The sequence below is a fragment of the Rattus norvegicus genome, chromosome 5 (assembly GCF_021556685.1).
Source record: "Rattus norvegicus strain SHRSP/BbbUtx chromosome 5, alternate assembly SHRSP_T2T, whole genome shotgun sequence".
Classification (NCBI taxonomy): Eukaryota; Metazoa; Chordata; class Mammalia; order Rodentia; family Muridae; genus Rattus; species Rattus norvegicus.
Window position 1 is genome coordinate 123,421,760 of NC_141538.1, and position 288,358 is coordinate 123,710,117.

Consider the following 288,358-nt stretch of genomic DNA (forward strand, 5'->3'; position numbering starts at 1 on the left):
TCTGTTAAAAGTCTGACTGTTAGTAAGTTTTAGACTCCAGCACTTCCTGGGGTGGGTTGATTCAGTTAGTGTTTCTTTGCAAGTGACAGATGAACAGTCTACATTGGTTTGAGCAACATGAGGAAACTCTGTCATCCTGTACAATTTCAGTGTATGGACCCGTCCCAAAATCTATGTGGAGATTTAACCTCTAGAGCAGTAGTATCAAGAAAGTTGTTTTTAAAGATTGGGCCATAAAGGTTCCTCCCTTGTAAATAAGATTAAGGGCTTCATAAAAGTCTTTAAACAGCATTTGAACCATTTACTCTTTATTTTCTTCCATCCTGTAATGGTCTCTTCTAGAGGAGGCAGAAGCGAGGAGTCATCTCAGAAACAGAACAACCCTCAGCAGATACTGAGCCCACAGTTGGTCCTGTACTTCCCGGAGTCCAGCTGTGAGAAATAGATCTCTGTTGTTAGAAACTATGCCTGTGGTATTTCACAGCACACAGAGACTACGTTCCTCCAACCAAGAGCAACAGGAAGAATAGGTACCAGTCAATAAAGCTGACTGCTTCTCTCCAGGACTGTTTCATTATCTCTTGCACGTGGGCTTTTCCATGCAGAGGATATTTAAGGAAGCATAAAGATTTCTTGTTTGATTTCCCCCAAAAGGCTGTGGGGGATCCCAGTAGGAATATAATTCCACAAAATCACCCCTCTCATTTAGTTTCAAAAGCCAGGCATAAGTCGGTGGGGCTGTGACTGGGAAAAACAAGAATAAAATCCACAGAGAATCATGACAAACATGATTTTTAAAAAGCATTTTGATTGGATTTATGTAACAAAATAAATATAGCCTATTGTTTATAAAATAATTATTGGGCATATAAATATATGTAATATTCAGCATTTTTGTTGTTTGGGTAGGAAACAACCAAGAAATGTGGGATCCTTTCTTATAGTTTTTTTTTTTCATTACATCCCTCCATGGAGAAATTGTTGCTGTCATGTAACAGGCCTCCAGACCTTAGTAGGTCCCAGACCTTAGCACAATGGCAGCCATGATGAAAGTACCATTCAGGCCTTGGAACCCAGCATGCAGGCACCAGTACCTGCTAAAATGAGAACAAAGACCTAAGGCATCAAAGTCCATACTTCTGGAGAAGTCTCTGAATTAGTAACCTTGTTTTTTGGCTTCTGAGGTTCTAATTCTAGCTACCTGTTCTTACTAACTTATGTATGTCAACACAGAATGTGGTTTTCATGCTTAAAAGCTCACCCTGAGAAAGGCTCGGGACTGCACTCAGATCTTGAATACCCAGTGAAGTCGACAACCTGCAAAAAAGGATTTGTAGTGGTGTTAACACATGTCTGTTTAGTCTTCTCTGGTGGATACCTCACAATAGTCATCCACCAGTGCTGGCTGTACCTGTTTAGCCCCAATGACTAGTCAAGAGACAGCCATCGGACATTGGTTGGTTCAATAATCCATTGTATCCGAAGCTATGACCCAACCTGGGTAAAACAGAATTCTTCCCTGACAATCAAGAAAATCAAATTGACTATAAGGATTCTTTTCCCACCAGGTACTCAAGTAAAGGATAATTAATGGGAATGGAATAATTAAACGATAAATAAGAGACCTGATCCTAAAAAGCATTGTAGGTGTGCCTATTGCGTTGCATGAGCATTAGTAGGTGGGAAAGAGGGGGAGATGCTCTGGCTGGTCCTGCTGGGGAGAATCTTTGGCTGGACAGTGGCGGCAGGCTTGGGTTTGGTGATAGGCACTGCTGGGAGCACAGGGAGGCCTTCTGTGGGAGATTAGACAGGCAACTCTGTAGGCAAAGGGCTTCTCTGTGGCTCCGCACAGCGGATCCCAATGAAGAGACAGTCCATGATTTTAAGGCATTTATTGACATGGTGGAAAGTGGATGAGTAAAACCTTACCCCACTTCTCAGAGTGGGCCTGAGATTAAATACCTTTTCTAGGGAGAAGTGACTGGGAAGGAAAGTTCATTGGCTAAGCCTTCAGGCCTTTAGGTACCTCATTATAATGGAGATCTGTCTGGAGACTATGTGACCTCTGGTCATGTTCTCTACTTGTGAAGAGGTGTGGGGAGTCGCCCTTATGTGACTGATGGTCACGAGTCTATGGAGGGCTACAGGATAGTGACTGGCCTGGTTTCCTGGGAGTCGGGCAAAGCACCTACTGTCCCTTTCAGGACATTGTGGGAGTTTCAGGTGAGCTGCCCTACCACTATCTCTCTGCAGTGGCCTGGATGAGAGATAGATGCCCTCCTTCCCCTTTGCCCCTCATCACCTGTAGCAGGTGGGAGACCTGGCTCTGGGGTCCCAAGAACAGGATCGCTGGCCCTGCTTTTCATCAGCTGCAGTACTCTGGGGACCAGAGCATAGGCTGCACAGTAGAGATGACACCCCCCTCTTGGAGGGGGTACGGTCAGGTGGGTGTCCCAAGGGTGTGAGCGTAGGAGAGCTGGCTCTGTAACTTGTCTGTCATGAGATGAGATGAGAGGGAAAGATGCCCCCCACCTCTCGCCTCTTGCCACCTACAACAGACAGGAGAGCTGGCCTCAAAGTCATCAGAGCAGGAGAGCTACCCCTGTCCCTCAACTACTACAGCACTCAGAAGGACAGGTCCTGTACCTCACCTTGGCAGCACAGTGGAGCTGGTCCTGGATGTGGGGGTTGTGGGTAAGCTGGCCTTGCCTCTTGGCTTCTGGATGGTGGCATGGACAAGGGAAAGCACCCTCCTTCTCTCCCTCATCCAGCATCATCTATGACAGGTGGGAGAGCTAGCCCCCTGGTCATGAGAGTGGGAGAACTGGCCGTGTCCCTCACTAGCTGCAGCACTAGGGAGAGCAAATATGCACCTTGCCTAGGCAGCAAGGTAGAACTGACCCTGGTTGTGGGGTAGCAGTGAGCCATCCCTAAGAGAGTAAGAGTGAGAAAGCCAAAGGAATGACCAACTCAGATGCCTCTTAGTATATATCCAGGGCTTTGAATAGCCTATCCCAACATACAGATTTGCTGCCAGAGTACATGAAGCACATGAAGTCTTACAGATCTAAAACTACAGGGTTTCCATGACACAGGGCAACAACAGGATATCTGAGAGGAGTCCAGCAAGGTTCCTATATTGATAGTATAGCAGAAGCCAGAGGCCTGGCACCAGACCTACAAGTCATTGTTATGACCATCTGCAAGCAAAGAAGTGTAGACAAAAGGGTATGCTGAGGGACACACTGTGACACACTACAGCTTCCCACAATGAGATTCTTTTTCTCTATTATGGGGAAGGATTCAAGGGTAGAAGATGGGTATTCGGGAAGGGGAAAATGAGTAGGATTGGAGTACATGATGTGAAATTCACAAAGAACCAATAAACAAGAAAGAAAGGAAGAAAGGAAGGAAGGAAGAAAAAAGAGAGAGAAAGAGAGAAGGAAAGAAAGAAAATGAACCCACACAAAAACAAACAAAACGGTAAATATCATCCACAAAACTCAGGTCCAAGTGGATCAAGGACTTCAGCATAAAAACAATAGACTAAATCTCATAGAATAAAAAGTAGGAAATGACCTTGAACACACTGGTACAGGAGACAATTTCCTAAACACCAATTCCTCTGGCTCTAAGATCAACAATTGATAAATTGGACCTCATGAAACTGAAAAGCTTCTGTAAGGCGAAGGACACTGGCCATAGGACAAAATGGCAGCCTACATATTGGGAAAGAATCTTCAACAACAAGACTGATATCTAAAATTTACAAAGAACTCAAGAAATTAGACACCAAAAAGCCAAATAACAGTTAAAAAATGGGGTACAGAGATAAACAGAATTCTCAACGGAGGAATCTCAAATATCCGAGAAGCACTTAAAAGAAATGTTCAAAGCCCTTGGTCATCAGGGAAATTCAAATCAAAACAACTCTGAAATCCCATCTTATACCCAGCAGAATGGCTAAGATCAAAAACTCAAGAGATAGCACATGTTGGCAGGATGTAGAGCAAGAGGAACACGTCTTCACTGCTGATAGAAGTGCAAACCTGTACAACCGCTTTGGAAATCAATGTGACAGTTTCTCAGAAAACTACATCAAGACCCAGCTATACCACTCCTGGGCATATACCCAAAAGATGCCCCAACATCCCATAAAGACACTTACTCAACTATGTTTATAGCAGCTTTATTCATAATAGCCAGAAACTGGAAAGAACCTAGATGTCCCTCAACTGAAGAATGCATAAAGAAAATGTGGAGCATTTACACAATGAAATACTATTCAGCTATTAAAAACAAAGACAGCATGAATTTTGCAGGCAAATGGATGGAACTTGAGAATATCATTCCGAATGAGGTAACCCACTACCCAAAGGACATACATGGCATGTACTCACTGACAAATAGTTATTAGCCATAAAATACAGGTACTGTGCCACACTTCACAGACAAAAATAAGCCGAACAAGAAGGAAGGCACAAGCAAGAATGTTTGACTCTCACTTAGAAGGGGGAACAAGTAGTCATAGGAGGTAGATGGAGGGGGGAAACTTGGAGGGAAAAGAATGAGGAAGGGAATGGGGGATTCAGGGTCAGGTGTGGGGAAGGATAGGAAAGATGAAAATGAATGGGAATCTGCAACTGATAGAGGTGAGGAGATGGGGTGCCTCTCCAGGATGAGACAGAGACCTGGAATAAAGGAGGCACCCAAGATAATCAATAGGTGTGATCTTAGCTGTGACTTACAATATTTGGGATACGGAACCTGAAGAGGTCACCTCCTGTAGCCAGGCAGGAATTCCAGTGGAGTGACTGACACTAACCCACCTACAAAACTTTGAACCCAAAATTTATCCTGTCTACAAGAAATGCAGGCCCAGGGGACGGAGCAGAGACTGAGGGAACAGCCGACCAATAACTGGCCCAACCTGAGATCCATCCCATGATAATCTCGGACACTATTAATCTGCTCTGTTATGCTTGCAGACAGGAGCAAGTTGTCCTCAGAGAGGCTCCACCCAACAGCTGACTCAGACAGCTGCAGACACCCACAGCCAAACAGTGGATGGAGCTTGGAGACTCTTATGGAAGAATAGGAAAGATTGTGGGTCCCAAAGGGGATAGGAACTCCACAGGAAGACCAACAAAGCCATCTAACCTGGACACTTGGGGCTTTCAGAGTCTGAGTTACCAAGCAAAGAGTATACACGGGCTGGACCTAGGCCTCCCCACACATATATGGCAGATGTGCAGTTTGGTTTTCATATGGATCCCAAACAACTGGAGCAGGGGCTTATCCCCAAAGCTGTTGTCTGTATGTGGGATATGTTCTTCTAGTTAGGATGCCTTGTCTGGCCTCAGTGGAAGAGGATGTGCCTAGCCTCACAGAGACTTGAAGTGCCAGGGTTGGGGCATACCCAGGAAGTCCCCACAAGCTCAGAGGAGAAGAGAAGGGGATAGGGCAGTGAGTGGGATATAAAGTGAATAGATAAAAAATAAATTAATTTATTAAAATGCAAAATAAAATCATATAAACAAACAAGAGATGACTTAGGCTGTGTAATGGCTCATTTTCTGTGTCAACTTACACAGGTTCTGATTATGTTGATGGTAGGACATTTCTAGAACATGCTGCTGTTTGAGTCAGAGTAGAAACAGACAGATCGTCATACTGTGGGCAGGTGGCATAAATCCCCTGAGGGCCTAAATACAATCAAAGGCAGAAGAAAGGTTCCATTTTTCTCTTACACTCAAGCATAGCATCAATCTTCTGTTGACATTGGACACTGGCCTCCTTTTCCTTGGCACATCAAAACTAAACCACTAGCTTTGGGGGCCTCCAGCTCCATGTTGTAGGTCACGTGGCTTCTCTACCTGCATAATCATGCCAGCCAATGACACATGTTCCATCTCTCTACATACATACATACATACATGTATCTCAGCTCGTTTGGTTGATTTTCTCTAGAGCACACTGACTTAAGAGAAAGAAATGCACATGTGTTTCTATCCAGGTTGGGCGAGCGTTGTGAGATAAAGTCTTCAGGGAAATGCTGCCCCCTCTGACCTTACTACACCTTTGTACAGATTCACCTTCCAAGACTTGGGGAAGTAACTGTAGGGAAAAACCTATGAAATAAAAGGAAAACCACTCAAGAATCCAAAATCGGTAGAAAAAGACTTCTAAAATGTTATCATGGTCTTTGGAATGGTCTGTGTGAACCAGAGAAGGGTTGGTAAACAGATTAGAATGTGTGGTGTGAGATATTAAATATCAACAAAGATGAAGTTCAAAAGGTGTTTATGCATTGGGTAACTAAGACAGGTAAGATCAGTGGCAACTGAAAAAGCCACAGAGCTGTGAGGAAGGTGCCTTGGTTACAGGAGCGATGCCTGAGTCACAGCTGAGAGGGGAGGTGGGCGATGGAGAGGACTGTGAGTTAGCTGCTGAGGTCACAGAGGAAAGCGTTATGGGAGGTGGGAGAGGCAGGTAGTAAAAACAAAGTCAGGCCAAGCGGAAGAGCCGCCCTCTGGAGATACTTTGGCAGCGAATGAATGGCACAGAAGGTAAGGCGGGAAGTGAAAATGCAACCTTTCCCTTTACTTGGCCAGCTGGGGTTGAAAAAAGGGGGCGGGGTGTTCAGAAAGAAGGAATGGCTACCGGTAGGGCAGCCTGGGAGGAAAGGAGAAAACCAAAGGAAAAGCTGCATTGTGATTGGGGGAGTATGTGACTAGGCGAGTGTGTGGTTAGGGAAGTGCGAGATTAGGTGAGTGTCTATTAAGCGAGTGTGAGATTAGGCAGTTAAGTGTGTAGTTAGGCAAGTGTGAGATTGGGTGAGTGTGAGATTAGGCAAGAGTGTGATGGTAAATGTTTCTACTTCCTGTCGAACACCTGGTACTGGAAGGGTTATGAGAGGAGAAGCTAAAATCATCGGAGAGGAAAATGAGAATATGGAAGGAGAAAGGGAGTGGGGCTAAATAAGGAAAGGCCTGAAAGAGCTGATGGGATGTTCCTGAAATCCCAGACTGGAGACTGAGTCAGTGGGAGAACTGGAAATGGCAGGTCAGTGGGTCAAGTTAGGCAACAGAGATGCTGTATCCAAAACAAACAAAAAAACAAAAACAAAAACAAAAAAATATCTGGGAGAATATTTAAAGAGTATTTGCATCCCTAAAGGGTCAGGAAGACTGGGTTCCTTCTTCATCAACTGAGATGCCTTAAGTAGGAACGTCTGCAGTCTGTCTGTCCTGCCAGTGTTATTTGTTCTTTTGCCTCCATAAGCTACAAGCTTTGTCAAAGAGCCACAGTTTTATTTCTTGCTCTGTTTGTTTTGCTTTTTGGATTTTTTGTTTGCTTTTCTGCTGTTGCTTTGTTTTGTGTGAGGGTTGTTTTGCTTGTTTGTTTTGTTTTGTTTTTCGAGTCAGGGTTTCTCTGTGTAGCACTTGGCTGTCCTGGAACTCACTCTGAAGACCAGCCTGGCCTTGAACTCACAGGGATCTGCCTGCTTCTGTCACCCAAGTGCTGGGATTAAAAGCATACATATTATAAACATAAAATAATAATGAGATACATTACATTCTTTTTGCTTTGTATTCTTCTTAAATCCAGAGTGTGTTCTGTATTTGCATCTCTTCTCAGATTAGGCACTTTGCATGCAGTGAAGAGACTTCCACACTGTACAGGGCACTCTCAGACACAGAGTGGGCTTCATTCGTGCCTGTCAGTGGCATCCTCATTTGAAGGCTCCAGTTTTCATTACCTTCCTCTAGCTCTGTTTAGCACATACATTGAATAAATTATTTACAAAAGTCTATGCTCATATCTTGCAATAAAGAACTCATAAATAGGATTGGGTTCCCTATTAAAAAGACTCCAGGGATAGCCAGCCCTTCCACAGTGTGATTGAATGGGAGATGGTACCATCTATGAGCCAAACAAAAAGTTCTCTCCAAACACACTCCTGGCATTGATTTTGAAATTCCAGCCTTTAAAGCTGCATGAAGTATGTGTAGAAAGTACTCAAAGAGAGCTATTTAGCAATTATAATAACATGGCTTGCACTTCAGGTGTGTACATGTGAACCTAATGGCTACAGACAGTCACAGTCAACACTTAGCTCACTCATGTCTACAGCCGAAGGAAAGCCAGACAGGTCTCTGTCTGAAGGCAAGATAAGAAGAGCTATGCGCTGACCTCCTTGTGATCAAGAGCAGGTCTTCTTTGGAAAGGGAAATATAAAGAATCTTCAGGATATTTGTAACATCCATGTCTGGGAAATTCTGTTGACTGACACTTAGTTACATTGCTCCATCCACAGGTAAATACAGCCTTCCTTTGCACCCAGAGAAAACAGTACAGTGAGCAAATGATGTCTTCATCCCTGATTTTTGCTTGGCATCCATAAAATCATACCAAATTTCAAATAATAATGAGAAAAAACCCTTAAGCCTTATTCTGGACTTCAGTTATTGATAATGAAAAATAAATTATTTTATCTCCATGTAACAAGATGTAAGATTTTTTTGGTAGAGGTTTATGTGTTTTGTTATTCCCAGAAAGCTTTTAAGTCGCTGTTGTTGTTGTGTTATTGTTGTTGTTGTTGTTGTTGTGACTTTATATAAAGCATCATAGTAAAAATTTAGGTAAGACTTTTGCAAAATTTGCAGAGGTGATGGCATTTAACTTTCTCTTTGGTCACATGATAATTAGTTTTATTTGTCAATGTGACACAGCCTAGAATCACATAGGAGGGAATCTTATATTAATTTGGCCTGTGGGCATGTTTGTGGGAATTATCTTGACTATTGATATAGGAAGTCCTAGCTTAATAATTCTTAAGCGCTCTCTCTCTCCCTCGCTCTCTCTCTCTCCATGTGTGTGTGTGTGGGGGCAATATAAGAGTGGAAAAGGCTTGCTGGAGCAAACAAGCAAGGGTTCATACATTCATTTATTCTTGTTCGGATCTTGACTATTGATGTGTGGCTTTAAGCTCCTGCCTTGATTTCCCCACAATAATGGATCAAACCTGAAATCAAAAGCCAAGTACCCCTTTCTTCCCTAAGTTGCTTTCATAGGGGTGTTTTATGTGTGTCAGCAACAGTAATGAAACCAGGTCAAGTAGCTTCATACTGGTAATTGTATTATTAGATAATGCTTAATTATTTTTATTACTCATAGAATAGACTACATTGTGATATATTGTGTTGTGTTTTATGGTTTTATTAGCTAATAATTAAATTGAATTTTGCATCAGTATACAGAAGCAAGAAAAGTTGTGGTCTAATTTTATTAATTTTGTCATGATCCATAATTTTACAAAGCGAATTTTGAGATTACTCTCTAATCTAGGTTCTTGGACTGTTAAAGTCACATATGAGTCCATCATTCAGAACAGTAGCAACCCTGAGTGTGTTAGCAACCATGCTCCTGTGTGTTAAGCTCAAAGGACACCAACCCTGTACCTTTTGGTGTTTGCTTTGGGCAGCATATGTCATCATTGATTATAGCTACAGTATTTAAAAGTGTTTTAAAAGTTGGGGATCCCGGGGTTGGGGATTTAGCTCAGTGGTAGAGCACTTGCCTAGAAAGCGCAAGGCCTTGGGTTCGGTCCCCAGCTCCGAAAAAAAAAAGTTGGGGATCCCAATTACATCATGTCTTTCTGGTTCTTGTTATATCCTTCCTCATAGCAGTAGTCCACTTTCACTGTTCTTTTCCTCACTTTGTTTTAATACATTTTTTCACACAATATATTCTGAAGACAGTTTCTGCTCCCTCACCTTTTCCCAGATCCTCCCCACCTCCCCACATCTCCACAGATCCAACTTCATGCCCCTCACCCTCTTGGACAGGCAAACAAAACTAAACAAATAAAAATTGTAAAAGAAAAAGGACAAGGAACACACACACACACACACACACACACACACACACACACAAAATCAAAAACAGTAATAGACAAAGACCAGTAAGATTAAAATATGGACAAACAAAACAATATTTGACCAAAATAATCTGCCATCTTTTGCTGGGCATGGGGATTACCCTTAAGCATGGTTTATTACTCAGTGAGGGTTCATTGAGAAAACCTTTTTTCCCTTTTCTTTTCCACGCATTTTTCAATTGCTTTTTGTTCAGGAACAAGAGCTCATGTCCACTTCCCCTCTCAGCACTGGGACCCCATCTGGCTTGGCCCTATGCAGGCCCTGTGCATGCTGCCACAGTCTCTGAGTTCTTACATGCAATAGTTCTGTTTTGTCTGTGTGGATCTTTGTTAGCATCAATCTCCTCTGGCTCTCTTGTCAGTCCCCTCTTCTACATAGTTTTCTGAGCACCCAGAGGAAGAGTTTGATGAAGAAATTCCATTTAGGACTAAGTGTCCCAAAGTCTCTTACACTCTGTACATTGCCTAGTGGTGGGTCTCTATACTACTTCACATCGACTGCAGAGGAAGCTAAAATGCTGATCTGTGGGTATAGCAGATTGCCATTAGGAATTATCTTACTGCTATGTTCCTTAGCAGAACATAATATTTGGCTTTCCCCCTAGTCCCATGGCCTATCTAGACTCAGGTTCTCAGCATCCTGGCAGTATCAAGCATGGGTTCCATCTCATGGGGTGGCCTTAGATCCAATTAGATAGTGATAATTTACTAATGCAGCATCATGTACAGTCAAGTCATCATTGTAAATTGCAGGGTTTATAGCTGGGTTGGTGGTTACCTTTCTCCTCTGGTCATGTGCCTTCCAATACCTTCCAGTACCATGAAGACTGGTCAGTAGAGGTAAAGACTCTAGTTAAACAGTAGCTTGACTTCTCTGTGTTTAATGAGTTACACAAGTGTTGACTTCATCAGTAGAGTCTGACCATCAGTTAGTGTAAAGTAGTCACAACTTTGACAATAGCCTGAGTTATTTGGGGACCCCTTTGGCCAATAGCTCCATTAGTTGGAACCCATTTCTGCCACTGGATGTTTCACTTAGTGAAAGATGTCTAGTTGGGCTTTGTCTCCCCCATTATTTGGTGACTCCATTTATACTTCTTTCAAATATGTATGTATTTTAAGAATCCTGTGTTGTAGTAGGTTTTCATATGGCTCTTCAAAGGGTCCTTTGGTTAGCTGTTTCTTGGTGTATTCCCTTCTTCATCCCTTCTTTATTCTCTCTTCCACCTCCCCCGACTTAACCCTACCATCCAGTCTCCCCTCTGCATTCCGTAACTATATATCCTATTTCCTCTACATTGATGATCCTTCTTCTCCCTAGTTCCTTACTCTACATCTAATCTCTGTAGTTATAAGGATTGTATTATGCCTATTGAAGGCTTAAAAACTAACGTCCATATATAAGAGAATATGTACCATATTAGTCTTTTGGGGTCTGGGTTATCTTACTCAGGATGTTTTGTTTTCTAGCCCCAACTATTTGCCTACAAATTTCATTTTCTAAACAATTGAATAATATTCCATTGTACTAATATTCCACATTTTTTATCCATTCATCTGTCAATGAACATCTAAGCTGATTCTAATTTCTGGCTATTATGAATATAGCAGCTGCTGTATCCTTGGAACTCCATCAACATTTAAAAATTTAGTTTTAAGAATTATCTTTTCAGTTTCCTTTGGTCTCAGGTAATTTCCTCTGCTGTGGTGTTTAAACTACAGTTTACTTTCCTCTGTTGTAACCTCTCATTCTCTGAGTGTACTCCAGTGCTAATACTTATCTTTTTAAATGTAGGTCTTGATTAAGCAGTATAAGCAGTTGGTATAAATTTATTCAGTACTCATATAGGTATGTATGCCTGGCTCTGTGGACAGGGATGCTCCACTGAACACACCATGTCTTTAGACTAAGTGGTCAGCAAGTAGGAAGTGTAGCCCCATGGGGAAATGTATCTTCCTCTCTGATACATTGTGTGAGAACACGCACACACAATTTCTCAAGTCTGCTGTCTAGGATCCATGCATCATTCTGAGTGACTCTATATCTAGGTTACTTTTGTACTTAATTCACTGAGCAATGTCTCTGTGGTAAGTTGCTTTGTTACATAGTTTTTCCTCACATGTCTTTTGAAAATAATGTCTACTCTTCCCTTTGACACCTTGTCTGCATTTCCTGTAATGTGAGGATTTCAAGTTGTTTAGGATTGTTTGTCATCTAAACTTGCCTTACTCCCCATCCCCAAGTTTGGTCCCGATATTGCATGTGAACAAGTTAAAGGTGGTGTTACATAAATTCCCCATGCGGGTTCATCCGTATGGCCCCATGGATTGGTCCAGAGAGTGAACAATGATCCAAGCCAAGGCAATCAGAGTCCTTCCCTTGATGGAGATATTGGACAGTCAATAGCTAATAGCTAATAGCTAGACCCCTGATCAAGTGGAGAAAAGTACTGAAGAGAGGAGATACTGGAAAGAAAGAGAACAGAGAGAGAGAGAGAGAGAGAGAACAACTGACAAAGATAGAGAGGAGGAGTGGTTCCCTTACTGCTTCTGTAGTCCTAAAACTATCAGAATTTAAAAATAGATACTTTTTAAAAATACATTTGCTACTTTAGTACTTGGTTCTGGTAGCAGTTTCACAATGTGTCCTGGATCTGCTTTCCCTCAGCTGTTCTGTTCTTCCTACAGTTTGTAAACTAGACAGGCAAATTCCTTTTGTCTACTTCATTAATAGTTCAAGTTCCAATCGCTTCATTTTAACCAATAGTATTACATATGCATATATGTGTATACGGAATATATATACACATAGAGGTGTTTTACACATCGACATATGGATATGGATATTTAAAAAAGAACAACAGGATCTCACCAGAAACTCATCTGCTTTCACTTCATTATGATTCTCTCGCTCGCAGTGACTCACAGAACTGGGTCTCCTTAGGGGCGACTGCCAATCTTAGTGCTTGGGCAACATTTTCCCTTTCACATCATCAGTTTCCTCCAAGGAGAGAGTGAAATGGAGAGTCAGATGCTGTGCTAAGATGAGCACCTTTAAAACTTCCTCCTTAGGTCAACTTTCTTTCCTCTTTCATGACCCAGTTCTCATCTTTTTCCCCGTTTTTAATTTTTGCTTGTTTTTGTTTTGTTTTTAAAAAGAAAGAGATAATCACCTAAAATGCTAAAATTTAAAATGCATAAAGAAGTCCAACTTTTGAGAATATGATAGGTATCTGACTTCTTTTCTTTCATTGTTTTCATATGTACGTAATACATATGTACGTATGTATGTATGTATGTGTGTATGTATTTTTTTTTATTTTGAGAAGGGTCTTACTATGTAGCCCTGGCTGCCCTCGAACTTACTACATACACCAGGCTGGGCTTGAAATCACAGCTCCACCTTCCTCTGGAGTACTAGAATCAAAATCTTGGTCACAACACCCAGTTGGAATCCTATTGTAATTCACTGATAACTAATGAAGTATTACCCCCAATACAAATTTAGCTTCAGAAACATAATCCAATGTCTAGTGACATCAGCACCTGGGTTGTTGGTCTTTGGCCGGCCAAAACCATTATCTGGGAGCCGAGTATGACTTAAGCCTGTTTCTGTCATCCTGAGCAGGGCTCCCATACAATGCTTGTGCTCTGACGCTAACCAGCAAATCAAGCCCATTTTTTTTCAATATCTTTTGGCTGCACTTTCAGCCAAATTTGTGGGGGAAAGTCCCATTATTTCAGCAGCAAGAAATTCTTTGGGGCTTGTCATCAAGGAAAGAGCTGTTCCAAAAAGTGTGAAAACTGGGGCACAATCTAAAGTGATGCTTATGTTCTTGAGCAAAACCATGTTCCCCTAAGAATACATGTGAGGAGACAAAACCAAGGTATTTGATACTTTCTGACAACAGATTTGAGTATGTTTTTCACATGAAATGGAATTCTGTTCCTTGAATATTCTTTTAACTTAGATAATAGCATCTTCTTTTAAAAGGGCACAAAGCAAACAGTTGATAGAGCTGTGGAGAAACGCATCTGGCCTCAGGACTGACCTGAGGACAGATTCTGATGAAGCTGAGAAGAGAATGCTTGCACACTATTAGTGGAAATGCAAGAGTAAAAACAATAGAAAGTTTGCTCAATCTGACAGAGGGATACTACATGGTCTGGCAGTTCTACCACTGCCTATATTCAAAAGGAAGGAAAGTAGTATGTTAAAGAGCCATCTGCATGTACCTGTATATTGTGTTACTACTGGTGATGGCCAAGATATGGAATCAGCCAAAGTGTCTATCAACAAATGGACAGCTAAAGAAAATGTCAATACATATATGACTATTTACATATATATTTATATGATCATTCATATATGACTACACATGTGTGATTATTCATATATACATATAGTGGATTATTCATTAATCAAGATGTACTGCAGCTAGTTACTGTAACACAAGGAAGGTTACAGGACATTAGATTAGGTGACATAAAGTCACTCAAGTACAGAAAGATAAATCCCATACATTCTCATTGTATGTGGAAGCAGTGAACCATTTGATTTGACTGATGGAGACAGTAGAACCTTGTTGTTGGCAGCAGATAACTGTAAAGGGATGAGTGAAGGGAAGACAGGGTGAGGGCGTGGGTGGCTGTGCAGCTGGATAAGTGTAACTTCTCACAGTCCACGGTGCAGTAGTCATGATTGATCATAGTTGTATACTTCTAAATAGCTAGTAGGAAAGATTTTAAATCCCCCCCCACGTCTTACACACACACACACACACACACACACACACACACACACACACACACACTTCTTGAGATGGCAGATGTGTGAACTACCTTGATCCAATCACTAACATCCTACATCTACACTTACATTCCACATTGTGCTTTCTAAGTATGTACAATGTTACTATGTGCATTCAAGTTTTCAAAATATATTAAGAACAAGAATCTTTGCTACTTGTTGATGGATACTTAGGCTGATTCCATATCCTGGCTATTGCCAACAATAATACAATGTACAGGTAAGTGCAGATGTCTCCTGACCATACTACTTAATTCTTTCTAAATGTATGTCCAGTAGTAGAACTGCGGGACCATGTAGAAGCCCGCTGTCAGGTTGAGCAAGCTTTCCATTGTTTTTACAGTCACACTTCTGCTAACAGTGTGCAGGAGTTCTTTTCTCTGCTCTCCTTCAGAATCTGTCATGTTAATAGACAATTTAAACCGGTTTTGTATTTACCAGGTAATTGGTGGCACTGAGCATTTTTTGCATACTTCCTGGCTGTTGATCGATCTTTCTGTCTAGCTATTAGGCTTGTTGCGATCCTAAAACCAAACCGGTGTGAGCAGGCAGTAAATCTGAGAGGCTCTGCTCTGTTCCAGTAGAGCCAGGGCTGGGAGCAGAGGCAGCAAACTCTCCCTGTTATCTGCAGCCATGGTCCATCTCCTGCATTTCCTGCTCCCATTTACCTGCGGACTTCACCTGACCAAGTTCCTTATCTATTTTATAACATCCACCCTAAGTTCATCCCATTTTTTCCCCTGAAGTAGCCTAAAATTTCATCAGCCTTGGATTTTCCCAATTAATCTTGCTTGGCTCCACTTTCTCTTCGGCAGCTTTTCCGGCATCTCCACAAGCTGGCCCTCTCCCTCACCTTAACTTTCACCGCTGTACTCAGTGGGCGTGGCTCTCTGCGCATTCAGGTCTCTGGCTGCAACCTGTGCTAGCCCTACTGTGTCAGGGATACTAATTCTGCAAAGCTAATATGGAGGACTTAACAACGCTGTAGACACAGCACGAAGTACTGCGGCTTTTCTGACAGAGAATCAGAACACTTCTGGGTATATAATAAGACATTACCACGGATTTGCTTTCTTACTATTTATACTTGTGGTTCTCAACCTTCCTAGTACTGTGACCCTTTAATATAGTTAGTTCCTCATGTTGTGGGAACCCCCCCAACCATAAAATTATTTTTGTTGGTGCCTCATAATTGTATTTTTGCAACTGTTACAAATCCCAATGCAAATGTCTGTGTTTTCCGATGGTCTTCGGCAACCCCTGTCATTTGACCTACAAAAGGGTCATTACCCTCAAGGTTGAGGACCACTGGCTTATTGCAGACATAGTATTGTTCTAATCTCTATTTTATATATAAGAAACGAAAGCCCAGAGTTGTGTGATGGGACTATGATCTCAGACCTCAATGATGAAGAGAGAGGATTCCATAGCTTTCTGTTTGACAACAGTATCCATCCATGTTGTTAATCTTCATTAAAATAATTTGCTAGTCACATACATATGTTCTTTACGTGATAACTCACTGCAGTTTTTAGAGCAGATCAACTTGTTCTTAAGACAAGTGTTACTTTGTAATCTCTTCCTTTTAAAACTCTACTGCCTGGTGGACATAGGGGAAAAGCCACAAGCAAGTATATCTCTCAAGAGACTTTAATTTTTAAATGCAGAAGCCATAGAAAGATGAATCCTTGAGGGAAAACAATGAGATTTTTTTTAATTAAAAAAAATCTTGTAAGTTGCTAAGGAACTGGGTGGCTTTTTGATTTTGACTAATTCATATCTTGGCTTGACCTCTTTAGCTGTGTTCTTTAGTTTTTCACAGCCACCAGTATCTCATATTCTCTCTACAGGAAAAAGCCAGACTATGTGGAGATCTGGGTAATATTAAGTGAAGGTGTAATAAATGATCATCACTATTGTTAGAGATTCTGACCTGATCTTCAATAAGAGGATTCTCATAGTCCTGACTCTGCCACTCTTCCTTAGTTTAAAGACACCATCTACTCCCTACACTCTCCTGGGCCTTCCTTACTTGTTTCAATGTATTTCTTTTTGCTTGGCTATTTGGCCTGGTTAAACTCAGGATCGCAGGACACCTGGTCTGGGAGTCCCTCCCATTGAAGGACTTTTAGGGCTCTTGAGAACACTCAGGTGACAGACCCTCTGCTTCACCAGACCTTGTGCCTGAACCTTTCTGGGCAGGCCATCCTAGCAAGTTACCCAGCCCCAGGCTCCTCCCATTCCTCCAGCGCAACCTGGAACAGTTGCCCTCATCTGGATTTCCCCTGGGTGAAGGACTGGGCTCCTAGGCGACTGAAGATAGCAGGAGGCACTCTTGCAAAACGTGCCATGTAGCAGGGGCTGCAGTTGGCAGCTGTAGCCGAGGCTGCAAGCAAGGCTCCCCACCTGGGGCGGGCATCGGCCTAGCTCGGCCCGAGGACGCGGTGACAGCGGGACCCCGGGGTCGCCGGTGCGGAGCGGAGAGCGTAGGAGGAGGCGACGCGCATACGCCTGCAGCGGCCAACGCTTAGGCTCCTGCCATCAGCCCCCTCTCCCGCCTCTCGCCCCAGAAATGAGCTGGAGCATCGCCGGTTTGATTCCAGAGCCCGAATCGGGTGGGTTCTTTTGTTTCTTTGTTTTAATGACAGTTGCCAGCCCTTGGGCATGTCATGCGCAATTAATTTCCTGCTTCCTTTCAAGGCAGCTGGGGTGAATTTTTTTTCCTGCATCATCCTTTGGGGGATGGTTGTTTATGATGTGACGTCAGCGAATTGATTTTTCTCTCGTGAATGAGAGGAAGAGACACACAAGGAGAGACACAGAGACCTAGACAGAGAGACAGGGAGGGGGGTGGAGGGGCAGAGAGACAGAAAGATAAAGAGAGCGCGAGCCAGCCACAGATGACAGATGTGCGCAGAGGCCAGGCGCTGACATTTGAAATTCCTTCAGGGGTTGAAATGGGAATGTAAAAGTGTGTTGCCAAGACCTGGAATTACTAAGAAGTGTTTTCTTAAAAAATAAATAAAAGAGAGGGAAACGAAAAGAATAATTCCCTGGGCAGCTCAGCCTCCTGGGCTTCTTTCTTGCTGGCATCCCCTGTCAGGGTTGCAGTTCAGATTATAGGACACCCGGGAGCTGCAATAGGCTTGCGAGGACCGCGAGGAGGGGCGGGGGAAGTGCGTCACCAGGTGGGGAAGGGGCTGTGTGTTTGGAGAGAAGCGGGAGGTGGTGGGGGTGGCGAGCAATGGGGACGGGAAATGGGTTCCGTGCGCTCTCCGGGGGTATTGTGTCAGGAGATGCAGGCTGGCTACCATGTGACGCGGTCCAGAGCTGAAGGGATTGGCCGAGGCAGCGCAGGCGGTGCAGCTCGCCGGCTTGCTGTTCCTCTGCCTTTCTCTCTCAGCATCTTCCTGGGAGCCTGTAGGTGAAGCAGCGCTAGCAGCATCCATGGCCTGTCTTTCGGGTTAACACTTGTCTCCTTTGGCTTGGCAGCAAGCAGAACAGACCTCAGCGGCAGCTTTGTGAGGACTTAGCCGGGACCTGGAAGCGTATCCTCCTGTGTTTTTTCTGACTTCTTGGAAATTAAGGAATGCAATTCTGCCACCATGATGGAAGGTAGGATTCCCTCTGCTGTGGTTGGCTGACTCCAGGCAAGATTTGGGTAGACCAGTATGCATGCAGCCGGTGGTGTCTGTGTCTAGAACCTGGCTGCCAGGATTTTTGCAAGCAGATACTGCAGCTTGCTTGCAACCCGGCCCGGGTTTAGACTAATGGAATCAAACCACAGGGTTTCTGTCTAGCTCAGAACCTCCACAGCTCCCAGCCCCTTTGAAAAGAGAAAAGCCTAAGTGTTTGCAGGAAGCCAAGACAGCTAAGAAGCTCTCAGACCAAACAAGTTGGGAGAGAAGATAAGGGGGTTTTGTGGTAGGTTTGTGAAAGCACGCCGGTTAAATCTTTGCAATGGAAAGTAATTTTCCGAAATTGATATTAGACAGAAGAGGTCATCGACAGAGTTATCCACGCTGGCGTTTTCAGTGAACTGCTTACATATCTTACAAGATATTCTGACCTCTGGGGTTTGCGTTATAATATTGGAGTGAGGGATGCAACAAATTTGATTCATAAACTGGAATTTTATGGGGGGCTGTCACTGCAGCAGAGTGAGCGATCTAAGAAAAATACCTGGGCCTCTTGACTCCTTCATCAAGATCAGACCAGTTCAGAGAGGAAATGGCTCTGAGTTAAGCATCAAATGATTGGTTACTGATTATCTTACTGCATTTAATACTAAGTGTGAGGAGGGACTTCCCCTGGGAGATGCTATTTAAACTACATATTATTCTACTAACTCGCCCTTTCCAGTCTAAGAGAGTGACAGCCAACATCACCTCAGAAAAAGCAACAAATTGGTCAGAGAAGAAGCAGGCAGCTCTACACTGGCTTTGATTTTCTGTTTTCACAGTACAGGATGGTATAAAACTCCTGGCCTTTCCTAAGATGACAGGCAGAAATTTTGTACCCAGGTTAGATTTTATAATGCAGAATCCAGTGCATAACAAGTCTCAGATTAGCCACAGAAATGGCAGAGGGACCACCTAACGCCAAGTTCTGTCCTATCAGTTACCAATGGTCTGTCCAATGGTCAGTTACTAGTGGACCTGAGAAATTTACCAAACTGAAATAAAGGAAGATGGCTTCAACAGCACCTACAGTGAAGCCTGTACTCAAGTGGCAGAAAGTCTCTCTCTCTTTCTGTCTCTCTCTCTCTCTCTCTCTCTCTCTCTCTCTCTCTCTCTCTCTCCATCTCCTCCCTTCCCCCTCCCTCTGTCATCATGTCAAATGTCATTAGTGTGACTCTAGGGAGAAAAGAATTCTGGGGTAGAAGCTCACACACAGATTTGGGGGAAATAGCTTTAAATGGAGGCAGTGTATCATTCTGTTTAAAGCCTGGTCTTGTATTCAGAGAGCTAAGTGAGATTGTTAAGATTCTATGACTAAATCAATTTTAGTTAATTCCAAATGAACTTAATCTTTCACTAGCAAGGCAAGACAAACAGAAAGAGTATAACTTGAGTACTTTTCAATTCAAAGCCCACATGATGTGTCCTCATCAGGAAAAAAAAAAACGTGTCTATAGAAAGTGTACCGTTTTTAAAGCTAAATTTTACAAAGGATGTGTTGAAATACATCTGCTTATATTCTGATTCAATTCTAACCTTCCATGGGAAATTTGAGGACCTTTCCTTTCACTTCTGGGCTTGAAACTATCCTGTGAGTTCTTTGGAGGTGGTAGCATTTCCTGATGCTCATTAGTGGTCCCCCTGGTAATCAGGTCTGTTGTGCCATCCGGAACATCAGCTCGAAGCCCTGAGATAAGCTTATCTGAGCTGCAGAAACTGAAACGGGAACTCTAACAAAGACCGGTGTTGAGCTGAAGTAGCCCTGTGGCTAGCTTGCCCAATTTATCTAATGGAGGATGTTATCTTCACACCAGTAGAATCAGAGATGACAGTAGGGTTACAGCTGCTTCTAATGAACCTCTGCAGGAGCAACTAGACAGGCGTGCCCAGTGCTTTCCAATTCTGTGTGAAACTCATGAATGTTTTCTATTCGCAAGTCCCATTTAAATGGTCTCCTATTAATTTGTTCAGTGACCTTGGAAAAACAGGTAGGACCCTTAACCAGAAACCTATTTCCCAGTCAGTGGCTCTCCAACTATATTGCCAGTCTTTTTACCAATGCCTGTGTCTATTACTGATAGTGCAGCCCAGAATTCTCTGTTCTAAATTTCTTTTACTCCGAAGATGTGTTATAGCAGTCGTGTCCACTGACTCTCTAGAATTCCTCTATAGAGTTCACCTCTAGAGAATTCCGGGCTATTGCCACAGTAACCTTGGGAAGATGAGAAAGCCCCAAAAGGTGCCCAAAATGCTGCCATGGACGCTCTCTGCTGACATGCCATGTGTGTACTGTGAGATTGCATCCCCAAGCATTTGCATAGTTAGTCTGTTCTTAGCCAGAGCCTGTGTGCCATATACACATGGTCACACACGCATGTGCAGTCATGGACATAAACACAGTTCTAGAGAGGCTGTAGTTGAGACTTCTGTGTTCGCGTGCGTGCACACTGCTATATCGCTGCGGTGTTTCTGTCTGCTGCTTGGAGAAAGCATGGTAGGGCAACTTTTCAGCCTCTCCTCTACTTTGTGGGAAACAAGAATAAATATATATTTAGCAGAGTGGCTTATGGTTCAGATTCATGTCTCAGTTTTATTGGAACAGGATATAGGCTTCATTTATCCAGTATCTTTTGGAAGGCCTGGTCTTGGATGAGGAATAGTACCACCTCCTTCTTGTTCCAATTCTGAGAGCCAACTTCATAGCTGCAGGGTCCGGTCCTTCAACAGATCACCACCACTATGTGGCCCCATGGCTTTATTTCAGGTATCCTCACAAAAGCAGCATCTTTCAAGAGTCTTTATTTGTTGCTTCCTGAATTATTTATAATTTTTGGCCATGTTTGGCTTTGGGTTGTTTCTTTGCTGAGAAAACCCACATGATGATGTTTGGATTTGGTATGGAAGTGAAGGTGGTGAGCAAAAGGAGCTTTGCTGTGTCGGTGTGCATTGCCCAGGCTAAGATGCAGTCCTGTGCTTAGGCAGGGAGTCAGGGTTATTCTTTGATACATTGTTATTAAAAATCTTAAGTGGCATTTCCTAAGATAACTGAAAGTAAGCTAAGGTTTCTTAGAACCTTTTCACTTGTGAGACTGGTGAGTAAGTGTGTTTCTCGTCCCATGCAGAAGTAACTGGTGCTCTGTGTTCTTGAATCCCATCTTAAGGCTCATAGGTACTGTGTTCAAAATATCACTTTCCCGGTGTCAATGGTTTAATTCTATATAACGGTTTTGAAACAGAAAAAAAGCACTTTTTAAAGGGTTTCATTGCAACCCAGGATAACTAAATACATTTTATTTATTTATTTATTTATTTATTTATTTATTATGCACAGGAATGTCTGTATAAGTGTATTTTGGATATAATATTTTATAACCTTTTCCAAATTTAAAAAGTTAAAAATAATACATGTGGCAGGAAAAAAAAAAAGGTAGAGAATTGTAATTCAAGTCCGTTTAACAAAACTCATGATTTTCAATCTCTAAGAACTTTTTTTTTCTCCTTTTTTGCTTTGTATTGGAGCAGGCATGCTAGTCACACTGAAAAACACATGTTTGTTTCTCCAGTTGTACATTCTATTTCTCTCTACATAAACTCTAACTGCCTTTGCTTCCCTTATTAGTGTTTTCCTACTCCGCAGAAGATTACTTAATAGTTTTGTCCAATTTGAGATTAACTGAACATCTGTTGCTGCGATAAACCTGCAAATTCTAGAAATGGAATTTTCTATTTGGAAAATTCTTTTATGTGATTTTTACAAAAAGAGGAAACAAAGCCTTTTGAACAAAAGTGCTCATTTTATCGTTAGCTCTGGAAGTTTTAGAGAGGGCGCCGTAGGGCTGAGCATGTAGCTCAGTGGTAAGGTGCTTGCCTAGAATGTGTGAGGTCCTCGGTTCAATCCTCAGTACTACAGCACCTGCAAGCAAGAGAGGGTGCTGTAAATGCTACTGATTCCCTTCCCTTAAACGGAGAAGTCACTTTAATAAATCTAAGTGTGCATCTGAGATTCTGACAGGCACTCTGTCGCTTATGTAATGTCTCTCCATCTTCAGGTGTGAGTTGGGAGGAGACTGTTTCGTTCTCATCCAGTTCCAGTAGGCAACTTCAAATCTCTGAGAAGAGTGTGTAGTCTTCTAACAGTCCGTCGGGGTGGTTAGCCCAGTTTTACACTGGAAGCTAAATACTTGCTGTGAACACAACAGCTATCACAGTGATGCAGCAGAAGAGAATGGTGGCATTTAAATGTGTTTGTTAATTTCAAGTATTGCTTTTGATTATTGCTGTTAGTCTTCCCACATGGCTTCTCTAAGTCAATTATTAACAAAAAAAAATTTAATTAGAAGAAAATGAGGAGCTAGAGACAAAATTTGAAGGCACCTCCAGAATTTGTTTTGCATAAGAAGCTTTAGAGACTTGTGATAATACTGTTCTGTTTCCATTCTGTTCACTTTTACCTTACTTTTTTTCCCATTCTTGGCCTTACCTTTTCTTAATTCCATTTTATCATAGGAATTATCGTCCAGCAATAAGGTCATTAATAAACTCATGAATGGAATCAAGAATGGGACAGATCTCACTGAAATGACTAGAAAGGAGTTGAAGGAAGGATTTAATGGATTGTAGTGCATTTTAGCCTGTTTGTCTTACAAGATTGAGAAGAAATTAGCTTTGCAAAGAGGTGGCCATAGATAGAAAGGAAGCACAGTGAGAGCAAAGTCTCCTAGGAAGAAAGCAGATATGCACCAGCCATACGTATCGCAGTAGGAATAGCATAGCTTTCTCACAATGGGGAAGCTACTGGAGAGGTACTGTGGCTGAAATGAAGCTCCATTCTTGGGATCTAAATATCAGCTCATTGCTTCTGTAGGATATCAAAGAGGGACAGAGCATCAATATTTAAATATCTTATGCCATGCCACTTTCTTCTGTGTTTGAAATGTCCATTCCTCCTATTTTCATTTCTCTAAATACAGTCTACATGAGGCTGTCTACTCTCTTCTTCGGTTCATCTGATGCTTTAGTAACATGGATAACCATACTGCATGCCTTCCCTTATTTAGAATAGTCTTTTCCCACCACCCAAGCTCTTGATTTTAAAAAAATGTTCTTCATAACTTGCAGAATCTCTTATGATTACTGCAAAACTGCCACTCCTCAGTAGGATTCCCCCTTTGTTCTTGTTATCCCTAAATTCTATGCATGTACCTTGGGCCACTGAGTCCTCAAAGCTGAAAGGCTCGGAGGTAACCTTTATAAAGATAGACATCTGGTCTACCATGTTCACCTCTGTAGTTTTTATACCTAGGGAAGGCCTCATACATTTATTCATTGAATAAGTAAACTATATATATATACATATAGTAAATATAGTAAACTATATGTATATTATAAATAAATAGCTCTGACAACTACACCTTGTACATGGTACGTGTAAAAAAATAAATATAAATGTTCACATTTATGTTCTCACTAGCAGCACAAAACTTATAAACATGACACAATTAGAAAATAAGACAATGTGTTATCAAGTGTTAAAAATAGTTCATCTGCGAATATGCACTTGAGCTTGAATTATTTTGGTGATTCTCTTCAAGCAAAAGAATTCATATTGTGAAGAGACATACTGTGATTGTGCTACACCTAGGTAAAGAAATTTGAATCTGTTTTTAATCAATATACTGGATGCCTCCCTGATATTTTGCCTTCTCTTGCTCATCAAGGGTAAGAAGCCCAGGCTTATCTCTCCTGTTTTTTTCTAGCCCAACCTTTCCATCCTGTGTTCTAGTTCCCTTTCTCTGCTTTAAAGCAAAGCCTGAATATGGTTCTAAAGCTAGAAAATTTGAAGCAGAAACTAATTTAAAATAAAAGGATGGATATCATGGGTGTATGGTTGAGCAATGTGCTTGTGTGTACAAAGATAGCATCATAGAATGTGAAGTTTTTCAGATGATGAGTTATTTCTGAGCTGAGAATTTGTCTATTGCAGTCCAGTGTGTTCACTGAACTCCTATATGGGCTTTTGTATATAAAGAATATGGATCGAAAAGTGAGACTTGAGTGTGAGTCTCAATGTTAGTACTGCTTGGCTGGATGCCTTGAGGAAGTTACTTGACATTCCAGGCTGTGTTTCCTCAGGACGGCATGAGATGATTGATCTGTCCTCTCTCTAGAACTCCCAACTCTGAGAAACCATGATCTCTGCTCAATGATTGGATTCTCCCTCTAAGGCTGAACTCTGAGGCTACGCTTCTTTCCTCAACCCCCAAAATGGCACACAATTAACTCAAATAGATTACTAGTCTCCTGTGTTGTTTAATGATCTTTGGTTGTTATGTCTGCCTGCCACAGATTTGTTTCACATCTTTGCAGCATTAGAAGACAAGCGTCTATGTACCTGCCACCCATAGAACCTAGTATAGAACTATCTATCCATTAAAAGTATGTACCGAACGATTAAATGCCTAGAATAAGTGTCTAGCATATGAAGTCATAAATGAGATATCTATATCATTCCTTTTCCCCCAAGGGTCAAGGAACGTCACAGAAGAGGGAGCACAAAGATTGTAAGAGTCAGCGATCAGGGAGTGTCAGCAGAAAACTTCTAGACATGACAAGGCCAGTACACTGATGGCCTCACAACAGCTGTGGTTGCCTGTTGTGGTGGTTTGAATAAGAATGATCCCTATAGGTTTGTATATTTTGATGCTTAGTTACAGGGAGTGGAACTGTTTGGAATGAATAGAAGGATTTGGAGGTGTGTCCTTGTTTGAGGAAGTATGGCCTTGGAGGAAGTGTGTCATTGGGCTGGACTGTAAGGTTTCAAAAGCCCTTAGCAGGCCTGGTGTTTCTCTCTCTACCTGTGGGTCAGGATGTAGCTCTCACTACTGCTCTAGCTCCATGCATATTGCATTGTTCCCTGAAATAATAATAATGGACTGACCCTCTGAAACCGCAAGCAAGCCTCCAATTAAATGTTTTCTTTTATAAGAATTGCAGTGGTCATGGTGTCTCTTCGTAGCAAGAACACTGACTGAGGCACCTGTATGAGACTTGCACAAGATCAAGCCAGTCAGCATTCCATATTTATAACAGTTGAATCTTTAGAAGGCTGGGATTATCAGGCCAGCATAATGAATGTCTGATGCTGGTGCCTCTTGGACTTATTCTCCCCATCGTTTTAAGTAAATGGAGGTATGTCATGTCCTTGTCTTAGTTCATCGTTCATCATCAGTTCATCCAAATTCACAGAGCTGAGCATACAGGTATGATGCTAATCTTTGAATACATCCAACAAATAGAGGTTATACCTGTAATAAAGCTCTTCCAGAACCGGGGTCACTTGTCAAGGGGTGACTTTTAGCCGTATCTCCAAGACCTTTAGAGAAGGGAGAAGGGGCAAAGGAGCCACTACCCCCATCTGAAGAGCTATTGATAGTCGATAACCGTTAGGGAAAGGGGAGTCAGTTTTCTTTAGTGGTGTGATCCCTGGTAGGTTGAGCATGTTCCAGTAGATGGCCCCATATTTATGCATATGTGGTCAGCACAGTTTGGACCCACTGAGAAATAAAAAACTTTCTTGTTTTTGTTTTAGAGGATATGATGTTGTAAGGGAGAAGAGGACTAGGGAATGGAAGTGAAAGCAGTTACAGGAGGAGCAGAGAGTAAATATCAAAATACATTGTATGCATGTATGAAATTCTCAAAGAATTAATAAAACATATTTTAAAGCAGTCAATAAAATGAGCATATGGTTAAACATTATGTATTGGATGCATACTAGTTGCTAGGCAACTTGTTCAAAATGCTGTGCATTCAGTGGTGAGTGATAGAACCCAAAATTCCTCCAGATCCACATGGAACTTTTTCTTTAGTCAAAGGTACTATATGCACACTAAAAATGACAGGGAAAAGGAGCCAGCTGTAGTCACTGTCTCAGAAACCTGGAGTCTGGCATGGTGCCTAGTGAAATACTACCTTCTCACACACATTGCAATCCCACAGCCTCTCTGTGTGGGAGAAAGAATACGTGTTAACATCCCAATTTCAAACAGGAAGTAACTGGGGCTCTGTGAGATGAAGTGAGTTGCTAGGCAGACCAACAAAGACCATCAGTAGCTAGGCTCTGACTCCCAGGCAAGAACTCTTCCTATCTAGTGGTATGACTGGAACATGTGGGTCTCTGCCATACAAGCAGCAGGCTGTCTAGACTCTCTGTGGTATTTCATCACAATTAGGACAGTTGGTGTCATCACCTCACTCTGGTCCTTGTGATCAGTCATCAGCTTCGAGAAGGCTCCTAACTTAGCAGAGGGCTCTGCTCCTTTCAGGGGCACACATTGTCTTCCCTGGAGTTTATGATGACAAGGGTCACACTGTGGTGTCACTCTTCCCAGGGACTCTAAACTTTCACAGCTTACATTCTACAAAACATTTCATAGAAAACCTGCTTCTCACTATGAACAAAAGCCCCTTTCTCCCTTAGAGAGACAGCTCACTTTCCCCTGGCATCTTGTGAAAGCTTGGGCCATTATCATGAACATACGATAGTGCACTCCATCATTTGAAGGTTAACTAAACTGGTCCAGCCTCATTTTATGGTTGAGGAAACCAACGCCAAAATGCAGCAACTTATCCAAGGGTCTTTATTCTCTCTGGAAGACAAAGGAACATTCACTTTAGTCACGATTCCAAAAATGTGGATAGACAAAGACCGGGAACCCATGGTGTCTTTCACGTTCAAAGGTACTGAGGGTGGCTGGGCGACTGCCAAAAGACACACAAATGAATGTGTCCCCAGGGTCATCGTTCTACTGAGCACACATACAATGTGACCATTTATAGCACTTTCCTCTGTGAGCTCATGCACCTGCTGTCAGTGAAGAGGACAGGCCTTGAACCCCCCCACCAGCTGTGTGACCTTGAGTGAGTGCGGGAACTGCCTGGCTTCAGCTTCCCCATGCTCAAAGTAGGAACAGAGCTGGTCTCCACCTCCCAGCCTCCAGTGGGATAATGAACATCAAAACATTCAAAAGAGCATGGTGCACATTCACTGTTTACTCAGGGCTCTACCCTCATTTCCAGAGGCTTAACCTTGCTTCTCAACACTGTTCCTAGAGGGTTGCTGCACTGCTTCTGCAGACAGGCCTTGCACCCACCTCTCTTCTACATACATTCTACATTTGTTAGCATCTCCTCTCAGGGAAAGTGCTTGCTTTCGTGCTGGTGACTTTAACCTTCAAGTATCTCTTAGATTCTCAGGACCCTAATGTGGAGGATGGAGGTAGATACCACAGAACTAATCTCAGTCATCTGATCAGACTTAGCCGTGTCACCTCTAGTGTGTCAGGAGCCAGACCCTTCACCTGCCAGTCTCCTTGCGTGTGAAATAAAATACACTGTGCAAGGCTGCCCCACGCAGCATCTTTCCCCATCACTGGGCCATCTAAGTAATGCAGAAGCCTTTCTTACTTTCTTTCCTTTACATAGACTGTTCTTCCCTTCCCTTTAGAGGTGCTGATCATTCAAGGTCACACACAAGTGCTCTCTTTGTGTGCCAGAGGGCCCTTCTCCTTGCTCTTGCAGAGACTCCTACATAGCTACATATGCTACATAGCACACTAGGCATGGCTGACTTTGGTCAGAATGACCTCCATGAAACCTCCAGCCTGTGACTTTGGGAAGAGAGCAGATCTGTCTCCTCATTAAAAAAATGAAAGTTGCGGTTGTGGTCATTTAACATGAAAAGTTGTAAGAATTCAATCACAACGTATACTTAGTGTAGTTGTTCTTAACCTGCCGGTCTTGACCCCTTGAGGGTCACACCTTAGATATCTGCATATTGAATATTTACATTACAATTCTTTTTTTTCCATGTGGAGAGGTTTAATGAGAGAAGAGTAGAAGAGAGGAAAGGCGGCCAGCCATAGGCACGTGGAGTGGGGGAATGAGGGCAAGAACAGAGAAGAACAAAGAGCAAGAAGCGTAAAAGAGAGTAAGAGCTACATTACAATTCTTAACAATAGCAAAATTACAGCTATGAAATAGCAATGAAGATAAATTTATGATTCAGGGTCACTGCAACATGAAGAACTGTATTAAAGGGCTGCAACATTAGGAAGGTTGAGGACCACTGATGAAGACGAGACCAAACCACTGGAAGGAAGGAGGGGTTGGTTTCAGGAATTAGCTCATATGGCTGGTGGGGACCAGCATGACAGTTCTGGGTCAGGCAGAGGTCAGTGCTACTGCAGCCTAGGTGCCCAGTGTTGAGAGTCCAGCAAGTTTTAGAGGCTGTACTCTGTGGGCACAAGACTCTCTTTTCTATCAGTCCTGTTCCTTGTATAAAAGCTAAAGACTATGCCTTGGCTAAAACCTGCCCACTCATTTTAATGAACCCAGTGTGAGGCTTGTGTCTGCACTCAGATGTCATCCAATAAATGAGTGACCACTGGGAAGGGACTACGGACCTTGGCAGGGGCAGCACCTAGCACACAGTTATCCTCAGAATCAAAGGACTTAACCTCTGCCGGGCGTTTAGAGGACAACGTGGTTCATAGTAGAAGCTCAATACACAGGACTCTGCCTGGCCTACAGAGGCTTCTGTGTGACTTTGAGATGCTAAGCAGTGCCCTGGATTGAGTCCTTTCTGCAGCTACAGAACACAGTATGCCATGGAGGACCCGTCAAGATGAGAGCCACATGCTGGTCCTGGCAGCATGAAGGACTGACTCACCCATGTCTCCCCGATGCTCTCTCCACCCCACTCATTGTAAGTTAAAAAGTTTCCCTGTTTGAATATTGAACAAAAAACAGCATGGAAACCACCCAAATGTCACTGCTATGAAGAAATAATAACCGTTGCTACGGCTTAGTGAATGTGGAGTATGGTCTCTGAAGAGGCACAAGCTGAAATTCCTTAACTGCCAGTGACAATATTAGCAAAATGGTAAAGTAATGCCTACTGCATAGAATTGTTAGAAAGATTAAATGAAATGCTAAACAATCTGGACTCAGAGCAGTACCTGACGTACCAAGTACATGCTCAATAAAATACAGCTCTTAATTGCTTTTCAGTCAAAATATTTTTATGTCAGATTCTAAATGACAGATTTAAATGAATGTACATACCTGTGCACACATACATATATGTGTGTGCATACACATATGACTTTTTCTCTATTAATTTGATTAGAACTACTATTCTAAGCAGTGTCTACTTTGTTTTAAAAAAAACATGAATTATAAGAATGACCTCTCAAGAGCAACAATATCAACCAACCAGACCCCCCCAGAGCTCCTGGAGACTAAACCACCAACCAAACAGTACACATGGAGGGACCCATGGCTCCAGCCACATATGTAGCAGAAGATGGCATTGCCTGGCATCAATAGGAGAAGCCCTTGGTCCTGTTGATGTGTTTATAAAAAGATAAAGAGAGGTGGGATTGTGGAGGTGTGGTGAACTATGGGGAAAGGGGGTTCCTCACCAGGCCCGTTCTGACACATTCCTTCCGCCTGAGGGACTAGCCACACGATGGATGGTACAGTATAGAATAGAGTTTATTCAGGACATGGAGAGGGGAGTTAAGGGGGTAGTAGGGCAGAGAGAGAGAAGTAGAGAAACAGAAAAGTAGAGGCTGGCCATGAGAGAAGGAGGAAGGGGAATGAAGAGAGAAGGAAAAAGGGGGAAGAGGGGAAGAGCAAGAGAGAACAGAGGATGAGGAGGGGTCAAACAGCCCCTTTTATAGGGTTAGGCATACCTGGTAGTTGCCAGGTAACTGTGGGGCAGAGCATACCTGGCTTTTGCCAGGTAACGGTGGGGGTGGAGCTAAGACAGACTGCTCATACCTGTGAAGGCTCATTTCCCCAGTGTAGGGGAATGCCTGGGTGTTGAGGTGGGTGGGAGTGGGTGAGTGGGTGAGTGGGAGTGGGAGTGGGACAATCTTCACAGAAGCCAAGGGAGGAGGAAGGGGGATAACATTTGAAATGTAAATGCATAAAATATCTAATAAAAATTCAAAAAAAGGAATGACCTCTCAAAATCAAATTCTCACATCTCCACATTTATGTGAACCTTTTTTTTTTGAAGAGCTTATGATTTCTTTTATTTTTAAAAGTTTGAGTTTTATTTTATACAGAAAATAAAACACAGGTACTGTTCAGCTGTACTGTAAATCTGAGTTAAATTTTAAGCAAGCCTAGATATCAAAACATTACATAAATATTTGTGTTGATAGGAATAATCATATTAATATCTCTACTTATCCGATCAGGTGTAGATTTTAAGTTACCAACTCTAACACCTACTGTTAGGTCAAATAAAATGCTTGCATACAAGTTTATACACCGATAAAGGGCTGTGTGTAGAACACATACATTCTCAATGAGGAACCATTTCACACCCGAGGGAATGAACATTGCCTTTTTATGTGTAAAATGAGACATAGATAAGGTACATAAAAGAGTCATAAAGTATGTCGGTGACCGGGAGGGGGAATCCTGTTCTCTCTGGTGTTAAAATTACACAGGGAGGCTGGAAATGTAGCTCCGTTTTAGAACATTTGTGTAGAACATACAATGCCTTGTGACTGACACCCAGTATGGCCCACAGAGGATCACACAGAGGGAGGCAGTCAGAGCAAAAGAAGGCAAGAGATCCTTAAGCGAGCCAGTATACCCTGAGACCAGAAAAATAGACTTCTTATGTGAACTTTTTAAAGTTGTTTAACAACTCTATTTCTTGGTTTCTTCTTCTACACAAGATAGTCTCTACTTGAAAAAGTTATTATAAGGATTAGATTCATTCAATACTCAACATGCATTATTATTAATTCTACACATGATCTTAGGTAGTTTTCAAAAGCATTATATAATATCCCACTGATTGATAAGTCATGTCATGAGATGTTTAGATGGTTAATTTTTGATTGAGCTAAAATTGCTCATGTCAATAACTCATGTATTAAATATGAGTTTTGGAGTCTTTTTCAGTGAGTTATTGTGGCGTTTTGCTTCTGGCTTTGCTCAGTGGGTTTAGAAAAGCCATTCATTATAGAAAAAGAAAACAAGCTGTAGACAGAGAATTTCGTTTAAATCAAAACTACTCTTTGCTAGCACTGCTGTTACTCCTAGCAGCCTTGTTATTCACAGAGCGGCTATGGCATGAGTCTAAGTCTACTTAGCGGGCAGAAAGAGGTTTAGCACTCCCTGTGCTAGCTGTGCATTTTGGGTATATTGTCATTTCTCTGTGTTCTCGCCTGTAGCATGATGAATACTTTAAGCATCCCTAACTTTACCTTGTCATACAGAGTAAAGTACTAAATGGAAAGTATTTGGGAAATTATGAAGTCTTGTAGAAATAAAATATAGCCTTCGGAATGTTATTTTCTGTTGTATCTTGGAGGCTTTGTTTTCCATTAAAGGATTGGGTTTGATAAAATGACTCTGAAGATGTTAACTAGTTTTAACATCTCTGATGAGCCCTCACCACTGCCAACCTTCCTCCACAACCCCCACCTCTCAGGTCTACATTTTGGGGTATGGGGGATGTATACCTTCCTGTTGTGTTGAATTATTTATTACATTGAGGGAAACTATATATAACTTTGTTTCACTGAATAAAAATATCGTTGCTAATAATGGCTGTTTAGTGAGACAGTTTCAAATACAGCTGAAAGTGTGCTCAAATAAAATGTACCTTGGTCTGGGTACAAAGCCATACATAGTTCTGAGTCCAACACCAGATTAAAGATAGAGAGGATTCTGGTCTAATCTACTCCCTTGAAATGCCAGATCCAATTATTCAAACTGGATTTCTCCTGGCTCTTTTCTTACCTTGTCCTTCATGGCAGCGTAGTTCAACTTGACTCACTGAAGAATGGAGCTAAATAGGGCTGGTAAGACAGTTTAGTCAGGAAAGTACTTGACATATAAACATGAGGACCAGGGTTCCATCCTGAGGACCCAGGTAAAAGACTAGGCCAGTACTCCCAATGCTGTTACTGTGCAAAGTACTAGGGCTTCAGCCGAATGGTGCTGAGCACCATGGCAGGGAGAGCACTCATAGATGAATGGCATGTGAGGAATTATACCCAAATTTGACCTCTGGCTTCCACATACATGCACACATTGTGTAGCCACACACATGTGCACTTGTACAGGCATGAAGTCATACATGAACAGAATGGATCTTTTTGCACTCTTGATCAGCTTTTGGCTTAGGGACATTGGAAGTGTCTTGGTGCCCAGGGAATGCTGTGCAGTAGCCAGAGGTCTAAATGTGAGGTATCCAGGACACACAGAAGGACACAAAACTAACAATAAGGAAACAGCTTAGCAAAACAAATAAATACTTAACTTCAGTGATACTAAAATCAATATAACCCAAACAGAATCCTGTGCTAGGCAGTAGGGTTGGAAGGACTCCTGAGCAGATGTCCCATAGCTGAGACGTCTCCATGCCATGCCCTATGGTGGTACAGGAAAAGACTTAAAGGATGAATTGCAGCAGACAGGAGGGACCTGCGACTTGGGGAAAATCAATGAGCAGAAAGGAAGCCAGACAAGACAGGGAGAGGCAGCCTGGAAGATTGAGGTCAGGCCAGGCTTGGTGAGCAGTGGAGATGGATCTGGAATTTATTCTGAAGCCATGGAAAGTGACTGGCTGAGCTTAGGGAGAAGGTCAGGATCTCATCTGCATCTCGAAACAATTACTTTTGATGTGGGTTGGACTTCTGGTGGCAACCTAGTGATTCTCTCTCTGTCTCTCTCTCTCTTCTTGCTTAGTGGCCTGTCATCGATTTACGTTTGATAATAGATTCCCCCATTTTATCTAATTAAATTTTATGATATTTGAGAAAAAGTTGGTAGAAATTGGAAAGGACCGCAGAATCCCTCCCCCATTCTCCCTTTGGCACCACCAATCACAAGGTCTGCAGGGGGAAGTGAAAATTTCGTTCAGCCACTAAATCAACTTGTTTTCTAGCCCAGATGTTTCTGGCATTAGGCATTTTCAGAGTCATGCTGGCAGGTGAGAAAGAGATCGAGAGAGCACAGATGTAATATGTCCTGTACTTTAAGTTATGCGTCTTTCGAAAGGCTTTAATGTATCTCAGTCCCTTGATGGTCCTTTTGATGGTGAACCGGTTAGGTCATGAGTTCGCTTTCCTCACTGAGCCTCTGTCCCTGGACCAGATCAGGTAGAGAGAATCCTTAAGATTCCTTGCATCAGCAAAGGCTGATCTTCCTATATCATACTTTTCTCCACAAATACTTCTATCAAAGCCTCTTGTGTCCTCTCTGGATGCCATTGGATGAGATCTCTGCTGTACCCTTAGCTGCACTGTGTGCTGACCCATGCTGTCAAATACATTTATATCCCACAGGAAATTGCACCAGACTCCCTGTAGGCAGGAGTTGCTCCTTTCGCAGCCTCCTTTGTACAAACTTCTCTAGTTCTCTTCGTCAGTTGCTTACATAGTATAGCAGCTGACGGCACAGGCTTGGAAATTAGACAGCTCTGGCTATGTGACTAGCTAGATGTAGACCTCCAAGCAAGTTGAAACCTGTTCATTCCCACCCTACCCCACCTGCCACCTTCCTTCTCCCACTCCCTCCAGAGCTTCTTAGCTTTTTTTCTCTTTTTTTTACTGTTGTTTTAATTCTTCTCTGATGTTTTACATCAGTTTCTCCTCCCTCCCCTCCCTCAGCCTCTCCCCCTACACCTCCCCTCTCCCCCAGATTCATTCCCCCTCCACCTCCCATCAGAAAAAAGAAAGTCTCCAGGGGTCATTAACCAAGCACAACCTAACAAGCTACACTAAGATCAGGCGTGTTCCATCTCACCAAGGCTGGATGAGGCAACCGAATGGGAGGAACAGAGTCCCACAAGCAGACAAAAGAGTCAGAGACAGCCCCAGCTCCCACTGTAGGAATCCCACAAGAACACCAAGCTACTCGGCCATAGCATATATGCAGAGGACCTTTTACTTGGCTTTTAAATCTGTCCCAAATTCACAAGATTGCCAGCAAGTGTCTACTAAGGTTCAAAATACAGTTAGGAAAGAGGTGTGTATGAGAAACAAGCACCTTGAGGCACACCTCAAAGAGTTTACAGTTTCATGATACCCACACTAGATTAGTACGGGTAACTCCATGATCTCAAGGAAGAACTGGGAAGGAAGCAGGGAATAGGGTTCTCAAAGGGCTTCTGAAATCCAGGACCCACCTGGGATGTTGGGAGTGAGACAAGTTATTAAATGTCACTGCATGGGCAGAACAGAGCATACCCCCTGCCCTGCGGCATCCAGTGGCTTACAGCTACTCCGATCATGGCAACTGTCACTCTTGTGTCCTCTACATGGCTCTGTCCCTGTTCTGACTCAGGAAGCCTTTAAGGAGCTTGCTACAAGGTGCTGCCAGAGCATCAGCATAGTAAACCCTTCCTTTCTGGCTTGGCCCCACTCCAAACCTGACTCCGGATTCCGGCCGCCAACATAGTTTCTGGTTTGGTGTCTGTGCAGGCCCTCCACACACAGAATACATTTTAGTTCCCATCCATGCTTTAATTCTCCACTAGAAATCTTTTGATTTGATTATCTCTTTCTCCAAACATGTCATCAAAATCTCAACAGGACAACTACTGGGGACCATTCAAGAATGTTTTTAGAAGAAAGGGAGTGTTTGCCCCTCAGTTGAAAGCATTTTGAGGGGACTCTCACAACAGCCATTTGGTACTACAGGTACCCCTTCTGGCTGAGTTGTAGAACTGGGATATATTTTTTCCCATTGAGAATATTGTTCTTGGTCACCACTGTCCTAAAGCTGCGGGCCATTAACCAGAAGACTTCACAAGTCCTCTGTGCTGATGCCTAAAAGATATGTGTTTTCTTGCAATGTGATACCTTGGGGCATTTATGTTGATGACAGCCATGCATGGTAGGCCTTAATCTTCCTGTGGCATCGGTGAGAAAAACAGGTCTTTGTAGCTATGAGCTTCTCCTGCCAGGGTTGTTCATAACCACTGTGGCTCTTCCTCTGTTTCTGCACATTTTCTCATTAGATCTTATTAAAAGACAAGTGCCCTTGTAGGGAACTAAAACTGCCTGCGCTCAAACAATACAAGCTGTCTGAGGGTCACGGTGTAATAAAGAAGACTAAGAATAACATTATTAATGTGTTCTGTCATTTCTCTTATATAAGTAACTATAGTCCCTCCCCAAGCAGCAGCTCTCCCCAAGAAGGGGAACTCTTCAGATTTTTTTTTCTTTTTTCTTTTTTTCGGAGCTGGGGACCGAACCCAGGGCCTTGCGCTTACTAGGCAAGCGCTCTACCACTGAGCTAAATCCCCAACCCCCAGATTTTTTAATGGGAAAATAGTCTGCTTTGCTCTCTTACTGTGTGCAAGAAACTATGCTTCTGTTAGAATTCCTCTAATTTAGCATTCACTACCCCAAGAGGCTGAGATTATAATAGGTACCTGCTTACCCTGTGATACCTTGAAGCATCTGTCACACCATACCTCAGCCTTGCTGGCTGTTAATAAGATGAGTGGAGGCCTGTAGAAGAAAGAGACCACCGCTCATGCCTTCTCTGTGTTTTTGGTCAGCTGGGTTCTTAATGTAAATGGTGACCGAGCATGAGAAGGCTTCAGAGAAATGTTGTCAGGTCTCTCTCAGTATTTGCTGCAATTCTTCAGTCGTAGACTTAACAGTTGTTGGGCTCGTCTTCTGGTTTTGGTTATAGTAGACATTCTATTTTATAGCATTTCATAAGAAAATCAGTCATCAGTTGGCTTTTGTTTAACATGAAAAATAAAATCATTTTTTAAACTTTTTATTGGCTCTTTGTGAATTTCACATCATGTACCCCAATATCTTACTCATATCTCATACCCCTTTATAGCCTCCCCCACCCTTTTGTAACAGAGGGGAAAAATTCTTATTGTGGAAGCTGTAGTGTGTCACAGTGTGTCAGACAGTGTACACTTTTATCCACATTTCTTTGCTTGCATATGTTCATTGCCATGACTTGTTGGTCTGGTACGAGGCCTCTGGCTTCTGCTACTCTATGAATACTGAAACCTCATGGCGACTCCTCTCAGATACCTGTTGCTGCCCTGTGTCATGGAGATCCTCTAATTTCGGATCCATAGGACCAGCTCCTTCAGGCACTCCAGCAGTCCATCAATGGGGTAGATGTTGGGTAGGCTAATTCAAAGTCCTTTCAGGCTTGGGCCTGAGAGGTATCTGAGATGACTGTGCCATTGTTTCTCCCACTTTCACACCCTTGGGGCCAGCTCACCGGCAACCTCACAGCCATGGCCAGTTTTACTCTTCTGCCCAGGAGAAGTGCAAGAACTACTCTCCCTAGTGCTACATGCAGTTGGTAAGGACAGGGATAGCTTTCCTGCTCTCTTGAACCCAGGTCCAGCTCTCCCACACCCATACCCTCGGGGCTAGCTTATCTACAACTCCGACAATGGAGAGAAGGCTTTCCCAAGTACTGCTTCTGATGAAGGGCAAAGTCAGCTCCCATTTCACACCTCCTATGGCAAGCTATCCTACAATCCTCAGATCAGGCATGGGGCCAGTTCTGCACAGCCCTCAAACATCTACATGTCCCCCAGCATCAGCCCAGACATTTGGTTCTAACAGATCCCTGCTGCTGCAGGCCTGTGGACCCAGATGTGCCCCTCACCATAGCAGCATAAAACCACCATAGGACCACCATGGTCCTAGTATGTATCAGGGCTACTCACATCAGGCTGTTCCTCACTACCCTTGAGTCTCCAGGTCTGTCTGTCTTCATTGTGCCCATGTCCTTCTGTTTCTCTTTCACTTCCATGTCTCCACCATTTACTTGCTTCTCTTAGTAGTTCCAGGGTCTCTGAGTGTCTGGAGTCTTCTCAGGAGTGGTCTTAAGAGTGCTATGTTTCACTTGACTAAGGCACTGGGCAGGGATCATCTCAGACATGGTCTGCTACCCCTAACTGGCCTGAGGCACCGAACTGTAGTCATTGACCCCTGGTCATCTCTGGCTTGCTCCTCACCTAGGCCTGCCCTTGTGGCCCTGTGCAAGGGTCATCTGTCTCAGGCTCCCTCTCTCTTTTCTTTTATGATTTATTTTTTATTTGATGAGTATGCATGATTTTTCTGCATGTATGAGCACCATGCATGTATTCCCTGGGAACTAGAGTCATGAGCCATCAACTGGATGCTGGGAACCAAACTCAGGTCCTCTGCAAGAACAGCAAGTACTCTGAACCACTGGGCTGTTCCTCTAGCTCCTTAACTCCACTCTTGATATTAATATTCCTAACAGCAGATGCTCCATTTCCCACAAGTATAATAAAATGCATATTTTGGAAACATGTAAAAATATGCAGCTCTCTCCAACTTTATTTATAATGGCATTTATGCTATTTGCTTAGCAGTAAATAAAGACACAACTCTTATCATTCTCTTTCTGGTCATATGTTTCTGTTTTCTGTTCTCGAAAGTTCATAAGCTGAGCAGGAAAAAGAAAGCCACACAACAGTAGCATTGAACTCTACCTATAAGGCCTATGACCTTGAAGTGAGCCGAAGTCAAAGTGAGAGTGAAATTGTCACATACAGAGGTGGGTCAGCCCCACTCATGGCTGGTAGTCTTAGCACGTGTCGATGTGCCAGGCTCTCTGTGAACATCTGCACCCATGCGGTTTGCCCAGCTCTCATTGTAACTCTAGGAGAGTTGTCTTGCATCTGCTTTGATAAATGTGGAAACCGAGGCTTAAAGTCACTTGCACAGCTAGGGAATAGTAAATGTGGGATGTGACAGAGTCCTAGCTCCTGTGATCTCTGACTTGTGAATACTGTGAGATTTACCCACAGGATGCCCTCGGGTGCCAGTCTGGCTGAGGTCATGGGCAAGGACTTCCCCCACAGAGCTCTTCCTCACCATTCATCTCCTGCCTGAGCTCTTCAGCTTGCTGGCTTTGCTGGCTGTATTCAGAGCACCTTTGAGATGACAGTTGGCAGCACCTTCTCCCAGGCTGTGTAACCCTTGCTGTCTCTACCCACACCCTCCTCCTTCACTGTGCTAAGTGCTCCCTCTTTCCTCCCTTCCAGCGTTTCTTCTGTTCTCTAACCTGAGAAGTGCATTGTGCAGCCACTTGCTATGCTGCTGCTGCTGCTGCTCAACGGTCAGTCTCTACCCTTTGCGGCTTCCTTTGGAGCCAAGATGCATGGCTCTAAGTCTGACCCCACTTCATGAGCTAGCGGACTAGCTTAACTCTCTCTGCTGGTTTTAAAATCAGCCTTGTACTACTCGTGCCAGCTCAGAGAGTGTTTGCCAGGAAACAATCACTTACTGTGTATGTAAAGAGCTTAGCTTAGTGCCTGGCCCACGGTGATGATGTCATCTGCATGGTGACCAGTGATTTATATCAGAAAATACATCGTTAGGCTGAGGGAGCATCCAGCCACAGTGAGGAAAATCATCCTCTCTGGAAAACAACACAAGTCCTCCTTCAAGGTACTTCCCATTTCTTACTTTGCTATCCTTCCTCAGCTATAGTGAAGGGAGTTGGCTGGCTACCAGGAGGACCTCTGAGATCAACACATCTGCTAAGTTTTATTTAGCTCCTTGCTCTTACAGTTTTTTACTTATGTTCACAACAGAAGGATGCCACCCACATGTTTGGCTCCGGTTGGCTCAAGTCTGTGGTCCTAGGCAGCTAGGTCAAGGCCAAGAAGTGGATGTTCTTCACACAGACTTCTTCAAACTCTTCCCACGAGCTTAGCTCTGCACTTGTAAGACAGCAGGCTTGAGTCTGATGATTTTGGAGTCTGGAGCCCTGGGCGCTGGTGCCTAAGCTTAGCAATGCTGCTGTTGGTAGTTAGCTCCGGAGCAGCCATCTTGTGCAAGGACGGGCCTCATTTGCTCACCGCTGCTTAGCTTATGCTGCAGCTGTCTGCAATGCTGGCACTGAGTCACATTGCAGCTTTAGATCATCATGCTTCTTCTAGCAAGCAAAGATATGTCACTCCATCACTACAGAGCAAGTCCTCCAAGAAATCCCATGGTGCTCTAAGAATCCTCTTTCAGAAGTTGCGTAATGTGTGTGGCCTCGTCCTGCAAGTTAACACACCTTCAGAAGAAAAGATGTCCACAGAGCCCAAATGAGGCGCAGTCCAGTACAAAAGAGATGAGAACCCAACAGCCATTGAGCTCTATGGAGTCAAACACCTCTTGCTTTGTGGGAGTGTCTGCTTTCTCCACAGCTCAGAGTCAAACCCCATGGCTTATGTAAAGAATTCATGACTGGGTCCATTTGTATGCCTTGTGCAGTGACAGGTCCAGCCTTGCTGCTACTCTTCTTCAAGATGGCATTCTGAATAGGACCTCCTCCACCTTTGCATATCTTTAAATTGATTAGCTTAGAGAATCTACCTAATGCCAAGGTGATGCTTTAATTATCTCAGCAAGCTAGGACACTAAAGCACATTTTCATCCTCTTCCTTGCGTTACCAAGTTACTTGTGTGACCCTTATTAGTTATTTTTTGAAGATGCATCTTTCCATTGCTGCAGTCCCCACAGTAGAACTGGCACTCCCGGGGTCCTAAAATCAATTCTAAGCTGCTCACATTCCTAGGCGCCTGTGTGGTGTGTGTGTGTGTGTGTGTGTGTGTGTGTGTGTGTGTGTGTGTGTATAGTATGTTCTTTATGTGTATGTATATGTGTGTATGTGTAATAGTGTTTATAGTATCCCTGTCTGTGGTGTGTGCTCTGTGTGTGTGTATATATATATGTGTATGATGTGTGTGTGTGTCTGTATAGTATGTTCTGTAGGCATGTATTTGTGTGTGTGTGGTATGTCCTGTGTGTGTATGTATGTGTGGGGTGTGTGTGTGTGTGTGTGTGTGTGTGTGTGTGTGTGTGTGGTGTGTCCTGTGTGTGTATGTATGTGGTGTGTGTGTGTGTGTGTGTGTGTGTGTGTGTGTGTGTGTTGTATATGTATATATCGAATTCTCTATGGCTGGCATTATCAAATTCTCTGGACTTCCATAAGCAAAAACCAACCAAAGCAACATCTCTCAATTTGTGGGCCCCAACCCCTTTTGGAGTTGAACAACCCTTTTACACGGGTTGCATATCAGATATTCTACCTATCAGATATATACATGATTCATAACAGTAGCAAGATTACAGTTATGAAGTAGCCATGAAGACAGTTTTATGGCTGGGAGTCAGCACAACATGATGAACTCTGTATTAAAGTGTCTCAGCATTAGGAAGGTTGAGTCAGCCTTCTGCCCTTCTATGGCTGCCGTCCTCATGTTATCTCTTTACTGAGATATTTGTTGGTACAATTGTCTTCAGCTAATTTTTTCACATCCTTCAAGGCCCGACCCAAGTACAGAAAAGAGCCCTGCTCCTTTTGTTTGTCGAATCCTCAGGCCCTAGCACAATGTCTAGCTCACGGTAGTGCTTCGAAATTATCCAGCTGTTATAATTTCTTTTCTCCCCAGCCTAATTTAGAACAGGATTCTAAATGCCAACACTGGCTATGTGGTCTGAATAGTTCCAGAAGGTGGCTTTACTTTCATCCCCTTAAGGAGCACTAACATCAACGCTACAGCAGTTTTCACTGGGGATAAATGTTAGCTGTGGCTGCTTTCCTTAAAAACCAGCATAAAAGTGCACTTTCGATGTGTCAGGTCTGAATGTCTCAGCAATACTTTACCCGTTGACCTACTAATTTTGAGGTGGGCAATAACATTATCCCATCTTACTGATGTGAAAACTGAGGCCCAGAGAGATTAAGTTATTTGTTCCGATTAGTAATGCTATCTGTACCATAGCTGAAAGCAGACTGTAAACCCAGAGATTCTGACTACAGAGTGTGCCGCCATCATTACTATGCCGTGCTGCCTTCTGGAGTGGTTTAAAGCATAGCAATTGTCAAACATCTCCCCCTACACATTCCGAGCCTGACAGCTAGCTGCCAAGTCAGCCCCTACAGCCACTGGGGAACAGTCTCACCTTGTTCCGAATTCATGGCCCTTTAGACTTGTCTCCTGTTTACTGAGTTTCTGGTGTTTGCCTGGCTGTTTATAGAAGAGTCTGCTCTTGTGTTTTGGCACTAAGCGATACCAGCTGTGCCATAGCTAGAGCTCCTGTTTTTCCTCAGAAGGGAATCATGCAGCAATGAGAGGCCACATGGCTGAGAGTAGGATGGAGCCTTCTTTAAGGAAGTTATGCTTCTCGGAGCTTCTCTGGCATGCCACCCTAGGAAGCTCTTCACTGCGAGCCTCTGGTCAGCTGAATAAAAATGAAGTGACCATTTGTGTTTCCCTACTGATTGAGTTGGCTCAACCTGACGTAGGCTCAGACTCACAAAAGCATAGACAGGCTTGCTTCCAGACTTGCAATGGAGCTAGAGGAGGCAGGCTGCGTGCCCAGCTTCTTGCAAAGCATGGCTTTGGATTTGTGTTGCTGGTACCCTTTAAAACTGAGGTGTCAGAGCCTCCCACCCCCATACCAGGTCATGGGGTGATTTGTGGAGATGCCCTGCTTCTGATGCCAACTGGATCCTGACCAGAGGAGTGCGCAGACCAGAACACCCTTTTCAGAGGCTGAGTGCATCCATCATGAGTAAAATGCTTTGTAAAATAAGATGTCTCAACTGTCCCTGTCTTGATTATTCAAGCTTAATATTTTTGCTCCATGAAAGCGCTTTCTCAGAAGAGCCTAGACCTTGGACATGTGGTTATCATTTATTTAAGGGAATGTCAGATTGATGTAGGTTCACGCTTCACTATTATGTGGCAAACACGAACTACACTTCTTTCTTGATACAGACCAGTCAATGTGTTGGTTCCCAATGCACCTCTGGTGCGTGCTAGGTTCACGGTGAGTGGCAATTTGCTGGTTTTCTAAGGTATAAGCATGTATCTCTCGGTGCTGTGGGGGTTCAAGTAGAGGTAGAGCATAGTATCATCATGTTCTGATGCCCTCTGGGGTAGTAATGGTAATTTACATTTCTCTTCTGACTGTCAAGAGTACAAACTACTTCCACTTCAGTTGCATGGGTTTTCCATATCTGTACACATGGTCATGACACAAGGATTTTGGAACTGTCACATTCCAGGACAGACCTCGTCAGCTGCATGATCTAATGTAGTCTCACCAGACCCTTCTCTGAAGGTAAATTGACTTGATGCCTGAAGATATGACAATGGCTCGCTGTTGCTGGGTTTTGCAAGCTCTGAAAACGAGCTGCCTCTTTTTAATTTGAGCCCATTGGTGAATACAGATTTACTCCTTCCCTCCTATAGAACTTGGATCTCTCCGACGGAACTTGCAAAGCACTTCCTCAAAGCATCAGGAAAATGGGTCACTGTATTTCATCTGCTCAATGGGCCTAAAGTAGATATTTTAAGCAATGGTGAAGAAAAGGAAGGGCAAGGGCCAAGTTCATACAAGAGAAAATAGTCACATGATAAACAGATGTCCACGTGAATAATGTGCCAACTAGAAACTTAGCTATTGTCGCCCTGAGTCAAACTGTATCTAGTCTTTATTTATGAATTAGTAGAATTAATATTAACTAGAAAAAATATTGATGACTTGTGGAAGGCACATTTGGATCTGTCTACCCCAACAATCTAAAGCGCCCTTACATGTCTCTGATGTGTGTTTGCCTACTGCAGCGTGCTGTTCTGAAGATCCCTTTGGTTTTTAATTTGCATCTATAAAACTGTCAGTCACCTACAGCTGTGGTAAAGTTTGAATGAAGAAATGAATAAATATTTAGTGTGGTAGCTTCCTCTCTGCCTCTGACCCTGGGTCAGCCGAAGGCTTGTATTAGTGATAACTTCTTTTAATCATAAGAAGTTTCCTAAAACAGGAGATAACCATCTTTCTCTCCTTTCTATTTCCTTCGACTTTGAGAGATGAGCTGACTCTAGGGTCACACAAGCCTGTCAAGTTCCACAAAAGCCCACAGGTAGGGGAGACCCATGCCTGGTTTAATGCTCTACATTATCTCCTTGAAAGTCTAAATCAGGGCTGAGACGGATCAGTAGATAAAGCACGAGCCACACAAGCATGGGCACTGAAGTTTAGACCTCCCAAGCCCAAGTACAAACATGATGTGGTGTGGCACATTTTGTAATCTAAGAAAATGGAGGATAGAGAGAAGCTAAGCCCCAGAGGTTTGCTGTCCAGACACTCTACTGAACAAGAGACCCTGTCTAAATGAAGTAGAAAACGAAGGCAACTGAGATTTTCCTTTGACCTCTACAAAAGCCACACAGCAAACAAGCACTAGTATTTATTCAGGAACATTCATGGACATAAACTTGTGCCATATACACATATGTGCTAGACACATAAATCCCACATGGCACATTATAGATTGCATTCTAAATCTTTTTTTTTTTAAATTTTGTGTTGTATGTATACCTATGCAGAGGTATGTGTATGTGTGAGGGGGAGGTGCACTCATATGTGTAAAGACTGCAGGGCAACCTCTAATGTTGTTCCTCGGGTGCCATCCACATTGTTTTTAGAAGCAGAATCTCATTTGGCTTGCCAAGTAGGTTAGTCTAGCTGGCCAATGAGTCTAAGTCCCAGGTCTCTATCCACACCCCAAGCCCCAGGATCCTAAGCACTTAAAAATACACTTGCATAAATCATTTTAACAAAGATCTCCATTTCATTTTTCACCAAACCCTACAAATTATATATCCAATCTTGAGAGCCCGATGGACATACACTGTGCTAGACCTGCAACCATGAGTCACCCCATCCCTTCAGTCTGGCTTCTCTTACCATATTTGAACTTTACAAATAATGGCTAGTTTTAAGACGTCGGGTTGTCTTAATTAAAGCTCTTTAACGCCTTCCATCTCATCAGCGAGAGGTATACCCTTGCCACTTGGGCTTCGGGTGACTATTTTCAAATTCCTACATAGTTTTACATTAAAGGGGGACCCGAAGGAAAGTAACCAGAGTATGAAAATGACTTCTAAGGTCCTTCTACAAGAACTGAGGATGAGGGCAAGAAGAAGAAATGTAAGCAAACTAGAATGATCCCCCAGGAGACACCTGGGAAGTTGTATTGCTTAACCCCTTGTCTCTGTTGTACTTCCAGGGTCTAAATGTCCTAGAAAAATGCTTCTCTGGTGTTCATGTGTGCAACAGATGCATGCCAAACCTGTAAAGATGCAGTGTCTCATACCCTCAGCTAGGAGAAGTTTGCAACTCTTCCTTTATGATAAGCTTACACACAAGGCTAATGCCGATGTGCCTCATGGTTCATATGTTGACTACTAAGGTGACAAGCTCGCAAGTTCTCAGATGTTGCAGCAGATCCTGAATTCTTGCTTCATTTGGCCTATGGTGGCACCACTACCTTTCCTAGAAACAGTTTAACCTTTCCCATCTCCCTAGCACTTACAGTGAGAGACAGCTACTCATGAGCATGTATCCATGTCTGTTCTAATTTTGAATGTTCAGACCTTCGGATAAAAGCTGGCTTCAGTCTGCTTTGAATAATGAGATCTATTATCGAGCACAACTGAAGAAGCAGAGGGAGTCTCAGACAGGCTTCAAGAGCTGTTGAATGTCTGGTTCTGCAGAATCATCCAAACACTGCTTTCTTTTTCTTCCTTCTCCACTGTCCTTGACACTGTAGAGTGTCCAAGGTCATCCTAATCAACACCTTCATGTCAAATCCTATCAGAAGTAGGAAGAGCTGTGTTTCCGGTTTCCGTTTAGGATCTAGATGCTCATCTTCATAATTCATCATTTCCCAGAGCTCCTTGCAAATGTCACAGGTCTGTTCTAGTCCAGTCACTTCATCAGGAGAATGGTATGGCTGCAATTGTCTCAGTTGGGAGATAATCAGGGGAGTTTGCTGGAGCCATTGGAGTGCATGGATTTACAAAGGAGTGGGTATCAGAAAGAAAAAATATATAGGTTCTGTTGGAAAGAAGACATATGACATCATGAGAGAAGGGAGAACGAACATGGGGTTGGAGTCAAGTGTCCCATTACCCAATGAAAATCCTGATTCCAGGAAAGGCAGCAAACCATCTTCCTGGTCTTCTCTTTGCTTTTCCTTAATTTACTGTCTTCTGAAGCTGACCTCAACAATGCTTTGTCTTGACTCCTTGCTACTGCTTCTCGTGTCAGCCAGTGATCTGTGCTCAATTACAATGTAGAGAAGCATTAAGGAGATGGGGAAGTATCTGGTTGATGATGCTTTTGACTTGACTTGGCTAGATTATTATACATTTCTTGGATCTACCCTCACACAGCATCAGTTTACCCTTACACTTCAAAGTTAAATGAATTGAGAAGACTCTAAAGTCTGACTCTTAACCCAAACCTCTTGTTCAAATCCTCAGAAAACCACCAGAAGGCTGGTGGAACTCCTTGGTGTAGACAGTGGGTGAAATTTGTATCAAGCAGTTAAAACAACCAGCCCAGGAACAGACTCACAACCAGTCAAAGTCCAAAGGATAAATGACTGGAGTACTTGGGCCTGAACAAGTCATCTTTTTGACCCACCAACATCACCCTCACCACCACCACCTCCACTACCACCACTACCACCACCACCACCACCACCACCACCCCACCACCACCACCACCCCACCACGACCACCACCCCACCACGACCACCACCCCACCACGACCACCACCGCATACCATCCCTCCCCAAGTCTCAAGGAACATTGCAGTGGGAGGGGATGGGAAGAATGTAAGAGCCACAGGGAAGGGAGGAATACAGTGAGTCTGTCCTCTGGATGTGGCATGACTGTCGCACTCACAAGCTCAGTGCAGCTGTCATTATCTACATAAAAAGCAGCATAAATTAAGCTCATGAGCATTTCATCATGGAGAAGAGAAAGGCTCAAAGGCTTCAGCCCTCCCCGAAGGACTATTGACAGTTAACGGTGGAAAGAAGGCATTTTCTTCAGTGGTGTAGCCACTGTTAAGTTGTCTACAGTCCAGAAAATAACTTCCTGTCCATGCTCATGTAAGCAACCTCAATGAGATCTCTCTCTCTCTCTCTCTCTCTCTCTCTCTCTCTCTCTCTCTCACACACACACACACACACACACACACACACACCACATGAGTGTGCACTCATGCCATACACACACACTCACATACACATACTTACACACACATACATACATATATGTACATGTACATATACCCACACATTCAAACATTCACGCACATGCATGCATACATACTCACACGCAGGGGGGGTTGTTATAAGAGCAGGAGGGGGATTGTTGAAAAGAAGAAAGAGGGTTTCAGTAGAAGAGGAAGGAGAGGATTAAATAGGATAATGGGGATGAAAAGGACTAAAGTTGTAAACCCTACCCCCCCATTTATTTATTTGTTTTCTTACTTGCTTACTTACTTTGCATCCCAATTGTAGCCCCCCTTCCCATCCTCCTTCACATTGTCCCTCCCCTCCTCCTCTCCTCTTCACCCCTGAGAAGAGGGAAATCCCCCCCTGGGTACCAACCTTCCCACTGCAGCACTCCAGATACATACTCTGCCTCTGAGACCAGAAAAGGCAGACCACTTAGGGGAATAGGATCCTCAGACAGACAACAGAGTCAGGGTAAGTCCCCGCAACAGTTGTTGCCACCTGAAGACCAAACTGCCTAAAATTCTTTATGTACATGTATGAAACCATCAAAGAATATAAAATACCTTTTAAAAGCAAACTTTCTTGACAACTTTCCCAGAAGACCCACCAAACCCCTAGTCTAAAAGCATATTAAGAGATTATTCAAACCTGGGTAGTGATGGTTGCCTTTAATCCCAACACTCAGAAGCAGAGGCAGGTGGATGTCTTGAGTTCAAGGCCAGCCTCTGGAAACTACCATTCCACTCTCACCTTCTGCCCAAGTCCCTTACTTAGATTCTTTGAATGAGGGCATCCAGCTCTTGTCTTTCTGTGTCCAGCTGGTAGCACTTAAAAGACAATCTACAGTTCCGTCTACATTGACTTGGGTGATGGGATTTCATTCTTTATTTTTTTGCTAAATACTATGTCATGGTCTATATGAAACATATTTTCTTTATCCAACGTTATCCACAGTTGATGGACACAAATTGTATCCCTTTCCTGGTCACTGTGAATGTGTAGATCTCACTTCTTTTGCATATATATCCAGAAATAGGATTTCTGGATCATATGGTAGTTTCCTTTTTTGTTTTTGTTTTTTGCTTTTGTTGATGTTTGTTTGTTTGTTTTTCTTTTGAGGAGCCTCCATATTGTTTCCTATGATCACCAGTGATGTTTTATTACCATTGTCCACATGCAGGGGCTACATTTTTTCCACATCCCTTCAGCCCTTGGTAACTTCTGTCATTTGATAATACCTATTCTAATACAAATTGCATGCTGTCCCACTGGGGCTTTGACTTACATTTCTCTGGTAATTACTTTCTTCATTCCTTAGTTTACTTATCTGTGAAATGAGGATACAGAGAGCAATACCACATTGCTGTGTGTGTGTGTGTGTGTGTGGTGTCTGTGTGTGTGTGGTATGGGTGTGTGTGTGGTATGGGTGTGTGTGATGTGTGTGTGTGTATGTATGGTGTGTGTGCATGTATGTGTGGTGTGGGTGTGTGTGTTGTGTGTGTATGGTGTGTGTGCATATGTGTGTGGTGTGTATGTGTATAGTGTGTATGTATGTATGGTGTGTGTGTGTGGTGTATTTATGTATGGTGTGTGTGTGTCTGTGTGTGTGTGTATGGTCTGTGTGTGTTTGCTGTTGTGATTGTTGAATGTGTAGGTGAACAGGAGGATGCTTTGATATAGTAAGAGCTCTCTGTGTTAATCCAGGTTTGCTACTCCTTTTTCTGGGGTGCCTACCTCCCATGCTGCCTACGCGTTCTAAAATTCTACCCAATACTTTTTTTCCATTTCAGGGAGAGGAATTCTATCTCCTGTTTTATGTTTTTCATATCAGAGGGACAACAGCTAGCATAAATTTCCTGCAATCCTCAAAATAATCCTGAAAGATTACACAGAATTGTAAGCCCAAGAGCTCATAATAACTAAGAGTAACGGAACACTATGTTCTAGCTTTGTTTTGGCTGCCCACAGGGACCATCTCATAGGAGCCATCCAGAAGATCACTTAGATATGATTCTTCCACTTCTACAGGTGAGGAAATGGAAGCACACAAAAGTCAATTAATATGTGATAACTGTTTTCAGTGAAATTCACACAGCAATGGTCAGCTCTCATTTCATTGTGTCATGGATTCAATCAATCTTATGCTGTCTTCAGTAGAAAAGTAGGTGGATTCCCCTCTTACTGACTGGTTTGGTCCTCTGTTCTCATCCTCCAGCCTGGCCAAAAAGCATCATATTAAAGCATTGCCAGATGGGCTGGAGAGACAGATCAGCAATTGAGAGCACTGGCTACTCTTTCAGAAGACCAAGGTTGGATTCCCAGCATTCATGTTTGTTTAGGCTCACATTTATAGCTCCAGTTCATGGGAATCCAATGCCCTCTTCTGGCCTGCATCAGCATCCGGAATATATGTGGTGCACAGACACACATGCTGAGAAAATACATATACATTAAATAGAAATTAACAAATCTCAAAGGAAATTCACATAAAAGCCATCTGTCAGAATAGCCTTGAGAATGTGAGAGTAAACGACCACTAAAACACAGCCGAAGCAAAGAAATGAGGAAATCTGTTTTAAAAGGTATTTACAATTGCAAGTAGGATTTAGAGTCTTTAAACATTTTTATATTTAACTGTAGGCATTAATTGTCCTACAAACTCATCCAGACACACACACACACACACACACACACACACACACACCTTTTTTAAATTATAAAATAACAAAGAGAACTGTGCCAGGCTCGAAATTTGCTTCCACTTTTGCCTTTGGTTGTCTGCTCTTGATAAAACCCCGAGTCACTCAGAGCAGTAGCCGCCATCCTGAAGAGCAATTCCAGATCAGTGTGAGAAGAGTCTCTTGTGACCTAAAAGACTCAGTCCTTCAATAGTTGACATGTGTTTCTGTCAACCTATCCATGGGAAGGACCGGCAGCCCACAAAGGCTTAAAGGACATGACAGAGAGCTCTGATCAGGACAACTTCCAGCCTAGGCTCTGCATAAGTAATAGTTTGAGATTGTTTGCTAACATTTTCCCAAATATAGGAAATTTTAAAACAAGTATGTTGGCTACGCAAGAGTTTCAAGGAGATAGAATTCCTCTCCCTAAAATAGAGAAAAACCTTGTGTATTGGGTAGAATTTTAAAGGAGGTTAAGACAGCATGGGAGGCAGATGCCCCAGCAAGAGGAGTTCCTGAATCACCATTGGTGACCTGAAGACAGTGACAAAGGGCTCCAAGCAGAGCAACACCTTGGCAATGAGGTGGCCTTGGTTCCAGTCCATTTGCCAACTTCCAGATTGACATTTGTTTTATAGTTCTCCTCTTATGTCACTTAAAGATATTAGAGATCTTTCTAGAAGTGGAAAGCCCCAAGGTATGATCAAGGATAATGGGGTGGGGGAGAGAGAGGGAGGAGTGAGAAGGAACAGGAAAGGGGTAGGGTGGGGTTGGTTAGTGAGTAAAAAGAATTGAATGGCTCTAGAAAAATGGAGTTGTGAACATTTCTATCCAGGACTTGCTAGAAAAAGGATTTGTAAGAAGGAGCCAAGATATGTAACAGAGGCTGAGGGATGAAGGTTGACCAGTGATGCCTCTATGCGGTGATATGTACTTTTCTAGAATACTGGAGTTCCAGATTCAATCTTAGATGTTCTGCAGCCATTCCTTCCTGTGCTCTATTGTTGTTAAATGTTGTTTCTCTGAAGAAATACTTTCATGTTTGGAGTTTGTGACTTGTGGGAAATTGAAGGGGGAGGGACATTCTCCCTGAGACATGAGCATAAAGTGGAGAAAAGACAGTCTAAACAAGAAAAAGAAAAAAAGGAAACATACGGGAACAGAGGGGAGTGAAGGGGGGAAGTGGAATGGGGAAGTGAGAGAGTGGTTGATAGGGGAGCTGGGGCAGTGTATAGGCCTCACACTGGGCTGCACAGTCCTGTTTCAGCACTCTGTGACATGTAAGGCCCAGGGCTGGACTGACTCTGAGGTCATTTAGGGGAATATACAGTTTTGTAGCAGGAGGGAACGTCATTGGGTCATTCCAATATTTCTTTAACATGTTTGGTAAACAGGCCAGAGTGTGAGCAGCTAAAAGAGTACAATCAGGTCTGGGAGAACAAGCCCTAACAGGTCCCTCCTCCTCCACTTGTTCAGCTGCCCCATCTGTCTTTGCCCAGGAGGAGTTGGCCTGGAGGGTGTTTGGGAAAATCCTAGTGATTTAGCAGTCTCCAGTGGGCCCACTGGCTGAGCAGCTGGGAAACTGTGAATCACATTGGCTGGAATGCTCTGTTTACTTCCTCTCCTCAGGCCCAAAGGGGAGCAAGGTTCTCCCCCTGCCCCTTCCAATCAGTGAACTGGAAATGGAAATCATGCCCAGGGGTTCAGAGAAGGGATAGCATTAGAAATACTGGATTCCAGAGGAATGGAGGAGAAGGAAGGCTATCTCTTCTCTAACTCCAGTATTAATTAATGCTTGCTCTCACTACGTGGCCACATGAGATCCTCTCTGGGGCAGCCAGAAAAGGGAGTGCATGCAGAAATTGTGAACACAGACTAGTAACTAGGAACAGTGGCAGGCAGCTAACTTCACTGGGGCAGAGACCCTGATTTAAATAAAATCAAAGTCAAGCCCAGTGAACAAAAACTGATAAACCTAGCACTGCTGAGATTATATTAATTATTATTAATTATATTAATGGTTGAAAATGTCATCACTATTTCTTGTCAGAACCTTGTAGTAGTCTTGAGATGGGTCTCTAAGGACATTGTTGGGAAACAAAAGCAAGGCTGCCAACTGGTTCTAACAATGCTCTCATTCAAATCTCCTCTCCAGATGCTAATGAGAAGCATGTCTGGGCTTGAACTCAGGTCCTTTGGCTCAGCTGGAGCTCACTGCTGTAGCTAAATGTTCCCCGGGACATAAGCCTCAACTGAAAGGAAGATCTGCTTAGGGGCAGAAAGTAGCAATATGAGCTGGAGCAAGCCATGGTCACGGTGTCCAGTAAGGAAGAAAGGTCACTGAGGCTGAATCAGGGAAGCTGTATCTAACTTGACTTTTATCTAAAGAAAAGCACACAGCATGCAAGGCAGGTGCCCAGGACAGACTTTTTTACTAAAGTGAATTCATCCTGAGCGACATAGGTGTGGTGATCCCACATCAGTTGTGCGTTGGTGTCCTGCATAAACCTGAATGGTACGTGTGGGCTGAATGGTGAGAATTCACCAGATGACCTGTTGGTGATACCATGAACAAACCGACACAAGCACAGCTAGAAGGTACAGTTGAGAGACTCAGGAAACACTAGTTATACGATGCTGTGGCAGATTAGACACTGTGTCCTGTCAGTAACAAAAGAAAAAACAAAAAAACAAAAAACAAAGCAGTAGTGGCAGATATGGTACGATATACAAAGGGTCAGGAATTTGAACAGTATGTAGCAATGGGGGATGGGGAACTAGAGTTAGCCACCAGCAAGTCCCAGATGCCAGAAAAGCAAGTGGTTCCAGGACCCAACAGGGTTGAGATTAGCTGAAATGCCCAACAAAAGGGGGCCGGGGGTCGGGGGAGAACCTGTAGAGACCATATCCAGAGATTAGGCAAGGATCCCGGTTGGGGGATGAGGCTACCCACCCTTCTCAAAATTTTAACCCAGAATTGTTCCTGTCCAAAAGAAATACAGGAACAAAGAGTGGAACAGAGACTGAAGGAAAGGCCATCCAGAGACTGCCCCGCCTAGGGATCCATCCCATATGCAGCCACCAAACCCAGACACTTCTGCTGATGCCAAGAAGTCCTTGCGACAGGAAACTGATGTGGATGTCTCCTGAGAGGCTGTGCCAGAGCCTTACCGATCCAGATGAGGATGCTTGCAGCCAACTACTAGACTGAGCACAGGGACTCCAGTGAAGGAGTTAGAGAAAGGACTGAAGGAACTGAAGGGGTTTGCAACCCTATAGGAAGAACAACAATATCAACCAACCAGACCCCCCCACACACATTCCCCTGAGCTCTCAGGGACTAAACCACCAACCAAAGAGGAGTACACATGGAAGGACCCGTGGCTTCAGCCACATATGTAGCAGAGGATGGCATAGTCTGGCATCAATAGGAGAAGCTCTTGGTCCTGTGAAAGCTAGATCCCCCAATGTAGGGGAATGCCTGGGCAGTGAGGTGGGAATAGATGGGTGGGAGAGGGAGAATCCTAGTAGAAGCAGGGAGAGGGAAGACAGGAGAGGGGGGAACCAGGAAAAGGAGTAACATTTGAAATGTAAATACATAAAATATCCAATTTTAAAAAGGAAAAAAGACAAGGTCTGGAGGAATGAAATAGTGTGATGGGGTCCCCCAAAGCACTGTGAGTAGATAGTGAACAGATAGCACTGGGGGACAGGTAGGAATGGGAGTACACAATACAGGGAAGGTTGGCAAGAACGTTGTCTCAGAAAACACCCTCTGCTGTAGATGGATTTGAGTCATGAATCTAAAATAGACAGTAATTAAGGAGTTGTTAGAATAGAGATGATAGTTTGCAATGTGTTTTTTTAAATTTACTCTGTTGTATAGAAATTAATTGGAAAGAGCAAGAATAGTTGTAGAGAAGATAGTAAAGAGGTTTGATAATCTCGTGTCTAGAAACAGTGAATGTGAATGAGGCCTAGTAGACTCCAGAACTTAGCCCTTAGTTACTGTTGAATCCCGGCAGCTACTGAGGCTTTCCCATCACAAAAGTATAAATGGAAACCAAGTTATAAACCATGTATCTGAATGTTTCAAAACTGTAATCCCTACTAAGCTGTTACTATAGAAAATATTTTTAAGGACAAAATGTTAGAAAAGGTAAAGCTATGACTTTTTTATCATTAAAACTGGCCAAATATCAAAGGCAATTGTGTGGTGTTATTACAACATGGGCTGTTGTTTGGATAATGGTATTTAGATGATTTTTTTTAAAAAAAAGAAAGATGGAGTTTTAAATTATAATATATTCATGTCAAATAAGTTAGTTTCTTATCTTCATCTCATTAGAATTGTTATAATTTAATGTCTTCCATGTTTTAGACATACTTGAGTCTGTTAACAGTTATGATCTAATATAGGAATCCAACATTAAAACCCTGGGTCTAAATATAGCCACTCCACTGACTGAAAAAAAATACATAAGTCAGCAATGCAGACATTTATCAAGTAGAGCATAGCTTATGCAATTGTGTATGCTATGTTAAAATACTACTTCCATCCCAATAGGTTTGTTTATTCTAGCATATCACAAACATATGTGTGATAAGTTGTGTTATGATCGTATAATGGTATGAAGTCATCGGGCAACAGGAATTTTCTGGGTCCCTTACCTACCTGATAGAATCATCATCATATACTAAGTGTATAACCAACCAAAACATTGTTATATGATTTAAGATGGTAGTTCTTCAAAGCCTTGATATTAATGTGTCATCTGCCATTTTTCCTTATGTTGGATACAGATAGAGCCCCAGTTTAAAAAACAAAGCCAAACAAACGTGGGAACTCAGGCTGCATCCATTAATGTTTTCTTACAAACACAGCATGGAAGGAACAGTCAAAAGGTCACACTTAGTAAGGGACTAATGATGAAATGCATGCTCAGAACTAACAGAGTCTTCTACCTGTGGAGCAGTAGCCCACTTGCTTCATCCTGCTTCAGACTCCCCTGTCAGGAGGAAGTGAGAAGAGAATAAGGGGTTACTCTACTCATAAAGCCCCCTTAGGCACTGCCTGAAGTAAGCCTTTCTTATCTTTCTATTATGTTTTCATTTGTCTATATAGGAGTGGGCGTGAGCATTCACCCATAGTGTGCATATGGAGGTCAGAGGACAACTTGTGGGAATAGGGTCACTCGGTCCTTCCCTGGGAGGGTCTGTGGGTTGAACACAGGCCACCAGGCTTGACATCAAGCTAAGCCATCTCATCAGACCACAAACTATTATTTTTATCTATGTTTACAATTACCCCAAGGGAGTTAGAGTTATCAAAGTTTTCATTGCCAAAATGAAGAAACCGGAGTATAGAGAACTTAAAGAATCAAAGCCTTAGATTCTTTAGAAGCAGAGAGTAGATATAAAACCGTGCCCATTGGACAGTCACAATTTGCTGTTTATCACAATGACCCTCGACATAGTCATGCTTTATTTTAACTCAGAGAAGGAACGTTTCCACCAATGCATCCTCATCTAGCATCTGACGTCTCTTTTTGGAACTAAATTTACTGCAAGTATAATTATCTAATTCTGTAAAGCAGTTTGTTTCTTTTCTTCTATTTACATGGGCTTTTGTTTCCTCTGGCCTGGTTTCCATTGATATCTTAAACATTTTACTGTATTATTCTTACGTGTGTCCTGAGAACTGTCAACATTATCAGAAACAAAAGAAAGAAAAATCCATGTTCAAATATTTGAGAGTTTTTTAAAGTTGCAGGAGATATAAAAAGAGATGAACTGAGGTTGTTTTTCTTTTTTTTTTTCAAGGTTTAAAACTTACCTTGTGTTTGGTTTCACTTTGTGTGCGTGTGTGTGCATGAGGCCTACCACCAGCATGCAGAGGTCAGAAGCCAACTTCCAAGAGTCACTCTCTCCTTCCACTATTTGATGCACCTGAGTTAGGACCATCAAGCTTGGTGGCATGTGCCTTTAATGCACCAAACCATCTCGCTGGCCAGAACCGAGGCTTCTCATATCACAGAATGTAGAGTTCCACTGAGGACACCGAGAACTTTGCAGGGAAACCATGAGGCAGTAAACACATTCCGAGCGAGCAGGAAGTAAGGGAGATTATTTTGGGGAAGAATGTGCTGAGATTTGGGCTTAGGATACTGGGAAATAAAGCGTGTCACAGTTCAACGCAGAAAGTTAAGAGGACTCCTGCTTTTCTAAGTTGAAGAAAGCATTTGCTCACTCGTAATTCAACACACTTCGGCCCCAACCCCACCCCACCCGTCACCCCCACCCCTCCTAGGCTCTGTGTAGGTACCAGGAAGCGAGCCTAGTAAATATCAGTTTTGTCTTTACAGAATTTAAAGTCTTATCTCCCCAAAAATGACACCATTCCTGTCATAGTGAGCGGACAGGAGAAAACCGAGAGCGAGAGGTGCTAAGCACAATCAGCCAGAATAAGCAGCTCTTTGGTCCCATTTGAGAGTCCATTTTAGTAAAGGCACAGCTTATTTCAAGTGACTTACTCTAGATTGTTAGGGCTTCAACCAAGTCTTTTCCCTAATATAGGCTGATTTAATGTCTCCATCGTGAAGAGAAATTGCTCAGTTTTTAAAAAATACTGAAAGGACAGTCAACATGGTGCCTCTAATCCCAAAGTTTGAGAGGCTGGGGCAGGCCAATCTGTGCTACATACCTGGACTGTAGACTGAGACGCCGTCTTAGCATCTGAACAAACAAAAGTACAGAAAGGTGAGGAAGGGGGAGGGTGGTGGATGTTGGAACAAGCAGAAGGAGCCTTATGTGGAGAACGGCCCTGAGTGGAGGTGAGCAAACCACCTTAGCACACGCTTGCCAGCTCACGTGCTTTGGGGATCTTGATCTTTTCAAAAATCAATGTGACTAATGAGAAATCATTGTCTCTCGGGGACCATCAGCTTTCTTAGAAGATGGTTCTCATTGCACTTCTCATTTCAATTCTAGAGACAACTGATGGAAATATTATATTCTTATGTTTGCCTCCAAAATCATCTCTTTTTTTTCCAGAAAAATAGATCCACTTGTTTCTGAGAGAAGCATTCTTTCAGTTTTTGGAGTGAGAAATACCTGTGCTAATGCCAAGCAACAATCGGGCTAAATGAAATAACACTATTTAAGGGAAGCAACACTATTCTCTCAGTTGTAGCTTTAACCACACTGACTGCATGCTTGGTTTTCCTCTGTGGAGCTGTGATAATAATGATGATATGATTGTGATGAAAACATCATCCAGATAGGGAGTGTTTTATTGTTTTTGCCCTCCTAGGGAGTATTTTTAGAAATGGTATCCAAATCCCCCCCCCACAATGAAAACAAAGCCGACTTTGTGTTTAGTACAGAACGTGTGTAACAAAACTAAGTAGAACAGTAAACGGTGTCCATAAAAAGAACGCAGCCACAGCAACAGGCCCAGAAAAGCATGTGTTACTCAAACTGACCTAATAAGAATGAATTTTGTTTGAGAGCTATAGGCATGAGGTACCAGTCATTTTTCATGAATGTGTATCTGAAAGGGTATGAGCCTGAGGCTATAATTTTCCGACAGGATGATTGAAAATGAAGTCACACAAAAACAGGTGATAGCATTCCTTCTGAAGTATGTGTACAAAAACAGGCGATAGCATTCCTTCTGAAGTATGTGTACCTTTTATTTTATTTTCTTGTCTTATTGCATTAGCAAGTATTTCTAGTATGAAGTCCAAAGGGAAGGTGAGAGTAACCATCCTTGTCTTGTATCTGATCTTAGTGGAGTATGTTACCATTAAGCATGATGGCTTATAGGCCGTAGGGTTTGTAGATGGTCTTTATTGAGTTGAGGAGCATTATCCCTAGTTTAATGAAGCTTGTTTTTCAGGAATAAGCATTGGGTTTTGTTGATGCTCTTTTTTCAAATCTGTGAATATAATCCTATTAGTGTTCTATAAGGTGTTAATATATTGTATGTATGGTTTTCTTGCATACTTAGTATAAACTCCACATGGAATTCTTTTTATACAAAGTCTGATTCCATGAACTGATGATATGCATATCATTGAGGAGTTTTTAAATCTATATTTTTGAGAAATATTGGCTTATAGAAATATATATTCTTGTTTGGAGTATTTGGTTAATTCTGGCCTTATGAATTAGTTAAGATCATTCATCTACTTCTATTTTGTGGAATAGATTGTAAAGTATTGATTTGATTTCTTCTATGTTCAGTAAATTTCACTAGTGAGTCTGTATGGGAACTAATGCATTCTTTTTTTTAAGTTAATAATTACTGGTACAATTTCATATATATGTGTGTGTATATATATATATATATACATATATATCTCCAGGTTAAGCTTCTGTTATTACATAAGTTTTGACAAGTCACACCTTTCAAGGGATTGCTCTATTTCATCGTGGATATCAGATTTGGAGCACAGCTATGCACAATGGTATTTTTTTATTACCCTTTAAATACCCACAGTGTTCTGACTTATGCTTGTTACTTTATCATCTATAGCATGGCTCTTTTTTTTTCTTATTTTAGCCATGGGATTTCTTTTGATCGTATTAAAATACTAGCTTTGGTTTTGTTGACAGACTATTATTAATGCTCCTGACTTCACCCTATGAAATGCTACCAGTGGTCACCCATAGCTTCTCTCTCCCATATCATCATTCTAGGAACCTTCTGGAACTTCCTCTTTGATACCAAGAAAACCCCAAGTATCTTTGCAAAATTGAGTCTTAAACTCATTCCTATAATCCAAGCATGCATCTCAAGGGATATATATATTTTTTCTAGACATTCTTAGGTTATACTGTTGGGGAATTTATTCCAATGTTAAGCATTTACCTGTGAGTATTCACCATTAATTATCGCTAGGGGTAAACTGAATATGAAGGAAGGTCTGTTTTGTGTCTCTATCTCTAGTGTCAGTGTGAACACCCAATTAGTTCTCTGCCTTGGAATTCCCAGCTGTGTATATACAGCCATTCATCCAAACAATTGTGTATGCTTAATATACACAATTACTTAATGTACTCCATGCTAAACATTGTAATAGGCATTGAGGACTCAGAATTGAGTGAAAACCACCTAATTACCTGCTGTTGTAGAGCTTATATTGTAGTTTCAAACCCTCATTACCTGATTATTCTCCTTGATTCTTCTCACCTATGAAAACTTCTGGTAAATTTCCAATCTTTCAATAATCCCATTTCAGAGTTATTTCTATCCCTTATCTCTTTTTGTATAGGACATTACATTTGAAGTTGATATTCATTTCCTTTACAGTGCTGGAGATCAAACTCAAGGCTTCACACTTGCTAGGCAAGCACTCTACCCTCATCAGCAATCTTAGGCCCTCAGGATTATTTCTGGATCTAAACCCTCCGTCTTCCTACTATTCCTGCCCTGCTCTCTCATCTACTTCATCCCTCTGACAATTCTTCAATTCCTTCTCCCATGGCTGCCTACTATTGTTACCATTAATCTTCACAAGGTACTAGTGAGTTGTCCTGTTGGTAATAAATTATGCCAGTCTTAGCATCACTATGGATGAGTCAACTAGATGACTAGGGATGGGTCAACTAGAATAGTGAGTCAACTAGTCAATGTCTCTCAATGGAATCCAATATAAAATATCCAATGCCATGCAAGAAGAACTCTTACCTTAAAAATAACTGAATCTGAGGTCTCAGGTCTCAGGAAGGTGGCTCAAGTTAGGAGCACTTGTTCTTGCAGAGGACCCAGATTTGGTTTACAAAACCCACCTTGGGTGGTCCATGACCACTTGGTCAAGCTCTAGGTTATCTAATGCTTTCTGGCCTCCTCAGGAACTAGGAATATATGTGAAACATACATCATGTAAGCAAAACACTCATAAAATAGAGTTTTTGTAAAAAGCTAACTAAATCTATATTTGTGTCTTTTAGAATAAATTACTCATTTAAAGGAAATAGAAAAAATAGAAAAAATTAAATGACACCAACAAAGAAGCAAGCAGACAGATGAAGGATGTTACAGTCCCCGGGGAATTATACCAGGCATTCTCAGTAAACAGGAGGACAAAAGAGGTGAAGAAAGGATGCCCCAAATTAAGATTTTCAAGAATCGTTATAACTTAATGCAAAATGGGATGTAATGAGCTCCTGAATTGAGCAAAGACGCTATAAACTTGGTGACCAAATTCAAGACATTTAAGAGCATGCCTGCCTGGTTACATGGTGCCAATTAAGTTGCTGTGAAAATAGATCATGTTATGCAAACACACATCTGTATGTAGCGGTACAGGATCATGGGAGATGAGCGAGAGTTTCTCTTGGTGGTACACATATGTACAGAATGTTACACGAACCCTATTGCTTTTCACAATTATATACATTACTAAAAAGTTTAAGAAATCAAAAAGCAACTAAAGTGGGAAAATGGGACAATTGTTGGGCAGTTGGTCTGTGCATGCTCACCTTTTGTTATTCTCTTTCATAGTATGTGCTTTCATGACCAAATCATAAAAATTGGACACTCATATAATATTTAAGTCTGTTTTAGATGTATAAGTTTAAATCAATTCATGGGTTCACCAGACCGGTTACTTGATGGGCTGACCCTATACTGATTTTCACTCTCCTCCCTTCTCCATGATCATTTCTTGTAGGAAAAACACTTCTCTAAATATATCCCATTTCCCAATCCCACCATGTCCTTTGAGACTGCTAGTCTCTGGTGAATCCCATTCCTTTGCCTAGGAGCCTTTTCTCTCCTTTTCAGTATAAAGTATTTTCACTGGGCTAGGGAGACCTGTCCCATCGAGTCATTCGCTCCAAGTTTCCCCTTTGCCCATGTTTCTCTGAGTCTTGCTATATTTGGTTATAAGTACAAAGCCTGTGTGTCTGTCTCTTCACTCCTTGTTCCATTTTGGCACCAGGGAAATTAGAGGTTGCTCAGTAACTTTCGAATTAATATTTATAGATCGTTCTCCTCGTGTCTAAAGGGAGACATTTAAAAACAGTATATTTCTAACCTGCAGGGTTTCCCTCCCATCTCTTAAGTCTTCACAGAGATGTTACTCTTATAAAAGGACAAAAAGATCACAGTTCAAAGCCCTAGGTACACATATGCTAGAAAAATGAGAGTAAGCCGATTCTGTTGTTAAAAATTAATAATTGTTAGAACAGCTGTCATTTCTCTTTAGAAAAATATTGAGAGGTGACTCCTTTAATGAACATTTTCCCCTGACCCAGCAATACTTAATTTCTATTTAATTTCTTTGTGTTTATTTGTTTATATTAGATGTAATTCCCTGACTTCCTCCCCAAATGTATTTTTATGAAGGTTCCTCCCAGGCTATTTGGTTACAGTGAATTAGTTTTTCCTTAACTCATGAATTAAAGATTTGAAACCATGTGTGAGATTCCCTTCCACTCTTGGGGACTTTGTCTAGATCACTCTGACAGTTGCTTTGAGTTTTTCTCAGTGTTTTCTGTGGAGTTGACCATGTTTTGTAAGATCTAGAGGGCTGTAATCCGCAAACCTTGTGTACGTGATAACCAGTTACATGATTCTCCACTTGAGTAAGGTTATCTGAAAGTAGAAGATATTTTACAGAGACTGAAGCAGAGATGATGAATTGTTATCCATGAGTTATTAAGTAATTACTGAACTAGTGCAATGGGATGGATCCATAGGCGAGACCCTCATTTCTAGACCAAAAGACTGAAGCATTGATGTAGGCTATAGTGCCTGTCTGTCTTGAAAAGATGTCAAGTGAAAGAAGCTAGTCACAAAGGACCACATAGTACGTCACTCAAAATTTAAAAGTGTCCAGATCACGCAACTCTGTGAAAACAGAGAGTAAGTTAGTGGCTGCTGGAAGGATTTGGAGACCACGGGGAACAATTCTTGATGGTTCTCTTAGAGGAATGATAAAAATATTCTAGATTTCCTTATGTGGAGGTGGTGGTGGCACAGAACTGTTACTCTACTGGGATCCATAGACTTAAAAGCAATGATTTAGAACCAGTAACAATAGTTTTCAATAAGGCTGCTTCAACTTTAAGCTTGGACAGTGAAGTAGTCCAGCTGATATAAAGCAAACCCCTACCTTTCAGTGACTGTTCCCCTGTTTTGGTTTATTTCTTCCTTCACATAAGAGGGTATTGCTAGAGACAGGAGTGTCTCTGTCTCATCCTGAGATTCAAACCCATTCTACTTACCTCAAAAATCTCAGAGTGCGCTACGTTTAGAATGCCTATGTTTACTGCCTACTTTCATTTGGCAAGTAAAGAGTCAAAAGAGACATAACCATTTCTCTGTCTTGCCCAACTTGGGAGCAACCTATGTGACTTCTGCTCAAGTACCCCTGTGCCGCATGGCACATTTATTGAAAGACACTTGGAAATAGAACTGAGTTGCATCCAGGAGGAAGAGCTATACCTAGACAGTGTCTAGCCATTTCTCGCCATTGTGCCCGCCCCTGCCATCACCTTGTGCTCCATCTTTCTGCCTCCTTTGCAGGTGCTTATCTCTGTTTTATTCATCACCCAATAGAATTTCATATTCTGCGTGCTCTAACAATATTAGTATATGTATATATCTTGCACATAGAAATACACACTTATATGCATATGTATAAATATAGCATGTATATATGTGGTGTTTGATCGTCAATGCCTTTGCTCAAGCGATTTACTCAGTGGTTTTATTTTTCTGCCCTTCAGGGATATGACGTTGTCTTTCCTCTCATGAACTGTGGCACTGGTTGTCTAGTGTCGAATTTCCTTACACTGCAAGCTAGTATTATCTCTATACTCCCAGAGGCGGGCAAGCATGGACTCAGAGAGGCAAGGATGTTTTAGTATGTCTTTGAGAGAAGAATTTATAGAGTTGCCACTCATAAAACATTTAGAAAGCTCATAATCCCTAATCATGTAAGAGATACTTGGCATTTCATCTTTAGACTCATTGGACCTGCATGACGTTGGTGACGATGAGTGTAAAGGACTTTCCAGAAGTTCAGAAAGCATTTACAAAAATGATGGCAGAGCTTACCCTGAGTCATGTGTGAACTCCCCATAAGATTGCTACTTACAAACTAATAATAGCTTTTCTTTTGATCCTCACTACAGTCTACAAGTGCATTTGACCAAGGCTTTTACCTTTGTAATTGCTCGAGCTCACATTTATACCCAACTTGGATCTTGAATTTTCTTGCATACCACCCCAGCTCCAACTTGGGCTACTATTTAGTTGTATATGTGCCCCAAGGCCTATTCTCTGGTTGTGTTTAGAAATGAGCCATTTGTGATGAATTGCTACTTGGGAGTGGGGGTAGAGGGAGTAATCACTGATAAGTTCTCCATGCTCCCATGAGTAACCCTAATTAAACTCATTGGTACTCCAGAAAATCAATTAGCCATTCAAAATTAACAGTCAGAAGTGGGCATGATGACACATGCCTGTGGTGCCAGCACTCATGCTGAGGCAGGAAGATTATACACATCTGGACTTCCAGCACTATGTGACATATGTGTTTCAAAATAAGCCAAAGCAAAAGTAAATAAATAAATAAATAAATAAATAAATAAATAAATAAATAAATAAATAACAAATATCTCAAAGATTTAAAATTAGGTCAAAATTTACCCAGCATAAATTTAACCATAATGTAAATACTATCAAGTCCACATGCATGACATCCTGAACGTGGTTCCGTTGTATCTTCTCCTGCCGAGGGGTTTAGTTTTCACAAATCAGTAAGAAAGGTCAGGTCTTATTGCTAATGCCCCTTCATTCTTCACTCTGTGTACACTGGATTACTGATGTCTGGTGCCTATGTACTTTATGATAATATCACATCGTGAAGTTTATTCTCTACCCATGACTAGAATCTGACAAACTTCAAAGTAAGCAAATTATACATATATGTGTATTTATAAAGCTTAGTCAGAACTTCTAGTCATTGGAGTGCCTTGGAAAGACAAATAGAACCATTTTGCCTTGGTTATCACTGACTCATGCCACCAGACCCAGGCTGCAGGAACAGTTCTGCTACTGCAAAGGAGCGACATGCATCTTGTTCAGTTTACCTGGCCTTTCTTCCTAAGATCTTGTGTTAGGTGGAGCTGGGAACGAAGGTCAAAGAGTCCAGGGGGACAATACTTGTTTATGTTTTGTATCAGAGGGTCAGAAAATAGATGTGCACGGTAACAGTAAGAAAATGGCTCCCAGGATGGTCCTTCCAGAGCCACGAAGATGACATTGTTATTGCTAACTGTATTAGCCATTGCAGTTTTCTTATAAAGCCAATGCTAATACAATAGTCATCTAGTTGGAATCAGTGAAGATCAGTAAAGATGAGGAAGAATGGGAAAAGCTTTCTCTGTTGGGCGAAATACAATAACTCAGGCATTTTCTACCACCAAGCCCTGGCGGTTATGATCCCATTATAATGAGGGTTAGCAACCCAAGTTTAAAATCTGACTCCTCGCTTAAAAGCTTTATGAAGCTATTTTGTCACATACCAATGAAGACTTGGGGTCCTTGTCTACAAAGTGGAAAATGATAGTGTAAGACTACAGTAAGGATTTAAAGAGAGAGCGAGCCTAATAGACATGGTAAACAACCCATGTATTAACTGCTATTGGTTTTCATTATCCTGTAACTCATTATTCTACGTCTCTTGGCCCAGGCTCTCCTGCCTTTACTCTTTTGTTCCTAAAACCCTTGCTGTTGAAGTTTTCTGAAATCATTTTCGTTTTGTTTCCTCCTGTCTGGTTTTTTGACCCTTGCCCCTCGAGGTAGGTACCTTGTATGACGACCGCAAAGACAAGCCTTCAGATTAAACATGTGACACATGAAACTAGGTATCCAAAGATTCCCCACTGATGGCAGACTAGACAAGGAGGTGATTGTCTTATTTTGCCTCCCACCCCCTCGCCTTGCAGAACCGCTGCCTGCCGAGGGCTGCTGTGTCAGCTGCGTTGTGCTGGATGCTTGAGAATACAGCTGTGGAGAGGCAAGTTGAAGGCTGCCCTCCAGATTTGTCGTAAGGAAAGGGCAGCTGCCATCGAGCCCAGACATGCTTCAGAATCTTGACTGTGAGCTACCTGTTACCAGCTGGGGTAGTGTGTCTCAGCTAAAGCTCGAATTGCTGTTGAGACCACGTTCTCCTCCCATCTCTGCTGATTAAATGCTTTGCCCATTCTTCAAGGTCCATTTCGACTATCAGTTCCTGCACGCCGGCACTCTCTGATGCTCTTCCTCCCCACCTCAGTTTATGACATGTGCTAACTTGTACCTGTGAGCCTCCTTGTCTGATCTGATGAAGTATACAGTGCCTCCCCCCACATCAGAGAGCACATTGGAAATATTGGTACCCCACAGTCTGAACTCAGATAATATCCTCTGATCTACTGATTTCTTGAGGTTCTGACCATTCTCTGGTTTCTATCTAGTATAAATTGATGCTTTAATGGACTATTGGTTTTATCCATCCTGACTTCTGATTCTGACCACATGGATAACACATAAACAAAGTACACAGAGGGAAGAGACAACAGGACTGTTTTAGCTGATTCCTTTCATTCATTTGTACTATTGTGAAAAACTCCGAGTTTTTCACCCTAAGTGAGAGACCAGCAGTTTGTTTTTCCAGGTGTTCGAAGGATTAATAATTTGAATTTGATGAGCTAATTCACTTAGCAGCATGGGAAAGTGATACTAGTACGTGTGTGTGTGTGTGTATGTGTGCGCGCGCACGTGCGCGCGTGTGTGCTGAAATATGCATGTTCATGTCCCCCTGCATGTGCACCCCTTTAAGAAAAATGAAGGATGAGAGATATGATGAAAACCAGCTCATTCTTAGGTTGTACTGTGGAATTCTCTTCACTTTTTTTTTGTACTTTCCCTTGATGAACTCAGTATTCCAGCCCAGTTGTTCATTTTAGCTCTGAGGTTGGATTCTGTGACTCATTACTGTTGTTGAACCTACTTTAATTTGGGCATGATGGCTTACACCTATAATCCCAGCACTCAGTGGACTGAAGCCGGAGGACTACCAGACCTATTCTAAACAAAATTATGACCCTGGTGCCTTTTACCAGTGTGCCAGATCTTGGGGCAGCATTTGTTGTCTTGCCATTGTTCCCTTATCGCACTTAAATTCCTACCATCTACAGCTACCTAGATTGGGGGATCCAGTGTGTGTGGCCTGGCCAATCTCCCCAGCCTCTCAGGAGTGCCTATCCCTGAGCCCATCCTTAGAGATTCTGAGTCAGGGTACCCAGGATGAGTTTCTTTAAAAAGCTTTTCCCATGAGGTTAATGAGCAACTGATGTTGAAACCATGGGGCTAAAAGGCTTAGGTTCTTCCTGGTAGGAATCAATTAACTGCTCAGGAAAATCAGATGGAAGGATATATAATCCTCAAGCCTTAGATTCTGAGGTACCTGAATTCTGTCCCGTACCATTTTTGAATCATCTTAGGAAGTGCTTATATACAGATTCTTCCCACAGATTTCTATCTTCCTCCTCCTCCTCCCCCTCCTCCCTCTCCTTTTTCCTTCCCCTCCTTTTTCCTCCTACTCCTCTTTTTCTTAAATTGGTATTGATGGAAAAGGCATAAATTACTTGCTTAGAAGCCTCAGCTGCAAACACTGAGCTCCCTGCCCTCAACTGTACAAAACAGTTGAGTAGCCCAGGGTATCTGTTTTGTGGTGAAAAATACCTTGAGCAGTAAGCAGAGGGAACCTGAGAGGATAAGAGCCTCTTTACAAATGCTGTAATTGACAGTGTAGATACATCTGAAATTCGTGTTTTCTGGATGTCTGGGGGTAAATCTAATGAATGAAAACAGCAGGGAACATGGTTCCCCCATTTATTTGGAGGTTTAAAGTTGTGTGTTTGCTTCTAACAGGATTATCCACATGTTTATTTTTATTGTTTAAAGGAAGCAACTGTCCCATGTTCCCCCCATCCAAGAACACAGTGCTCATTTCCAAGAAGCATGGTGCTCAACATCTCCCACTTTCACCTTAACATAGACCTAGTGGTTGGGGATGTGCACTGGGTAAACAGTGGCTGACATTAGATGGTGAACAACAGGATACCTAGTGCCAGGCATTTTTTAGGCTCACATGAGAGGAATAAGCATTTCACAAGACAGAAAATGGCATACAGGATTATGAAAGGAGACCCTACTGCCAGACTCTTGTAAAGCTCACGTTCTTTTGTGCACGTGAAAGACTCTTTATGACCTTGACTCTGAAGTCCAAAGCCATACTTCACCCAGCAGGCTGCTTTTATACTCCTCATATAATTCATTTTAATCTGTCACTGACTTGGCTTACAGTACCCCGTCAGATGGAAATAAACAATCCTTGTCCGTGCTTCCCATACAGCTCCTATAAATAAAGTTTTATTGACTCCCATGAATCTTATTTTTCTATACTCTTCCCAAATACAACTGGCCATTCTGACCTTGTCCTCACTATATGAGGATGTTGCTCCTATCAGTTCTTTTTGTTTGAGACATTTCTGATTTCTCCATGTTCCTTGTTTTGAACCAACTCTGCTATGACCTCTTGTGTCACAGACTACCCTAAATATAAAACATAATCGGCTCTCTGCTGGTTCTTAGCCTCCTAATTGTCTTCTCCGTTTCCATTTATAGCCCCACTTCTATCATGTAGATAAGTGTATGACTTTTGTTAGGCTGATCATTTTAAAACACAGGGCAGCTCATGTCCTGTTTGCAAATAGATTTGTCTGAAGAGGAGCTGGCTGTGTCTTATACAACATGACCTAAGACCTATTGCCACTGACTCCTTCTCAACCTGTCCCCAGTCACATGAGGGTTGCTGCTATTGACTGGACCTCATTTACTTTCCATTTATGTTCAGAGGTCTCTCCTGATGACACACCTGAAGTAGCAACCTTTATTCCAAGGACCTTATTACACCTGGATCTGCCCTTTTCCTGTCCACACTACTTCTCCTCGCCTGACACAACACATATTTTTATTTGTGCGTCTTCTGCCCTCTCCTATACATCAAAAATTCTGCTTGCCATTGGCCTAATATCCAGTGTAATACTTGTATAATGGCTGACTGGATAAAAATACCCAATGTTGCTACTTAATGTAGTCACTTCTTTCCATTCTTGTTTGTACTCATTTATATAGACAGTCATTTTATTTCCAATGCCAGGCACATAATAGTTTCTCATTTAGAGGTGTCTTAGTTATGGTTGGTATTGCTGTGGTAGAGCACCATGACCAAAAGCAACTTGGGAAAGGAAGGGTCTACTTCAGCTTGCAGTTCTACATCACAATCTATCATGGAAGGAAGTCAGAGGAGGAAGCTGAGGAGAAACTGAAAGAATGCTGATGACTGGCTCAGCCTGCCTTATAACACCCAGGACCACCAGTCCTGGGATGGCATCACTGACAGTGAGCTGCCCTTCCCCCACTGCCAATTTTCCATGAAGAAAATGCCTTACAAGCCTAACCAGTGGGGGCATTTTGTCTATTGAGGTGCCCTCTTCTGAAAGAAATCTTGTTTGTATCAAATTTACATAAAACTAGCCATAACTAATTGATAGAAAACTATATAGTATAAAATGTTTGAATATCTCTAGTAAATTATGTATTTATACATATAGGATATGTCTTTATGCATAGAGGATAAGATCACAGTGATCATCATATCTATAAAAATGAGTGGACATAACCAATGAGAATGGCTGGCTGTTCCTAAGTTTTGTTTTGGTTTTCATTTGTGGGGTTCTGTCAGTTTTGATCTGTTAAAAATAGCCAACATAAATACAAAAAGCGTAAGAAACCGTATAGGAAATTTGGAGACATTAGATTTTCTGTTTAAAAAACCTCACATGCAGAGAGCTGCATTTTCTCTGAAATTAAATGGTTTACCTGGCCTAACCTCAGTGTTGCTCAACATGAATTATTATGTATTCTTCATTAAAAAGTCCAAACTATAGGAATTTTATTTTGAATTTCTTGCCGATGAATGGTTATACTAGAGAATGTTAAATGTAAGTTTAGTTCTGACTTATTTAACACTTCAGCATGAAAAATATACTGGAGGCTTTATTAAGATTTCTCCAACAAATGCGATAGGCTAACACTTAGAATTGGCTTCACCAAGAATCAATCAGAAGTGCAACGTGAATTGGTAGCTGGTGAATAAGTGCCCAGAGATGATATGAGGCATTGAAACATTGCCTACTGCGGGGGCCATAGCAGAAACCAAGCCAGGTGTCTCACCACTCTGGTACTGGGGGATTCAATGCCTCCCAATGAAGGGACATTGAACTGTGTCCCAGTGGGTATCATGACAAATTCTAAATCTCTCACGTCACAGAAAGAGGAAGTAACTGGCAGGTTAGTGTTGGCAAAAAGGTCAGAATCCAGGTCTTCCAACGTCCATTGAATGTTTGTTCCACTTTGCAACTCTTATGGCCGGTAAAGGGGTTGTGAGTTATGTGGAAACCTGGGCAAAGGTCATCTTGATTTTAAGAGGGTTCATATATACATAAAGAGGATAAGGAGACAAAAAGAGTAATGACGGGAATATAAAACACTTATTGTGTAATGTTGCCATCGGAAATGACCATCTTTGCTGGGAGGTACTTTTGCTCGGGGGAAATGCCCAGATGAACAAGTGAGTGGACATAGGACTGTACTGTTCAGCCTCCTTCCCAGGACACTCTCTGGGAAAGAGGGTCAGGTCCCAGGCTGCGAAGTGAATGGAGAAGCATTGTTCTCTGGATCTGAGAAAAGGTACTCAGCTCCAAGTTTTTGATTAAGTGAAAGGAAGCACACTTCACAGACGGAGATTAAAGGGCTTTGACAATTTATGTCACTGTAAAAGCATTTAACTCTTTCCAGTCAAAGATGAGAAGGAATTAGAAACAAAAGTTCACGGGTTTAACTTAAAATAATGATCCATATTCAATAAGCTAAGGTTTCACTTATATGACATTAGCCACAAAAATCTCATTCTTAGCTCTTTTGATTGTTGCTAACTGTAACAGTGTTAGCAGTTGTATTGTTCTAGGAAAAATCAATATAACATAGGTAACATATATATCTGTCCTACATACATGTTCAAACTGCATCTCACAGGCCACACGCAAGCGCTTGTAGCAGAGAACAGCAATGAATGTGGCATATTAGCATGTTATGAGTGTTTGAAGTTTTGTGAATGTGTGCACAGGTGCACGTGCGTATGTAAGCCTGCCAGTGTAGATCAAGGATAACCTTGAGTGTCATCCCTCCTCAGTTATTGCACACTTGGATTTTTGAGACAGTCTGGGACTAACTTGATTAGGCTGGACTAGCTGCCCAGAAAGCAGTAATCTGCTTGTGTCTGCTTTTCCCCAGTGATGCAGTTACAACTACATATTACTATACCTGCCTTTTTAATATCAATTCAGGGCATTGAACTTGTGTTGTAACGCTTAGACAGCAAGCAATTTACCAAGTGAGCCATCACCCCCAGTTTATATCATTTTCACATAACTCGAGTGCATGTTTCTTGATCATAAATTTGCAGATGATTGATTGATTTATAAAAATGCTGATTTATTAAAAAAAATACAACTTGCACAATATTAGCTAACATTAACTGCCAACATGACACAGCCTAGGTTCGCCTGAAATATGAGTCATAATTGACTTGCTGTTTTTATTAGGACGGTCCAGGGACATTTTAGAATGAACTGTCTTGATTACCTTAATTGATGTATGAGGGCCCAGCCCACTGTGGGCAGCGCCATTCCTAGGCAGGTGGTCCTAGGGATGTTAGCTAAGCATGAATTTGTGAGCCAGAGAATGAGACAGCCAGCAGACAGCAGCCCGTGTGGTTCCTGCTAGCCTTCAGTTTCAGTGCGTTCCTTGTCAGAAGTAATGCTGCATAGGGCAATAAGCAATAAGCCTTTAGGTTCCTGTTGTGACTTGTTCGGTGATGCACCAGTGATCTCAAACTGTAGAATGAAATGAACCACTTTCCCTTAAGTTTCCTCTTACTGCTCTGATCAGAGTGTTTTGGCAACAACAGGGAGGAAACTAGAGCTACATAGCACCTTTAGCTCGCACATGCTTGCACACAGCCAGTGTCGGATGCATTTGACAGGAAGATACCTGAATTACAGGTGCCCCTTTAGGCCCTGTCTCACAGTTGTTTATCAAAGAAATGAGACTTCAGGATGCATGGGCCCTTTTTCAAAGCAGCCTGTCGTGCTCACATGCTAGAAAAGTCCACGTGGTCTTGATAAAACCAGAAGATGAATTTGCAAGCAATGAGCCATATAAGTTCTCTTTATAGTAGAGAAGAGAGAGGCAGATATATCCAGAGTAGTCAGTCACAGATCGTGATCCATTAACCATTTGCACCAGAATTTATAATACCTTCAGATTAGGTCCATTTTGCAGAGTCTTGGGGAATGGGCCTCAGCGGTCCCTCTACACTGAGTTCCTTAGCCATTTGTGTGCTCCCTCTGGGTTCTCAAACACTGGGGTTGACTCTTGTTTCACAACTGGCCTTGACTGTGAAGAAATCAACAATCCTAATCTTTATTTCCATGAACAAAAACCAAAGTCCCTCCATTCTACATCAACCCTGTTCTGTGTTCTGTCCTCTGTTTAGGCCTTTTTCGTCTCGCTCTCTGTTTAGTGTCTACTAAATATTTCTCTGCTACATGTTCTTACATTTCTTCACATGTCTGGTTTATGTTGGGATAGTACCAGAAAGATGAAACTTTTCTTTAATTCTAATTCCCCTAATATACAATAATAAATATAATAAATCTCCATTGCATGTTTTATCTCTAGTTAGTAATGGTTAATATTTTGAGGGGGAAAAACATTAGCTTAAAAGACCCTGGAGGCTATGTGGAGAGTGAGCAGGACCTACTTTCGCTGCCGTTAGGAGGTTTTTAGATTAAAGTGAATCTGTTCATTTGGCATCTGCTTCCACTTAGATTTCTAAGATTTCTGAATTTGTGAATTGGATATTAGTCTCCCCATCTCTTCAACACCTAGCATTTAGTGCAGATAGTAAGAGGGAAAAAAGTTTGCTGGTACCAAACTTAGCCCTTGGACTGAACTTAGTCTGAGCAGATATGGTTCAGATCACTTACTGCCCATACAAATCAACTGAAGTTCCTTAAAGAGATGCTCATCTCTGAATATCTGAGGAAGAAAATGTTTCAGCAGCTATCTGTCCATCTCCTAAGCAAACAACCATTTCTTCTGTTAAAATTTAGCCCCTGTTATCCACCCAGACCTAGGCAGATTAATTGGTTTAAAAGGCAAAACAAGTATATTTACACCACTCTATTGTCCACAGAGTCTTTTTCCATGAGACAGAATCACTCAAGCCGATGAATTACCACGTAGCCTTCCTCCACCAGGTTGTTCTGCAGGGTTTCCCAATTGTCAAGATGTCTAGCAATATCTGAAATGTGATAGTAATATTTTTTAGTTAGGCGTGTTAATACATTTAACAGAAAATGACATCAGGGCAGTGGGAGGGGGTTGATGATTGCATGACTTGCTGGGGAAATGAGAGCAAACTTCTGTTCATCTCAGTTACAGTACAGATGAACAGTTCTGAAGGAACCGTGCACTAGTGAGTTTATTGGGAATGCAGGGGCCATGTGGTAGGACTCAACCCCAGGAAAATCAGGAGCATCCCCAGAGCCCACAGCATGGGTAATGACTCCCAGAAGATGCATACCACACTTCCCAACCAACTTGTAGCTCCATTGCAGAAGCTCTCCTGGAACAATTGCTCACAGCTGAACCATGGGGAGGGGCCTCTTGGGTTTTCAGGTTTCTTGAGCTCCCTGAGTCTTGAGACTCTCTTCCCTCTGGAACAGGATGTTTTCATTTGAAGAAAACAGTGATACAATAAGGATGTAGTTCAGTGCTACAACACTGACTTGCCATGCACTAAGGCCCTGAATTCTGCAGTGCTCGTGTGTGCAAACACACACACACACACACACACACACACACACACACACACACATTAGTGGATCACACATACACAAAAATTCATGAAGGTAGAAGAGGGACTAGTTCAGGAGAAGCAGGTATAAGATAAAGTAATAAGGAGTAAATATGATCAAAATACATGTATACATGTATGTGTATGTATATGTGTATGCATATGTGTATGTATTGTGTACATGTACGAAGTTGTAGAAAACATGAAGCTGTAAAAATAACAACAAAAACACACGATAACAGTGGGTAGAAAGCCTTTCTTCCCTGCAGCCCAAATCCGTGCCCGTGAGTATGTGAGCAGATCTGACAGATGACAGTCTACATGTGGAGTCTGTCTTTCCTTGTGGAGTCTGAGCTTGCCTTGCTTTGCATTCCTCTCAAGTGTTTCCCACTGACGACCAGGCTTACCTCTCCCCCACCCCACGAAACAAGAGCAACCAGTGCAACCGTCCTTGCTCATTCCCTCACTCGGAGCCCAAACACCTTCCCTGAGTTACTTCCCAACACAGTTTCCTGTGTTTTCCTCTATCCCCACAATTCCTCCTGCTCTCTGGGCCCCGAGTCTGACCCATGCCTTTAACGCTGATCACAGGATGAGTTTATATTCTGCCTGCCTGCCTGCCTTTTCTCATCGTTCATTTCACTCATGCCCTCTCCTCTGTTGCCTCTTGAATTCTTGGCGGTGTTTTTCTTTGTTTACTTCTGCTTTCTTTCCCTTGACTGCCTACTGTAACCTTCCATCAGTTTTCAAGCAAACTCTGCATCAGTGAGACTCTGGTCACCTAACTGCCCCCAGTACGGCATCTTTTAGACCTTCCCTCCTGGAGCCTGAGACTTTATGCTTGTGACACGATATAACGCTTCTTTTGTGTGGACTAGGTCTACAGTGTAAAGTTTTGTTAATTTGGACCCCTAGCCAAAATGTCTGTCTGCTTCTGCTTACACTGTAAGATTTTCGAATTCCATTTCCCCAATTCCTAACAGTTAGTACAGATAATAAAAGGAAGTAACTCCCCTTGTGTGTGATGCTGTTCCATAGAGTTAGAAGGCTCTTGAAGCTTCCTATCTGTATCCAAGAAGTAAAGACTGTATGGTGGAGATCCCTCAAGCCTACCAATATCTCCCAGAGTCCTACTAAGAAATTTTGCTGATTGTCTACCTGTCCCAGCAGTTGCTGGTCCCTCGCTGTTCCTTTCTTTCCAATTCATCAATATTTGCTTCATGCATTTTGCAGCTCTCCTGTGTATGCATTTTGGGTTGCTATTGCCCTTTCGTAATGACAGCTTTCTCTGTACCCAGAGCAATCGCCTGTCCAGATGCCAGCTTTGTGTCATCGCCACAGTCTCCCCTGCTCACCTTTGCTTCCCATTTGCATAACGTGTTTCCCCATCTTTCCATTTTCAACCTACACAATTACATTCTTGTATGCGGCATTCAAATTGGTCATATTTTTAACCATCTGGCCATTTCTGGTTTTATTACGCATGTTTAATCCACTTACCATTAATGAAACTATCAATGTGCTGAAGTATAACTATGCCATTTTTGGTTGTTTTCTGGCTTCTTTTTCCCACGTTCCTGCGGGATGATGCTTGAACATTTTGTTAGAATTCTATGTCATTTAAATATTTCCCTTTATATGTTTCTTCAGGAGATAGTTTATCTGGATAACTTACCACAGTGACTACTGGTGCCATTGTTTTGTCACTTTGGGGGAACTGTGGAAACTTTATATTTTTGTTATGCCCTTTTATCCTTTCTAGTTTAAAAGAGTAGATACGCACTTAGACTGCAAAGATGTTGTTATAAGCTATTGTGTTACTAAGCTATATTGTGTTATTTTATCATATTATTGTAAGCTGTATTGCTACATCGTAAGAAGTAATTTATAAAACTTGGGAGAAGGTGGGAAGCCTGGCGTGTGTATTGATATTTTTGCCTGCTATGGCTTTTATTCCCTCCTGAAATTCCATGTTTTCTCTTCTACCATTCTTGGGAAACTTTTAGTTTTTCTTTAGGAAGTAAACTAGTTGAAGTCTCTTACTATTTTCTTTCCTCGGGCAAGGAGTTAGTTTTTCTTTATTTCTGCATGACAGTTTCCCTGAGTGCTGAATTCTGGGCTGACAGAGGCCCTTGTTGTTGCTTATTTGGTTTTAGGACTTAAACATGTACTTGCCACTTTCCTCTGGTTCCCATGATGTCTGACGAGAGATGTGCTATACTTAGAACCATTTTCCTGCATAACCAAGATGTAATATATCTCTAGTTGCTTCGTGGATTTATTTATAAATGATCCTTATAATTAGCTTTTGGAAGTTCAGTTATAATACATAGGTATCATCATCGTGGATTTGGGGATTTTCTCTCTGTAATTAGCTCAGCTTCTGAATTGATATTTCATTTCTCATCAAATTTGGGGAATGGGGAGTTCTTTTCCAAACATACCTTCCCTCTCTCTTCTCCCTCAACCCCACTGACACGGATGCGAGCTCTCTGGTATAGGCTCACGCATCCTTTATGGTCATGCGCGTGTTTCCCCTCTGTCTTTTGGCTCTCTTTTTCAGATTTGGTTGTTTCTCTTCTTTCGCTGTGTGGGTCATTGATTCTTTACTGCCACTGAGCTTTCATCAAAATTTTTTATTGAAGTTACTGTGTTTGTAGGCAAGATCAGTCCTGTTCTAACCAATCCCCTGCCCTGTCTACATTACTTCCTCTGCAGCTCTAGATAAGTTGAATATGTCCGCCCGTAACAGACCAGAATGAGTCTGCTTCCATCTTGAATAGCTGCATTCCTACATTCCTAGATTTATATGAATGTTCGAGAAGGTTCCTAATGCCGGTAGGATTTTATCTTATCAAGCTCCAGGGAGCCCTCCTTCTACAGTAAGACAACTGTCCCGCGGAATTAGCCACATCTGCCCAAAGCTAGCTGCTCTCCTGTTCTGCTCCCCCACCCCTTACTACCCATCGCTCCCTTGTTAATCCACTTCAAAGGGCTGAAGGAGAGGGAGAGCTGGGAGAGGGCAGAAAGGAAAAGGGAGCCTTGTAAACATTCATATTTAGCACTGAATCTTCTCTCACTGAAGAATTTACTTAACCTTTGCCAAGAAGGCCTAAAACATGTACTTCTTCTTCTTGTCTCTTTTCTTTAAACAATAATAATAATGATGAAATATTGCTGCATCACTTCATCTGAATTACATATTAGCCTTGAACCTGCAAATTAAATCTGCTAAAGTATTTGTGGTGATGTCATTCTCTGGTGTTATTTAGATCCTCTTCACTCTAAGTTTACTTCCAAACACTCATTTATTTTTATTAGAAAGTCTAGTATTATCACTACATATATATGTATATATATGAATATATATACATATATATAATATCTTAAAATTGGAAATATATATAATCTTAAAATTGGAACTATAGATAGATGTGACACGCTTCTGTGTCACTGAACTGCTGAGGAGAGAGGGGCCCTGATACTTCACATTCAGAATAGGACAGGTTTGGTAGTGAACAGTATCTGTCAATATTTGAGGATGAATCCTCCAAGGTAAAGATGTGTTCAGTCTAATTGCACATTGTAATTTAATTTTTACAGTAAAGAACGAGCTAAAGAGAAACAACTTTTACTTTTTATAATGATTGACTGGTTTTTTTTTTTCTTTTCTTTTTTTCGGAGCTGGGGACCGAACCCAGGGCCTTGCGCTTGCTAGGCAAGCGCTCTACCACTGAACTAAATCCCCAACCCCAACTTTCACTTTTTAAAGCTAACATTGCTTGCACACTAGTCCAGGCCCATGAGTGGTTTACCTCCACAAGTTTTTCTGTTTCCTTTACTTTTGCTGCCATTAAAATCTTGAATACATATTCTTTCATCATTTCACACTTGAGTATGATGATTGTAGACTGTATTCACCTCCCATTTCTACTCTCCTTCCAACTGCCCCTAGAGTTCCACACACATCCTGCTCCCAATTTTGTCTCCTACTTAATTTTGTGTAACCCAGTGAGTGTAACCGTTAGTGCTGCCTGTTTGCATGTGGATGTGCAACGTTCACTGGGACATAGGCAGTCTATGATGGACCATGCATCTAAAGAAAATTGACACCCTGAGCTCAGCAGCCCTCAACTACTAAAATGCCATGGTGAGAGGTGAGACTTCCTGAGCCCCTCTGCTATCAGTGTTGGGGTATTGACAGCTTGACGTTGTGTAGGTTTTATGTAGGCAACCCCAGCTGCTGTAAGTTCATAGGTACAATGCCCCTTTCATATCCATGAGACACGGTATTGCAGGAGTCCTCCACAGTCTCTGGCATTTACTGGTCCATTGACTTCATGTTTAATTTGTACCTGATTCTTTGCAGATCGTTGCATCAGATTCTTAGTTGAGTGTTTTCATAGATTGAACAAAATTTTATTATAAATCCTTAGGGGATTTAAATACAGAAGACATGTTGTCTTTTTAGTTCTAAAATTTTATACGTTAAATTTGGTAAGACAGTGATATTTAAAACAAGGAAAGAGGGGCTGGAGAGATGGCTCAGGGGTTAAGAGCACTGGCTGCTCTTCCAGAAAACCCCACATTGAACCATGCTGCAAGCTGACCTTCTTTTTTTCCCAGAGTACCCAGAGCAAAGAGGGAACTTTTTTTTTCCAGCATTTGGGGCTCAGAGGAAGTGAAGGGCTCAGGAATTTCTCATGGCTGGGAGGAAGTGAACAAACTATCTTGAATGTTTGCTGCAGAGGTTAAGGCCTGCTTATTTTAGACTTCCCCCCCCCTTCTTAAATCATTTAGGCACAGACATCTCCTCTGTCCTTAACCCCAGTTTTTCTTCTTTTGCTAAAACTAAGCAAAACAAATTCTTTAAACACTGGACAAGAAAAGAAAAGAGTTATTAAATCAAGTCCAAACTTTCCACCATTCTAAGACATGAATTTCCCAGGGCTGGGGGCTCCTGCACTGGAGGTAAGACTCCATGTTTCTTCACCATCCAGCTTTGAAAACATGAGTGCGTGGGAACCCAAAGCCCATGGTAAATATTACCCTGACAAATACTGAATCCTTTGTGTCGTGTGCAGCCGCCCTCAACTCCCTGGGGCTCAATAAATAAGGATATTTCATAACATTCCTCGACCGTATTCTGTAAACCAAAAGGTTTTGGTTTTATTTATGTCTATGTATCTGTGTCTATGTGAGCATATACAATGTGTGTGCAGATGCCCAAGAAGGGATTCATATCCCATGGAGCTGGAGTTACAAGATGCCTAAGGGATGCTGAGAGTGAAACTCAGGTTCCCTGCAAGGGTACAAGTGCTCTTAATTGGTGAACCACATCTCCAGCTTCAGCAAAGACTTTCTAACTGAAAGACATCGTGGAGATGTCTGGCCATTTAAACCCAGCTTGGCTGTAAGGTTCCACTTGCCCCCCTGTATGTCTATGTCATATTCAATCCTTTAGGTTTGACTTGAGCCTCACGAACTGAACTAAACTCTTGCCCAACATCTTATACAGTTTCTACAGCATTTATAGACCATGATGTGCTGTTTACCACATGACGATATGAGGCTGTGTAGTCCATCTTTGCTTCATCTGAGTGTGCATCGTCTCATCAAGATTGTAAGTTTCTTATGGGCATGGCTAGATTAAAAGTTCCCTGTGTGCCAAAAAGGGTTTAGCATCCCCTGCCCCTGTGGCATCCAGTGTAAAATTTAATAATGTTATTGAGCCTGATATGGATAAGAAATTCCAGGAAGATCTCAATTTTCCCTTATTTATTCTTGAAACATCATTTTTTTAAAAAGATCTAATTTTAGTTACAGTAAGCAAATGCTAAAATGATCTAACTAATAAAACCCTGATTTGTCTGAAGGTAAAAATTGTGCACCCTTTACTTTAAAGGAACAGTTAGAATATACCTATATCAATCTCTGCAAGAGTCGAGGACACATTAGAAATATGAATTATTGGCTTTATAATGTGAGTTTTGGATATCAGAACTCTTTGCACTGTGAGGCATATTTTGTATCTACCGTCCAAATGGCAGTAATCTAATTGTCTTGTTTTTGCAAATGCCACTAGACAGTGCTTCTAAACTGGGGAGAGAGAGTGTGTGCTAAATGTTTCAGGAAAAAATTATGTGTACTCAGGAAAAATCAAAATCTAATATGTCTAGTGACTTTTCTCTAATCTTGAGCTTTGATTCCATGATTCCAGGCAGGAAAAGGGTCCCTTCCCCCACCTCACATCCCCACTAGGTTCTGGACTTGGTACCAAAGTCGGGAAAGATAGCAAGATACTTCCCCTAGAGGGTTACATTTTCCCTTTATAAGAAATATCGGTTTGCTTGCTAACACAATTTTTTCATAATCATTTAGGCTAAAAATAGGTAAGATTCTTTGGGTGCAGACAGACCTGCTGTCATGATAGGCAAGGGGAACAGATAATCTTCCATCCCATTTTAACAGTCTCCCTGCTTTTGTGTTGTCTGTCCAGCTTTTGTTTCAAGGTTTTGTTTCAGGGCAAAACTGATCAAAAAGGGCCCAAGTCTTTTGCTTCCTCCTAAATCAGAGACGGTTCATTAGCCCCGATGAGCCTATTTGAATTGGTGTCACCTCTGGGAGTCTGTAATTTCCATTATGATTTACTAGTCTCATGTATCTGTGGGCTTTGACTAATGTATATTTTTACACATTATGAATATTTTACACATAAAGAATTGTTTTACTACCTGAAAAACATAGTTCTCACCCCCACCCCACCCTCCATCCCATTTTTGTCTGCCATCTTTATGCATTTTCCATGGTTGGCCAGTCCTCGGATGTCCTATGGCTGTAATTGTATGTTGTGTGGCCTTTTCAGCCTGGCTTCTTTCAGTTTGTTACATGCACTGGTGTTTCCTTTATCTTTTCATAGCTTGCTTTCTTTTTTTTCTCCATCTTTATTAAATTGGGTATTTCTTATTTACATTTCAAATGTTATTCCCTTTCCCGGTTTCCAGGCCAACATCTACCTAACTCCTCCCCCTCCCCTTCTATATGGGTGTTCCTCTCCCCATCCTTCCCCCATTACCACCCTCCCCCCAACAATCACGTTCACTGGGGGTTCAGTCTTGGCAGGACCAAGGGCTTCCCCTTCCACTGGTGCCCCTACTAAGCTATTCATGGCTACCTGTGCAATTGGAGCCCAGGGTCAGTCCATGTATAGTCTTTGGGTAGTGGCTTAGTCCCTGGAATGGCTTGCTTTCTTATTTGTTCTTCTATACTGTCTGGATGCCCCATAGTCTTGATCTGTTTACCTACATAAGGACATTGTGCCTGCCCTGTGAAGACAGTTTGGGACAGTATGAATTACACTGCTAAAACTGTCCATGTGCATGTTGTATGTGGACATAACTTTTAACTCATGTGTAACCTTATAATATTAATATGTGTAATATATATGTAATATATGTAATATTAACATATGTAAGATAGTACATTATATCAAAGAACAAGACAGATATTCTGGTTTATATCACATGATCCTGCATCATGGAAGGAAAGCATTGTGTTTATGATTTTCTGATCACGGAAACGTGTCTTTCTTTTTTCAAAGTGCAGTGCGAGTTCTGAAGTGTGACACTCATTCATAGCTATCAGATGTAGAAGTGAGAGCAAAAATCGTCCGTGGGGTGACTTAACGAGATCTGTGTGGAGGAAGATAGAAATTAGAGCCATCTAAAGCCCCTAAATCTTAATTCTCGTAATGATTTCTTTTTAACTCTCCATGGGCCCTTTGGGGAAACTTGTTCCAGTGTATTAAACCTGTCGTGAATATGGCTGGGCTTCCTCAACTCGTTTATGTGAAAACAGGACCATGTTTCTTTGCGCTTGGGTTTCTTAGTATGACTGGGGAGCTGGTTCGCAGCTCAAAGGTGGCTAAAGATCAGAAGAGACACTTCACTGATCCTGACCGTATTGACACAGAGTTGGGGGTTCCAGGCTTAGATCCCGCTGTCCCACTACCCAGATAACTTGAGTCAATGCATTTCCGTCCATTTACTGGGTGTTTCTTGCTCAGAAACATCAATCACTCTTCTCTCTATAAACCTTGTTTTATTTTTGGTTTGGCTTTTTTGTCCCATGCCAATCCTTAACTTTGCCCATCCATCTGGCCTTCCTTTACCTCTGTTAACCCCACTAATGACAGACACCTGGTGTGGATACTTGTGGCAGACTTAAGGGATCAACTAGTTTTTGATGCTACTGAACTTGAACTCGCCCTCTAAATTTTCTCCATTACTGCCCTTGGGGCAGTCACTGCCAGTCATTTCTAATCTGTACTGGAAGCAAGATGTATTCGCCCTCCTGGGAACAGGCCAAGATGACATCATTGTACCCTACTTTTAGCTAAAAGCACATTAGTTCTCATCATGGTGTGTTGCTTCACCACTCTAAGGTATTTTAAGGATAACTTTCAAGCCCTCTGGAGCATCACAGAATAGGAAAGGCCAATGATGAAAATAATGTGAGCAAATTCCTGCATTCTGCATTCAGGGTGTGTGTGTACAGAGTTTGCGCTTTGGGCGTTTCCATTGACTGACGTCCTTAACATCCTCAGATAGTTTACAATAAGTCTGATTGGTAAAGCAAGTCCTGCACGGGAGAGTGCAGAGTAATGGCACGAGGGCTCCTGGTACAAACACTCTGCTCGGAACTCAGGGGAATTACACTCTTTTGACAAAGCCAACCTTGGGGTGAGAGAGATGAGTCTTTAAGAGCATTTTCTCTGTAAACATGAGGAGCTCGGTTCAAATTCAAGAACCCATGGCATAAAACCCTGCACACCTGAGTGACCTCAGCCTTTGAGGAGTAGAGACTGGCAAATTCCCAAGGGCCAAACCTAACCAAGCTGTGAGAAACCTGTCTCAAAGCCATAAGGTGGGGACACTTGAGGTTCTGCTCTGTCTCAAAGGACAATCTTAAAGGGTTAATCCTGTTTTTGTACCTCTGAAATGACAACGTTAGAAATGGAAGGAGGATCAGCAGCTCCCCAGGCTTTGGCGTAAGGGAAGCACAAAGGTGTGTTCGGTAATTTAAGGGAGCCCAAGAGGTTTTACAATGGACCTTGGAGTTCATGAAGATGCTGTAAAACAGTTTAAAAATATAGACAGGCTGGAGAGATGGCCAAGCAGGAGCAAGCAATTTCTGCGTTTGCAAAGGACCCGGGTTCAGTTCATAACTGTCTAATCCCAGTTCTTGGGGAATCTCATGTCTTCTTCTGTTTACATTTTTTAAATAAAAAAAAAATACATCAAAACAGAAAAAAATCTGACTAAGTGGGTGGACTATAACAACACCAAGGTTTTATCCGTGACTCTGTGCTACAGTTCTAAGGCAGGGCTACTAGAAAGGAGTTGGAAGGGCAGGTAAGGTCTCTGCTACAGCATTTTCTCAATGACTTTCGCTTACTTTTTATTGTTAGACAGTTTCATGTGTTTATATAATGAGTTATAATGTGTTTTAGCCAAGTTCTCTCCTTCCACCCCTCCCTCCTCCCTCTGGAGTCTTCCTCCACCAAATCTCCCTCCTCCTTCCGTGCCTTCTCTTTGATTGTGGACACTGAGTTTCCTGCCTGGTGTGGATCAGAAGTTATCTGTTGGAGCACTGGCAACTTCTCAGTGACTATACCACTATAGAAAATGAACTCGCCCTCCCTCAAACGTCAGTGACAGAAAATAGACCCTCAAAAAGAGGTGGAGCCTCATGGCCTCTTCTGCCATCCATGATGCAATATCCCCAGGCCTGATCTCGGTGTTGTACAGACGACCACAGTGAATTAGTGAGCACAGTGGTAATATCATCTCCGGGGGCTTTTCATCTCACACCCCAGATTCTTTAGGTCTCCCATTCTTTTCACACCCTCTTCCACTGTGTTCCCTGAGCCCAGGAGGGGTGGTACAGATGTCCCATTTAGGGCTGTGTCCCCCACTGTCTTGGCACATTGGTCAGTTTTTATGCTGTAAGTTTCTGTGTTGACTGTGACCCACTGAAGTGACTAGCTTTTCTGAGGAAGTGGGGGAGGGGGGTACAGCACTAACCAATCTACAGGTACAAACATGAGCATTTAGAAGGCAGTTTTCGAGGTCTCTATTCTTTTTAAAGATCCTCAACAGGCAGCTGTGTTTTACAAACATTGTGTCTCAAAGAGGATTGTTGCTTTAGAATACTTGGAGATGTTGCTCAGGTCTTTTCAACTTTTAAATGACTATGTTGTTAAAATTACCTTTATTTTCTTTTGTATATTCACCTCCTCAACTGGCCCCGGTCATCTATTCTGTAGCAAAATCCTATTATTCCAGCATTCTGTCACCTCAAAAGAACTTTACTTAACACACAGAAGAAAATTGGTTTCTAGTTATTTGTTTTCTTTTCTATTTTTAATATGAAACTAAAATAGGTCAGTAAAAACAGGAGCTATGACTCTTTATTTTCCCTTTGCAAATGGGACAAAAGGGTGTTTCATCATAGATGTGGCAAACATGGGGTAACTGTCCTGCCCATCAGCGTCCAGCCGCGTGCAGATACCAGATGTCAATAGTTGATCACGATGTATGGTTTTCTGGAGAGCATGAATGCTCCATCAGAATTCTTCTTACCACCCTCTGCATATTAGCAAGGTCACCATTATCAATAAGTTGCCACTGATGCAGGATGGAGCCCTGAGCTCTGCATTTGTGTTGTAATTCTCCAGCCCCCAGAATGGGGTTTCTTAGCAGACTCTACCAGCTCCCCCCGTCATGTAGAAGTCTCCGCATCCACAGTTTATCTCCTCCTAGGTTTCCTCGTCGGAACCTATTCCATACTTGCTAAAATGCTCTTATCTTTTATAAACAAATATTCTCCAGTGTGGTGTTGTTTTTCATTTAATGATATTATTGCTAAGGGAAAAAAAAAACAACCCGGAGTTCCGGAAGTAGCTGGCAAGCTGTGGCAGATTTTAAATTATTTATAGATCAAGAAGTAAAAGTGACCACAGCTGTAGTTCAGCAGTACAACACGTGCCTAGCATGGGTAAGACCTAGGTGCAATGTCCAGTATAAAGAAGTGAAGGGGGCCCACAAACCCAGCATGGGTAAGACCTAGGTGAAACGTCCAGTATAAAGAAGTGAAGGGGGTCAACAAACCTAGCATGGGTAAGGCTAGAATAAGATGGGGGGGAGAAGGAAGAGGAGAAGAAATGGGGGGAAGAGAAGGGAAGGGAAGAGGAGGGGAGGGGAGGGAAGGGAAAGGGAGAAAAGAAGGAACAAAAGAAAAAGGGAAATAGAAAAAAGGAAAGTGACGTAGTTAGAAAAGCAGCACAAAAAGCCAGTGTGGAGGCACACAAGTTCTTGGGCCAGCCTAAGTCTAAAGCTCTGTTATTTGTATAAGAGCAGGTATGTACTGACAACCTAAGTACAGAGGTTTAGCAGTGTCTAATGCTGCTGGCTCTGGTGGCTTCCAACCTGAAAAAGGGAGTCGGGTATTTAAGATAGGGTTTCTAGGTATAGCCCTGGCTACTCTGAAACTCACTCTGTAAACCAGGCTAGCTTCAAATTCACAGAGATCCTCCTGCCTCTGCCTCCCGAGTGCTGGGATGTAAGACAAGTCCCATCACATCTGGCCAAGATATGTTAGGTTTTTTAAAATGAGTTTTCTTCGTACATTCAGAAAAGTATAAGTAAATCAGTAAGAACAAGAAAAAAATAGAATAATTTACTTACCTGAAAATAAGCCCCGAGTTCCTATCCTAACTATGGTCTGCTCAAAAGCCAGACTTTCCAAAGTGTGAACACAACACTGAATGTTCTTGAAGAGCTTATACTTTTAATAATAGACCATGCCAGGTTCCCTTAGATTATCCCATATCCCAGCATTATGGGCTTTGAATGGACACTGTGATGAGATGCAAACATTCCACAGGAGTCAGCAGGGAGGGAAATGCAGGAGTCAGAGCTCTGGGCAGATCTCAGTAGCACAGACCTGCTTCACTAGGTGTATTTAATCACAAATGCAGGAAGTTATTTGTCTTTCTGCTTGCATGTGTCTTTTTTTTTCAATCAAGTACTAAGTCATTGTGGGTCTATATATTTCATTAAGTCACTTGGGTCTCAGTGCTCAATGACAGGGATTGACAATTGGGAATTTCCATCTTCTGTAAATATCACTAAGATTCGGGGCTCTGGGATGGCTAAGTTAAATCACGTTACCTACCTATAAGAAAAGCCCATAGCTGGGAATGATCAGTGTGTGTGTGTGTGTGTGTGTGTGTGTGTGTGTGTGTGTGTCCTCACACATGTGTATGAGGTCAACCTCAGGTGTTGTTCTCAGGAGCCATACACTCACACACTCTCTCTCTCTCTCTCTCTCTCTCTCTCTCTCTCTCTCTCTCTCTCTCTCTTTAAACCTATTTTTATAAATATGGGTGTTCTGCCTGCATGTATGTCTGGGTAGCATTATTTGCATGTATGATGATGACACCAGATCCCTGAGACTGCAGTTACAGGCTGTAAGCTGCCTTGTAGGTGCTCTGACATGAATCCGCGTGCTCTGTTTGTTGTTGTTGTTGTTGCTGTTGCTGTTGTTGTTTGAGACATTCTCATTAGGAAGCCTTGGCTGGCCTAAAACTTGATATGTAGAACAGTCTGACCTTGAACTCAAACAACAGATCCACCTGCTCTGCATCCCAAGTGCTAAGGGTTAAAGGCATGAGACACTATCACCTGATTTCACCCTATTTTTGAGACAAGGTCTCTTTCTGGGTCTTGGGCTAGACTGGCAGGCAGGGGAGACTCCGGGATCTTCTGGTCTCCCCTTCCCTAACACAGGCACAGGCTGCTGTACCTGGCTTTCTTTTTTCTTTTGTGGGTACTCAGAATTGAATTCTTACCCTCTTGCTTGCAGGCAAGCATGCTCCCCACTGAGTCATCTCCCACCCTAACCAGCCTAATTTTACCCTCTCAGAAACAGACTTGGAGAGAGAGGGGGTTGGTGACTAATCCAAGCCCTCACCACTGGCTTGTGACAGCCTAAGAACTCACAGCGCGTCAGGAGTCATAACTAAGGCAAATACCAGCATCTTGATAGCCCTCCCAGCACTCCTCCAGCGAAGCCATGCTTTCTCCAAACCATTTGCCTGAATTCATGACATGGAGAGACAAGGATGACTTCCTTCTCTCTGTACCTTACCAGGGGAGTGTGTAACTGGCTTCCGAGCTTTCCTCCAGATTCTGAGTGTGTGAGATTCCATGGGACAGCATGGTCACAATGTGCATTAGGTATGAACAGACACTAAACCAGTATTAAAGGACCTTCTGGGGGCCCACAACCAAGGAGATCCCAAGGCCTCATGGAGAACCTCTCCGGTTTCCTGCAGCTAAATAGCTGAGCCTGTCTCTCAGGGAATTGGACACTTGGGATCTATTTTCAACCTGGAGCAAGCTCCAATTTAACACTGCAGAGAGTCTGGATTTTCTTTTCAGATCTTACAGAAGGAAATGATCCTTGAATCATCTTCTAACCCTTCTGGGAGATGGGTGCTATTAAAACCTCAAGTCCAAAACCCCAGATAGAGCTTTCCAAAACTTCTTGGTTTCCTTGAAGTAGTGTTTAATACACAGCTTTCCCCAGGTTTCTTGAGTTTCCCTCTGTGTTTTTGGTGGCATTTAACACGTGCCCTCGACTTAAATAGTCTTTGTGCCTTTAGGCTCATTTTTATTAACTTATTTATTTACTCTACAACCTGATCGAAGCTTTCCCTCTTCCCTCCCCTTGCCCCATCCTCCTCCCTTTCTCCTCAGAGAAGGAGAGGTCTCCTGTGGATATCAACCCTCTTGACATATCGAATTGCTGTAGGACTAGGGGCATGTTCTCCTATTGAGCCTAGACAAGGCAGCCCAGTTAGGGGAAAGGGATCCAAAGGCAGGCCACAGAGTCAGAGACAGCCCTTGCTCCAGTTGTTAGGGGTCCCACATGAAGACCAAGCTGCATATCTATAACTTAAGTGTAGAGGGTCTAAGTTTGACCTATGTGTGGTCATTGGTTGGTGGTTTAGTCTGTGTGAGCCCCTGTCGGGCCCAGGTTAGTTGACTCTATGTTTTCTTATGCTGTCCTTCACCCTTCTGGCTCCTTCAATCCTTCCTTCCCCTCTTCCACCAGAGTCCCCAAGCCAAATGTTTGACTATAGGTCTCTGTATCAGCTGCTGGGATAAGCCTCTCAGAGGACAGTTATGCTAGGTTCCTGACAGTAAATATAGGAGAATATCATTAATAGGGCCAGAGGTGGGATCTCTCTCATGGTGTAGATCTCAAGTCGAGCCATAATTTAATTTTTAAAAAGATTGATTATTAAATTGCCCTTATGGCTCATATTTAGACTAAAATGTACTTCAGATTGACACTTTCTTTCTACAATTTTAACGAGTTCCTCCAATATTTATGGAATATGCATTGTCAACCGTTCTGTTAGAAACAGGAGACTCAGAGAGCAGCAAGCAGAGAGGCCCCCTCCTCCAATCACATGGATGAAGTTATCCTCTTGTGGTGTCTTGACAATCAGGCATCTGCAAGGTCCCAGTGGCTCAGTGGGGAGGGCTGATGATTGAGCTTTACCCTGAGCATTAAGGACCTTTTCCGGGGGAAATCACTAAGGGTCAATGCAAGGCAGGAGCTGGAAAGGTATGCTGGGAGGGATGGAGGGTGAAGGTGTAACCATGTGGCCCGGGGAGAGGAGAAGAAGCCACAGTGGGACGTGCCTTCCAGGCTAGAAAAGGCGACGCACCTTTTAAAGATGGAACGTTCCACTCTGAGGCAGGAGCATGACATGGTCGGGTTTGCATACTTGGGAAAAGAAAAATCATTTGGCCTGGAATAGGTTCAAAACCTAAACCAGGAAAGACTCCAGTGGGAGAGATGCCAATGACAGTCACCTTGTCACTCTGGATGATCGAATAACTAGGCTTGGTGGACAGTAGACTCTTATTGGAGGTTGTATATCAGAGTAAATCTGTGCAAATAATTTAAATGTCATTGAAAGCATCCTTTAAAGGACACTCTGAACCAGCCCCACAGGCTCTCTAATGGCTGGCTCAATGGCTGCTCCTTTTGATGCTGTGTGTGTTAAGGGGAAACACACAAGATAATAGGGTGTGAGGAGCAGTGTTTGATCTGGATAAACAGTAAAGCCACATGAAAGCACATCTCTCTACAGATGTCTCACCCCGAGGGCCACACACGCATTGCATTTAGAGTCCGGAAGCACACAGACCATTCCTTTTTTTTTTTTTTCTTTTTCTTTCCAGTGAGCCATTGAAACTCTCTAACCTTTTGTTGTCTGATCTCTAAAATGTCAGTAATAATCATATTTCATAGAACGGTGAGAGTCAGTACCTGACACCATTCCACCTGAATTTAATACATGGCTGTTTTAAATGTTATTCACATTATAATGGCTTCCATGGTGCAGTTCGTTCTCGCCTTGTGCTTGCTAGGAGGAAATCTGGGAGCGCCTCTACGTGTGCTCACCTTTGCCATGTTCTCATCTGTAGGCCTGGGAAGATGAATCTTCCCAGATAACCCAGCAAATGGCTCCCCCGTCTTCTGCTTCCCCTGGAATACCATCATCACCCCAGCTTGGTGTCTTCTTGACTCTCCAGAGGAAACATAGTGTAGAGGAAAATGTAACCGCAAGTTTTCCACCCATACTCCAGTTCCAGAAATAACAGCAAGACTTATCATTTATGAGTAAATGCCTAGGCCATAAGCTAAGACTTGTTCCCTGACTAGCTCATAACTTACTAACCTGGTTATTCTATTCTATGAGTGCCACATGGCTGGTAACCTCTCCTCAGCTTCACGAATCTGTCTCCTCAGAGTTTGGGGTGAATCTCTACCTGTGCCAGACTCAATCCCAGAGTTCCTCTCTCCCTACTGAAACTCCCACCTTCTATTTCCTGCCTCAGCTAATAGGCCACCAACTTTTATTGATGGATGATGCTTCCATGGAGTATATAAGATTCTCTCTCTACAGAAAGGTCCTGTTTTACTTCTTCGTGTTGAAACCTGGGCACATTATTTAACCTCCAGGGCCTCGGCTTCTACATTTCTTAACTGGGGGATATGTGGCTTCTCTCTTATGGTTTACAGACTCAAGTGAATGAACAAATTAATGAATAAAGCAACATTTCTAAGTTGGTACATGGATCAATTTCCTTGTAAATACATGATACAACATGATCAGAACATCTGAATAATTTCTTCATATGTTGAACAATGTGTTCCTTAGGACTAGCAGGACTACCACCAGCTGAGACTGCATAGTGTGCAGAAACAAACTAGAACTTTGCTCTTGGACTTTTAGACATACAGGCTCTCTGGCAGCAGAAATACTCTCTGGAGGGACTTAGTGGTCCTATTAGATCTCAAAGGCCTCAAAGCTTAAACACTAAAAGAGAACAAGGTCATAGACTTGATTCGGGAGACCTCAACTTCCAAAGCAACGTGTTATGAATTGAGTCTGAAATGTGCCCCATAGGCTTGTGTATTTGAACACTAGGTCCCCAGCTAAAGGTGCCGTTTCTGTGGTTATGGACACCTGGCTAGTGGAAGTGAGTCAACCAAGACAAGTCTTTGGTAGAATCGGCCATGACTGTGACTGATTCAAGAGTCTCTACTTCTTGGTCAGCCAAGATTTGCACAGCCACTTCACTGCACACACCTTCCTGCTCACACTGAGCTGCTCTGTCTGCCATGCCTTCTCTATCTTGATGGGTTTATTGAAGTCCCCTGAAACCATGAACCAAAGTAAGCACCTCCTCTTAAGGTTGCTTCTGTCAGGTATTTCCACAGCAATGACAGGAGTAAGTGACACTTTGAGTCATGAAGCAACCCCATCAGAAGCTCTCTGATATGAAATGCCTTGACCTCGAGAGCTATGAACACTTAGAGATGAGATCTGGGAGCATAGAAACTTCAAGAGCTTCACTCATGGTCTATATAGCATGGGACAGAATGTGTGGTCAGCTCCCATTTGGCATGTTCTCCTCACTGACCTGGAAAATAATGCCTATAATAATAATAATAATAATAATAATAATAATAATAATAATATAATAACAACTAATGATGGTAATAACAGCAACAACAATGGAGTATCTGAAAAGACAGATGACAGTGCTGGGAAAGTTCTAGAACCCAGGCTTGGGAAGCATGACCAAATGAAACCTGCCATGAGCTACTGGTCTCTCTGAAATAACATACTGGGTTCTAGTTGCTGCCTGTAGAAAATAGTGACCTTTGTGTATATATTGACATCTCCCCTTTTATAAATCTACATCAGAAAGAGACACGAGCAAGTTCACCTCCCAGTTGATGAAACAGATGAAGGCTAAATAGATCAGCCTTCTTAGACAACACTTGCATCTGGTCAAGTGTTTATCTATGGAGGACAGAAGTAAACAGAAGGTTTTGTCTTTCAAGACAGCATATCACAAGATTTTACAGGTTGTTTGGAAAACAAAAACAACCTGTTCATTTGTATTACTTGTCAAGATTTTTATTCAATACTGTATAGTACGTGTTTTAATATAATAATTTACAATCTTTGTAGAATTTGTATATCAGATTCTATACTTTTTATGAGAATGAGTTTGGACACTTTGGTTAATGTTGTACAAGAGTTGCATTTCTATCTTAAGAATAAGCTGCACTATTGTTAAATGGCTTAAGGTTTTCCAAGGAAAATTTAAAACTGAAACTGGAGGACTGAAGTAAGAATATTCACTTACACAATATGTACTAGACCTTTTGGAGTGTAAGTCCATGGACAACATAAAAACCTAGTCGTCTGGGTGACAGACACTATGCTGGAGCTGGGATGCCTATTGAAAAGAGCCTTCACTAAAAGCTTAGTCTAGGGCTAAGCAAGCAGCCCAGTGTAGAGCGCTTGCCTAGCATGTGGGTTCAATCTCCACACAAGGCTACAGGGAAAAAGAAAAGAAGCTCGATATAAATTTTTAGAGCAGGAAAGCCTAATCTTTTGGGGCCAAAATATATCTGTGGAAAGATCTAGAAATGAAGACCGAATTAAATAGTAAATAGAGCAACGAGGATCATCACAGTTGTCTTTCATAGACAAGTATCTAAATAACACCAAATCAGTCCTGGAACAGGATGATGTGGGGAGTGGAAGAGGTCTGGAGGACACTGTAGTTCTCCATCACCTCCCTGTTACTCAGTTCTGCCCATAGAGTAATAACCTCACAATACAAGTGAGAAACACTGTATAACAGCGCGTGAATCCCCTCCGACCTGCTGTTTTACTTGACCGTCTTGGTACTCTGTTAGGTAGGTAGATTCTGTGCCTAGAAAATAACTTTGAGCTAAATGCAAGTCAAAAAGACACAGTGCTGAGGGAAAAGGAGGACGCTTTACTGCTGACCCAAGTTACTAAGACCATCAACCTCCTTCCTTGGGTCTATTTCCAGCATTGTGATCCGTATCTCATGATGAAACATATTATTCTATGTAAGAAACCACTAGGCCCCAGAAGCCTACTGAGTGTGAAATAATTAATGAAGGAGTGGCCTATGTTTCCATCGTGAGCATCCTAGACAATGAGACTCCTGTACTGCAGAACCACGTGGAAAGTGTGGGTTAAAGCATTTGAACTTCCCAAAATAGCCAAAGTGAACTATTCTGTATGTGAAAAAAATTGTCAAAGAAGAACTCCTGAATTTAAGTTAACCTGAGTCTGAGCCTTCATTCTGTAGCTGCCTGTTACATGACCCTGACCACGGCCATGAACTTTGTCCATGCAAAGACATAACAAAAATATGCTGATGCATAGAATGATTGGAAGAACAAACTATATGATAGGATAAATATTCAGTGCATAAATTATCATCACTGTGTAACCATGTGAGCTACTTCATAGACGGTGGGTACACCCTTTGTACAATTTAAAACAGCTCTGTCTTGTCTGGCCAACCCAGCCCTTCCCACTGTGCTAGGTTCTGAGTTCTTCTCACTCCCTCATCTCAACATAGAGTTATCTTTCTGCTCTGTCTCCTACATGATCACTTAGCCTCCTCATTTTCTGTCCATTTTGGAGCACTATCTTATTTCAGGGTGTCCATAAGAATTCTTAATTCTTGACTGGATGATTTTAAGGATCCATCCCAAAACCCAATCTTCATTCTTTAACCCATCGTCCCTATTAAATACAGATTTAACTGGGTAGATGTTTCTCTAAAAGTTTGTATTTGCTTCCCAATAACCTACAGGCTGAAGTCCTCATCACTACGGCGGCACAAAGAAACCCTTGACTTCTACTCTCTACTGAACTTTGCTGTATCATCTCCTGTCCCTGTCTCCTTGTTTGTAATTTAATAAGAAATAGCCAATTGTTTTTCCCACATATATCATCCAGTTCATTGTGTGTGTGACTTAGGAAGAAATTCTCATCTTACAGTATATAGCTCTGTATCGGTAGTTCCCCCAGCGCAAGCCCTGTGTGCAGTGTTCCTAAGCTCAGGACCCTGAACCTTGCAGTTGCCTTGCCCGCTAGACTTGGGGAGTTGTAAGAAAATAAATCAGAGATACCACATTCCCCAGGCATCTCCATAAAGAATTGTAATTCGGCTTTGTTTTTAACCTGATTACTTGAATCAAAGGAGACTGACCACCTCCATTACCCCAGGCTGTGTCTAAAAGGATAAGGCTTTATTGGGAAGCAATCAATGTAAATAAAGGTGACAAAAATGTACTGTTTGACCTGGCATATCCCAGAAACCCTTAGACGATACAGCCCTTGATATCCAAACCCCTTGATATCCAAACACAGACTGATACTCTTGCTGGGACAGTTTGTAACCATCACTATTTTCATCTAAAGGAAACACAGGCAAGGCTAATTTGGTGACTGAAAGTCAACAGGAGAAGGATATGGAATTTGGATGCTGACACCACTTGCCATCTCCATGGCTCGGTTAGCTGTGTTTTAGCAGAGGGCAGCGTATGTCAGAGTGTGTCTGGTTGCTTTCAATCACTTTGTGCCTCAAGCCCATGTGACAGCAGGATAGGAGTCCATTTGACTATTCTATAAGGTAGAGGTCACTCTCTCCCCCCCCACACCTCAATGCAAATCTCTTCATCTGGACATGCTTCGAGGCCTCTCGCAGATGCAATTAATTTCAAGATACAGGAATTAAGGAGTTAGATGCCAGCCTGTTCTCGGAAAGCACTTTTAAAGTATTAGAGGCTGGCTTGGTGGCACACGCCTCTAATCCCAGCACTTGAGAGGCCGAGACAAGTTTGCCTGAGTTCAAGGGTAGCCTGGGCTACAGAGTAAGATCTCAACCCCCTACCCCTGAGATATACAAGTAACGGTAGAGTAGGAAAAACACTAAACTGGAGTCAGATTCAGATTAAATCGTGCTGTCATTTTAAGCTCTAGGTTTTTTTGTTTTTTGTTTTTTATTAACTTGAGTATTTCTTATATACATTTCAAGTGTTATTCCCTTTCCCGGTTTCCGGGCAAACATCCCCCTCCCCCCTCCCCTTCCTTATGGGTGTTCCCCTCCCCACCCTCCCCCCATTGCCGCCCTCCCCCCATAGTCTAGTTCACTGGGGGTTCAGTCTTAGCAGGACCCAGGGCCTCCCCTTCCATTGGTGCTCTTACTAGGATATTCATTGCTACCTATGAGGTCAGAGTCCAGGATCAGTCCATGTATAGTCTTTGGGTAGTGGCTTAGTCCCTGGAAGCTCTGGTTGCTTGGCATTGTTGTACTTTTGGGGTCTCGAGCCCCTTCAAGCTCTTCCAGTTCTTTCTCTGATTCCTTCAACGGGGGTCCTATTCTCAGTTCAGTGGTTTGCTGCTGGCATTCGCCTCTGTATTTGCTGTATTCTGGCTGTGTCTCTCAGGAGCGATCTACATCCGGCTCCTGTCGATCTGCACTTCTTTGCTTCGTCCATCTTGTCTGATTGGGTGGCTGTATGCGTGGGTCACGTGTGGGGCAGGCTCTGACTGGGTTAAGCTCTAGGTTTTATGTGAGCCCTGTGGGCTCTCAGACCCTTTAGCTTCCCACAAGTAAGATGCAGACGATGTTGCAGGACTGACTGCAGGGTTGAAAAGATAAGGCCCGGGAGATTGCCAAGCTCCAGCACAGCACACTATCAGAACTGTAGGGGTTTTTTTCCCCTTAATTACTTATGGCCAAGCAAGCTCTTTATCTCTTTACTTCAATAATTGAATTTTTATCTTTTTCGCCTCCTACTCCAGTTTGAAAGCTTTAGGCCCAGCAAGATCATTGTAGCTATTTGTAATAGAAACAGGACTGTGAATGACTAAACCAGCCAGGGAAAGCTTAGGAAGGTTCCCTTGGGAGCCGTGACAGGAGCGCTTGATGGTTGACTAATTCACAGCACTCATCTTCATGGGTCCAGGGACAGACACTGCGTTTGAAGCCTGACTCGGTCTCTGATTCCTTCAAGGTATGAAGTCACTGGTGATTGTCTGATGAGTCACCAGCTGCTTGGTGAAACTGGGCCATCTCTGCCAAGACAGCTTGTTATGTTTTGTTACACAGTAATGCAAATAAGGCCTCGCTGTAGAATAAGGGACTTGGGTGATACTCACAGATGCACTTAGGAGGCCTGTGAACTCCCCGGACTTAATATGCACAGGTTGCCAAATATCCGTTCATGCCTGTACTTGCTGAGGACAGAACTAATATTTTTATTAAATTCTCAAGAGTTTGTGTGACAAAAAAGACTGAGATCCACTGCTCCACAGAGAAAAACCTTGACTGTTGCAGTATAGAGAGACCACTTTCATGAGCACATCTTTCCTGTAATCTCAAGATAGGCACCATCAAGAACACAGGTTTGAGGGGTTGGGGATTTAGCTCAGTGGTAGAGCGCTTGCCTAGCAAGTGCAAGGCCCTGGGTTCGGTCCTCAGCTCCGAAAAAAAAAAAAAAAAAAAAAGAACACAGGTTTGGAGTCCTGCCTTGTGTCTAAACCATAGTACGTTGTTCCGGGACTCTGACTGTATTCATTTCTGAAGAGAATTCACAGATATTCCAAAACCCCTGGTAAAACTCATTTGAGTTTGGAATTTGCTCCAACCATAAACTCACCTTATCAGTTTCTTAATATTTCAAACATGTATTCTTCGCAAGTGAGAAGCTCTGAGACTGAGGTACCACAGTGTGGAGTTCCCCCCTGCTTTATCCAGCACATTGTGTTTGTTATTTATGAATAAAACCTGCTGAAGCCCTGAACCACCCCAAACCCAGCCCACCTTGCAATTGGTTGAGTGGTATGGGCACACCGTCGTGCTGAGGGGTCTGAGATGGACATTGATGACAAGCGGAAATGAGGAGGCCAAAGTCAGTCTCTATTGCTAAAATAAAAACTGGAAACTCAGAGATGGAAACAGGACATCCTCTTTCCCTAGCCCAGACTGCAAGGCCTAGTCCAGTCTCCGCTTGAGGCCTGCAGTGACACCCTCTCGCCACCAGGGGGCCCTTCTGCAAACTCTCCAGTGCTTCAAGAGAAGGCAGTTTGAAAAGTTAGCATTCTGTAAAAAGAGCAATTTATTTTTTTCAGCCATTCCAAGCACTGACGGTTCTTTCTATACTTTTGTTTCCTTATAAACTTAAGTTTCCTTCTCTGTAATAATTAGCCAGAAAACAAAACATAGCAGATGGAGCCAGGAGTACTGGGAGGAGAGAGAGTCTGAGAGTCTCAGGAAAAAGGAAGTCAGTTCAGCTCCTGTATGGTTGGGATGGGTGCTGTTCTCTCTCTCTCTCTCTCTCTCTCTCTCTCTCTCTCTCTCTCTCTCTCTCTCTCTCTCTCTCTCTCTCTCTCCCCCCCCCTCCCTCCCCCACTTGACAAAAAGAACATAAGTGCTTAGCACACAAGCCCACAGGCCTTGAAAATTTCTTCTACAACTTAGATGCTGTGATTTTTAAGGTGATAATTAATGCTTAAAAAGAATGCGGTGATTTTGTATTAGCTTAAGGCTATGTATTCTTTTTATAGTAACTCATGTTACTGTTTCTGAAGTGTTTGTTGTGCAGATTGTACATGGTACTGTGTTGCATAAAGACGTTTTCCTTTGAGCATACACTGTACAGAAAGCATCCTTATTTCACAGAAGGATTTCTTTAGAGTTCACGAGCCATAACTATTTCTAAAAGGCAATGTGCATACCATTATATCCACAGGTTCTATATCTTAGGGGGGCAATCAACCACATATGGAAAATATATATGAAATATAACAATATAATAACAAAATAATATAAAAGAAAACAATATGACATATACATTATGTTTACATTGTACTGGGTCCTATAAGTAATCCAGAGATGATTTAGGAAGGTGTAAGTTAAAGCTAATAATACTAATTTATATAAAGCACTTGGGCATCTATGAATTTTGATGCACTCCAGAATCAAACTATAACGACCTGATCTTTCTTTCTTTGTTCTTTCAATTTGTCTTTTGAGAAGGATCTCCCTGCATATCCTTGGCTGGTCTGGGACTCATCAGCCACCAGGCTAGCCTAGAACTGATGGAGATCTGCCTGTCTCTGCTCCCCGAGAGAAAGTGTTAGTGAATAACACCATACCCAGCTTTAATCTTCAGTGGTGGAGTGTCATTTTTGTAACTATGTAAAGCAACTTAAGAGTGCTTATTATATTTGCCATTGGTTAGAAGAATGATTCTCAACCTGTAGGCCATGACTCACTTGGGGGGGCCACATGACCCTTTCACAGGGGTTGCATTTCAGATATCCTGCATACCAGATATTTATATTATGATTCATAATAGTAGTAAAATTACAGTTAATGAAGTAGCAATGAAAATAATGTTATAGCTGGGGTCATCACAACACAAGGAACTATATATTAAAGAGCCATAGCAGTAGGAAGGTTGAAAACCATTATCTTAGAATATTAATGAACACTTATGAGGTAATTCACAGAGATTAGAGACACAGATGCAACACTGTGGGCTGGTACAGGGGGCATCAAAACCTTTGGTTGTCTAAAGCACAAAATGTACCACTTCCTCTCTGGCAGCTGCCATTCCTACAGATGTTTAATTTGTCCCACTGAACCATTCTAATTTGGGGCTGCATTTCTGGTCTGAAAAGGGTGATTTACAAGGACAGAAGAGTGAAGAGCAGATTATCTGTCCTAAGAGAAAGGGCCTGGTGTGAGTCTGATTTAGAAAACTTAATCAAAATACTGAGACTAAGTTCAACCATAAAAGTATTAGCATCACTGGAATTGTGGTTCACATTGTTGGGATAACGCTATCCAGCTAAGTCGGGATTTGGCATGCTCTCCCAGAAACCTGGTAAGTGATGAGATACATTCAGCTTAGAAATAGAAACAAAAACTATCTTAAAACAAAACCATTCAGTGTAGAGTTCCGTAGAAGACAGATACATTGTTCTTTCTCTCCACTTTTGTTACTCTGCTTACCTTTCGTTGAAACATGTTTAATGTGGAACAAGGATCCGTCCAAGGGGCTGAGCAAGTGGAGACTCCCCCTGGTTTTCTAGGTGTGGCCTTTTGCTGTAATTGCCCTGGCGTTGGCTTTGCTCATCCGATCCAGCCACACCTTGACCTTCATGCTGGTGCTCTGTACACCATGCCACACTATTTCCCCTGTCTAGTGCTTTCTTGGAAGCTGGTGAAAAATCCATTTCCAAGATGAAATTTCTCTTAAACTGTCACTTGGGACAGGAACAAAAATTTGTTTCCTTCATTTTCTAGAGGAATGATTCAGTAAACTGTACTACAGATGTGTGGTGTTTTTAATTCCGGAAAGGATTTATCCTACTTTCCATTTTACATTCAGACTGGATTTCTAGAAAATATTGATTGTGATGAGCTATTTGTGTCGCTAAGCTTGCTACATGCAAGAATAATTTGCTCCTTGTTGCCAACCCATGTGAGAAGATCCATTTTATAGATTTTACTTGGAGAGAGTCAGGCACAGGATCTCCTGACAGGAAGGTGAGGAATGTGACTTGGGGTTTTCCACGGGAACACGTGTGATCATGGAGTAGTTCATCAGGATTTGTGGAACCTTATAGTTTTTCCCAGCAGCAAGTGCTGGATGTGACGTCACCACATGGCTCCTAAGGGGAACTGGAACTCCCCTCTGCAGTCTAATGGAGAAAGAGGCCTTGCTGGGGGCTGAACTGTATACATCACCTTTGCATGACATGCACCTCTGTGGCTTACTATTCTCTTACCCTTGATTAAAAATTACATAAATAAATGATGACTTTTACTCAGGCAGTTCTCTCTATACACAAATATAACTCGTTTAATACTGTAGTCATATTTGATGTATATATTTTACAGTCACAGAAACTCTACTCTTGAGAAATTTTTTTTCTTAAATATCACATGGATACTCGGTGGTAAAGCTAGAATCAGATTTCAGATTGGATTGCCAAAGTGAAGCAAAACTGAAGGGTTTGAGTTTAAGAGCTATGAGGGGGTCCATAAGAAAGATCACGTGGGACTGCCACCGCTGACGACATCACACATTTGGTCACAACTAGAAAGTACTTATGAGCTAAGAAATGCTCTAGTGTTTAGCTGTGCTGGAAAATTAAGTGTTTTACTGGGAGTTTGTGTTTCTTCATGAATACAGAACTCAAACACTTGAGTTTTCAAGTATTTTCAAATAATTATGTATCATGAGTACTCTGCCTTTTGATGAACTAGGAGCCACTTGTTTCTTGCTTGTCAATATGGCCATACTACAAATGGATTCCCACCATTTGGGAGCGTTTTGGTCCCAAGTAATAGATATTGCCGTTTGGGGGAATAAACAGATTTCCACTTCTAATGCTCTCAAAGAGCTCCCTTTATATTTTAATTATAATATCTTAAACTCTATTCTCAAGAAATCGTATTAGAACCCATTGTACTCCCACACACCATGCAGTTGTTACTGGTAAAGTAGACAGGAAGGTGCGAGAGTGGCAGATGTCTACTGGGAGGGGGTGTTGAGGGTTTGTCTCATATAAGTCATAGGTAATAGAATTCCAAGTTTTAGAAGAATCTGTCACATGATAGATGCTCCCCAGGTCCCCTTTCCATCAAGCACTGAGCAAGAAGGTGGAGAGATCTTCAGATAGAGATCACCGGTGCTCCACAGTCTGTATGGCAAACACTGAATGAAGCACATGCCCCTGCCCAGTACTAGAAAAATAGATACTAATACTAAAATAGAAAATAATACTCACCAGTGATGGGAAGTTCCCATTCTGAGACTGCCATATATATGAGTATGAGAGAGTAAATGAGCGTGTGTCTGTGCCCTGATTCATCTTGACACCTGCAAACCCTCCCCAACCTATCACATATGGGCAGCAATGGTTTCTGTCTTTTTTTTTTTTTTTTTTGGTTCTTTTTTTCGGAGCTGGGGACCGAACTCAGGGCCTTGCGCTTCCTAGGCAAGCACTCTACCACTGAGCTAAATCCCCAACCCTGGTTTCTGTCTTTGCATAGATAAATTCTCTGGTTTTGAGGCATAAACAGAAAACTCAATTGAACTATACTCCTTTTGAAAAAGAAACAAACCTTATTCAAATAAAAATTAACCCAAAAGAAAGCAAACTGGACGGTAATGGAAAAGCTTTGTGTAAGCCCTGGTCCTTCCTGTTGTATCCAGGGTGGAAGAGGCTCTTTGGCAGAAATAAGATCTGTTACCACATTTCCCACCTTAGGCTTTGAGATAAGTTTCTCAAAGATTAATTAAATGGGGGGGGGGGAGTGAAACCCAGAGACTGAGAGTAACTTTTGATTGGTCATGACTGTTTATAACCAAGGCAAGTTTAAGATTTTTAAAATGTTTATTATTTTCAATGTTTGCTGTTATTTTTATTATTATTTCTATTGAAATAAAGCTATAAAGCTGCTGGCAGTGGTGAAATTGTGTGTTTAGCTACCCTTGTGTCGTCATTTAGAACACCTGACTTGTTTTACAGCCGTCAATAAGTCTAGCTAGGCAAGAGAAATATGCATAAAGTGATACTCAATATACTTCAGGTTCTACACAGTTTTCTTACTGCAGTGAAAAGTTAAAAACTTACAAAACTCTTTATAATCATTAGCTGAGAAAATGGAGACCCAGCGAGATTAAGCAGCCCATGCCTGACAGCAGTGAGGGTCAACATGGAAGCCAAGTCTGGACTCAATGTTCCCACTTTCCTTCCAGCAAAGCATGCTGCTGGAGCAGTATAGCACTGGAGTACAGCACTGGGTACAGTGCTGACAGCTTAGTAAAAGTCATCCCCCTGCTTCAAAGTCTGGTCCCCAGGCTCCCCAGTTCCATTAACACTGGCATCACAAACATGACCTTTGGAATCAAATGTATCCTGAGACTGTCTTCTTTAATATTTCCTTCTATGTCACCAAAAGGTCAAACAGTTATCTCTCGAAAACAAACAAACAAAAAGCCATGTTTAGCCCTTGACGTTAGTCTCTGTCGTCCGTTAGGATTCTCCATTTCAGTGCACAACATGAATTTCCAGATACCGAACTTAAACTTGCTGTTTGATCCCGCCAGACTTTTACGACCCACTGCTGTTGGATTGTCATGGGATTCTTCCCAGTGGCTTAGCTCAGAATGTCATGTAAACAGGCTTTGCACTTACCAAGTACAAAGTTCTCTTGGACTTCCTTTGATCACTGAAATGTCAAACTACAGTATTCAGACCAAAGAAGGCGTGTTCTATCAACTTGGAATAATTCCTTTGGTTAAGACTGCAAATAGAGAGCAGCTGGTAAACGTGTAGCTGACCGTCACGAGCTGGTATACTCCAAAAACACTGGCTGCAGCGCGTCCTGCTTCCTGGCATCCACTTTTAATAAACAGCCCCCACATTCCAGGCAGCAGTGTAAGCCTTGGAAATCAGAAATATCAAAAAAAAAATCATGAGGGGTTCTGGCTTGTATCAAAAATGACCTGGAGAACTGGGGTAAGAAGTTTTTTTTTTCTTTTGAACAGTCTGAAATGAAGCTCAGTACTTGTGAGAATTTAACTCAGTGCCATTCTGGAACTTAGAGGAGATGCTGACGTGCAAAGGCCCGCCTCTTTCCTGAGGTACAACCATCATAATGAACACTCATTGCTATGCTGGAGTTGCCATCTGCATGAGGCATCATGCCCAGGGCAATTAGATTTGCCTGTTTTTTATTCCTGAGACTAAATGCTTGGCCTGGGTTCATGCAGAAAATAAGCAATTCCATTACGTGTGATTCACCTTTAAGTAACCCTCAACATTGATGAAGACTTCAGCTGAAAATTCATATTCGTTGCAGAAATAATCCACTTAGCCAGACTTCATTAAGCTTCCCTTCTGTTTACCGGGAAACACACGAAGATTTCCACATGCAAAATATAATCTTTATGTTTAATTAATGTTCAGCTTAATTTGCCGAGAAATGTCTTTCCATTTAAAAAAAATCACATTGGAGAAGACATTACTTGGTAAGCAGGCAAAAAATAGTTGTAAACACTAAGAGAAAAATATTCAAAATAAAAGAGGAGCCAGGACTCCGTCTGGCAGCGGGATCTTGGAATGCAGTTGTCCGATGCCGCTTGGTGATCTGCCTCTGTTGCTTCCCATGTGCCATGGTGCGTGATGGGCGAGCATGACTATAATTGCCACCTTCTAGCATTTGGGTCGAGGCAAAGAAGTTCCTTCCTGTTGAATTTCTTCTCTCCACGCTTCACATCCAGGGTGGAGGAGACTCCTAGAAAAGAAATAATAAAGTTCTTAGAGCCATCGTCTCCCAAGCTAGAATCCCAAGTGCTTACCTGGCTGCCTTGTTTTGTTGTCCTTGTTGTTTGTTTGTTTCATGAGTTCTGGAGATTGGGTCCTCGTGTTAGTAAAGGCAAACACACTTTATTAACTCCCCTAGTGTATACTCTTAAAGCCAGAAGGTTCTGGTATGTGTTGTGTTATTCAGGCTTTTTTCTTTCTTTCCTTATTTCAAGTTTTATCTTCATTGGTAACTGATATATAAATACCAGTAAGAACACGATCAACTATTATTATAACTAAGCAGACCACGATGTTTTGTTTTCCATCTTCAGTTTTTATGGCTCACGTTTTTTAATTAAAGGCGATGTTAGACCCATGGCTAAGAGAACAATGCTGGCTTTAACATAGCATTGCAAGCAAATACCCAGTTTTTATACTGTGGCTGTACAGTGAACAAAGACCGAGGGATTTTTGCTTTGTTTGTTTTGGTTTGGTTTAGTTTTGGTTGTTTCTGTATATAACAGCCCTGGCTGTTCTGGGACTTGCTTACTTTGTAGACTGGGGTGGTCTCAAACCCACAGAAAACAGGGCCCTAAGACCCCAAAGTTGGAACTGACCCAAATGCTTCCCTCCTAAGGACTAGATTTCATGGTACCAGAAAATGCCATGGAAGCTTCCAAATGAGGGAGCATCCAACAGTTCTGCTCATCTAGCATACCTATGGACAACAAGGACGACCATCTTGGCACCGTCACCCGAAGGATGCACTCGTGGCACATACTTCTTGGCTGCAGTCAACAATTCTTTAATTTGACTTAAGGCCTGTTCAACAGACAGAAACCATGCCTGGTGCTAGAAACCCAGCTAATTGCTCAGTGTTAGTGAGGAGATGGCAAGCCTCTGTCCTTAAGGCCATAGATTGGTGCCGTCTTCATCCCTCTTCAAGGAAATGTCTCTTTGCAACAGAGACCACTACAGAAAACCACAACAAACAATGCAGTTATGTGAGCCAGAGCCAATGGATACATTGAATATTTGTTACATTTTATCTCATGGTGTGCTTCCAGTGACTGCTTATCTGACTGCAATGAGAGTTACATGTGTAAGGACTACTAAGGGCTGTGGCAGAAGATGGACTTTCCAGGGTGCATGCAGGGCTTTGTAACAGTAACAAAAGGGAGCCCTCAGGACCAGGCTCCCTGGTGCATGCTTCAATCTCAGCACTCAGGAGGCAGAGGCAGGTAGAATTCTACCAATCTGGTCTACAAAGCGGGCAAGGTTTTTTGGTTTTTGCTTTTTAAATTAGTTACCAAGTGCTACAGAGAAAACACCAATCAACGTAATAATTTGTTTTTAATCCATAACCTACCATCAGGAATGTGTTTAAAGACGAGGGAGAGAACTTGTTCTCTAGCTGTTCTGGATATCTGAGGAAGAGAGGAGGAAATAGACCCTGGCACCTGACATGTGGATGGTGCAAATGCTCATCCACACATCTGTGTACCTCAAGACATACAGCGTGTTTTCCCTTCCACCCAGGCTGGGCAAAGCAAGTTTTAGAGTGATTTCTGCCTGTACCTGTTATAGAACATGAGGAAAGGAACCCTCAGACTACAAAGTCCATCCCTCCCGAAGATCCACTGCCTGGGAAGAGACTTATGAAAACACTAAACTTCAGGCAACCTGAAATCTTCACGGCCATGTTAGTACTGATCTTTTAGAGTAACACTAGCGAATATATTTTGCCTGGCTTAGATGATGCCAAGTCAGCAGTTAGTAATGCTCACAGCAGACTTTGACAACAAGTCATTCAAGGCACCAGGACTGAACAAGAACAAGATGGAGAGCAACATCCCAATGTGTATCTAATTCGGAGAACGTCTGTGATGTACCAAGAAGGTTTGGAGAAGCAGCTTATTTAGGACTCTGGAGATGTAGAAACCACTAATAATGTAGCTCAATATATGATATAAGTATATGCAAGGTCAGTAAGTGGCTGGCATGAGAGTTACAGGAACTTGTGAAAGACAGGGGCAGCTAGAATGTCTGCTCGCTCTATCCACTCTCGTCTTACCCATAAGTTGGGCAGAGGGGGATCTCTATGCTGACATGAAGATGACCAAGAGAGTCTCACATTATGTATTTTTTTTTTTTGGTTCTTTTTTTCGGAGCTGGGGACCGAACCCAGGGCCTTGCGCTTCCTAGGCAAGCGCTCTACCGCTCAATCCCCAACCCCACATTATGTATTTTTTGATCAGCACTTCTTAACACTCATTCTGAAAAGGAGAAACTAAGACAGTACTGTGACCCCCAGTTAAGTGTTAGAGGCTTCATCATAGTTGTTCAGATACTGATACACGAGCGATGAACACACAAGAGATGGAGAGCTTCTAACATCTTGGATTAGTCTACTCTTAATGTTGTCACTTCAAAACTTGATTTGCTTGTCTTGGTACATCAGAGGAAAGAAACAGGACTTAAGTCAGATAGGGAGGACCAGCCAGCTCACCACAGCTCAGCCATGACAACAGTTCTGTAGCTGCCCATAAAAGTGGCCTTGCGAGATTCCACAGCTTGAAAAGAACCCTTCTCACCCTGGATCTTCCAGCAGAGAAATGCTCTTGCTGTGGACCTCAGCACCTGAAGAGGGTCATTTCTTTAAAATAAAACGAATATAACTTTTGTTTTCCTATTCTTAGTAAGGAATAGGTGACCAAGATCTACGCCTACACCACAAACAGCCCTAATTACAAAGTGACTTTAAAACCATCATGGCGTTGTGAAGTGAGAACTGAAAAACCATTAGTTTCCTTTTAAATTTTTCAAATTTATTCATTCATTTTTATGTGTATGGGTATGGAAGCATGCTAAAGTACATGTGTGCAGGCCAGAGGACTGCTTGTGGGAGCTGGTACTTTCCTTCCACCATGTAGGTCCCAGAGAATCCAACTTAGGTTGTTGAGATCGGTGGTTAACTTCCTTATCCTCTGAGCCATCTTGCTTACCTGGTGTTTCTTGAGCTTATTACAGTATGACACAAAATATCTTTACCTTGTTATTCTGATATCTTGATAATTCTTTCTCCTTTCTGATTGTGGGGGCTGGGGTGGGGTGAGGTGTTGCAGTCAGTTCTGTTCTCTCTTAACATGTGTTCCAGGGACAGAACTTGGAGTGCCAGGCAAACACCTCTACCCACTGAGCCATCTCACTGACTTATTCCTCCTAGGAGACTTTTCCAAAACATTTTTTGGAAAGTTCCCAAAAGGAATGACTGACTGTACCTCCTGTTTAGCGGCGGTGTTATGACTGCTTCTGCTTCAATCTTTAAAAGATCCAGTAAAATACAAATAGCTTACATCTTACGGTCCATTGCTTTAATCAAAGTTTTCCTTGCACATTCCTCACCCCCTCAAGTCTCAATGCACGTGAGACGTGTGTGTTGCATGTGTCCATGTATCCTATGTGCTAGAAATACGACTGTCAGTGACATTAAAGCTCCAGGCTGGCGTGGGACTTTATGAGCGTATGTGATTCCTTTGCCTCTTATTGTTTGCTTTGGTCTAAAATGAAGACTGAAACCCAAAGAGAACAGAGGTAGCAGTGAGTTCTACAGCCAGAAGTGATGCTGTACAAACTGACTCTGTGTCCCCTGACTCTGGATCTGATGCACTTTTTCCTGGAAAATAGATAGCTGGGACATTCATGACCTAGTTCCCATTGGCTATTGTCCAAATGTGTTGGTCCAAGGCTTGACAGTCCTGTGGCTAATACAGCATTACCTGGAATCTGAAGGCTCTGGTTCTTCTTGAACTGTTCTGGAGGACATGCTGCCTCTTACTGGGAGAATTACCAATATAAAGAACTTAAAAATACAAGTTGTCAATGGTTTTGTTATGTGGTCCTAAAGCCATCAGTAGTGATTCAGGAGTATAGAATCATCATGAACCTACAGCTAAATTGGAAGCAGCCAGAAGCTGAAACCTGGGGTGAATGGTTAGAAGAAAATGGATGATTATGTAACCACAGCATTCATCCTTATGGGGGAATAAGAGTAGAGAAGGAAGAGAGGTTTTAACAAAGAGAATTGCAAGTGGAATGGGTTGGGGGCAAGCTTTCCTAAATACTGTGAATCGTCGGAAATGTCAGTCAGTTCCCCTATAAACTCATCATGTGAAGAGTAATGGAGAATAGTTTTGTGTGGGAAATGGTTTTTAAAAAGAGCATTGACATTTTAAAGACCTAAACATCTTAAATAGAATGACTATTAAATGCAAAAATCAAGTTGCACAGAGACATTTTGGAAACTATATTTGAGCAGTATCCTTAGAGACAGCTAATGAGTGACTCAGATAGACTTGGCTGACTCACAGGCCTTGAGAAAGATATCAGATGCCTGATTCGGTCTGTTTTTCTGGTTGTGCTTTGTACCAAACAAATCCTCCAGCAACAGTGACCAAGTATTTTTTTTTAATAAAAGGTCTCACTCTGTAGTCCAGACTGGCTTTAAATGTTCAGCAATCCCCCTATCTCAGCCTACCAACTGCTGAGATGATAGAGCTAAGTCACCATGCCCAGCCATTTGCTTCTTAAAAGTTCCTATTTCTCAGTACAGCTTTCCCCAAGGTTCTGCTTGTGCAACCACTTGCTGTCATAAAGTGGCACTTGCTGACATAAGAAAGGTCAGCCGCATGTGCACCTGTGGAACATGTAGGAGGTCAGAAGGCTCAACAGGTCCTTGTAGTAAGAATGGAAGCCCAAACTGGGGTCTGTTCGTGAGGATGAAAGAAGGGGAACTTCTTCCATTCTAAAAGATGGGCGGTCAGATTGAGTGGGGGGTGGACACACAGGCTAACCAGACAGCCTGGCCTCTAGGCTGGGAGGTAGAGGCTCACAGTCATCCGAGAATCTGAAACTGCTGCTGAGCGGCACCAGGAATGTACAATGCACACGAGAGCATCAGTAAGACTGATACAGGCCCTATGGCATGCAGCACTGGGTCCCGTCCTCCAGGGATCCATTGTAATCCTGATCACTGACAGAGCAAGCAGTGAACTTCAACCAGAGATGAGGATGCCCGAGTAGCAGCATCGGGTGCATCCAGAAAAAATAGTTACTATCCCAGCCTGGCCATGATGTTAAAGACGAGAGAGGAATGCAGAGTGAGAGATGGGGGCGGGGTGTGCACGGCTCTTCTCGTCTGGCTCATATTCTCTGCACGTTAGGACCCACCCTGGAAATGGCTATTCTAAGTCTGTGACTCCATTTCTTGGCAAAGTCTTGATTGTACTGATGGATGACGGTAATCTAAGAAAAGCCTGTGATCTTTCCCAGGCAGCATCCATCCTCCTGTTACTTATGAGTCTAAGAACCTCCCCTCCCAAGGACTCGAAAACACCTGTTGAACCCTCGATAATGAATCATACTCCCATTTCACAGGCATATGCATATGCTGACGCTACTCTATGCAAAGCTAACAGCTACGTAGCAGCTTTCCTTGTTCTCTTTAGTACTGGGGATTGAACCCCTAGGGCCTGTCTATGCCAGGCAGGCGCTCAACCACTGAGCCATGTCCCTAATACTATAGTCCCTTTTCATTTTTTTTAATCTTTGAGGCAGGATCTCACAAAGTTGCCCAAACTGATCTTAAACTCGCTCTGCAGCAAAGAAGGGGGCCTGGATTTGAAACGTCCCAACCTCAAAGGCTCTGGAGCAGTGTGCACTGTAGACCTCACCAGGACCACTGATTGCTTTCTGATCATTTTCTTGTTTTCCCCACAGGACTGAAAAAACGTACAAGGAAGGCCTTTGGAATACGGAAGAAAGAAAAAGACACTGATTCTACGTATGTACCCTCGGGTTTGACTCTCTGGGCTTCAGTCTAAGCCGCCAACATGGCTGTTATTTAAAGAGCGCCCTAAAGGCTCTTTGGATAGCTCAGGCTCCTTTGTTTGGTTTTCTGTGCTCTCCCCACTCGTGGTCAACTGCCACTGTTCATCATAGATACTTCTTAGATTTGTGCCTTTAAAAGGTAGAGATTTTTTTTGTCACTCGTTCAGTTCTTTTTATCATGTACTTTTTCACTGTCTCATATCTAATCTGTTATTTCCCAGCAGAGGGGCAGGGAATGTGTTTATTACATGTATAGGGATTAAAAACACAAGGGAATAGTTTACACTTCCAGCGCTCTCTGTATGAGAGCCCAAGAGAGTAACATAATACCTGTGTAGGCAGATTCGTCCTAACTCAACCCCTAGACGACACCCCAAAGCTCCTACTTGAGACCCCAGGACTGGGTAGGCAGAACTGGAAAACCAATAGAATGGACAGAAAGCTCAGTATATTTCAGTGCAAGCAGGAAGCCAATGCCAAAACAACTATAGGCTTGCTTTGGTGTAGTAAGTGATGCTACCCAGGAAATTGGACTCCCTGTGTGCCCCACTAGACCCTGGAGAGTGTGAACAGCATCACACATTCACTTGGTTCTTATTTAACTGTATTGAGTGTTCATTCTGAAGCTGGTCCCGACACAAGATTTTACATGCATTTTTGAGTGGAACAAGTAACATCATACATGAAAACCACTGGCCAGGAACATGGAATCTCCCTAGCTCAGCGATAGGAGAGCACCAGCAAGCAGCTACAGCAGGCTATAAGGAGGCGAAAGTGCAGGTCAGGAAGGGCCTGCCGCCCTGAGAGTCCATTCCGTTCCATCAGAATGGAATCCAGCAGAATCCTTCACCCAGCATACATGAAAAAGAGCCATCTAGAAAATCAGAGCTGTGTGTGAAGAGGGGGGACACAATTCATTAGTTTCATCTTCGAGCCTTCCATTTTCACTTTAATTAAATATAAACATTACCATAGGACAGTTAGCACTTTCTTGTGCCTTTCCATCCAAGAATATATAATTCAATCAATAAAGTTTTACACAAATGAAAAAAGTATTTCCTACATCTAAAGGCACCATGTAAAGTACCTCGTGGGCTCCTTCATAGTTAATAAGCATCCACATTTGGCCTGATGCTTCCTGGCAGGAGGACATTGAGTCCAGCCTTCAAAAGGATGAGGGAATGTCTTTCACACAAATGGAATAATGAAAGCAAAAGCAGAGAGGTGGGAAATCTAGTAGGCACCAGGACTGGGCAAGTGAGAGAGTTGTCATATGTCATATAGCTGTGAACTGCTGGTGAATGTGGTCATGGGAGGCAACGATGGAAAGTGGATAGGTGAAACAGGAATGGCCTGCACAAACATCATGACCAACAAGCAAGTTGGGGAGGAAAGGGTTTATTCAGCTTACACTTCCACATTGCTGTTCATCACTAAAGGAAGTCAGAACAGGAACTCGAGTAGGTCAGGAAGTTGGACGCAGGAGTGGATGCAGAGGCCATGGAGGGGTGCTGCTTACTGGCTTGCTCAGCTTGCTTTCTTATAGAACCCAAGACTACCAGCCCAGGGATGGCACCATCTACAGTGCCCACCCCCCTTAATCAATAATTGAGAAAATGCCTTAGAGCTGGATCTCATGGAGGCATTTCTCAAGGGAAGCTCCTGTCTGTGATAACTCCTGCCTGTGTCAATTTTAGTACAGTGAGCTGAGGAAGGGGCATGCATCTTTGGTTGTGGGTCACCTGGAGCCCTGAAATGTTGTAAGTCAAAGATGTGAAGTACTGAGAAAGGAGGTTACCTTTCTGTGTAGACACTAGATGTCAATTAACTCTATTGTTATAGTTTACGCTTCCTCTTTTGGTAAATATTTCTTGTAAATTACGTTTACTGCAGTCCTGAAGTAACCACTTCAGGACTAGATGATTAAGTTAGGAGTATTTTTCTGAGCATCTAAGACTTTATTATAATGCTTCTTGATAAAGTTGACATTTTCTAAATACTAACCACTAAATTACATCCCTTACTCTCTTTTGAATACCTGTCTGCGTTCTTGTCCCAGTTCAGCCAGGAGAGTCTTCAGACCTTGCCAATTATGCAGTCCTTTACTTGGCCTCAGTTTTCTTATCTGAGACAATGAGTTTTCTAAGAGGTGAAATCCACGCCCCCTAGAAGACCACACACTGAGCTGTCGGCCATACCTGCCAACACCTGAAATGTGCCACAGGTTGTGTGGAGCACTATTGGAAGTGTCTCCATAGTGACGGAGTCATGCATCTCTGAAAAGCATCACAGCAGAAGGCAGATGTGCTGCTGTGAAGCCCCCTCTGCTACCACACCAAGGATCTGGGGTGTCTGAAAAGTCTGAAAAGGCTAAAAAGACTTAAAAATCACAGAGACAGAGACATAGAGTTGGAGAGGGAGAGGGAGAGTGAGAAAGGAGGGGGCTAAATGAGCCCCAGGGCAGGCTAGGCTAATTTGCATATAGCCAAAGCACTTCTTTTCCATTGCCAAGTCTATTAAAGTAAGTTATTCCTCATGGCTTTGCCTCAGATGCCCAGTGTCTCTCTGAGGTCTTCTAATGAGGCATTACTTTATAGAATCTCAAGCACCTTTTCTTAACTTCTCATGAGTGCCGAATTACTTACAGGAGAGCAAATTAATAACCTGGTTCCTCTAACAGCCATGGCTAAAGGACACACTGTCTTGGGAAAACTTTTGTTTTCATGAAACCCTGTTCTCTAATTGGATCACGTATCAGTCTTGGAAAAGGAATCATCAACACAAAGGGGTTAGTGGAACGCTCTGGCTGTGTGCTGTCCCTTCAGCTTTAGATAATGCTTATGTTAGCCCGCAATCATTGAGACCTTGTTGGTGTGAACCTTTTTCAGAATTGTTGCAACCAGCAACAGGGTTGCTAGGCAACCGGCTAGGGTAGCAGCCAGTAACAACTTCAACTGATTGAACCTCCTCAGAGAGAATGGGGTAAAAACCAGAGCTTCCTGATTTGATCATCGTTAGAGTGGCTGATAGGGAGAGGAAGGGAGGGAGAGCCTGTGCTAAGTGGCAGAATATGTGGCTGCACTGCTATCCTTCATTTTCACATAATTCAATAAAGTCAGCAATAATACCTCACTTCTAAAGATGAGACATTAGTGCCAGGAGGGGTTAGCAACTTGCACAAGGCCGTGATGTAAGCAAGGCTGAGAACAGAACCCTGCTCTAGAAAAGAGGGGAAAGATCTGTAACCCAGACAGACCATTAAGGAGAAATGGCAACAGTTATGAGAAACCAACATTTAAAATTAGAGGCCACACAAACATGATGAATGACAAGGTTTAAAATAGAATTTATTCAATATAAAGCATCTCATTAAAAAAGAGAAAAAATGTATTAAAATGAAATACAGGTCTAAGGCTTGGTTGGTTCTCTTATAGAATGCAGTATAAATTTGGCATTGTGTAGAAAATGGTGAATTAAAAGCTGCCTCTGTGTGGCCTGGTGAAAGAGAAAGAACAGAAGAGTGTCAGAAGCACACAGAGGGAGTGATAGGGCAGCTGGTAAGTGTGAGAAGAGAAGAAAAGCAGTGCATAGAAAATCAAGAGCCAATGAGATCTACAGAATCCTCCAACCAGAAGCAGCCTGAAGCAGCCGCCAACCAGCACCCACACTTGCAGAACCACTTTGAGTCACCAGTGGGAGCTTAAAGTTGCAGTCCTCCACAAGCACACAGGAGGTTGTCCTGAAGAATGTGTGGAAGGCCCAGAGGACCAACAGCCTGGGAAACCGCTGCACCACGCCCAGTCCTGCCCAACTGACAAATGTATTTTCAGGCATTATGGGAAGAGGCCAGGATCCCCAAGGGAAGAGAATGCCAGCAGCGGAGGTAATCACAAGCCTGCCAGGGCCCTCCTCAACACTAAATGCCTAAATGGAAGGTAGGCTCCCCAAGTACACCAGAAAGAGGTGGAATTAGATGGCTTGCAGTCTCTCATTAGGACATTCCAACAGAAAGACGTGTCCAGCACAGAAGCCCCCTCGCAAGGCAGCACATCCAACTTGTCTGAATCACTGAGAACAGCGCCTCACTGTCCACCTACAGCTACAAGGAAAAACTACCATAGGAATGGGGGCGGGAGGGGACAGCATTTTATCCTGCCTAAGAAAAGAACAAGCTAGTGGTATAATAAGTATATTTCCTATTTCATCTTTTTCTGTTATTTTAATTCACACTTTTGCATCTCTATTATATAGTTCCTTTGGGTCTGAATCTTGCCTGGACAACCTTCTCTGTCTCTTTTCCTTTCCTGAGCCTCTTCCTTAGTTTTTTCTCTATTAGTTCTCACACTTCTAACCCACATACTCTCTCAGGCCTCACATAATGCCCTACACATCTCTCCTCCTCCTCCTCTTCTTCTTCCTCCTCTTCCTCGTCCTCTTCTTTCCTTTTTTGGGGGGAGGTGGGGTGGTTGGTTTGTTTGTCTGTCTTTCGAGACAAGGCTTTTCTTTTCTGTAGCTTTGGCTGTCCTAGAACTCGCTCTGTAGACCTGGCCTCAAACTCACAGAGATCCACCTGCCTCTACTCCTGAGGGCTGGCATTAAAGGCGTGTATCACCACCACTCAGCCCCTTTTACTTAACTATTAATTCTTGCAGCTCTAAAACTTTGTAAACTATATATTTTTTAAGGTATCCTAGTGTTCTTGTCTCTGAACCTTATTGGGGACACAAATTTTTGTTTGTTTAATTTCATTTTTTGTTAGTTTGTTTTGATTTTACTCTGTCTATATACCAAGATTACTATAAATCACCATGTTTGTATAGGTAGTTTGCTTCCCCTCAAAATTGTAACAAATCCAAGCAGTAACCATTAGGTCAGAAGACTCCCATAAACTATTACATCAAACAAAAAAGTGAAAAGGGACAAATTAAAACCTGGAGTTCACAAAGATACCAGTAAATGTAAAAGAAAGAAAGAAAGAAAGAAAGAAAGAAAGAAAGAAAGAAAGAAAGAAAGAAAAAGAAAAGAAAAGAAAAAAGCAAGGAAACAAATCACATGGGAAATCAAGCCAGACTCTTGCTGTTAAACATAGCGGCCTCATCCAGTAGATAAATGAGGAAAGAAAATCAGCTTAGGACCTACGTGAGAAAGCTAACCAAGGTGATGATGCTGAGTGGTATGGAAAAAAAAATGTCAGAAACATGGAGGGATTCAGATCTTGAAGAAAAAAGAAAACCAAAAGGAAATCTTAGAAATAAGACTCATCAACAAACGAAGATGCGCAGAAGAAAGCTTGCCACGTCTGGAGGGTGAGGTCAGGCATACGTGAAGGAAAGCAAATGAATGAATCTGTGGGGTTATAGCAGAAAATTCCACAAGTCTAGAGAAGTGGACACCTGTACAAGAGGAATGTAGACTACCAAGATGTGAACAGAGAAGCAACTTTGCAGAATGTATCTTGTCAAAGTGTCCGAAATACAGAGAGAGAGAGAGAGAGAGAGAGAGAGAGAGAGAGAGAGAGAGAGAGAGAGAATGTGCACACACACCGAAAGTTGTAAAGAAGGAAAAAAAACTCACTAATCCATAAAGGCAAACACAACAAACACCAGATCTCTCATCATTTAAAAACCAGGAAAACATGAAATATGCTTCAAGCCCAAAAGTAAGTAACTGCCGAAGAATCTGCTGAGTTTAACAGAGCAGTCTTTTAAAACTGATGGAGAACTTAGGATATTTCAAAACAAGCACCATTAAGGCAATTCATGGCAACCACACCAGCACTGAAGGAAAAGCTCATAGGACTGTGATACAGAGGGTGAGAAAAATCATCTCAACCACAGGAGCACAGGAAATAATAATAATAATAATAATAATAATAATAATAATAATAATAATAATAATATAGAAATAGAGGGAAGAGGAGATCCACTGTGACCACATAGCAGCCCCTCATCCTAACAGGGGACGAAGAAAAGAACATCTAATATCCAACAAACCAGAAAAATAGCCAACAGCATGACAAATTTCTAGACATTGCTCTGTAAGGACTTTAATGTAATGGCATCAACTTAGCTGACCAGGGATGGAAAGATGGCTCAGCAGTTAGGATCACCGGCTGTTTTTCCAGAGGATCTGGAAAACACCCACATGGAGATTCACGACCATCTATAACTCCAGTTCTAAGGTTTCAATAACTTCATCTGGTTTCCACAGGCACCAGGTATGCAGAAGGTGCATAAACATACAGGCAACCAAAACGCCCATACTCATGAAATAAAAATAAATCAATCTTTCGAAACGAAGTTCAACATTCTAGTTCTTGCTAATAGTGTAACATTTTAAGTTCCTGACAGTGAACTAAAACCACGTTCTCATGTAACAGTGACATGTTGCAATTTATTACTGACATTGCAACAACTGCCATGGCCAAGACAATTTACAGGACACTTTACTTGAGCTTATGATTCCAAAGAATTAGTGTGCGTGATGGCAAAACAAAGGTAGCAGGAGTAGGACCGTAATCTGAGGATTTATATCTTGAAGCAAAAGCAGGAAACAGAGAGGGCACTAGGAATGGTATAAACCTCAAAGCCCCACCCTCGGTGACGTATTTCCTCCAGCAAGACCACGCCTCCTGAGCCTACCCCCACAGTTCTGATAAGTATTCAACCTGAAACTATGGGGAGGCCTGTCATTCAAACCACTACACCTTCCCTCACTTAGCCAGTTCAGTTTCCGGTTGTAACAAGAAAAGTAATTTGCTTTCACTGTACTATGCATAGTGTGGCTGGAAGTGGGTAGTTTGTGTTCCCAGTGAAGAACGTCAATGGATAAGAAAAGAAAGTAAAAGTGTTTAGCTTCTGTCAGGAACTAGTATTTGTTCACTCTTTGTGATAGCAGATTAGATCATGAGTTCAAGGTGGCAGAACTTAGAAATGGCACGGTCCGAACCTCCTCCTCAGGCATCGCAGCAGGTCACCACCACAAAGCCGCCACGCTAGGATTCAGCAGCAGAGGGCGCCACTTAGCACAATCCCAACCTCCATCTCCCGTCCTATATTTGAAAGGGATGTGATTACAGAAATACGGAAGAAGGTAGATTCTCAAACTGGTTGAAAACTACCACGAAAGCTTTAACTTCATAAAAGACAATTCCTAATCACTCACAAGGGAAAGCTAAAGGAGTACACACCTGCCTGTGTACATGCTTTATGATAGATCTAAGTGAAGCCAGCAAGAATGAGCCAAGGGGAATAGGAGCGCTCGCTCAGCAGCTAAGAACCAGTCCCTTGCAGACAACCCAGTTCGGTTCCCGGCACTAATGTAGGTGTCTCACAACTATCTGTAACTCCAGCTCCAGGGGATCTGACACACTCTCTGGCCTCTATAGGCACTCACACGTGCACGTGCCTACACAGTCATACACATATACACATAATTTAAAATAAAATAAAACTTTTTAGAAAGAACAGATCGGACTTATGAGTTATGTGGAGCAAGCTCCATCACTGCTGATGTGTGCCTTTGGGCTTCAGTTCCTTTGTAGAATGTCATCTCTGCCCGACACACGTGTGTCTTCCTCACTCAACTGATTGTTTCCTTAGTGAGGTTTACTGCAGCCGGAACTCACAGAGGATGAAGATGATGGCTTAAGGTTCTTTAGTCCCTGCAGCAAGAGTGATTATTTTTCATAATTGTTCTCAATTTCCTTTCTCTTACAGAGGCTCGCCAGATCGAGATGGAATGGTAAGTATTTAAATGACCATTTTTAGTGAGCTTGCACCTCGATATCTGCTATGCTTAAATTCCCCCAAGGCTAGCTTCTCTCTCTCTGCCTCCTCCTTTTCTTCTTCTCTTTCTCCTTTCTTCTTCTCCTCTTCCTTCTTTTCAGAAGCGCAACTATTTTAATCCTCTCTAGCAAATGTGCATGAGATATAAATGTGGTGTTTGTCAAGTTAGAGTTTATATATTGTACTCACCTAAAACCCAGCCCCAGAGCAAACAAGCAAACTAGCCATGGAAATGGCACAAAAAAAAAAAAAAGGCTGTTTGTACAGGGGGCTGTTCCCATCTCCAGTTCAGTGAATTAAGGCTCATTATGTGAGAATGTTCTTCTCCAGTGCCACCACAGCCATAAAGGAGCAGCTTCCCAATAAAACTGAAGGAAACTTTTCCCTTGAGTAGCTGGGCTGCAAATACATTTTCGATATTAAATTCAGAACTAGGGAACGGTCTTAAAACTACTTATGCCTGAATTTTACAGCCAGAAGGAAGAGAAAAAATGTATCCACTAGGCTTCAATTTAACAGAAAGTGACTCCTAGCTGACTGCCAGATTTCTTGGTTTTTTTAAAGAGGTCTGGGATATGCCAGCTTAGACCAATCCCTGTCAGACTTATGGGAGTCTGCACTAGCTCCCAAAACCCAAAATGACTTCCTTCCCATCTAATCAGATGCCTATTCAGAGAGTTCAAAAGAACAGCTGTTCCTCAGGGGAAATGGACACACATTAAGCTCCCTGGGCCAGAATAAGAACTAAAATAAACCCGGTGGTTAAAATATATATTTTTTAAACTTCTCTTTACGATATTCTACCTAATGGGGTGCTAATTGAAGCCATAGCAGGAGTTTTTCTCCTGCTTTTGATTTAAGGGTTTTCAGCTTTGGGGTGCCTTTTGGATTCATGTGATTCTTGCTATGAAATGTTTTTTTAAGTGAAGAGAATGAAATTGATCAGACTTTGGGTACCTCTATAATCAAGGCTCTATTCAGCAGGGGAAAAAAAAGGCCCAGAAGACTCAGCTCCTCCTCACCTCTTGCTTCTGGCTCAGAGCCCTCTCCTTAACCCTGTCTCAGGTACTCTCTGCTTCTGTGTCTTCTCTCTGCTTCCGGCTTGGTCCTCTCCCTGAGTCCTCTGTCCTCCCGTCTATGCCTCTGCCAGGCTGTCACCTCCTCTACCCTCGTTGGATTGCTATTCCTGGCTTCTCTCACTCTCCCACTCTCTCAGTCTTGTCTCCCCTGCCTCGGCCACACCCCTGCTCATTGTCTCTGAGGTCTCATTGATACCTCACTAGTCTCTGCTCTTCTAAGGAGCCCCAGTTTAAATATCCGCTGGGATATGTACCATAGCACCTGGTATCGAAGATGCCCATGAACACGTGTTGCAGGCATGGGCACAATGCTATCCTGATCTCTAAGTTCTCCTTCCACCATCCCAAGTCCTGTAAAAATCACTTATTAGCAGTTGTGTCCTCTCTGTTATTAGTTAGAAATGCCATAAATATAAATGCTCACAAGAAGGAATTACTTAATCTTAATTTTTTTCAGAAATAAAACAAACCTATTCTAGAAAAGGCCACCTTCAGAAAAAATGCATTTTCTCTGAAAAAGGAGGTTCACCTTCATGGATAATTAGAAATTATAATTTAGCGATAAACTCTACTGGAAAATGTTCAAAGTTCTCCCAAACACTTGACCACCAAATTCGGAGGCCCAGTGTTGTGGGCTAGAGTGAATATATCTGTCACTAATCTGTAGACATCTCAGCCTGAACGTCTTCTAAACTCAAAACGATTTTTTTAAGATCTTGAATCTGTGGACTGAAACCACTTTGACTTGATTGAAACGGCCTCCAGACCCGCTGATTGTTTTTTCAAGGTCCGAAGTGGGTGTACTGTCTACAAGCTACAGATGTGCTGAGCTTGTAAACAAACTGGGAACCAACGATCCTGTGCTGAAGCCTCAATATGGCCGTACTTAGATTCCGTTTCTCAGACTCCGACGGAGCCCATCACTGATGAGGCTGCATGGCAGGGCTGCGTGGTGTGAAGGTGGGTGTGTCTTGCTGCTCACTGGCTGAGTGTATACCCATCCATCATTGGCAGAGCTGTTTGTCACAACGTCTAGACCTCAGGCAGCTGTGTGTGACAACACATGCTAACCCAGAGACAAACTCTAATCGCTGCAGAGTAACTGCGCCTTTCCCTAAGCGGTTCTAATTCTCCACACTACACTGGGGTACCAGGGTCAGCGTCCCTGGCTCTGAGATCTGTTCTGCTTGTCACTTAACATGCAGGCAGGAAAGGGCAGAGTTGTGGAGTTGCCCTCTGTGAGCCCTGTTGCTCTTTGTTGACCTTTTGAAAGGCTTTGATGGGGAAAAGACAGGAGCTAGGCTTGACACTCAGAGATTAGAAATCCAATCAGAAATTGCCCAGTTCCTTTCCGTATTGTCTTGGTGTCTATTCTCTATCTGTGGACTAAGTGCCATCTGAATGAGGATCCAAATGGCCCCTGGTGCCCCAGCCCATCTCCCTCCTTTCCCACTTCCTCTCTTGGCTTAGCCAGACTGGCCTGCTGAATAGAGCCTCATTATGGGCCCCAAAGTCCGCTCTTTGCTTGTAGAACCCTGCCACAATTGGTAGGCTGAACAATTTGGTCTAGAGGTTGTCTCTACTGTGATATGTTTGCTGACTCCATGTGATTCTTTATATGTGCGTCTTGAAGAACAAACAGATCCTTTAACAACTTTTTTCTACATGAAAACAATCAATTCCAGCAGCCCAGCCCACACGAACCACCCTACCATAGCAAAGCAGAGTGTGCCCGTGAAGGAGGGAAGAAAGCTTCGGTAAGGACACAGATTTCAGTTTAAAATTTCCAGGGGGCTCTAGAAACAGTGAGGGAAATCCCCACCTCAACTCTGGAAAGCACAGTATCCCTATTCAGTAAACAAGGTAACTCCAAAGTACTTCTGGACAGTCCAGATCCAGGATTTAAGTCAACCACACAAACGCCATAAGCTGATGTCTGAAGTTCTGTTAAAGAATAACCAAGCCTAAAGGCTTGTGTTGTTTTTTGTCTCAGGCAAAGGACAAGGATTTAAACTTCCCAGGTTTTTAAAAGAATCCTGTCTGTGGAAAGATGACTTTGACTACATGGTATAAATATCAATGTGCAATTTGGTTAGGTTGCCCTTCATAAAATAAATACCAACTATATTACCAATAATATCAGGAGTTTGGCAGGACCTTGCCCTGTGGAAACCAGTAATCTTGACCAAAAAATCTGGAGTCAAAGATGCTGATCCTGGGCCACGCTGTGCATTAACTACAGCTGTGTAGCTCTGGGAAGCTATTTAAAATTCAGTCCCTTGGTCACACTCACCACGTTTCAAATACTGTATAGCCCCTCCTATCAAGTGGCTACATACAGAGCAGCACGGACAGTGTTTTCGTCTTCACACTGAGCTTCACTGAAGAGTGCTGTCTTGTAAGGTTGCTTACAAAGTGACTTAAGTCTACTTAGGAGAGATGGTAACATTTTGACAGTATAGCACATATTTTTAAGATCATTGTGTAGCTGTAAGCTGACCTCACCAAAAAGAGGGGCATTCACAGTGGAAACATATCACTGTTGAATGTGAAACTGAGAGAAATCATTACTATAGTTATTGATCTAACTCAGTGGTTCTCAGCCTTCCTAATGCTACAACCCTTTAATACAGATCTCCATGTTGTGGTGACCCCTCTACCCCAACCATAAATCTATTTTCTACTTCATAACTGTTTTGCTACTGTTATGAATCCTAATGCAAATATATAATATACAGGATATCTGTTATATAAACCCTGTGAAAGTGTCATTTGACACCCTAAGGGGGGTTGTGACTCACAGGATGAGAACCACGGATCGAGTTCCTCACATTATCCAAAGTTAATGCCTATGGAAACAAGATGACTATACCCATGGGTGTCAGTCACCTTTAAAAACAATCAAATACTCTGGTTATAAATGTTATGCTACATAGACCTGGAGTTTTAGAAAAGAAAAAAGGGGGAAAGTAAAAGAGCGTATTACTCAGACTCCAAGATGAAAAATAAGCACCATTTAGGTGTCAGTCAGAGGCAGGTGCTGCCATCAGCCTTTTAGGTCCAACTGTCCAGTCATGGATGTCTCCCACTGAAAACTGATGCATCCGCTCGCTAACTATGAGCTGTGCCATGTTTAAAATCAAGAATTACTTTCCCTTGTGCCTAACCAGAAAAATCCCAATGAAAACCTGGCTTACCTTGTTCACTTGAGAAACGAAAACAAAACAAAAAAATCCATTTGTTACAATAAACGTGCATGAATGAGAACAAATTGCCAATTCTTCTAGTAAAGCCACGAGTGTGTGTGTGTGTGTGTGTGTGTGTGTGTGTGTGTGTGTGTGTGTGTGTGTGTGTGTAGTGCTGAGTATCTGACGAAAACAATGTACTGTTATGATGTGTTATTTGAATTTGGTATTTGTTTTTAATATTGCTATAAGAGAAAAAAATTCCTTAGATTTTTGTTTTCCTTTGTCTCAATCTTCTACTGGTTTCCATAGAAACAAGGAAACATTTACTAGGCCCAAATCTAGAATTTAGTAAATTCTTTATGCCAGTGTTAAATACATGTTGTCAAAAAAAAATATCCATAGTAACACATGCATATACATATGTTATATACAATGTAATTTATTTATCTGAACTTGTAGAGTATTTTGAATTTAAAGAGCTTTAGTTGCAAAGAATATTAACAGAGAAGAAAGCTGGAGAATTAGACAAACTTTGAAGTCTTTAACTTACCTAACATACTCCTCTGTATGAAGAAATCATTTAAAAAGTGGAAGGCAAACTGGTGGCAGGGTTACACTGATGACAATGCCCATTGGTTTGTGTCAGTTGGCTTACTTGATTCCCTACTGTCATGTCAAATTGTGTGCTGAAGCTGGCTGTTGGATGTTTTCTAAGACAGAGTTGAAGCATCTTGCAGTAAAACCAGAATTCAGACAGGTTGGTAAAGCAGAAACTATATGAAAACTGGAGGCAGGCCTTTGTCCAAGAGAGATTATTGACACATAAATTGACCAGGTTCTCAACAGTCACATTATAATGCATACTGGCCGAGCTAGCGACAAGGTTGTAAAGGCCTTTGACAAATTGGGAAAACCACCACTGAAGCTCAGACATAACAAAGGCAGTTCTGTGGGAAGAGTGAAATGATGTCTGCATACAAGTAATCTTTGCAAGGAATGGGGAAAAGAGCAACCCGCACAGACCTCACATACCTGTATGCAAGGCTCAGAGACCTCTCAGGCCGTAGCAAGGGGGAGGAGAGCACACACCTTAGACCTGTGCAGTGTCATCCCTCACTGAGCCCAGCGCAGCCTGTTGTTATAATGCCCAATTAACTTCAGAAAGTGTAGCTGGATGGTGACACTTCTCCTGGGTTTTCTAGAAATCCTCTGTACATGTGTGAAACGCTTCCTCTATCTATCCACTTGGATAGTTATGAGCCACGAGTAAAGCAAGAGGCCTTACTCGTGATTGCAAAATGGAAGACCCTGTTCTCAAGCCCTGTATATCACCATCTGTGCTGTTCTGAAGTCTGCTACTGCTCAAGGATTTAGCATCTCTTTGTGCGCTAAATGCAAGAAAGTTATTAAATGAACCCTTCGTCACTAACCTTATTTGTGCTTTTGTCAAAAAAATAGAGAAGTTTATTAATTTCCTCTTGGAGGGTGTCACCTCCTGGGTTGAGTACTTGTCTTCACGTGTCACAGTTCTACTGTGAGGCAAAATAAAACTTAGACAAGCGAGACAGGACCATGCTGGCTTCCCATCTTCTTGCGACAGTGTGTGCTCATGGGAGCACGGGACGCATGAAAGGAGGAACTCGCCCTTGATCTTCAAATTATATTTTAGTAATTTGATAAGAAGAGCTATTGGGAAAGAATAGCAACACAAGTTTCAGTGAGTGGGAGCTAAATGAACTAACCTAAAGCTGATTGCATTTATGTTTTATCGGTTGAGTCATAGTGAAAATAATTCTGCAATTAATGACTCAGCTGAATACCCTGAGCATATTGGAATTATTTGTATGTCAGCAGAAGTCAAAGGTTTCCACTTTATATCCCTACGATTTCAATCCTCAAGATAGAGAGAATTAAACCATAATGTAAGTCCTTCAGGTTCATCAGTGACTGAATTGACTTGTAACAGATGGCTATACCTAATTTGCAGCCTTGTGAAATATGCCCTGGTAGTTCCATTTTCCACCCAGTTACACCAGTGTGCTTTTTACCACAGGATGCTCTAACCTGTCTTTTGATAGCTCATGCTAAGTACAGATAAGACTTAAGTAGGGTTTTGGTTTGTTTGGTTGGTTGACTGGTTGGTTGGTTGGTTGGTTGGTTGGTTGGCTGGTTTTTGTTCCGTTGTGGGATTCTATTTTTATTTAAATGCCTCCCTCCTAAACTTATTTTCAAATTTATTACAGAAGAAAAGCAATGGGGCACCAAATGGATTTTATGCGGAAATTGATTGGGAAAGATATGTAAGTATAAGAACGTGTTTATGTACAACTTTAAAATGAGTTGAGGTGCTTAGATACATAATGGGACATAGAAATTGCTGGAAAGCTGTACGCTTCATTAGGAAACGTCGACCATGCTTAGGATGTACTGATGCTCACAGACTAGAGTCTATCAAACCTGGCTTCAAGACCTAGTCTCCCCGAGTACTGGCTATATGTGTTGGACTTTGGTCAGTAGGCACAGCATTTACCTGGTGCCTTTGTTGAGGATTCTGAGCTAATTGCTTGTACATTCCAGGAATATGCCAAGCCCACAGCTGGATTCAAAAGTACTTCTTCTCATATTAAGTGTAGGTAGTTCCCTTTCTAAGCAGCCTTGAATGCAGAGGTGAAGAAGTTAACTACTGCGCCTAGGATACATGATGAAAACTTTGTAGTCTGAACTTTCCCCAGGGCAAGTGATAGTCAGGGACTGAAGGTAAATTCCCAGCTGAGATCTAAACTTTCCCCATAATTCTTAGGGCCGTTACCATACACGTCACTAACCCCAACAGAGCAGCCTATTCACCAACCTGCACCACCCTCGGATTTCTAATAGTACAGAACATGTAAATCATAAAAATGCTTCAGAGAACTCTCACTGCTGCCTCTCCGATCCCAGCTTCAGCAGGGCATGGTCCTTCCTTCATCAGCTGAGGATTCCACCTCAGAGCACAGGGAGTCAAGGAGCAAGTCAGACTCGTGCTGACACACCGTCTGGTTGCACTTTGTTTCCTTCGTACTTTTTGAGCTCATTCTTGCCAAGCGGGGTTGTCATGTTATTCAGTGAGACCGTGCTGCACATTTGTGATAGGAACTAAGATGGGATATATGAACCCCAACATGGACACTGTCTTTTTCCTGCTCTATCTTTCCCTAAAAGTGTTAGCTCTCTGCTGTTAGATTCATCAGGCAGTCAGACTGCCAGGACTGGAGGGTAGAAACCTTAAAATGTTCTTGAAACTTTCCTCCTTTTTTTCCTATTACTAAGAACTGACAATCACTTCCCCTAAATGTCCTTGGTTCATCCTATCCCATCACCAAAACTTGAGCTACAGTCTCAATATCAGTGTCTGTGTTGCCATACATATTTTAAATGTGACATCCTTCCTCCTGCCACCAATCTCCTTACCATTCTGTCCCCAACAGATTCCACTGTAACTAAGAAACTTCAGCAACCCTAGCAAGACAAAGCCCCTACTCTAGCACACAGTTATCTGCGGTATTGCCCAGTCCCCTACCCGCACCCCCACTGTACACTTACTTTCCAGTCATGGTGCCCTTGATAACTGAACCTTCAGCCCCGAGTCACATGGTGTCTATTCCCACCACTGTGGAGAAATCTCACTCCCCAACCCTACCTACCCTCTCTTATCTACATGAAAGGCTCCAGAAGGCCCCCTTATTCTTAAAACTAACCTATTGTCCCCTCAATTTTAATACCTAACATTGCTATATCATGCTATTTTCTCTGTAATTTTTCGCCTCCGAGAGCATGTTTTAATTTCCCTTAGGGCAAATAGTTTGCATTTCAATCGACAGTGTTGCTTAGCAGTCTGTGGCTTGTAGGAAAGGCCTGGTAAGTTCTCTTTGAATGCTCTCTTTTGTGGGTCATATATTGGGGTCCTTCCAATATCCTTGAATAAAGATTTAAACATAGACTGCTTAGCATTCACTACCAAATGCTAAATCCTCAGCCTCTTAAACTGAGGGGCTTGTCTATGTGTTTTAGTAGAAGACTCTAGAAGGAAAACAATTCCTCTGTCATCTTGGATTAATAACCACTTAACATGCATCATACCTTATTTGTTAAGAATTTGAACAGAAGTGCTGTATTCATATCATTTCTACCCTCATTCCAGCCTCCAGCTCCTCACACACACCCAACCTCCTCTTAATCATTCTTTATTACTGTTACATACATGTGTATACATGTCTGCATGTTATATGTATATGTGCATTTGTGTCTTGCAGAACTCACCTGAGCTGGATGAAGAAGGTTACAGCATTAGACCTGAGGAACCAGGCTATATCCTTTCTTTGTAAATGTTTTAAATGTGTATTCTCTGAGGAACCAATACGCTACATTCAGGTCTCACAAAGGTGTGAGATAGCAAGAGCTGCTCTTCTTAGTCTCAGAGATGAATAACTATCCCCGAGCACAGCCTGGTTGCTGACAAGCATGGATGCACTCTGATCTAGTGGAGGGACAGAGATAAAGTGATGGGGTGGAGGAAATGGGTTGTATGACAGCCAGCACACTGTGACCCCAGATTGCCTGCTGCACCCCAATATGACAGTGTTGTTAACAGTGAGCAGCAAAGAGCTCTACAGCCCTCTCCTTTCAACTCTTCCATGAAAAGACTCAAGCAACCTTTCCTTACTCTGGCCAACTCCAAAACCCTTAAGACTCTTGGTAGGTGCCCCTTAAAGTAGCCTTCCCATGTCTGGAGATGAGTAACTTCCTGAGTTCTCGTCTGTGAGCTGGGTATGATACACACTTCAACACACACACACACACACACACAGAGAGAGAGAGAGAGAGAGAGAGAGAGAGAGAGAGAGAGAGAGAGAGATACAAATGTAGGATTTCGACCAGTGCTCCTCAGAGTTCACGGTCCTTGGTTAGCTTCTGAGGACAGTGAACCTAACTTTTCCTCCTTCGATTTTGTTGGTTTTGCTTTGGTTTCCTGCCACCTGAGTTTACTTTTGCTTTGTCTATGTATAGGCATTTTTTTTTGTTCTTTTTTTTTTCCGGAGCTGGGAACCGAACCCAGGGCCTTGCACTTCCTAGGCAAGTGCTCTACCGCTGAGCTAAATCCCCAACCCCTAGGCATTTTTATCTTGCCCTCACCCACCCATACCTCCCAGAAGAAGAAAGAGCTAAGTGTCTTTAACTGTGTTTACCTACCAAAGGAAAGCACTTTTATTCTTCAAGTGAGTCTGAAGAGGAAGAAGAATCACACAAGAAATTCAATATCAAGATTAAACCCTTGCAATCGAAGGATGTCCTTAAAAATGCAGCGACGGTAGACGAGCTGAAGGCTTCAATAGGCAACATCGCACTTTCCCCGTCGCCTGTGGTGAGTGGAGTCTCCCTGTTAAGCTTTGGTAAGGTTGGGCGGAGAGCTGTGATCTGTCACATGTGCTAAGAGTGACGTTTGTCCAGTCTGACGAACTCTGCAGCCCCTGAGTAACTCCCTCTTACCCTCCTACATTGCAGTTCCTGATCCTTTCAAACTAGCAAAGGCATACGAAACTGTGTTTTCTTTTATTTTCTAATAAAGCAAAGCATCAAACAACAACAAAATAATAAAAAGATCCTCCAAACTTCTTATGGAGAATTTAATATATATATGTATATATATATATATATATATATATATATATATATATGATGAATTTCACTAGCCATTTCTGTCTTCATGAAAATACACGAAAGCCAAGAAAATTTCTTTTAAAAAATACTTCTCCTTGGGATGCTCCAAAATCCTAGTTAATAAATAAAATCTCATTTTCTTCATTATATTTTCTCCTCAGATCATCTTAAATACACTTGGCATTGAGGCACCTCACATAGAGCTGGTGTTACCTCATTGCTACTATTCTTCCTGGTCTTCCCCCACAATCTAGGCACCCACTCCCCTTTCCTACCTACTTAATTTCTTTAGTGGCTGAGTCTGAGTGCTAATATTTCAAGTATTTTCTCCCTAAGGTTTGAAAAGTGCCAAGATTATCTTCTAAGAATAGCTGTGAGCACAGATGCAGACTCCCTAATGAGATTCTCTTGGCTTCTCGAGGGAGCTTCCCCCTCAACAGCTTAGTTAATAAATGTCATGTTCTGGGGGCTTCTAGAAATATCTTAGGTAACCTTTTTAAAACAATTGTAATTGTTATCCTTTGAGAGTAAATGTTTGCCTTCCCAGAATTAAAAAAAAAAAAAAAAACACCAAAAACCTTAAATTATTGTGCTTACAATGGCCTTGATTCCACCTGTCTGTGAAAATTAAGATGGCTGCTAACAGTAATCCAGCCGTCACAGATGGACTTTGCAGTAACTTTTTATCATATATTCACCTAACCAAAGCATGAAATATAGTTTCTTTCTCCTCTGCGATAGAAGGTGCAGATTATAAACTCACATCCTGGCCTGAGTTATGGGTCGGGGAGCACCGTGGTCTACCTACCCCTCTGACTTCATTTCCACAGTTCAGCCAATACCTTTCCCCTCACCTTTCTCTTCCTGAGTTATCATTTGTTTGTGCATTCAGTGTAAGAAAATGTACTTCACATGCTAAATGGAGTGGGTATTTGGAAATTACAATTAAATTTGGATAGAAGAAGGTAAGTCCACACAATTTAAAAAAATGACTATGTAGGAAAGTGGGCTTTCTATTCAGGTCCCAGAAACATAGCTAAAAGACCACTGAATCTAGGCAGGGTGGGATCCACTGTGTCAAAATGAATGTGTGTGTGTGTGTGTGTGTGTGTGTGTGTGTGTGTGCCCAAGTCACTTGGTGCATTTTCTTCCAACCTGATATGCTACTGAGACACAGAACAGTGCCTGGAAGCTGGAAGCTTCCTCCGAAGCTATCTGTGAGGTAAGCCATTGTCATCAAGTGGTTAAGACCAGAGAAAGAACTCCTGGAAACGAGGGAGGTAGATGAACACACTCTGAGACTACAGCAGAGAAAAGCTGCTGACTCTCACCACAGCTTAGACGGCTGCTGTCCGGTCCCCCTCCGATTTGTTCCCTCTACCAGGAGCTTCTCTTTCACTAGAAATATTGGAATTTTGATATGTAGAATAGGAAAGAGTTCTTGACACTCTTCTAAGGGACAGGCAAGCACATCACATTCTCAATGCACATAGGTATTCATAGAGAGAGGGCTGGACATATGTGGCTTTAGAATCCTGCCCTTTCCTAGATAGTCTACGTAGAAATAGGTCAAATGTTGTATCTTATCAGAAGCACGTGGGCAAAATGACTTTATATAAAGTTCAGACAGTGTCACGCTGGGAAAAACCAATAACCTTGGCAAAGTTTTCAATGTTTCCAGTCCAGCAGTCAGACATTTATACGATGGTTCTTTCTTTCACTGTTAGAGAGGGTGGACTTCCCAAATCAGTGGACTCTGCACCAGAATATTCCACCAAGGCTGTTTCTGTCATGCTACAAAAGCATCAAACCTGGCATTGATAGAAAGAGATGAGACTCCAAATGAGTCTTGACAAGGTTTCAGTGGAAGTTCTGACTTTACTTCATCTTAAAATTTGTATATATTGTTTGTTGTATGTGTGTGAGTGTTTCTTCCTGCATGTGTGTTTCTACACTATGGGCATGCAGTGCCCTCAAAAGCCAAAAGATGATTTTATACCTTGGAACTGGAATTACAGATGGTTGTGGATCATCATGTGGGTGCTAGGAATCGAACTCAGGTCCTCTGGAAGAGCAGCTGGTACTCTCAACCACTGAGCTATCTCTCCAGCTCCAATTTTGGGATTTTTTAATTAGAAGTTGTATTTCATAGGTTCCTTTCACTCATCTCTGAATTTGTGTTCCTTAATTTTAACTCATTCGGCCTCTTTTATCATGAATTAGTTTCATTCTTCTTAGTTCCCTTTTATAAACTAGTCAAACTGTTCATTAAATAAGTAATATAAAAATAAACATCATCATATAAAAATAAACATCATCATGAGCAGACACATCATGTGCAGACACATTGCACACTTATCTGAAAATGATTCTTGTTAAAACACAGCTTCAGCAACAAGGAAAATGGGAGGGGTTTTAATTTTTTTAACAGTTGTTAATTATCAAAGTGACAGATTTCATTATGCATTTTTAGACATACTTGTCCAAAATTTATCCTCCTTCAATACTCTATTCTTAGTGGTCTCATTTCTTTCCCCAAATAGTCCTCTTCATTGTCCTCATGTTGTTTGAATTCCATTACTGTCCACCCCCATCCATACTCCTTCAAGATCTCCTTATTTTCATGGTCCCTTTTTTTTATTACACACACACACACACACACACACACACACACCCCTGCAACCTGCATATGGAAGCATGCAGCATTTTATTTAAAATCTTCCTGTAGGTGCCATACCACTATTTATCTTTATGCCCGACTGAAGCTCCGATTGTCTATATGCACCACATTTTCTCTGGGCATTGGTCTGTTGACGGACTTCTATAATGGTTTCATTTCTAAGCTCTTGTGAGCATTGCAGCAATAAACACAGATGTGCAAATGTCCCTGTGGAATGCTCACTACGGACATACATCCAGGAGTCGGTAGCTGAGTCAGGTGGGGCTTCTGTTCTTGAGGAACCATCACACTGATTCCTAGGACAACTACACCAGTTTACATTCCCAGCAGCAATGCCTAAGCGTTCCTCTCTCCCTTCCTCTATTTGTCTTAGAGCCAGATGGCCTCATTTTTTTAGTGGTTTTTAGTGTTTAAACTTTCCAATTTTATTTATTCTCTTGCAATTTCATACATACTGTCGCTTTATCAATATCTCCCCCATCATCCTGCCTGCCTTCATCTCCCACCATTCCCCTTCTTTTCAAGTCTACTTCCTGCTTTCCTAGTTTTGTTCGGTTTTTTTGGGTTTTGGTTTTGTTGTTTTCTGTTTGGGATGGTTGCATTGCGTCTCATGTGTTGCCTGCATGAGCATGGGTGAACAGTCATTTGCTTGGGTGGTAGAATGTGCTGGTTACAAGACTGAGGACTATGGCTCCCACTTCCCTGTGTAACCGTCCATTGTACATAGCCCCTTGGGAAGACTGGGGTGTTAGGAGCCCTTTGCCCATCCATGATGGGATGCTTGATGGACCAAGTCTGTGTAGTTCAGGTGAAACGGCCGTGTCATGCCCAGAGGACAGGGAAGTACAGCATTTCTTCCCATCCTCCAGTTCTTAGTCTTCTGCCCGCCTCTTCAAGGAAGTTCTTTGGGACTTTGAGGACTGATATAGACGTCTCATTTGAGGCCCAGCACTCTAAAGACAAGTGCTCTCTGCATTAACTGTCACTCACTGTGAACAGAAGCCCCTCTGACAGACAATGAAAATCACCCATGCTTGTTTTAGATCTCATATTTGTAGAAGATAGAGCACTGGGTCTGAGCTGCTTCACCCAAGATAAAAAAATTAACAAGTCTTTAATAATATAAAGGGTTTATCTCTCTCCTACATTAATGTCAAAAGTGCTAGATATCCCAGAAAGCCAGAGAGTTGTATTCCCAAGTGCCACTCAAAGGTCCAGAAACTTTCTACATCATTGCTCTGCCTTCCTGGGTTGTTACATCATCAAGCACATCTCTAGTCAGACTTTGAGATGAAGGAAGACAGAAAAATGGGAACCCTGTGTTTTTCTTTAAGGGTTTAACTCAGAAAGTACACACATAACTACCACTAAGATCCTAACAATGGCCTCATCTGCTGCAAGGGAGTCTGGGAAATGTAACCTTCCCCTAGAAAGACATGTAGCTGACTAAAATTCTGATTCTGTTACCAAAAGACAGAGAAGCAAATGACAATCAAAAGGACATTGGCAGTTTCTGCCACTGTAGCATAAATGATCACAGATTATTTGGGGGGACAAATTATTAATTTTTAAAGAACGGTGATGCTATGCTGCACATTAACTACCATCAGACTGAATGGGAACAACTTTCAATTCAGGCATCTCATGTGACTGAATAAGATTGACCTCTCTGTCTTCCCAGCTTTTTGTCTTGTTTTATTTGAGACAAGGTCTTGCTGTGTATCACTAGCTGGCCTAGAACTCACTATGGAGATCAAGCTGGCCTCGAATTCACAAAGCCCTGCCTCCTGGCTGCTGGTATTAAGTGTGCACCATTATTCCTGTCCAAAGGTCTGCTACTTCTTAGAGCAGAGTAATTCATTGTTGAATATGTCTTATGATTTTTATCCTTGGTTATGATCATGCAAAGATAATGTCTGTCCTTTTGCCACCTGGCTTTCTGCAGAGCCTCCTAGGTCTAATTCCAAGTTAAGTGTACAGGATGTTTACTGGCAGAGACCTTGAGTTTAACACTTATGGCATGCTGTGGGCAGAGAGAGATGAATGCTTTTGTGCATCCAGCAGCAGCCTGAATGATGCCTCTGTGTTATGTTTGGCTGAGAAGAACCATATACCCCCATATCAGCCAGTACTCTAGGAGCCATTGTAAGACATGACCTTGAGCAATGTAGCTCTCTGGAGTGTGGGTATGCACAGCTGAAGACATCTGACTACCTCCAAGTTGGCGCAAGCAACCCTCCTTCAGGGGACTATGCATGACATCCCAAATCTCTCGCATTTAACATGGAATTTTATGAGTCATTGCGAGCCAATAAATGCTTATGACTCAACACAAGTGAATGGGAGCAAGGCAAAGAGAGGGCAGTGTGGGATGATGTGTCACTTGTGTCACTGCTCTGTCCCTTTATACCCCTTTGTTCAGCCAATGAGTCACCCATCCATGCCCTCATGCGGCCATGTACTTCCTTTAACTCCTTTATATTCAAACTAGTTAGTGTTAGAAATCATAAAATCTGGAGCCGTATTTAGAGGACATTCAGCTTCCCTAAAAACCCTGTGAGAAGGAGATAGGTGAGAATAATTACATGATACCTTATCCTTTTGCTTCCATATACCTTCTGGAAATACTTCTTTTTAAATACTTGGCTTGAGAATGTAGGTCACTAGGGAGCAGCTACAATATAACAGGAAGAAGGCATTTGAGAGGTCTGGCCCCTCTGGTCTTCCTATATCTCTTTAGAGGCACCCTGGAATAGATCTATAAAGTCAAGGTCATAATTCAGACCTGGGGTGATTTTGTTGCTGATTTTCATAAACTTCTATCTTAGGATTTCACTGCTGTGAACAGGCACCATGATCAAGGCAGCTCTTATAAGGGCAACATTTAATTGAGGCCTGGCTTATAGATTCAAAGGTTGAGTCCATTATCATCAAGGCACGGCCATGGCATCACCCAGGCAGGCAGGGTACAGGGGAGCTGAGAGTTTTACATCTTCACCTGAAGGTTGCTAGTAAACGACTGGCTCCCATGTCCTCAGGAGTGTCTTAAAGTCCACCCCCACAATGACACACTTCCTCCCACAAAGCCACACCTACTTCAACAAGGCCACATCTATTAGTGCCACTTCCTGGACCAAGCATATCCAAACCATCACAACCTCTGTCATGGAAAAATCTCATTTGGCAATCTGTTCACTGCCCTTAGTGGGATGAGGAACACAGAGACGTGTGATAATGGCTAAACAACTGGGGCACCTAGATCCTGGTAGCAGTACCTGGTTGTCATTGGTGCTTTTCTGTCACTATACTGTGTTGTTTTTGTTGGTTGGTTTTTTTTCCTCCCTCTCTCTTTTTTGAACCCCATCCTGCTCCCACATTTCCAGTCCTGCTCTGAGAGCACACTGTGTCCTCATGCCCTGACATGTGTAGAAGGCATTTTCAGTAACTTTCCTTCTTCAACAAATCTGACTTAACATCTAGAGGAGCTTTTAAGTCCAATTTCTCTATTCTGGATAAATAAGACATAGAAAATGCACTTGCCACCAAGAGAACTGAGGTGTGAGGAGAAAGGTGGCCCAACTGAGTTCAGCTTGCAGGCTCTGCTGTTTGAGCTTAAATCTGTCTGAGACTCCAGCCCTCGGTCTCTGAAATGGGAGCAATAAACACCTTTCCAAGCATCAGCTAAAGTGTCATTTCTGATCTTCCCAGAAACATGTAAGTCCCTCTGCAAACTCACAGCAGACGAACAGGTCCATGACAGTGGTCAAGAGACAGCTTTGTTCTTAAAAATATAACACTGAACTTTAAGAACAGAATTCAGTATACAACTGAATTTTGCCAAAGGTCGTTTTCTTTACGGTAACTGGAGGCAAATGGATGCTTAATGCAGTAATGTCGCAATTGTTCAAATGAGTCACCCACAGGCTGGGAAGCTTGGCAGATTCCAAACTCTGCCTTTGGTTTCTTCATCTGAAAACACTGACGATTCCCATACTACCTCATGGGGCTGCTCAGAGGGCTGCCAGAGTTGATGGCCAATGCAGACTTGGACTGCACATGACATTCAGAGACTATCTCAAAGTTGTTAGAACTGCCTGCAGAGCCTAGAGCACATTTTTAAGAATATCATTAATACTGATACTTAGGTAACCCAAGTCCTCAAAAGTCATTTAAACCCAAGATCAATGTTTAATTATCCTAAGCATAAAACTGGGGAAACATGCTCATAACTTCCCCTTACAGTAATTCTAGAAGCCGTGTCATTCCAAGGATGATCCTTCAGGAAATAGCACTGAAGACCAGCAGCTACCTGGAAGAGAAACTTCCCCACTCTCTTTCAACAGTTGGTCAGCAGTTTCCATTGAGTTTATATCAAAAATACTGAGCAGACAATGCTGCCCAACCTTCTTGACAACACTGCCTGAAGTAATCACCAGAAAGTAGCATGCAACCAGAGTCGCTTTCAGTAGACGCAGACATTCCCCTATGCCCCGAACCCATCTTTCTTCCATTTGGTTTTCTGTAGCTGTGATCTGTCTGTCTCCCTCCCTCTTCCCAGCGTCTCTGGTGTGGGCATCTCTTTCCCCCTGGAACACACAGGAAGTCACTGTAGTCACATTCCGTAGACACTGGGAGACCTGGGGCTTCCATGGAACCCCTGTGTTGCTACTTTTACCTCTGGTCTTCAGTAAGCCAAGACATCGAAGGCTTGCCTTGAGAAGGTGTGTTTTTATACACCTTAAGTCCTGCAGCAGTTCAGGGATTTCTCTCTAGATTGAGTCAATGCTAAATTCACACTGTGACTCATCCAGACCTTGCTCGCCCATGTGACCTTGGACAAGTCACTTAACTCTATAGCTTCAGCTATTCATTAACTGGGGCTAAAGTTAGATTAGAAATACTCCATACTTCCTAAGTTCTTGTAAGGACTTTTTTAAAGGCATTTAAAGTGCTTAGGGCCTTTTAAGTAGGGTCCCAGTGTGAACCTTATAAAATGACAGATACTATTAACCAGAACAGTACAGTGTCTTGTGGCAGTAGCTATAAATCCTCCCTTAAAGTTAGGGACCAGCTTAAGAATGTGTGATGGTGGCACTGGTGGCCGAGAGCTTTTGAATGTTGATTATGTCAGACGCTTCAAACACATCGCCTCGTTACTTTTCACAGCAGCCTCATGGACACTGCACTGTGACTAGCCCCACTTTGCAGATGAAAGCCTGAGGCACCAAGGAAGTGACTCACCCAGCATGTCACAAATGAAGATGCTGGGACTTATACCTAGACAGACTGATTTCTGATTCAGAACTTAACTGTTACATTGTCACATTATACTGCTTCTTAACCATTACATTATATTGCTTTTGATGAAAGTCATTGTCTCTCTTCCCAGGAGAAAAAAGATTAGCTCACCTAAGACATGCTGTACACAATTTCCAGGTGCTCATAAATGCTTTGAAGGCTACAGATAGAATCCCAAGGGTCCACAATCCCAGGCCTTCTGCCCAGAGAGTCTCCCTCTACAGAATGTTCCTTCTAGAATGACTTATGTGTCATCCCTTGTGACAAGAGAGTGAGGCCCAGCCGCCATCTTGCCAGTCCTCGTTTAAACACTGCTGTGTCATAAGTAATTTCCAACTTATTAAAAGGCTTTATATCCAGGCTTCACATGCTTTTGTTTTCAGTGGTAAAAAAAAAATGACAGCTTGTATTTCAGCTGCCTCAGTCAGTTCATTAGTGACAAGTATTTCTGTGTCGCGAGCACATTGCAATCACGCTTTATGTTTTATAAATGCCCAGTCACGGTCTAGAAGCTGGATATACTTCAGCAGTATTGGGCAACCCCATTTCACAAAGAACCTAATGCAGAGAAGCCAAGAGACTGCTGGAGGTCTAAGGAGCAAGACTCAAACTCTAGTGTCTGCCCCATTTTTGCTTGGTTAAGCATGGGTTAAAGTCAATGTTTTCTGATCTACAAAGCCATGTCTCTTTACGGTAACTCTCAGCTTAGCACTGTCTTATGCTGGCCTTGTCATCATGAGAAGCACTCTGCTATGGGAGCAGATTAGGTGTATAAACCGCACCTCAGACTATGTCTCCGGTTCATGCTTTGAAGATCAAGAGCAAGTTAAGAACAACCCAGGCCAGAGTCCATGTATGCTGGCCGAGTTCCTTAACTGTGAGTCTCTGTTCTCTGGTTCATAAAACGGAAACAATAACAGTACTAGCTTCTTAAGTTTGGGGTCGGAGTTATGAGAGGTGATGAGAAATGTCTAAATGTGCCTGAGCAGCCAGCAGGGGCTTCTGGGTAGTTAGTTCCCTTCAGCAGCACTTCCCTCTCCCTTCAGTTGAGAGACTGGTGGGAGACAGGAGGAAATAAAAATAGCAAGGAAGGATCTGTGTGAAGTCAAGAATAGTTATGTAGAATAGATGAGAATACGAGGCAGTTAAGAGTAGGTTTGTACCTCTTCCCCCAACCCTGAGAAATCCAGAGACATTGGGAGTACGCGTTACTGCGTATGCTGCAATTAATCCATGATGGGATGATTTGGGTAGTTTGATCTTGTTCTTGGACATGTGCAATCCATAATGGAGTTATTTATCCAACACTCCGAGGTTGGGGGAGACAGCTTGAACTGTAGACAGTCTCCTGCTCATTGCCGATTCCAGGTGGCCCACCCACCTTCCACCCCCAAGTTACCCCACCAGGGAGCAAACTCCACAAATTTGCTGCAGCTGCTTGGTAGCACCACCCCCTTTCCTGTCCTCGCTTTGGCAGAAGGTTCAGCACCCCATTGAGTTCAGTAGAAAGTAGTCATTGGTGGGGGGAGGAGAGATCCAGGCTCCTGCTCACCAGCAGAGATGAAAACCCATCTGGTTCTAAGCCCAGGGCAGACCTCTTGATCTCAGGGACCTAGAGGGTGACCAGTCAACTTGCATTGCTCACCAAGTCAGCTTTAGGCAAACTCGATTTGGATTGGTTTAGACTAGGAACTACAAGCATGGGACATTAAAGCTTCCAGTCCTTTCTGTCAAAGCTCTGCAGACATTGCAATAGATCCCAGAGGTAATTTTAAAATCTCCCTCTAGATGAGACTTCAACATCAGCCTGACCCACCAGTACAAGTTACAACTAAGACAATACTGTTTTGGTTTTCTGTTTGTTTGTTTCAGAGCCCTAAACAAAAGGATAGAGAAAATGAGTTAAAACTTCTTTTTCAAAATATCTGTCACTGCCTTCTCTATGTTTTAAAAAGTTATGAAATATTTGCAGAGGACATTTTATGTCTAAAATCCATTGTTTTTGTTTTTTGTTTTTCCTTTGCTACTAATATTTTTTTTTCTTCTGGAAAATTCTGTTGCTTCTGTTTTCTGACCTGTATCACAGCATTGTTTTTCAAACCACCCATGCCTACCTTATTTTATTAAGAAGAAGTCCTTGCATTGCTTTACACTTTGGTCTGAACCATGAGCAAGATATTTGGTATTCATCCTGACACTCCCTAGCACTTACACACACACACACACACACACACACACACACACACACACACACACACACCACAGAATGCTGGTAACACTTAGTACAAGGTCTTGTTTCCCCCATAGGAGCTCTAATAGATTTTTCCCTGTGTGACTCCAGATTCCTGCATTTTTTTCCACCGATTTAGGGAAGCTGACCTACTCAGCTACAGTCATGGTAGAGGTGACCACAGACATATATTGACATGTAAACATCTTTGACTAGCCTCACTGGACGTATCAGATTCTTGAATTACATGCCTTTAATTATGTTGCTTGCAATTTTTTTTTTAAAAAAAGGGAAAATTTTTCTGCCTTTCAAATTCTCATTGGCTGTGTTAGTCCTCCCTCTGTGGGGTCTGAAATCTGAATTGTTTTAGTAGCTAATCACCACAGTCCGAGGACAGTGAACACTAAAGAAGCCATCAGTTTATTAGATAACCTCCATACCCAGGCATCATTTGTGAACAGTTCTGGCAACTATCCCTGCATTCAGAGGAGGTAGACTGAAGTCTCCCCCAAGGAGCCATCTCCTCCAATGTGTACGGCAATGAGTGACACGGCATATGTGCTGGGTTCTCTGGAAGAACAGAAGTGTATGTTGCAAAGGGCGACTTATTATATTAGCTTACATTATGGTGGGAGGGGGTAGTTCATAAATAGCTCTTTGCATACTAAAGAGGACAAGGTCTCAGACACCTCCTCAGTCCCAGCCTGTCAAGGAAGGCCCAGAGGGTTCCTGGAGAGTGACTGGTTGAAGCCAAAGAAGATGGACTCCAATGTCATCGAAGGGTGACTGCAGTAACAGCCGCTAGGTAGATGCGCTCCATGCACTCACCAACAAGGAGCAAAGGCACTCGAGCAAGCAACAGCTCCATTGCTTTTCCCTCAGGCCTCCATGTCAGCTGCCCATTCTGGGGGAGGGCATCCCTATCCCACACCTCTTAACCCTGCCTAGAAATTCCCTCCCAGACCCAGATCTACAGTGGTAGACCGTATTAGCCATCACAGACAGACAGGATGTAGAAACTACCCATCAATGACACGGGTAGATGTATAGTTCCACTATGAGAAGTTATAGAGGACTTGGCATCTAGCCATAATATCATGTGACTTACCTGGTGTTGTTTGGGGGGTGTTTTGATTTGTTTTTTAATATTTATGGTCACCAGTTTTGTGGCTCCACTCTGTCATCCACACTTCCTGGCAGTAGAGCAGCAACATCCTGGTCCCCTGATCAGTTCCAGGTTCTTCCATCAAAGTCTACCATGTATTTCTTTTCTTGAGACCTCCTTTCAGGATTTTTCTGCTCCAATCCTGCACCCTCCAGTAGGAAGTCTGTTTTCTCAAGCTGAGGTTTTCTGTTTGTGATCCTTAGCACTGGGAATTCAAGCATTTGAAATTATCTTTCTTAAACCATGACACTTGGTTTTATTTTTAAAAAAACCTATAACATATGAAAAGTTGTAAGAGTCAGACAACAGTGAAAAGTAAATATCCATTGTTTGTCCTCTGAGGACTGTAATTAGTGCCAGAAATCCCTGGTGTCGAATGTGATCGGGAAGGGTTGTTTTTGAGACAGGGTTTTGCTATGTAGCTCAGATGGACCTAGAGTTGTGTAGTCTACGATGGCCTCAAATCCAGAATCCTGCCTTTGTTCACTAAAGACTAGGATTATAGAAGTGTTCTACCACACCCAGCAGGAAATGTAATTTTCAATTGCTTTAGGGAAAAAACTGTGTGACTCACTCAAACTGTATCAAAAAGTGGAGCACTTGTGTCAGCCTGGGCTTCACGTCCCACTGTGAACAGCACAGACTGAAGCAATATGCACTATGCCCACTTCGTCTTGTCTATTTGAAATCTCTTACTCACTTCTTATCCTGCTTGGAAACTGCATTTGTATTTTCTAACATGGAGAACCAGAACAAGCTTCCAAAGAATATACCAAACAGTAGCATGTGTTACAGCTCCATGTTTTCTGGCATTGTTTCCTGTGTTAATGTGGTGGTTTGGATATTCTTGACCCAGGGAATAGCACTATTAAGAGGCATGGCCTTGTTGGAATAGATGTGGCCTTGTTGGAGGAAGTGTGTCTCTTTGGGCGTAGGCTTTGAGACCTCCTCCTAGCTCCCTGGAAGACAGTCTTCTGGTCGCCTTTGGATCAAGATGTAGAACTCTCAGATCCTCCAGCACCAGGCCTGCCCTGGATGTTGCCGTCCTTCCTACCATGATAATATTGAACTGAAACTAGGAACCTATAAGCCAGCACCAATTAAATGTTGTCCTTTATAAGAGTTGCCTTGGTCACAGTATCTCACCAATGTAAACCCTAAGACAGTTTCTCTGTCTCTTGTAAGCCAACAGCAATAGTCACTTGACACCTATACTACAGAGTCCATAAGTGACAGCTATAAGTCACACTGGAACAGAGTGAATAGTCTTAACAGCCTTGTGACCCTAGGAGCCAGGACACCCCTCCATCCCCCACACCCACACTGATTGCCAGCTGCCATTCTTGCCCCTTGTCTCACTCCTTCCTATCTCTCTGCAACATTTCCCCCAGATAGCTGTACTGTGTCTTTACCAGTCACCTCAACCATGTTACTGAAATAAAAAACCACCCTAACTTGCTATTCCTAAGCTCCTTTATTTGCTCCACTTTTGAAACAAATGTGTTTATCGTCTTCTAAATACTAATACCATGCTTATTTATTATATATAGTATTTATATACTACATATATTATTGTCTCCTTCCCCAACTCTCAAAAGTGAACTCATGGCAACTTTCTCATGGTCTCCATTGGTCACAAACATACCTATACTAGAGTCTACTTACTGAGGGCTCAATAATTGTCTATTAATGGTCAAATGAATGTATGAAGCACCATTTCACTCCTTACGAATATCCAACTAGTCACAAATGATAGGAAATGTTTGATTTGAAGTATAATCCCATTAATTGAAATATAAGGATCTATAATTTAGCCATCTTATTTTTAAAGTTGACCATTTGTCCTTTAGAAATCTCAAAAGGCCTGTGACTTAAACCTGACTTTGTAAGTCACTGACCTTAAGATTGAGCTGCCTTTTAGAACGACTTACAGTTAGGAATCAGGTTGTCTTTGTCTATGGGAAAAGAAAATCTGTTTCTTAGATTTTCTCCAATCCAAAAATCCACTTATTCTACATCTATTTACATATGAGTCTGTGAAAAACATCTGACTGAACCTATGGCGTTCATCTCTTTCTGGATAAGTTTTCCCTTGAGTTTCCCAAACTCAACTTTGATGTTACTAGCTTATTTTCAACCAAGAAGTGTCTTGATTTGTTATACCCTGAACAGAATTGTCATTATTTGCATTATGTTTAACAAACTTAAGAAAGTCTTTCATTAAGAGACTCTCTGTGGTGTTAATGGTTGCTAACACACAAACGAACATGTCAACTGAGGGGATTTAACCCATCATGTAGGCTGGCATGGAGAAGCACAGGAAGGACAGAGGAGCCCATATCATCTGTTTTCATGTTTACTCTTCTAATTGTAAATGCATTTGATTCTAGAAAAGGCTAATAAATATGCCTTACAGTCAGCGTTTAACCTCCAACTGAAAGATCATTAAAAGTTCACACTGAGATGCCTGCATTACTCCTAGGGGGACAGAATGATTTACTTTATCTTTTCTTTTTTTTTCTTTTCTTTTTTTTTTTTCAGAGCTGGGGACTGAACCCAGGGCCTTGCGCTTGCTAGGCAAGCGCTCTACCACTGAGCTAAATCCCCAACCCCTACTTTATCTTTTCTTTGGGCATTAGACAATTTTGTTTTGGACCGCAGTGCTGATCATGCCCTGAACAATGGGTCCATCCAGTTAAGAGACTTGTGTCCACCCAAGCTTTTTGGAGTGATATGACCTGGGACCCAGCCTCAGATCCTTTGTAGCCACATGGCCTCCAATGACCCTTCCTTACACCTTTATAGCTGAATTAGAGAGAGTGATGGCACCAGCTGCATAAGGCAAAGATGTTGTAAGTGTGGGGTCTGTTGGTTGATAGCTTCCAGTATCACCCTTGTCTTTCAAATCTTTCCTTACAGGAAATCAATAACCTGTGCCATATCACAGAATTGAGGCCCAGAGTGATCTGCCAAAAGGCATTGAGCAAAGAACATTTGTGGCTAATTTGAGTATGTGGAAAGTATGCACCTCTTCCACTGTGCTAACCCCTCTACGGCTACCTATTTTAATCCTGAAGGTGTATTGGTCTATTGATTGAGAACCTACACTCATCATTTTCATCTCTCTGTACTCCCACTGCCTTTCTCTATCTGAACAAAGGCACCAATGACAGCCTTCCCCTGGTCTCCAGATCACAGCTATTAGAAAGCTTTGTGTTTCCTATAAGAGAAATCCTACCCGTGTATGATATGTAGTCCTGTAGTTCTCCATTAATGTGTGGTAAGCCATGCCACTGCTATGGAGTCCATAACATGTGTTAGACCCAGGGTTAAGAACGGCAGAAAAATGAACATTCAAGGAGGAGCAAAGTGAAATACTGGTAAAGCTGGGAAAGGAACCATTTCAGACAAGGCCACATACCTTGGCTATTCACAATTCTGCCTTAGAGAACACTATAGATTTTTACATTTTAGAAGACTGTACCAGCCCTGCCAGTACAAAGTCGAACGGTCCTTTGAGGGAGGAGTAAGGATTGAAGATAGGAAAGAGACAGATATAGGAGGGTTGAAGGTCAATACCGCACCAGCAGCAAGTTTACTTTTCTTAGCCTTTTTATACTTTACAGTACCAGGGGAAGCTAAGCCACAAGCTAACAGAAACAATTGCTAAAATATTCACATAAGATATCTGTTCCCATCCAAAAGCTTCCCTGTTCTTTCCACCAAGGTCACTAGAATCTTCCGCCCCCTTACCGTGAGCCTCAAGTGTACTTTCTCTTACTGTTCCAGGCTTCAGCAAGCGGAAATCTGCCGACAGACCCTGACCTGCCTTGACTCTGCCTGGCAGGCAGACTTTTCTCTTTTTCTTTCTCCTTTTTTAATTTTATACAAGCCAAAGCTGTCTCAGCTATTGGCACAGAAAGACTGTGCCTGTCTTAATATCCCCTCAAGAAGTTTAGACCTTACCTAGCATTCATACCCTGTCTGAGATCAACCACCTCTTAGAGAATCTTACCTGTCTTTGACTACCAACCTCTGCACTGGAATATACAACCTGTTAGATTACAGTTTTGAGCCAAATATGATGGAGATCTTCATTGATGTTCAAAAGGAAACACTTAGCCACAGTGGTAACAGGCATAATCCTACGGCTATAATAGATACTACATCAAGAATTCCAGCAATGATCAATTTGACCATTGTCTTAGGTCTACTCAAAGCATTTTTGAATTTCATCAACACGTGCCACCCTCTATCTGAATATCAAAGTACTGGAAGCGTAACAAATGAAAGTTGATGAAGTACCATAACAGAAATTACTTTTTCAATGCCAGATACACAGTTAGTCATAGCAAGTTACATTCAATCTGGACCCACAAAAATATTAACAGAGTAATTATCATAGGTTACATTAAACAAATCTCAAGACAAAAAAACACTCATTGGCCCAATCATCAACACATGAGGCAATGATACACAAGCCGTTACAAAACCTGACAAGGGACGTGGGGTTGTTTGCATAGTGTTCCTGGGGGAGTTCTTTTTTGACCCAGTATTTCAGCCTAGGACAATTCAGAGTAGGACAATGAATGTCATATCTCTCTTCTGTATCTGCTTCCTGCTGACATTATGCCATTACAAATGGGCCCAGGAAGGCTGAAATACCTGTCAAAGGCTGGGCAATGGGGCATTTATCAAATCATCTGGTTATCTAATCCAGATAAAAGACAGCAATCATATCAGCTGGACTGTGTAACGTCAGCTTTCAGCAAGTCCCGACTTCAGCAGCTCCACGGTTGATCCCTGGATGGAGTCTGTCAGCCAGCGAAGATCTGCTGAGACAAATGTAGACTAGGAGCAGACATTAAAGTTGTCTAGCAATTGGGGAAGGAAAGCAATCCCAAGACCAAGGGAAATCCCCTTTTCAAGAACAGGCAGGTGTATATATGTGGAGTCCATTTGATCTGTGACAGTTGGGTCCAAGTCTTAAAACGCTTGATCCCCTGAAGCTTATATGAACTTTGGTTTACCAAAGGATAAACATTAGTATTCACCATTGTATTGAAACCCGTGGTTTAGAAACATAGTTAACAGATGTCTGTTAGACAACAGGAGTAGACTCATGCGCTACTGACTGAGCTAGCTGGGCTCTTTCAGCGTTCTGAGAAAAACCGCAAATATGCCCTCATCCCCATATTAATACTAGATCAGGACCATGCCATATGCCAGTAAACAAGTCCTTCCATTTCACCTGGGCATAAGTATGCTGGCTTGCAGGGTACCCTAGACACTCAGCAGCAGACAGTCTCTTGGCATCCAGGGTCAAAAAATCCAAAATAAAAAGTGAAGGAGTATATAACTCCCCCTTTTTTATTTTATATAACTGATATTTTTAGAGTTCACTGAGCTCATTCCACAATTCCCTATCCTTGAGGACATGTGAAATTATGTATTTTATATAGATTTTAACTCATATTTAATAATTTACTCATATGAATTTATATATTTAACATATTTATATTTAATGTATATAATTAATATTTAAAGTATAGAAATAATATTTAATATATGGTTTTACTCATTGTATATAATGTATATTACTAATGCATATAATCATATTTTATGTACAATTTATATTTAGTGTGGGTAATTTATATACATATGCATATATGAATATGAATGTAGCTATCAAGAACAAGTCATCTTCTGAGGACATGTGAATAAAATATATGTTTCAATGTATATAACTTCTAACTTGTATAATATATGTTGATTTATATAATCTAAATTTGGGGCCACCTGTGTGAAAACCAGGAATCCTAACCATTTACCTGTGCTAGAGCTTGCGAGTCAGTGCCCTGCCTCACCACCTGAGAGGAGAGAAGGGAAGGGGGAGCTCTGGCTCCCAGTGACACAGAACACAGCATCACACTGCACACCAGGTCCTCCACTCCCTCATCGTTGCCCTCCCCAAGTCCCATTGCTGCCATCTCCTCCCCTCCAGGGTTGGTGGGTGCTTCTGTGGTGGGTGCTGGGTGGAGGGGCCAAGATTGGGACCAGCAGGGAACTGCTCTCTGGATTCAACCAGCTGCCTCCACAAGTCCACGGCTCCTTCCTTTCACTTTCCTTCTCTGAAACCCACCTCTTTCTACTTGCCCTGATCAAGGTCCAAAGGGTAAAAGTATCTGCAGTCACTTTACCTTGTCCACGCACGTCATCATAATGTCCACGCACGTCATAATAATGTCCACGCACGTCATAATAATGTCCACGCACGTCATAATAATGTCCACGCACGTCATCATAATGTCCACGCACGTCATCATAATGTCCACGCACGTCATAATAATGTCCACGCACGTCATAATAATCCTGGACCTTCTTCCAGGTTGCTAATTTATTGTACCTTCCTCAGGAAACCAAGGACAAACCTTTTCTATAAAATCTTAAAAGCTATGTCACTGCTGTCACCCTACTTTAGTGACGCATGTCTTTAGGCATTAGTACCAAAAAAAATGACAGTTTCCATCTCCCATTTTTCTTTTTCTTTTCTTTTGTTTTATATTTCTTTTTCCTTTTCCACTTTTACTTTTTCTGAGCTCCCTCACTTTTTCCGAGCTCCCATATCTGTACTTTCCCATGTCTATTACTCCCAAGAAATTCTCACCACACTTTTACCTTTTACGAGGGTTTGCTTTTTCTGAGACATGTCCACCACTCAATCCACTCTCACAGAGATCTACTGGACCCGATGGCACAGGGTCGAACAGCCTTTGAGGAAGGAGTGAGGATTAAAGGTAGGAAAAGAAACCATACACAGCATTACAGTACCAGGGGAAGCAAAGCCACAAGCCAACAGGAACAATTGCTAAAATATACACATAAGATATCTGTTCCCATCCAAAAGCTTCCCTGTTCTTTCCACCAAGGTCACTAAAATCTTCAGCCCCCTTACTGTGAGCCTCAAATGCACCTGCTCTTATTGTTCTATGCCTGGAAATCTGCCTACAGACCCTGACCTGCCTTGACTCTGCCTGGCAAGCAGACCTGATTCCTTTCCTTCCCTTTCCTTTCCTTCCCTTTTTCCTTTTTCCTTTTTCCTTTTCCCTCTTTCCCTCTTTTTCCCTCTTTCCCTCTTTTTCTCTTTTTTCCTTTTCTCTTTCCTTCCCTTTCCTCTTTCCTCTCCTCTCTCCCCTCTCCCCTTTCCTCTCCCCTCTCCCCTTTTCTCTCCCCTCTCTCCTCCCCCCTCCCCCTCCTCCCCCTCCATTCCCTACCCCTTCCTCTCTCTCTCTCTCTCTCTCTCTCTCTCTCTCTCTCTCTCTCTCTCTCTTTCTGCTTCAGAGAAGCAGCAAATGGACTCTGCTGACTGAAGCATTTACACAGTGCATCAATAGACCCAGAAAGGGAATCCAGGAACAGGAGAGCAGACCACACACAGCACCATGATTGGAGTTAGAGGAGGTTCACTGGTAGCCACTGCTGTGGAGTTGAGAGGTGACAGCTAATACAGAACAGAGGGGAACTGGATACTATGAGCATCTTCTTTTGTTTAGAAAGGTGGTTCATAGTTGATGGTGAACAAAGGATGCTCTGTGGACAAACAAGAAAAGGGACTTTTTGTGGGATTTTGTGGGGTTTTGTGGGAGATTTTGGTCAAACTTTTGGGACCTCATGGTCTCATGGGAAATTTTTTTCTTCTGAACTTAAAAAGAGTGTGGAAGGGTTTTGGCTGACTGAAGGAGAAGTCATTGAGGCTGATGACAACAAAAAGAGGAGACAGAAAAGCCTTTTGTGTGTGCCTCACTCAATGTATCAAGAAGAATGTGCCATTAAATTCAAACACACACACACACACACACACACACACACACACACACACACACACACACACCAGAAAAACAACAAGGAAAGGGTGGGAGCCAGTAGGGTAGTAGCCATCAGGAATACATCACACTAAAGAGATCACACTCTGTTTTCTGAACAGACAGGAAGTTTCTTAGGTGATTCTGGAGACAGTGTCCCTGCTACAAGTAGAATCACAAGCTAGAAGACATGTAGAACAGAGTACTACTGTCTGCGAGAGATGACAAGACCTTGCTAAGACGTCACTGAGGAAATAAGAGTGCAGTGAGAACCAGCGGTCATTCGCCAGGGAAAGATTTAACTGTCCACAGATCAGAAGGAAATAGCGATGGGATCAGAGACAAGCTAGCTGTAGCCAGGATGACTGAAGAAGAGACATTGCCAGGTTTTTTCATATGAGATTAGTTTTTGGAAAATTCCCCTGTTGTCTTGTAATGGCCATGCCTACCTGTAATGAACTAATGACATTTTCCACTTACTTCCAACATCCTGTTCTCAAGACCTAAATGGTTGAGCATTGTGAACCACTGAAAAGAACGCTTAAGATGTGCACAGAGCCAGGTCTTTGCCCTCCAGAATCTTGGACTGAACACAATAACCCAGGAGTGACCATGTCAGACACAAACAGAAAGCACTTGCAGGAACAATGTCTTAGTGGGCTGCTTTAAATGAGGTCATTCTGAGTATCGAGTGCCCCTTCTTGAAGATGCATGTCAACTCTCTCATTTTCTCTATTTTTCTTCCCCATGCCTTCGCTTTTAGAGGAAAAGTCCGGTAAGAGAAACCATGTCCTTTTCTTGTTCTGGACAGATTTTATGTATTCCATTCATTTTATCATTTGAATGTCTGATGACTGTTTAATATCAAAACAAGGTTTCCAAAATTAAAACCAAACTTCGTGAGCCAGGACAAAGCCAGTTTGGGGACAAGGAAGTCAGTTGCTAAGAGATACCATGCCCATTGTTATGGGCTACAAGGTAGATTTTAGGGGGTTACCTTTGCCTCAGTCACAGGCATATAGCCCAATACTTTTCATCCAAAGTTTCACTTTTTATAGCTTCCACACTCACTGGTCAAACTATCTCAAAAATTAAATCAAGAACATTTAATTTTTTAATGGACAACCTGCCAGAATCCTGAGTGTTCATGGAGCTGGCCTCTGAAAGGGGAATAGTAGAGGATATAGGATTATTTTATTTTTATTTATTTGTATTTGTTTCAGTAAGTCAAAATACCCCTTTCTTGGATTGCTGGAGACTGGAAAGAGAGATCTTTATAAAGTGGAAAATGGCCTAATGGGTAATAAGTGTTTGCCCCAGGCTTGATTACCCGAGTTTGAATCCTGGGAACAACATAGCAGAAGAACAAAACTGACACGAGTCCTCTGACTCCCATGTAAACCGTGGCACACATGCACCGACACGTAGACACACACTATGGATATAATAAAACATAAATCACCTTGCTTTTCAACAGTGCCAGTGGGTGGTTTTTAAGTGACTTCACAAATCTGATACATTACATCTTTATCTTGGAGCAAAATAGATTTAAAAACAAATTTTTTTAAAAAGAGAAAAGAAAGAATTTTTTTTCTCTTATTTGCATGGTTTCCTGGAATTTTGGAACATGTTCATAGCATGCCCACCCAAGACTGAGGTGGATAATGCCAATGTAAAATACAAACCGTTTTTTCACATCAGCACACACTGGTTGATTTACTTCACTGAGCTCAACTCAGGGGACACTGGGAGCAGGTGCTTACCTTGTGCCCTGGCTCCGTCTCTACCTCATGAGGAACTGCACTCCAAGTTCATGTTAGGAGGGAGGAAGAATGGGAGACACCAGAGAACGAAGATAAATCCAAACAAAAAGGTTTACTTTTTATATATCCAAAATTAAAATATACCAAATGCAATTCTTACTGTGTTTCAGTTACCAAGCTGAACCTCTGTGGGTGTGTATGAGCTGAGGGTCACCGTATACAAGGCACACCACATCACTGGTGTTCTCAATAGAGTCTTTATATATTTATATATTCTCCTTGACCCTAGATTGTCCTCTGAGTTAAGCAAAGTTGGCCAGTTCTCATAAAAAAAAACGTGCCAGTAGCACTGTCAGAACTCTTCATTCCTCCTAAGAGAAAACTTGTCCTTACAGCAACTAGGACTAACCATGTTCTCACTTTCACTGTGCCTTCGAGACATTGTGTCACTTCTTATGTTTCGAAATGTTCATGCTGATTCCTTAGCTCCCCTGTGAACCAACGGTTGATTACTAGTGGGATCTTTGTTTCTTCTCCCCAGTGGGGTTCCGGAAGACCACCTAAGTTGTCTGATGGGAAACAATAGTTAGCTGAAATAGCCAACCTTGTAATTCACAAGATCAAGCTTAAATATTGACAAATACAATAGCGAGGAAAATGGAGGCCTGCTGCATAATTTAGCCTGACCCTAGAATAGTTAAAAGCAGCACAGTCTGTTGGTCATGGTCAGAATAATAACTAAATGTTAACGAATTCTAATTCTTTCCAAGAAAAATCTGCAACACATGAGGACTGGGGAGATAGCTCAGTTGCTTATGTACACAAGTTAGACCTCCTGAATTCACATAAAAAAAATTTTTAAATCCCAGAGTGGTTGAATTTCTGGTGAGACAGGGATAGGAGGATCACAAATATCAGGGCTTACCTCAAAAAATATCCTTAAAATACAAAACAAAGATTATCTCAAAGAAAAAAAATTGATTCTCAGAGCCTCTCTAAGGTGCACGGGATGATCAAGGGATTTAAATAATGATTGTGAATGAAGGGAATGTGTCCAGAACACAAGCAAATGGATCACAGGCCTCTGATTGGATGATTCAGGGATGACCAATATTATGAGAACAAAGTCCATGTGCTACAAATGTCTGCGATCAAGAGATGCATTTGCCACCTGCAGGCTCTGCACAAACGAATGGGTGTCTTATTTGGTTATGCAGTTAAAAATAATTTTGGCCCACATTTAAAAACTAGACCAATTCATTTTCCTTAGTTCTGGTTTTTCATTTCTCTTTAAAGAGGAAGCAGCAGCCAGCACACCTCCTCACACTGTGGGTCCAGGGGCCAGCCCAGCAGAACTGGGTGATAGACAGTTTCCTGACCCCATATGTCTTCCTATCCTGAGAGCCTCTAGACAGGTCTCCCTGCTTCTAGAACAGACCAGCACCAGATTCTGAATCTGTTCTCCTCTACCTTTGATGCAAATTCTATAATCCATAGGACACAAAATGCTAAATGTTTTGAAGTTTAGGAAAAGGGACAGAGGGGTAAAATAATTTCCCTTTTCCATGTACAGAAGGAAGTTAGGGCCTCACACACAACACTGATTAGCAGGCAAAGGCCCCACCCCCACCCCAGCTGGTAATAACTTTCCTGGCCTTTCTGTCCTGTAGAGATCTTTAATGATAATGAGTTGTGTGGATCCTCTCCACTCGGCTTCTAGAAATCCCTTGCTTCTAATAGCTTCAGGAGCTCTTAATCACAGGCCCGGAAGCTGTGTCTGTATTCGGCACAGCTGCATGTCTTTGGAGGGCTTGCTAATCAACCTGCAACTACACATATTTGGACATCTAGTCTTTGATGGGCAAAAGTTGTAAGCGAAGTTTCTGAAACATTATTTCGGAAGCTTCACCTTTACTAGAAAAATATATAAGAGTGAACTAATTGGTAAAATATATAGGAACATAAGAAAGTATAGAAAATTAAGACGTGGCTTAGTTAATATTTTGAAAATGTTCTGTTTAATTTTAAATAAAGTCTTACATTTAAGATTCTGCCTCTCAGTGGCCACAGCCTTCAGTTTATTTTGCATGGCTTATCATAATCTCATATTGGGGGAGTGTGTCACTTACAGTGTCTTATTTACGGTATTTGTCGTTTTAGTCATGTAGCCTCCATATTCCCTTGAAGAACTCAAGTCTGGTCACTAAACAATAATGCAGCCAAAATAGTCATTAAACAGTGATTTTTTTCCCCTCAAAACAGTAGGATAAGCTCAGGCAAGAATATAGACTGGGTCCGTTTGCTCTAATATTACTTAAGTGGCATCCACACAGAGAGGGGTTTACAAGGAAGGTGGGATAAATGTGTAGTGATGCCTGCAGTTCACAAAGTGCTAACAGTCAAGTCTAAACTACTAGGAGTCACATTGGTCCAACTCCTTTGCAAACCTGACCAGTCTCATAAATGACCATGCCTGGATGCTGGCCCATGCCTCAGTGCCACCACAGCTCACTCCGAGAGTCCTCCCACAATGTCACACTCAAAATCACAGGAATGGAAGTCTAAAACCTGGACCCAGTTCTGCTGACTCAAGGGTCTCAGACTCACTTTGAACTAAGTGTCCACGGCAGCCTCCCAAGTATCGAGGCTACAAGCTTTTGTTCCTGGGATCGGTTTATCTTTGTCTGAGCCCATTGCTGTCCCCTACATTTGAGCTCCTGGCCTCTACTGGGAAAGCTTCTAACCTCTAATTCATCTTAAAAGCAAATCTTTTCGTACCCCCTTCACCTCCCACATTTGAGTCCCTCCCCTTGAAGCAGAAAAACCCCAAAGTAGTAGACTGCTGGGACACATTGATGGCAGCTGTCACCAAGGTGGGAGGAATTAAGAGATCAGTGTCTCTGTGTGGTGTGTTTCCCAGACAGAACCTGGTCCCCAAGTGTTTACTGTCACCAGGAAGCTTTCACAGTTCCCATATGCATTTGTTGGAACTATCAATAAGAAGTCGGACCACATCCCACAAATCAAGGTTGCATTTTAAAACAACAACTACAGCTACTACTCCCCTGAAATGAGCATTCTAAGAGCAATGAAGAGAAAACCCAGAGAGTTGGCTTTCTATGTCCTCCCACATCTTTGGAGGCTCACTAGGGCCCTGCTTGTAGGAATACAGGGCATCAATGATGTTGGTGCAGGCTGTTTATGGAAAGACTTGTCTAGGCTATCTAGATATCCTCTAGATCCCTTCCACAAACATCCTGGAGAAAAACTGCTTTTGACAAGACATTATATCATCACTGGGGATTGTATACATTCCTGACTTGTTCTTATGGATAGATACAAAAACCTCCACCTCATTAGCAAAGATGTATACAGAATTCTCTCTTTGGGTTTCTCCAAAAGTCTTGTGGCTTCATGAGTCCTAATCACATGCCTGCCTGTCTAGCTCTGGCCTGGTGATCCAGAGTGTGTGGTTGGTAGCTGTTTTGAAGTCTTCTGTTACCCACGCCTGTTGACTGATCCATCATTCTCTGACTAGGTGTCTGTTCTCTCTTCCTTTTTGCTGATCACAGAGGCGCAGCCCGGTAAGAACTCTCAACATTTTAAACCTTAAACGGTAGAGAAAATTACTGCAAAAGGGAGGTGGCCAGGTTGGTTCCTCGTTAGCTTTACGATCACCCAGTGATCAAGAAGCTGATGAACTGGTTGGAAGCTTCACTGGCTGTCTAAATTGGAAGGCATAGTTTAGAATTATCAAAGCATCTTTCCATAACAAACTGGAATAGTGCTGAGTGGTATACATCAGGTGTATGATATAGGGGTATATGATGTGCATGATGATGGTAGTGGTGGTGGTAGGTGATTATGAGGAAGAACAGAAATTTCTTCTTCAGAAATAAATGATGATCATGATGGTGGTGGTGGTGATGGTGATGATGGTGGTGGTGATGATGGTGATGATGATGGTGGTGGTAGTGATGATGTAAGGCTACAGAAATGGCTCAATGGTGAGGAACCTGTAGAGAACTTACAGAGAGAATTCGGTTCCCAAAGCACACATATCTGCCTGTAACTCCAGCCCTGGGGAATCTGCCCTTTTCTTGACTCTGCATGTACCTGCACTCACATGCACTTGCCCACATACATACATACATACATACATACATACATACATACATACATAATTTTAAAATAAGTCTTTTGGGGTTGGGGATTTAGCTCAGCGGTAGAGCACTTGCCTAGTGAGCTCAAGGCCCTGGGTTCGGTCCCTAGCTCCGAAAAAAAGAAAAAAGAAAAAAATAATAAAATAAGTCTTTGTAAAATATTAATGCAACTAAAGGAAGGAATTTTAAACATTATTTTTAAACCCAAATTCAAGATATGCCCTCGGACCATAGCTAACATTGGTCAGTACACACTAATACATACTCATAACTCACCCTGTGAAAGGGAGACTTACTCCTAAGCTGTCACATCAAAAATCCCATCATTTTAGACAACTTTGCAAGATATTCATCACAGTAGTCCACATTTCTCAAAGGGAAATCAGCCATTTTCCCCAGGTCAAAGAATCAGAAGAATTTAAAGCAACATAGGAGACTCTGCTATTTGGAACAACCCATCCACCTAATCAGTCCCTTCAGAGCTGGTATGGAGCTATGGTGGCTTACACTTAACCCCAACATTCGGGACTCTAAGGCAGGAAAGTCATTGCAAGTTCAGAGCCATCTTGACTACATACTGAGTGCAAGTCCACTTGGGAATTCTTAGCAAAATCCTATCTCAGAGAGAAGAAGAGGGGGAGAGAGAAGGAGAGAGAGAGAGGAGATCTGAGAGGAGATAGAGATCGAGTGAAGAGAAGAGAAAAGAAGAGAAGAGAGAGAATGCAAAGTGTGATAATTGTGACCCAAAATTGGGCGCTTTCTCAGATTTCGAGAAGTAACTGATATGGAATGAACTCATTAATGCAAAATGACAATGCAAAATGACAAGTAATTCATTAATTCATACATGTGCATATTTATATATACATATACATGTATAAATATGTACACACACACACACACACACACACACACACACACACACACAGTCATTAAAATGAAAACATGGTCCTTTAAGGTTTCAGCCAATGGGCGTCCTTCCTGGGTATGGACTCTGTGGTGACAGTACCTCAGCCTCATTCTCGACTTGTCATGCTGCAGCCTCAGGTCCTCAAGGGCTGTGCCACACACCCAGCTGACAGTGAGACTCCTTCCTATTTGGCTGGCTTGTTGCTACAAGCCATTTAGAATCGATTCCTTTGTAATTGCTTTATTCCTCATTTCAAAATAACCAAACCTTTCTGTGTATTTCTTCTATGTCTGGCCTCTACTTAACTCACCCACTGGTGAAGTGCACAAGATACTGTTACAGGAGTTCCCTTGCTGACTTTCAATGATAAATGTCTATGGAAGGAATGCATACACATGGTACTTAGTGATGCCCTTCTTGCTTTCTTGAGTGTTGCAATTTTAATAAAATGAGCAGTGCAGAAAGACCTAAAGGGCTTCAATTCAGGCTCTGATATTTCCTGTCTGCTAGATCATAGTTCTCACAGTATGACTGGGGGCCCCGCTCCTTCCATCGCTCATTAGTGCTGGAATTCAGTACTTGAACGCTGTGCCTCTTCCTTTAGGCCTTAAAGCAGTTCTCCCACGTGAGGGTCCACAACACGAGAAAACAATTCATTCCTCAGTCATCTGTATATATCCTGTATTTGAACTCCCATAATGAGCAAAGCACGTTGAAATCACATTACTAATAATATGATCATTCTCTATGTAGCACAGAGTAAGGCCAAACATACTGCCTTTTTCAGGCAAAATAAACTAGGAAATGCAATCCGTGAGATTAAGCCACCCACCAAGAATCATCTAATGGGTCTGTTGTGACTCAAACTGTCCTGTCATAAATGGATTCCAATTGGGACAGGAAAAACGTCTGATTTGCTAGCTCCAGGAAAGATGGAGTGCGGTCCATGGGTCTTCTGTAGAGTGCTAAAACGTGTCCTACACTGTTGACATTATAATCTAAGAGAACACAGCCCAGCAGGTCCCTCCCCCACAGGGAGAAAGGTGGAAATGGGTGCCTCCCTCTCGGACCTTTTCCTTGGATGCCCACCATCCCCACTTTTCTCAGGTGAACCATGCCCTGCCTCATGATGTCTTACCTTTCTAGAAAGGCCCATGCTAAGAACCTTTTCACAGCTTCTGACTTTTAGTCAGAACCTTTCCATAAGTAGCTTTTCCTAATATGTGGATAAATTTATGCCCAAACATTGTAGCTCTAGAGGTGACCTGCATGGACTCTCTCTGCCAGGGCTGTTTGCATTCTGAGGGGCCTTGCAGAAGAGAGAGTTCCTGGATTGGCTGACTGGTGGCAAGCAAGGACAGGAAGTCAGAGGAGGAGCTGAGTAAAGAGGGTGGAGCTTCTGGGCTTCCTGAGTAAACTGTTCCTGTCTGCACAACATGAGCAAACTTGAATAGTCACCATTCATCAGTTCTGAAGACCATTTCTACTAACCACTTCAGGATCCCATCTGACCAGGAGCAGACAGTGCTCACACACTCTAAATACTAAACCATTTAATATGTTTGAGATCTTATTGCTAGAGTTCAAGGGGGTCCTTTGTGTAAGAGACTAATTTGTGTCCTTACTAAATCCACCCAGGTAAGGGGCTTGGTCATTCTGGTGACTTACAGATTACCCTTCCTCTTCTCAGTCACGATAGAGGAGCACAGGAAGCTGGTGTGTGTGGGTACAGGTTCCAACCTCAATGTGGTTTTGAGACAAATCTCTTTTTCCCAATCTGGGGTATCTCAGTGTTCAGTTTAATTGAAATGACAGAAATAATACATATGTACATGACATATCTGTGGTCTTAAGCCTTATAGTGTTTATTTCTAATTCTAGGGTGCAATTAAAAGGAACTTATCCAGTAAGTATATCTTAGCTCCCAGAAATAGAGTATGACTTGGCAGAAGGAATGGTTCCTTGGATCTTGGAGTATATTTGCATTCAAATTGAAGTTTTGGGAATTAATTTTTAAGGCTTAAAAAAACATTTACAGTAAAGATTTCTTTTTTGATGGAGGGCATCTGGTTCTGAATAATGTTCAAATTGTAATGATGAGTATGTTTTTGGAAAAACACTGGTGTTCCCTTCCTTATATTTGCCGTCTTTGGCTGTATCTTTAAGCCTAGAAATTGATTAAGCCAAATGTGTTTGACTAGACACTCTTGCTAGGGGTGGGGAGAAGGGACTGCAGAAGGAACTAAACTTACCCATTCTTATACTATTGGCTATGAAATGTCCAGCCCACCAAAGTGAGATATGATACAGGTTATCATCTGAAGGGTCTGCTGCCCCTCCTGCTGCATGCAGTGTATCCTGGGAAAATCTAGATTCATTCTTAAAGGTGCAACATTTTCTTGCCATGAAAAGAGGAGGCTGAGGACTGGATCTGTGTACTGTGGGCATGTGGCCTGGATTATTATTCCCTCATGGTAACTGAGAACCAGAACCCATCCAACTCTACAGCATACAGTCTTCAACTGTTGGCTTGTTTATGCTTGTTCTTTGGTTAATGAGGTTTTACGAATGCCAGAGAAACCCTACTGCACACAGCAGATATATGGCTGCCGCATTGCCAGGAGAGAGGGTCTGTTTTGCAGTTTCCATGTTAAGTTGATTATTGATGAGACTTAAATCTCTAAAGTGTTCCCAAACTTAGCTCATATGACACACCAGAAGAGACTGCTAAAGATATGCCTAAAAGGGTCCTTTGTCCTGTGTGTCAGGTGAAGAAGTTGCAAGACCCAGGCGTTCCACCCCAACTCCGGAACTTACAAGGTGAGCATGGGAGAAACTGTTTTACTAACCATGAACTTCTAACTGTGCAGCAAATATCCTCTGAGTTCATGTATCCCTAGCATGGGCCAAATAATGCTGTCATTTCTCATCCATGCAGCCCAAAGGGGAAACTGTGTCAGTGCCTGCATTTGTCTATAGCAGAATTATGGTCTACTCACTGATGAGAAGCCTGGAGTTCTTCTTAAAGAGGACTTTTAGTTTCTGGAATGTTCATCTGGGATACATTATATTGCCCTAAAAAAGAGAAGAGTCTGACAGTTAGATATACTGTCATGATGCATTCCAAGTTTCAAACCAAAAGAACCTCCTATTTTGTTGTCCCTTCTTTTCCCCCACAAATTATTGTATTTTACTATGGAGTCTTTAAGTGAAGTGTTCTACAGTTATTGCTTCCCAAGGTGATAGATAGCTACATTTCTTTAAAATTTGAACTCTTTGCCGTCTCATCTTCCACCACTCTCTCTCCTTTCCTCTTCAACCTTTGCTTGCATGACACTCACACACAAATCATGAGGCTCCCTGGTGGGAATCAGGCCTGTAGAAGGAATGGCAGTAATTATGTAACGCTTGCTCGATGATCAGACTAGATTCATAGTTAAGAGGAAAGGTGAGATACGACAATACGCTCTCTAAGATGTACTCGGTCCAGAGAATTACCAGTTTGATAAGTGGGAGGGGGCAGAATGAAATCAGAAGCTGAGGATCCTGGGCTTTTTATTCTAACACACTTTTTGGGCACCACATCAATAGCCTCATGCCTGACTTTCTTTAAACTGCATTAACTACAAGAAATAGGGTGATGCCCTTGTTGGGTTTGCTATCACTGTGATAAAGTACCATGACCAAACAGAACTCGAGGTTTAAAAGTCCAACAACAAAAGAGGTCAAGGCAGGGACCTGGAGGCAGGAGCTGAAGCAGAGGCGTGGAGGGATGCTGCTTCCTGGCTTGCTCCTCATAGCTTGCTCTGACTATTTTCTTCCAGGACCCAAGATTACCAGCCCAGGAATGGAACCATTCACAATAGGTGTTTTATAGGAAACTGTCTCAAAGCCATAAAAAGTTCATGTGGCAGAAAGGTGCCTTGTAATAAACCGGCATCTGCAATAGGTTACTTCTATGTGTAAAGACCCTTTGGCAGCGCTTTCCCCTTCGTTGTGTTTCTGTTTGCACTGCACGTGAGCCTCTCTTGGGAGCACAGGCTCTTATCTCCCGCCGTGACCCTTTTGCATGCGACATCTTCATGCTGTACTGTCTAAGCCCAACAGAAGCTTCACACACACACACACACACACACACACACACACACACACACACACAGAGAGAGAGAGAGAGAGAGAGAGAGAGAGAGAGAGACATGTGTACATGCCTGTGCACACAAATGTACATTTGTTTACACAAGGAAAGTGTGAGTTTGTATAGGGTTTCAAGCATTAATTCTTGATTCTTCTCTCTGTATATTCTACCCCACCCCCCAATTATGCGTGATTTAGCAAGAAGCCCCTGGATGACACTCTGGCCCTTGCTCCCCTCTTTGGTCCACCATTAGAATCAGCTTTTGATGAGCAGAAGACAGAAGGTAGGGAACTGTATGTCTACAGCACTGCTGTTCTGTTACTTCCCCCAAGGTAAATGTACAGAGTTGAAGTGTATTGTGAATGTGTGGTCAGACCTTCATGGGGGGGGACAAAAGCTCCGAGGGAAGTGTGCTCTCAGTTTAGTTGAAAAATAATAATAAAATAATAATCCTATTATTTTAGGATTTGAAATTCTACTCCCAGAATAGCTAACGACTAACAAGTTTACTCCTGAAAATGGGCCAATACAAGTGAATGCAGGTCTATCTAAGTCCTTGTGGGGTAAGCGCAGTTGGGAAGGTATGAGCAGAGTGTGAATGGACAGTGGTCTTCTCACCCTCAGCGCCGAAGCCTCTCTGATGCCATTCACTGTTTTCCAGCTCATGGGGGCAGGCAGTGTAGTGGGATAACACTCAGGTCTACGAGCTCAAGACCCAGGAAGCACTGCCAACCGTTTAGCAATGCTATGAGAGAAATATCTTCATTTCTGTAATTAGTTTGGGGTTACCTACTAAATACATGTCCTACATTTAACTGTTTAAGTCTTAAAAATTAACCATGTTGTTGATAGGCTATAAATAATATATATTTTATTGATATAATCCCCTTTAAAAGATCGTCTATTTTGAATCTTATTTTTGCCCAGTAAATGCCTTGATATTATTGAATGTCATTATAATAAATTGGTTGACTTAAAACTCTAAATTAGGGCTATAGTTCCATATTTATGAAATATGGTTAAGAGCACATGCTTCACTTGCAGAGGACTCAAATTCAGTTCCCCATACTCACGTTGAACAGCTTACAACTGCCTGTAACTCTAGCTGCAGGAGATTCAGCCCTTTTTTCTTAACTCCAAAGGTACCTGCCTTCACATGCAGTACTCTCTAGGCTCCATGAGAGAAATGTCCTTAAGACTTACCAGGTGTCGTGGAGCATGACTTTAATTACAGCACTTGGGGGACAGAGGCAGGCAGACCTCTGTGAGTTCTAGCCCAGCCTGGTCTACAGAGTGAGTTCCAGGACACAGAATACATAGTGAGACCGTGTCACAAAAGAAAAGACTTCCGTGGTACATAGACAGAGTAGACTAAGCTAAAGTAACAGAGATTTCAAAGAGCAGTAACGAAGGCGGAATTCTATTTCTTGCTAACAATATAGGAGTAGCCATGGGGCGGTAGGGCTAGACTTTAGCTACCAATGGTTACCATCATCTCTGAGTCCAAGGACTTGCTCCAGCTCTTAGCATTCTAGAAGGTGCCAAAGAACTCGCCAGCACTTGTCACAAGAGCAAACTCTAAATTCCAAACACATCGCTTTTAACCAAAGTGCATTGCAGGGAATTTGGTGTAGCGCAGCCAACTGAAGCTCCTTTTTCTGCTCCGTAGCAGCCAGCTACCCCTGGGCGCTTTCGATGATTTAGTGAGGCAAACTTATAAATGCGTTCTAAATCCCCTCCCGGTGGCATTACACCTCCAACCTAGAACTGTACAAACTGTAGCCTTGGGAGAGACTGTCATTTGTATTACTAAGTCATCTGTGGTCAGTCTCATTTTTCATACATTGCAAGGTGACCGACCGATGGTTGGAGCTGGTATGTCGCCTTTGAATTTGCCTATTTAAGGAATTCCATAAGCATACAAAAATATCTACACTGAAAATAGAAAAAAAATTTTTTTAATCTAGGTTGTCCCCCACACACTGAGCCTATAGAAGCAGTGCTATTCCCAGCACTCCCTACATGGAGGCCTGGGACAGGGGCAGAAAAACATCCGGACTCTCTGAGGAGTCTTCTTGACTGCCCTCTGGCTTTAGCCACTGAACTGCACAGTTCTGGCGTTTCACAAACCATGCCAACCCTTCCCCTAGCCAACCCTCTCTCTCTTATCGGTTCAGGCAAAATAATCTTACTACTTCAGACTGATTTTACTATTGTTACTGTATGCATTGGGCATAAATTAAATTCAAATATAGAATAGCCCTTCTTCTTAAAGGATGTATTTTAGATCAAAATACACATTATTTATAGCCCCACAAAAACATGATTAATTCTAAAGACAAATAATTATAGAATTTGTGTTTAGTAGGCAACCCAAAACTAATGGCAGAAGTGAAGACATTTCTCTCGCAGCATTGCTGAATGTTGGTAGTGCATCCTGGGTAGTGATGTCGGGTGCTTAGCAGACCTAGAAAGGAAAGAAAGGGCTTTGGCTACATTAGGTCTCAGTTCCTCTGCTTTTTCTATGGACATGTGTTGGAGAACATTAGTCATTGTTTTTTTTTTTTTTTTGGTTTGTTTGTTTTTGGGAAAAAAAAAGCACACTGGCGATTTACATGTGAACAACAGCAAAACAAAGAAGAAAAAGAATGTTTTAAATTCAGTGCTCTTAGACCAAATGCCTAGCTGCCTTCATCTGCTTCACACATCTAAGGAACTATTCACTTTCTGGTTGCTGGGCTGGAGAGACGGTTCAGTGGTTAGAGCACTGGCAGTTCTTTCAGACGACCTGGGTTTAAGTCCCAGCACCCACATGGACATGGTAGCTCATAGCCATCTGTAACTCCAGTTCCAGGGGATCCAACTCCCTCTTCTGGCCTTTTCAGGCACCAGGCATACACATGGTGCACAGTCATACATGAAGGCAGAACACCCATACACATAAAATAATTTTTTTTAAAAAGTTCTGGTTCTCTCAAAATGTTCAACAAGCATATTTAGAATAATTGTTCCTCTTTATGATGCTGTAAAGGGTTAAGAACCTGAACAGGCTTTAAAAATAGGAGGCCCTGCACAGAATCCAGATATTTTCAACACTGAAGTATATTCATAGAACTCTTTAAATAAACCAGCTAACAGCAAAATAACTTCATGAAGTAACTTCTACACTTTTGGAATTGTACGGAAATGGGGACAGCATGGGGAGTGATACCTAGAATGTCCTTAGGTGACCAACCAGGAAGAAAATGTAGGTTCTAGTTGGCTGTTCATTTAACTTAGCTCCATGCAGATACCCCTTGCTCCCACGCACACCACGCCTCTAGTCCTGTTCTCTGCCTAAAGAGTGTGTGCATCATTGGCACACCCCGAAATTAAACTTCTAGGATGAGTGAAAGCATGGGGATCGTATTTTGAAGCTCAACTTTAATTGAAGCTCTAAACTCTTGTTTGAACTTCCCCTAAGAAATTCTGTTTTCATGTTTCCAGTCCTTTTAGATCAGCCTGAGATATGGGGTTCAGGCCAACCAATTAACCCAAGCATGGAGTCGCCAAAGCTAGCAAGACCTTTTCCCACTGGAAGTAAGTGTCTACTCATCTTGCTCTCTGACTGCATAGTAAAAATTGTAGACAACACCTAGAAGCCTGGGCCAGTAATGTTTGAATTTAAAAAGGGGCATTACTATCTAACACAGTGGATCAGGTTACATAAGCTGGGCTAAAACAACAAAATGAAGTGGCATTGTTAGCCTTGAAGCAGCCCCTCTTAGGACATCTTACATGCTCCAATTTTCATCCATCCCTGCTGTGTACAAATAAGAAGTTAAGCTGAAGGCACTGGACAACCACACAACATGAGCACTGAACAAGTCCACTGGGTCTCTTCTAGTCCCAAGTGAACAACTGAGACGGCACAGGGCAGAAGGAACCCGCAGATAGGAATGACTACCTGGAAAGCAAGACAAACAGGCTCCCTAGCAGAGAGATACTGCAGTGAAACCAGTCTGTAGGTCAAGGCTGAGGGTTCTAACCCAGGTGACTACAGTGGGTCTCAATGGGTCTTGTAATCCCTTACCTGTGATGAACTGGACTAGCTGAGCTGAGCAGGCTCCTCACTAGGTCAAGCCAGCTGTCCATGGACTTTTGGAGTCTCCATCAGTAGAAACACACAGCGGGGATGTGTACAGAGGGGACTCCTTGGAATAGCCATGGGAGAAATGGATTAGGGAAAGGTATCCGGGGAGTGAAGGAGTTCAAAGGGTCTTGTTTATGCTATGACACTCAACCAACAAGTACTTTCTCCAGCCCAGCATCTCCAGGGGTTCCTTTCTGGTGTTTAAAGTTAACCATAGGAATGAGCCAAGGGGATTCAGAATTAAAGGCTAAAAGGTTATTTGCTGGGAATGTTTCCACTATAAAGCCATGGGATCCAGGCTTTATAAAAACTGTTTTCCTCAAAATAGTGGGAAAAGCAAGAGTCAGCAGCTTTTCTCAACCCTCTGGACTCTGAAGGGTCAATCAGAGATGGTTTGAACCATAGAGGCATGATTCTGAGCGCTACTTCTCCATGCACACTTGGAATATGATATACAATGCCAATGAAAATGTCCTTTTGGGGTGGGGGACACCTTCCTTTACAGATTACTATCCAAATTATTCCTAGTAAACTCTTAAGTGGCAAGAAAATTTAGAGTGATGTTTATGGCGATAATGATTCAGAACTTGAGTTACAAACTGTAGATTCCGTGTGTCCACTTAGTACAGCCAAGACTGCTGTTTAACTGAAGGTCATCCTCTAGGTCTGCTTTCTTTGTACTTACAGTGTGTTCTCCTCTTCAGTGTTAGGCCTTATGGTATCTGGGTATCTGATTCATGTTAATGATAGCGAGTAATCTTGACTTTTTATAGAGCTGATATAAGGAAAGGAGCAGAATCTCTGATTGGCTCCTAACTTCATGGGAAGATATTCACTTGTGGAAGAATTTTTGACAGCTTATGGCTAAGACTAAGAGCCACTTCTCTGTCAGGAGAGATAACTGGTTTTAGAGCACTTGCTGCTCTTGTAGAAAACCTGGGTTTGGTTCCCAGCACCCTCATAGCTGCTCACAACTCTCTGTAACTCCAACCCGATAGGATTGGACACACTCTTCTGACTGCCATGGGAACTCACAGTGTTGCATATGCATGAATGCAAGCACACATATAAAATAATATTATTATCCATGAGCTTTAAGAAAGACTGGATATTGTATATAATTATGTAATCTTATATATTATTTTATGTTATAATAAATACATGTTATAATATATTAAATTATTTGCTATATCCTGTCTATCTTGAAGCATATATATGTGTATATATATGTTCCTGGGGTGCAAAGAGTGGAGAGGACTAGTCAGGGCCTCCTAGCTTTGGACCCACTTGGATCATTCTGATCTCAGGATATGAAAGATGAGTCCACACTTAGGTTCACAGCTGAAGTTAGGGAGTGCTTATGACAGTTGTGTGGACTCTTGAATCTACCAAACACAGCAGATGAGAAAATAACATACATTTAAAGAAAAACTAATCATTTACCTGTTGGAAGAGTAAGTCCTAATTTTATCTACAAACTGAGAAACACTATTCGGAAGGGCAAATTTTTGGGTAGGGGCAACAATATTCTGCTTTTCTTAAATCTTGGGTCTTTCTTTCATAAGAGTGTCTGTCGGGAATATTTATTCTTTGTATTTATTCTTTGACCCATCACTCCATTCCTCACTTCCTAAGAAATACCAAGATTGAGGAAGCGCAGTGCTACAAAGTCTGTCTAGATACAATGTAGGCAACGTTACCCAGGCTGGGTTTAAACCCCTCCGTGGAGCCCCCTCGGGACCATTACTGTTTCCCTAGTCACACCCTGCACTTGGAGCTACCAGTGACCAGGATTCGTGCTCAGTCCCAATTCCTCCTGAACAGAGCCAGTGTTTATTCAGCACAGGGCCCCTGGCTCCTGGTAAGGGAGTTGAACTTAACTGTGGCTTGATGTTTGTTAAGGAATAACATGTCGTTGTTGTGTACGGCCTGTTGAAGAACTCCTGCGGTCATAAGATGGAGAAGTCTGTGTATATCTGTCTCTTGATGTCCTAGTCAGGGTCATCCCTGCTGTGATGAAGCACCATGGCCAAAGGCAACATGGAAGGAAAGAGTTTACTTGGCTTACAAGTCCTGATTCACTGTCCACTGAGAGACACCAAGGAAGGAACTCAGGGTGGAGATCTGGAGGCAGGAGCTGATGCAGAAGCCATGGAGGAGTGCTGTTCCCCATGGCTTGCTCAGCCTGCTTTCTTATAGCACCTAGGACCTCCAGCTCAGGGGTGGGCCTGCCCACTGAGGACTGGGCTTTTGCACAACAATTAAAAAGGAAAAAGGCTCTACCAGTTTGCCTGCATCCCTATCTTCTGGGGCCAATTTTTCAACTGAGGTTTCCCCTTCTCCAGTGTCTAGTTGTCTCCCTAGCCTGTGTCTGGTTGACATGAGTTGGCCAGCACACTTGGTATTGCAATGGCTCACATTTAGGCCATGATGAGCCCGTTTCAAAGACTAGGGGTATAGCCAAAAGCCCAAGTCATGCGTCTTTTGCTTAGTTGTGTAATTTTGAAAGAATGTGGTCGCTGACGCGTTCCTCCTTCCTTTGTAGCACCTCCACCTCTTCCTCCAAAAGCTGTACCAGCCACCCCGCCTCGAACAGGCTCCCCCCTAACAGTCGCAACAGGTAAACTAGAATCTTTACCGTCTGCAATGCTGTGGTAAACGAAGCCCTGGCCTTGGACTACAGTGTGCCCTTGATGCTGGAAAGTGCAGGCTGTGCTAAAAACATACAGTATTGGTGTTGAATTTCAATTTTACTGCAAGTTATCGTGCTGACTTACTGGAAGGTACACTCTCGGTCTTCATGGGCATTCACACGCTCAGTTTTGCTTCATCGTAATTTTAGGTAATGAGGGCTGCACAGATTATAGAGTAAAACAGCCACAAGACAAGAAGCTAACTTGTTTGGTTTACTCCATGTCTGACTGTGTTGGCTCTCATTTGAATGATTTGAAAAGGAAGTCTCAAAGCCCAGTTTGTATCTTTCAAGTCTTTAAGGCTTTTGTTAGAACTAACGCATATGAATGCTTAGTGTTTAAAAGCCTGAGTGGGTCCCAGGATGAGCAGTGTACTGGTGGAGGGGTTATTGTCCCCAGTGGTCATTCACTTTTCACTGTAAAAGCTGGGCTAATCATTGTCAAACATGGCAAGGAATTGCTGTAAACTATTTTATACATAACCCTTCCGAGGCACCGCTTTTCCTTCCTGTGAAGTCCAATACTAAACATTCACGCAATTTATAATCTGCAGGTCTTATTGGACAAGCAATTCAAAAATGGTGATGGTGATTTTATTTACCTGGGCCCTAGAATGTGGCTCTCTATCACCTTTGGAGTTCTGTAGCAGCTTTACGCTTGGCTGTCTCTGCAACCTGGCGAGTTTGACAGAGACAGAACAGGGTGTTTATCAGAAAAGCGGAAAGTTAGGCACAGCCATTTATGAAATTTATTCTGACTCAAGCCCAATAGAGAGTCATCAAAACCATCATAAACAAGGTATTTGCGAGTTCAGCTGTTTGGAGACCCTGTGTTTCCACATAAATTGTGACAGCAACAGAATTATAGCTTATTGCCAGTCGTGCACAATGCTGCCCCATTTATCTGTGGCTGTGGAGTCGTGGAAATGACTCCTTTCCAAACAGAAATATGGAAATACCAAGCCAGTGCTTATAGCCCATGAATCATTTACAAGTAAAATGAGGTCTCCTCACACCTTCCAGCTATTTAGGTAACAATTTCTAATTCAAATAACTCATTATTCTTTAAAAGAAAGAAAAAGCACTATTCTCCAAATTGTAAATATCAAATATTTTATACTTCACTAAAGAAGTCAGTTTTTAATTTTTCTGTATTATTACTATCTATTGAAAAGAATATACTGCTAATATTTAAGCAAAATAAAATTCTCTGCATCATACTTGAGAAAGATATGCATCACAGTCACTACTGGTTTGTTAACAAGCTCGGCTTTGTGAGAAAAAATTCTAAAGATGTTTGATGGTGTTTTTCTCCTCTGTTAAGCAGGTACACGTATAACATTTCTAATCGGTAGCAAATGCCATGCTGTGGCCCCCTGTGTGTGTTGTGTATGAAGTGTGGTGTGTGTTTGTACGTATTCACATGGTGTTAACGTCTTAGGTAGACTTTTTGTGTTTCTGGTATAAAGTAAATCTATAGCTAAATGTGATGTCCTGTTCTGTGTTTTTTCAATTAGCAGAGATAATCCTTAGTCCCACCAAACATTCTGTTTGCCACCCCTAGACTTGAGACACTTTGTAAAGATGAGGACACTTTTTAGAGCTCAAACCTTGGTGACCAGAATTATATGTACTCAGCAGACCAGCTTTTCAGAAGTGCCCTCCCTTTGGGTAGCGGCCCTTTCAGGGCCTGAAGGTCTCTGTGACCCTCATGCTATCTTTTCAGAATGATCACCGCTACTCCACTTGAGAGGAGTCTCATGCTCAGCGTTTTAAGTGATGGGGAGGTGGTCACCCACAGTCACCTTACAGAGGAGTAAGCAGTGCAGCACAGGAATAGGACGCTCGTGTATTGAAGCGAGCGTCTACCAGCCCCTCGCCCTTGAGTGCTTAATTGGATAAAGGTGTTTTACCCCATGATGGCATAAGATTTGAGGCACCTTACAAAGTGCAGTGTGCCTGCCATGCTTCGCCTCCTCCCTCCTCCTAGCCCCTATTCAGATAATAGTAAGAGTTAATAAAATTTAAAATCAACTACTTTAACCACAGGAAATGACCAGGCAGCCACAGAGGCCAAAATTGAGAAACTACCATCCATCAGTGACCTGGACAGCATTTTTGGGCCAGTGTTGTCCCCCAAGTCTGTTGCTGTTAATACTGAAGAGAAGTGGGTCCATTTTTCTGATGCGTCCCCGGAACATGTTACTCCAGAGTTGACTCCAAGGGAAAAGGTGGTGACCCCACCCGCTGCATCAGACATCCCAGCTGACTCCCCAGCTCCAGGCCCACCTGGCCCCCCAGGCTCCGCAGGTCCCCCAGGGCCTCCTGGTCCTCGCCATGTACCATCTCCGCTCAATTTAGAAGAAGTCCAGAAGAAAGTCGCTGAGCAGACCTTCATTAAAGATGATTACTTAGAAACGCTCTCATCTCCTAAAGAGTGTGGGTTGGGACAGAGAGCAACTCCACCTCCCCCACCACCACCCACCTACAGGACTGTGGTTTCGTCCCCCGGACCTGGCTCGGGCAGTGGTACGGGGACCGCCAGTGGTATGTCTTACTGTTTGAGTGTGCTTCGTGTGCTGGGGAATGGCCGTGGCTGCTGCGATATGAGAGCAATACCCTCCTCCTGCCTGGCAACTGGCTGTAGGGCTTCTGCCATTCCTCCTTTGGTCTGGTGTCCTGTGGCCCTGTGGCATGTTCTAGTCCACCGAATGCTCCAGTTGAGTCCAAGCCTGTGAATGTGTCTTGTCCTGCACTCCCAGCCCTGGGAGTGCCCTGACTCATACCCGACAGTTAGGAGGTATGGAGGGGGTTTGTTTGTTTTTTATAAAGAAAGCTGTGATGTCATGGTTTAGAACTCCAGAAAGTTCTAGGATAGATGTCACAGCAAGTAGATTATAAGTTAAATGATTTTTTTTCCTTTTGGTCAGATGCCTCACAGGGGCCCTACCGTTTATAAGTCCAAGTGTGGGGAGGAGTTACTTGAGAACAACCATTGGATGAGTTATCATCCCTCCCTTGTACCTGAGCCTCATGACCAGACTTGGCATCAGACATCAGAGTTTGACATTCCTCAGGCCACCATGCCAGCTCTAGGGGTAGTAATAGACAGTGGGACTTGGCATGCAACTTCACCTGTTGAATTTCTTTCTTTTCCCCTCTCTTTTTCATTCTTATTTGAAGCTGTATTTTATACTTTCCAATTATAAAACAGTAAGAACACTTGCCATGTACACCAAGAAAATACCAGGATTTTTCCCTAGCATTTACCCTATTGCCCAGTCACTCAAGGAGAGCCTCCGTTCCCCCTCCCTCTGTACGCAGGCTCAGTGTCAGCACATCCCAGGAGTACTGGGTGCCACTTTGATATTAGCTTGGAAAGGGACCAGCAGGTGTGAAAGCCTTCAATCTAGAAGAGACAGTGGGGGTAACATGGACCTCTATCTTAATCCCGCCCCTGCTACATCTTTTCATCCAGGGCTTGCTCTGTGTCTTGTTTTGTAAATTGACAGGTTCTAAGGGCATCAATTAGAGTGGGCTGGATTAACCTAACCGTGTGCTCAGCCCAGCTCCCACAGCAAAGGGGATTTAAGAGCAATAAACAGAACCAGCCAGCATCTTTGCCATAAGAATCTTACGATCTTTAATTTAAGAGCTTTAATTATCCAATAATAAGAATGACTACAGTCTCCAGTCCTAAACACCTTACTCCAACCTCACAATGTCCAGCTGTCTTTGGTAATAAAATGTCCCCCACTTTACAGACGCCAAAACTGTTTACACAGCTAGCAGTATAAGACTTGGCATTTAGACATTTAGTTATCAAAATCCAGCCCTGAGCTGTTCCTAACCACTGTGTTCTTCAGGTCGTTCCAAAAAGTCCAGTCATGAAACAGACTGACTGCACTCTGCTACTGATGCCCACCTGTACCGCACAGTGCTATGAGCTCCCGAATGTTCTCGAAAGACCCCACTCTATGCTTCTCTCTCCTGCATAGAAGGCTAGAGCAGCCTCTCCATGAAGACATTACCTTGTAAGGTCTTGTCTAGGATACAAAGCTACATGCTTACCTGTAAAGAGAGTAAACAGGGGGTTGGGGATTTAGCTCAGTGGTAGAGCGCTTGCCTAGCAAGCGCAAGGCTCTGGGTTCGGTCCCCAGCTCCGGAAAAAAAGAAAAAAGAAAAAAGAAGAGAGTAAACAGCCTCTTGAACAGCAATCCTGAAGTCCGTTTCTAAGAGGGCTGTACCTCCATCATTTCCTGAGTTGCTCTTGTTCCTGACCTAGTAGGTCCTTAGGGTTATGAAAGGATATTTCAAGAAAGAGTCACCATCAGCCAATGGTGAGCCATCATGCACTCCTCAGAGTGAGTGCCTTTAATCAGGGGGCTTTGCTGTGCACCTATTACCTGCCACCTGGCATGTTTAAGCTAATTGGCCACTGATCTGGTGAAGAGAAGAGCTTTCCTTTCTGTTCAGGGATCTTTGAGAGTTTCGCTACTATTTCAGTGATTACCGCCTATGCCCTTATATGGACTTATTTTTAAAATGTTACCAGTAGAAACTATTCATTCTTGCTAAGTGAACTGGAGAAAGCTACATTCACTTGCATTAAGGGATTGGATTTATAAGTGGAAATCTGAACTCAGCTAGCAAAACCCGTGAATAAATAAAACCGTATGCTATTATCTCTTTAATTAAGTCCCAGTTAACTCATGACTTCCTTTTGTACTGGTGGAATATAGACAAACAGACAAAAATGAAAACTTAGGTTCTCAACAATAAGATGTTTGAGTGCTGCTCTCGGCAGCACAGCCTGGTATGACCAGCTTTTCCTAAACATCTCAAAGTGTGCTTAACACACCCAGCATACAGCCATCACAGGTGTCTTCTGCTGACCAAGTGTAGACCCCACCCACAGCATGACTCAGGAAAGTTACTTGTTGCTGAAACAATTGGCGCCCAATGATTTGCTCCAACAGCCTTACCTTCTTTTAAGCAAAAAGTCCCTAAGCCTCACATAAAGGATAACTTCACTGAAGTGCAGATGCTCATTCTTAGCACCTATGTGTTCTGGAAACATTCTGATGGCCTGCAGCAAGTGTAGAATCCAGGAAAAGATAAGAGTTCAGAATAATATGTCCCAGCTCAGGAAACTAACACACTGCCAAACTGGGTTATTCAAAATCACACACACACACACACACACACACACACACACACACAAACACACACACACACACACACACACACACACACACACACACACGATGACTTTGAGCCCCTAGGGTTGTTGCTATGATGAAACACCACAAAGAGAAGAAACTTGATGAGGAAAGAGTTCATTTGGCTTATACGTCCTGAGGGAAACCAAGGCAAGAACTCAAACAGGGTGGGAATCTAGAGACAAGAGCTGGTCCAGGAGCAACAGAGAGGTGCTGCTTACTGGCTTACTACTCGTGGCTTGCTCATCTTGCTTCTGTATAGAATCTAGGGGAATGATTGGCCCAGGGTGGTATCACGCAAAATAGGCAGAGCCCTCCCATGTAGGCCTGGCTACAGCCCAATCTTACGGAGGCATTTTCTCTGTTGAGGTTCCCCCTTCTCAGATGACAATATCTTGTGTCAAGTTGACATAAAAGTAGCCAGAGGAAGTTGAATTGACCAAATTAATTGCTCATCTTAGGAAAATAGTGAATAGCTTCATCTCACAGACCGAAAAACCAAAGCTCAAAGAGGTAACTCAGTCCTACACAAACCTTATGAGCAGCAGAGCTTGGATCTGCTGAAGATCTATTGGGGTCCATGACTCTGCCTCTACCTGTTGCCATCAGCTGCCTCCACATCCCCCAACCCCATCCAAACAGACACATAGGAAGAGACACAACTCATACATGTGTGGTCTTCAGCAACTGATAAAACTACAGGTTAAGAGCAGCCAATGGGCCAGAAGCATGTGAAGGTTGCCAACATCCGTAGCACAACTTATGTCTTAAACAGTGGATTGCCCAGTGTGTGTCACAATCTCCCTGAGAGTAAAGCCTAATTAAGAGTAAAATAAAAGAATGGTTGAAATCAGAGAGGATGGAGATTTATAAATAGGAACCGCAGCCGTAGCACCTGAAACCAGTGAGCAGTGTCACAGGTTCAGTTATCAGATCCTCATCAGGACCTACACATACCCTGCTAAGTCTTGTAGGTCTGGTCAGCAGAGATTAGCTTCTGTGCATTCCTGTACTATCTAGCTGCATAATCTCAATCGTTTCTTTACTAAGAATAATGTGACTTAAGTAAGGAGTCTATAAAGGAAAAGGAAAGCAATCAACTTTTCAACCAATAACATTTTTCTTTTACTTTTGGTTATACCTGCATCAAAAGACAGTCTTTGCCATCATGTGCAGGATCAATTGCCTTGTGTTAGCATCTTAGAGTTTAGCAAACTCAGAAGCACTTTCAGTTTGAGATGTTATAAGTACCTTGCAAGATAGAATATTTATAACTCTTTGAGACACAATACTGAGTCTCAGAGAGGTAAAGATCCCACTCATAGCTGAGAAAAGGGTATCAAGGGCCAGAACTCAGCCTTTTCACCCAGTCATATTTCCCTGGTGACAGTCCTCAGTCCAAGCATTACTGAAAGGGGGTCTTGAATTTCTCTTCTGAAGCTTATGTTTGCCTGAGTTTAATTCAGACTATAGACACATGAACAAACATTTTGGAACACTCCTATAACAAAAGATCGTCCTAAGGCTAGATGAAACACCCATCCCCCAAAAAACTTCCATGAAAACTTCCTACAAAGCTCTACTGTTTAAGATGTCTCTCTCTATGCTGTCAGTTCTATCCTCTAAGAATATGTTAGGCATAACATCTACTTAGTATGAAAGAGAAACTTTGTAAGTGGGCCTGTCAAACACGCTTCATTTTTAAAGAGAATATTTACCAAATACTAAGAACATTTAGATTAAAATGTGTGCAAGATGTCAAGGTGCGGGAGGGGAGCAGATTGTAGCAGTCCACAGTCTATCTGAGCACCATTTGTGCCTTATGATCATGGACACGTCACTAAAAGAACTTCAGTCTTCACTGGGATGCTAAGAGGGCCTATTCTCAAAGCTGGCATGAGGATAATGCCACATATGTAACACACTAGCACAGTTCCTGGCCAAATGAAGCAAGAGTAACAGTAGAATGAAGGTATATAGTTGGTGGTGGTAAGGAAGGACAGTAACTGTGTCTCCACACTTAGGAGATTTAAGCACCACAGAGACAAGGCTCAAGAGTCCACTCTTTAAACAAGAGAAGCAAGACTTGCCCCCAGAGGCTCTCTTGAGATGAAAAATGATTCTGAGATGGATTTTGCTTCTCAGATTCAAAGTTCTTTGAGAATCTCAAGACCTTGACTGAGGTGCTGGTCTAGGACTCGGGTGGTTTTGGTTTTATGTTTTGCTGTGTAAAGGGAGGGTGGAGAAGGTTGGAGGATATAGAGGTGGGGATGGATGGCTGTGGAGGCAGCTGGTAAGATAGGGGTTATGGAAGTGGTGGTGTGCAGAGGCAACTAGGAGAATGAAGACTGTGGGAGCTGGGGGTGGAGGTGGGAGTGTGGAGGGAGCTGGGGGAGAAGTGTAGAGGCAGAGGAGTGTTTTTCTAAAGCAAGATTTCCTGGAATTTCCTTGGCATGATTTTACAAGCTGCTGCTTCTAACCAAGTGACAGTTCTGAACGGGAACTGTCTGAACATTGATTTCACCTCCAGGTTTGGAACCAGGTAGTTCTCCATGCATCCCAGACTTATGACCGAAGCCAGACAGGTCCCTGAGCACCAAGCTCGGTGTGCATGCCAGCCTCTGTGTGTCACCTGTGTTTCCTGTGCTTGCCATGGACAACCAGAAACGTAAATCCAAGAGACTTCTCCAAAACCACCAGACACAATCAGTAACGACCCCTACTTTAACAGGCTCCTAAGGCCATTCCTTCCAAAGCACTTGCTGTGTTTCCATTATAAAGATTCAACACACAAAGGACGCATGTCCTTTATTCACAACACATATGAAGTGAGCACTCAGGTTTGACATACCCTCGACAGCATAATTCTCTTACCTGTGTTTAAAAAAGGAAAAATCTAATGTGGAGAAAGCATTCCCCTTCCTTTGAGTTTAAACTTCCAATTTCAACATGGGCATAAATTCTGACTGTACATCAAAAACAAGAAAATGTATCATAAGTCCTGTGTGTACATGATCAAAACGAAGCCCCTCTCCTGACCAGCCAAGAGTCCCCCCCACGTTCACCTTCCATCAAGGATTTACCTTTCACTGGGTGTCACATGACAACACAGTACCAAGCTTCAGCTTCTGCCATCAGCCATAGTTCGACTGAGGAACTTTTTTCTTTACTGAAAGAAAAAGAGATGTGTTGTGCAAAAGGTTTAGCATAGTAAGTGCAAAGAAGAAGGGAAAAATTTGCATCCGTGCCAGACGTTGCCCTGTGTGCTTCCACATTCTGGCTGCCTGTGTTTTCTGCTGCTTCTAACGCCCGTCTGTTTTCCAGGTGCATCTTCTCCTGCTCGGCCAGCCACCCCCTTAGTCCCTTGCAGCAGCACCACTCCGCCTCCACCTCCTCCCCGGCCTCCATCCCGGCCAAAGCTACCTCCGGGAAAGCCTGGAGTTGGAGATGTGGTATGTTCCTCCCTGCCCTAACTTGCTCAGAATGAGATCCCTAAGTCCCTTAACACGAGCCATCTCAACCTTAGGTCTAAGTATTACAGCACGCACACAAATGCCCATCGCAAGGGCCAGTTGGAAAGGAGTTGCTGCTGTGCGAGAAGGCCTTTCCCACCCTCCTCAGATTTCTCCCAGCTTTCAAGTCAGGCTTTAAAATGGTAGGAATTGGGTGCTTGGGCCGTCAGCTCTGAGGCAGCAGCCAGAGGCAAACGCAGATAGTCTTGTGAATCTTCAGCGAAAAAGAGGTAATTCTTTTTACAATAATTGGCTTAGTTGCTAGAAAACTGAGAAAGAGAAAATGATTCCTGGGCTGGAGAGATGGCTCAGTAGTTAAGAGCACTGACTCCTCTTCTAGAAGTCCTGATTTCAAATTCCAGCACCCCCCAGGATGGCTCACAACCATCTGTAATGGCATCTGATTCTCTCTTCTGGTGTATGAAAAGGCCCAGCATTCATATATATTAAATATATAAGTAAATATTAAAAAGCGATTCTGCTTTCTGACTCCAGAAGCCAGATAAATAAGCAGCAGAGATTTGGCGACATAAATGTAGAGTGGTACCCAGTAGATGCGCTACAGATGCTTTCTTCAATTTTATCCAAAGATTGAGGTGTGGGAATGGTCTTCTCAGTGGTTCAGTGAAGAAGCTTGTGGCATAAATCTCATTGACCTCTGTGCAATTGTCACAGAATGACTAGGATCATAACCTTCAGATGCTGTCTTGAATTTAGGTGCACCAATTTAGGTCCTGGGCACCTATAGTCAGCGTGTGTGAGGTAGAGTGCTTACTGAGCTTGCAGGTTGGGGATTAGGGCTCCTTCCCCTAGATCCAGCATACTGGCTTTGTATAAATATAGTCCCACCCAGTGAAGACGGTGTCCCGGCTTTCAAGAACCTGGATTTTCATATTGAGAGCCAATAAAGATACAGGAACCAGGTTTGGCAGGATGGCTCAGTGATGTTTGCACTGGCTGCCAAGACCTGATTTCAATCTCTGTGTCCCACCTGGGAAAAAATTGTCATTTGGCCCTCATGTGCACTCCAGGACAGGCATACACACATGAACACAAGATAAAGTGCAATGAACATTGTAAAATACTGAACCAAGATATTATGGCTGTCTGTGTCTAACTTTCCTCTCTTTTCTTCTTCCCACAGTCCAGACCTTTTAGCCCACCCATACACTCCTCCAGCCCTCCTCCGATAGCACCCTTAGCCCGGGCTGAAAGCACTTCTTCAATATCGTCAACTAACTCATTGAGCGCAGCCACCACTCCCACAGTTGGTAAAACGATCTCTCTCTTTTTGTGTGTCTGTGGCTGTTGACTGGCTGTCCTTTATGATCTGTTTCTAGTCCTAAGTGTTTGGCTGTGTGTTTGCTACTGCCACCTGGTTCTTCTCTCGAAAGCACTTTCTCAGCTAAGGACACCAGCGCTTTAGCCATACAAATTAACAGTCTACAGAATGTGAGATTGCATGTGTTTTGTAGGAGTTTTCTATGTGATCCCACGCAGATCATCCACTCACAGCACAAGTCACCAAGGAAGGTGCTAATATTGGGATATTCCTTGTAACGAGAAGTATTCTCCTTTGAGAGAAAATGTTTAGATCGGACGTAATATATATTTTTTTTAGTCTTGGAGAGTTCACTCTCTTGAACCTTTCGATTCTTCATCAGTTTTGGTTATCTAAGGTAGACATTGGCATTGGGATACTTGAGAAAGTTTTTCACATGGCTTTGCAGTGATAAGTGGTCAGTTTCCCCAGGGGCGGGAAGAACTATCATTTTCAGCAAATGCCTCTGTACCTCTCGGTGTGCACTGTGTTGAAAGTGAAGGGGTTGAGAGGGCGACTCAGAGGGAGGCTCCCCACCATCACCACCTGCCATCTTCCCCTGCTGCCTCTCTTCTTCACTGCATGCTGTCTGACCTTGGGCTTCCCCTTCCCACACCCTGTGTGACCTTACTCCCTCCCCCATTCTCTGACCTGCTCTCCAGTTCTTCCAAGCTGTAAACCAGCTGGCCCATTCTGCACTGCTTGAGGGAACCATTCACTCAGCTCAGTGACTTCCTGCTGCTACTTACGGAAGAACACATCACAGAGTCACCCATTTGAGAAGTAGCTGGATAAAGCCAGAAGCTCTCCTAGAGAATAACTGCCCATTTCCCCCCAGAAAAACAAATAAAGGCGTGCCACTAAGAACCTCAAAGGGAATTTCGGCTCTATCATATATTCTATACGTTAAGCCAGACTGCCCCCCCCCCCGCACCACCCCTAGCACAAACCTTCAAGTTTGGGTTAAATTAATAAATTGAAAATATAACCACTTTCCCAATTTCATGTGAATTTTTTTCCTTTTAGTTTTTCAAGACAGTCATACGTATCCCAGCTCACGTAACTTAACAGATTTTTTAGGATTTCTTATATACCTATATCTGTTCCTTTTCTATATCGATTAGGACAATTTGAGAGTTCCTGATTTTTTAACGTATATTAATAGTATTAGCTCGTTTCTGTGATTCTTTGTTTTTGTTAATTTTTGTAATTACTAACCTCCCTCCACCTTATTCTTGATTTCAGCGGTCATTTGCCCAAATCCTGTCCTAATGTTAGGCTTTCTCAAGTTCATTCATTCCATACGCTCCATTTGATTTGATTTGTTGGAAAAAGAAGGAATTAAAGTGAGTTGTCACTCAGAGCATAACCACTCTTTGCCTCAGATGGGCTGTCCAGTGTGTTCTTTCAGCTCGCTATAACTCATGGAGAAACAGAGCACATGGAATCTGAACGGTGTTCATGGTTTTGGGCAGCGTTTTTTTCTACTCCCTGCTGCAGAGATCTCCAGTTACAGCCCGAAAGATTGGTCCTCCTCAAACCTAGTGTATTTTCTTTCAAGATGAACCACAGAGGGCTTGAAAAAATAAGACAAGCAGGAAGCTGGTCAAGATGTCTCCTGCAGAGGCATATCCTCTGCTCCTTAGGTTCTGTTGTTTTGATTTGGTGTCATCTGCCTACTAAAGCCCTCACCCACCTGGTCTTTATTCCTTTCTGCCTTGAGTCACGTGACCGCCATTTTCCTCTGAAGTAACTCCACAGCAGAGTGACCAGCCAGCAGTGTCTCCTGTGCTGTGGCTTCTGGTTTTCCCCAAAAGCTGTGCTTTGCCCAAAACTCACCTTAAGCAGTGGATTGGAGGAAGTTGAAAATTCACAGCAAGTTCCCTAAATTGGTGGCTGAGCAGACCCTTCCCACTCCCACAACACTTGCCCGTTTCCTGTGCCCTTTGTGTTGCCCCTGGAGCAATGACATAGGTACTGATGAGCTGGTCTCAAAGTCATCCGTGAACTGACATTTTGAGAGCAAGTCTGTGCCACATTTGGTAGTACACCTCATGAGGCTGAGGCAGGGTGAATCACACACTCCTGATCTACAGAGGGAGAGCCTATCTCTAAAAATAAAAATAGCAAATCTAAACTCTCCCCCACACAATAATTCATTTAAAAAAATGTCCAAAAAGAACCTAAAGTGTGAGTATTTTACAAGAGCTATGATCATAGGGTAGTGTACCAAGTACAGCATGAGAAGATAGTTTGTGTATCATTGCCCCAAAACAATTAAGAGTTCTTATATACTGTATGATTTTTAACTTACAAATTCATCAATTTTTAAAATACCATTATTTTTTAAATTTTATATCTCAAATGTGTCAGGAAGAACTTTTCTTATGTACTGTGAGATCCGCCCCAATTGTAGACAGCTGAGAATGTGAAAAGATGCACTTCTAGAAAGTAGGAAATATGTAGATGACTGTTGTTCTAGAAAATGCCCATAAGACCAGCACTCTGTGATTCAGGGGAGGAATAGACCTATTGCTATTAATGGAATAAAGAAAGTGTTTGAAGTTATGAGAATCAGATGAGAGCTAGCAGAAGAGATAACGGAGCCTCATCTCTCCTTGCGAATATCCACTTTATTACCTGCTCCTAATTTCAGTGAGTGTGAGAAGTGTCATGTTTCTTTGTTTATCTGTTTAGATATTTGTAAAATATTTCCTAGAATGCCACTGCAAAATGGGGAAAAGCAGGCGTTTGCCGCCCTGTTAATTATAACAGGGCAATTCTCCGGCAATTAATTATGCATTTTGATTTGCATCTTTAATGTGGCTGGACTCTGTAAGAAAGGAAAAGTAACAAACCGTGTATGTGTGGGTAACAAAGTGTCAGATGGGTGTTTCCTTTGATCCACAACCTGAGTAAAAGTGACCAATTCTAGGTAATGGGGCATAAAATATTTTTTCTAATGGGGTAGCAAGTCTAAATTTTATGAACTTTGTGTAGGGAGAGCTATATTCATGCAGAATTAGTCTGCAATGGGAACAAAAGATGTCTTTTGTCAAGCATCTGTACCTATATGCCCATTGGATGCAACAGGAGTTCTCCCGTCTTTCCACCAGCAAGGAAGTTGTGAGTACAGTTAAATCCTGGCAATTAACATCCTGGAACCTGGGGCTGGAGAGAAGCTCAGTGGTTAAGACTCTAGCTCCAAGGAAGCCAGTGCCCTCTTCTGGCCTCTGAGGGCACTGGCATATATGAGCTACATAGACATACATGTAAGCAAAACACCCATACACACAAAATATATTAATATATTAACTGGTTAATTTGTCTATCTTTTAAAAAGTGCTTGTTGTTATTCCAGAGGGCCCAAGATTAATTCTAAACAATCTTAGTTTGTCAGATGGTGTACAACCCTAAAATCAACTCCAGAAAATCCAGTGCCCTCTTCTGGCTTCCTTGGGCACAGCATGCACTTTCCTCCCTGCCCCACCCCACCACACACACACACACACACACACACACACACACACACACACAAATATAGACACACACATTTACACATTCATATACATACACTCACAGATGCAAATGCATACATACACATTCACACATAGACACGAACACACATAGACACACACACAAACACATAGACACACACACACAAGCACACATAGACACACACACACATAGACACACACACACAAACACACATAGACACACACACAAACACATAGACATACACACACAAGCACACATAGACACACACAAACACATAGACATACACACACAAGCACACATAGACACACACAAACACATAGACATACACACACAAGCACACATAGACACACACACAAACACACATAGACACACACACACAAGCACACATAGACACACTCAAACTCACGTTCACATACATGCTTTTTTTAAATCTTAGAACCTAAAGAAGTGAAAAAGAAAAGTTTTCCTGTCATATACCCTAAGTCTAGGCAGCAGGTTAATAGAACAACTTGCAGAAGTGTCACTGTTCAGGAAACATTTGATGGATCCTAATTTCTGTGCAATGAGGGTAGGTTTCCTCATTACTGGTTTTATTTGCTTATCTACTGAGGTTCTAATAATACCTTTAAAACCTATGGCATTATTTTTTTAATTTCATAGAGTAAAAAAAAAATAAAGTGAATGTCCTTGTATTTATTTGGTAGAGAGAGAGAGAGAGAGAGAGAGAGAGTAAAGATCTAAAATAGTTGAGGTTCAAAGTCACCCAGCTCATAAAGCTGTGACCAACGTTCAAAGGTGTTTAGCCACAGTTGGAACCATGATCAAAGATACCAATACGATACCACCGTTCAAAATGAATGATCTTTAACTGTCAAAGGCTTGTACACACAAATTAGTGACACAGATCACAAAGGAACCCCGGATTTATACTGCTGCATTGTGCTCAAGTTAAAAGCTAATTCCTTCTCTGGGGGGGGGGGGGGGCTGCATATGCCAGGTGACGTTGTTGAGCTGTCAGGGCTATGCTGGGGTTCCTGTGGGTGGACATCCATCTGGCCCCTTGAGAACTACATTGGAAGGAAGTATCTTGCAGAAATCAATTATTAATAATAGTCCCTGATATGGTGGGGCATAACCCCTCCCCTGCAGCTGATTTCTACCACACTGACAGATGCTAAACGCTGACTCTTTTTAATTCAGTTTTTCCTCATAGAATCATCTCAAATACACACTCACCGATTTCCATCTTCAGCCTAACCCCAATGTCTTAACCTTAAGTTCTTTCCTTTTGCTGTGAAGATCATCCCCGCCTTGATCTACCGTAAACTGTGCTTCTCGGTTTCCTTTGGAATCTGTCCTTGTGTTTTTGTTTTCCATCCGTTTATGTTTCTTTGGTTCGTAGTGTCAGAAGATGATGTTTTTTATGACAAACTGCCCCCGTTTGAAAGGCGCTGTGACACGCCTGCAGGTATGGTGCTGGCTGAGTGATCTCTAGATACTTAGATTTTTCTCAAATCCATCTGAATGCTAGAAGCTTCATAGACATGCTCCTCACCTCATGAGTTCCAGTGCCTCTCAGATGCACCCTGTGCGTGTCCCATCCATTGCGGAGCCCATGTCATTGAACCTATTTTAAGTGGACATTTTATTATAAAGCAGCAGCTTGCATGACAGTTTCTCCAAAGAGAAAAGGCTCAAACCAGGTGAGAGTCATTGCTGTGTGAATTTTCAGAGGAAGGAGTGATTTAAGTACCCAGAATCTCTTGTCTGCTTTCTAATCTAACAGTTAATGCGGCACCATTGGAAGGGTACAGAAGTAAGGGGTGTGTTGTGACTGGATGCCTAAGGCGGTTCCCAGAGAGGGACAGGAGATCTCTGACATCATCTGCGGACTTTAAACTGATATGCAATGCTGTTGTCATTGAAAAGCTGAGCAAATGTCACCTATAAACCGATAGCCAAGTTTATCCTTGTGCCAACAAGCAAGGGGATGACATTGAAGATGAAAACGATACAGCAATTGCTGAATGAAAGTTTGCCCAAATTAATGCAGTTGAAATATGCTGACACCCCTGCATGGCCAGGAAGACATCTGCTCCATGTATACAAGTGCCTAGCCTCAAGCTACCTACACGCGTGTCCATCCCTTCAGTCTCCATAGCTTCGACTTTGCTGTGTTCGCTCAATTTTAAGGAAAAAACAACTCTAGACTGCCACCTTCCCTTTTTCCTGCACGCTAACGGCATGCAGTGCCCCCACCCTTCCCTGTAGTGAGATTAATTACCTGCTCTGTAACTCACATCGTGTCCTTCTCTCTCCCTTTCCTTAACCTTCCCCATCCCGCTTCAACTCCTGGCCAAACAGAGAATGAACAGCCCTCCCTCGTTTGGTTTGACAGAGGAAAGTTTTATTTGACTTTTGAAGGTAAGTAGTGCATAGCATACCAGATTCTAATCGATAGTCTCCTCTTCCTGTGTTGTTTTTATTCTCATTCTAAAATCCCCAGTTTTCCTCAAAATTTCTGATCTCGCTTTCTCCATTGAGAATGCTATGGCTACTTAGAAAGCATCAAGTACCAAAGAAAGCCTTTCACGAATTTGGTTTGTATGTGTCCTTCAACTTTCCACGTTGAACAAATTAAAGCTGATTTGCAGTTGACATCAGTTACTTAAGTCACGATGGCCAATTAAAAGCAGAACAAAACGGAACCTTCTTTGGCTAAGGAACTTGACTCTGTCAACCAGGCGCTTGCCTAATCCTACTGCAAGTGTGTGTGTGTGGCAAACTCGAGCACGTTTGAGGCTGGTTTAAAAAACTGACCTCCTAGATACAGAATCCACTCCTGTAAACTGTAATCGTGTGTGTGTGTGTGTGTGTGTGTGTGTGTGTGTGTGTGTGTGTGTGTGCGTGCGTGCGTGCGCGCGCGCGCGCGCATGCTCGTACATGTTATGAATGTTCATGGGGAGAGTCAGAGAAACAGAAGCAACAAGTCTCAAAATTAGGGGAAAGTTGGTCTGCATCTCCCAAAACTGCTATTGTAATGACTGCCATAAACTAGACAACCGCTGTTGAAGTTGCCATTCTAGGAAGTTAAGAGAAACACATAAAAATAATATCGAGTTTCTAAGCTCAAGATTTGACCGTATTTCATATCCTCAATCAAGGGTTAGCAGTCCTCTGTTCTGTATTAACTTCTAACTCATCTTCTCAGGCTGGAAATTTGATTAAGTGGCACACTTAAACTACCAGTGGGGGGAAATTAAATACTTCACCTAATTAATCAGTCACCTTATGCATAAATATTTATCATATAAGATCTTATTTTGTATAATTTTAAATAGTTGAAGTTTATACCCAGGTCAAAGTTGGTAAAAAAAAAAAAAACGATAATACGAATATGTAACCTTTTCTTCCTAGAATTGATATTAAACTTGTCTTTGTGTGTTGTGACAACAGAAACTTGTGTGTGTTTTAGTGCAGTTTTAAAAATGATAACGGCTGAAATATATGAAAAGTGTAAAACACAGGAAAACAAAATTCACACGACAGGGAAGTTTTCTTGTAAGATGGGAGCCCGTAATGCAGAGTGGCTTGTACAAGTGCAGGAAACCCGGTCTATCTCAAGCCTTTCTGATGTCCTGAAGCCTCTTCCCAGTGAGAGCCGAGGACAGGTAATAGGTGGTTTTCCTGAGAGGATGCCCTTTCTCCCATGTCCCTTTATCATCTGAAGCCATTAGATTTGGAATAAGGAAGATGGTAAACCCATAAACTTGTGACCCCCTAAATTTTCTCTTCAAATCAACTGAAATGAAAAGGTCCAGGTGAAACTGCTGGGCTGAGGCACCCCTATCATCCCAGCATAGACAGCCCACTGCATTTGAGGATAATCAAGCTCCATGCTGGAGAGAACCTGTCCAAAACCAAACAACCAAATATACAGGCCTCTTTCTGCTGCTGGGTGGATCAGTGGCGTGATAGAAGCAGCTTCCGGATGGGTTGCTGTGGGGTGGACTGGAAAGGCACACAAGCACACACCTGGGCCTGCCAAGGCTCTAACTCCCAAAGTCAGCACTCACATCTGTAAGTCAGGAAGGCTAATGTAATAGAACATCCTATGTATAGATCAGACTCTGGGTGTTTGATCAGCCTAGGGAAACAAAAGATGGCAAAGATTATTTTCTGTTGTCGTGATAAACTGATGTAGAAGTGGCTGCGTCGCGTAACACCTTAAGACCCTGGCTCTACTTCAATGTTTGCACACCGAAAAGTCACTGTCGCATTCTGTTGAACAGCAGTTTAGCAGACTCTCTAGGATGCTCACGATCGCCCACATTTATTTTCATTAATCACACCTTTCTTCAAAGCTTCATCCAGAGAAAGAAGAATGTGAAGGTTCTCCTGTCACAATCTCCGCTTGTTTTAGCTTAGCATTTATTTACTGACTTCTGAGTAACATTTCTGTTTTTAAAACTTAATTATTCATTTTTTCTGTTCATATTTGTCCTTAATCATGATAAGGATTCTATACTCACTCTGTTAATGTTCGAGCCATTGACCAGTCTGTCAAGTTACTAATGAACATCGACCGGGGAGTTTATTGCTAACAAGTGAGGTACAAAACCTTACAGCAGGGTTATAAATTACAGTGCTTCTAAATATATCTCAATGCTTCTAAAAATGTATTTTATAAATATTTTACTAGAAAATTTAATACAGTGTATATTGAGCTTATTAAGAAAATTATTCAAATGCTAGTAACTTTTTAAATCAACCAAAAGAAAATCCTGGGCCCGAGAACAGATCTTGGTAAAGACTTATCACACAAGTATGAGACCCTAGCACCCACCTAAAGACCCAGGTACCACATTCACACCATAACCCAGCACTGGATGGAATGGAAGGATCCCAGGAATCAGTCTAGCCAAACGGGGAGTTTCAGGTTCAGCAAGAGACTCTGCCTCAAAAGTAGGGTGCACAGCAATTAAAGAAGATACCTCGGGGGCTGGGGATTTAGCTCAGTGGTAGAGCGCTTACCTAGGAAGCGCAAGGCCCTGGGTTCGGTCCCCAGCTCCGAAAAAAAAGAACCAAAAAAAAAAAAAAAAAAAAAGAAGATACCTCTGGCCTTTGTCACAAGCCCACGTGTCACACCCATACATGAGGCACACACCTGCATGAACACTCATACACAAACACACCCCTGCATGAACACTCATACACACACACTCACACACTCACACACACACACCCCTGCATGAACACTCATACACACACACTCACACACACACACTCCTGCATGAACACTCATACACACACACCCCTGCATGAACACTCACACACAAACACACACCTGCATAAACACTCACACACAAACACACATCTACATGAACACTCATACACATACACACACACACATACACCTTCATGAGCACACACACAAATGTGTCTGGCTGCTGAAGCCATCAAGTATCCTCAGGTAGAGCGAAATGATATTTCCATAATAAATCACTGTGCCTGATGAATATTTCAATCCTGTAGTGCCTTTTAATGTCAAGATGTTTCCAAAAATGCACTGCCTTTCTCCTTGGATGGCTCTTTAAACTATAAAATCATCTTGCATCTGGTGGTGAAAATCAAAGAACAACAACAAAACATATCCTTGCTGCCGTGAGTCATCTTGTGTCTCAGACCACCTTGGTCACCTGTGTCACACTGTCCTCTGTGACCCTGCATGCTGCCTCCACTCCTCTTGGCCCAGAATCCTTAGCGCCCATGCTCTACATTTTCAGTCTCTTTGCTGAACTCACACTCACTTCCCTAACTGTATCCCAGATCCCACAAGGGACCCCCATTTCTCCAAAGCGGTCGCCACAGAATGTGTCACTTTCCTGTGAGTCACATGCCATAGGACTGAGTCAGGCTTAAATTCCCACAGCCCTGAATTGCACGTCCAAACCTCCTGACTGTAGACAGTGGTCACTTGATCTTCTATCCGATCACTCCACTGGCTTCCCTTGCTCTTCCTTTGACCCCTGATCTCAGGGCCTCCCTCTGCACTTATCTGTGAAGTACCAGTAGCTTCCTTTTAACAGGGTCCTGCCTGTTTAGTACTTGGATGAGAGAGCCAGGGAGAAGTCTGTTGTTAATCAGGAGGAAGAAATCAACAACAATGATATGATCAAGAAGAAGTGGGGTTTCTGTGCAGCATCCATTGAAGATGAGTCCAGGAGAAAGAGGACTGTAAAAGCAGGGACAGTCGGCTGAGAGTGACTGGCTCTGGATCCACAGACGGGAAGGTTTAGAGCAGCCCCAGTGGAAGTTGTTCCATTGTGTTTTTCTTTAAAAAAAAAAAAATCTGATTAATTTTGAGTGGGCCGGCCAACAGTTACATTTTTCTAGAAACTATCAGTGGCCTAAAAGTTTTGCTATCTTCTCTGTTGTCCATTCCTGCCAGTGGCAATGTCTAAAACCCAGTGGCACTCTGCATGTAACAGCCTGACCACTAGAAGGGGAAAGTACGGAGGAAAAGCATCACCTTCTTCCTGGCTATTTTTACAAACACACATGGGACTCGTGGGCTGTTTCTTTCCCTTCCTGCCTGCTGCCCATCAGTGCCTCCAGCACTGTCTTGCGCATGTGTCCTTGTCTGTGCTATAGTCTTACTTTATTTCCGCCTTTTCTCCCTTCTGACTCTCACGCATGAATGCTCACATACCTGAGACGGAAGGGATATTTATATTTGTTGGCTCATAGCAAGTAAAAGTGAAATGGTTCACAATAAAATAATTGAGTATTAAAGTGTTTGTTTCCTTATTTGTAAAAGGAATTATTTTTATATTACTTCCTTTTTTTCTTTTCCATGTAGCAAGAGCTCTTGAGCAATAATAATAATAATAGTAATAATAATAATAATTGAAAATAATTAAGTTTAATACCTACCCTATAATAATCTTGGGGATATATAAGTCATGTTGAAGAAATTTGCTGTCCTCTAAGGACAGCCAATATTACAAAGTTTGACTACTAAAGCCCCATTAGGTGAGTTCAGCATGAAAACGCCTGCTGGTGTGCTCACAGTACAGCTGTAAAAGGAGTCAAGAGTCTTTGTGTAAGTTGTCAAAGTTAATTATAATGGAAGTGTATTTACTATGCTGTCATGCTTGCTAACCTAGCAGGTAGGCATGTGGTAGGGAAAACAATGGTTAAATTTGTAGAACTTGGCTTAGGTTCCTTGCATTTGTTATTGATGTTATTAGAGCTGAGCTCGTTCAGCCAGTGACTGTTTGCTATGTGCACAGGTACTGTGAGAGCTATCAGGACACGGCAGTCAGTGTGAAAAGCATGCCTTGCCCTTATAATGTACAGAACCCAGACATCAGGTGAACGGTGACACTAAGAAGAGTGCTTTGGACACATCCATCAGTGTCCTGTCCTGGTTTCTCCTCTAACCTAAGAGCGATAGAGGAAATAGGAGTGATTTAGGTCTAGGCAGGGTTCTCTGAACACTATTAACTCTTGCTTTGTTAGCGTTCTGATACAGCATCATATGCCATATGTATATGTTACTGTAACTATAAGTTGGCTTTATCCTAAATATTAGAAAGGAAATCCCCACTAATTTACATCAGTGTACTTGGTAATACATATTTACACATGCATATATACCATTACATGTGGAAAGAAGTGGAATAGAGATAGTTCATATCTTAAAGAGGGTGGTGATGGTGTGTGTGTGTGTGTGTGTGTGTGTGTGTGTGTGTGTACATACTGTTTAGGATCCGTAATGGACTTTAGGCTCTGTAATGAGGATGTTGGAGCTGCATCCTCAGCACAATGAGTTATAGCCTAAGTTTTGCATCCTTGCTCTAGAAGCTGAATGATAATGGCACCTCTCTTATGACACTGCGGTCAGGATGAGAGCCAGCCATGGGTTCACTGTGACTGCCAAGCGTTCAGTACACCCTAGCGTTTACTACCATTGTCCAACCTCACACATCCCTGGCTTGTGACACATACTGTCTCTGTGTCGATTTTGCTTGCTTTCGAGAAGTTTCTAGGATTTCAGTCTTCACCCACAAAACGATCTGCTCTGAGTCGCTACTTGGCTTTTCTTTCTATGGACAGCAAGCATTTTTTTTTCCTTTGTTGCTTATTGGACCAATCATACCACCCCCTGTGCACCCTCCTCCACCAGAGCCAATCCTTCATGCTGACTCAAGACTAATTGCCTGGCTAGTGGCGCACTCCTGTGCTAAAGCTGCTGGGAGATGTGCAGGAAAACTGGTTTTGTCTCGTTTGTTTGTAAAGCACAGCTTTTGGCAGATTTGACAAGTAATTTCAAATCTCCCTCAGAAGAAAATGACGGGTAAGAAAGCAAAGAAAATGGCTTCGCTCTTCAATGGTCCTGAGCCTGCATCAGACAACGGCTGGCCAATAATCTCTGTAGCTTTTGTTTTTGTTATGGGTCTTTTAGGAAGGACTGGCCACAATTTTAGGTTGCAGATTTCCATAACAAAAATACAGCAGCTCGCTGCGTGCATAGCGTGTATGAGACTGAGCACTGCACAAGGATAAAAGAAAAAGGGGAGGAAAACCTCCTTTGTGGTCCTCTAGCTACCCTATAATGGAGAAGTGACATAAAGAAGGGAGCAGGTACGCTAGGGATATAAAGAGATGTAGGGACACAGGAGACACCTCCCTTTCAAATCCTTTCTGTCTCTGGGTTTGAGGCATATTTAGCATTACCTCCAAACTAACTACAGACTGTTGGTTATGAAACATCCTTACAAAATGTAAACCAAAACACAAATGTAATTATACCTTATAGTAACTATTAACATAAGCATAACTTTCCCATTTTTAAATATGGGAAAGATAAATAACACCAGGCATGTCCTAACAGTTGTGCACTAATTGCTTCATTACAACCAACATTGCACTGACGTCCTCGGGAGGACGCATTTTCAGGGGTCGCAGTTAGGAGTTCTTAGATGATTATGTCATCATGCATATGGCTGTCATTTCTCCAGAGCCTGTCAGCCTAGGGTAGAATTGCTTTTCTCTTCTACTGCTCTGCTTAGGGGTCACCAGGACACAAGGAAACACAGAACGAATGAGGCTGCTTTCCTTGTTAGCAGGTGGTCAGTTATACAGGTACTGTGTGCCTTCACAGTGACGGCTGGTTGTCTGCTGTTCAGCATGATGAGAGCAAGCTTTTGTTTCCCTCTGCTCTGAACGGCCTCTGATAAAACACCAAGGTTACTCCCGGAAGTCTGGTGAGGGAGCAGGGCAGGCTATGTCTTTGCAGAATACTTTGTTGGTATTGTGTTGTTGAAAGGACAGGAAAAATTTAGTGACCGTTCCTCCCTGTCTATAGACTTCGCTGGTTTTGAGCTGTAACTCACAGCTTATTATCAATGAAACTGGCCATTCAAACTGTGGACTTTCGGGGAGTCCATGAGTCCCAGGCAGCTTTCCTCCTCCTCCTCCTCCTCCTCCTCCTCCTCCTCCTCCTCTTCCTCCTCCTCCTCCTCCTCCTCCTCCTCCTCTTCCTCCTCCTCTTCTTCTTCCTCCTCTTCCTCCTCCTCCTCCTCTTCTTCCTCCTCCTCCTCCTCCTCCTCTATCCATGTCAACCCCATCGGAAAATTAACTTTCAATAGTAAGGCATCTTGTAAGAAATTAAAAATAGAAATGTAGAAACCTCGATGTAAGATTCCCAAATAATTCCCATGTGTTTATACTATTACTCGTGGACATTATAGAAAACTGGGAGAAGTGAACACGTAAGAAAGTAAGATAATCTGTGGTCTAATAACAACAGACAATGCCTGTTATTGTTCCACTGTACTTGGGTTATGATATTCTCCGTGTGACTGCCACTCCGTGCATCCATGGCTTACTTATCTGACCAAACATGGCACAGCTCTGTACCTTCTCCTTTTAACACACCCTCTGTGCCATTACTAAGAACCTAAAAATAACTCAGTTTGCTTTCTTGTGATTATTATATTGACTTAAACACTTTACTTGTAAAAATTAAAAAAATATCAAAAAGCACAAATTAAAATTTTCACCCAAAATCACTTTTTATATGATGATACAGAAAACATTTTTAATATTTTGTTGAAATTTCTTGAAGAAACACCTTTCTGTATACACACACACACACACACACACACACACACACACACACACACACCAGTGTAGCATTTCCTTGACCCCACAAAGCCATCTAATGATACACTCTCCACTGGTTTATTTTGAGATGCAAATTAAGCTTCAATATAGAGACGAATATTTGTTTACTAACCGATGTCAGCAGATGATATCCAAGCCACTGTCTTCTGCGTACCCATCAGAAATCAAATCTAAGCTTCGGATATCTGAATTGTGATTGGAATCAACACTTGATTATTAACACAGTGATGTAGGTTTTTAAAACATATTTATAATCTTGATTTTGTATGCTTTTTTATTTTGTTTGAATGTGATAAAACAGTGATAGCTTGATTTTACAAGACATAGGGAGGAAAAAAAACACTCCAGCATTTTAGCTACATTTATTTTTCCAAGTTTATTTCTAAGTTTCTGCAAAGCAAACAGCTTCCCTGAAAGTCAGCCAGAAGCTTTTGAAAGTTAGTGTCTTACTACCCAAGTGTTATGCCACAGTGTCTATCAGTCAGACTATTGGCCCCAGCTTTCAAGATTATAGGATTTAAGTTCCAAGGAAGGTGCACAGCCACATCTATGAGCCAGTCTTCTGCATAAACTGATTGGTCACATTCTTACTGCATCACATAACAGTTTTTCTCTTTTCCAAGCGTCTTCAAGGGAAACAAGTTCCAATGTGTTAAAGTTCAGTCAGATACATTAAGGGACTCTAATCTAAGTAATTCAGCTGAAGAGACTGAGAGAGAATCTGGTAGAGTCCATCTGAGCTTGCATTCAAAATCAGTGGGACAAATGCTCTGTGAGCCGGCCCAGCTTTTCTTTTGATACCAATTGTAAGATTCATCTTGTTAAAATGTTTCCAGAGGTATGCTTTTGATACTAAGGGAAATGTCACATAGAATTTAATCCAAGTTGAATATACAATAGCTTTGTAAACCTTTAAACCGTTACATTTGGTGAACTATATCCATACATGGACACATATAATTCTAATCCCTTTTTCCATAAATGATAATACTTCATTACAGAAAAAGAACATACCAAGTGTCATATTTTTATTTTAAAAGAATAGGGGGAGGACAACTTTAAACAGGTAGAGCCTACCACCATTTTTAGGAGAAAACATAACTCAATCCGAACACAAATGTGGCTCCTTCTGTGAGGCCTGGATGTGGCTTTCCCGGCCCACTGTGGCTGTCTCAAACCACTTCCAAATAGAGGAGAAAACCCATTAAATAGTTCAATAGAAACTCTTGATTTTTAACCTTCTTTTGATGGTTGATTTTTTAAAACTATCACTTTTATGACAGCATTTGAGTTAGCTTTCTACTAAAGAAGGGTGCTGTGGTACAGGTTGCAAAATATGTCCCCTTCCCAGCTATAGTCCATAACATGTTCAGAGTCTGCATTTGATACTCATCCCTCACCCCTCCAGACTCAGTCCAAAGTAATAGTTCCCACTACATGTTATTCAAAAAGCCCATCTCTGTGTCTTCTGAGTCTCCCCCGTCATTCTTTTAGAGCCTCCCTTCCACTCTGGAAAAACCATGAAGTAACCTAAATGGACAAATTCTGATATCATTCCCTTGATGTCTCTCCAGCAATGCACAGAACCATTTTAATGCTTCCCTTGTATCTAACATACATGTGCCTGTCTTTTATTAATGTCTGTTTAGGCTGCTGCCCTTATGTGACATTTTGCAGTGAGTAACCTTGAATCTTGTATAGTTGGCTTCTCCTGTTAGGTACTGAGTATTTCTGTTTCTTTCACACACTAGGACATTACCTGCTTTCTCCTCTCAAGGTAAAAATGGTCACTTTGCCTCCAACCTACATCAGGCTTAGTGGAATGACAATTTGTTGTCCTTTCCCCTGATACCCAGGAATTGCTACTAATTGGCTGACCCTTCGAGGAGTAACAGAGATGTGTTTTTGTTATAACAAATATTGCACCTACCTTGAGTCTCTTGCAAGCTAGCCATAATATAATGATTGTAGTTTTAAATAAGTAAACAATTAAAATGTTATTTTTTAATTTTTAAAATTAATTTTAATAAAATAGGCTTTCAAACAATTTTTATAGCCTATCATGATACAAACACTACACAAAACAATTTAAAACAATATACTAGGCACCTACTGGTATATGCCAAGTTAAACATGAATAAATATACAGAAAACAGTAAAGAAAACCAGTTGAAGATGAAAGGAATCTGCAAATTCCCTTTGTACTGGAATCCCCAAACCTCTCTTTGCTTTCTATCTAAAAGTCTGTTCTAATTCAAAGACTAAACTGTAGCTCTATAGTCTTACCAATTTTCACCACAACAAAAACCATGGCAGCACAATGGTCTTCAAGTTTATACCACATTAAGGACTTCAAAAATACTGCCTCTACGGGGTAGTGCAGGTTACTAGCATATCATTTTTAGTTAATGCTATTTTGAAGATGAGGAAACTGAGCCACAGAGATATCAAAGACCTGTCTCTGGTGGAAACCAAGACTCCATACCCTGGTGGGTATGAGTGTAGAGCACATACTTCCTTTGTTAACCTTGTCATCACATCCCCTCCCTTGGCAGTTCACCTTGTGGTCAACTAAGCATTTAATGGACCACTGTTGTATACTCTTACTGCAGTGGTTCTCAACCTTCCTAATGCCGCAACCCTTTAATACAGTTCCTCATATTTTGCCTACCCCCAACCATAACACTGTTTCCATTGCTACTTCATAATTGTAATTTTGCTGCTGTTGTAAAAGGTCTTACAAATATATGATATGCAGAGTAGCTGATATGTGAACCCTGTGAAAAGGTCGTTTTACCCCCAAAGGGGTTGAGGGTTTACACATTTGGCCCACAGGTTGAGAACCATTGTCTCAGTGTTAAGTTTTTCTTTGGCTTATGTCTTATTTTTACATATTTGTGTCCTCACCTCTATCTTGTATACAGCAGAATCCATACATGTACTCAACCCTCCAGTGAAGGGAAACTATGTTCAGAGCATCCATTCTCTGTTATAAAGTTATTCTCACAGTGACAGCCTTCAATACCTACAAAGCACCTGATACCGTAAGACAGAGAGCTGAGTGTGCACTGTATGTTGTCCCCTTTCCTCCCAAGAGCAGTGTAGGTAACTGACTTTCCTATGGTCACAATGCTGTTTTCTTACAGATTCCTGGCCTTAAAAATTCTGATCCCTTGAGTTGGGACAATACAATTTCAGATGTTTTTAAGATGTTAGAGCTCTTATTCTCTTGGACTATTACTCTGACTTTCTCACTGTCATTAACATTATCCTGGTTTCAGTCAGAAATCTCAATAAACCCAGACTCTGCGGTTTTACAGGACATGGAAGCATGCACTTATGACCAATCACATTGAGCACAACATCTATGTGATATCGCCTGGCACTCTTCATAATTAAAATGGTCTATATTTGGTCTTATGACTTTATAGCAATGATTTTTTTCTCATCTTCAGGAGATAATATAAAGGGAAAAGATCAATTAATATAGAAGTAAATTTTTAGATTACTACCTAGAAATGACCTAACATTTGGGAAAGGCTTGTAGGGGTAGTAAATAGCTGTTGGAAATTATAAATAGGCCAGATGTGACGACCAAAAAAAATGTGTAAAAAATAAAGTAAAATACAAAGATGTTCTATTTTTGGCAAAGTACAAGCTATGAAGGAATTAGAACTGTAAGTGGTATGTGCTTTAAGGTAAAGGTGTTCTCTGTAAGTATTTATCTTATATATATGTTTCTGCTTTCATAAGCATTATTGATCAATTCCAAAGGAATGATTATAGTGTCTAAGAAGTGGACATGGAAAGAGTAGAAGATAGTAGGGGGCAGTAGGAGAAGTCAGGTGACAGAAAGTGAGAGATCTGAGTTACAGCTTTGGCCTCATGGTGTTCTAGAGTTTGGTCTAACTGCTAAAGTGCTCCTGGTAACTTCTCATGAGCTCACCAACCACAGAAAGTCAACCAACTATATGCCCCAGTTGTTTTTTTTTGTTTTCCACATATTCATCTACTGAGATAGTGTCCTTTTTCAAAACCACAGATGTTTGACTTACTTATTTCAATGTGTTTGTTTTTATTCTGTTTTGAATTTTGGGACAGTCTCAGTATGTAGCCCAGGCTGCCCACAACTTGTCATCCTCCTGCATCAGCCTCCTGGATGCTGGCATTATAGATACACAATATCATGTCCAGATTGCTTGGCAATTTTTCAATCTTAATATATAGGAATTTTATATTTATTTTTGCTACTTTTCTCATCAGTTTCAGCTCAGTATTTCAACTCTTTAAATTTTCTTGAGCCCAGCAATAAGCCCATCTTACTCAGATTATCTCCACATTGTGTTAAGTTGTGATAATCATCATAAAATAGTTAATTTGGGGGTTGGGGATTTAGCTCAGTGGTAGAGCGCTTACCTAGGAAGCACAAGGCCCTGGGTTCGGTCCTCAGCTCCAAAAAAAAAAAAAATAGTTAATTTGATGCTATTACAGACCAAGCATTACTCTACATGCTGTACTTTTTATTCTCACAACAGGCCTACAAATGGTTATGATTGCATCATTCCTGCCAAAAAACCAGTAGTTTAGCAAGTATCAGGAAAAGAAGCAATCCTAGGCTGGATGCCAAACCCTGTTCTCCCAGCCTCTACCCGGTGTCATGGCTGAATGTCTGTTCTAGTCTTCACAATGGTACTGCCATCATCACCCTCACCACACCTAATAATTCTGGTAGTAAAAGACCAATTTGTGAACAGAGCTCCAGACCACTCACTGGCAAGTCCTTCCTCAGTAAACACCATTGATTCATACTCATGCATAGCATGACTCATATAAAATTGTCCATTCACTTTAAAAGACCATCATCTACCTAAATCATACCACTTTAGTCACAAAAGTATAATAAAATGCCCGTAATATTCTTTATCTGTTAACATCTGCATTTCTTGTCAATTTTATTTTCTTTTTAAGACAAGTCCTCAGGCTGGAGAGATAGTTCAGTGCGTAAAGTGCTTGACTACATATTCTTGTGGACCTGAGATCAATCCTCAGTATCAAGGGAAAGCCAGGCATGGCTCTGTATGCCTCTGTAGCTCCAATAGTAACGTGAGGCAGGTGTATCCCAGGGACTTGCTGCCCAGGGAGGTTAGTGGAGAACAGTGAGCTCCAGCTTTAGTGAGAAATTCTTGTCTCTGAAAATGGGACAAAAGGGACTGAAGAAGACATACGATGTCAGCCTCTGGTCTCTACATGCACACACAAGGGCAATGAGTGCTCTACGTTATACTGAACATGATCTAAATGTAGAACACATACATCTCCAATACCCCATGGGTCTCTCGATTTCTAGGGGACTATTCTAATCTCAGTTCCAGGAATACCAAGAAACTGATACTCCTACTTCAGATTACAAATGTTAAATATATGTGTACTTTGCTTTATGATATATGTGGCGATTTTCATATAGACCCTCAAAGGAGAATTATTTTAGTGTCTGTTTTCACTTTTAAATTTTTCAAAATATTTGTATAAAACTCTTCATCACTGAATTCCTAACCATCCCTTCAGCTTTGTTTTCCCATACAAACAGTTTATTATTTGTTGAATGGCTGTATTTGGTGGTAGTTTTATATTACTACCTCACCAATGACATGGACACCGTGACCTTGCTATAATCGTAACAGCCTAGACCCCTCTCCACTCTGACCTACTTGTTAGCATCACCTAGGGACCTATTAATCACTCTACAAATATCCAAGGAAGCAAATGAATCGAGCAACGCTATAATATCATTTCTTGCATTCTTATTTTATTATTTGTAAGTGAGTGTAAACATCACCTTGCTCAGATCAACGATGGGTGATTGCATGTGCTCCTAAGGAAATGTTATGACCTTCATTCTTTTTCAGGAAATCTGCAATTCCATAGTCCAAGACATGCACACCCTAACTGACTGAAATTGATATCTTGACCCATATGGCCCTATAATTTCCCACTAAGAAAACAAAATAAGATAGTCCTCAAAACCTAAATTTTGAATTCAGAGGCACTTTAATACCAACCTTAAAATTTTTGTATGTCAGATAGACAAAACTGAGCAAGTTGTAGAAACTCTTTAAGCCTTGATCCTGTGTTAATTGGTTTTCTGTTATTGGGACAAAATGTTTAAAATATTCAGTTTAGGAGCTGGAGCGGTGACTCAGCAATTAAGAACTTCCAGAGGACTCGGGTTCGATTCCCAGCACACAGTGGCATCCACAACTGTCAGTAACACCCGTTCCAAGGACTCTGACACCTTACATTCCTGCAGGCAAATACCAATGCACATCAAATAAAAATAAATAACTTGTTTTAAAAGATCAACATAAAAGAAATAAAGGCTTATTTGGGGTGGCAGTTCCTTGTCCCTGTGCTCTAGGCCTGTGGTGACACAGCGTATCATGTCAGAAATGTGCAATGGAGGAGGCATTTTGCCTCGTAGTGGCCAGAGAGCAAAGAATTATTCAGGGAAGAGGTAGAGTCTTATCTTTTTCAAGAGCATACAGTCAAGGACTTAAATTCTTTCCATGTGACCCCATATCCTAGTTTCCACTGTCTCCTGGCAGTGCTGGAGGCTGGGAGCCATGCCTGTAATATACGGACGGTCTGCTAAATGGTTACGTAAGGCACACATAGTAAATGTGAAGGATGGTGGTGGTGGAGGCCTGTGCTGGTGGGGATGATAATGCTGGTGGGGACGATGCTGTTGTATGAGGGTGGCCGTAAGGACACACTGAACTGTCGCTCCTGGGAACAAAGACCGCGCTGAACTCATCTTGAGCATCCTCAGCATCTACCCGAGGGCCTGATACAAGATACTAACAAATATCCCCTAAATTGATGATTGGTGACTACTACCAAGTACACGATACTAATACTGAATGAAATAGGAAAAAAGTGGGGGAGGGTAGACGGGCAAAAATCCATGACGGTAAAAATACAAGCTTTACAGGAAAGCAAATCTAGATTGGGATTCTTGTTTTACTGCTTGGTTAACTGTATTATCCTGGACAGTGCTCTTCTGTAAATTGTGACTCTCCCTGCCTATCCCCCAGGCTAAGGGGAAGGGGCAGTGAAACCCCTCATGGGAGGCATGCATTGGCTCGCCTGGCACACAGCAGGTGTTCAGCGAACACAAAGATTGGTCCATGGCATGAGTGCTGTCTTTTGCCTGTGCAAGTCCATGTGTACATTCTGGTGGCATATGCTTCAGGCAAGAAGCTTGAGCTGCTGAATCTGAGAGCAGCTGAGCAGAAATGATGCAGAAGCCTGGCCCTGAGCTCTGTAACACCACTTGACCATCTCTTCCAAAGGCAGGAGTGTGGGTTTTCAATCTGAGCACTTGATTGGTGGAATGCTCTCGTGGGAAACAGGAAGCTAACGCCTCTCTCTTTTAACCACCTGCTGCACAGACTGTCATGCAAATACCTCCTCTTGCTTCATGCAGAGCTTGTGTAAGCCCCTGTGACTGTGTTATTTGCTTAGATTTTCTTCTGTGGTGAAGTAACTGAATCAAGTATGTTTGTCTATAAACCAGCCAAATATTTCCTCTTAAATACTTGTGCTCTGAGTTGAACACACAGCTACTGTGTAATCACTTTCTTAGTGAGAGTCACCCCACCCCCAATCCTTTAGGGAACTTTAGTTCAGTGTATTTGTGCCTTTTACATAAGCTGTAAATAAGTGGAAGTCTTTCATCTCACACAGGTTCCTCCAGGGGGCCCAGTCCTCTAACTATGGGGGCCCAGGACACCCTCCCGGTTGCAGCAGCGTTCACAGAAACTGTCAATGCCTACTTCAAAGGAGCAGATCCAAGCAAGTAAGCCTGGGATGAGGTCTATTGTCTTCTTGAAGCCCTGCTGTGTCTCATGTGGGGGTAGGGTGGGGTGGAGGACACTGTCAACATGCTGACCCTACCTTCTGAAAAAGAGTTCTATGGATCAGATCCATAAATCAAAAGATTCCATGAAATTATATTGCATATCCTTTTTTCAAAGAAAGTCTCACTATGTAGCTGGCTGGTCTAGAGATGGCTACGTAGATCAGACTGCCTTTGAACTCATAAGAGATTTGTCTACCTCTACTTCCCATGTTCTGGTGTTAAAGACATGAACCACTGTTATATGTGTGTTTCTTCACAGAGAGATATATGGCTCTTAACACTCTGTACCAAAGGGAATCCTGACTCCAAACTGTTGACAAGAATCATTAATCGACCCGGTACACCAAACCCTTGCACCAGACTACTGTCAAGTCAAGTGTATCATTAGTTTAATTCTAGGCCTGAATCCCATCAATAAACAAAAGGAAACCTAAGCAATCGATGAATGGCTCTTAGTCCTTTCTTTACTCACAAGAACGGGACTTTAAAAGAAGAAAAACTTACAGTCTAGGAGAAGAGGAGTGTGAAGCAATAGACATGCTCACAAGTGGCGTTACTAATTTTATTAAGCAGTGAGCAATCGGAGCAACACATTTAAGCGGGAATTCCCATTGCAAAGCATGGATCTGCTTTCCGCTTCTGAAACGTCGTTTCAAACCATCATGACAATATAATTCTAGAAAGACAATATAATTAGTAATCCAGACCCAGGGCATCTTACCCAGTCACAAGACCTTGTATTCTTCCTTGGTGCCATGGCTTTTTCAACAATAACTAGGTCTTATTCTAGATCTATAATAATACAAAAATACAAACCCTTCAAGACTGGGGTTGATCCGGAGAGGTGGGACATGAGAGAAAGAGAGGAAATGGGGGAGAAAGGAGAGGGGCTGGCATAGGGCACATAAACACTGTCAGCTTAAGCTGATAAACACTTACTACATACATGTTAGTCCCTGTAGACTCTGTTAGAAGGAGGAGTTTGTCCAACTGCCTATTATGAGAGTTGGAAGAACCCCTCACCAATGACTAACTGTTGCCTTGAACTGAACACTGGGGCTGATAAAAACTAAGAAACAGAAGCATATTTATTTTTAAAGAATTAATAAAATGTGGAGAGAATGATGTGTACTCTAGTGAAAATCCTGGGGAATCGCACAGCAAGCCCTCTCCTCCTCTTCTCACTGGCTTCCAGTCATTCAGTCACTGATGTATTTAGAGAGGTAACCAGTGCTCTCAGCTTCCACTGTGGCCCCTCTGAGATCCATCTCCATATAGCACACCACTTCCATGCTCCAAACTCTCATCTGTTCCCAGGGAAAACATTTCCCAGGGATCTCTGAGGTCCTGGGTGCTCTGTGCTCTGTTGATGAAGAGCCACCAGTCACACCCCGTTGCCCCCTCCCTGATCTAATCTGAATTATTCTCTCCTTGCTTGTCTATATACCTCCCTCTTCTCTCCACTTAGGCCACATTAGCCTATAGCTGTTTGTACTCTATGCCTCATTCTGTTTCCCACTCAGTCTCTCTCTGCTTCACTGAAGTTTTCTCCCACGTACATGAGCAGTTTGACCCCTCACTCAATTTTCAACAAATTTATCAAACAGAATTTCTCATCCAGCCAATAAACAGCAGTCCCCCTCCCCCTTCACCCTCCCTAACACCTCTTCCATCCCTCCCTCCCTTCCCCTGTCCCTTCCACACCCCTAACACCTCACATACATTTTTTCCCAGTTGTCCCTTGTCTGTCTCTCCCTGTCCACTGGAATGGAAGCTCCAACAGGTGGATTTTGACCCCTTTCTCCATTGCTGTATCTTCAGCATCAAAACAAGGCTGGGGGTGCTCAAGTTGTAGTTCTTAAATGACTCAAGCTGACTCCCTCATCTAAGTTCTGCAGATGCATCTAAGTTTCACCACTGTACCAGGCAGGAGGCGATAGGTGAAGACGCCTAGGATGGAAAATAAGACTTACGTGTGAAATAATCTAGAGTCTGGTGAAGAAGGAGTGTAAATATGGTTCAGTGGAAGACAAGACCTCAATTATTTTGAGTACACAATTAAAAAAAGAAAACCTGTCCTTATGTCCGACCTAGAAAAGTGTTAAGTGAGAAGGCTGAAAGATGAGGATGGTAAGGAAGGTTTCAGAAAGGATCTTTTGAACTGAGTGTTGTAACAGGTGAAAGATTTTTCAGAGTGGATGCGCCCAAGTGGGTTGATTAATTGAGCAGCTCAGGTACGCGCACACAGAACACGCTCAGGAGGAAGCGGTGTGCTCTGCGTCAACAGTGCAGTGCAGTTGCAGGGAAACATATGGTTCTCATGCTCTCCCCATACTTGAGACTCTTACAGCTCCTCCCTAGAACTGATTGTAGATCCAGTAGCCGAGCTAGAGAATTAATTGCTTCCTGTGGCAGGAGTGGAAGGAAGAGTAGATTTTTAAGTCACATGCCACTTGGCTTGGAAATTCCTTCATTTTTTTATAGGTGCTTCATGGCTTCAGGCTTCATTCAAAATTCATTTCTTCTTCCGTTCTGCATTATTTTAAATTTTCACAATTCAGATTCACATAGCTCATTGATGCTCACATCAAACGCTCATGGAACAGTCATTAAGGTAAAAAATCTTTTCCTAAAGGGATAAAAGTGCATCGCGAAATGGAATTTAGTAATCTATGATTACAAAAATCTTAAATATTCATTTAGTGAGTGGAGAATAGTAAGGCAAAGCAAGATCCATATATTGTCTCCTCAGCACCCTCTACGACAAAGCTTTATCTGATGTAGGCAAAGAAAAACAGTGGTTTTTAATTCTAATTCTCCCAAAGTAGGTAGTAGAGGATGCATTGGAATTGAGCTTGTAAATTGATTTTATGCTGAAGTTGCTGCTATGATTCTATTCAGGTTGGAAATACAAAGGACCCATTCCTGAAAGAACTTTGAAAAAGAACAAAGCCAGGGGCTGAGGAGATCTCAGCAGTTAAGAGCATTTGTTGCTCTTATAGAGGACTCAATTTATGTTCAGATTACCCACACAGTAACTCAAAACCACTCATCACTCCAGTTCTAGTGGACCCAGTGACCTCTTCTGCCCTCAGAGGGCACCAGACACACACACACACACATACACACACACACACACACACACACACACACACATACACACACACATACACACACACACACATACACATGCATAGTGATACTGAAAGATCCCCGAAGGGAGACCTTTACTCAAGTCTCAGGAAATCTCGGACCCCAGACACAGAGAGACCATTTTGGATGTAATACACAAAGGCGAGGTTTATTACGGAGATCTCCGGGCCGACAGGTATCCCATGCAGGAGACAGAGGCGTCGACCCCGAGTGTCTGGGAGAATGGCTTTTTAAAGGAAGACGTCACAAGCTCCAGGAGATGAGGGCTTGTCAAAAGGAAATACCAAAAATGTCACAAGGGGAAACTCTCAAAGTCACAGGATTGTTCTTAAGACTCTAGGGTTTAAATGAGGGGAAAGGTCAAGCATTCTCCTGAGAACAGATTTTGATTGTCCTTTAGGGTAAATGTTTGTCAGAGTTGATGAGGCATCTGCATATGAAACACATGGTCGCTGGTTTCCCCTGAATACTCTCTGCAGGACACAAGGGCTGGAGGGCACAATGGGGGCTTGAACAAACATCACAGGGGCAGAACAAAACCCGTTACTCTTTTACTCAGTTCGGTGATAAGCGGGAGGGTCAGTGACTCTGAACCAGTTCTCCTGCATTTTTAACAATCTGTCTTCCTGAGTCAGATCCTGTTGCTGAGTTTTGAGCCAATTTAAAACTATCTTTCAATACGTGCAGGCAAAATACTCATACACATAAGAAAATAAAATAAATGTTAAAAATATATTTTTTAAAGAACAAAGTTGGAGACAAATACAATGTGATTTCAAGACTATCATCAAGCTGTAGTAAAGAAGACAATGAAAACTGTCTCCACGGGACAGGACAAAGGACCCAGAAACAGGATCCTAGCTAGATAACAACTCTAAACACAATTTCCAGGGTACTTTGGGAGAGAAAGGATAGACTTTCCCCAACAAATGGAAGAGTGGGTGTGCAGGGAGAAGGGGAAAGAAGGAAAAAAGAAGGAAATAAAGGAAGAACAGAAACCAGCCGAGCTATGTCTCACACATAAAAATATTTACTAAATGTTTTATAAAGATAAATGGCAAAGTAAATGATAGAAATTAGAGGAAAGTACAGGGGATACTCTTTTGATCTTAGGTTTAGCAAAGACTTCTGAGATAAAACATAAAAGAATTCCTGAATTATTTCCATTCTTAAGAAGGACATGTAAGTTAAAACCTCGTTTGCTCTTCCAAGTGTTTTCAGGTAAAAGGAAACCAGATCCCCAGACCTGAGCAAAGCCTTCAAAGCTGACACCTGATGAAGGACACCCTCCTGGAGTATCTGAAAGAAAATAACTTAGAATTCAGTAAGAGAAAAAAAAACTGACTTGAAGACTTGGCAGGCAATCTGGGAAGACCATCTTTAATGAGCTAAGGACACATTAGCACATGAAAAGGATCTGAGGGGACCAGCAAGGTGGCACAGCAGGAAAGACACCTTTGCTAAACCTGAACATCCCCCAGAAAACTGTGTGGTGAAAGGGCAGAGCCAACTCCTGCAAGTTGACCTCTGACCTCCATAGATGCTTCACAGCTTGAGGGTTCACGCTCACACACACTCACACATGCATTAATAGTAACTGATAATTAAATCTTTAAAATAATCTCAAGATTCTTAGCCTTTCTTTAAAGTTAAGTTACAATGAGACCTCACTACTCACCAAGTACTTGAAAGGAAGATACACAATGCTGGTTAGTATGTGGGAATTCTGAGATTCACACACAGCTTCATTTTCCATTTTAGAAAAACACTTGGGGAGAAAAGAAGGGAAAGAGGGAAGGAAGGAGAGAAAGAAAGAAGACAGAGAGAGGAGGCAGGGCAAAGAAAGAAACAAAGGCAGTTGGGCTGTTACATTAAAAGGTAAAGTTACACCCAACACAAGCCCCCCTGATCCCTCATACATAGCAAGAAAAACTAGAGCCACGCCCACACAAAGACCTCCATATACTTTGACCACACCTGTGTGACAGATGAAAGCTGGAATGAACTCTAATATTCTTCAATGGGTGAATGGATTTATCCTTTTTAAAAATATGATATATCCACTCACCAAGAGAAAAAATTAATTACTGATGCACAGAACTGCGTGGACAGCTATGAAGCGAAGTCCTCTAGGGAACAAGTCTGATCCCACCTCCAAGCACATGTCTGTTAGATGACATTCTAGAGAGTGCAGAGCGATACTGAGTGGTAAAAACACATAGAAAGTTCCTGAGGTTGGGGAGTGTAAAGCCGGACAGAGGGATTACAGACAGGCAGGAAGAAGTGTTGGGGACAATGGAAACCTGGGGTTTGGGCGTGTGTTGATTTTATAACATAGAAACGCATGAAATTCTACACAATAAGTCGTATCATCCTTATACCTCCATGAATCCTTTAAAAATGGTTCCTTCCATAATTTCATCTACCTGTGCTTTAATTTCTGTGACTAACTTTAACTGTGACAAACTAGGCAAGCTAAGGAATGAAGAACTAATAGAGTAGGTCTTTACCCCGGCATGCCTAAAGGACTCTGATCACACTACCTAATGAGCTAAAGTATTTCCCAGTGAGCCGTGATAACATGTAATGTAACATCTCCACATACACAAAAATCACAACACCGAAAGACTCCATTGTGAGGCTGACTGACAATTTTGGGCTGGTCCTCCACAACCTGAACATTTAACAAAAATAACCAGCCTCTTTTGGGCGACTGATGGCTTAACTGACAAAAGCTCTTACCCACGAGGTTGACGATCTGAGTCCATCCCTAGAACCCTCGTGGTGGAAGGAGAAAATACACTCCCCCAAGTTGTCCTCTGACTGCCACAGGTGTGTGTGCCTGCTCCTACACACGATAAATACGACTTTAGGCCATGTTTTCCTCTTTGCTTATGACATTTTAGCAGAGGGGTATATGTTACTCCTCAAAACAGATTGTCAAATCCCCTAAAGATAAGTTCAAACGTCCAGTTCTTGAAGTAGCCACCACTTTTAGAAACAAACTATATGTTTTCTAACAACTAAGGCTCTTTTTAAAAAAAAAAACAACCCAGCACTCGAGTTCTCAGGCAAGCTGGAAACGACTTGGCAAAGCATAGTTGTAACTTTGTCTTTAACTCTGGGGGTGTTTTAGGTTGTCAATCAAACCATTTCCGTCTGCACCACACCTTGCATCCCAGCATCCTGACCCTGTTTCTGCTCCTCCCTCCCATGTGTTTGGTGTTTCAGATGCATTGTTAAGATCACAGGAGAAATGGTGTTGTCCTTCCCTGCCGGTATCACCAGACACTTTGCCAACAACCCATCCCCAGCCGCTCTGACTTTTCGGGTGATAAATTCCAGCCGGTTAGAGCACGTCCTGCCGAACCCCCAACTTCTCTGCTGGTAAATATGATTCTGTGTACAGTCTTAAAGAGACGATTGTCTTGGCACCCTGTGAGTAGATAAGGTGTGCTCCCTGTGTGAACACTGTGGTTGCTTCTCTATAGTACAGACATGCAGATAGATTGACACCTAGACACCCTGGTACGTGCTAGCTGTCAAGTTTTCTGTGTGATGCTGTGCGAATGTATAGCTGTATATGCATTTGTGTTTTAGTGGCCGACTTCAAACAGGGTAAAGAGGCATTTTTAAAAGCTTCATATTGCTGACAATCTATACACACCTCTTTACTAACTAACAGTTGATAAGGGTAGTAGGTGAGAGACCCAGTAACTGGAAAACTTCTTGTACAAACACCTTTTTAGGTGACAATAGTATTGGAACTGTGGGATCTTCTTCCGTGCGAGTTTGGAAACCTTTCCTGTGAAACACACAACTTTACTACGGTGGTCGTCTTTTGGCATGCGTCACACCAGGGAAGGCCGTGTGGACTTGTTCCTGTAAATGCACACTTTTTCATTTCAAGCCTGAATCGCTGCCTTCATTATGGGCTTCTGCACATGTGCTGGTTTGTGGTGGGTGTGACAACCGTCACTCTTGACAGCTTCCTGCCCATCATTAAGTGTGGCTACTCTAGTAAAGTCTCTCTCCAAAGTGCCCGCACTCTGCCTTTACAGCCTCATTCCTTGGACTAGTGCCAACATCACGTCCCTGAGTTATAGCGATCACACTGGCTTCCTTCCTTGACTCTGGTCTGACCCAGTTCATTTTCACAGCCAGTGAACTTTATGAGCTCATTGCTTTTTGCTGTTTGCTCATAGCTGATGAGTGGCTTCATGTGGCCCATCGCCCAGAACCTCAGCTTGTCCCCATTGCCTCTGAGCATCTACCCAAATCCACGTACCCGTTCTCCTCATTAGTCCCTACGTATCAAAGACAAATGGAGTCAGGTCTCACACCAGGGCTTGGGGTGCTTATTCGCCCATCTTCTAATACTACCTTCCTATGGCCCCACTTCCTCTCAGCTCCTCCGCCTCCCCTGATCATCTCCTGCCCTCTCCAGCCCCAATGACTATCCCAAAGTAATTATGTCCCCCTGCCATTCTCCTGGATAATCCCCATTCTTTCCATTAAAAGTCACCTGTCCGCTGGTTTGTTCATTCACCATCCTGTCCCCATGATCCAATCTAGAGGGCATGGGACCATCCTTCATCCTGGGTGAAGAAGCAGCTGCAGGATAGACCAGGCAAACGGTGGTTGAACAGGCCGCTGAGCCCCAGCTGCCAGGGGTACTAAGCTTTTTAGAGGCCCAAGACTGCACTCTGCTTTCCTACTACTGTGATTACCGCCATTAAACTCCAAGACCATCTTGTTTATGAAGCGAGCTTTTGTAAATTAGACTAGTTCACAACCTGTGGGTTCTCCACCCTTTGGGTGTCAAACAACCCTCTCACAGGGGTCCCCTAAGACCATCAGAAAACACAGATATTTACATTATGATTCCTAACAGTAGCCAAGTTACAGTTATGAAGTAACAATAAAAATAATTTTATGATTGGGGATCACAACAACATGAGAAACTGTATTAAAGGTCACAGCATTCGGTAGGTTCAGAACAACCAGTTTAGATGAACTTGGATGAAATCAAGCATGCTGGCAGAGGATGATCTTAGTGATGTTAACTATATCCTTCTTGGTTAGGCCAAATCTTCACTTTTTTCATTTAAGGTAAGGACTTACTGAGTACACCAGGCTGGCCTCTAACTTGAGATCCTCTTGCCTCAGTCTACTCAATGCCAGGATTCCAAGTGTGCACTACTTTTAACTGGTTAGTTTCTGAAAACCTCTAGCTAAGCCAGTCCAAAGGAAAATAAATTTGCTCTCCCTTGATTGCACTGAATGATAAGTTTAGGTAGAAATAAGATGGGCTGGAGAGATGGCTCAGTGGTTAAGAGCACTGACTGCTCTTCCTAGAGGCCCTGAGTTCAAATCCCAGCAACCACATGGTGGCTCCCAACCATCTGTAATGGGATCTGATGCCTTCTTCTGGTGTGTCTAAAGAAAGTGACAGTGTATTCATATAAATAAATAAATCTTCTTTTAAAAATGTAAGATAATGTAGGCAGAGCTGTTAAGTATGGATGAGGAACTAGCTGGTTGTCAGTCTGCTGAGTCAATAGACAGGGCCTCACAGGAGTGCTTGAGGCACAGTGGTGCCTCCCTGTGAGAACCAGGTGGCTTATGGGACACCACGCCAAACTGCGCCGTGCCAGAACCACACTGGAGATGCTGTCCTGTGCATACTGTCAACGTTGGATGCAGAAACTGGAGATGCTCTGCTGAGATGCTTCTTGTGAAGGTGAAGGTGCCGATGAGATGCTGCTCAATGGTTGATTTTCTTCCCATCTTACAGTGATAATACGCAAAATGATGCCAATACCAAGGAATTCTGGGTAAACATGCCAAATCTGATGACTCACCTAAAGAAAGTCTCGGAACAAAAACCCCAGGCTACATACTATAATGTGGACATGCTTAAATATCAGGTAAGCCTATATGTATGGTCAGGGTTAGAGTGTTTCACATGACAAACTTACATTCTAAAATACCTAATATTGCATAAAGTGTCATTTCTTTTACTATTATTCAAATGCTGTGGTTCTAAAAACCTGAAGCCTTAAAGAACTATGCAGGGACTGGTGAGGAGAATATTAATTATAGCCAGACGTACAAAGTGAGGTGTTTTGTTTTGCCTATTATAGAAACATGACCCAAAAATTAATTTGAAAGTACACACTTATGATTATAGGTTATCACCTATAATAGTTCAGAGGTTAAGCTAAGCTAAGGAAAGCGCTTATTGCTCTTGCAAAGGACAGGGCTTCTGTTCCAACTTCCTAGTGGTCCATAACCCCAGTTCCTGAGGATCCAAGACCATCTTCTGGTCTCTGCTGATGCCTACAAGCATGTGGTGCACATAAACTCACACATGTGTGCATGCACGCACACACACACACATAATAAATCTATTTTTAAAATGTTATAGATATTGATAAGTTAGCTCAGCATAATCATGGTTAGAGCACAAGCATTCTAATACTTGTAATTTTAAATGATCAAGGATATCTAACCTAGATTTTTTTCCTAGGATAATAGTTCTAATCATGTATTAGTTCTAATGAAACGTATGCTGAGAAATAATGCAAAGATGGAGGAACCCCTCGCCAAAGGACTGTTGTGTGCTGAGGGAGTGGGGAGAGGTGAATTCTACACTTCACACCAGGAATTCAAACTGATTTCACTGTCCTAAGGCAATCTTTCATTATTCAAACCTGGCCTTCTCTCGTTCTGACTCCCTCACTGTCGGCTCTAACTAGACTGCATAGACTGTAGTCTTTCCAGACAGAGGACCTGGGTTCAGGTCTTCTGATCTCATGGAATCTCAAGGAAACAGATCTAAAAGGAATGGTGGCAATGCCCAGCATGCTCTGCCTCCCTGGTTTGTCATGAAGGGCAAACATGACGTGCATGTTGACAGTTAACAAGTGTGAAGGACTCGCTTCCTTGCTGTATGCTAGACATGGTGCTGTTCCTCCTTGGGTCTTCCTGACAGCCTACGAGCTATGTTGTTTTTATAATTCCCATTTGGCAGATGAGAAAATAATCGAGGCTGAGCCAATTTAGTGACGCGTCCAAGATCAGCCAGGTTGCTGAGCGGCAGACCAGAATTCACACCCAAGACTGTCCAGTCTTGTGGCTGCAGCTTCTAACCAACATGCTGGCCCACCTTCCTAAGTACAGAAAATGCACTTGTGGACTCTAACTGTTGTAGGGATTTCCACAGATGGCATTATACATCTAATCGTCACAGTTACCTCAAGGACCCAACACTCCCACCTGTATCCCGCCTGTCACCTGCACTCCCTTTTCCCTGGGATCCCGTTTCTGAATACCAGGAACATTAGTGTGACATTTGGATTTGTAAGCCCAGTCCAGTGTGAGCCAAGCGCAGTCTCTGGTGCTAGATTAACAGTTGAGACTTACATGTTCTCTCTCCTGTCCTTTGGCAAGGTGTCTGCCCAGGGCATTCAGTCCACACCTCTGAACTTGGCGGTGAACTGGCGGTGTGAACCTGGGAGCACTGACCTGCGCATAGACTATAAGTACAACACGGATGCCATGACCACCGCGGTGGCCCTTAACAACGTGCAGTTCCTGGTCCCCATAGACGGAGGAGTGACCAAGCTTCAGGCTGTGCTTCCTCCAGCAGTCTGGTAAAAAGCGTCACATCCCCCTCCCCCTGCTCTGTTCTCCAAAAGAAGCCCGCTGAAGGGACTGTACACTTTCTAGCTCCAGGCTTTACTGTGTGAGGAGATCTCAGAAGCCAGTGCGAGGACTTGGGTAGAAACAAAAAACTACCACAGATCAGTAGAGCAGAAAAAGGCTTTAATCAGGGAAATCTGATGTTTAGCTTTCTGTGCAAGCACTAAACAGAGGCTTTCCTCTGGATCTCAGCTGAAAGTGAGTGTTCCCGGTGCACTGTAGAATGCCCTGCACAGGGCCTAGGGAAGGAGAGGAGTTGGCTGCTAGGAAAATCAAGTTGGTTTGGCTCCTAACAGTTTGATTCCCATGATCAGAAAACACTACTGGCCTAACTCCTTCTCAACACACACACACCCAGGAGCCCAGGCTGGACCCTGTGTTTGAAGACTCTTTCCATTCCAGTTGCTGGTTAGGGAAATAGCACACAGGTTCACCTCTTCAACCTCCCAAGCTTCAGCATCCCTTGCAGCTAGGACCTTAACCGCAGGGGTGTCTGGGGAATGCAGTGTTCCACTGAACCGCCAAACCGTAGAAAGGCTAGCAGCTGGTGGGAATCAGATAGGACTAGAAAATGCTGAATGCTAGACTCTGGAATGGGGGATGAAGAGAGCTTCACTTTTTTTTCCACAAGTACCAGCACCAATGTAGAATAGCTCTTTAAAACTAATGCGGGACCTGGAGAGATGGCTCAGAGGTTAAGAGCACTGACTGCCCTTCAGAGGTTCTGAGTTCAATCCCAACAACCACATAATGGGTCACAAGCATCTGTAATGGGATCTGATGCCCTCTTCTGTCGTGCAGGCATACATGCAAACACAGCATTCATACACATTCATAAATAAATGTTTTAGAAAATAAAACAAGGCAAATGTGAGCCAGCACTAGCCAGAACTGTCAGTGCAAGTTACCTGAACCTCACAATTAGCAAATGCTTCTCATCTATTTTCTGGGTAGATTCTAAGGACTGTATTACCCTCTATTTTTCTGGCATTGCTCTGGCTCCATAGAATAAGGAAAAGGAAGAATGTTTATGCATGTAGGGTTACAAGTAAAGTTAGGCAGTGCTAAATGTTTTGAGCCCATTTTAATTTAGCACTCTCTGGAAATGTGGCACCTGTTGAACAAATTCTTTGTGTATGAAAAAGCCCTTTCTTTTATCTTTAGGAATGCTGAACAACAGAGAATACTATGGAAGATTCCTGACATCTCCCAGAAGTCAGAAAATGGAGGTAATGTAATCACAGGCTTAAATCTGATGTAACTCACAGGTATTGGCCAACTGTGAACCCAAAACCGGGTAGCCCTAGAAGGAAGCAGAATGTTTCCTTATACTTTCTTTACTCACTAACATCTATCAAAGCAAGTGGCACCTTCCTCTCTCCTTTCCCGCCAAGTCCTCAACTCCCAAAGACGACAACATGTGTCTGTCCTGTGTCATGTCCCACATACATGTCTTTTCTTTTTCCCCCTAATGTTAATCACGGGCTGGAAAGGATTTAGCTATCCTTGCAGCATGCTGCAAATTTCAAAGGACCATTCTGCTGACGTACTCCCACCAGTTGCTCACAGTGCTTAAGGATGCTTTACTCGCCATCATTTTGCAAAGGAAGACCACGCTGCTTCCTAGGCCGCCCAGTTTTGCCCAGCTCACCTAAGCGCAGTTTCAAAGTTAAGTGCAGAATGCTGCCGGCTGCTGTCTTGCAGTAATGCTCTTCTTTTAAAGGCGTAGGTTCTTTACTGGCGAGATTTCAATTATCCGAAGGCCCCAGCAAACCTTCCCCATTGGTTGTTCAGTTCACGAGTGAAGGAAGCACTCTTTCTGGCTGTGACATTGAGCTCGTTGGAGCAGGCTACCGGTTTTCACTCATTAAGAAGAGGTTTGCTGCAGGTAAGTGGATAGCTAACCCTCCTCGAACAGGACCTGGCTGTGACCTCTCTCCTAATATTCAGCCTCCTCACAGCTTCTATCCCCACAGCCCATTAGAAAGCAAACTGACCACTGAATCGCGTACGGGTGAACTGGTCATGCCAGTGTGAAGGCTCTGGTTGCTTGTGCCAGGTCTGTTTCTTGTGTTGGACTGAGTCATTGTGCCCATCTGGTTGATCTGCATATTGAAGTCAGTGGGATACGTCCTGCCACCGTATAACCAAACAAGATTGACAGACTAGACCTTGACGTGAAAATATATTTTTGAAACAGGGCAAAAAGCATAAAAATCTGTGTCATGCCTAAGGCATAGGAGCTTTAGATTCCTAGGAAGGTTTTTTTCCACCAACTTAACCTTCTCAGGCTAAGCTAAGGCCTGGGAAGATCTTTTCTTTTTTTTAATTCTTTAAAAGCAATGTGTTTAATGTGTCTGGGAGATGGCCCAGCAAGTTAAAGGCATGTGCCATGTGAGCCTGGCAACATAGGTTAGGTCCCAATGTGTAAGGAGAGAACCTGAAACAGTTGTCCTCTAACCTCCACACATGTGCTGCCTCATACATTCTCACACACACATCATGTAAACATGTACTATAATAATTTTTTTAAAAAGAATATGTGTAGTTTTGAGCTGGTGAAATGAATTAATGAATAAAGGTGCTTGTCACCAAGCCTGATAACCTGCCTGAGTTTGACTCCTTGGGAGTCAAGATAATGGAGAAGAAATCCAACTCCCACAAGTTGTTATGTACATGCCGAGGTAGACATTCTCTCTAGACAGACAGACGGACAGATGGGCAGACGGATGGACGGATGATAGATAGATAGATAGATAGATAGATAGATAGATAGATAGATAGATAGATAAACAGACAGACAGATATCTACAGAAGATATGAACTGTTTGCCCAGTAACTAGGTATGGCACAAACAATAGAGCTTTTATGGAGGGCAGGACCTCCCCAGTAATAAAGTGACTGCTCTTGTCAATGGCTTGCACAGATAAACCTTGAGCCTTACACGTGCAAAGCAAGCATGTTCTCCCCTCCTTCTTCCTCCCCTGGGTGCCGGTTTCTATGACTACTGCTCTGATGTAATTAATTATTGATTATATCTCTTTCACTCTCAAATGAACTAAGTCCAAAATAAATATGAATGGCTTCTCATATTCAGAGACAAATCCCTGACCCACCTGGGCAGGATTCAGAATGCTCAGCAAACTGTCTGCAGAAGTAGAAATGGTGACTATGATGTGGAGAACTAAGAAACCTGAAGACCTCACAACTTTGTAGGCACGTAGCTCCCCGAGCATTCAGGGTTTGGTTCTAAGGGGTAGAACAGGAGCAATAGATCAGCCATTGAGCTTGTAGATGGCATATTGATCTTTGATTTTGTTTTGCAGGAAAATACTTGGCAGATAACTAATAAAAAGTCATGCAAGGATTTGGAAGATCCGTGCCCCGGAGAACTGTTGTTTGAGAGACATGTTTTAATCTGGTTTGATGAAAACAAACCGATGTCCGTACTTGGGGTCTGTCAGCTGGAAGGTCCTGGCTTTCAGCAGTGACTTCCCACACCCAGTACTATGATGATCAGTTCTACAGTATTTACTTATAGGTGTAATATTTGTTAATGGTTTTAAAAATGTAATTATTGTATTTGTAAACTGTACCTTCATTCCAGTAAGGCAGTTAGACACTTGGGTTTTAGCATTTTCCATTCCTGAAACGGATGTAATTTAAATTGTGGTATGTAAATTTATTAGTAGTACTGTTGAATGGCACAATGCTTACAGAGATACAGTGCATTTTGTCAATATATAAAATTTAAATATAATATTGATAGTTATCGTAAAGGGGGTGCCACGCATCAAGAACCTTAAATGGAACCAGAAACAAAACACCCAACTTACTTTCCTTCACTCTTTACTATGTCTCCCTCTAGTGCTCAAGAAAACTTCTAGCTTCAGTTTAGTGGGTTAAATTCAGAACCTATTTCAGAAAAAAAAAATTCTAAAGTTACAGCATATTCAAAGAGAAACATTAATTACCACTTTTTAAAGAGCTTTTTTTTCAAACTGCAAATTTCATAAAAATGCAAACTGTGTAAACAGGGCCTCTTATTTTTATAACTTGTGTAAAAAGGGAAAAGTAATTCATATTTAAAGTTTGAGTATATTAAATTATATCCAAGAGTGCAAAGGAGGTTGAAATCTTACCTGACCCCCAAGTCCCTTCTCTGCAGTTTAGCAAATGTGGAGTCTGCTAAATCATCAGATTAAAGCCAACCTGACTTTTAAAGTTTCAAGGCTTTCTGTCGCTGAACTGGTGAAAACTTTTGCACAATTGCTGGGAGCAGAGGGGCCTCTGTCGTCCAGCATCCAGGGGTGGGTACCTTGTTTCTTCTTTACTCATGAGATCAAAACACAGAGAAGCATGGAGGGGAAAAAAAAAAGTTCCCTGTTCCATCCAAGGAGAATTTTAAACTTAGCATTTACATCTTGGGGAAAGAAGAAATACGCTTTATAAGTGGAATTCTGTTCACCTTGTCATCCTATGAGTACTTTTTGGATGATTTTAAGATTCATCATAGACAACTGTGACTCTTGGGGAATTGAAAGCAGAGTCAGCACGGTGGCCTTGAATGTCAGTAAATGCCACAGATCCAGGATGAGGGTGTCTCTCCCACTGGGTGGGAATCAGAGCAGTGTCGTGTGAGGCATGACGAACAGTTCTTCCAGCAAACCACAAGTTATTTTAAACAGAAAATAGTTCCTGTTCGAGGCCCTCCTATTCAACAACTCCACCTGAGGTGGGGTGTGTAGCGTTTTCTGCTGAATCTCGTTTCCGTATCCGCTCAAATTTAACCAGGAGCTGTCAGCTCCTTTCAAGTTTAGAGTCAAATTCAAATTTTTGAGTCTTACTTCAACTGTGAGGTTGTGGCTGGCAGTTGTTTCTAGTGAGCTCTGTAGTGTGTCTGTGTTCTCTTCGATCAGTGCTTGCCACCAAAAGGATGTCCAAGAGGATCCTTTTTTACCTGCGAGCGATTCATCTATTTAAAACAGGCTCCTGCCTAATTCCCCAAAGCAGCCGGCCTTTGAAGGCTTTCTGAATAAACTAATTTGTTCAGAAAAAGCTTGGCCTTGAAACCAAACTAGAGAAATAAAATGTAAAATTTAACTCTAATGGAACATGTGGAAATGAAAAAAACTTAAGCCAATGGAGAGTAAGAAGCAGAAAAAAGGAAGCTTATCTAGAATGGGATTATACAATGTTTTTAAGTAGTCAATTCATGGAAAAATATTGAATATTAACACAGAGCATATTAAAATATGTAAATATTACTGTTTCTCATGTCTTTCTCTTTCTATCTTATTTTATGAGGTTTTAGAATGAATTGGTCCTTAGATACACAGTGTTTCTTTCCAAAAAGTAATTTTGTTGATATTGTAAAAAAAATGTAAGTAAGGATAAAGATTTGAGTAGGCTCTAACATTGTTCAAATGTTTCCAGGAACCAAATCGGAAACTATGAAGAAATCTTGTAATCCCTTAATTGACTCTTGTGATCTCAAAACTAAGAATTGAATATTCAGAGCTTCATTGGGGAAGGGGTGGTTCCTTCCGGTTCGGAAAGTAGGTCAAATAACAACAGATGCTCACATCAGAGGTGATGTCAGTGTTGTTTGGTTTTTAAACTTGTACTCTTTCATCTCCTGGTAGAAGCTCTATGTGCAGTACTGTGGGATAAAAATTCAAGTTCTGAGACGTGGTCCAAGACTAGGCAGGCCAGGTCTCAGTTATCAATGTCTATGGGGTCAGGTTCCCTTTTGTCCAAACAGAATGGGTTAGCTCATAGCCAGATGGTTTGCCGGTCAGTAAGCTAAATTAAGACTAAGTTCTAGTTAGTCAGAGAGCTATTTCCTAAATACTCTGACTTTTAAAGCTGATAGAAAGTGTAAATGTTTTATTTTGGTGACATGGAAAGTATGTTTTCCTCTTCAAATAAATCCCATATTTTTATGAAATTTTCAAAAATAAATTCTTGTTTAAATTAGTCTCAATTTTATCACAATTGGAACTTGCAATTGCTAATTTAAAACTCTATGAGATACACCTACAGCTAGAATGACAACTCCCTGGCTGCTATTCCGGACACAGCTTACCTCTAAAGAAAGACTGTTCGTGTGCAAATGGTGACTGGAAAGTCAAAGAGCAGTTGCTTGGGCTTTTTTACGGTTTACATACTTCTCCTCAGTCTCAGCCTGCAAACTACCAGAGCCATAGTTACACACGTTTGCACCTTTAATTCTTCTTTTGAAGGAAGCAAATCTACCTTTGCTCTGCCACCGATGCCTGATGTGCAAACTCAGATGCGTCCCTGTCTTCTTCTCACCTTTATGGTGAGAGTGGGGCCATATGTAGGTTTCAAGCTTTCTCTTAATGGGACTTCTATTTTTCTCTAATAAGAGTGTGCCTAGAATCCTGTAAAGCAGAATGTTGCCAGGCAGAGAGGGATTTCTCCAGACACTGAAACAGTATCACAATTGGTAAATGATTCCAAAGTATCTTCCAGCTCTGAAGAACTGCAGTTCTCTTTAACCGGAATAACTACCTTTGGAGACTGTAAGAACGTGTGTAGTGATAGTGATTAGCTGCTACACAATAAAAATAGCCATACGGTGAGTGCACCTGGGCTGTCAGTCACCGCAGGTGTCACTTCATTCAACCTTAAACTCCAAAGTGGCAAACAGGCTTTTTTCAGCCTGTCTTCCCGATGACGGTATTGAGGCTTAGGGTTGATTCATTTCCCCAACGTGACATCACAAGCTAGTAATGACCCCAATTATCCTGACAATAGACTGAGTGCCCTTGCTGTTTCATTTGGTTCATTTGGGTAAACTAATCAAATGGAATGACAAGATAAATGGCACTTTGAAAAGTTTGCAGTGAAAGTGTTGAAGATGACCCTGATAAGATGTTATTTTCAAAGAATAGATGTCTCTTCAAAGAACGGAACGTGAGACTCTTTGTTTCCAAGCAATCATAATAGGGTCATGATTTAAATTGAGGCCCCGTTATATGTTAAGACCCTAAACACACTGCAACGCGTACCAGCAAGTCTTTATCAATCTCTAGGGATAGAACTTGGGGATCTATACCTTGGTAAGTGCCCAAAAGCTGAGCACCGTGACCCTAATAGTTCTCTAGGGCCCTTTTCACGGCTCACTCTATGGTTGACTTAAACATTTAATTTCTAAGGTAAATGCCATTTTTCTAATTTTTTCCCCCAATTCAGTCTAATTAATAGTAGCTCCTTGCTTGCAAGGGGCATTCTTGGACAGTAAACCTGGAAATTGACTTTATTTCGTACACTCTTGGCTTTATAAACATAGATTAGCCCTCACTCCGGAAAGAATTTTTACCAATTTTTACTTTGTTTTGCCTTTCCTCAAACCAATTACAGGTCGTCAGTAAAAGTTGAACGATAGTAAAATATGCAAATACCCACTAGAATGAAAGAGAGATTAGAGAGAAAGAGAGAGAGAGAGAGAGAATGTGTTAGAGATTCCTCCTCCCCCAGAGAGAATGCATTTGCAAAATCCCAGTCAAATGTATTTATTTAGTCATGTGACTTTTTCTGTTAAGCAACTTCTAAAATCTGAAATTGAGGGTTTTTAGTGACATCAGCGAGGGCTCAGAATATAGCTTAGAAACTTAATATATGGAAATGTGATGCTCCCATGGTGCCCCTCGTGAAGTTCACCTCAAGCAAGAGTCAAATTGTTGGTATAAATAACTAAATCAAGTCAAGTGACACTGATCAAGGAGACTCTTATAAATAAACCTCTCTACCATGCTTACTGACTGAATTTATCTCTGAGCTGTGTTGGACTTTCCCTTCTCAGCTTTTTGTTTGTGTGATGTTGGTTTTGTTCGTGCCTACAATGTAGAGCACCATTCTCTCACTTAGGAATTAAATATGGCTTCTCTCATGCTTCTGTGTTAATCCATAGAATGAGGAGGAGGAATGGGAGCAGGCTGTGCTCTTTATATCTCGAAATATCACAAATAAACAAACCAAAAGCAATGGCCTCTCTCACCTATCACTGCTCTGGGGCTATGCTGTCTGCAGTAAGCCAGAGTCACATTGTTAGTATCCAGTTGAAATAAAGTCCCTTCTTGAAAGACTGTCAACTTTTAGGATTGGTTGCCGTGACTGAGGATGGCCTTTTTGACTGGTTTCATGTTTAGTTTCTGCTTTCTATCCTAAATGGGAATTGGGGTGGGGGTGGAGATTGTGCACATGTGTCATGGGTATAATATTTTTTTCTCTAGACTGAACTTCTGGTTTCCTCCCTTTCTCCCTGGAGTCCATTTAACCTGTGCTAAATGCTAGTCTCATAAGAAAAAGAGATTTCAGTACAAAGCCAGTGCAGATTAAAGTGATCCTTCATGCTGTTTTACAGAAAGAGAAGTATGGTGTATTTGAACTATATCCATCAGTATTTTCCAAATCATGTTTGATTTATTTGCACAAGCAAACCCCCATGGTGTTCAGAAATACATGGTCCTATGTCACAGCTGTCTCCGTTTAGATATGGGCAATTACATTCACAGTCTTTGTGAAACTTAGAGTGGTACTGAACTGGTAAAATGATAGTTTTAAGTATAAGAGTATCCTTTGAGAAACTTTAGGAAATTTTTCTTCTTCTCCGTTGAAGGATATATATACCAAATTATATAAGAAAGAGGGTCTGGCTAAGATAATTGTAGCTTTAAGGGAATTTTGCCCAATGAAAGTAAATTGTTATCCACACTCACTAGTACCTTTTAGTGAGTTTTACTTTCTAAAAAAAAAAAAACCTCTTAACCCAGCATGAAAATTGTTTCAGTTTTTAAAGATCTGAACCTACGATCAATATTCCAAGCCCCTATTTATTGGAAAGCTTCCAAATCCTTGGAGTAATTAGCACTAGAGAAGAATCTGCAGTGATATTTGTCTGAACAACTTCGAGAAACAAGATCATGTTAGAGTGATCCTGATTATTTTCACATAACTTTTAGAATCCTATGAAAACATTTTAGTTAAGGCCAAATGCAGTGCACTTCTTTCTCAGCACAGAATCAGAGGATTAACCCTGAGGATTGGGCTTTGTTTTGTTATTTACTTTTTTTAAAAAATCATTTTTACATAAAATCAAATAAAAAGTGTTCCTTTATTTAAAAACTGTTTGTAGAGACAGAAATGACATTATGTTTTCTGAACATAGTTCAACCTTTAACCCACTCAGTCTGTGAATCATTCATTTCCTGAAAGAAAAGCTACCCATAAATTCCCTGCTTCCTAGACTAAGCACAGCGTGCATATCTTAACTCCGCCCGACTCAGTCAACCTCTCTACCTTATTGACATATTTTCTGGCAAAAACGAATGTGGAATATCATTTACTCATCATCACCTTAAGCTATTTAAAATAACGAGCCAAATGACTATCTCAGAAGATCCAGTAGCTGGTATTTTTCTTCGGAGTTGCTGGGATGACATTTCTTAAAGCTGCATTGATTCCAAGGGTTGGTGTTTAATTACTGCTTTTTAAATTGAATACGTGTGGAAGAGATTGGTGCCTCTCCCTCTGTCTTCCTACCCCTTCTATTCTCCTCATCCTCCTCCCACCCACCACACCCCACTCCACCCCTTTTCTCAGTCAGAGGGAACTGGATAATTGCTGTTGAATAATTATTCTGGAAACCAGCTGTGGGGGACACTCTAGCCCTACCTACCAGCAAAGCAGGAATTTTCAGGGCTGGGTTTTAGGCTGTTTGAACACTGTTATATTTCAAGTGAAAAGTCATCTCATTAATTTTTCCCTTGTATAGGGCAAACCCTTTCTGAATGAAGTGACTGGTTTGAATCATCATTTCCCACCAAGTGGCAGTGGAAGCCATTGGGGTTTTACTGTTAACAATAAGAAACTAGGAAAGGCATCACAGAGGAATTTTGCTGTGTTTCTAACTTAGAGTTATGCAATCCATCCAGTCAGTGACGATGTTTATCAGTGTGTACTTTGACCTGGTAGTGGCCTTTATTTCAAATTATCCGTGATCCATGTAGCAAAAGTGCACTGACTCTTTATAATCCTGTACTGTGTATACCATTGCACAAAACATCTTGGGCATCAAATATTCACAGAAGAAACTGTGCGCTCAAATACTCGAGTACATTTTAAATGTAGTCGAAAAGCCAATGCCTCGTCTTTGTTCCTTCCTGCTCATTTCAACAGTATGACTTACTGCCTCGTCCGTCCGTCCGCAGTAAGGCTTACGGCTTCCTGTGAGCTCAGCCCACCAAAGCTGCAGAGGCCTGCTCCCTCTGACAAGCTGTGAGCTCTCTCCTGGGCAGGCAGGACAGGATGTGGCTGGACGGATTGAAGATAGTAATCATGAGAACACCTTCACGTCACTCGCCTTACGAGTTAGCAGCAGCGTGGATGTCACTTTTTGTAACTGGTGATTTTTATAAATGTTCCTGCCTTCATAATCCTCCCAGTCACCCATCTCACAGAATCTTGAATATGCAATTACTCTTCGTGACACATTGATGCAAATCGGGTTCCCATTTGAAAATGGAGTTTAATGTAAGTTGTTATTGAAATGTGACTTTTTTTTTCCTCCTGGAAAATAAATGAAAAAATATGAAAATAAACCAGACTGCGAGCCTTTTATTTCCTGCATCTTAAATTTTCATCTGCATTTATGGAAACTGTAATTCCATAATCAGGGAAAGGGCGATAGAGCCAAGATCTGGCAAAGGCAAGAGCTTTCAAGTAGGAGGAGTTCAATTGCATGCTTTGACTAGAGACCAGAGCACGTTACACCATAGTTCTCAATGTCCTCATAAAAACAAGTGAATAAGGAAGGAGGTCTGGAGAGATGGCTTAGCAACTAAGAGGACTAGCTGCTTTTCCAAAGGACCCAGGTCCAATTCTCAGCACCCACATGGCAATTCACAACTATCTGCAATTCCAATTCCAGGGGATCTGACACCCTCACAGAAACATTCATGCAGGCAGAAAACCAATGCATGCAAAATAAAAATAAATAAATCATTAAAAAAATAAAAATGAATAACAAGATTTCTACAACATCGGGGCTTTAAGTTTAAATGAGGGTGCAGCCCTTGGTCACGGAATAGATATCTACTTGGTTGGTAGTAGTCAATGGGCAATCTTTCCTGCTTTTATGTTTGTGTAAACAGGGATCTGGGTGGGCTTGAGTGCTCTTTGAACACTTCGCTGGAATCCGGATGCTAATTACCGTCCTGGCCCCTGCGGACCAAGAGAACATTTGTGGAGGACCCTGCTGTAGGCTGTACGCTGTGGGCAGCGTCCTGTCTCTTCAGTGGGTGTCCACTACAGCAGGGAGGATAGAAGATGGACTCTCAATCTGAAATGCCTTCACGGCAAGGCTTCTAAAGCTTCAGTAGTCTGGAGTCCATAGAGGACTCGAAGGAGCGCAGCCTGCTTCTCTAACAGCAGTTTAAAATCCTGTGCTCTGGTGAGCCCAGGTGCATCATTTAACACTAGTTTTCGGTGTGCTACTTCTGTAAAGAGAGTCGTTTCGTAGCAACTGAACTGCTGCACAGCATTTGTCAGCAGCAGAGGGAGGATGGGCAGCTTCTATGTCTTCAAGTCTCTGTTGTCCTGGGAAATTTGCATGTTTCCCACTGGCGCCCGCGACGTCCGCGGGAGAGGGGGAAGAGGGAGAAACAGGGTAAGAGGGTTCTGAGGACGCATCTTCACAGTCAGACCGTGGCAACCGTACAAGGCAGACGGGCTGGGAAGGCTCCAGAAGACAGTGATGGTGGGATGCCTAGGCGGCGGAGAGGTCCACCAAGCAGGGGAGGGGCGGCCCGGGCAGTGTTTGACGAGGTCACCCTGGAGACGGCCTAGGTGCCCTAGGGGACTGCTCCACCAAGCGATGCTGGACGCAGCAGCGGGTCTTCTGCAGCTCTGCTGAGGACGATCCCAGGGCCAGGTGGTCAGACCTGCCACCCAGAAAACAGCAGGTATGTTCAGGCGCTTGGGGAGAGAGAGAGGGCCCAGGAAAGAAGGCTGGAGACGGAGCAGCCAGTGTGGGGGAAAGGCGATCTCTGCATCCAGCCCTCAAAAAAAAAAAAAAAAAAAAAAAAAAAAAAGGATCCGAAGTTTGGTCTTCAAAGAGTGACGCTCAACTCATCTGGTGACCGCTGGCGACCACTTTGCTACTCGCTGTACATCTGGAGACCTCTGAACTCCTCTGGAGTCTCTCTCTAGGGAGGACTTGTCAGCAAACAGAGTAGGGACCAGCTAATTATGGGGAATTGACAAGCGTGGGAGGCACCTTCACTTTAGGAATGCATTTCTTAGTTCTTCTGGAAAGGAAGAGTCGGTCGAGGCAAGCTTTAAACAGCCAGCTATTGAGTAAAACAAGGCTTGTCTCCAAAGAGACAAGCACCGGCTGCGAAAGGGGTCGGGGTGGTGCAATGAGCTGTTTCTAGCGGAATTTAAAGTGTATGAATATTTATGAGATAGATAGCATATTCATGACGTAAGGTAACAGGCTTGTTTCTCTCAACTTTTAGTAAACCTGACCTCCTTTTTAGGGAATTTCTTCCTATGATTTCTAGAAAGGACCCCAAAGAAGGTCAAAACCACAAAACAAGGCTATAGGCTTAAAGTGTGGACACTCTTCATTATTGCGCATGTGTAGGTCGATACACTGATGCTTTTAGCTTTTTGATGGAAACGAGAGCTCTGACCATCAGGAGACTCCACTATCAAAATTCAGCTATAGCTCTCTTAATTAACAGACCTCTGGCTCCCTTTTGAGGCTGCTTTAGGCCCATGATTGACCTCATAGCTTTGTTGGTTAAGTTTTTTTTAACTGAAGTTTCGCAGTGAAGGATGGGGCCATATTTTACAAGACTGGTAGCCTCCGCAAATAGCAAATAGGTCCCAGCTCTCTGTAGAACTGGCAACTCCCAATGTACCTCTCCTGACTGTCTATCCAAGCGCAAACGCTCGTACCACATTGCCTACCACAGCAGCAAATATTAACTAGGGGACTTACAGCAAGATTAGACTCAGAGCAAAAATAAAAACGCTGAATTGCAGTACAGGACAGCATCTTTCTATAGTTGCCAATCTTTCCAGAGTGACTTTCTCCCACTACATCAGTTAAGCATTTGGGCTCTGAATTAATGTCTGCTTGTGTGAATGAGGTACACTATTAAATAGAAATTTTCCTATTTCCAGTTGTATTGGCACAACAAAATAACTACTTATACTACACATTATTGCTCTCCAGAAATCTCAGCCCCCATTCAAAAGGGTCATAGAAGCAGCCCAGTCCTCTACCTAGGATGAAATTTAATTAAAAAAACTAAAAGATGTTCATGTTTTTTTCCTTTTTTGCAACATTATTTTTTCCTATAGTGTGATGATGTCAGCTTTGTCTAAAGATAAACTGTTTCCTGCAATGAAGAAGAGGGGGAGCATGTGTTCCCCAAATAATCATGAGTTCCGACAGAAGGAAGGTCACTGGCGGGTCAAAAAGTGAGTACCTGGATGTGTATTGCCTCCAACTATGAGCAATGTTTACCAAGAGCTGAAACATTGTCCTAGGAATAGAACAAGGTAGCAGTGGGCAAACACAGTGCTCCACTGGTCCTTAGAGCCATAGTTAAATGAGAGAAGAGGCTTACATTGATGCTAGGAGCGTGGCTACTGCCTTCAAAACTACCTCTCACCATGCAAAAAAAATCACACACCTGAGACCAACCACCCTCACAAATCCCTTAAATCCTCCTCAATATTATAAAACTGCATAGTTGTACGTTTTGTAATCAACATCACCTATTTAACACAAATTTTGTACTATATTTTCAGTCTTTATGCATATCCTTTTAAATGGTATATAATATTTTATGAATGTGCAACCAGGATCAGTTAGTCATCCTCAAACTATTGGATATTTTCAATTTGTTTTGTTTTGTTTTGTTTTGTTTTGTTTCTTCTTCTTCTTCTTCTTCTTCTTCTTCTTCTTCTTCTTCTTCTTCTTCTTCTTCTTCTTCTCTTTTTCTTCTTCTCACTGTATAATGATTCTCTACTAGGTTCTCAACAGTATAGTTAGTGGGTCAAGGGTCATGAATATTTTTTGGGCTCTTGCTACATGATTGGCATCTGCACAAGTAAAGAGATGAATCCCCCTTGAATACTTCCACGGTACTTCATCTTGACCAGTATCGGCAGGGAAATGAGACAGATGACCGGACATAGCAGTCAATCAACTTATACAACAGACCGATTTGAGGACACCCTGTGTTAATGCCATGGTTGGGAAGCAAGACTTAGTGTGCTTTGCCAAACAGACCAAGGTTAAGTGGGGTTGTGGAAGCCAAATCTTTTTTATTATCAGAGTGATTCGGCTGGTGCCCACGCTCATTTACAGTTCCACTTTATTCCTACAAGTTTGTAGACTGCTAACACAGTCTTGCTTTTCTTTTACATATTTGGAAAACAGTATACCAGAACAGAAACCCACTCTAGGTCAGAAGGAGGATGCTTCAGTCATTAATTCCTGTTTCTAAGCCTCAGCCATTCTGGCTGCTCCTTTTTAAACCACTACAAGGTTTCTCTCATGCACTCTCTGTCTTTTGAGGTTGGGGGTTGGTGATTAAACCCAGAGGCTCTTGCACATTCTACACTGAGCTACACCCCAGCCCTCCTTCTACGTCTTACTTTGAGACATGGATGCTAATTAGACTTGGGCTCTCTCTGTTCTACCAGGAAGCTTTAAACTTCCCTTTCGCTACTTCTCATCACTACAGGCCCTGTCACCAAGGCAACCACGTGTTCTTTTAAAACATCTATAAAAATAATTGTCTACCTAAATGCAGCTTACTTGTTCATCAAGGCCAGTTAGGTAAGAATTTGATAGAACGGCCCCATGGTTTTAAAATAGCGCCAAAGTAACATCTCTATTTCCATCGACTCTTCCTAAACATAGTAGAAAGTCATCTGAAATCGGGGTGGGGTCAAACTTAAAGAACTAGCTTCTTTTCTATATTTATTTGTGCAGGAGGGGAGAGGAAGGCGACTCGTGTGCCAGGTACAGCATGTGTGTGACAGTCAAGGTCAGCTTTCAGGATGTGGTTCTCTCCTTCCACCATGAGGGTTTAAGAATCACTCTCAGGTCATCAGACTTGTCAGTAACTGTCTTTAACAGCTGAGCCATCTCATAGCCCTGGTTTGTTCTTTGCAAACCACAGTTCTTGTGGTATTAGTGATTCTCCTTCATGCGCATCATCAACTGGTATAAAAGTTATGATATATTAGTGTCTCTCACATGGAGACCTGATTTTATGTTAATAATGTGTCTGGAAATGATGCATCTTTTTCTTGAAAATTAATTCAAAGCACTTTTTTCAAAAGCTAAATGTCAGCATTATGAGTCATCTCCTGAAGGGCACTCAGGACCTGAACATTATCTCCTTTAGCCCTCCCAACCCTCTCCTCCTATCCTGCTAGGCCTTCTCATTCTTACTGTTTACTGTGGAATAGCTGAGACTTTCAGGTCAAGTAACTTGTTACAATGGCAAAAATACAGTACCAAATTCAGAGAACGGCTCTGGGGTCCCCAGGTATTGTTCCCATCCTCCCCATTCCTGTGGGCACCTTGCCCTCTAGCCATACGCACTCTCCCTCAGTGCTCTGCCTGGCCCCAACCACTGCCAGAACCCCACTCCTTGTATGAAATGTTCTCTTTTCTTCTGCTTTCCTTCCTTCTCCTTCTAACCTCTTTAGGAAACTAAGTTCCTATCCTGGACCACCTCTACCTGTAAACTGAAGAGTTTTTTTCTGTCTGTCTGTCCCTCCCTTTCTTGATAGGCCTGTATGTGATGGGGCTGTTGTTGGTTTGGTTTGGTTTGGTTTGGTTTGGTTTGGTTTGGTTTGGTTTGGTTTGGTTTTTAAATCTAGCTCTGTCAAAACACTGCAAACCCACTTGTCTTTATAGCAGTAGACAGTGAGAAGGAAAGAAAAGAAAAGAGTGCAGGTAGATCTACTGGGGATGTTGGTATAAGATCAGCATGGGTTTGTTCTTTCGTCTTGACCTTTATGTCTTAGTTCTCTGAATTGTGACTGGTGTCTAACTATCATCCTGGGCATAACGAATGAGTGAACGCCTCCTGTGTCATGAGAGAAAGACTGAGCATGTATTCCATGTTGCTACTGTCACCTGCTTTCAGAATTGGATCTTTTTTGTTCAAGTTATATTTTATAAGACATTTTTACGTTTTATTAAAGAAAGGGAAGTATCATGTTAAGGTGGTAACCTTGCTGCCCAGGCTGGTCATAAAGTCATTAATCATTTGAGTAGCTTGGATCAAGAAGGGCCCCACTGCACCCAGCAGCAAAATGAAACCTTTTAAGCCAGGCCCCCTTATCCTAGCAGGCTAAAAATGCATACTAGTTCATGACTTTCCACTCTTGGTTTTCATGCACCCCACTGGGAAATCTGAAACTGACTTTTCACTTAAACAGTTTAGAAGAAGAGAAATGGTAACAACTGTTGAGCCTTTAGCATCTGCCTCAGCTCTGCTTCCGGGAAGCTTCATATAACTGGAGCTGGCAAGCCAAGCACTAAGTCCAGTCTGAGGTATGGCTGGGTATGGTTTCCCAGCTAGGAGTGGTTATTACGTAGCTGAATTTCACTGTCCATCAATACAGATTTTAAGGCATGGAGTGCCCGCTCAGTACAGTGCCTCCTGCAGCTTTGTGATCGCAGCAGCAGCAGTGTCTACCCACAGCAGCAACAGAAAGCCAAGGGTGCACAAAACCCAAAGTCCCATTGTCTGACCTCTTCCAGAAATGTCTGTCAATGTCTCCTCTACGAAACAGGTGCGGGTATCATTCCCATTTCCAAATAAAGAAACAGCAGCTCAAGCAGGTTGAGCCACTAAAACCACTGAGTTAGCAAATAGAAGGAAGTCCTTTATTAGCTGCATATTTTCATTGCACAGAAAGAGGCGATCCATGTATAATCTGCATGAATGCCATGGGCTGCTTCTTCACGGAGACCTTGGGTTTTCCACTTGTGAGTCCCAGCATGTATTCACACTGACATTTTACTTGATGGAAGGCTCACCCTCAGGCAGACATTAAACAGCATTAGCACAAGTGCTCTCATTACTTGTCCTTAAAATGGAAACAGAAGGCATGAAGTAAAGTCACTTTCCCCAGCTAAGGCAGCAAGCTATCTGGGAATATGAGCTCTGACCAGTAGTTCTACTGTAGGTTTGGGTGAAGGTTAAAAACTAAAGTCTTTCTTTTGCCTCAAACCAAAGTTCTCATGATGGCACAGAACAAAAAACTGTGGGCGTACACCATTCTCCATGGGAATGTGTTGAGGGCAGCCAGCAGAGCAGCTCAGCCACACTATGTTGACTTCCCTGTTAGTTACTCAAGACACGGTGAGCCTCTAGTGCATGTCAGCCATTGCCCCACACATTAGGCATACAAAAGTCCTGACGGGGTCTAGCCTAGAGATCATTGTTGTTCCGGCAAACCAAAAGCTACTGGGGAACTCCTTCACAGTCCGATGTGCATTTCAGTGACTGACCAAATTGGAAGGCGCCACCGTCATGAACTTTGTGAGAACCTGCTCAGGTAAACATGTGGACGAGTAAATTTACATGGATCAATTTACTCTAGGATTCCAAGCCATGAGCCCATGTATCAGAAATTAGGTCAGGCTATCCTTTCTTTGCATCCCTGACAGGAAAGCCTGGAAGACAGAAGACCAACCAGATAGCATGTGATATAGTACCATCTGCACTGAGCTGAGAGGCAGCTTAGCCCCAGAGAGAGAGACTTAGAGACATAACAAGTTACTTTCCAGGTGAAACCATGGGGAAACGTGACAGCCTCAGAAAACTTCGAACAAGGTGCCTTCTGCACCTATACTGATAGTGAAATGCTGGTAGACAGAATAGCAGACATTGCTGACGCCAGTGAGAATAAAAATAGACCGAGCTGTTCAGTGCACACATCAGATGGACAATAATAATAAGCTTTAAAAATAATAAAATCCTAAGTTCTGCAGAGGCAGAGAGCTTAATTCCTTTCATATCTCCTAGTATGACATCTCAAAGACAGAATCGTACCCGCGCGCAAAACTGTCCTTCGTGAAATATTTTGATCAGTGAGTGGGCAATTATGGCACCATGTGAATGCTTGAATAATTATGTCCTTTTGCTCTGAAATTATGCTTACGGCCCATTATATAGTAAGTCTGGAGTGACTTGTAAGATGAACTCACAACCTAGAAAAAGTGCTTATTCAAGTGTTTGGTACAAAGCAAGCTTTATTTTAGCTTCCGTATTCAAAGGGTCCATTTGCATCTATTTCAAAAAATGAAAGGAAGGGAAAAGGAGGAAGGAAGAAAGAGGAGGAGAGTAGGGGTTTCCTCTGCACTGGAAATCTGTTGTGCTGACCACACCCGTCATTGATGACTTCACAGTCATGTGAGGAAGCCAGGGCTCAGACACACACAGCATCACCTCTCATGACTGCAGTGTGGCTTAGAAACCTTGCCTCCTTCAGGCCCTGCAAGAGAAGTTTATGGTCTGGCCTTGCCCTTCAGCTCCCTTCCTCTCCGATGAGCAGTCGCCCACAACATCAAGAGCTGGCCCTACTGATCACACCCATAACTGATCTGTCAATCTCCCGTTCTAGGTTGACTTCCATCAGGCCAGGGCTAGACTTTTCACAAGAGGTAGGTGTATTCTTTGTCCTTTGAAAACCATCCCTATTCTTGAAAAAAAAAATGCTTCCCATGAGATGACGCCTTCTGCTGTTTTCTCATTTAATTTGTGGAAGTTTTCAACTTCCTGAAGTTTCAACTTCTAGAAAGCCAGGCCAAATGGGGTATCATGGAACTGCATGATTTCCACAAAGCTGCTTTTCTGGAAAAGAAGTACCATCTACTGCTAGGAAATGAGCTGGCATGCTTTAGGTCTTAGACGTAATCAGAAAAAAGTCCACAGATAGTCTTGATCCCCAGTTAAGCAAGTCTCTGTATATTCTATCTTACTCTCTATATCATGTTCCTAGAGCATAGATATCTAATTTTAAATGCATCTTTTGTATCATCAATTCTCTCAACTCTGACACATTGTAGCCAATAAATTCTTGTTTAAAAGCTTTTTTAAATTAAAAACAAGCAACAACAAAAGCAAAAACAAAAACACAGAACCTATAGCTTTTTCTCTGTGCACTGCAATGTCTATCCACTAGGGGGAAGCACATGACTTTAATGACAAGTTCCCAACTTGACGGGAAGGCACTCTTAGGGACATGGGTGGCCACCAGCTACAAAACCCCGAAATTTATTCTCGTTCTCAAGAATAACTCTTATTATTTCAAGAAACCTGAATACAATTCTGTCCTCAAAAGTAGCTCAGGCACTTCCAAGCACGGCCTGGATTTTTACATGGAATTTTACACATTTTGATTTATAAAAGTACCTTTGTATAAGATATACTTTCTTTCTCTTGTCTCTACCATGAATTTGCTGAATGCTTGTACCAGCTTTTAGATCAGATTCTCAGCACATGTACTTGAGGAGCAAAGGTGAGGAAGATCACAGAGTTGGAGGCCAGCCTCCTGTACCTAGCAAATCCCAAGCCAATCCATACTACACAGCAAAACACTGTCTCAGTTAATTAAGGTAAAATCGATTGTAGCATTGTCTAAGCAGTGAGGCTATGTGTCAGGAAATCCTTGGTTGGATCACAGAACTGGACCTCATCCACTTGGAGTGTTGGGAAATGTAGCCAGTGTGTTTATTGTATTTATACTGGCAGTTGAAAGTGTAAATGCATTTAGTGAGCGGATCTTGGCTTGTCTTTAGCCATTCAAAGAGCCTTGAGGCCCTTTCGTGTCAGCCAGCGTTCTGGACTGACATTGATAGTTCCATGCTTTCAAAATTTAGGAATTCTTCAATTTCTAAAAACTTACCAAGGGGCTGGAGGGATGGCTCAGTGGTCAAGAACCATGAGCTGCTCTTTGAGGAAGCAGGGTTTGCTGCTCTTCTGAGGAAGCAGGCTTTGCTTCTGGCACCCCTGTGGCAGCTCACGGTCTCGTGCGATCTGACACCCTCTTCTGGCCTCTGTGGGCACCAAGAACTCACAGGACTCACACAGACATGCATGCAGACAAAAGACCCGTCCACAAAACAATAAAAGTAAAAGTGAAATGAAAATATAACTACCCCATATTATACTGCAATGTTCCTTGCCCAGTATCTATCTCTGAAGTCATCACTCATATGATGAATACATTATTTTTAAATTTTCCATATTTCTTTCATCTCTCCATTTCCAACCCATCGCATGCTAACCCATAACTATCAGACCATGGTTCATAAGGATGAGGAAAGGGCCCAGCTGGCCTCAGGGAGGCCCTACCGCCTTCCTTGAGTTAGTTCCTTTTATGTTGCTGTGATAAAGCACCTTGATCAAGGCATCTTCTAGAAGGACGGGTGTACACGAGTTTATGGTTCCAGGGAGGTAAATAACCATCATGGCACAGAGGCATGGGAGCAGGCAGCAGACACGGCGGCTGGAGCAGGGTGCTGAGAGCTTACATCGTGAACCACAAGCACAAGGCAGAGAGAACAACGTGTGAGTATGCTCAGCTCTCAAAGCCCATCAGTAGTGACAGGCTTCCTCCACCAAGGCTGTACCTCCTCCACCTCCCCCAAACAGTGCCACCAACTGGGGATCGAATGTTCAAATGCCAGAACCTCTGAGGAACATTCTCATTCAACATGCTACAGTTTTCATACTGGAAAAGAAACAGACATAAACACGATGTTCAAAAATAAAAGTTCAGACTGGAGAAGAAGGGCCAAATTCAGTTCCCAGCACCCACGTCAGCTCACAGCCACCTTTAACTGCAGTTTTAGTGGGATCCAATGTCTCTGGCCTCCATGGCCACCTGAGAACATGTACACACACACACACACACACACACACACACACACACACACACACACACACCACATGCACCACATACACACACCACTTTAAAATAAAAATAATGAAGCTTTTTTTAAAAATGTTTTCTGAAGTTGTAGTCCACTGGAGACATTGTCAGCCTCGAAAATGCAGAAAGAACGCAATAGGTCACCTAGGCATTCCCTCTGTATGATCAAGGCAGCCAGGCTTCTAGTAAAACAGCTAAGATCTTGGCACAGCCTCATCTCCCCCAACAAAACTGGGCAAGTTACCTTCACACAGCTGACTCCACTGACCTAGAGGAGTCTGTTTCAACAAGTGTCTGCCAGTAATATCTAATGTGTATGGTAACACCATTTTTTAAAAAAATACAAAACAGTGCCCTAAACAAAATGGAAATACATTTTTTCCCCACATAAGAAAAGGGCAGTTCAGAGACCGAGGCACTGCCGTTCTTTTCCAGTCGACGAATCATGAAGTCTCTGGGCCGTCCACCACACATTCCAGTAACAGAGGAAATTGAAGACCGGCTCCTACCAGTTACTTTACATTTGTTGATTTGGGGTTTTGTTCTGTTGTTTTATTTTGAGAAATCTTCCTCGAATTTCTCCCCAGTCAGTTCTGGTTGCATCGCACTGGTTCATAAGCCACAGATCTCCAGCAGCACAGTAAGGGGCCAAGGGTTTGCGGTTCATTTAGAAAGAGATGTTAGGGCTCTGTTGCCAAGAAAGGAGAGGAGCAACACTGGGAAGAAACTGGCAGTCCCTGTCACATGTTAAAGCTCACTTATAATAGTGGCATACTGGAAGCAATTTAAATGGCCTGGAGAAGAAACAGTGAAATGCAAAATGTTTGTATATTAAGCTAATATTTTAAATATGACTAGGATGCAGTTTCAAGCAAAAGCAAAAACAAAGTAGGATTGTATATGTAAAATTATATATTTGAAAACATTCTTTTTTAATATTAATGGTCATTACCTAAGCATCAAGGTTAGTAATATAATTTTACTCTGCACTTTCCCATGTGTTTTGCATGTTTTACAAAGAGCATACAGTATTTACATGGTTAACGTGCAAAGAAAAAGACACTTGAGAAGCTCAGTTGGTAAAGCCCTTGCTACACAAGTGTAAGGACTGGAGTTTGAATTCCCAGAACCTGTAAAAGCCAAATGGATGTGAGAACTACCTTGTAATAAGGGGACTGGAAGGGAAAGCAAAGAGGAGGACCCCCTGAGCAAGCTGACTAGCCAGACAGGGTGACTCCGGAGCTCAGGGTTCAGCAAGCCTCCATTTGTAAGGTGAAGAGGATCAAGAAAGACATCTGACAGCAAACTCTGGCTTCTATATGCATCTGCATGCACAGGCACACACACAAACACACACTTATACATACATACACACACACTTACACATACACATATTTACACATTCACACCTATACATACTTACACATATACACATTTACACGCTCACACACTAATACATACACACGTATTCACACACACTTATACATATAGACTTATGCACACACACATTTACATACTTGTACACAATCACACACTCCTATACATATACACATTTACACATTCACACACACAGAGATGCAAAACAAAAAAATACTCCAAGAAACCATCTTTAATAATTCAAAAACAAACCAGCCTCTAAAACTTCTAATCTATATGTCAGACTTCAACCCTTGGTTTTCGGAAACTGCCCAGTCGGTAGATACCGTTTTCATAGCAGTAATAGCATAGAGTACACTGGCCACTAGGCTTCAATAACCCTAAGCAGAAGGGTAACAAGAATGGCTGTTCCTTTTGTATTTTAAAGTCAGCTGATATGAATTGTGCATCACTCTGATTTCTGTGAATTTTTAGTATGATACCAGAAAACAACAAAGGCTTACACCAACACCTCCTGCACTCTGCACACTGCACACACACACACATATCTGAATGCAGCCACGATCCCCACTAGTCATGGCCCCCTTTTCACTCTGTCTGCTGTAAGCACACATTAAGCTTTTCCACTGCAAGATAAATGGAATATTTGAAAAAATCAAAGCCCACGTTCCCTACATGTGTGACAGTTAGTCTTTGGCCTCCTTTCTTTTCTCTCTCAAATGGAGAGAATGATGACTTCTTTACAGCATCAAAGGAGGTTGAAAAGATCAAATAAAATAGCTGGTAGGTGCTGTGTTGCCAAATTGAAGGCAGCACACATAATGATAGGCACATAAACTCACCCCAGAATCACCGTCGGTTTCATAGGCAGAAACCGTCTATCATCTTTGGCCCCGCCCTCAACACCTGTAGCCACAATGGCCTAACTGGTTGGTTGCTACTTCAAACACAGCAGGAAATTGAGGAAAGCAGGTGTTAGAAGGAAGAGCGTGGAATCACCACCACACAGATGCACCGTGACAAAGGCAGTCAGAATGTCACCACCCTCTCGGACATTGTGAGTGAGCTTTAATTTGTCCCGAAAACTATACTGTATCAAAGGACTTCTAAAAATAGAGTGACTTGATTTTCTCAATATGTCAATTTGCAGATCCCACTAATTCCAAACATCTGCAAACTAAGTATTTTAAACTTCTCACAGACAGAAAGGAAAGAAAAATCCCAATGATTAAAAGCAAATAAGCTCAGCACAGTGCATGTTTTTAAGTCCTGACCCCCTCAAAAGGCAGAGGCAGGTGGGTCTCCAGGAATTCAAGGCCAGCCTGGTCTACATAGTTCTAGGCTAGCCAGAGCTACATAGTGTGACCCTGTCTCAAAAAACAAACGAAACCTAAATAACTCTTTCCTATTCAATTACAGCAAAAAGATAGCCTTTACTTGGAGAAATGGTCACTCTGAACACACATTCACACCCCTACATACAAATGTATACACACAAACACACACACACACACAGAGAGAGAGAGAGAGAGAGAGAGAGAGAGAGAGAGAGAGAGAGAGAGAGCGCATTGCCTTTGAAATGGCATCTGTCTTAACCTCCATCTTCGCAGGTGGAGGGACGTTGGGGGAGAACGTTGTAGCTCATTAGTCCTCCTTGGTTTTCGATGGGTTAGGTTGAATTACACAGTGCCAGAACCCATCAGGGGCTCCTCCTTGCTTGGGTTTCTTGTTCCACACCTGGATCAGATCATATTGCCTTGGAGACCAATCCTTTTTAATGCTGAGAAAAAGGTGAACGACACTGATTGACTTCTTAGAGTTTAGTGACTTGTGGTTTCTCTCACCACGTAGATAGGTGAGTGTCCCATTTCTTTCCTTTTTTATTCTAAAGGGATTTGGTGGAACTTATCAGGGATGATCTTTTTATAATACCCTCTGTCTGTGTGGATTTGTTTCCCAACATGCTAAGCTTCTTTATCCACCGCCAAGCCCCATTTGTGAGTCTTGTTTACTGTGGGGTATGCTTTTGTGTCTTTGTTAGGGGGCTCCATTGACAATGGCTTTTGAAACACTCACTGCACCACCCCGGTAGACTTAGGTCAGCACCTGCTCTGGCTTCTACCATGACCCTGAGACTCTGTCCCAGTAACTTCTCTATATCTCTCAGTGTTCCCATCTCTAAAGTGTTTCAGACTTTAAATAAGCCGTTGGGCAATTTATACAGTTTATTGGAAACTTCCTTTCAGTAAAATTTAGCCTGTTTGAATGTACTTGCTTGAAGCAACGTTATGTGTTGTGAGCCTTGTGACTAATCAGTGTTTCCTCCTCTGCTTTTAGTTCTGTCTGTACAGTGTCCCACTCGGATGAGCCCAGCCATCACGATGAGTCCTCTGGCCTTCAAGTCCGGATGGAAAACACCTACCAATTAGGTGTGCTGCTCTGTCATTGGTCTGCATGCTAAACCTTGACTTCAGTGACCAGTGCTGGCTTAGCGGTAGCCTGGCATTGTCTTCAGTCCTAGAAAAGGGGCCTTAATTTGAGAAAGCGGGTGGCAAATTACAGAGTTACGGTCTTGCTTTGAAAAACTGAAACAAAACAAATCAGGTTCACCTAAATCTCCAGTTTACCTCTAGATACCATAAATGTGTATAATATATGACTGAATTCAAGTTCACTGGGTATTTCTTGATGGAGATGGGTGTGTGTGTGTGTGTGTGTGTGTGTGTGTGTGTGTGTGTGTGTGTGTGTGAAAGAGATGTGATGTGAACTGATGTTTATCTTTCAAAACCAACCAAGGTTGTTGATGGTGTAGGAAAAAAAATATCCCTCAGTGCAGAAGCAGCCCACTCTGGTCCCCTGTTGACAGAGATGTTTATCTACTGCCATTGAGGTTTTGGGCCTCTGAAAACAAAGGCTTTCACACCTGCCCTTGTGCTCCCAGGTGGAGTCCACTACAAATACCTTTTCCCACCCCTGTTTCTTTACAGATCTGCTTGTTTTCTTTAAGTGTGTGCCTGCCTATGATTATCTGAATTCATATATAATTGCTGCCCTACATAAATTCCACAGAGGCTTACCAAGAAGCAAAGAAGGACTCTGTGGGCCAGGGTAATTCCACCTGTGGCCTGTTAAACCCAAGAAAATTATAAACCATCACCCCAGCCTGCTAGGCCTTATAGCCAGTTTTCTGCAGTGATCCCAATACTATTTGAGTTAGAAACACAGCATCCCTCTTCATCTTCTTATAGTGGACAGCCCTCCAATTTCATTCTGAGAAGTTGTAATTACTTAGATAAAAGGAGGACAAACACATTGTGACTTTAGATGCATTTACATGGTGCGTGTACTATTGTGGTGGTTGTCTGAGACCCTCAGTCCAATACTACAGGCTCCAGGGTAGGCTGCTAGCATTTCACACTGCTTGCGGTAGACAGCAAATGTTCCTACCATCCAGTTTGCTTTAGTGGTGTACCTAAGTCCGGCTGCTGCCCTTAGCTTCTCTAGTCAGCGACCTGAGTTTGGGTCAAGTTTTCTCCAATATGCAAACTGTTTCTTTTTTGTTGTTGTTGTTGTTGTTGTTGTTGTTGTTGTTTTGAGACACAGTTTCTTTGTGTAGCCCTGACTGTCCCGGAACTAGCTCTGTAGATCAGGCTGGCCTAAAACTCAGAGATCCACACATCTCTGCCTCCTGGATGTTGGGATTAAAGGTAGGGGCCTCCACTCTCTGCCTTATCAATCACGGGCTCTTAATTCTTGGCAGCCTGTGACTTTGAGTCAAGTGCTAGGAAGAAAGGCCTGGAATGGAATCCAATTACATCAAGGATAAAGCAGTTTAAACGGGAATCTCCATGTTTCTCCCAACCCCCAATTGCTACAAGCAAATAATTGTCTAAGTTTCAGAAGTGCTGGCCTTTGAATGTAGGTGATTGGCTGACTATGGTCCTCACTCCCCACTCTCCTGCCCAGTACTGAATCAAGTTGATGTAAGACAATCTTTACATGTAAGGCTCCTCAGTACCTTTCGCAAGGCAAATAAACGCAAGGGCAGGTAGAATTGGAAGTACAGTTTAGTTATTAATAGAGCTGATTGGCTGCTTTTGAAAGCAGACTTGCGTAGCACAGGCCTTTTATCATTAAGACTGGAGACGTGGGGGCTGGAGAGATGGCTCAGCGGTTAAGAGCACCCGACTGCTCTTCCAGAGGTCATGAGTTCAATTCCCAGCAACCACATGGTGGCTCACAACCATCTGTAAAGAGATCTGATGCCCTCTTCTGGTGTATCTGAAGACAGCTACAGTGTACTTATATATAATAAATGAATAAATAAAAAAAATTAAAAAAAAAAAGACTGGAGACGTGGTTCCATGGATAGGAGCTCACCACCACCGCACCATCTAAAGCCATCCTAGGTTATGTGTGCTTATCCTTTTATCTAGATGATTATAGCTACCATAAATAAAGTGACACAAGAATATAGTTCATGAGGGGGAAACACAGAAATGGGAAGCCTGCGTTTCTCAGAATAAAGCGCCACTTAACCCTTGCTCACTCGCCCCAGAGAGGAGAGAATGGGAGAAAGTAACAGCAGCCTGTGGCAGCTGATTTGTCTGGGGGTGAGTGCCAGTTTAGAGACTCGCCCAGAGAAGTGATATTTAAGCAACGCACCCGAAATCATAGCTCTCTTTGTGTGTAAGTAACACAAAGGTCTTTAGGTCCAGGGATGCTCTGAGAGTCAGTGAGGTGCTTCACGCACATTGCTTCCCATTCTCTGGAAGTGCAGCTGAAAGGGACAGACTAGGGCCTTCCCACCGTCACCAACGTCACTATCTCTTGTTTAATTCAAGGTGGCCTCCATACATTATAGAGTAAGTATTGCACTGGACTTTATTTCTAGAGCTCAGGTTAAAATTAGGTAACTCTTTTTTAAGATGGTGACCATGAACATCACATCGGTGAAGAGTTTCAGTTAGATTCTTTTCTTTCTTCCTCTATTTTATGTATATGAGTACACTGTCGCTGTCTTCAGACACACCAGAGGAGGGCATCAGATCCCATTACAGATGGGTGTGAGCCACCATGTGGTTGCTGGGAATTGAACTCAGGACCTCTGGAAGAGCAGCTAAGCCATCTCTCTAGACACCCGATAAAAGTGTTCTTAAGGCTTTCTCCTTTCCCCCTTTCGTTCAGTCTGAGACTGTAGCCACTGCAGTGGTCTAACCATTAAAAATATAATTCATCTCTTTAAATCATAGCACAAAATAATCGAAAGTAATTCTTTCGTGGTTTTGTTTTAGTCTCAGATGGCTCCTGCTGGCCTCGGACTCACTACATTGCCAAGGACAGTGTTGAAGTGCTGACCCTCTAGCCTGCAGCTCCCAACTGTGGGACGCCAGGCCTGGGAGTAATGCTTGTTATCTCAGTTAGAGAAGTCATGGCACAGATGGCTTTTTGCTTTCACTAGGTTTGGGTCTTCTGTTGTTGTTGTTTTGCTTTGTTTTGCTTTTTTAAGTTTTATTCTTGTTTTTCGGATCTTTTGAAATCCATACCATTTTCTTCCTTAGGGGGGAAAACATCTCAGAATGGAGAGGACAAGGTTTGTTGATTGCATTAGTTGTCACTGAACTTCAGGAGCTTGCCTTGCCTCTGCCCCCATCTCTTTGAATGTCCACCTCTGAGTCTGAGAAAGGTGACAGGTGATTCCAGATGTGCAAGGGAAAAGCCAATAGAATGTGAGGAATGAGGCTTCATTACTATGTAGAGAAATAGTTTTAGAAAGCGTAATCACGTTTGTGAGACAAAAGGGGATGCAGTGTATGGGGAAGATGTTGGTACAGTAGACCACAGCAGTACTGGGAACCAGACTCCCCCATCGCAGATGCTCTTCTGTTGCTAATGTGTACAACTTCCTCATCCTCGGGCTGTGGCCTTCCTTCCGACCTCTTCCTTCCAACCTTGAGTAACGTGGCCTCTGGTAGTTCCTGGGGTTTATAAATCATGGCTTTTGCTATAAGGAAGGGGCCGACTTGTTTTTCTACACACTTCTACTTTGAAATGAAGCGTTAAAGACAGTGTTCCTGTGGCCTGCCTAGAGCTATGCCACCCCTGAGCCAATCGCCTGCGCTCCGCACTTGGACTCACGGGTGTCAGTGACAGATGCTGTAGTGTTTCATGACTACAAGAGGGAGAGGATCCATTCCAGACGGGCAGATGCTGCCCCCGTGGGTGAGAGGGGGCAGGGAGCACTGCCCTGACCAATATATCTGCACTAGAAGAATTATCCACTTTCTGAGTGTAATAATGAGGATGGGTACCTTAACATAAGGCAGAATGGATTCCCTGGGACTAATATTGGCCAAGTGAGGGCATGTGATGTGAGTGCTTGGTAGGGTGGGGTGTCTATCAGGATGACATAATGCATTTAATTTAGTCCAGGCTAATGGCATAATCTTTTAATATTTTCAATACAAAGGAGAAAGTCACCTTCAAATTTGATTTTCTCAATAGGGGTATATAAGTTGGGATTCTTCTTTAAAGTAATTTTATTAGTTCTTTGAGCATTCCAAGTATTGTACTTCGACCCCCAATACCTTCCCCTAACCTCCTCTGAGATCCACGCCCATCCCAAACCCCAGTAACCCACTGACTGTAGTATGTGCTGTCCATGTATTCCTGTGTGTAGGACCACCCAGAGGAGCATAGTGGACACGCCTTAAAGGTTTGTCCCGCCTCCAGAAGCTATCAGCTGTCCACAGCTCCCCAGGTAAAGGTAGGAGCACAGGAGCACCTTACACAAAATGCACACAGAGACCAGAGGGCACCCAGGCTCGCTGTAGGGAAATCTGTCTCTGATCCCCAATCCCTGGCTCCTGGGGTCCAGAGCAGGACCTGATTGAGTAACTGCTTGAGATTCCTGCTGAACAGGTGTTTTAATGTTTCAGGTCGTATCAATGTTTCCTTTGCTTGGTCCCCACCTGATTTCCTTTTTTGTTTTTTAGACAAAGTCACACATACAGCACAGGCTGGTCTCACAGTCACTATGTATCCAAGACTGGACTTAACCCTCGCCCCCCAGTACTTAACATTACAATCATACACTTCCATGTCTGGGCTTCCTATTAAATTTAAATCGGATTAAATCATTCTTATATCATCAAAATAAAGATTCTCTTAATGAGCCTCAGGAGACTGAGCTCGCTGGACTGCAGTCCTACACTGTAGCCTACTCTTGAGTAAAGCCAAGGAAGCTTCCGCAGAGATGAAAGGCGTGTGAGGCCTGGGGATTTGCCGCCCTGGCACCCCGCCACGTCTCCGTCTCGGACTGGTTACATCTCTCAGCCAAGGGACAGAGCGCTCCTAAGGGAGCCATTTCCATTCAGCCCTGCTGGGATCTATTCCAAGCTCCCTTCCTGGATTGCTCAGGCCTAGGGTGGCATGCTTCCACTGGTGGAAGGGGACGACCCTATCGCTTGTAATTTCCTTTTCTCTCCCAGACTTCCCCCATTCATTAAATCCTTTCATTAAATCCTCTTACAATCGTCCCAACCATGGTGTGCCTTGCTTCCTTAGCCCCTACCTGATCTAGGCATTGCGAATAAACACTAATAGATAATGTTAACTGCTAAAAGAGAGTTGGAAAGCATTCTCGATTTCCTCTGTACTAACTCAGCAATTATCCAGCCCCTAGACACCAAGCCTTGGCACCTTGTGCATGCCAAGTAGTGGCAAGGGCAGATACCAGAAGGATAATACAGATAATTCCAGGGATGTCTGAAGCTTTGATCTGTCTATGGATGAAATGCGACTGGGAATATCAATTTTAAAGCCAGATAAGCCTGGGCGTCTAGTCCCAGCTCTGTTACCGTGTGATTCTGGGCTTACACCTCCATATTCCCATGTGTGCAAAATATGTCACAGAGGCCCTTCAAAGATCTGCTAAACGATACTATAAGGTAAATACATGCTTACCACAACCCCTGACACATAGACTGTGGTCAGCAAACCGTAACTATTATTTGTGTAGTGATTTTTATCTATAAAATGTTTAAATCCACTAACCCCAGAAATTATCCCTAAAACATTGAGGAGGATAAAAACCCCATCTTACCATTGCTTTCCTCCTATTTTACCTTTTTAATGGTTTATTATTTAACAGTCTATTACATTTATTCCTGTGCGTGCATCTGTGCATACAAGCATGCAAACACCACCACAGCACCCCCATGGAGGCCAGAGGACATTTGGAAGTTGGTCCTCTCCTTCCATCATGTGGGTCTCAGGGATTAAACTCCAATCATCAGGCTTGTCAGCCAGCACCCTTATCTTCCGAGCCACCCCACTGGCCCAGGTCTTGCTTCTAATGCACTGGAGAGAACTGCAGGATGCCTCGACTATTTTCAGGTATCCAGGACAGCAAAGGTGACTCATGTGTCTCGAATCAATGAGAGGGGTAAGATTTGAGAGAGAAGACGTGCCTGGGAAAGACATTTGAGCCAGAATTGGAACTTGAGTGGACCTGCCTTAAATGGACAGATGGAGGGTGGATGGGACCCCATCTGAAAGAGTGGACAAGGGTAAAGACACACAAGTGTGTTTATATGACAGATGGGGCCTGCGAGACTAGAGCACAGGGAGCTATGGTGGCTGGAACAAGGCCACAGGACACACACAGGCCACAGGTGCGCATAGACCCTTCCTAAAGAGAATGCCATTTTAAGATCTAGGTTTTCCAAGCAAGTTTTCTGGCCGCAGTGGGGTGGATTAGAGCAGTGTGGGTTGAGTGTAAACACCAAGGAGGAGCCAGTGTGAAAGGTGCTGAGGCTTTGAAGTAAGCAGCCACCAACACTGGGAAGTGAAGAAGAAGCTTGTGGTGCTAACGTCAGCAGAACTCCCTGTATTCCTGAGGGAGCCTGGTAAATTCTGAGTTTATTATCTCTCCTACCCCCATTCTCTCCAGAAAAACCTGACCCTCATTGTGACTTCTGTCTCCCATAGCTGGAGTTCACCCAGATGACTAAAAGGGTTTCATGAGTCAGTTGTTCTTTTTATGAACAGATAAGGTAGATGGGTATGATTAGAAACGACTTCTAAAGAAATTACGTATGCATTTCTAGGTCCCACCAAACCTTTCCCCGTGGCCACTGTCAATCGTATTTTGGAAGATGTACTAACTACCTATCTACAAGAAGCAAAGTATGACCCGGAGTTTTGCAGACAAATGACTAAAACAATTTCTGAGGTACAGTGCAATTTGCCCAGTGTTAGCTCTAACCACACTATTTGCTGAAAGACAGCCCTCCTTCTGCTTTGTAAGAAAAGAATTCATTTTCAGAATCAGTTCAGTGGCATACTTATATTTTATAGAAATAGTTATTAGCTCATACTGTGCACAGGTACGTGTGTATATGATGAGCCTTTGTTTAGAACTATCATTATATGTGTGATTTACGACAAATCTATTGCTTGTATACAACTATTCCACTTTTTTCTAAAAAAAGAGTTATATTTTTATTGTGTATGTGTGTGTCTGTGTGTATACACACATGCACACAAAGTGTGCATGCCACATGTGTGGCAAGTGCCAGAGGGAGCAGATCCCCTGGAGTTAGTGTTACAAGCCGTTATGAGCTGGCTGCTGGGAATGCTGGGAACGGAACTGTAAGAGCAGAAAGTGCTCGTAACTACTGAGCCAGCTCTCTGGGTCCATGCCACTTAAAAAAAACCATCTTATACATTTGTATGATGTGTACATATGGTATGTGTGTGTGCTTCTGTATGTGGATGTGGGCATGCATGGGCCATTGCACACATGTAGGGATCAGAGGGAAACCTTTTGTGTTAGCTGTCACGTGTCATCTTGTTTAAGAGTCCGATGTTCACTGCAACATACGCCAAGTTAGCTGGGATTGTCCTGTGTCTGCCCCACTTCCCTGTAGGTATGCTGTGATCAAAAATTCCCACTGCCATGCCTGACGTTTACTTGGGATTGGGGGACTTGAACTCAGGTCCTCACACTTGTATGAGTGCTTTACCCATGAGCCATCACCTCACCCAAAACCTGTTTCTCTTGGTTTTGGGCTGTTTTCTCCTTGCCACAGGAAATTTTTGAGTGATGTTGATGATGTATATCGTGGTCTTTAACTATAGTTCCATGTTTTATCAACCACAGTGTATTTTATGATAGTTTCTTCTACTTTGGATTTTATATCTATCTCTGGGATGAATATTTATATCTATTATGTTGTGGGAATTTGCAAAATATCTTTCCCTCACTAGGCCAGAAAATGAAAATAGCCCTAGTCATGGCATTCTTCAAAGGGACACCATCCTTTATAGACTTTCAAAGGATGTAATAATCCCTTGAATCCTGTCCTGCAGATGACAAGCTTCCTGAAAGTCTTCGGAAATGCTTCAGAAATGCCGGCGGCGGCTTATTGCTAGTGTTGTTATTTGTTCCTGGACTCCTGCCCCACGAGGGTAGTACTTGAAGGAAAGTTTACTTAGGGCTCTGTGAGAGACTGAAAGCATCTACAGTGCACCGTGCTGTTTTCTTTAAACGTTTTTTAATTCGTATTTCTTTTTAAAGTTAGCCTAGAAAGGGACGAGCTTCATTATGGTCCATTCACACACATCTGCTGTTACACTCCCCTCTCACATCGTGCTCTCCCTCCTCCCTGCCCTCCTCCTCTTGGTCCCCTCCATCCTTCCCGAGTTATACTCTCTTCTGATTTTATACTACATTTAACAATTGTGAGGTTTAGTGTGACTAAATAACTCCCTGTCCCTCTTTTTTCTCACTTTCTAGGTTATTAAGACCCAGGTCAAGCAGTTAATGATTCCGCGGTATAAACTAATTGTGACCGTTTACATCGGACAGCGGGATGATCAGAGCATAGTTATTGGCAGCAGATGCCTCTGGAATCCTAAAAGTGACACCGTCTCATCCTATACTTTCAAAAATCCTACTCTCTTTGCCCTTGCAAATGTCTATGCAGTTTACTTTGAGTGACTGAAAAAACGGTCCACGTGTCCCGAAATCATGAAACAGGCTGGGTGTCTCTATCCACAAAAGTTCTACTGGCAAAAGCTGTGGGAAAGAGACAGGATGAAGATTTCAAAGGACTGGAAGCTTCCATCACGCTTGTGAGGACTGGCGGAGGGGGAGGGGAGCCTAAGAAAACAGTCTTGTTTGTTCAAAGCAGAAGTCAGTGCGGTTCACATAAACAAAAACGCCAGCTAAATATCGCTTTGGGTGCTAATTTTTATTTCTCTTTTAGTTGGAGAGCTGGAATTCCCTGGACCACTTTTTGATAAAGCTCTAGAAATATATGGCAACATACTCTGGATATATATCGTATAGGATAGGATAATTCAATGACACATACAAAAATGGCAGATGTTAATAGGTTTCAGTGCTGCATATAAAATAATACTGGTTTTCATTTTACATTTAATAAATTGAGTGGCATTCATTAGCTGCAACTGCTGTTCCATGTACCTGGCAGTTGAAAGTGCTGACATAGAATTAATGATTTCATAATAATGACCATGGTCCCATGGGGCCACTGGCTAAATCTAGATGCCCTTGTGGGTTGTCTGCACTTTACAAAATTACAAGAGAACTGAACATTGGCTCTTCAATAATGGAAACTATAAAGTGGATACAGGCTTTTAAGGACACTAAAGTAGGCATTGTGCTATTAAATATACATGATGCTTAATACTAAATGCGCCCATAGCACCTAACATCATACATCAGGAAGAGACACTACCTTTAAATACACAGTGCCCGTGTGCTTTTGACTAGTTCTTCCTGACCTACCTTTTACCCAGAACACAAAGCTGGCAGCTTAACAAATAAAACATGTGTGTTTGCCATTTCGCTCCTATGAGTTTAGCACTAAGGCGACCCCGGTGAGGTTTTTTGAATGTATGGGCATTGACGTTTTACAGGGCTGAAATGGCTCTGCGGCTGGCTGATGCCTCTTGTAGCACGGATCGTTTGTTTTTATAGGGCTTTCAAGTCTTTGTGTGCATGTGAAATGATGCTGTGCCATTGCTCTAGGCTGGCAAGTCATCTGCCTAGAGGACATTTGTTAAAGGTCAGACACAAATTGCTCACACATGGAGAGGATTAGCGAGGTTATACTCGTAAGGGGGAAATTGCATGTAATCCGTATCAGAAAGATGCTAGCAAACGAAAGCCCAGTCAATGCTTCACCATTTTAAAGTCTTTTGATGTCTCACTTTTCGCTGAAACCAAATGTAGTTTTTAAATGCATTCCTGGGCTTTTTCTGATAGTGCTTTAGGGGGTCTACATAGAATCATGACCATATCCAGGACGCGCCTGTCTCCAAACCCTAGCTTCGCATGTGGATTTGATTATCAGGGGAGGAAGCAGCCAGCAGCATGCTTTTGTCAACGGTTTCTTTCTCAGACAATGGCCATGAAATCACACAGCAGCTTGGGAGGAATGAGTCAAATGAAGAAATAGCTTTACCTACAGAAAGTCTGCTGTCGAGATGACTTCCTTTCAGAGTTCTAGCTTCTAGTCAGTAGAATAATTTCTCACCATCCCTCCCAGGTTGTGTTGGTAAGTAAAGCCTTAAAATACAAAAGCAGTTAAAATGGAAAAGGTAGTTTGCAGGCCTGCTAGCATGTGCTGTAACTGAGATCGGTTCAGAGATGTGCTCCAGCAGTCCCAACAGCACAGGAAAACAGAGTAAGAACTTACCCAGGCCAACTAATTTTCAGGCGAGTGTTATTCACCACTCAAAGCTTCGAGACAAAGAAACAGCTCCCCCTCCATGAGTGTCAGCCTTCCTGTTCCCCCCCCCCCCACTGTAGGACACCCTGTGTCCTTTTTCTGCAAACTCAGGTCTCACCTTCTCCTCAGATCCTTCTTTATTCATCTCCATCCTCCCACCTCCCCTTCTCTGATCACTCTCAGTTCATCTCTCGGTTGTTCTCCACCTTTTAAGTTTTATTCTCCCCTCACTGGGGTGAAGACACTGAGTGCACAGATCACCTAACAATGAAATCTAATTCTTTGCTTACAAGCAAGACTCGCGTGCACTGTGCTACCCAACTCCCAACTGTCCAGAAAATAGCAATGAAGATCTGCATCCTTGAGGACTAGGGTCTTAGAGAAATGACAGCAGGACACATCTGTACCCTAGAACTCCAGATGTGGAGACAGGAAGATGCCCATGTGACAACAGCACAGATTAGAATGTGTTATCCAAGAATATTGCAGAATGTCTTTATCCAGTGAAGGAACTTGTAGGAGGCTTTGTGAAAGGAAATAACGACTTCCTCTTGACTGCAAACTGCAAACGGAGGCAAAGAGAATTTCAAGAAATGGGAGAATAAAGGGAGAAATTACAAGGGATAAGAGGTCACACAAAGATCGAAGGGTGCAGTCAGGAAAGTACACTCAGACCATAGGGAGCCATTAGCAGCTTACGTGAATAGCATTAAGTGAAGTGACTTTAAGAAGACTTGGAGTACGCAGGAATAAGGTCTACTTGATTAGGCAAAAGGAGGCTAGAGCAATGCTCAGAGTGCTTGACGTTTCAAGTCCTGAGTACCCAGAGGACTGAGGTGTGAACCTTATGGTCCCAGGCACCTTAAGTACACTGCCGGTTTTACAAGGCAGCAGCTTTCCCTTGATGTGGTGGTGGTGATGCTGGTGCCCCTGGCTCAGGGTTTTGTGGGATTAACTACATGCCTGCTGAATGGTTCACAGCTTAATGTCTAAGAGAAGTGCTTGTGGTCACAGCTGAAAGTCTGGGCGTCTGGAGCCGAATGCACGGTGCTGTTCAGAGGAAGAAACCATCAGCGGAAAGAGTTTGAAGAATAAAACCCTGAGTCTGACTTGGCACCCTTGTTCAAGTTGATTGTGGGACATTTTGACCACAGGCAGCTGAGAGCTGAGCTAGAACATCAAAGAAGAGATTTGGATTTGGCAGTCATCCAAAAAAAAAAAAAAAAAAAAAAAAAAACCTCACTCCCTCTTGTCTTATAAAATACTCATTAGCCAACTCCGAGGCATGTTTAGTCAGAACTAAACAGCCAGTTATTGGCTCTAGGAAGCCAACTAAAAAACCTTCCCAAACCAATAGGGCTCTACTCATTCTATGCTGCCACCTTCCCTCCCTTCTTATTCCTCTTCTTTTTCTCTTCTTTTTCTTTCTTCACTGAAACAATTTCTTATATCATCTCTTTCTGTTGTTCGACATCAAAAGAAATGTAAAGCTTCCCTCAAAAAAAAAAGGAAAAAAGGAAAAAAGCTAGCATTCCAGTGCACGTGGTCAACTGCAGTCCTTGTTAATTAGGTGAATTTTCAGAAAGCAAATAGCAGGAGGTCAGAGTCCAGCATTGTGGGTTCAAAAATAAAACACTAGGTCAATGAACTCACTTTTTTTTTAAAAGTCACGAGAATTAGCTAGTGTGTGGGAGTGATTTTTAAAAAGTCAAAAAATCAGACATGTATAAATTAACACTCTTAAAGAACGAGCACTTTCCTTCTTGGGATATCATCTGACCTGTCTTTCTAGGTGTTCTAAAAAAAAAGATAGAACTCCACATCAAACAGTTATTTGGTTTCATCCCTAGTCTCTCTGATGCTCCCACAATCAGCATTCTGGTTCTCATCCACCAATCTGGGGCTTTCACAAAGAAGGGAACACTCAAATGCTCTCCCAGGTTAAATGTCATCCCGCATGACACCCCTGCTCTTATGAAGACCTTCGTTCTGAGGGGTCACGTAACGTAGTTTAGTGGTGCTTTCTTCCTCCTCTTTTCAAGTATAGGTTTGTCTTCAACCCCTCTACAGCTCCAACCCTTAAGGGTTATGTGAGTTTGGCAAGCACCCAATACCTGCAGCCTGTTTCATGTAAAATAGGCCGTGATATTCTCAGAAGACAGTATATGCAAAATAACTGAGCCATGGCGGAAGAGGTGGCTCAGGATAAAGAGCACTGCCTACTTTTCCAGAGGATCTGGGTTTGATTCCTAACACCCACAGGGTAGCTCACAGTTGCCTGTAAGCACAGTTCTCAGAGATCCGATACTTACTTCTGACTTCTTTGGGTGCCAGGATACACACACATGCAGGCAAAACACCAATACACATAAAAACATTCTTTTAGTTTTTGGGAAGAAAATAGGATAGTTGAACGAAGCAGGGCACACCTGGAATTCCAACACTTGGGAGGTAGAAGCAGAAAGATTGTGTGTTTGAGGCTAGCCTCAGGTACACAGAAATTGCAGGCCAACCTGAGCTATATGAACCCTATCTACAATAGTAATAGTAAAAAGAATAATAATAGTACATTTTTAAAAGCTGACCTCTTATAGAAATTTCCCCTCAACCTCTAATTTTCACAGTATGTGTTTGCTAAAGGCGGTGTTCTGGAGAAAGTCTGTATCCCACTACTGTAAAGGCTGACCCTGGGGAGTCTGGGGGTCCAGGCCAGCTTTAGTTACATAATTAGATCCTGTCTCGAAAGACCATGGGCTGGGGACAAAGCTCGGTCAGAGCACTTGTCTACTGGCTCAAGGGTTTAAGCCTTAGTACTGTTTTTTTGTTTGTTTGTTTGTTTGTTTGTTTTTAGAAAGAAAGGATTAAGCAAATACTTCTGTGTTTAAAAAATTTTTAATCCCAATCTGGGGTTTCTAGCCTGCCTTTCACCATTCAGTTCCTGGATAAAACACACACACAACCTTTATACTTACAGCACATGACCTGGGAAGATAGCTACACTCTGTGCTATTAGAATCTACTTTCCTATCAATAACCTTGAGTTATTACTATGTTTCATCTGGGCTGCTCTTAATTCCAATTGGCCAGGCCTCGAGGCCACGTTTTCATGACTCTCCTCCCCATGGCAGCTTCCTCTCTATTCCCTCCTCACTCTCATCTTCTCCTCTGACCCCAAGCCTCGGAATCATCAAACCTGTCTACAGCTCCTCTCCCCAGCTCTTGGCTGTTGGCGTCTTTATTTACCAATCAGAAATAACTTGGGAGCGAGCTAGCATAGTTTCCCTTTGGTCTGTGTGCAGAACTCTCTCATCTCTGGGGCAACGCACTTAGCATTACAATATACGGCAAAAAGCCAAACCTCAACACTTCTGCAATTCTTCTCATCACCATAATATGCCTTTGGGGGTTTTTTTCCTTCCAAATATTCAAACTACCGTCTTTCAATGGCAGTTTTCTTTTAAATCCACATCTTTCACGGCACGGTCTGTTCCCAAATTCGGCTTCCGGTGCCATCTCTATTTGTCCTCACGCATCTTTCATGCAGAGGGCTGGGCCTGCATCAAACTTTCTTGGTTCCGGACCGTGATGTTGCTTAGCACTGCCGGTTCCTTGCTTCTTCCTTTCCCGTTTGGATTTATGCGCTCATTCACAAATGAGCAGACCTCTGGAGGGTGAACTGAGACCTAAGTACGCGGAAAGTCCTGCTGAAGTCTGATGTAGCTTTCAGCTTCTTTCCTCGCCACTCAATTGCGCTGCGGGTTTTTTCTCTTTGAAATGCAGGCTCTAACTTGAAACCTGTGGTTCTCCATCCACCACCAACTAATTTCCCTCCCCACCAAGGCAAGAAACCAGTACAACCAGAGTGGGGAGTCCCTGGCTTCCCTTTGCACGTGAGATAATAACTAATGATGTTTCCAACTAATGGCCACGGTGGAGCATCCAACTACAAAACGCACCATATACTCAGTCTGGTTTTGTTTACTGGATGCTGGGAAATCACTTTATAAGTTTATATGAGACTAATCATTTTGAAACTAAAGAAAAAGATGGTATATCTGCTGATTAATTATGAAAACACATCCTCTTTAGTTCACTTTACTTTGAGAGTACAGATTGAAAGTTGTTTGGAATCATAGCTAAGGTGCTTGCTTGTATCTCAGTTTACAAGCACAAGTGATCCAGTCATTTAATGAAGTAGAGTCTAGAATTTAAGATGAGACATTTCCTAATCCAAATGATGGGGCTAACTCAGTCTGAGATGAGATTCCTGTAAGGACACTATAAGGAAATAATGACAAATCCTTTTTATATTAAAAAAAATGCTTTGTGGGGCTGGAGAGATGGCTCAGTTAAGAGCACTGGTTGTGAGCTGAGAGTGAAGGAAAGGCCACCCAGACACCTGGGGATCCCTCTCAATTGCAGCCACCAAACCCAGTCACTGTTGCTGATGCCAGGAAATGCTTGCTGACAGTAGCCTGATATGGATGTCTCCTGAGAGCCTCTGTCAGAGCCTTACTGATACAGATGAGGATGCTTACAGCTAACCATTGGACTAGCATGGGGACTCCAATGGAGGAGTTAGAGAAAGTACTGAAGGAGCTGAAGGGGTTTGCAACCCATAGGAAGAACAAAAATCAACCAACCAGACCTCCCAGAGCTCCAAGGGAGTAAACCACCAACCAAAGAGTACACACGGAGCGACCCATGGCTCCATTCGCATATGTAGCAGAGGGTGGCATTGTCTGGCATCAATAGGAGAAGCCCTTGGTCCTGTGAAGACTCATTTCTCCAGTGTAGGGGGAATGCCAGGGTGTTGAGGTGGGAGTGGGTGTGTGGGAGGGGAAGCATCCTCATAGAACAAAGGGAAAGGGGGGTAAGAGAGGCAGGGAACCTGGAAAGGGGATAACATTTGAAATGTAAATACATAAAGTATCCAATTTTCAAAAAGGACATCGCAAAGGAGGCAAGTTGTAGCCCCGGCTGTCGCCATGACCCGCGGTAACCAACGAGAGCTCGCCCTCCAGAAGAACATGAAGAAGCAGAGCAACTCGGTTAAGGGAAAGCACCGAGAAGATGGGCTTTCTGCTGCCACCCGCGAGCAGAGTGCCCTATCATCTCTACTCCCAGGGACTCAGAGATCATGCAGTAGAAGCATGAAAAGGCAAAAGAGAAGGAAGAGGAGCCCAAGTAGTTTTGTGGCTTCGTGTCCAACCCTCTTGCCCTAGCATGTGTGCCTGGAGCCAGTCCCACCACGTTGGAGTTTCTTCCTGTAGTGCTCACAGGTCCCAGCACCGATGGCGTTCCTTTTGTGCTTCCTTCCCCTCAGGTAGCCTCTCTCCCTCTAGGCCACTCCTGGGGGTGAGGGGGTTACCCCTTCCCAGTGTTTTTTTTTATTTTTATGGGGCACATCCCAAGTATTAAAAGTAGCTTTCTAATTCCAAAAAAAACAAAAAACAAAAAAAAAACAAAAACAAAAACAAAAAAGCCACTGGCTGCTATTCCAGAGGACCCAGGTTCAATTCCCAGCACCCATATGGCAGTTCACATCTGTAACTCCAGTTCCAGGGTTTCTGACACCTCATAGATTCACATTCAGGTGAGACACCAATGAATATAAAATAAAAATAAAGTGTACATTATTTTTTAAAAAAATTGCTTTGTGGCAGGTACTAGAAATTTCTTATGCAGGAAGCTCTGACTCTCAGATCTACTGATGCCCAGTGGATCAAATCTCCTCCCCTGACACTTACTTATTGCTACACCTTCAGGAAGTGCCTCGTGATCCTAATGAGCTCCTGCCACTCACTTGGAAGCTTCCTGTGCTTCTGCGCCCCCTTCCTCACTGCCATGTTTCAGTCCTGAACAAGCAGCCACACAGCTGCAACCCACAGCGTCTGCTCGCTCCATGAAGTACGGCTCATTCAGGACATGGTCTTCTGCTGCTGTGCATGTGCTGGTTGACATGTAGTCATGTCAGCTTGTCCTAAGTATCAAGTTGGAAAAGGAAGATTATTTTAATAACTTTTTAAGATAACTTTGGTACTTTTGTTTTGCTTTTTAAGGATTTTTGATATTGTGTGTGTGTGCGCGCGCGCTGAGGTATCATTATACGCATAGATCAGTGCATCTCTCAACCCTCACCCGAGAAGCTTGCTTTTGCACTAGATAGCAATTAATACAGAGACCCACAGCTGGTCAAGGTGCTAAGAATGAGAGACTTCGGAGTGCTCGGCCATCAAAGGAACATCTATATCCTAGCCCCTCCTCCAAAGGTTCAGGAGTCATTGTAGAAGGGGTGGAAAGAATGTCAGCTTCACAGAAGGTGATGACTGTAAGGAAACAGTGTTCTGGGGACAAAGTAGGACAAGTTACATGTATAAGCAGCAGTTGACATGACATGTACAAGACTCTTATGCTCTAAGATCAAGAATCCATAAATGGGATCTCATAAAATTGCAAAGTTCCTGTAAGGCAAAGGACACTGTCAATAGGACAAAACAGCAACCAACAGAGTGGGAAAAGAACTTTACCAATCCTATATATAAAGAACTCAAGAAGTTAAATTCCAGAGAATCAAATAACCCTATTAAAAATGGAGTACAGAGGGCTGGAGAGATGACTCAGTGGTTAAGAGCACTGACTGCTCTTCCAGAGGTCCTGAGTTCAATTCCCAGCAACCACATGGTGGCTCACAACCATCTGTAATGAGATCTGATGCCCTCTTCTGGTGTGTCTGAAGACAACTACAGTGTACTTATATATAATAAATAAATACATCTTTAAAAAAATTGGGGTACAGAGCTAAACAAAGAATTCTCAACTGAAGAACATCGAACAGCTGAGAAGCACCCAAAGAAATATTCAACATTCTTATTCATCGGGGAAATGCAAATCAAAACAACCCTGAGATTCCACCTCACACCAGTCAGAATGGCTAAGTTCAAAAACTGAGGTGACAACAGATGCTGGTGAGGATGTGGAGAAAGAGGAACACTCCTCCATTGTTGGTGGGATTGCAGACTGGTACAACCATTCTGGAAATTAGTCTGGAGGTTCCTCAGAAAATTGGACATTGAACTGCCTGAGGATCCAGCTATACCTCTCTTGGGTATATACCCAAAAGATGCCCCAACATATAAAAAAGACACGTGCTCCACTATGTTCATAGCAGCCTTATTTATAATAGCCAGAAGCTGGAAAGAACCAAGATGTCCTTCAACAGAGGAATGGATACAGAAAAAGTGGTACATTTACACAATGGAGTACTACTCAGCTATTATAAACAATGACTTTATGAAATTCTTAGGCAAATGGATGGAACTAAAAGATATCATCCTGAGTGACATAACCCAATCAAAAAAGAACACACATGGTATGCACTTACTGATAAGTGGATATTAGCCCAAAAGCTCGGAATACCCAAGATACAATTCACAGACCAAGCTCAAGAAGAAGGACGACCAAAGTGTGGATGCTTCAGTCCTTCTTAGAAGGGGGTACAAAAATACTCACAGAAGGAAATATGGGGACAAAGTGTGGAGCAGAGACTGAAGGAAAGGCCATCCAGAGACTGCCCCACCTGGGGATCCACCCCATATACAACCACCAAAGCCAGACACTATTGCAGATACCAAGAAATGCATGATGACAGAAGCCTGATATAGCCGTCTCCTGAGAGGCTCTGACAGAGCCTGACAAATACAGAGGCAGATGCTTACAGGCAACCACTGAACTGAGAATGGGATCCCCAATAGAGGAGTTAGAGAAAGAACTGAAGGAGCTGAAGGGGTTTGCAACCCCATAGGAAGAACAATATCAACCAATCAGACCCCCAGAGCTCCCAGGGACTAAAGCACCATCCCAAGAGTACACGGGGATGAATCTATGGCTCCATGTGAATATGTAGCAGAGGATGGCCTTGTTGGGCATCAATGGAAGGAGAAGCTGGATGCCCCAGTGTATGGGAATGTCAGGGCGGGGAGGTGGGAGGGAGTGGGCGAGTGGGCAGAGGAATGCATATGAAGCTGTCTGCAGGAGGCATGATCATGTCCATCAACTCACACCTGATCCACTGTCAAAGCTGTACCATCTTCCTCGGAGGAAAGGGTCTCTAACAGAGGGGCTTCAGACAACCCCTTCCTGCAGCAAGCCCTGCCTGGGGAAATGTCAGTCCTCTGGGACCCGTTGTTTCAAGAGTCTGATTGCCAGGGGAGAAGAAGTATTTCTTCTCTTTAAAATATCTTCTCTCCAGCCAGGATGGGTGCAACTGTTTGGCCTATACTTCATTTGACTTTTAAAGATACAATATTTGTATTTATTCTTTGGGGATTTTATATATGCATGCAATGGGCTTCGATCACATGCTCCCTCCACTGCTTCCAGCTCCAACTATTTCTTGACTCTGCCCCTCCCCTCATGTCCTCCCCTTCTAACTTCATGTCTTCCTGACTTTTATTTTTAATAATCCACTAAATCTAATTAGTGGTGTCTATGTGCACATGGCTGTGAGGGGTTCCGTTGGAACTAGTCAACCTGTCAGAGGCCACATCCATAAAGAAAAGTGATTGTCCCTCCCCTAGCATCTACCAACCGTCTACAGTTCCTCAGCTAGGACTGGAGCCTCATAAGCCCTCCCCTACCCCTGCTGGAATGCTGCCTGTCTTTATTTTGTGCAAGATGCTGGGAATCCAAATGTCCTCTCATGTTCAGAAGACATTCTTTTGCCCACAAAACACTTAGATTAAACACTCAAGCCACTTAAACATTTATCTGAAAACGCTTAAAACCTTTAGCTTTTACAGTCTTCTGCGAGGTTTCCTGAGCCTTGAGGAAAAGCTTTAGTTGGCTAAGCACTCCACAGACTCACTCTCTCTGTATTTGACCAGTTGTCAGCATCTGAAGCAACCGCCATCCAGTGCACACAGTTACTCCTCTGATGAGGTCTGAGAGCAGAGGTAATCTGTGGAACACAGATACATACTTAAAAGGTTAATTGATAGTGTATCCATTTAGCAAAATAATATCATACTAGTTCACTCCTACAGGCTATCAGTTCTTGCCACCAATTTTTAGCCAAATAGAGGAACAGGTAGAGAAATAACTCACACTGAGTACATTTGAAAAGGATGTATGGAAACCTATATTTTATAAGCTTCCCGAATACATGCATACATATAAGTATATATTTAAATATATAGCAAATATATACATGTATGTATACATTTATATATATATATATAATTGAATTCTACTCAAAAGATAATGTGCCTCTCAGAAGCCATAGATTTCAAATAAAAAGTCCAGAATTATCTGGGTTGTCCCAGAGATGTCCCTCCAAAACAATACAGGCTATTGTCATTGATGTTAGTTGCGTAGTGATTTGAATGAGATGTCCCCTGTAGTGTTGTTCATTTGAACACTTGGTCCCCAGTTGCTGGTGCTGTTTGGAGGGTGTGGCATGGCTGGGGGAAGTGTGTTAATAGGAATGGGCTTTGGGGTTTCCGAAGCCTGGCCACATTCCCAGTTCACTCTCAGCTTTCTGCTTTGGTTGGAGATGTGAGCTCAGAGCTGTTCCTGATGCCACGATTGTCATCTACTGCCATGATTCATACCATGGGACTCTTCCCTCTCTGAAAATGAAAGCCCAAGTAAATGCTCTCTTCTTCAAGTTGCCTTGGTCATGGCCCTTTTACTGAAACAATAGAAAAGCAACTAATACAGTTACCCACCAAAACTGAATAGTAAGGCTTTCTTGCTAAATAGAGCACATACTTGGGTCATAGCTTTCATAGTTCCAGAAGATGCTATGCAGGATGCTGGGTGTGGGGGAGGAGGGAGACGAATCAATAGTCTTACCCACCTAAGACTTCTGTGAGCTATAATTTTTTTTTATTAACTTGGGTATTCTTATTTACATTTTGAATGTTATTCCCTTTCCCGGTTTCCGGGAAAACATCCCCCTAATCCCTCCCCTTCTTTATTGGTGTTCCCCTCCCCATCCTCCCCCTATTGCCGCCCTCCCCCCAACAATCACTGAGCTATAATTTAATAATGCTTTATACTACTCATAAAGCCTCTCTAGCAAAGCAGCTTTTCCTGAGGGATTTATGCCTATCCAGATGATTGACGGGTCATTTGGATTGGCTTTCTTTCAAAAGAACAACTGAATTCTCATTCTTTAAGAAAGTCTCTTAACAGTCATATTCTTAAGATTGTTTTTCTTTTATGTGTACATGTGTCTGCTGCACATATATCTGTGTATCATTTACATGCCTGATGCCCACAGAGACCAGAAGAGCTTTGGATCCTCTAGAATTGGAATTGATCCTAAGTCCTCTGGAAGAGCAGCCAGCCTTTTTAAACCACCGACCCATCTTTCCAGTCTCCAAATCATATGCTCATAAGGTATAGAAGCTATCCATGAATGGCCTTTCAGATAGTTCAGAATGACTGCTCCATCAAGGACAGGACCAATGACTTAGATCCCATTCTTCTGATCAATGAACAGTCTTGAAATTTCATTTTTGGTTTCATAAGCTGCTGATTAAGAGAGAGGGCTCCGTCTCCACAGACCTCCTTCTGGTAATATCTAACATGCTACCTTAGGAATGCCAAATGGTCATACAAATTTTGAACATTAGCAAGTTTGGCAAGACTGCCTTGATTCACACTAATCAGTTCACTGTGTATCCAGAAACACCCTCCATTCATATATTCAGCTTTCTCTACTGCCCCTTCCTTTCAAGTTAACTGCAGCTGATGTGTGGAGGTGACATTTAAAGACAAATCACAATGAGCACCCAACATTTCATTGATGGCGTTCATAGACAGCATTACTAAGATCAGCACTGGGCTGAATGGATCCTGACTATTATCCCAACCCACTTAGAGGAGTCAGCTGACAGTGTAAGAGGTGAAAATGTTTTGTGAGAGCCCTATTTTCTCCCTTATCTAGAAAGACATCCAACTGCATAACAATGGCTTCATCAGCAAGGCCTTGGTTTCTCAAGTGCTAGGATAAGAATGAAAAGTCCTTTTATCTCTGTAAGACACAGGCAAAATAAAGGAAGCTTAGGCTACAAGAAGGAGAACATTACTCTTACTCTGAATGCCTGCAGCTTATGGGAGACGGCTGGTGTGTAATTGCCCCTACCTATTCTTGGAATCATGAAAGGCAATGTCAGAAAACACTTTGAGCATTCTGAAGTCCTTTGAGAAAAACACTGTGTTTAGATTGAGAACATCATTGTTCTGTTTCTCAGAAATAATGCGTTTTAACTCAAAAGTTAAGTGTTTATTTATTTCTGAGTGATGATTTAGAAACTGGTTCTATTTTATTTGTAATCATGTTTTTATCTTTTCCTGCTGTGCTAGGTATAGATGAGGGGTCAGAAGGCACCACTAGGATTTCCACGTTCTTGTATCAAAGAGTAATGATCTGGACCAGGGATGCAATGGTAGAAATGGATACAGCTTGGTGGTGGTGGTGGTGGTGGTGGTTGTAGTGATGGTAGAGTGAGTAAACCCCTTGAGATAAGCAAGTGGCCAGGCCACACCCCCAGATTGCTCTAATTGCCCCAGCTCTGGAGACACAGATAGCTAAGCTCCACCCTACAGAAAAACAAACAAACAAACAAACAAAAACAATTCAATATCTGACCACAAAATCCCACCAATCCTAGGCCACCCTGGAAATCCTCATTCTGCCTTCCCAAAAATCCCTTTATAAAGCCACTCAGTTCTTTGCTGCTTCTCCCCCAAGCAGAGGTAGCTACCCTCTTGTGTCTTTCCCCACAATGTCTCTTGTGTGAGGCTTGTTGTGCAGTGTTATTTTGGGGTATTCCTTGGCTCCAGACTCTACCAGGATCACCAGGATGCCTTTCCCTTCAGAGCTGCAACACTTATAGGGGTGTGTGTGAGTGAGTGTGTGTGTGTGTGTGTCTGTGTGTCTGTGTCTGTGTGTGTGAGTGTGTGTGTGTGTCTGTGTGTGTGTCTCTGTGTGTGTGTCTCTGTGTGTGTCTCTGTGTGAGTGTGTGTCTCTGTGTGTGTGTGTCTGTGTGTGTGTGTCTGTGTCTGTGTCTGTGTGTGTGTGTCTGTGTGTGTGTGAGTGAGTGAGTGTGTGTGTGAGTGAGTGTGTGTGTGAGTGTGTGTGTGTGTGAGTGTGTGTCTGTGTGTGTGTCTGTGTGTGTGTCTGTGTGTGAGTGTGTGTGTGTCTGTGTGTGTGTCTGTGTGTGAGTGTGTGTGTGTCTGTGTGTGTGTGTGTCTGTGTGTGTGTCTGTGTCTGTGTCTGAGTGTGTGTGTCTGTGTGTGTGAGTGTGTGTGTGTGTGTCTGTGTGTGTCTGTGTGTGTGTCTGTGTGTGTGTGTCTGTGTCTGTGTGTGTGTCTGTGTCTGTGTGTCTGTGTCTGTGTGTGTGTATGTGTCTGTGTGTGTGTCTGTGTGTGTTTTTCAGACAGGGTATCGTCTGGAACTCACTCTGTAGACAAGGCTGGCCTCAAGCTCACAGAGATCAGTTTGCTCCATCTTACCAACTGCAGGGCTTAGAGGCACGCAGCACCACACCTAGCTTTGAGATAGTTTATTTAAAAACAAAGCATTTCGGAAAGTACAAGTGGGACATAGAGCTGAAAAGGTCCAAGGCTCAAAGGCCCTGGACCAAAGATTCTGGACCTTTTATAGGCCATTTAGTGCCCACCTTCTTCTGTATTTGCATGTTGTGTATGCGCTGTTCCTTTCATGTATCTCTTGGTGGTGGCGAGTCTTGTCATTTCCCAATAACTCTTTCATGTGCTAATCTTCATGCCCCTCTCTCTGCTCTGCTCTCCCGCCACAGATGCCCCGTAGAGCTGTGGTCCCAGAAGTCTTTTGGAGGAGCTGAAGGATGATGATCCATATTTCAAAGCTGCATCCATGCTCAAGAGAAGCATAGTTGCTGCCTATGGGATGGCACAGCAGTCTCTCCAATGTCACCCCATCACTGGAAGGGGAGGCTTTGAATCCCCTGTAGTAAAAGCTGGCTGGGTTGGCGCTGGGCAGATGGCACAGCAGTCTGTTTCCCAGAAACACATGGTGGCTCACTACCATCTGTAACTCCAGTTCCAGGGCCCTTATTGCTCATACGACCAAGAAGAATGTAAGACTGCAAGGGGGACCATTATTTTCAGTGCGGTAAGACTTTCATCTTAATTTGGTTTTAAATATTTGTTTATGTGTATAGATGTTCTTCCGCATGTATATCTTTGCAATACTTACATGTCTGGTGCCTAAGGAGGCCAGAAAAGGGTGTCAGCTCCCCTGGAACAGCATTTACAGATAGTTGTAAACTGTCATGTGGTTCTGGTAATTGAACCAAGGTCCTCTGGAAGAACAGCCAGTGTTCTTAACTACTGGTTCATCTCTCTAGTCCTTTGGTATAAGTTTTTCACTGGAGCATCGTCAGTCAACTGCCTCTAACGTTTTTAGACTTATACATATATGTTATTTTACATGTATGAGTCCTTTGCCTACATATATATGTCTGCGTACCCCATGCAGACTAAGTAAGTGCCAGTGGAAACCAGAGAAGGAATCAGATTCCCCTAGAACTGAAGCTACAGATAAGTGTAGCAATTGTGTGGTTGCTGGAAATTGAACCCATGACTTCTACAAGAATGACAAGTGCTCTTAACCACCGAGACATCTCTCCACCCCCTGTAACAATTTTTTAAGGGAAAAGAATCACAGTGAGCTTGGATCCAGGCATTTTTATTGCAATTCTGCACAGCACTTAGAATTTAGAAAGAAGAGTGGATTGGCCTTGGCAGAGGGAGAAGAGTGGCTTTAAGCCACAATAGACCTTTTAGGAATGGACCATCTACCTAAAAGCTATGGCTGTAGTGACAGAAGCTGGATGCGGGACTCCATGGTAGGACATTGAGATACATGCTAAAGCCCACTGTGGGGCTGGATGCTTCCTAACACAGGATGCTGAGCTCCCTCATGGAGCAGCCTTCCCTGCAGCACAGAGCTCGCCAATCTCGTCTGGATGCTACCAAGTGCTTCTTCAGTTCCCAAAGACCTTCCTGTCCTGGATACACATCTTGGGAAGGTTGTGCTCCAGAGTTTCCTTAGATGTCTCCTGTCTGTCTAGGAGCTGGAGGTGGTTTCTTGCCTCAGCTATAAGAGAGAGAGGCACCACACTACCTTAAGGAACTTTAACAAAGAAAGCACTCCAGGAAGAGCTGGGTGACGCTGCCTCTTCTTCTTACAGAGGTTGAAAGGGAGCAGCGTCAGTTGCCCAGCAACAAATGTTCCCAGCCGCCTCTGGTCCATGAGAAATTAGATATTTCCAAAGATATTAGTTATAATTAGCAATAAGCTATATAATTAGTCATAAGAGATGTAATTAATTAGCTAGAAGCAAGACAACAAAAGCCCTGGGGTTGCCTTGCAGAGCTGATCAGTGGGATTTCCATTCCATATCTGAAACTGAAGCACTGGCCACATTGTTTAATCTAAACGTCATTCCCAATGTCTGTACTCAAGCCCCACTGGCTTGTATTTAACAAAACCACGAGAAAGAATGGTAGTTGGTCAACTAGATCAGATAAATAATGTTAAGGAAAACACACTGGACACCTTTGGAAGTCTTAAGGACTATGATTTCAGTAATTTCAAAGGGAGACAAGGTCAGTGAGATAGCTCAATGGGTGGGGGGATGGGGGTACTTGTAGCCTTACAAAGAAAGCCTAGACTTGGCTTTGATCCACATAAAAATAGGAGAGAACTGACTCCACAAAGTTGTGCCCTTACTTCAGCACATGTACTGTGGCATTATGTGCCTGTATGTACATGTCATATATACAGGCTCACATACTCACAATAATAGTAATATTAAAAAATAAAATGTAAAAAAGAGAAATTTACAGAACTTTCATTTTATTGCTCTCTATATTCAGAGATACTTCAATGCCTTTTTTCTATTATGTCTTCATGTGCTCTTTCAAAATCAATGACAACTTTTTGAAAGTTTAAAAAGCACCTTTTTCTGATGAGGTCTGGATGAACTATGTATTCTCTATGTGTATTAAAGCAGTAAGGATGTTTATCACATCTCAAGCTATTATCCCACTAAAATATGAATGTCGTTGGTAATTCCCTAAAATCTTTCATTTTCCAAAGTCCTTAAGGCAAGCCGAAACCTTTAGCATCATACACATGGCTTCCGCATTTACATGCCATTCATTTCCTAAGTCTTTATCAGAAAACAAAGGCAATGCCACTCCTATTCAAGCCGAGTGGGGAGCTAGGCACAGACGGGCAATGTTGCCTGGTCTCACTTATGAGAGATCTGGAAAGCCCAGGCCGCGGGAGCGAAAGGGGAGCAGTGACTGTCTGAGGATGACTGAGGTGTCCAGGGATGGAGATGGGGAGCCAAGGAGTTCACAGTTTCAAGTAGCCAGGAGGAACAAGTTCAAGAAATTGGGTATACAGTGTAGTGATCAGCAGCAACACATGCATTCCTGAAGTTACCAAGAGCATGCATGTTCAGTGTTCTCAGCACAAGAAAGTAATAGGAAATGTAGGTGATGTATAGGTTGTGTGTGTGTGTGTGTGTGTGTGTGTGTGTGTGTGTGTGTGTGTGTGTGTGTACTAGCCTGATTTAGCCATCGTGCATCGTTCACATGTTATTTACATGATAAAGCAATGTTTTGTCAATTGAAAATAACAGAACCTTGAATACATTTTTACTTCATAGTTTTAAATTGTTATCTTTATTATTTATAATTATATGTTATATATGTAAGGATGCATGTTGCATGTATGTGTTATTGTGTATAAGGGGTGTGTGTGTGTGTAAGTGCAAGTGCCCAATGGGGCCTAAGGCATCAAATCCCCTTCAGCTGGTATTACAGACATTTGTGAGTGACCTAACATGGACCTCTGGGTCATGTCTCCAGCCCTTTACGTCATAATTCATTACAAAATTTGCAGAAAGAATTCCAGCCAATCTTCTGAGTTCCTTGAATTGAGCACAGAAGTTCCGTGACGTCAGCTCATCATTGCTGCTTCGATAGCAAGATGACAAGGCACCCTGGGAACTCTGGTCATACATTTCCTATTGCTCACAATCTCTCCAGTTCCTGCCTCACAACTTCTCAGGTTTGACAGGTCCTTCAGGACCTCTGTCAAATTCCACCTTCTCCGTGATGTGTCTACAGAAGCCTTCTCTTCGCCTGGGGCACAGTAGGTAATAGCAATGACGTCAGCTCTTCAAGCAGATAGACCTGGCTTGACTTCTGGCCTCGATGCTGAGTATCTGGGTAAACAGTTTTCTCCTTGATAAACAGCAGCAACATGACCTACTTCACATGAGTTACCTCAGACGCTAAGTGACGTGTTGCCCCTGAAACTGCCTGGTTCTTAATATGCGGTCAGCTGACTCAGCTCCTTCCCTTTACCCTTGTTTGTCACTTGCCTGAACTCTAACCTCATACATGCTGTAATCATCCATGTGCAGATGTCTGGCCTTTCTATGGCCTTCACTGCTCTGACCACAGACGCTGAGCTCACTGAAGTCCCATGCAAATGAACTGCTTTGATTCAAAAGACTAAAGAATAACAGTGTGTTGCTTTTTAAAATGTTGCCAGTTTGTCTTTTTCCCAGGCCAAATTCCATAATATATTTCGATGATTAAGCCCCTACATTGATATACAAGTGGATCAAAATTTCTTAGAGGAAATAGCTACTAAGAAAACTGCATCACAATCTGCCTGCTTCTTACTTCCACCACAGCCAACAGGACTGAGAGGAGAAACAGAGCAAGAGCGGGGCCCTTCATCCTGCCAAGAGCAAAGGAGAATCGATGTGGTCGGCACTGCCCAATGACGTTTTGAAGTTATCTCACTCTCTTGGGCCATTTATACCAATCCCTCGGATGCTTTATTGGTCAGTCCTTATTTTAACAGATTTACTAAGCACATAGGTGACCATGTGGAGGGCTTTTATGATTATTGCTGGTCACTCTGAACACACCTCCCTTAGCATTGTTGCATCTTCTCAGGAGTTGCTATGGAAATACAAGGCTTTTGGAGGCTGGGACGCATACGTTTGAATGCCCACTTGGCATTTACTGACTGACATAGAACAAGCTTTAACCTCTGAAAGTCAATAGTGCTATCTCTCTAACATAGGAGACCTCATCTGATGGAGGCTTCTGGGGAGCAAAGCAGCTTCTATGTCAATGCCATGGGAAATCACACAGTGGTGAGGTCTGTTGGACTCAGATTTGATTCCTGGCTTTCCTCCCACCAGACCTAGAATTTAAAGCAAGTTGTTTACTCTTATTTTTAAAAAAAAAAAAAACGCTGGTAATAGTACTACCCCACAGAAGTGACGAGACAGGCCCATCCCGCTTTACACAACAAGTTATTTCTTGGCTACCATCTTACCTCAGGATCAGAATAGACTAGGAAGGATAACTTTTCTTCAGAGCTCAGAATTCCTGTGACTAGAATGTTCCTTAATACCCTTAGCTTGTGAGTTGGGTTTGTCTGTCTTGGTATACATTCCTATTATAATAAAGTCAAAAGTGTATTACCAAATTGCCAAATGATAAAATACCTCTTTTGGCATCCAGTTGAGGCCCTTACCTAAACTAGAAGTTTTCTCAGAGTCGTTTGAGAGCAAGAACGTCTCAATTCCAGCTCTGTCCATCAGGCTGACCTGCAGCCTTATCTCTGAGGAATTCTCTTGATTGATTATTGAAGTGGGAGGGTTCGATCACTGCATGTGGTACCATCTCGACACGGATCATCCTGGGCTCTGAGAAAAAGCTCGCTAAGCATGAACCTGGGAGTGAGCCAGTAAGAACCGTTCCTCCATGGTTTCTCCTTTGGTTCCCTGCCTTCAGTTTCTGGCCTAACTTCCCTCAGTACAGGTAGACTGAGACATCGTCTAAGTGTAGTCCTTTGGCCCCACATTGCTTTCGGTCAGAATATTATATCACAGAAACATTAAAACAGGCCAGAACCTAACCTGAATATAAACACTCTAGACACTAATAAAACCTGCAGTTGGCCCCTAGCTGCTCTGCTAGATCCTAAATATAATCTCTGTCACCCTTTTTTTCTGTAGTTCTTAAGGCTTCCCCAGACATGAAGTCAGGAGTAGGGAGAGCTAAAGTTCTTAGAGGAGTTGAACAGTGATTTAAATAGTTTATAAATGTATATTAAAATAATTCCTTTATGTAAAAAGCTCATTAAACACAATAAAATAGGGACTGGAGAAATGACTCAGTGGTTAAAAGCACCAGCTGCTCTTCCAGAGGACCCAGGTTCAAGTCCCACCACCCACATGGCAGCTCATACTGTCTGTAACTCAGTTCTAGAGGATCCAGCACCCTCACACAGACATCCATGCAGGCAAAACACCAACATGTTGGGGTGTGGTCTGTTGCTATGTGTTCAAATGCTATATTCTGTATCCCAAGATCTGTTTCCCTCTGGTAGAGTCTCACATACACCAGCCTTTGTTATAGAGACCTCACCCCTCAATTATCCCTGATTAGTTAATAAAAGTGGCTGACAGCCTGTAGCTGAGCAGAAGAGAAGTAGGTGGGATAAAGTCTCCCAGGCTTGGGGTCTCAGGCAGGGACCATGGTGGATGTGGGGGGGTGAGCAAGTAGAGGAGGAGAAAGGAAGTCAACATGGGGTGATATGGACCATGAGGGCTAACCTGATGAAGCAGGATCAGCACACACAAAACATATGGAAAGTAACATATTGAGATTCAAGGAATGGAAACAGAAAATAGCTTAGGGAGTTGATATCTGCCCAGCTCCAGTCCTTTAAGGCTTGATATAACCCTAAAGGTCTCTGTGTCTCCTACTTGAATAATAACTGGTTAAAGGGTAACTGCCTCCATATTCATTTCCAGCGCCAGTTATTAACCATGGAATGTTAAATTCACAATACACCAACACCCATGAAATGGAAATAGAATCAAATAAACTGTTTTGATTTATCATTATCTGTGTAACGTAAACGGCTTAGTCTCTAAGATTCTTCACGGAAGTCCCAATAGAACTCCCCCTAAATATTTTGAGGTTTGATTAGAGAGGACCACCAAAGTAAAATCTTCCCGTCTCGTGACCTGTCTGTTCACGGTCCCAGGACGTTCCATCCCCTTTGCTTGGCAGTTGACTCCTCTAGTAGTTGTGTCCATTTGCTCTCCACGTGTATTTGATGTGCCTTAGTTCACTTAGAGACTGCAGGAATGAAAAACCTCCCAGCAGTTGGAATGTTTACAAACCCAGAAATGTGTTCCTTGTAGTTCTGGTAGCTGAAAATGGCAGGGACCAGGTAGCAGCATGGTCAGATTGTGGGGAGGTTCCTCTTCTGACTTGAAGGCTAATGACCTCCCAGTGTACTCCACCCAGCAGAAGGACAAACCAGCTCTTTGGGGGCTTTTCTAAGAACAGTGTAGGAAGGAGCTGTCCTTGTGATCTTCACACCTCCCAAAGGCTGCTTCTCCTAACATTACCCTGAGAGTTGTAGTTTCAAAATGTGCTTTTGTTTCTTATATTGAAATACAAATGTTCAGTCTATAGCAGTAAGTTTATTTATTATGAGGCTGAAATGAGTTAAAGAGTTAGCACAAAGTAAGACATGGAACATGAACTAGGATGCTCGACAAATTATAAATTAAAAAATTCCTAGGAACTCGAGACCCCATATGTACAACAATGCCAACCAACCAGAGCTTCCAGGGACTAAGCCACTACCCAAAGACTGTACATGGACTGACCCTGGACTCTGACCTCATACGTAGCAATGAATATCCTAGTAAGAGCACCAGTGGAAGGGGAAGCCCTGGGTCCTGCCAAGACTGAACCCCCCAGTGAACGTGATTGTTGAGGGGAGGGTGGCAATGGGGGGAGGATGGGGAGGGAAACACCCATATAGAAGGAGAGGGGGAGGGGTTAGGGGGATGTTGGAATAACATCTGAAATGTAAATAAGAAATACCCAATTTAATAAAGATGGAAAAAAATTCCTTTGCAAAGGATTAGAATAGTGTTGGGGTTTTGTTGAGACAAAATAGTATAGACATTTTCTGCATAAATATCATTAGGCAGAGAAAGGTACTCCTATTGAGTGCCCAAGAACAACTAGAAATACGTCTGCTATAGAAATTCACTACTGTCATAGACACAAATCAACTTCTATGGGGACTTTCCAGGATCAAATACATGGGAGAAGTGTTGACTTAAGGAAATTTCCTAACTATGCCTCTTCTCTAGGCTAACGCATGGCTATCCCTGAGATTCTTCAACTCTGCCTTTCCTCACTCGCCCTCCCAACACTCTTCTCCTCTCCCTGACCAGCACATTCCTAATATTGAAACTTAGTTGCTAAGTCAGTCCAACATGGAGGAAAGCATCCTGCTATCTACCTGGGACATGAGATATGGATGAGAAAGATGCCTTCATCATATAGAATCACTGAGATTTAGGAATTATTGGTTGAAACAGCATAATTTGGTTTATCCTGGCTAATATAATTATAGTTACAGCATCTTTGAAGATACACAAAGTGTTTATAATGACCCAGAGTATCATGGGTGTTTTGTCTGCATTTCTGTCTGTGTCCCATGGGTTTGCCTGAGGAGCCTAGAAGAGGGCAGATGCCTTGGGAAGAGCAGCCAGTGCTCTTAATGGCTGAGCCATCTCTCTAGCCCCATGACCCAGAGACTTCAGATTTAAGCACAGCAAACTAGATTATTTGTCCTTAACAACTGGAATTTTTACATACTCAATACACTGATATGAAGGCCTTATCAGCTATGGACCCTATGAGCTATGACAATAACCTGCTTGGCAGAGTGCAGTACAAATGTGTGGAAGCTTTTGTGACTGAGATTTAGAGAATCTGCCCATGGAAGCTTGTCCCAGCACAAAGTAACATTTCCCAATCCCACGAAAAGACAATTGCTAATTATTTTTTGAACATCGTAGATTATGCTAATTGCTAATTGACTTATGATGACTTGTTAACTTATTTCAGCTTTGAAAGAATAGTTAGAGGAAACTTAAAAATACCACTGCATACTGTGTCCCTACAAAAGCCAAATTTTGAAATTCTAATCTTTTTTTTTTTGTGACGATATCAAAAGAAGGTAGTTTTGGGAGATCTACAGTGTAAACCAAACCTAAAATTAACAATTATTGGATTTGCTGGATGTGTGCTTTACCTCCACACTATTTGTCCAGGCTTGTTGTCCATGAGATGCCTGTGGATCGTGGGAGGGCAGGCTGACATGAGTTGTAAGTACTGCCTGTGGTATCAGATGTGCTCGACCAGAGCTCAGTTCTGCTGCTCACAGCTATGAGGATTTAAAGCATATTATGACTTGGAATTATTTGTAAAGTACTAACATCAACTTCATAATTTGTATTTATGTGTGTATGTGGTTGTCATGTTTGTGAGAGTGTGAGGATTAAATTAAAGATTACTAACCAAAGCCTGACACAGAGAGACCTTTGCATTGACTGATGCGTTCATGGGGACAATTTCATTGTAATTTAGTATTGTCAATGCTAGATTGATACATTTTTGCTATTGATAATTTAGGTTCTAGCTCGAATTCCGCTTTGAGGAAGTATTAAAGCTGCAATTTTATTTTATAACTTGTAAAATATCACAGGGTCAGTTAAGGAAATTAATTACAGCTCTGAAAAGGTATGGGTCCCATCACAAATAATTATCCTGTGTTTCTAATCATGAGCTCACTATAAAGTCATCGGCAAACACTTTATTTTCCAACGCAAAGTTAACAAATATTCACCTTTTTTAAGATGTATTTTTCATTTATGTGGAAGTGTGTTTGTCACGTTTGTATGGATGCTTCCTGATGCCAAGGCCCCTGGAACTAGAGTTATAGATAAGCTATGTAATGGATACTGGGAAACAAACTCAGGTCCCAGATAAGAGTGGTTAACCACTGAGCCTTCTCTCCAGCCTTTTATATGACTGTTGATGAATTCTAGTGGGAACTCTCATGACAAAGCTCTTGATACCTGGGAGTGATTAGAACTTCTGATCCCTACTATCTGTTGACTGAAATATTCTCTGTATTTAAACATCCATCAAATTGCAAAGTCTCTGGTTAACTTGTTTTCTGAATTTCTCTGTCCCCATTTGTTGTTCTCTATCCTCTGTATCTTGACCCCCAAGTTTAATTTGAATTACTTCCGTAGCTTCTGTATTGGCCTTGTTATCAATTCATTTTCTAGACTGTAAACAGGACAATCTTTCATATGGTAATTACCCATTAACCCTCTCAGTAGATTTTTATCACCCCTCAAGGAAAACCCCTCAATACACAATTACTTCACACAGCAACAAGAGAGTTCACATGGAGGAATGGGTGAAATATGGCTCAGTGGGAACAGTGGACGGAGAACAAGCATGAGGGCCTGAGTTCAAACCCTCTCAAGTCATGCAGAACTGTGTAGCAGACCTCAGGAGGCCTTGTCTGAAACAAGGTGGCGGGTAAGGATTGACACTCCATAGTCTTCTGAGGTCTGCAGGTATGCAAGTTCTATGTGCATGCCTACACATATGGGTGGGGAGAGAGGAAGAGAGGAGAGAGGAGAGGAAGAGAGAGGAAAGGACAGAAAGATGAGAGAAACAGGAAAGAGTGAGGAGAGAGAGAGAAGAGAGGAGTGGGAGGGGAGAAGAGAGGAGAGGGAAGGGAGAGAAAAGAGAGGGAGAGGAGAGGAGAGAAGAAGAGAGGGGAAAGAAAGAGGGGGTTGGGAGGGCTTCCTGATCTGGCCTTTGTCTGCTAGGTCAGGTCCTGCTGTCTCAGATAAGGCAAACACTTCGAAGACTCCGAATTTCCCTACCCTCTTTTGCTTTCCAGACTTTTCCTCCTTCTAATCTCAACTTCTTCTCTTCTACAAATGCAGGGAGGATTTTGAAATAAGTATATATAGATAACTTTTTGCACAGTGTTATGGATTAAACTTTCTTATAATTCATTTAGTGATTTTAAATGGCCTATTAGAAGGAATCAAAATGAGCAAATAACACACAACTCAATAGCACAACACAGACAAAACCAGTATAAAATAATAATAAAAAAAATAACAAAATGGTCTGATCTTAAAATGAGCAAAGAGGGCAAGGGAAACTGGTTGGTAAGTGGATGTGCCTGCTGGCAAACCCGCGGACCTGAGTTTGATCATGGGAATCAACATGGGAAGAGAGAACTCTCAAAAGTTGTCCTCTGCCTTCCCATGTATATTGTAGTACACACACTCATGCACATACGCACATGCACTACCAAAGTTTTAGGTGTCATTTATATTTTAAAATGAGCAGAGAAATAGATCTTTTTAAAAGAAGACACACAGTGGTTAAAAATAGGCAATCGTGATCAGCAGCATACAATGGGGAAATGCAAATTTGGTAGAGTTGTTGTGGAAAAGGTAGAGTTTCCTCCCCAAAAGTAAATGCACCATGTGATCCAGAAACTCTACTGCTGGGCATGCATCCAAAAGAAATGAACTCAGGATGCCGGGGCTTCTGCGCTCCACGCTCACTGTGGTTCACTTCAAAGGTCAATATATAGAATCAAGGGTAGACGTGAGGGTGCGGGCTGGATCCTAGCCGTGGAACATGGAAGCAAGAAAGATCAAGGAACCAAGGCTGACCTGGCTACACACTGAGTCTGAGATTAGGCTGGGTTATGGAAGGCCCTGCTTTAAAAAGAGAAAGGATGGAATCAGTAGGCTTATCTGTGAATGAACGGGTGATTTGGTGACTGCAAGCTCATGCATGTGTATGTTTTAAGATATACTCAGAAAACATTAACTGCTACTTAAAGATTTATTTTGAGTGTGTGCAGAACAGCAATTTTGTATTTTGTTGTCACTTCAAGTGTTTAGAAATAAAGACAGTAAACAATCAAAGCGTGTGTACAGTTTGGAAAATTTAATAAAGTTGATCGGATCCTGATGGTGAAGGGCAGGTCTAAAATCCCTTCTATTCAGGAAGCTGAGGCTGGAGAGTCGAGAGTTCAAGGGCTCTCTGGCCTACAGAGTGAGTTTAAGGCCAGCTGGGTACCTAGTGAGCCTCTGTTTCAACATTAAAAAAAAAAAAAAAAAAAAAAAAAAAGGAGAGCACTAAGGAATAGCTCAGTCCCAGTATGCTTGCCTGGCCTTATCGGGTTCCACTTCAGCACCCAAAGACACAAGAACAAAGAAGAAACTCCCAAACTCCCATCTATTTATCTTGTCTCTATCCCAATCTACAGCAGAGTTCTGATGTCAGTCTCCCAAGGACTCACCCTGGATTCTTCTTCTGGATAATGATACCATATCTTCTTATAGTTAAATGTACCCAAATATAGTACAAATTTGGTGAAAACACAGGGTTTTCATGAGTCGTTTTTGATGTTGCATATCTTTTTGGCAAGTTTTAAAAACAAACACTCATTTTATCTAAGAGTCACAACAATTTTTTTTTATATGTCAGACTTGGACATACTGCATTTTCTGTTCAATCTAGAAATCGGTCTCATGTAAACGGTCATCCTTTTAGTTTTACTACACAATGAGTTTACCACACAAAAGCTAATTTGCTAGTAAAGGCTCTACAAGTTCAGAGGGAATTTGAAACAAAGTCCTGAACAAACAGATAGTAAAGTCTAAATGTTTCAGTTAGAAGTCAATGAGGTCAACAGGACAACACGCATTCCCTGCAGGGGAGGAGAAGGCATAGCAGAGCATGCAGGGTAGAGAGGTTCCAGGAGACTTGGCTCTGGGTGATCAGAACGAGCTGTGCATCCACTTCCTTAGATGCTTTACCTCAGATAACCTCGTTTCCAACATTGCTCATGGGAACATGATCACACAAAGTAATAACAATCTTCACACACACACACACACACACACACACACACACACACACACACACACACACACACACACGATAACAAAATGAAGAAAAGCTGTGGCTACCTCCATGAACTTCCCATGCTGATTCTATGCCCTCTGTAAGTTACTAAAGTTAAAAGATTTTATCCTCTCTGATGCTAAAGTGTTTTCTTAGGGTTCTGAGGAAATTCACGATGTTAAATCACATTGTGATGAGGACCTGCAAGAAGGAAGCTAGAACTCCCCAACCCTAGCATTCAAAAGCTATTTCTTGCAATCCTACTGGATGGGGTAGTGTGGGTGAACCCAAAACATTTTCCCTCACTTCAAGGAGCTTCAGTCCAGGAGGGCGCGGGAAGCTAAGCAACTGATCTCAGAATCACAATTTAGAAACCTACACAATGGAAGGAAAGAACTAAGTTGTCCTCCGATGTTCACACAGGAGCCATCCTACCCACCCCCACATTAAAAAGAGAGAGAGAGAGAGAGAGAGAGAGAGAGAGAGAGAGAGAGAGAGAGAGAGAGAGGATTGATGCCTATATGTAGCTAAGGGCAGGCACAAGATAAGGCAAGGCCTGTGATTGGACAATGAAAAAGAAAGGTGGGGACAGAGTTTTTGGAAGGTGGGAGGGATGAGAAGGTGGAAGAAGAACCAAGATGGAGGCTAGGAGGACGACCCAGATCTGTGTGGCCCTAATGACCACAGGTAACTACGAATATTTCATAAGGGATGGACATTACAGGACAATCTGTCTTATCTAGGTGGGCAGTTTATGTCAATATTAATTGACTCTGAGCCTATTGTGTGGAAGTTTTGTGGAGTGAGAATTTATTGATATAAACCTAATTGATAAATTATAAGCTTCTAGAGTTTTGATGTTAATGGGTTACTGGGAGCTATGACTATAACCACAGGGGGCAGATGCTGGGAATGTGAGCAGAGACCCACAGATAGAAGACAGCCTCTGATGGGGCTAGTCATGGAGGCAAAGAGATCACCCCAGGGCCCAGAGAGCCAGAGATAGCGTGGGATGGAAATTGGGAACTTAATGAGTTGGGAGTCGGGTGGAGACGATTTGAAAACTCTGGGCCAGAGGGACTGCAGAGTCTGGCTGACCGAATGAGACCACTGACGCCATATTGCCGGATGGTGCCGCACTAGGCACTAGTGTGGGATGGAGTTCCCAGTTTAACTATTTACCGCTACAGGAGAGAAACTCAATTATCTAAGAATGATAGCTATATTTTCTATCTATCAAATATTTTCTGATTCCAGGTCACATTAAACATGCATGAAACAAGTTAATATCAGCACAAGTTCCTTGCCCTTCCCTAGATATGACTGTAGTGTCTTTCTGCGTCAAGACTGTTCTACCACCAGTTCAGGACCCTCAGCTCCGGTGGCTCTAGATGCTTCTGAGTATCATTAGTTACTTAGTGAATGATTTTCAACGTGGCCTGTGGTCTCTCTTAAGTTGTACAACTTCCTGTACATGTTTTTCAGGTGTCTTATTCCCCTCAAGCCATCCAACCTGAGAAAGAGTTCCATTTCTTTTTAAATTTAAGATGTATGGTTTGTTCCAAATTCCTTTCCTAATCCATTGCTTTTAAAGGATGACCAGATGGTCTCGATGTGTTATGTGCCTCTCTAAACTTGTGCAGGCAGACATAGCAGTGTGAGAGGAAGGAGATGACGAAGAAAAGTAATAATTAAGGTATAAACTTTTGCAGAGTCCTCATCAATCATTTCTAAGTTAGTGTTATAGAGGAAACTGACCCCATGGAGGCCTGAGAAGATTTAACTAAGAGCCAGGAGGAAGGTGGGGATGGAGCGGCCACAAGTTCAAGGTTTGCCTGAGCTACATAGTGAGATCCTGTCCTTTGAAAAAAGCTCCCCTACCACACACACACACACACACACACACACACACACACACATACACGCACACAAAGGCAAATTTATTTTAGTCAGTCTTATGGTTAGGACTGTAGAAAAGTACTGTCTGGAGGAAATGGGACATGAGCTGAGCATTTAAGAATGAAGAACTGGGTGTTGTGAAGTTTTCCATAGAAAAAACAAATGTCACCAGGGCCCAGTAGGAGCAGGTGAATGCTGTGAAAAGCAAGTTTATAAGTATTATCATTTTTGGATTAAACCTTAAAATATAAAATTTATGCACGCTGTATTCTGCAGTAGATTTCAGAAGCCAAGTAAATGTTCTACTTATAACAATGACAACCGCTTATACAACGGTAACCGCTTATGCAGCAGGACGGTGAGTGTAAGAACAGCTAGCGCTCAGAGCAGCGGCACAGGCCTGCCTGTAATCGCAACGTGCTGGGGGTGGAGGCAGGAGGATCCTGAGTTTGGGCCCAGCCCAGACTACATGAAGACCATGTCTTCAGAACAACAAACTAAATAAAAACGAAGCAAAGAGAATCTGAGTTCCATCCTTTCAAGTCAGCAGTGAATGGGCTTCAGTGTGTCATCTCACTCCTTTACGCCTCAAATAGCCTTCTGGAAAACAATACTGTTATGACAATTCACTCTGCCTGTCTTGAGATGGTTAAGATAAAAACTGAGAAACTGGATGTGAATGTGTTTTGTAAATTGTGAAGAGCTTCAATATGCATCATTACTAGCATAATGATAACTAAACTTTCAACATTTTCTTTTAAATAAACTCCTGAGACAAAATGGCAGATACTGAGTGTTCTAATTTCTCGTTTGTAACTATACATAATTGCTTAGAAGTGAGTCAGGTGAATGTTAAATGTGATGCATAATTACACATTGTGGGAACGTAACTGTCCTTTCCTACAGCTGGCAGTGGTGCTAGCTAAAGAGGAGACTCAGAAAACCGTAGGTTCTGCATGAGAGATGCCTCATGGAAAACTGCCCAGTGCTACACTTGGCGCAGTCATCACTCTTGCTGCTCCCAACCGCACATACATGTGCATATGTGATTACAGATGAGTTGACTAGTGAATGGGTAGAATTCTCAGACGACGGGATTTACTACTCGGAACCAAATTCACTCTAGAAAACAGGCAAAAGAATTCCCTCTGAAATCCCCAAGTACAAAACACACACACACACACACACACACACACACACACACACACACACACACATCATTCTCTCTAATCTACACATATGAAGCAATCATTTAAGCCTGCATAGTCTAGAGAAAAAAAACTGAACTAGAAAAAGTCGAACCCTGAGATCAGTTGTCCAGGGTCCACAATAATGCCTTTATTTCTCAGCTAAGTTTCATGAAGACAAGAGAAATAATATAAATTAAAGAAAATAAAATAAAAGGAATACATTTTCAACTAAATCAAGTTTTTATTTTTTTTTACTCAAAGTAACATAGTTTATTTTTTTTAGAAAGACCAGCATAGTGACTTAGACCAGCAGAAAATATGTAATCTTTATGATCTAACCTAAACCCAAGAGCCAGCTAAAATCACCTTGCTTTTGTTTAACACACAGCCCCAAAGAAATAAAGGCTGTGAGGCAATGATTGTGTGTAGTAGGTAGTTCTTACTGTCATGTGTCTGCGTGTAGTAGGTAGTTCTTCCTGCCCTGAGGCAGACTCTTATCACCAGCAGAGACACAAACGATCTCTAAATTCTTTGTGAGCTTCATACACCCTGGCCTCTTTCCTCCACTCAAAACACCTTATGGAAAAGGCTGTCGTGCCCTATGACCCCATTTAACACATGAACACTTGTTAGGGGACCCACATGGATCACCCCTTCCAGGTCTCTCTCTCTCTGTTTGGGAAGTGGGGTGTATACCCACCCTTACTGTCCAATCTCTCACTAGGCTGCCTGGTCTGTATGTCCTTCTGTTTTCTTGCTGAGACAATTTAAAACTGGGCTCAAACATCACTGCAGATGACTCTGGCCTTTCAGAGGAAGGTAACGATGCATTTTAGATTATTGACAAGGGAGTAGGATGCTGGCTAGTCAGATAACATGATGCTTGTATCTGGTGTTCCACCATAGCTTGCTAAGTGCTCTGACAAAGTTGTGTAGTTTCAGGGCTCAGATTGAAGAGGGCAGCCTTGATGCTCCCAGTCCAGTGTGAGTACTCACTCAGTCCCCAAGGGGCTGTGTGACAGTGATTGGAAGCCCCAAACAGCGAGCTTGGGAACCTGGTTTGACCGGTGCTGGAATTGCATCTTCTAATGACTGTGGATTAAGTAACTCTAAAAATGTCTAAACTTTTTAAGAAATCATTTTCTAAGCAATTTGGACATTTTATAGGTATACATAGTTGCTAATAGATATTTTTAAGAATGACCAAGAAGTGGAGCAGAAATATCTTTAAAAAATTAAGACAATCTTTAGCTTACCTTAAATTATAAACTAGTCACATGTGTCTGAAATAAGAGCTAATTTAATTTAAATGGAAGTTATAGGCTACATACTGCTCTCTTAAAACCAAAATCTTAAGCTTACAGCATATGATGTTATCCCCTTTCCCTTAAAGAGGAACAATGTGTAACCAGAGTGACAGATCATCCTATCTAGTTTGCCTTGGGCCCAAGCAGAACGTTGATTACATCTCCCTGAAAAGGAAAAAAAAAACACAATTACAACCTGAACAGTAATGTTGTTGTTAAAATGCCATTTGAAATTTGTAAGTTAGATGTCCACATTTAATGGGCACCCGGTGAGACTGTAAAAGAGGAAAGCAGCAGAGGAAGGCTTAAATCATGACAGTGGCTTTCCGGCATAAAGCTGCCTTCCTAGGAATGCCTCCTTTAAAGAAGCTTGACAAACATGTTTACAAGGATTTGAGGGGAAGACAGTTTTAGCACCTCCTGTTTGCCTTCGTGCCTAAGCCTAAGCTTCCTCGCTTGTGTTTCCTGACCTGTCAATGGTTGACTTCTTGATTACCATGTGGGTTTGTATTCTCACTTAATGATACTCACTTGTACTAAAAATAACCACAAGGTGATCAGATTTAAGGAGGTGAAAAACAAAGATGAGGGGGAGGTGGGAGGAAAACAGGAAGAAGCAGGTAGAAGCAGGAGAGTCATGTCTTCTCTACCACAAGGCAAAAAGGGTCCTTTTATAAACTGGCACCTGAATGTGATGGGAGATGGAAATGTCAGCTGTTCCTAAACGCTAACGACCAACAGCCCCTGTATCTCAGAAGTCAGTTCTCATCCTCTGGCCTGTACTGCACTTGCTGGCACTTCGTCATTCTACAGTTTCCATTTGCCGAGTCTGGCCAGATCCAACCTTAACGTGCTGCTCAAGTCTGTTCCTCACTCGGGCTAATGAAATGGATCAGTCCTGCGGTTTGCTCAGTGATGTATCCTTAGTCCCTAAGACAGACACCGTCACGCTGTGCATGATCTGACCAATCAAAGAACGACTTCATATCTTTTAACAGTACTCTATCATATTGCATGTCTATATTTTTAAACATCCCACGATTTAAATATTCTCCTTTAAGACACACACACACACACACACACACACACACACACACACACACACACACACATTTCCTAAGCAGAAAAAATATGGCAAATATCTATACACTGAGCCACAGTAGTCAACGATGTATACATGAGCGATCTCTACAGACTAGCCATAGCAAAGGTCTGCTCCTAAAACGCCCCATGAGTTAACTTCCACTGAATTCCTAAACCGTAACTCTTTAAAGCAAAACAAGATACCCAGTGACTGACCATCATCATGTGAAGAAAAAGGGCTGGCGTTTCTGCCACCGTGAAAGATAACAGCTGGTAAGTATTGCCAACAGTTAGCTATACTAAAAAGTTACAATTTCAAGTCCAGGACCCAGCCTCATGTTCCTGCCAGACAGGAACCTGGTGTTACTGTTACCCATTATGCAAGACAGTCATTGCTTTGGCAATAATCCCTGTGTTCTCTTTGCTTGCTGTGGCTAATAAATCTTCCTCTGTTCTTTTACACCTTGGCTACACTTACTTTAGTTTTTCAATTCTCAAGATGTGAACCGTGGCATTTGCTTACATTACCCCTATCCAGAGTCCATTTGCTGGGTCACGGCTGAAGCCAACCTTCTGTGATGTATTGATTCCTGACTTCCTACACTGGACTCCTCCTGGAAGCACCAACATGTTAGAAATCATTCCACTTAAAGCTCTTAGAACTTGAGAAGAATGAAAATCCTTCTCCTGAAGCAGGCCACAGATGGTGACTGGCAGTGAGAGGAAGAGCACGTGCATGCCAATCCAACGAGCACCTCTCTTGCACAGGAGGCACAAGGGCTGCAGGGTAACCTTCTTTGTTTGTGAATGCATGTCCAAACAATCAAAGAATATGGACTGGAGAGACAGCTCAGAGTGGGAAAGCAATTGCTGTGCAAGCATGGGGAATTGAGTTCAAATCCCCAGTGCCTACATAAAAAGCTGGATGTAGTCCTGCGAGTGTCTGTAAACCAAGCACTGTGGGTGGGCAGAGACGCAGGATCAGAGAGAGTTGCTGACCCCCAATCGAGCTCTAGCTTCAGTGGGACTGAGTGTCTCAGGTGATAAGGCAGAGTGACGGAGCAGGACAACTGATGTCCTCTCCTAGTCTCTGCACAAACATGCAGGCATACATATAACACACACACACACACACACACACACACACACACACACACACACACACACACACCAAATCAACAAAGGTCACTATGGCTTGTATATTTTACTTTTTAGTAAAAGAAACAAAACTTTTCTATAAAGGTAAAAGTGTCTGTGTAGGTGCACATGGCTTGTTATCGGTGTGGAAATGAGAGGACAGCTTTGTGGAGTCAGGTCTCCCCTTCCATCTTTACATGCATTCAAAGAATTGAATGCAGGTCACCAGGCTTGCACAGCAAACACCATTATCTGCTGAGCTAGCTTGGTGGCCCTCAAGTTGCCTTTTTAAAACTTCCTGATCCTGTCCTTCCCCTCATGGTCACTTCCAGGAATCAGCTCTAGAAATTTTGTGCACATCCTTCCTAGAGATAAACCCATCATAAGTCTTCTAAACCTCTGACACACTCTTGGTTGAAATTATTGGGAAAATTATTGATCATGAAGTCTCTTGATAAGATGTGCTTCATATTATTACTGGGGTTAAAACTGTTTTCTAAGAACAATGGAGAAGGAGGGGCAAGCTACGCTCACAGAAAACCTTTCAAAGACAGTGACTATAGTCATGAAATATACTCACTCATTAATGTATGGCATACATTTAACAATAAAAATATTTGCTCACAAGCCTTGAAATCATCAGAGAACACAGATACTAATTTATTTAAAAGCATTCAAACCCTTTCAAGTTAAATTTGTTTGTAGAACATTCTATTCTAATTAAAAGATGGTTCTAGTCAATCAATATCCAGATATAAAAATGAAGCATGTTGTGTCTGCATAGCATACTTCTAACTATAGGTATATTCAGTAAGAATAGGATTTTTTGTTTGTTTCTTAGTGTGTGTGTGTGTGGGGGGGTCTCGGCTCTGTAGATCAGACTGGACTGAAGCTCACCATGGATCCTAGTCTGACCTTAAATTTACACTCTTCCTCTCGGGGCATTTCTTTTAAACACTTACCCAAAATTTGTCAGATTATCATAGTAATATACATATCATTAAATGTCTGTATTTGTAGATATATATCATCTAGAATTACTTCTGATTTATCAATGTAAACACATGGCTGCTGCAAACGGATCTTTCGCATTCTCAGTAGTGTATCTTCAACTGTTTATTTTTATTCTCATCTCTCTGTGTGTATATGCACTGTGTGTGGGTGCCCTTAGATGCCAGAAGAGGGCAGATATAGCCGATGCCCTGGAGCTGGAGTTATAGGTGGTTGTGGGCTGCATGCTGGGAAGTGATCCTTTGTAAGAGCAGTGTGCTCTCTTAACCGAGGAGACATTTCTTCAGCTCTCATCAGTAGTTTTCAGCCCAACTACATAGTAAAAGTGTCATCATAAGTAGATGAACCCGAAGCCTGCCAAGTGAGGCACTGAGGTGGGCAGGAGTGAGTCACTTCTCTGAGATGCTGTCTCCCTCCCTAAGCCACACTCTATTTGATGTACATCTCAGCCGAGTAAGAGATAATACCTTAAATTATCTTATTTTATATAAAATGTATGTAAAATACTTATGTTATTCTTTTATTCTGATAAAAAGAAATATTTGTATAAAACCAAGTATAATTTTAATATTTTCTGTATAAAGGAATTTTTACATACTTCTTATTTTAATATTCATTTATCCATTAAAGAAATTGCCATATCAGGTTTCCTGAAATTTGCTATATAAATGTCTTACTGGGCAAGCTACATTGACTGTCACATACTGAAAAACAGAATCTATAATGGAGTGAAAGTATACAGTCTACTGGGTTGCCGTGCTATACGGCATTTGAGCCTCCATCATGTAAGGGGAAAGTAAGACATCATTTCTGCATACAAACATTGCTTCAAAAACACCCCAAAAGAAAAACAGCTTCACATTGTCATCCTTGTCGGCTGGTTAAAATGAAGGAGAAGCTATCACCTAGTCACCAGGACTTCTGTGGTAAGTCAGTTTTCTCCTTTATTGAAATGATCTCCAGAGAGGCTATTGTCAATATTCCCATGAACCTAGCTAATATTTGATATTGGTTAGATTATAACCATTCTCTCAACATTAGCTACCATCTCACGTAATTTCAGCTTCACATTGTGAGAATGAAGATGTTTTAATATGTTAGATTCATCTTCTGCGAGTTACTATTTTACATATTTGCTCATTTAAAAATATACTGGGCTTTCTTTCCTGATCGTTAAAGTTCTTCACATATACTAGAAAACAGTAGCTAAACTGAAAAGAAAATTAAAATTCATGATTCTTCCTCTTAAGAAAAAAAATTTACAATGTATTCTGACATCTTATAGTTTTCCAAAGCATATTTATTCAGCAAACATTTACTGCATACCCCTGTTGCTGAACAAAGTAATGGAAATACAGCCTAGCATGAAATATGAAAGATTCAATGTTTTCATGGAGTTTACTAGTCTGGGGGCATGTGCAAATACCTTTAAAATGCATAGATGAGAGCACAGACTCTTAAGAGGTGAGTGTTACCAGGAAAAATGATAGGTAGGGACAAACATGGAGAGAGTAGAGATTACAGTTTTAAATGAGATGCTCAAAGAAATCATTACTGGAAAATGACATTTTAGCAAAGACCTGAGGGAGGTGAAAGAAGGAGCCCTGAGTGAAAAGCAGGAAGATAATAAATTCAAAGCTCCAAAAAGTCGAATTACTAGTTCATGGCAAGCCATGCTTCTCCGAACAGTTCTAAGTGCGAGTTTCAAATGGTCAACTTGTTTACAAAGAGAGTATGCTAGTTTCTAGCTCGACCTCAAGATTAAAGAACTTGGCTTAGCTTGAAGGGGCTCGAAACCCCATATGAACAACAATGCCAACCAACCAGAGCTTCCAGGGACTAAGCCACTACCCAAAGACTATACATGGACTGACCCTGGACTCTAACCTCATAGGTAGCAATGAATAGCCTAGTAAGAGCACCAGTGGAAGGGGAAGCCCTTGGTCCTGCCAAGGCCGGACCCCCAGTGAACCTGATTGCTGGGGGGAGGGCGGTAATGGGGGAAGAAGGGGAGGAGAACACCCATATAGAAGGGAGTCTTAGGGGGATGTTGGCCGGAAACCGGGAAAGGGAATAACAATTGAAATGTAAATAAGAAATACTCAATAAAGAAAAAAATATGAATGAAATATATACATATTCAAAATTAAAAAAAAAGAACTTGGCTTAGCAAATGTTGTCCCATACTTAATAGGCCTATACTCATTCTAAATAAATCTGTCCATTCAATTGTAAAAACGTAACATTTTAGTTTAGTAACTTTTCATTTCTTAATTAGTACTGGGGCTAAATGTTAACCTGTATTAACGAATCACATAATTCTGAATGGCTGTCCTCGACCTGTGCCCACTCTTCCATTAGACTGTTTTTTGTTTTTTTTTTTTCTTTTCTTTTCTTTTTTTAGGAGCTGGGGACCGAACCCAGGGCCTTGGGCTTGCTAGGTAAGCGCTCTACCATTGAGCTAAATCCCCAACCCCTCATTATACTGTTTTTTAAAGGATTGTTTATGTGGTTTTAATATTTTAACATTTTTCATATTAGAATATGTACTAGATTATTATTTAAAATAACAATAAAAGACAGATTGAAAATCTACTATAAGCACAATGCGCCTTGATGATGCTGAGCTTTTCGTGAAAGTTTGGAAAGAAGACGCTCACATTTGAACAGCTAGGTAGGGTAAAGCACCAGAAACCAGTTCTCACTTTGGGAACACTGGGCGCTACCTGAAGACCTTTACTTCAGCTACCCCTACTGTACATATACACACACGAGACACGGACAGTGTTTAAGGTCCGTACGTGCTGCTACTTTCCCCAATTTATCATCTGTAAACAAGAAAGTGGGGCTGACTGGTCTAGCCTAGCGTATACCACATGTAGTTCACGAAGCAACTCTTGAAACTCCAATTACCACACACCTCATCCCTGCAAGGTACCAAGTGTCACTCCAACCGTGATACTCCAAAGGACCTGAAAAGTGTGCATCCCCGTCTTACCCGACCACTTTCCGTAGGAGTAGGCATATTTCTCAGCTCATAGACTGCGACCTGTCCGTCGCTGTCTCCCACTAGAAGGCAATCTGTCTGCTTGGCAAAGAGGACGGTTGTAAACTTGATTCCAGGGTTAGCAACATTCACAATCAGAGGGTCCAAACTGCAACGAAATAGTTTATCTGTAAATTTAAGTGTTGCGTTCAAATTGTCTTTTGTAAGATACAAACTAAGAAAAGTTTAAGTTTTAAAAATGCGATGTAACAGACCAAAAATCTCCTAAAGTATTTCCAAATTCAGAAACCTTTCTGCTAATCAAAAAAATTTTTTTTTAATTTCTTCAAGGAGCCAATTGGAGCCAGGTAAATGTAGCTAGCTCCTAAGCCAAACGTGAACACATAAACTTAAGGTTCTTTCGCTGCTTAATTTTGTTAAGGTTTGTTTTGGCTTGGTTATACTATGGACCATATGTATAACCTGGTCCATATGGACCTGTCTGCCATCATTAAGTTTTGTTCTATCTCTATCTGTCCCTGTCTCTCTTTGTCTCTCTCTGTTTCTCTGTCTCTGTCTCCCTCCCCTCCCTCCCTCCCTCCCTCCCTCCCTCCCTTCCCCTAGCTTTCTCTCTTAGCTTTCCACTGTAACTAGCATTACAATAGAATGTAAACAAAGCTCCTTTCCTTCCCAGGTGTGGGTTTGCTTCCTCAAATTAGTTGAAGGCCTTACTGAGAAAAGACTGAGTTGCAATCCAGTTCTGCCTGTAAAATGCCCTTGTGTCCTGCACAGGGCCCCACCGCAGGCTGCCATAATCATCTCTTCAGAGTGATATTTGGACCTACAAGAACCAAGGGAGAACAAGGCAAGGGAGCACAAGGCCACCTTCAACTGCGATGGTTCCTAGTCTGGGTCCTTAAAACAACCACCCATGCTCTCAAAAAAGGAAAGGCAGCTTCTTGTATTCAGAGAGGCATTGCCCCAGAAACTATAGTATTACCAGAAGAATTAAAACCAAGGGATGCCTTATATAAGTGGCCACCTTATTATATATTAGTCATTTATTCGAAAGCAAATCATCCTGTAGTGTGATACTAGAGTTGTGGCTGGCACTGTTTGAGCCACGGTACCCTCTACCTGATGAAGGAGCTAGAAAGGATGTCATTTGATTGGAGCTGTTTCTCCTGGAGACAGCACTCAAAGCATTACCATTTGATTACTTACGTGCTGATCTGAAGGTCCCAAATCTCTACTCTATTCTCATTTGCAGCAGCAAAAATATATGCGGATTTGGGAGACCAGGCAACATCATAAACAACGTAAGTAGTTGGGTAAAAAGTAAAAAACGGCTTCACGTTGTCCTGGTGCCAGATCATTACACCCCAATCTGCAGAACAGCTCAAGAAGACGTCAGGGCAGAACGGGTTCCACGTGACTTTATACACCGGACCCTGGGGGTGCAGAGATGCCAAACGTAGGTAAATAATATTTAACCTCTTACATTTTAAACTTGGCCGATAAATAAAAAGTTTCTAAGATTTCTAGAGGCCACACATGCACCACAGAGCATTTCATAGGAACTGCTTTAGCTGAAAGCAAGACCTTCCATCATCTCTTCCTTTAATTGTTCTCTATGAAAATCTACTTGAGAAAAATGGCCAGAAATTATTAACACATCTTACAGATAATAAGGAAAACAATCAGACATTTAGATAATAAGAAAAACAAAAAACAAAAAACTCAAGGCTGTAAGCTTACTGCATCCATTAAGCATATTGCATATGTTTCCCCAAAATACCATAAGATACAGTTTCCACAGCTACAGAATTAAGCTAACCTTATGTCCTCTATAGGTCTCTAGGTATTGTTCATTGTATGAACAAGAACACTTGTGAATAAGGCCTTCTTCTGTACCGGCCAGATAGATGTTTGTGTCCTACAACACAAGGCACATCAGACATTAAATACAAGATCAGACAATTAAACGTATAGTAAACCCATCCAGTAACCAAATGAATACTATCTCAGATGTAATGTTTTATGATTTTACAATAATGAGACCTACTTGAAAGACTTTTAGAGCCGGGTATAAGAGAGAGTATGTGCTCCTGTACTCCGGGGACTCAGGAAATGTTTCTTTGCTGTCAGCGTAAGAGCTCCCTTTGACCCACAGAGCTTGGTTACAACAGAATTCTTACACGCTATCGTTCTGTTAGCTGTAAAATTAGCATGGTTGTAAGCTTCATGTACGTGAATATTAATAAGACTGGGGTCTCTGTGCCTACTGGCCATTTATGTTTCCTTCCTTATTTCCTTTCTCATTTTATTTAAAGATATGTTCATATCCACTCATGTAAATTCTTTGTACACGCTAGAACCTATCACATATATTACAAATATACTTGTCCCAGTATGTGGCTTTTCTTTGTACAGTTTGTGCTTTTACACCCCTCCAGGCTACAGAGACCTTTCCCCACATTGCTCTCTTGTTTGTTCTGCTTCACCACAGCATCGCTCTTCCTCCCCACCCCCACCCTCCTTTGTTTAACCTTGCTTCCTTCCCCATTTCCTGCTCTATTATTTTCTCTCATTCCTTTAGCATTGCAAATTTTACTCTATTTTTAAAACTCGTAAAATGACAGTATTTCAGTCACTTTCTGTCTCATAACATTTGATAATACAGTAATTCACTTTGATTGGTAGGTGTATTTGCATAGTTAAGCTAGTTTGGGGTGACTGTGGCTTATTTGCTCTACTCTGAGTGAGTGGCACTATGGATTGACCCAAAATAGGAGGCTGTTTAATCGAGAAGACGACCATATGAAGCCAGAAGAAACATCCATTCTAAGAGATGCATAAATTGAAACACATACCCATAATAAACAAGAAAAACCAAGATGAGATTCAACCAAAAAACAATCAAAATAGCCAGACGGTGCATGCCTTTAATCCCAGTGCTTGAGATATAGAGGGAGGACGGTCTCTTGTGAGTTTGAGGCCAGCCTGGGCTACAGAGCAAGTTCCAAGACAGCCAGAGCTAAACAGAAACAAAAAGAAAAGCAAAACTTCTTAAGACTCAAAGATGCTAGAATTGTTAAATTGCCAAATCAAGAATTCAAATCTACTCATAAAAAATGAAACTTACTTTAAAATGGGTACAAACCAGCAGATGAATGATATAAGAAAATCAACTCAGGATCTGGCTGAAGACATCAGCAACATGGATGAGAAAGTCAGCAGCAGGACGTTAAGGTTGGAAGACAATGCAGAGGGAAATCCACATTCAGACCTCGATGAGAATAAACAGCAGAAGCACAGCGCTGGAGAGCACCAGGAGTAACAAGGAAAACCAGTGAGCCCACGGGGCGCAAAGCTTGCATAGACATGCAGAAAAAAATCTCTTCAAAGATATTAACTTTCCCAAGCTTGGAAACAGGCATCCAAGTACAAGAGGTGTCTAAAATCCTACATGGGCATGACCAATACACAATCTTTCCACAGGACATTAAAAGCTGCAAAAGAAAAAAGCCAAATGTACTTAATAGACAGTTTATCAGACTGACGTCACACTTCTCGGCAGACACTATAAAGGCCAGGAAAACATGACTGATGTATTTCAAGGCCTGAAATAGGAACAAAAATATTACTAGAAGTAGCTGGCCTGGATAGGAAATGAACCCCAAAGGTTCATATGCTGGAACACTTGGTTCCCTTGCTGGTGGTACTGGTTTGGGGGTTGTGGAAGCTTTATGGTGGTGGGCTATGCTGGAGGGAGTAAGACTTCTGGGTTGGGCTCTGAGGTTTAATCACACACCATGTCTAGCCAAAGATCTCTATTTTCCTGATCCACTGTTGCACACCCCACTGCAATGACAGGAACCAGCCTGAATCATGTCATGTCTTCCCGACCATGAACTATGAATAAAACTGAGTCTGTCCACACTTAAGTTTCTTCTGTGAGGTGATGAGGAAAACTAAGAGATATACCATCACAGTTATCTTTCAAAGTGAATGGGAAAATAAAGGCGTTCTAAAATGAGCACAGACCAAAGCGAGTCATGACCCCATGCCTGCAGTGCAACCCACCTCAGTCATGAAAGCACAGGAGAGAAAATCTTCACCACAGAATTAAACACGCAAACGGAAAGAAGAAGCCATGAGCTGTCAAACAGCAAACACCTTATATGAACGGGGTAGAGGCAAACAATAGTTCAATTAACAAGAAAAGGAGTGAAGAAATTGCAGGAGTCAGTAATCCTTCTTATTACTAGCAATAAGTATTAACTCAGAAATACACTCCCTAGCAACGACACATAAGACTGAGGAGGAGTCAAACGGTTATTTCATGCAAGCACAATCCAAAGACAACCGGGAGTGTATGTGTTCACATCGGACAAAACATGCTCAAGCCAAAGAAATGACTGCCTAAAAAGTAAGAGAACAATATGAATATACATTCATGAAAATAGATAATAATATGAACATATTTATTATATATAAAATAACATGAATATAAGAAACTTATTTATTTATTTATTTTACTACTTTCCTTGTTAGATATAATGGTGGGCTAGAAACTGCTTCCCTTGTTACCCAGGAAAGAAGAAAGGCAGAGTAAAAAAAAATAGATGTATTCTGACGAGAGAGAGAAAGAGCTTCAGAAACTCATGAAGCTGTCATGAGATGAAAGCCCAAGCTGTAACTGAGCCCGGGATGTTGGAGACGCTGATCCTGAGAAATCCATCAAGGAAGGCTGTAGACATGGAGGGAAGCTGAACCAATAGAAAAGCTGTGTTTGCTGAATGTGGCAGACACCAGGGATAGGGAAAACTAGCCAAGCTTTTCAGAGTTTGAAAATGTAACCGATATATATATCTCACAGTGAAAAGCTGGTCCACATCTCAGGGTATACTATACTTAGAGCTTTGAAGAAGGCTGTTAAAGACCATAGGGACTTTATGAAGTCAGATGAATGCATTTTTTTTCATTGTAGGAGCTGGAAAAGGTACAAAAGACTAAAAAGTGATAAGCTGTGGTTTGAAGTTGATAAAAGAAGAATTATAACAGTTGGTATTGTCAACTTGACCTGCTCTGGAATTATCTAGGGAAAAGATCTCTAGGCTCGTCTGTGAAGAACTGTCTAGATTATATTAACTCTGTTCAGAGTTCCAACCTTAACTGGGAGCAGCTCATGAGTTGTGGTCCCGGACTAAAGAAAAATGAGATGTTAACCGAACACTAGTGTTCATTCCCTCTCTGCTTCTAGACGCCATGTTGAGTGGCTGCCTTATACACCCATCTACTGACTTCCCTGCAACGATGGACTGACTCCCTTCCTTCTTTCAGTTGCCTTTAAAAAACTATTTTCTTCACAAAAATAAGAGTAAGGAAGCACAGCAAAAAGAATCAAAAGATACAACTTAATGAAACCAGATTTGGAAATGGAGGCGTTACAACACGTACCAGTGAGATTTAGAAAACCGTTATGACTTATCTTAAAAGCTTACAAGTCCTCTCTGGGAGGTGGTAGGGCAAGACTCTGCCAGGAGGCAGAGGCAGGCAGATCTCTGTGAGTTCGAGGTCAGCCTGATCAGCAGAGCAAGTTCTAAGACAGCCAGGGCTAGAGAGAAACCTGTCTCCAAAAAAAAATCTAAATAAATAAATAACATAACATAAAAATAAAAAGCTGACATGTCAGTAAATTGGAATATCTAAAGAAATGAATGAATTTCTATAGGAATATAACCACCTAGCATTGAACCAAGATGATAGAAACAATTTAGACCAATCTATAACACGTAAAAAAACTGAACCAATAGAGAAAAAAAAAAAACTGCCAACTACAAAAAGACCAGATTCCAATGGCTTCACAGCTGAATTCTACCACACATGTGAACTTGGCTCAAGTGAACTCAAGCACAGGAATCACAGATCATTTGCATATAAATAGGAAGGCCTTCAGACAAAATCCCAACATCCCTTTATAAGCAAAGCCCTAAGCAGAGCAGGAGAGGAATATATATATTTCATCATAACCAAGGGCATACATGACAGACCTATCTATAGCCATTATAATTTTAAACGTGGAAAGATACAAGCATTTCCACCCAAATCAGAAACAAGGGAAGAGTGCCCACTCTCTCTTAGCACTGGCAATAAGTCAAGACACAGAAATAAAAGTGATACAAATTAGAAATGGAGAAGGAAGTGTGTCCTTATTTGCAGATGATATAATTCTACATGCTTCATCTGTAAAGACTATAAGCACGCTACCAGGAAGCTCTTAGATTCTATAAATACTTTCAGCAGAATGATAGTCTAGAAAATTCAAACATAAAACTCAGTAGCCTTCCTACATACCAGCAACAAAGGGGCTTAGAAAGAAGTTGGAAAACAATGTCTGTCAAAAGGTTGGGTCTTTGAAAAATAATATTGACAAATCCCATATAAACCTAAGTAAAAGACAGACAGAGAAGATAATAAAAATTGGAGATAAAAAGGAAGGATGTACGGCGGATTCCAAAGAACCCCTGAGGATCATCGGATAATAGAAGGCACACTTCAAAACAACCCCATAAAACCTGTGGGAAGTTGGTGGAGGCCAGCCTGGGCCGTGGGAGACTCTGTCTCCACCCTTCCTCCACCATGACAAAATATGTGCACATGTAAGACAGGAAAACAGAAGTGAGGCTATTTGAAAAGAAAACAGACTAGTGAGAGGAGGGGCTAAGAACATGAAATAAAGGACAAATATAAGCAATATATATGTGTGCATATATCTGAAAATGTCAAAATAAAGTTGGAAGGAAGCTCACAAACCAATTATCACAGTTTACATGTTTAAAAGTCAGTAAAACAAGAAAAAAAAATTAAAGCCAGTAAAAATAGCTGAAGGGAAATTACCAGGACCAACGTGAGACCCAATTACACAGAAAACAGCAGAACAGTATGAACATAAATTACATAAAAATTTTATGAGAGAAATAAAATGGATAGATATGAGTCCGGTGCAGTGTTGTGTATACACAATCCCACTGTTACATGAAGAACGCTCTAACCTAGGTGTTTTCGATTTGCCCCAGTGATATACAGAATTAGATTCCCTAGCTCTTCCAGACAGATTAACTAGAAAAACCCGAAGATACGAATGAACAATATTAGGAATTAGATGGCATTATTAAGTTATTAGAGAATATTAAATGACATTCTAAAGTTATTAAAGGATGCTAAAAGACTATCAATGTGATTATAAATCCAACAATTTAGATTAAATGAACAAAGTAAAAGACACTTTGACAACGTTCATACAAAAAAAAAAAAAAAACCACCATGGATGACCACAGAATCTGTACTCTATTAAAATTTTGAACTTATGGTTAAAAATTTCATCACGAAGAAAACTCCAGGCATAGATGGTTGATTAATTCTATCAAAGGTGACCACAAAAGGAATGCTCATTTAATTCAAGTCACTGTTAAAAGGACTGTGCAGGGCAGGACCACCACAGTTGTTACCTAGAACAAAGGCATCACAAGACAATGAAACTACATTCCATAATGCTTAGGAACAAGGATGAGCTCATCTTACACAAATGCTCAGCATGCTATGCCGAACTATATTAAAATACTGTAAGTCATGAACACAGGGATTTTGTCTGAAAAATAAAGTTTCAAGATTGATAACCGGTACAATATTGCCAAGCTTAAAAATGAGAGATCTGAGCTATCATCTTAAAGAAAGAAACGCATTTGGCAAAAATCCTACATCCATTCTTGATTTAAAAAAAAAAAGTTCAAATCAGAGATATAAAGAACCTTCCTTGTTTTGGTCAGTGATATCTCCATAAAGCTCTCAGCTGGCACACCTCAGTGCCTTCCTGCACACACAGAAACAACACAGGCGTCCACCTTCAGCACCCCTGTTTATTATCCCAGAAACTCAAACTGTATTAAGTAACTTTTAAGATAATTTTCTATTTCTACATAATTGTTTCTCATTGTCATCTTAAGATAATTTCCTTTTCAATGTTTACCTGGATTTTACATTGGTGTTATTCTCTCTAACTTTTAAAATAAACATGCGAGAGACAGATTGAAAAGACAGCCATATTAGAAAGGAAATAAAACTGTATTTACAGAGCATATTTAATTATGTATGTCAGAAGTCTTCCCAAGACATCAGACTGCTGATTCTAAAACCTGGCTCTACGTGTGGGGTCCCCAAGTGGTGAGTGGGTCGCAGGTAGGCCGTGGCTATTCGAGGCCCTGTCGGATGTTTAACGGCATCCCTGACCTCTGCCCAGAGGATGCCAATAGTGTCTGCTCATCTTCACTGCCCAGCCTCTGCACCTGCAGCGGTCAAAACTGTCTCCAGGAACTGTCGACCAGTTTTCTGCTAGGGAAATGTCTTTCCAGAAAATATGAGCCAGTATTAGATCCCTACAAATAGACTTGGGTTGGAACAGATGGTATAATCATATTTAAATACTGCTTAAATATTTTTATCTTATTTTACTCTGTGCAGGGTACAGGTGGAGGTCAAACTTTTGCTGGCTGACTCTCTCCCTCTACCATGGGTTCCAGGGATTGAACTAAAGTTGTCATGTAGGAACAAGACATTTCACCGGTCCAGTTTTCCTCTGGAAGTACTGTTTGTGTTATTTTTAATGTGCGTGATGGTTTGATTGATTAGGGATGGTCCCATAGACTCAAGCCCTCACTTTTGCGTGCTACCGGGGGCTTTGCTTTGTTGGAGTAGGTGTGGCCCTACTGGAGGAAGTGTGTCCCCGAGGAGGCAGGCTTTGAGGTCTCAGATGCTTAAGCTACACCCAGCGAGGGACCAAGTTCCCTTCTGTTGCCTGCGCATCAAGATGTAGAACTCTCAGCTCCTTCTCCAGCATCGTCTGCCTGCCTGGTCACCACGTTTCCCGCCATGACAATAGATTAGACTTCTAAAATATAAGCCAGCCCCAACTAAATGTTTTCCTTCAGAAGAGTTGCCATGGACATGATGCTTCCTCACGGCACTAGAAACCCTAAGAGAGAGAGAGAGAGAGAGAGAGAGAGAAAGAGAGAGAGTGTGTGTGTGTCTGTCTGTCATCTGTCTGTCTGTGCATGTGGATGCATGTTCACATGTGCATAGATGAGAGGACAGATTTGTTCACCTTGTTGAGGCACAGTCACTCTTCTTTTTGCTGTACAGTATGTTTTAGATTAGCTGGACCATGAGCTCCTGGGTACTCTGCTGTCTCGACCTCCTGTATATCTATAGGAATATTGGGTTTACAGATGCATGGCACTGTATACAGCTTTTGCATGGGCTCAGTGGCATGGCAATTGCTTTTACCTCCTGAGGCATCTCTCTGGGCCTCATAGTTTCACTCGAACGAGGCAGGAGGCAGGAGGCAGGCGGTAGTATCACTTAAACAGATGATGGAGTATGGGACTTGTTTTCTTAGAGGTCTGCATAGTGTCTAGTCTTCCAATTCCCAAGTTCTTCTAGAAGAGCTGGGCCTCTTTTTCTTCTCTGATGTCTTTAAGGCCTCTAGAAGACTGAACTAAAGTGGTCTTCCTAATCCCCAATTCTGATAGTTAATTCTCACATTAAAATGAATGGCTGACCAGCGACTGGCCCAACCTGAGACACCAATTGGGCAGGCACAATCCCTGACACTTACTGGTGATGTTCTGATGTGCTTGCAGACAGGAGCCTAGCATAGCTGTCTTCTACTTGGCACTTGACTGAGACAGATGCAGAGTCCCACAGCCAAACATTGGACGGAGGTTGGGGATCCATACGGAAGAGTTAGGGGAAGGATTGACAGCCCTGAAGGAGATGGCAACCCCACAGGAAGACCAACAGTGTCGACTAACCTGGACCCCTGGGAGCTCCCAGAGACTGAGCCACCAACCAAAGAGCATATGACGAGCGGTTCCGAGGCCCTTGGCACTTATGTAGCAGAGGGCTGCTTTGTCTGGCCTCAGTGGGAAGAGGATGCACCTAGTCCTGCAAAGACTTGATGCACCAGGGTAGGGAATGTGGGGGAGGATGGGGGTTTGCCCTCTCAAAGGTGAAGGGAAGGGCAGATGGGTGGAGGAACTCTGAGAGGGAGGACTGGGAGGGGAGCAGCATTTGGGAGGCAAATAAACAAACAAACAAAACGGTAAAGCAGCAATTATAGCATTGGTTTATGTAAGTACAGTAGTGCAGCAGAGAGGCCAAGAGGATGAGGAGAGGCATGTATCTTAGGCATGCAGCTGTAGAGAGAAACTATTCTGCACAGCTCCTCTCTACCTGCTTCATATTGGCAGCCATAGCAATGTTGATATGTTTTGTGGTGTGTACAGTTCACAAATTCACCTCAATATTTGGAAACTATAACAGAAAATGGTAGATAGTGTGTTGAAATAAAAATTTACCTTGGTGTGAAAAGCAAAGCACATTCCAGGAGCCTGTCGAGATATCAAGGCCTCGCCCTTCTTTTCCTTTTCTATTCCCTTTTTGCTGCTTGTAACAGTGGTTCGCTTCAGGTGCATCAAATCTTTATGGAAAGAAATGTGCATGTACGTTTTTATTTAGGTGTGTACATATATGTGTGTCTATAGTATATATGTATGCATGTAATGTGTAGTATATAGTATGCATGCATGCATGTAGTATTATGTAGTATGCATGTATGCATGTATGTAGTGTGTGGGCACGCATGCATGTAGTAAGTAGTATGTATGTAGCATGCATGGATGCAGTGCGTATGTATGCATGCATGCATGTAGTATGTATGCATGTAGTGCATGCATATGCATGCATGTAGATAGGTATTATATATATGCATGCATACATGTGTGTAGTATGTATGCATGTAGTACATATGCATGCATGCAGTATGTATGTATGTATGAATGCATGTATATATGTATGCATACATGTATTATATTAGTATGTAGTATTAATGTATGTATGTACTACTATGAATGTATGTACTGTGTGTGTGTGTATGTATGTATGTTTTTCACCCGGAACTCTTAGTTCAACATCTGACAATGGGCTTTTTTTCTGTGTTTTACCATGACAATCCAGTCCTTTGCGAATGACCCATTTGGAGATCCTTCCGTCGGCTGATATAGACACCAAGATTTCTCTTCTATCATCCCCGGTAGTTCCTCTGTCCTGCTCTATCCACTGCACTTGCCAAACAGGTCCCAAATGTTTTTGAGGTGACTCACTAAAGCAGAGGAAAAATGCCAAATAAGAATTACTTAAATAGAGACACCGCCGGAACCTGAAAGAAACAGACCGGATAAACAGTTCTCTGCACCCAAATCCCGTGGGAGGGAGAGCTAAACCTTCAGAGAGGCAGACAAGCCTGGGAAACCAGAAGTGACTGCTCCCTGCACACACATCTCTGACGCCAGAGGAAAAAGCCAAAGACCATCTGGAACCCTGGTGCACTGAAGCTCCCAGAAGGGGCGGCACAGGTCTTCCTGGTTGCTGCCGCTGCAGAGAGCCCGTGGGCAGCACCCCACGAGCGAACCTGAGCCTCGGGACCACAGGTAAGACCAACTTTTCTGCTGCAAGAAAGCTGCCTGGTGAACTCAAGACACAGGCCCACAGGAACAGCTGAAGACCTGTAGAGAGGAAAAACTACACGCCAGAAAGCAGAACACTCTGTCCCCATAACTGACTGAAAGACAGGAAAACAGGTCTACAGCACTCCTGTCACACAGGCTTATAGGACAGTCTAGCCACTGTCAGAAATAGCAGAACAAAGTAACACTAGAGATAATCTGATGGTGAGAGGCAAGCGCAGGAACCCAAGCAACAGAAACCAAGACTACAAGGCATCATCGGAGCCCAATTCTCCCATCAAAACAAACATGGAATATCCAAGCACACCAGAAAAGCAAGATCTATTTTCAAAATCATATTTGATCATGATGCTGGAGGACTTCAAGAAAGACATGAAGAACTCCCTTAGAGAACAAGTAGAAGCCTACAGAGAGGAATCGCAAAAATCCCTGAAAGAATTCCAGGAAAACACAATCAAACAGTTGAAGGAATTAAAAATGGAAATAGAAGCAATCAAGAAAGAACACATGGAAACAACCCTGGATATAGAAAACCAAAAGAAGAGACAAGGAGCTGTAGATACAAGCCTCACCAACAGAATTCAAGAGATGGAAGAGAGAATCTCAGGAGCAGAAGATTCCATAGAAATCATTGACTCAACTGTCAAAGATAATGTAAAGCGGAAAAAGCTACTGATCCAAAACATACAGGAAATCCAGGACTCAATGAGAAGATCAAACCTAAGGATAATAGGTATAGAAGAGAGTGAAGACTCCCAGCTCAAAGGACCAGTAAATATCTTCAACAAAATCATAGAAGAAAACTTCCCTAACCTAAAAAAAGAGATACCCATAGACATACAAGAAGCCTACAGAACTCCAAATAGATTGGACCAGAAAAGAAACACCTCCCGTCACATAATTGTCAAAACACCAAACGCACAAAATAAAGAAAGAATATTAAAAGCAGTAAGGGAAAAAGGTCAAGTAACATATAAAGGGAGACCTATCAGAATCACACCAGACTTCTCGCCAGAAACTATGAAGACCAGAAGATCCTGGACTGATGTCATACAGACCCTAAGAGAACACAAATGCCAGCCCAGGTTACTGTATCCAGCAAAACTCTCAATTAACATTGATGGAGAAACCAAGATATTCCATGACAAAACCAAATTTACACAATATGTTTCTACAAATCCAGCACTACAAAGGATAATAAATGGTAAAGCCCAACATAAGGAGGCAAGCTATACCCTAGAAGAAGCAAGAAACTAATCGTCTTGGCAACAAAACAAAGAGAATGAAAGCACACAAACATAACCTCACATCCAAATATGAATATAAAGGGAAGCAATAATCACTATTCCTTAATATCTCTCAATATCAATGGCCTCAACTCCCCAATAAAAAGACATAGATTAACAAACTGGATACGCAACGAGGACCCTGCATTCTGCTGCCTACAGGAAACACACCTCAGAGACAAAGACAGACACTACCTCAGAGTGAAAGGCTGGAAAACAACTTTCCAAGCAAATGGTCAGAAGAAGCAAGCTGGAGTAGCCATTCTAATATCAAATAAAATCAATTTCCAACTAAAAGTCATCAAAAAAGATAAGGAAGGACACTTCATATTCATCAAAGGAAAAATCCACCAAGATGAACTCTCAATCCTAAATATCTATGCCCCAAATACAAGGGCACCTACATATGTAAAAGAAACCTTACTAAAGCTCAAA

The 288,358-nt window shown here is 42.4% G+C and overlaps 4 protein-coding genes, 1 long non-coding RNA gene and 1 pseudogene across 74 annotated transcripts in view; 3 read left to right on the top strand and 3 right to left on the bottom strand.

Annotated features, from left to right (window-relative positions):
* Window positions 1-17,040: 17,040 nt before the first annotated feature.
* Window positions 17,041-214,978, top strand: Sgip1 (SH3GL interacting endocytic adaptor 1). 50 transcript variants are annotated; one of them, NM_001376936.1, is given in 26 exon segments: window positions 17,991-18,368; window positions 106,934-106,997; window positions 114,763-114,787; window positions 115,813-115,896; window positions 117,596-117,667; window positions 121,342-121,398; window positions 123,391-123,445; window positions 124,324-124,499; window positions 144,794-144,805; window positions 149,366-149,377; window positions 152,748-152,772; window positions 153,635-153,686; window positions 155,199-155,284; window positions 158,488-158,580; window positions 161,679-161,753; window positions 163,875-164,372; window positions 170,372-170,499; window positions 171,704-171,830; window positions 177,743-177,802; window positions 193,316-193,427; window positions 199,875-200,030; window positions 202,441-202,573; window positions 204,099-204,301; window positions 205,515-205,579; window positions 206,074-206,238; window positions 207,677-214,973. In NM_001376936.1, coding segments are annotated over 26 exon segments (2,568 nt in total). In that variant the 5' UTR covers window positions 17,991-18,358; the 3' UTR covers window positions 207,700-214,973.
* LOC134486957 (uncharacterized) lies at window positions 135,401-164,671 on the bottom strand. Of its 6 annotated transcripts, XR_015621003.1 has the most exons (6): window positions 164,384-164,671; window positions 162,428-162,500; window positions 159,074-159,194; window positions 153,866-153,941; window positions 136,112-136,373; window positions 135,403-135,573 (listed from the first exon to the last, which is right to left on the bottom strand). It is a non-coding gene; the product is annotated as an uncharacterized LOC134486957 (long non-coding RNA). The 6 variants fall into 6 exon arrangements; XR_015621002.1 differs by lacking the exon at window positions 153,866-153,941 and having other exon boundaries at window positions 135,401-135,573; window positions 164,384-164,666; XR_015621007.1 differs by lacking the exons at window positions 159,074-159,194; window positions 162,428-162,500; window positions 164,384-164,671 and adding an exon at window positions 156,205-156,283 and having other exon boundaries at window positions 135,402-135,573.
* An 861-nt stretch (window positions 214,979-215,839) lies between the features above and the next one.
* On the top strand, window positions 215,840-238,611 carry Dynlt5 (dynein light chain Tctex-type family member 5). 8 transcript variants are annotated; one of them, XM_087549823.1, is made up of 7 exons: window positions 215,904-216,340; window positions 217,749-217,868; window positions 223,050-223,089; window positions 224,881-224,998; window positions 229,077-229,168; window positions 235,850-235,974; window positions 237,541-237,976. In XM_087549823.1, exons 4-7 carry the CDS (start codon window positions 224,898-224,900, stop codon window positions 237,742-237,744), a joined length of 522 nt encoding a protein of 173 aa, XP_087405949.1. In that variant the 5' UTR covers window positions 215,904-216,340; window positions 217,749-217,868; window positions 223,050-223,089; window positions 224,881-224,897; the 3' UTR covers window positions 237,745-237,976.
* Window positions 238,612-244,485: 5,874 nt separating this feature from the next.
* LOC103692428 (small EDRK-rich factor 2 pseudogene) lies at window positions 244,486-244,694 on the top strand (annotated as a pseudogene).
* An 8,697-nt stretch (window positions 244,695-253,391) lies between these two features.
* On the bottom strand, window positions 253,392-256,321 carry Insl5 (insulin like 5). The gene is given in 4 exon segments (XM_087551835.1): window positions 253,392-253,566; window positions 253,569-253,655; window positions 255,663-255,715; window positions 256,239-256,321. Coding segments are annotated over 4 exon segments (336 nt in total). The 3' UTR covers window positions 253,392-253,453.
* An 11,424-nt stretch (window positions 256,322-267,745) lies between these two features.
* Window positions 267,746-288,358, bottom strand: part of Dnai4 (dynein axonemal intermediate chain 4) — an 88,905-nt gene continuing 68,292 nt past the window's right edge. For 4 of the 9 annotated variants that reach the window (XM_087549119.1, XM_087549122.1, XM_087549123.1 and 1 more), the window contains 6 exons: window positions 286,116-286,273; window positions 285,471-285,592; window positions 276,890-276,988; window positions 276,277-276,503; window positions 275,065-275,221; window positions 267,746-269,000 (listed from right to left, as the gene is read on the bottom strand). In XM_087549119.1, coding sequence (XP_087405245.1) covers window positions 268,959-269,000; window positions 275,065-275,221; window positions 276,277-276,503; window positions 276,890-276,988; window positions 285,471-285,592; window positions 286,116-286,273 — 805 coding nt within the window. In that variant the 3' untranslated portion in view covers window positions 267,746-268,958. 9 annotated transcript variants of the gene reach the window in all.

What these genes read in the sequence shown, in the direction of transcription:
- Dynlt5 (XM_087549821.1), top strand. Translation starts at nt 217,753, where the DNA reads ATGATGTCAGCTTTGTCTAAAGATAAACTGTTTCCTGCAATGAAGAAG. An exon ending in GGTCACTGGCGGGTCAAAAA is followed by an intron (nt 217,869 to 229,076) that starts GTGAGTACCTGG and finishes CTCTGCTTTTAG; the next exon opens with TTCTGTCTGTACAGTGTCCC. An exon ending in TGACTAAAACAATTTCTGAG is followed by an intron (nt 235,975 to 237,540) that starts GTACAGTGCAAT and finishes CTCACTTTCTAG; the next exon opens with GTTATTAAGACCCAGGTCAA.
- Sgip1 (XM_087549069.1), top strand. An exon ending in AAGGAGGGAAGAAAGCTTCG is followed by an intron (nt 117,668 to 121,341) that starts GTAAGGACACAG and finishes AATTTATTACAG; the next exon opens with AAGAAAAGCAATGGGGCACC. An exon ending in AAGACCTTTTCCCACTGGAA is followed by an intron (nt 158,581 to 161,678) that starts GTAAGTGTCTAC and finishes CTTCCTTTGTAG; the next exon opens with CACCTCCACCTCTTCCTCCA.